The 288,358-nt window shown below is 43.5% G+C and overlaps 5 protein-coding genes and 1 long non-coding RNA gene across 11 annotated transcripts; 2 read left to right on the plus strand and 4 right to left on the minus strand.

The window, feature by feature from the left end:
- Positions 1–5,264: 5,264 nt before the first annotated feature.
- Spire1 (spire type actin nucleation factor 1) lies at positions 5,265–135,864 on the plus strand. Of its 4 annotated transcripts, XM_034518059.2 has the most exons (18): positions 5,308–5,757; positions 28,193–28,227; positions 65,044–65,277; positions 71,856–71,981; positions 94,008–94,085; positions 95,782–95,946; positions 102,328–102,414; positions 102,780–102,909; positions 109,839–109,880; positions 115,803–115,975; positions 119,714–119,804; positions 121,826–121,968; positions 124,095–124,268; positions 127,945–128,082; positions 128,847–128,917; positions 130,277–130,304; positions 130,397–130,533; positions 133,922–135,864. In XM_034518059.2, exons 1-18 carry the CDS (start codon positions 5,472–5,474, stop codon positions 134,178–134,180), a joined length of 2,397 nt encoding a protein of 798 aa, XP_034373950.1. In that variant the 5' UTR covers positions 5,308–5,471; the 3' UTR covers positions 134,181–135,864. The 4 variants fall into 4 exon arrangements, with proteins under 4 accessions (XP_034373953.1, XP_034373950.1, XP_034373951.1 ...); XM_034518060.2 differs by lacking the exon at positions 109,839–109,880 and having other exon boundaries at positions 5,310–5,757; XM_034518061.2 differs by lacking the exon at positions 124,095–124,268 and having other exon boundaries at positions 5,311–5,757.
- LOC143434280 (uncharacterized) lies at positions 89,182–109,279 on the minus strand. The gene is made up of 3 exons (XR_013103634.1): positions 108,897–109,279; positions 92,444–92,673; positions 89,182–89,527 (listed from the first exon to the last, which is right to left on the minus strand). It is a non-coding gene; the product is annotated as an uncharacterized LOC143434280 (long non-coding RNA).
- Positions 135,865–143,978: 8,114 nt separating the features above from the next.
- Prelid3a (PRELI domain containing 3A) lies at positions 143,979–160,090 on the minus strand. 3 transcript variants are annotated; one of them, XM_076912530.1, is made up of 7 exons: positions 159,969–160,084; positions 154,042–154,205; positions 151,772–151,940; positions 151,001–151,090; positions 147,961–148,031; positions 147,759–147,861; positions 143,979–145,431 (listed from the first exon to the last, which is right to left on the minus strand). In XM_076912530.1, the coding sequence occupies exons 3-7, from the start codon at positions 151,907–151,909 to the stop codon at positions 145,063–145,065; spliced, it is 771 nt and encodes a 256-aa protein (XP_076768645.1). In that variant the 5' UTR covers positions 151,910–151,940; positions 154,042–154,205; positions 159,969–160,084; the 3' UTR covers positions 143,979–145,062. The 3 variants fall into 3 exon arrangements, with proteins under 3 accessions (XP_076768645.1, XP_076768643.1, XP_076768646.1); XM_076912528.1 differs by lacking the exon at positions 154,042–154,205 and having other exon boundaries at positions 159,969–160,090; XM_076912531.1 differs by lacking the exon at positions 154,042–154,205 and having other exon boundaries at positions 145,230–145,435; positions 159,969–160,090.
- An 18,074-nt stretch (positions 160,091–178,164) lies between these two features.
- Positions 178,165–224,544, plus strand: Afg3l2 (AFG3 like matrix AAA peptidase subunit 2). Its single transcript, XM_034518266.2, has 17 exons — positions 178,165–178,449; positions 182,986–183,085; positions 183,377–183,454; positions 185,219–185,322; positions 185,430–185,582; positions 191,650–191,724; positions 193,032–193,156; positions 195,758–196,031; positions 198,507–198,644; positions 203,002–203,155; positions 206,115–206,222; positions 206,318–206,443; positions 213,332–213,442; positions 214,822–214,937; positions 219,698–219,898; positions 221,892–222,086; positions 223,780–224,544. Exons 1-17 carry the CDS (start codon positions 178,336–178,338, stop codon positions 224,011–224,013), a joined length of 2,406 nt encoding a protein of 801 aa, XP_034374157.1. The 5' UTR covers positions 178,165–178,335; the 3' UTR covers positions 224,014–224,544.
- A 2,030-nt stretch (positions 224,545–226,574) lies between these two features.
- On the minus strand, positions 226,575–238,489 carry Tubb6 (tubulin beta 6 class V). Its single transcript, XM_034518376.2, has 4 exons — positions 238,344–238,489; positions 237,710–237,818; positions 236,094–236,204; positions 226,575–228,052 (listed from the first exon to the last, which is right to left on the minus strand). The coding sequence occupies exons 1-4, from the start codon at positions 238,398–238,400 to the stop codon at positions 226,986–226,988; spliced, it is 1,344 nt and encodes a 447-aa protein (XP_034374267.1). The 5' UTR covers positions 238,401–238,489; the 3' UTR covers positions 226,575–226,985.
- A 20,082-nt stretch (positions 238,490–258,571) lies between these two features.
- Positions 258,572–279,211, minus strand: Cidea (cell death inducing DFFA like effector a). Its single transcript, XM_034518373.2, has 5 exons — positions 279,087–279,211; positions 265,564–265,708; positions 264,417–264,563; positions 260,010–260,191; positions 258,572–258,981 (listed from the first exon to the last, which is right to left on the minus strand). Exons 1-5 carry the CDS (start codon positions 279,122–279,124, stop codon positions 258,840–258,842), a joined length of 654 nt encoding a protein of 217 aa, XP_034374264.1. The 5' UTR covers positions 279,125–279,211; the 3' UTR covers positions 258,572–258,839.
- Positions 279,212–288,358: the final 9,147 nt, after the last annotated feature.

The raw sequence follows: 288,358 nt of genomic DNA on the forward strand, positions 1-288,358 counted from the left end.
ACTGGAGAAAATCAGTTCTAAAAGGTCCCTTGGAAAGTGTGGGTGACTTGGGGGATGCTGTTTTTCATGATGATAGCCTCTTCCATTCCTAAACTTTCAACTGATCTGTCTTTGAATCTCAATAATATCTTATACAGATGATATAATTGAAGCTTTTTAAAATCCAGTTGAAAGTTGTGTGTCTTAAGGGGATTGTTAAATAACAATTTCTAGTAACCTCTTCAAAAAATACATTCTTACTCTATTCTTATTTATATTATATATCTGTTATCACTGGTGTCACTGTATTTAGGTCTGCCATCTTTTTTTCTTTTTGCCTACTGCCTGTTTTATTTTCACTCCTCCCTTACTACTTTATCCGTTTATAAAACCTTGGTTTTGCCTTGAGGTTTTGGTGAACTTGTGTCATGAGAACCCCACTGTGATATCCCCTTTCTCAAGACAGAATCTTACTGTGCAGCCCAGATTGCTTTCAGACTTGAGGTCTATCTGATCAGCTTCCCCAGTGTGGGATTACATATGTGAGCCACCATGTTCTACTTTTTTCCCCCATCATCCTTTTTCTTCTTTTCCTACACTACATCTTTTATTTTATTAAGTAAATGGTCTGTAATTCAACAAGTACTATCTCCTGAGCCATATTCCTAGCCCCAGGTTCTTTATAAAAAAGTATTTCCATGTTGAGAACCGTACTGCCCGGCTTTGTGGGCCAAAATGTTGGGCTCCAAGCTTGGCTCAAGCTGCCGCTCCGGTCCGAGGGTCAGGGTCTAGCAAGAGAGAGTGTGGGGCAAGCGACTCGAAGAATGGAGACAAGACAGAGGTTTTGATCAAGTCTCAAGTCTCAACTCTCAAGTCTCTTTTATTGAAGGGAATTCTGGGGTATTTATACGCTTTTGCCACGTGCCTTGTAGGCGCATGGATACCACGTGCCTTGCAGGTGTTGATATGACGTAAGCCTTACAGGCATGGCTAGCGTGGACAGCACGTGCACTGTGCGCCTTGCAGGCGTGGCTACCACGTGTGCCTCGCAGCTGGGGTCAGTAAACAGCAACACAAAATATGTGGGATATCAGAGTGTATTTCAGCTGTTGTAGGCTATTGAAAACCAAATCTTTTATCAGGGTATATGGTTCCAGATGGCTGCAAAGATAATGTAGCCGCTTTCTGCTAAAAGTCAGCTCCCGACATTTCCAGTATTATTTTGAGAATGTCTTTGTTTTGTTTTTAAGACAAGGTTTCCCTATATAGCACTGGCTGTTCTGGAGCTAGCAATGTAGACCAGGCTGGCCTTGACCACAGAGATCTGCCTGCCTCTGCCTGGGATTAAAGGCATGTACCATCATGCCAGGCTTGAGAATGTTTTTAGCTGGATATGGTGGCTCACATGTGTAATTACAGCACTCCAAAGGTTGAGGAAGAAGAATTGCTACCTTGAATGACATAGCTTCAGGTGACCTGAGCTCTAGAGTGAGACTGTCTGAAAAAAATATGCAAATGGTACACCTGTCTTCTAAAGTATGTATAGAAGAGAGTCCAATCATTTAGTTGGTACTTGTATTTGTGAATATGTGTGTGTACTTGTCTGTATCTGCATACATTTTAGTGTGTGTGAACATGTCTACATATGCATGTGGAGGCCAGAAGTGGGGACTGAACTCAGGGCCTCTGCATTAGCAACAAGTGCTCTTAACTGCTGAGGTGTCTCTCCAACCCAAGATGTCAGTTTTAAATAGTAAGTTAGCCTGCATGATGACTTATAATTGTGTTATATAAGAGGGGACCATGTTAATCACACGGAAGGTAATTACTATGGGAGACAACTTGTGACGTAGCCCAAATGCCAACTTACAAAAGCCAACCAAGAAGGTGGCCCAATTTGGGCATTTTGGTGTTTTAAAATAGCAAGTTTAAACAGTTATATTGGTCTTTTCCTATATTCTTAGGCTTGATGGGAGGAGGGTTGAGTGTCAGCAACAGAGGAAAGTGAGCTTGTCAGGAGGCCTGGACTCCACTCCCACCCTCTCACTTTGCAGCCCTCCATTTTGTCCTGTGACTGTGAGATAGGACTGACTAATAGTTCACCCTTCAACTGTTATAACTGAAGAAAGAAAATGTTCTGAAAGCATTCAAAGTCACTATAATATATATATATATATGTAATGATTGACATTGGAAATTGAGGTTACGTGGAAAAAAAACCCCACTGTTCTATTTTTCCTCCCTTTGGTGTACTTTTCTAGGTGAATGCGTCTCAGGAGCATTTGTCAGGGACTGTCTGAGATAAGCGGGGGCTGCACAGACAGGCCGTGCTCCCCAGAGGCCTCGGAGCAGCTCAGCCTGCGTCGTGTCCAGAGTATCAAGCATGAAGTACATTTATTCTACAAAAATGATAAGTAAATAGAAGGGAAAGTCTCAAGGATCCTATTTTCAAAATAAACATACAAAAATCAAGGAAAACTAAAATCATATTCTGAGTTACACCATTTAGTTTCACTGATCTCCTGATACTTTGAAAATATCTTAAATGTTGATTTGGATTGTTTTGACATTTAAAGTACATAAAGTCACTTTTAGAAATTCGAAGTACAGAGTTTTTCTTTTTTTTAATGGTAGAATGAAATATACAAAACCAAAGGTATTTGAATTTTTAAAATTTTTTATTGGATATTTTATTTACATTTCAGATGTTATCCCCTTACCCCATTTCCCCCCTATTTGAATTTTTGAGACTGAATTGAAAAGGAGAAGCAAGAAGCTACCCATGATGACAATGGTACAGGATTCCAGGATTGAGGGGCCGATCCCTCAGCAGCTAGCTGTCAGTCTCAAGAGAACCGATGGTGAATATGAGGGGCTTGTCAGAACTACAGAAGATGCTGAAAATCTGTGGACAGAAGTGTCCAGTGTTCAGCTCTGAGCTGAGGAGACGCATACTAGAAAATGGATATGACTTTGTGTCCCTCCTCCTCGTTCTGTGTAGAGAGGAATATCAGTGTTCTGGCTGTCATCTTGCTTCAACGTAATTACACATATGCTGACAAAAGGCAGATTTACTTCACAGTACATATCATAGAATTTGTACTTCAAAACACACAGTACATATCATAGAATTTGTACTTCAAAACACAAAAATTTTCTTTGTGTATAACCGTTCAGTGATTCATAATATTTTTTCCTTTCAAAATGCTTACATTTAAAAAAAAATATTATTCAGAAAATGAAAATAATCCTAGGGTTGCAAATCAGCTTTCAAAAAAACTATATAAACGTTCAACATGGGGGTTGTGGCTGGAGCTAAGCTGTTAAGTGTCATTGCCTAGCATGCCTGAAGCCCTGGGTTCAAACCTGCAATAAATCAAGCATGGACACACACTCAAGACTTATCCTTGGCTACCTAGAGAATTAGAGGCCAGCTTGGGCTGCATAAAATTCTAATTCTAATTTGGATTTTAACAAGGTTTTTGCTCACTTCCTCCTCTTTCAGCCTTCCCTCAATTGTAACAGTTGAGCATTTATTTACTGCCCTACTTCAGTTTATGGCCCATGGTATCCTTTAATTAATCCAACTCGTTTTGAGTGGGTAAGGCAAGGACAAAGCTGGTTCATGTGCAAAGGACAATACTCCACAAGGCCAGAAGATGGCAGTGGTGTCCACACAAGCGGGCCATTGTTTCTCTGCATTGTTCAAAGCTCTTCTGTATTTTCAAAAGCCACACAGAATCCGGACTTTTAAAAAAACAAACTTTGGGAATGTTGGTATATTAATATATTATTATATATTATTAAAGTAATCCTAGTATGTATTAGTCTCCCACACAAGGACTAAGAAAAGTTCAGAGCTTTGGCACACAAATACTGCATTAATTTTCCTTTACATTTTTTGTGTGTATTGGGTATGTGCACATACATACGGAGTTCAAAGACCAACCACATGGAGTGGGTTCTCCCCTTCAACTGTATGGGCTACAGCTTGGCAGCAAATTCCTTTCACCTGCTGAGCCCTAAATACTGCATTTTCACATTTGAGATTATGAAGCCGTAATTAAGTAATTTTACTTGAAGAGCTTGTTTTATATCTCCTGTATTGAAAACAAAAGGAGTCCACGGAGCTTTCTCCTCAACAGCCTCTCTGTGTCTTACCCTTAATGACTTTCTACTATAAAATTAACTGTAGTGTGCAGGTCCCCACATTCTACATAAAATGGTACCTACTATGATTTTCTCACTTGGTTAATGCTACAATTCTAGGGATTTTGAAGACTAGCCTGGTGGAATGTTACCAATTAAAACCATCTACGACTAGATGGACATTTTAAAGAATTATCAGCTTTATCGCATACTTGAATAGGTTCAGGGAGGCCCCTAGAGTTCTTTTGTACTACAGATAATTGTCCTTAGTTTTGTGTCTGACACCAATTCCTTCTCGAATGGCAGACTAGGTTAAACTAGGCTAGGATGAGTGTGATTATTGGTGATTACCTCAGAGGAGGTTGAATGTGAAAGGCCCTGAGCCTTGTGCATCACACCTCAGGCCCTGATCTAGGCTTTCCGAATTCGGCAAAGAAAGCTCAAGACCGCTCTCCTCACTCAATGTCAGAGTGGAGAGAGTACCAACACTCAAGAAACACTCAAGAAGTAGCCAGACATGGTGGTAGCAAGTTCAAGGCCAGCTTGGGTTACCCAGGGAGCCTGTTTCAAAATAAATGAATGGAAAAAAAATATATGTAAGAAATTAATTTTGCAAATGTGCAGGGATTAGTGGTCAGGGGAAACTGAGATGAGTCTCAAAGGGCCCAGGAGACCTGCATTCGCAAGCCAAGACTGGAAGCGCTGGGCAGCCAGTGGCGAGGGCGATTCAGATGACCGTTTGTTTTTAAAATCGCCCCAGATTGAATTCAAGTTCTTAAATAGACTATGGGCGAGCCGAACCGGTGACAGCGACTCCGCGGCCAGACGGCGGGCGGCAGAGTCCACGCGCACAGGTCCTGCAGAACCCGCAGCTCCCGCACCAGCCTTGTGGTCGCGCCTCGCCGCCTGTCACTCACTCCAGGGGCGACGCCCCCAGGCCGTGCTCCGCCGCGCGTCACTCACATGGGGGGCTGTGTGTGACGCCCCCAAGCCACGCTCGTCCGCGCGTCATTCACATAGGGGGGTAACGCCCCCAGCCCCTGCTCGGCTGGCCGCGCGTCATTCACATCGGGGGTGACGCCCCCAGTCCCTGCTCGGCCCCGCGGCCCCCAAGACGGGGCGGGGCGAGGCGAGACGGGGCGGGGCGAGCGGACGCCATCGCCGCGCTACCGGCCGGCTGCGTGCTGGTCAGCGCTGAGCGCCGCGGCGTCCCCGCCTAGTCGGCGCGCGGTCGGCCTGGGCGGCGGCAGCCCGGGATGCGGAGGCGGCGGCTCGCAGAGACGATGCTCCGGCGCTGAAGAGACGCGGCACCCGAGCGCCGGCGGCGCAGCGACGTGGGCCGCATGGCGCAGCCCTCAAGCCCCGGCGGCGAGGGGCCGCAGCTCGGCGCAGAAGGGGGCCCGCGCGACGCGCTGAGCCTGGAGGAGATCCTGCGGCTCTACAACCAGCCCATCAACGAGGAGCAGGCGTGGGCCGTGTGCTTCCAGTGCTGCGGCTCCCTGCGCGCCGCCGCCCGCCGCCAGCCCCACCGCCGCGTGCGCTCGGCCGCGCAGATCCGCGTCTGGAGGGACGGCGCCGTCACCCTGGCGCCCGCCGCCGGCGAAGAGGGAGAGCCGCCCCCCGCCTCCGGTGAGGTCGCGGCCCGACGCACCCCCCGGCCCAGTGGGAAGCTGGCGGGCGGCCCCGGGAGGGCGGGCGGGGCTGCGGGACCTGCGCCCCGGGGAGGCTGTGTGCGCGTCCGCCGGCCTCGGCTGTTTACCGGGGGCTGAGTTGGGGGGTGAGGGCTCCGGAGGGGCTCGCGTGAGGTCCTGTCAGGAAGATGACATCTTTGGGGAAAATGAGCTGGCTGGCTCTTCATAGCATTTTGAATTTGTCAGTAGTCCTTGGAAATGCCAGGGAAACCACTGAGCCTCGAGAATTCTGCTCTTTGGGAGAGAAATAGAAGAAATGATGACTCTGGGTACCGAGTGTGAAAATTCGCTGTGGTGAAAAGTACAGGTTTATTATGAGACGTAAACAGGCTGTTTAGATGAAACTGCTTTTAGTTCGTCCACGTACATTCTACATGACTTGTCACCTAAACAGTGACACATAACCAGGAGCTTACTCACATGCTTTATTGATGGGAAGACTGGTAATAGGTTTCCCCTATCCGGTTTTATCTAATTCATTCTTTGAGAAGCAAGTCTATTAAAAACATAGCAAAACAATCCACCTTCGCCTTTAGAAAGTTGATGGATGTGTCAAAATGCTTAAGGTGGAAAATGTAATTAGAACAGTCTGTAAAACGACATTTCATGAAAATCCTTTTCTAAATTGAGGGAAATATTCAGTATTATCAGTCCTACTAGAATATTCTCTCATCTTTAGTTCAAGTAAACATAGTTTTATTAATTGATTTAAAGCCAGCCATTGTGATGTATTAATAACCTCAATGTTGCACTATTTTCAGAATACTGTGTGACGTTTTGATACACGTGTACCTTGAATGATATTTAAAGCTGACTTTTTGATGATTCTTTTAAATCTCTCTCTTTTTTCCTCCTTCAAACACTTTTATTTGATCTGTTGCTTGATTTTAGACTTGGCCTTTGCAGATTACAGTTTCAGTTGTAATTTATTTATAAGATGCCATGAAAAGATATTTTTTTTTTCCCCAAACAACGAGGCTTTGTCTTGGTCCCGAACTGCTTCCAGAGAAAAGAGTGTGTGCAACCTTGCTTCAGAAGAGGCTTTGGTTCTATTGAAAGAACAGGCCTGGTTGTATGGTGTATCAAGAACTGTTGAGGAACTTGATCCCAGAAGTGCTTTGACTGTTTGTCAAAAACTGATAAATAGATTCTTTGGGGGTGATTCTTGTAACTAGCTGTTGTTGGAACGTTGAAATGAATGCATCATTAGTATGAGTGTAATATATTTTGCAGAGAAATAATAAATAGATGATTCCCAGAAACTAATAAATTTTTTTAAACTTATTTTTAAATTTCTATATATTGTTAATTGTGTGCATGGTGTGTGTTGGGGGGGGGGGCACTTGCCACAGGACATGTGCAGCTCAGAGGACAATGTTGTGGTACCAGTTCTCCTACCTTTAAATGGGTTCTGGGGGTCAGGCTTGGGTGCCATGTCTGTGAGGCAAGCCTTTTACTCACTGAGCCATCTCACCAGGCCTTTCCTTTACTTTTATTTTTATATTTTTGGGGGACTAAGTCTCCTGTACTCCAGCTGAAGCTGTTCTTGAACTCCTGGTTCTTCTGCCTTCTCTCCCAAATGCTAGGATCATTGGCATGGACCTCCACGCCCTACATCTTTCTCCTATTCCTACTCACAATCTGTGGTGCCAGACACCAAGAGAACCTAGTCAGAGTAGTTGATACAGTCTGAAACATCTCGGGGCTTTTTGGTTAAAGTATTTAGGGATGAGGGCAGGAGAGAGAATAGAATAAAAACACATTGTATGGAAAAGTTTTTAATAAAAGTGTTTAGAGTTGTTCATTTTTAAATGTTGTTATATTAGCTTATTTCCTCCTGGGATTATAATAGGTCCTTGGCTATAGAAAACACATTATTTTTAAACACTTAATTTTGAATTTTGTTTAAGACAGGGTCTTCTATAGCCTGGGTGTGTCCCAAACATTTCATGAAGCAGAAGCTGGCCTTGAACTCTTTGATCTTGTCTACAACTTCCCAAGTCCAAGTGCTGGGACTGATTGAAGATGTGTGCAATCAAACTTAGCTTTAAATATTGTTTTTAAAGAGTGGTTAGTAATACCTATTATGATTGTCTACATAGACTCTCAAGAAAGAAAAAAGTGATTAGAAGGTAGTTTGATACTTGGTACTGGGTACATTCTGTAAGTTTTTGTTTTGTTTTGTGTGTGGGGGTTTAGAAATAAAACAGGTTTATTGAGTATACTCCCAAGGGGGAATCAGCCTGGGCAATAATAAAATATTGCTTGCTTCCTTTTTGTTTGTTCTTGATACATGGTCTCACTATGTAGCCCTGGATGGCCTTGAAATGACAAAGCTTTGTCTGCCTCTGCTGAAATCAAACTTGTGATTCCCTACTTCAGGACCTCACTTTGTAGTCCAGGCTGGTGGCCTGTAACTCACCGTGGATAGCACAGGCTGGTCTCTGACTTGTGACACTCCTACTCCCCAGGCCCAGCTCAGTTATTTTCCAAGTAGAGTTTTAGGAAAATCCAGTGACTGTAGTAAACTGACTCAAACTGAGGTCTAGGCTTTGCAACATTGTGAAGTGACAATGATTTTGTTTGATTCCTTCGGAGCGGAATGAATAACCTCAAGAAAGTTCCCCAGTCTCCAGTGTCCAACATGCGGTGGAGAATCAGTGTCTCTTCCTTTTTTCTCTTTAAATCTGTGTAGTGTGTGGGGTAATATGTAAAATGACGAGCAGACTCATTCTTCCTCAGTCTGTGGTCCTCTCATGCCACCAGAGTATCTTTTGCCAATTCTAACTATTCACTAAAATTGGGACAAACGTCTAGGGCAGGTGTTTCTTACTTTCAACACAGTTGACATTTTGGGCCAAATAATTCTGTTGTGGGCTGGGGCTGTCATGAGTACCACTTCCCTCTTTGCAGTGTCTCAGGACTCTGTCACTGCTGCCAAGAACCTCTTCTCTCCAGTCCGCTAAGAAAATATTTTATTTATTTATTTATTTATTTATTTATTTATTTATTTATAGATAGGATCTCTTTGTAGCCATGGCTGTCCTGAAACTTACTATGTAGACCAGGCTGGCCTTGAACTCACAAAGATCCTCCTGCCTCTGTCTCCCAAGTGCTGTGATTAAAGGCATGTGTCATCATGCGTGGCAGTAAAAGATCTTTAGATGCTAGGCAATCTTTGAACTGGAGCCTGGAGAGATCAATCAATGCTTTAGAGTACTTGTTCCTGCAGAGGACCTGGATTCCATTCCCAGCACCCACATAGGGACTTATAGCCACCCAAAACTCCAGTTCCAGGGGATCTGATACCCTCTTCTGACCTCCAGGGCCAACACATACACACACACCAGCAAAACATTCATACGCATAAAATATGTAAATTTAAGAAGAAATTAAAGAAAAATCTTAAGACATTGTCAGCTACACCATGCAGAGTAATGCTGGATGAGAACTGTTGTTAGCAGATGGTGGGTAATTGTGGGAGTCAGCCTTAATCCTTAACCTGCCAGCTGCTGTTGAGTTGAATGAAGTGAGCACCATTGGTCTTGCCTGCCAGTATTAACTCTATTGCTCTCACCAGGAGAAAGCACCACACATGCCTTTCTGTTTTAGTTTGGGACTGAGGATGGTAGAGTGGTCCCTGTCCTTCTGATTTGACTTGTGGTGTGACCACCCTCATTATATTATGTTATATTATCAAAACAGAAGAAAGGGCCATGTAAGCAACAACAGAAAACAATCCTATTTCAAGCATTCCAGTAAACTGTTTGTGTATTTGCCTCACTGGAATAGAAACAGTTGCTTTGTATGAGATGGTTAAAAAGACTAAAAATAAAAGGTTTCTTTTTTCCCCCCATTTGCCTATATAGTTGCTATTTATTTATGTCTCTTCCTATGTGTGGAAATAATGTCCAATAAACAGGGTTTTTTTTGTGCTGAGTTGTCCTAAAAATAAAAGAGAGTTGCAACTGGTGAGACTTAAGTATAGCCTAGCTCTTTATGAGGTTAAATGTCTGTTTATCTGAATTGTAACAAAGAAACATTCATAGTGTCATATTAGAGATGAGAAGCCTACATGGCTCCATCAGCCTTTCAGAATTTCAGGACCCATTGGACAGCAGTCATTTATTTCAACTTGGGTTCCAAAATTTTGGTACACCTTTAGTTTTAGTGTATAAGGAACATTTAAAAAATTATGGCCCCATCTTGATTTTAAATAACCTGAAGGGTGGTAGCAAACTAGATGTTCCTGGGAGGAACAATGAAGGCTTGTGTGCATACTAATGAGGGGTCCCTGGAGGGTGGTTTGGGGTATGGGGAACATTCAGGCTTTGTTTGGGCTGTGAAAAGAGGATGTGATCAGGCTTCTCGGCCAGGCTCATGCTAATGGAGGAGAGTGGTCTTGGAACACGGCCTGCTTGGTTCTAAAGAGAAACACTGTTTGTGGAAAAGGTGCACTCAGTGAAAACAGGCTTCAGGGTATTTTAGTCCACACTTGCTGTGTTCCTTGCGTGTTTGTAGCTTGATCACTACCGTGTGTGTGTGTGTGTGTGTGTGTGTGTGTGTGTGTGTGTGTGTGTGTGTGTGTGTGTGTGTGTATGTGTCCGAGTTCAGCGTGGGCGTCAGGGAGACAGAGGTGGGATTACAGGCTACCAAAAGACATCATTGCTTACAAGAGTAAGAATCATCTGCATTGCATGTGTCAGACTAGTTCAATTAACCAACATCTTGACTTTATCTTATATGCAAGCGGTAGTCTGGTTTCCAATGCAGTTTAAACAAATAGTTGTAAGAAGGAAAAAAATGGAAACATAGAGGTGATTTTACCAGGAAGTTAATACTAAAATGTCAAGCCTGTTACCTAGTCTTTTTCCTGGCACCTGGGAAGGCTTAATCACATGTTCAAATGCTCAGTTGCAAAGTGAAACCTAATTGGATAAAGTTGCTGTTACTTTGAACTTCAGTTTACTCCTCAAATACTTACTGTGCTAGATTAACTGGAAGTAGCCACAAAGTCTGGGAGACTTTGGGGAAGGAAGGATACCTTGTAGTTTTCTGTGTTTCTGCCCATGCAAAGGGAAGTAATAATTCATTTTATTCAGAAATTGATAAACTCTGTTAGGAAATGATTAGCTTGGGAGGCAGTGGCAGGCGAATCTGTGAATTGGAGGCCAGGCTGGTACAGGACAGCCAGGGCTATTACAAGGAGAAAACCAATCTTGAAAAAAAAAAAAAACAACAAAAAAATTGAATGAAAGAAAAAAAAATCCCACACATTTACCAATGATTGTATGTTAATAGGCTACTAATATTCTGCACACATGACTCAAGTATGTGAAATCCCAGCATTCAGGAGGCTGAGACAGGGTTGCCAAAGGTTCGAGAACAGCCTGGGCTACATGGTGAGTTTGAGAGAGATGTCGGAAGGACATGCATAGAAAGAATAGAACCCAGAGACAACCAGTCTCTCTGTCTCATCAAGTCAGATGCATTCTCCTCTTATCACAACCTCTGTAAAGTAGGAACAAATCCCATCTACCTTCTGTAGCTGCACTATTAATAAAGCTCTGTGTTTGGGATGGGCGTGGTGCTATACACCTTTAATCCCAGCACTCAGGAAGCAGTGGCAGAAGATTCCAGGCCAGCCAAGGCTACTTAGCGGGAGCCCCAGACAAAATGAACAAACAAGAAAAGAGAAGAGGACACAGGTAGCAAACAGGAAATGCATCTTGTATTTGTGTACCATGCTCCTCGGTCTCTTCTGACCTGTGGGAAGTTTTCACAAGCCTAGCTTTGCCTTGTGTTCTCATGGCTAGACTAGGACTGTAGGCTTGGGGTGGGGAGGGGAAGAGTACCACAGGAGTGAAGGTCTTGTCTCATTACACCGTGTCTGGGCACATGACATCCAGGGTGACATTAATGTTAGCCCTGGTTGGTTAAGACAGTGTTTACCAAGATGTTTTCACCAAAAGTTATCTTTACCTTTTTATATGATTATTTAGAAATTATACAAAATAAATATAATTTTTAAAACGTTGGTGTTATGAATCATACTGAAGACGTGTATGCTGGGCATTCTTCACTCTACTACTAAGCACTTTATTGACTCCAAACCTTCAGTCTTTAATTTTCCTTCAGATTTGCTTACATTTAGTCTGATTGCTGAAATTTGGGTTTGTTTTTGTTTGGTTGGTTTGGTTTTTCAAGACAGGGTTTCTCTGTGTAACAGCTCTGTAGACTAGGCTGACCTTGAACTCAGAGATCCACCTGCCTCAGCCTCTCAAGTGCTGGGATTAAAGGCTACCCCACTATGTCTGGCTGAAATTTGGGTTTTTATAAACTTGTTTGCTAGTTGCCTCACATCTTCTATATTAACTGTCTGATTGATTTTTGATTATTTTTAAAAACTCTTCTAACTTTATATCTTTATTATAATATTCTTTTGTCATTAAGTGGTTGCCTTATTAAAGTTTTAAACAAATTGCTAGTTGTATTGCTTTCTAGAAAATGCAAAGACTATAAAATGCTTCTATTCCATTTGTTTCCTGATTTTTATATATAGATTGCTGATAAATACTTTAATTCATGCGTTAAAATGCCGTAAATAGTATTTTTTCCACATGTCAAGACAGTACTTTTATGTAATCTTATTTTTATCTAGATTGATCCATGTAATGCCATCTTGATCTCTAAGGAGATCTGTAAGATTAAATAAAACCTTTCCCTTCTTTTAAATTATTATTATTATTTTGGTTTTTCGAGACATGGTTTCTCTGTGTAGCCCTGGCTGTCCTAGAACTCACTCTGTAGACCAGGCTGGCCTCAAACTCAGAAATCCGCCTGCCTCTGCCTCCCAAGTGCTGGGATTAAAGGTGTGCGCCACCACTGCCCATAAATTATTTTTAGCATACAAAATAATGGGTTTTATTATGACTTCTTCATAATATTATATATATATATATGATATATATATATCATATATATTCTATATATCATCATACTTTGCTTATACTTAGAATGTATTATTCTTCTGTGCCCCTTCTGTTAGTCCCCTTAAATACTTCCTAAATACTTCCTGTTTTCTACTCTTTTTTTTTTTTTTTTTTTTTTTTTTTTTTGGTTTTTTGAGACAGGGTTTCTCTGTGTAGCCCTGGCTGTCCTGGAACTCACTCTGTAGACCAGGCTGGCCTCGAACTCAGAAATCCGCCTGCCTCTGCTTCCCAAGTGCTGGGATTAAAGGCATCGTGCGCCACCACTGCCCGGCCTGCTCTTTTTATATATACATATATCTATTTGTGTGTGTGTGTGTGTGTGTGTGTGTATGTATGTATGTATGTGTGTGTGTATGTGTGTTAGGGTTTCTATTGCTGCACCAAAACACTATGACCAACAAACAAGTCAGGGAGGAAAGGATTCATTTAGGTTATGCTTCTATGTTGCTGTTCTTCATTGAAGGAAGTCAGGACAGGAACTCAAACAGGGCAGGAGCCTGGAGGCAGGAGCTGCTGCAGAGGCTTCTCCTGGCTCGTGGCTCATGCAGCTTGCTTTCTTTTCGAACCTAGGACTGCCAGCTCATGTGCATCTTTTAGAACCCAGCACCATCCACAGTGGGCTGGACCCTCCCCCATCAGTCACTAAGAAAATGCTTTACAGTCATATCTTATGGTGGCATTTTCTTAGTTGAGGAGCCCTCCTTTCAGACAGTTCTAGTTTGTGTCAAGTTGAAATAAAACCAATCACTACAGAGTGAGTGAGTGAGTTAATGAGGTGGAGGGGAATATGAATTGGCATCTGAATTCTGAATATGAGATTAAACTATCTTCAAAATGGATCTACAGTCTTTCCTAAATACCAGCAAGGGATTGGTTCCAAGGTTCCCCATCTCTTTCCTTCCCAAGCACCAAAACCCAAAAATGCTCAAGTCTCCTATGAAAGACAGTTAAGTATTGCATGTATATGCTCTCTGTATATTCTCCACCTCCCGTATGCTTTAAATCACCTCTAGGTTTAAAGAGATACCTAATATAATGTAAACGTCCTGTAAATAATTATACTCTATTATTTTGGGTATAAGAAGGGGGAAAAAACCTCTCTATATGTTTAACAAGGATACAGGAATTCTTGTAAACACTTCATGTCTGTGATTGCCTGAATTCGCTGGTGTGTACCTTACAGATGCAGAAGGCCAACTGTTTTTCTTTATACATTGCTTTTTTGTTGAGTTGTATACTTTCTGTGGGGATGTGTGTGTGTGTGTATATATATATATATATAAATATATAATATATATATATATATATATTGACCTGAAGCTTTGTTTTTTTTACTATTTTGTATTGCAAACGTCACTGTTGAGTTCACTCAGCTTTTACTTTGAAAACACCTTTATTTTGTATTGTGTTGTTTTTGAGACAGGGTCTCACACCAGGCTGGCCTTGAATTCACTGTGTAGTCAATGATGAACTTGACCTTGAACATCTCTGTTGTTTTTTTAATAATGTTTTAAAAGATTATAGTATAATTGCATCATTTCCTCTTTCCCTTTCCTCCCACCAATCCCTTCCATGCCATCCCCATGCTCTTTCTCAAATTCAGAGCCTCTTTTTCTTTGTTGTTACATGCATGCATGCATGCATACATATACACACACATTGACACATATTCCTAGATGCATAGATACATCCTGCTCCATCTGTTTAATGTTACCTGTATGCATACGATCTCAGGGATGACATCTGGGTTGTTGAATAACCAGTTGGGGACTCCTTTCCGCTGAAGACAGGCCATTTCTCTTGCTCTTAGTACTCCCCGGTTGCCTGTAGTTCTTTATCTAGGGTTGAGGCCCAGAGAGCTTGCCCCTGTTAGCAGTCCATTGGTATCCTTGTTGTGGTCCTTGAACTTGATTTTCTGCTTTCCCTTGAGTGCTTGGATTATGCAGTGCTCGGGATCAAATCCTGGGCTTTTGAGCACACTAGGCAAGTACTCTACCAATTGAGTTACACCATCAGCTTTTGTCCTCTAATTTTAAGGCAAATTTTATTTTATTTTATTTTATTTTATTTTGGTTTTTTTGAGATAGGGTTTCTCTGTGTAGCCCTGGCTGTCCTGGAACTCACTCTGTAGACCAGGCTGGCCTTGAACTCAGAAATCCGCCTGCCTCTGCCTCCCAAGTGCTGGGATTAAAGGCGTGCGACACCACTGCTCGGCTTAAGGCAAATTTTAATTAAAATGTAATCTACCAAAAAGTCTATCACAGGGTAAACTCATTTGTGCACCCAGGACTCGGATGACAGAACAGAACTATTCCAGCATCTGGAAAGGTCTTCCCTGTGCCTCTTGCAGTCAGCATTGTCATGACTTCTGATGTGTGGGTTGTGCCTCTCTCCTTTTCTTATGGAGAGATTCAGGCAAAATATATTTTCTTGTCTGATTTCTCTTTCTGGAATTTGTGAAATCAATTCAGATTGTTATATATAGTTGTAGTTGGTTCGTATTTTAGTATTACATGTGTATGACTCTGCTGTTGACTCATTCTATTCTGCGCTGACATTTGGGATTCAAATACCCAGTGTCGTGAATAATGCTGCTATTGAACATGTCTTTTGGTGAACAGATGTAGTATTTATGTTTAGTAATATACCTAAATGTATGGTTACTCCTTGTGTGTTCAGCATTATAGTAGATACTGTGTTTTAAAGTTTTCCAAAATGATTGTATCTCACAAACTTTTTTTAAGGGTTATATGTCTGTGCATCACATACGGATAGTATCCATGGAGGCCAGAAGAGAGTGTTGGATTCCCTGAAACTGGAGATACATGTCGTTGTGAGCAACCATATGGGCGCTGGGGACCGAACTCAGGTGCTATGAAAGAGCAGCTTAAGAGATAGCTCTTAGCCACTGAGCCATCATCTCTCTAACCTTCTTCACAGACTTAAAATTAAAGCCATTCTGGGACATTTAGGTGACTATAGTTACTAATAATGTATATTTCAAAATAGTAAATGAAATGAAAGCTGGTAAGACAGTGCACACAGTAGGTAAATACACTTACTTGCAGTTTGATCCCTAGAACCCACATAGAGGCAGAGTCAACGAAATTGCCTTCTGAACTCCTACAAGGCTGTGGCACATGGACACTCACCTAAAAAATACTCCCACTATACACATCCATACACTATAATAATTATTCCTTAAAAGGTCTCAGTGGTGGCACATGCCTTTAATCCCAGAATTTTGGAAGTAGAGATAGGTAGATCTCTGTGGGTTGGAGGCCAGCCTGGTCTACTTACTGAGGTTCAGGTTAGTAAGGACTGCATAGTAAGATGCTGTCTCAACTAAAAAGAAAGTGTCTAAGTTCTGAAGAGACCAGGGATGCATGATAAATAAGTGACATGTGATATCCTAGATTGAATCCTGGTACAGAAAAGGACAGTGTGGAAAAACTGAAGAATTCTGTATTTAAAAAAAAAAAAAAAAAAAAAAAAAAAAAAAAAAAAGCATTTCAGAGGCAGAAGCAGGTTGATCTCTTGAATTTGAGGTCATCCTTGTTCCACACAGGGAGTTCCAGCCAGCCAGAGCTACATGGTAAGACCCTGTTTACAAAAACAAACCAACCCAGAAATAATATGTTAAGGTGATAGATCTTCTAGAATGTATTGAAATATCATTTTACAGTTCATAAGTATATATAATCTTATTTATCCACCTAAATTAACACATGCATATTTTTATTAGTGGTATACAGAGGGATTACAATCTTAATAATAGCAACCATAGGGCCCATATTTGGCTTCTGGAAACTTTGAATCTTACATGTTTTCACACTGCTTGTGCTATTTAGGACTATTGTCTCTTCTTCTTGGATTTCTCACTTTCTCTGCTACACCCAGTATGCTTCCTCGATGTGTTGTGTTTCTGAGAGATAATGATGGGTACAGTTGGCAAGTGATGGCAGAGTGTACTCAGCCTAGCATGTGGGCTTAGGTTTTCAGTGGAAACCCAAGCACTCTATCAGAGAATTCCTATTAAGCATTTCATTTGCTCATTTCACCGGATTTATTTGTGTGTCTTGTAAGTGGACTGTGCTAGATGTTGAAGTGCACAGAGGAACAGGGTACAACTGTGCGTAGAAGCTCACAGATGCATACGGTACCACTTGTTACCACAGTGGTAACAGTACAGTTCAGTAATTTCAGAAGGCTGGAGATGTGTAGAAAACTGAACCCAGAGAGTGGTTACCTTTGCCTCATGACAAGCACATTTCACATAGAAGACTGAGTTCTGTAGTCCTGAAGGATGAGCAGCGGGATGAAATGGTATCCACAGAGACAGGGTTAGAAATGTGGGAGACATCTTACAGTGTCCAGAGGACAAGGCTCCATGTGTGTAGACACTGTATGACATTTGTCAGGCCACCTATTTCTCATGCAAGAAGCAAACGCTGCTTACTAATCAGTTATAATTATTTGCTGCTGAATTTATAAGCAACCTCTTTAGTTCTCAGCAGGATGCTTCAGGTGGCCACGACAATTATTTGGACTTGGCATATGAGGTTAAACCCGTCTGTCTGCTTTGCAGTGGGTGTTCACTGCCTGGGGCATAGGATGTGTGTGGGAGTGGTGGGGAGTGAGACTGGCTGGAAAGGCTTGTTTACCGAGAGCCACACTGATCATGTGTGTCTATAGGCTAGATGGGCAGTGGAGATCTTGTAAGGACTGTAAACTAGAAAATGGATAAGCAGATTACTCTTTTTAGAAAGATACACAGGCTTTGTAGAAAGTACCCATCTCTTGGTTTGCCTGTGATCCCAGCACTTGCAAGGCTGAGGCAGAAGGATTATTTGTGAGTTTGAGGCTGACCTCAGCCACCTAGTGAATACCAGCCCAACCTGGACTAATAGCAAGACCCTGTCTGAAAAACAAAAGAAATGAGTAGATTACATCTTTTACAAAATGTAGTTGGACAAAGATACCAGTTGGCATTTCATGCTGTCTTTAGGTGTTAGTAGCCTCTGAGCTGATAAACCAGTTAGGAGTATTTCAGCTCTTTAGACGACAGATGATGAAGATTTGAGGTAGAGCAGTTAAGAGTAGAAAGTCAGGTTGGTTCTTTAGAAAACAGAACGTGGCATGGCTCTCTAATTTTGACGTGTGGGTACAAGAAGGAAGCCTCTAAGGCTCCAAGTCCTGCCTGGGTGATGGATGGGGAAGGCAAAAGGAGCAGGTTAGGTGGGAAGATGATGATTTATGCTGCATGGAAATTAAGATGGCGTGCAGCATACCTTCCTGGTAGAGTCATGTTAATTTCCACCAAGTTCCTTTGCTTTTTCAGATGCAGCACGGTGACTGCAGGAGATGTGCTTTAGAGTCTTGGTTCTGAGGCTTAATGTGTAGTTAAAGCCTCTGGTAAGCCACTTAGCCTTTCTGGTTCCGTCTTTTTTAATTTGTCAAAATGGAAGTTGTATTTGTCCAGCTCTTGTAATTGTGAGAATCTAATGAAGACTGTGCATGAGGGAATTTTGTCAGCTCATACACATTGTACAAAGGCATTTTCCTGTCTTTTTGTGAAAAATGTTTCAAGATCTTTTGACCAAAGATTGATGAACAAAATTTGAAACAACATCAAATTGATATTTTGAAGTCTAGAAAATGGTTATTGAAGTTGAAAATGTGAAATGTAGGTATTCATAGTTGCCCTATGTCTGTGACCAGATTTTTTTTTTTTAATAGACTTAGGAGCTATGGAGAATTTCTTCAGTTTTCAGAGAAAGTTAGTGTTTGAGTACCATTCATAGTTCTGCAAGATTTCCATGCAGAGTTTTTACGTGGTTCTATTTCCATGAAATCTCTAGAGGAGGCAGCTCTATTCAGACAGCGTGTTGATGGAGTCATCACTGTGGCTAATGCTGCTCCCTGTCTAGCCATGGGCCATTGCAGAGATGCCCATTTAAATCCTCTTAACCAGATTTGAATTGAGTTGGTTTTCTTCTTATTGTGGCTGAGTTTTGGGGGATTTTCATATCAGGTCTTTGATTAATGTTCAGTTAAAGTTTTGGGGTGGAATGAGACAAGGGTTTATCTTGTTCTGTTGGTGGATATCCAGTTTTCCCAAGACGTTATGTTGTAAAAACTATTCCTTCTTCATTAGTTGGCCTTGGTAGAGACACAGATAACTTTAACTTTCCATGTATATATTATTGAACTCAGTTTCTTCTCTTTCCAACTGGTTAGTCATTTGTTGACTATTTAGCTTCTCTAAGTCCTCTGGGAAGTGAAGAAGGGCTTCTTTACATTGATAATAAAATGTACAAATGTATTTCTTAATTTCTGTAACATTTCACTTGGGGTATAGTTTAGAGGAGACATTTGGAGTATTGCTTGATGTATATAGAATTAAATCTTGGTGGGAAGTTGACCATTCACTAGCTTAGTGCTCTGATGTGCTTCTGTAGTTTGTACTTACTTCATTCTGGTTACCTTTCGAGAACTTAGGCTCTCTGGAGGCTGAATACTAGTGATTTCCAGACTAGTCTGGGTAGCACGGTGAGACCTCTTACTCAAAAACAGAACAAAAACAGTCTTTTATCCTAAGTACAATAAAATGTTAATTAGAAAGTTAGTTACAGAGGGTTATTTCTTGATAATATACATAGTAAAAATTAAACAGCTAAAGATGTATGTGTGTTGGTTTTATTTATTTACTCATTCATTCATTCCTTTTTCCCTTTTATGACTGGGGATTAAACTCATGTACGTGCATGTACTAGGCAAGTGTTACACCACTGAGGTATACTTCCTAAGCCAACCTAGATAGTTTGGATAGTTTAAAGAATTCATATTCTCCTCTCTTCTTTCTCCATTCCTTTCTTCTGCTTCCTTCTTCATTTCTCCTTGCTCTCTAGTTTTCTTCCTTTTTTCTTTCTTCTTTGAGTTGATTCACTGTGTAGTTCCAGCTGGCCTCAAACTGGAAATCCCCCTGGCCTCTTCCTTTTGGGTCCTGGGATTAGAGATGTTTGCTACTAACTTTAACAGAGAATTAGTAATAAAGAGTTAGGTGCAAAGCCAGGCATGTGCACAGCTTCATCCCAGATTCCAGCTCCCCAGAGGCAGAGACAGGCAAATCTCTTTGCGCTGAAGGCCAGACTGGTTGTCACTGAACTCTAGGCCAGCCAAGGCTATAAAGTGAGACCCTGTGTTGGGGGTGGGGGGGTGGGAGAGCGGGGGGGGGGGGCGCGAGGCACAGGGAACGAGTGGCCAAGTAGTGCTATGTCTTAAAGGAGGTAGAAAAGTACTAGTGATACATCAGCAAGATGGCTCCACAGATCCCAGTCTGATGATCTGAGTTAGAGCCTCAGAGCCTACTTTGTACAGGGAGAGAACCAACTCCCAAAGACCTCACACATGGCTCTGTGCTGTACACACACACACACACACACACACAAAACCAGTAAATAATAAATGAGTAAATAAATAATTTTGACTTTTTTGTTGTTCGGTTGATTAGTTTTTGGTTTTTCAAGGCAGGGTTGTTCTGTGCAGCCCTGGCTGTTCTGGAACTCTTTCTGTAGATCTGCCTGGCCTCAAACTCACAGATCTGCATGCCTCTGCCTCCTGAGTGCTGGGATTAAAAGCGTACCACACACAGGTCCAAATAATGTTTTTGTTTTTTGTTTGTTGTTTGTTGTTTGTTTTTAAGGGAAAAGTACATGACTGTCTGTGAGAGAATTATTTTTGGCTGAGTGTTCTCATATTAATCAAGTTCCTAAGTTCGAGAGGAGATGCTAAGTCAAATGCAGATAGAAACCAGAGCTCTTCCCACTTGGGTTTTGGGTTTGCCTCGGCTGTAGACCTGACTTCACTATTTGACTTGGGACATTTCCCCTCCATATTCTCCTTGCTCTTGAAATAACATAGCATTAGAGCACAGGGGTTTTGTTAGTTTTTAGGTTTCTTTTATGAAATTTAAGCAATGTTTGAATTACTTTTACAAGGGAAAATTTTAATTCAAATCTACATGGTTTGCCAAAAGTATCAGATTTTCCTCTCTTTGTCCTCTAACTCAAGCAAGATAGTGACAGAGACAGGAGACGCTCTGAAAGCTCATAGTGACAGCTAGCCTGGCTTATGCAGGAGTGGGTGAGTGCCATACAGTAGGTTGGAAGAGTCTGGACCAACCTTATTCTTGGAAGAGCCTGGGAATGATTGGCTGGCCAGGTCAGTAGCCCAGGCAACTGCTTGCAGTCCTTTGATGATTCATTTTATGTTTGAGCATTTGTACCTCCTCATCTGTGAAAGTGAGGACTCTAACTTGGAGTTCTCAGGTCTGGGTTTTAGAGCAGCAAACATGCATATAAAGCAGGTGTGAGCTAGTTTTAAAGAATTAATGAGATCATTTACCTAAACTTAGTATTTAAGCATGAAAACTGCTGAAGAAAACGCATGTGCCAGAGGGCAGTGGATGAGATATTGTTCTCTATTCTTTATGGGGACCTGAGAAGCAGCCTGATGCTGTATGTAGTCTTTGCTTATCAAGAAAACCAGTTTCCACCCATGTCATAATCTTACATTCCTATCCATCCTTAAGTATCTGTATTAGTGGTGTTGTCTAACAAAAAGGAAAAGGATTTGATAATTTGATGAAGTAAAAAGTATTCTTTATGGTTGTTTCTTATGTCAAAGGCATACCTTTGTTAGAGGAAATGAATTCTAGCCAATGAATGCCTAGTTTTACAGTCCTGACTTTTTCTTTTCTTTTTTTTTGTTTTGTTTTTGTTGTTTTTATTTTTGAGATAGAGTTTCCAATGTGAAGACCTGGCTGTCATGGAATTCACTCTGTAGATCTGGTTGGCCTCGAACTCAGATCTGTCAGCCTCTGCTTCTCAGGTGTTGGGATTAAAGGAGTGACATGACACCCAGCTAACGTTTAATTTACTAATAGGGAACTAACTATAACAATATTCATGGATGGACCCCAGGTCCTCAGTGGTCATAATCCTTTAGAAATTCAAGTCTCATTAAGTTGCAGAAAGTTTTTTTTAACTACTAAATGTTAGCTGTTCATTATTCAAAACTGTTTTTTTTCCCCTTTGTATTAATGTGATAGCTCTCTTAAATCTCAACCCCACACCACTGCTTTTGGAGATAGGGCCTGGAATTTGTAACTGTAGCCCAGGTTGTTGGAGAACTCAGGACAGCCCTATTACTTAAAAGTTAGCTACTATGTTTGTGCAGAGAAATTGTATGTAGTGCTTCATACTTGATAAACACTCATTTTGCCACTAAACTATATCTCCAACCTCTTCAGATTAACTTTTGACTCCTCTTACGTTTCATAACCCAGTTAATACCTGGGCTACCCATCCCCTTTACTCTGGATGACAGCCTCTTCCTGGCTGGCCTATGCTTGCACTGTGTTCCTCTGGACAAAGCTGACCTGAAAATATAGTCAGCTCACCCTTTGATTTTTTTTTTTTTTTTTTTTTTTTTTTTTTTTTTTTTTTTTTTTTTTGAGACAGGCTCTCACTGTGAAGCTACGTAGCCATGGATGGCCTAGAACTTGCTGTGTAAACCAGACTGGCCTCACTTACAGACTCCCTACTTCCTCTTCCAGTGCTGGGATAACAGACTTAGACCATTGACTCTTAACTAGCATCCTCTTGTGCTTAACAGCACACTTGAAGGTTGGGGCTCTGTGATCTGCCCGCCTTGCCTGCTTTTCCCAACACACATTGTGCTACCAGCCCACCAGGTGTATCCAGAACTCAGGCTCCCTCTTGGTTCTCCAGCAGGCTCTTCCTCCAGCCCTCACTCAGCTCTACATCAGCCCTACACAAATTCAAGGTCTTTGTTTAAATATCAGGAGGGCTTGCCTAGCTAACCTAAATTGGGTCATTTTTGTTACTTTCTTTTCTTTTTGTGCCCCCAATAGCATGTTACTAGTTGTCATTGTTGTTAATTTTTGTCTCTATTTACTAAAATGCAGGTGTTGTAAGTCAAGGGCTAAGTTTGACTTGCTCTCTGTGTGTTGATGTTTATCCATGGTGTTCTGTAGGTGTCCATGGATTTGTGAAACAAAGGAAGGGGATAGGCTTGCTGGCGTCCATCTGTTGAAAGCTTTCAGTTTTAATATAAAGACATGTTTGGGCTGGAGAGATGGCTCAGCGGTTAAGAGCATTGACTGCTCTTCCTAGATGTCTTGAGTTCAATTCCCAGCAACTACATGGTGACTCACAACCATCTGTAACAGATTCTGGTGTGTCTAAAGACAACTACAGTGTACTCATAGAAATTAAATAAATAAAATCTCTTAAAAAAAAAAAAAAAGGACATGTTTACACGTGGTCAGGTGGGTCCAACAGTTTGAGTTGAATCACATAGGAAAATATTAGTGATTCTGAGCCATTTAGTCTAAAATTTTTGGAAACTGTCATTTTTGTGGGTGTACCTTGCTTTTTTTTAGTCAGCTAATTTGCATCCTATTGATAATATGTGACTGGCAATTCAAGAAGTATGGTGAGGTTTGTTAATTATCTAATAATATTGATCTACATGAAAATCTGATTTCCCCCCCTTGAAACTACCTTAAATTCTCCCTACAGGTTGTATGGTTCATCAACATTTATACTTGTATGGACATGTGTGTGAAGTGTGTAATATCTAACCCTGAGCAGCCGAAGTTAAGGGGACCAATTAGGAGCATTCACAGAAATGTTCTTCCGGGGACTTTCCGAGCATACTGGATAACTGGAGTTTTTTCTGATCATTAACATTTAAGGTTTAAACTATCTAAAAGGGCTGGGGAGATGGCTCAGCTGGTATAGATGCTTGGTAACAAGCCTGATAACCTGAGTTCTAGCCTGAGAGTCACAGGATAGAAGGAGAGATGCAGCTCTTGCAAGTAGGACAAGTCTGACCACTACATATGGCCTGAGGTATGTGTGTGTACACACAAATAAATGAATAAAAATTTAAAAATTATAAATGTCTCCTAAAGATAAGTGGGATTTTGTTTGTTGTTTTTAATAACAGACATTGTCTACCAGGTTACTTTGTTACTTACACCCATTTGTGTCACTTTATAAGAAGATAGGATTTTCTAATTGCTAGGCCTTGGGGGGGGTGTCTTATCTTCAGAGTAGATCTTTTACATTGAGTTAAAAATATAGGTTTGAAACATAGTCATGGTCCTTACAGCCGTAAATAAAGAGCCAAGCTTTTGACTTTCTGAGCAAATCAATCCTCCTATTTTTTTTTGAAAATTTTGAAATATTTGAAAACAATGATTACATTACCATTTCAGATTTTATTTAATATCTGTTCTAAATGTAGCCAATGAGATTATTACTTGATTGAAAGAGCTAATTTACTATGATTATACTCTGAAGACTTGTTAAGGCCTACCATAGTTTAGATTATTGAAAATGTAAAAAGTGGAACCATGGTTTTTGGGTTTGAGAGCAATTTCTTGAGTATGGTTTCTCTGAAGCAGAGGTAGTTTTGAAAAAGCCCTTGAAAAAAGACTCAAAAGATGATGAACCAGAAATCCCTTACATTATACTGGCAGGCTCCAGCAGAAGGTGTTGGAAGAAAACAGTTTATGTGCTAGGACAGCGTGCCTGCAACCCCGCCCCCAACCTTCAGCAGTAGCAGTGAGAAACATGTAGCAGAGCCATGTCAGCACGTATGACAAAGGTAGGGGAGCCCTGGAGTATCCCTGTGGCCCTCCAACGTGCTGTGTTGACATGAGAGTGTGTGCCAGTCGGTAGTCAAATGAAAAGACGTCATCTCTGGCTTCTGATTGCTCACCTGCAGAGTGAATGGATTGTGCAGTCATGTCCGAGGCCCTCTTAGCTCTGATGACAGGTGGTTGGGATTTCCGATTCCTAGGTCAGTACCTGGGTGTGGAATTGGATGACAGAGTTTTGTAGGTGGTTGGGAATGCTGTACTCCCAACCTGCATGCTTTCTTGAGGTGCATAGCAGTTTGTGTGGGATAACCAAGTGCAGTTGCACACAAAGGTTTTGGTATTCTTAGAAAAAAGCTGTACCCTCAGGCTTTTCCACTCATGCACCAGTTCTCAAATAAGGACTTGGAGCTTAGTTATTCATGAATATGCCTAAGCCATAAGCTTTGGCTTGTTCCCTGACTAGCTTGTAAACTATTCTATGCCTGCCCACATGCCCGCACACACGTGCGCACACATACTTGCTAATAGGCCGTCAGCTTCCAGGTGATGCTTCCACATATTGCACAAGAGATTATCCTTACAAGGGATCTTTGTATCTTTAGTTTTGCATCAGAGGTGATTAGAAGGAATCTAATTTCAGCAGCTATGCCTTTTAACACCATTCAACAATTCCTTAAGCACTTTATTATTTTCAGGTGCAAAGACTTGTTCACAGATTCTTACAGCTGTCCTAATCAGAGTCAGCCAGTCTTCTGAGGGTTACTGAGTCTGCTGAATCAGGTGGGATAGGCTCAGGTGTGCCTTTGCAAGGTTGAGTTCTCCTATTTTTGGTGGGCAGAACTAATTTTTCAAGTTTGGTAATACCTCTCGTTCCACATCAGCACCTAGAGCTTCCTCTCCTTCTCATAGGTTAGGTTTGTATGTTGTCATATGGCACAAGCCGTGACAACCAAGTTCTGGACCAGTCAGGGCTGCATAGCCAGACCTTGTCTCAAAAATCAAACAAGAAAACCCAAGTTAGTATAGGTTTCTAATAGTTGTTTGTTTGCTTGCCTTTTTGGTGGGAAGAGTGAGGGCAGGATGTTATGTAACTCAGGCTGGCCTCAAACTCACTGTATTGCCAAGCGTGATCTTGACCTTTTGATTCTCTGACCTTCATCTCCCAAGTGCTGGAATTATGGGCATGAACTAGTAGGTCTGGTTTACACAGAGCTGGGGATTGAACCCAGTGCTTTGTGCGTGCACTCTACCAACCACACTACATTCTCATCCCTTAGCTCCAGAACTTCGGGGATTGTTTCTTCCTTAAGAACATTTCTTATTGTTGATGTGATCCACGTTCTCTTACAGATGTTGCTTTTATTTGTGCCACAGTTTGGTGTCCTGTCCTCTCCTGCAGAGTACTCAGTAAATGTTTCCCCACAGATATCCATGCCCTGCTACGAGCTGTTTCTTGCAGTATGTTTTTGAGTAAATTAATTACCAATTACCGGAGTCCTAACTTTTACAAGTAATGTATCAAAGTATTATGGTCTGAACAGTCTTATGATTATATAAATATGTATATCATCATATATAAATATAATTTTATGTTAGCAACAAACTTATGTTATATATTTAGCAAGTCTCATTGCTATATAAAAGCCTTATAATAAATCAAGGTCATTTTATACATGTGTTTATAGAGTTTTTATTGCTTGTATATGATTTATATTTTACAAGACCTAAGGTTTCCATTTTCTTATAGTCTTAATTTCAGCTACTGCTTTATAATATTTAGGATTAGGATTATTAGATGTTAAGGAAGGGTTTTTTTTTTTTATTTAAGAATTGGAGGGCAAGGCTGGAGAGGTGGTTTAGTGCTCAAGAGTATTGAATGCTCTTCCAGAGGACCAGAGTTTAATTCTGAGTACCCACATTATGGCTCACAACTCCAGTTCCAGGGATTTGATGTGCTTTTCTGACCTCCTTCGGCATTGCATGCATATGTTGCACAGACATACATGCAGGCAAAGTAAAAATTAACAACTAAATAAGTAAAAAAAAAAAAAAAAAAAGAATTGGATGGCATACAGATACAATTATTTATATTTTTTGATGAAGTCACCGTGAGCAGTAAGATGGGTAAATCGTGTTTAAACATTGAAGTTTCAGAAAGCATGATAGAACCACTACTGTGGAGCAGGTATAGTTGTAGCAGGCTGGGAGAATAATAGAGTAGTTAGGAGTTAATAATAGAATAATAGGAGTTAATAGAAGAGTATGGGGATAGGGGGCATTGTGCAGACCTGTGTGCATGACCCTAAGACAGTGACACTTGAGCAGGTGGGGCCCATGTCTGATGACCTGAGTTCAGTCCTCAGGACCTACATAGTAAAAGGTTTTCTCACCACACATGTGCTGTGTCACCTGTTTGAGTGTACATATATGCAAATAGATAAATATGAAAAGAGTAGAAATGGGAAAAATTAAAGTTTCCATTACCCAATGTAAAGTTATTATCAGTTCTTTTTGTTTAAATAAATGACTGTCTTCTGAAGTAGCTGCTTTTATTTTCCAAATATGACTTTGTCCTAAGCTGAAAAAAATATATGGTTGTACAAGTTCTTGGGTATTGTGTTTTATTGATGAGAACAAACACTATCGTTGGTAGAGCCAGTTGCTGTTCAGTTTGAGCAGTTTCTTCCTTTTTGTGGTTGTTTTGACATAAGGCCTCACTCTAGTTCATGCTGGCCAGAAAGAAGCTCTAGACACTCCTGACTCAGCCTGAGAGTCAGCAAGTCAGGGTGTGTCTCTTTCTCTGTGTTGTCTATATTTTTGAGACATTGTCTCACTGTGTATCCCTGGCTGGCCTGGAACTTACCATGTAGACCAGCCTGGACTTGAACACACAGAGATCTGCCTGCCTTCCTGCCTGCCTCTGGAATTATGATGTATACCACCATGCCCAGCTTTTTTTTTCTTAAGTTCTTTTGATCATGAATGTACGTTGAGTTGTTGTTGTTGTTGTTGTTATACAGTGTTTCTCTGTGTAGTAGCCCTGGCTGTCCTGGAACTTGCTCACTTTGTAGACTAGGCTGGCTTCAAACTTTACTTATAGAGCTCACCTGTCTCACCTAGAGAGTGCTGGAATTAAAGGCCTGTGCTACCATGCTCGGCTATGCAGTCTTATTTTTTGTTTGTTGTTTGTTTGAGACAGGGTTTTTCTGTGTAGCCCTGGCTGTCCTGGAACTCACTCTGTAGACCAGGCTGGCCTCAAACTCAGAAATCCCCCTGCCTCTGCCTCCCAAATGATGGGATTAAAGGTGTGTGTGCCACCACTGCCCTGATGCAGTCTTGTTTTTAAAAACTCTTTTTTGGGGGGTGGGGTGGGGGGGGTAGGGCAGTGAGGCAGTTTCATTAGTCCTAGTTGTCCTGGGCCCTGATATAATAGATCAGGCTGACCCAGAATGTATAGTGATCTTCCTTCTCCAGCCTCTTTGAGTTCTGGGATTCTGATTATGCAACCATCTTGGTGACTGAATGAGCCAACAACTTTGTATATGCAAAACAAAACAAAATTCACTTAGTATTTTCATAGATATTTTCATGTTTAATAAAGCCTTGGCTATAGTTGCTTGAATATATTATTCATGATTTAAAAGCCCACAATCATTTGAAAGTAACTTTTTGCATTTTTATTACAGGTAAACTGGGATATTCACATTGTACAGAAACAGAGGTAAGAAATATACAAATATTTATGTAAAACAGCGTATACTTTTTGGCATGACTTGAATAGTGAACTCTTGCCATGGGCTTCTCAGTTTTCGGGTTAGGTTATATTGAGAACAGACACATATCTTCTCTGTTCAGTAAGAACAGGTGTGAAAAGAATCAGTTAACCTGTCCTCTTGTCTACAGCATAGGAAGAAACAGCTTAAACATAGCTTATTTCCTGTATATAAATTTACTTAACATCCAGAGCCCTGAATAAGAAGTATTTCAAGGGATGTTTATTTTGTTTTTTGCATAATACAATCTGGTATATTACAATAATAATGTGCTTGAGTATGAGAACCTCGACAGTGCTTCCTTAGCAGAACAGGAATTAGGGCATGAGCATTGCTCCAGCGAGGAGTGTGGAAGCCTGCGGTCTGTCCGTCGTCCTCCCTCCCTCCCTCCCTCCCTTCCTTCCTTCCTTCCTTCCTTCCTTCCTTCCTTCCTTTTCTCCCTCCCTCCCTCCCTTCTTCTTTCCTTCCCTCCTTCCTTTTTTTTCTTTTTTGGTTTTTCAAGACAGGGTTTCTCTGTGTAGCCCTGACTGTCCTGAAACCTGCTTTGTAGACCAGACGTTAAAATCCACCTGCCTCTGATTCCCATGTGCTGGGATTAAAGGCACACACCACCACTGCCCAGCTTGCTTGGTTATTTATAAACAAAGGTTCACGATTTTAAGATAATTTTGATAATTTTATTCCATATTTTTATGTGAAATTTCATGTGATTGTTTGTGTTCCTTTCAAGAATAACATTAGATGTTAGGCTTCCTATGTGGGTGCCATCCTATCTGGTAGCAGAACACCAATCCTTAGACTAGAGTGTTATCAACCTTGTTAATGCCTAAATATTTAAGAAACTGTGTGTCAACTTTTATTTTTATTTTTTTATTTTATTTTTATGTTTTTGGTTTTTCAAGACAAGGTTTCTCTGTGTAGCCCTGGTTGTCCTGGAACTCACTCTAGACCAGACTGGCCTCTAACTCAGAAATCCACCTGCCTCTGCCTCCCAAGCGCTGGGATTAAGGGCGTGCACCACCACTGCCCTGCGTGTGTCTACTTTTATAATGTACATCTGGATATTGATAATAGCTTTCAGTAAATTTAACATAAAATGCTAATTTCTTTAAAATGCTATTACATAAAAATAATTCATTCTTTTTAAATTCAATTTACTTTTATATTTTCAACTCAACTTTGAAGGTACAAATACATTTTCTAAATTAGTTTTTTAAATGGATTCAAGTATAATTAGGATTTTTGATATATTTTCTACAGTATAAGAAGTAGGATCAATCTGAGTCAGAAGATAGTAGTTTTGTTGCAGTTTTGGGGTCTGTGAAATTTTGAGTGATGCACTTTTTCATCCCAGACCTTTGTCTATAAAACATTTAGGATAATTTCTGTTAAACTCATAGGGCCATGGAGCTGTAAAGAGAGAGTATTTGTGGAATATGTCATTAGCTCCCAAGGTACTATTGTCAGTTAAGAGTACACTGACACGGTCTGTGTCCGTGTGCATTTGGTACTGAATGTAGTCCTGGTGCAAGGCTCGTCCTAAGTCTCATCATTCTGTCCTGTTGCACTGCCATGAGGTAAGCATGGCTTAACGCTGTTTCCTACCGGCGAGGATGACTGTCAGACTACTTGCAGAAGCAAACATGAGAGCTGGCTGTCCATTCCTAAGGCCATTAGAGGTTTAGAAAGTTGGGGGTTAAAAAGGCTCTTTTAATATTTTTTTGTTAAATAATAGGTTTTTTCTTCCTTAAAAGTGTTATTTATATTAATCTATTGCAGGTTAAAGTGGTTAAGTTAGTATCTTTATTTTTTTTTGTTTTGATTTCTAGCATTGTGAACACTAGTAGTTTACATGGTGCATCAATAATTGCTCTTTAGCAACAAGTATTATTATTTTAAAGACATTGGAAAGCCAGGCGCCTTTGGGGTGAAGAGCACCTGCAAGTGCTACTTGGTCCTGAGCCGGTGGAGTTGCGGGGGGTGGGGGGGTGGGGGGGGGAAAGAGAGGCAGCTCTGAGGCAGCAGTGTGGAGTTGCTATGGGGACGGGGAAGGGCGTATAAAAGCTAGGTTGTACTGGACTAGGATACTTTCTTTGAGAGCCTGTCTTGGTTGCTGAGTTGACTTTCTCTTAAGAAAGGAGACTCCCATATCCTAGTGTGAGGCAGAAGCTTTTCTTGCTCTCGCTGGTGGAAAGTCCAGACTAAGTAAGAATGTAGGGAGCTAGCTGTGTCAGACTACTTGTCTGAGCTAATGAGTGGGTGGCGGTGGTGTTGGGGTGGAAGGGGTGGTCTGTGCCCTCTCCTTCCAGCTTTCTAGAGTCCTCAGCCACAGTGGGTTGCTGAGAAGAAGGGCTGGATGGAGATGGAGCATGCCTTGATGTAGCATGTTGTTGTTCTTCCTTGGAAGGGATCAGGAAGGTCCTGATTTCCTAAGCAGGGTTCGAAGGCTAATGGAGGAAAATAAAATTCCCTTTTCTGAGGTTGAAAGAGCCTGATCAAAGCAATGTAGTCAACATAGAGTTTTTATAGCACATAAAAACCATGTTATAAATTATCTTTTAGTTTTTAAATATGAATTTTAGTTTATTCTTTGAGATTTCACAAATATATACAATGTATCTTATCAAAGTCACTCTTACTTTCATTCTCCAACTCTTCTTGGATCCCCTTTCTCCCCCACCACTAAGTCCCTTTAAAAAAAGAAAAAAAAAAAAAAAAAGAGACAATTTGTGCTGCCCTATGTGTGCAGATACGAGGCCATCCACTGGAACATCAGTCTTCCAGGGGTCACACCCTTAAAAAAAAATGACTTTCCCTGTGCTGGTTAGGTTTTGCTTGTTGTTTGGTTTGGTTTGTCATTTTGATATAAGCTAGGTTCATCTAGGAAAAGGGGACCTAAATTGAGAAATGCTTCCATCAGATTTTCTTGATTAATGATTGGTGTGGGAGTGTCACTGGGCAGTGACAGCCCTGGGCAGATGGTCCTCAGTTGTATAAACAGGCTGAGCAAGCATGTGGGGCAAGCCAATAAACAATGTTCCCCTGGGGTCTCTGTTCCAGGTTCCTGGTTGAGCTCCTGCCCTGACTTCCCTTCATGATGGAGTGTAAGTGATATGATGAAATAGACCCTTTCCTCCCTTGCTTTCTGTTATGTTTATCACAACAATAGAAAGCCAAACAGAGCATTTGCCTAGCAGCCATCAATGGTCAATAAATCTTCAGCCAGAGGCAGAAGCTTATGAGCCCCTCCTCTTAGCCTATGCTGAAATGTCAATTGGGTTAATCTTGTGCAGGTTCTGTTCAGGCAGCCACAGCTGCTGAGTTCGTGAGTGCAGCTGCCCTGTCATGTCCAGAGGATACCTTTTTACCCTGTTTCTCAAGGACCTCCAGCTCTTACTTTTTCTGTGGTGCTCACTGAACCTTGTGGGAAGAGTGTGTGATAGAGATATCTCATTTATGGCTCAGCACACTGCAGACATGTGTTCCTCTGCTTTGACCACAGTGTACTGTACAAGGAAGCTTCTCACATGAGGACTGAAAACACTCATCTATGGTATAAGGATATGGATTTAAAGGATAATTTGGCACTATGTCTATTTGATGAAATATTAGTAAGTTCTCTCCTAGTGCTTGTGAGCTCACTAGCCATGAGTTTATGCTTAGATTATTGTACAGGGCACCAGGATTCCTCCTGTGGAAAGGCCTTAAAAGTAGTATGAAGTGCTGGCTACTCTACTAACATTCATGCTAACTATTGCACCCATGAGGATATCAATCTTGTATATGCTGGTCATACTTGTGGCCCACAGGGATCACAGCTGGGTAAGAGTGTTGCTGGCATCCCTACAGCAGCTTGCAGATCACTTTCTGGTACCATTAGATCTAGCCACTAGGGAGGAAGCTTCAAGATCAGCACTAGCTTGCTGTCCTGTGGTCACTGTGTGAGGTGTCTTCAGCAATAGGGTCTTACCTGCCAGGGGGGTTGGGAAGACAAGTAGGAGCAATGGCACTATCTGGGATTGTTTGGGGTTATGTCTTAGGGGATGCACACAGTACCCCACCCCATTCCCATTAGTTTTTCTTTTGTTGTTGTTTTGAGACAGGGTCTCTTTATGTAGCCATAGCTATCCTGGAACTCACTAGATAGACCAGGTTAGCCTTAAAGTCATAGAGATCTGTCTGCATTTGTCTCCTAAGTGCAGAGATTTAAGTGTGCCACTATGCCCAGGTGGTTAGTTTTTTAAAAGTTAACTTGATTCAAGCTAGGTTCTGGGAAGAAGGAATCTAAATTAAAATGTCTCCATCAGATTGCCTTTGGCAAGTCTGTGGGGAATTTCTTATTAATGATTGGTGTGGGTAGTGCTACCCCTTGGCATGTGGTTCTGGGAAGATTAAGAAGTGTAGCTGGTGGTGAACCTAGGAAGCAAGCCAGTAAACAGCGTTCCTCCATGGCCTCTGCTTCTGTTCCTCCCCTGACTTCCCTTCGTGATGGACTATAAACTGTAAGCGACAATAGACTCTTTCTTCCTGAAGCTGCTTTTGGTCATGGTGTTTTATCACAGCAACAGAAACTTAGCTAAGGCACCTCCTCCCAACAGCTAAGGGGAGGTGTTTCATACTGCACTGGACTTCTTATGAGGCAAACTATGGCTTCTGGGAGCTCATAATCTCCTGTGTAGTGTAATTCTCATTTAATCCCCCCACCCAGTCTGTGTGTGTGTGTGTGTGTGTGTGTGTGTGTGTGTGTGTGAGTGTGTGTGTGTGTGTGTGAGAGAGAGAGAGAGAGAGAGAGAGAGAGAGAAGCTTATAAAATGGAAGTCTCCTTTTGTGTTTTTAGACATCCATTGTGTTGTCTCTCTTCTGCCCTCTGCAGCTCCCAGCCTCTTGTTTTTACTATAATTCCTTCCTTTACATTTATTTTATTTGTGGATGTTTTACATTTATTTACTTATTTTGTGTGTGCTCTCACACATGTTTGTAGAGATCGTTTTTGAGAGTCATTTCTCCTTCTGCTATGTGGTTTCTGGAGGATCAAACTCAGGTAGTCAGGACTGGTAGTATATACCTTTAATAATGGAGCCATCTTTTTGGCCCCTGTAATTTTCTTTTTAATACTTTTCCTAATTCATAGAAACCAAAGTGAAATTGAGCATAAAGAAAGCCAGAAGAGTATATATAGCTATTCAGTCAGGCCCTTTTCCTTAAGAGAATCTGGTATATCTTTAGATCAAACGTTTTACCACATCTCTCCCTTTGGGAAGGTTTTGTTATTTTCGGTGCTGAGTTTTTACCTCAGGCCCTGGCATATGCTAAGCCAGTGTTGTTCTTCGAAGCTATGCCTCAGCCACCTGGAAAATGTCTTCACATACTTGACTGCTAGTGTTCTCAGCATTGGAGTTTGTGAAGGAAATATCCCTTGTCTGTCCTGTCCTGACTTTGAGACAGGGTCTTGCTGTATAGCCTAGGTTGGCCTTGAACTCACTGTGTAGCTCAAAGATGGCCTTACCCATGCAGCTGTGCTCCTGCCTCGGGCTTCTGTATGTCAGGGCAACAGGGATGTGCCACTGTGCCAGGGCAGCTTTCTAGGGAAGGGAAGTCTTTCATATGACTTAAATAAAGGCATGGTTTTCACTGTGTGGCACATGTTGGCCTATAGCTTACTCCCACATCTATCCCCTGAGTGCTGGAGTTCAGGTATCTGCCATCATGCCAGGCTTCAACATGCATATTTAAAAGCTTTAAATAGACAATTAAATTTCCCCTACTTTTTCAGCTTTTATTTTTTAAATTTTAATTAAATATTAATTACATCATTTCCCTCTTCTCCCCCCCCCCAAACCCTCATGTTTTCTCCCTCCAACCCTTCCCATACACCCCCACTGTCTCTTAAATTCGTGGTCTCTTTTCTTTTATTATTGTTTCTACATACATACATACATACATACATACATATGTATATATAAACACAAATATATGAATACAGGCTGCTGAGTCTATTCTTACGTTGTTTGTATGTATATGATTTCAGACTAAAAAAATGACTTAGTTTTTGAACATATAATTTATATACATTGAAACTCACCCTTACAAAACAAAAACAAAACAAAACAAAAAAAATCCAAAAAAAAAGAAACTCACCCTTGTAGATTGTTTTTTCCCATGTTTTATGTTTTATGTTTACATTCCTTTGTTAACCATCATTATAATGAATTTCTATCATCTTTGAAACTCTCACCATTTCTCTTTATATCCCCTTCCTAGTAGCCACCAGTTTCTGCCACTCTTTTTAATCCTTAAAGGAGACCTACACTCTCTTCCTATAAGTGGCTCACAGCTCCAGCTGGTAACTTAGAAACTTATAAATGGATGACTGCTCTGTGCTTGCACTTGCCTGTCCAGAAGGCAACTCTGATTCAGGCTTACGGAAAGCTTTTAATACTGCCATTTTACAAGTTTGTTCTACTACTGTTATTTAAATAGTATGTATGGACTGCAATCCATGATGAAAGTTGCTGAACACTTTTTTCTGGATTGTAACTTAATTTGTAATCTCCAGTTTCAGCTTGTTCCATTCTGTCTTGTATTATTTATTAACTGCTGCCTATTACATAGCATGAGAACCTTTTCCCTTTGAGAGGAAAGCGGCTAAATGAATAACTAGAACAGGCTGCTGTTCTTGTGCCAGATTGGCTATATTTTAAGTGGACTAGGTTAATCCATTATATAACATTAGGTTAGTTTTTATCATTACTTAATCTTGATAGACTTGATTTAATTGGGCACTCATGGATAAAGCTGATTGTAATTTATACAATAGAAGAAAAACTGGGGGGGGGGGGGGGCGGGCTGGAGTGATTGCTCAGTGGTTAAAAGCACTGATTACTCTTCCAGAGGTCCTGAGTTCAATTCCCAGCAACCACATGGTGGCTCACAATCATCTGTAATGGGATCTGATCCCTGTTCTGAAGACAGCTACAGTATACTCACATACATAAAATAAATAAATAAATAAATCTGAAGAAGGAGGAGGAAGAGGATGAAGAAGAAGAGGAAGATGAAGAGGAAGAAGAGGAGGAGGAGGAAAGACTAGAAAGACTGAAGTGTCATTTAAGGAAACTGTTAAAAACATTCATGCTTATATTTTTTAAAGATTTATTTTTAATTATGTATATATGTGTTTGAATACAGTGCCTGTGAAGGGCAGAGGCAGTAGATTCCCTAGAGTGGAGTTGTTACAGGCTGTTGTGAGCCACCCTGAACTCAGGTCCTCTCTAAGAGTAGTGTGTGCTCTTAACCTCTGAGTCCACTCTCCTGCCCCTCATGCTTGTATCTGAAACACAGAGTTCATAAATACCATTTGTAATATTTATATTATTTTTATTCCTATACACATTTTTTTTTTTTTTTTTTTTTTTTTTTTTTTTTGGTTTTTCGAGACAGGGTTTCTCTGTGTAGCCCTGGCTGTCCTGGAACTAACTCTGTAGACCAGGCTGCCTATACACATTTTTTAAAACTACTTGAGGGCCTACTGTGGGGGATATTGATAGAGACATTAATTTTAATAACAAATTTACAAGGTTGATACTATAATTATTGACACTTGAGAGATAAGAGCTAAAGAATAGGAAAGCATAGTAACTTATGATATTAATTTTCCTTGTTGAATTTATAACCACTTGGGAGATACACTTGTGGATATGCTTGTGAAGATGTTTCTAGAGAGGTTTGACTGAAGATGGAAGATTCATCTTAACTGTGGGCAGCGTTGTCTCATGGGCAAGGGTCCAGGGCTGTATAGAAAGATAAGGAGGAGAAGGCTGGCTGAGCGCCCGCGTCCATCTCCTTCTGCTTTCTGTGACCAGTGCGACCTGCCACCTCGTGCTTTTCTGCCCTGCTTATCTACCACTGTGGACTGTGCCTTCCAGCCGTGAGCCGGAATGAACCCTGCCTTTACTTACTTTTGTCTGGTACCTCATTACAACAACAGAATTAATTACTACACTTACCTATTAGGTGGTTAGTGGGTAACAACTCTCAGCACCTGCTTCCCTGTGTTGTCTCTATCCAGCTTGTTGTACCTTCTGTGTAATGCAGCTACACAGTGCTGGAGATCATCTTACTGTCTCTTTTGAGGCAATGAAATGAATAGATGTCTTCTTATTCTGCAAATGCCTCTAACCAGTCACAACTTCAGTTATGGCCTTTTGAAGCCAGGGATACACTTCAGCTAAAATGAAACTTTGGAAAAGGCATTAATGCAACCCATGAGTCCTTAACCCTCCTGTATTATTATTATTAGATGGGTGCAGGGTTTTTTCTGTAGGAGCTTGTGAGACAGGCCAATTCTAAATTACAGTGGTTTAGCACTTGTCCTGTATATTGAAATCCTCAGGGAAATTGGCCTTATAATTCTAGGTCTTTCTTGGAGAAACTTAAATGTCTTGGGAATGAGCCAAAAAATACATTGATGTTAGTTTCTTGAACTTACTCTATTATGGTTATGGATAGTTTTGGGCCCATACACAGTAGATGAAAATTTTTATTTCCTGATAGCCTGAAGTAAATCACTAAAGGTAATATGTAGGGTTTGTTGCTTTAATATAGAGTATAATGTTGAAAAGTGTGTGTTTAAGTCTTTAGCTAAATCTGCCCATTCCATGTTGACCCCACCTCTGGCTCATGAATGCTTGTGTGACAGTTGGGTACATACTGGGTTTTAAATTGACAGTGGATACATCTTGGTTAATTTCAGAAATGATAAAAAAATCTAATCTGAAAGAGTATGATGTTTTTGGTTAAGAAAAAAAAAATCCTAACAGGTTAGAGAAATGGCTCAGCTGTTAAAGTGCTTGCTACACAGGCCTGGTTCACAGCTCCAGCCCTCATGGAAAACTCAGGCATGGGTGCCTACCTGTGACCCTAGCACAGTAACGAGCTGCTGCCACTGCTGCTGCCAGTTGACCAGAAGATTACCTCAGTTCTTAGTCTGCAGTTCTTATGTGAGACTGCAGCGTGTCTACCCTCTTCCTCAGAGCCAGCCAAGGAGAAGCTCCTCTAACACTGGGTGACACAGCCATGGACTTGGACTCTCAGCATCACATCTGCCTTGCTGTCGTCTGTTGTCTAGAAGCATAGTAGAGGTCTCGTGGACAAGACTGTTAGATGTGGAGCCCACAGGGTCACCATAGAATCTGTCCATATGGTCAGAGTTCACAAACCACAGGACATGCTGTAAGAGCACACCCCTGCCTCTTGCCAGCTATGTATGTCCCAGGGACGTGACCCAGACGGATACCTTAGCAGCTCTACGCTTCCCTGTAGTCCTCAGCTGTCATGTTGTAAAGACAAAACTAAGGAACTGTTTTGGGTTAAAGGAGGCTAAGCAGAGACAAATCCAGCTGATGATACTGTTAGGCACCCAGTGCAGAGAAGCACAGATGACAGTTCAGTATGGTTTTTCATTACATTGTGTAGGCGATAATTTTCATGATACAGATAATTGTGCTGTGGTCATCTACAGTATGTCCCTAGTTTTAGAAAACAAAACTACAATAATTGGATAAGAGGTAGGCGTTCCGTGTGCTACTTTACTCTCAGATAGATCTGAGAGAGGTAGGGAGAGAGAAGAATGATACCGCAGGTGAGGCAGATGCTTAATTATTGATAAATCTGGTAAAAGAGAAATAGAAGTTCCTAAGGACTATTTTTAAGATGTTTCTGAAAGTTTAAAGTAATGTTAAAATAAAGTTCCCCCAACTGACTTGAGGGACAAGGGAATTGTCCTGGAAGTGGAGAGTCCCAGCTCTGAGCTCTCAGGAATCCATCCCGAAGCACTTCCTCTGCCACATGAGCGATCCTGAGAGCTGTCCCCTTTCTCCTTGAGTCATTTAAGTTGGTTGAAGAGTTTGAAAGTTTTCATTTTGATATAAACCAAGACTCACAGAAAAGTCTCAAAAATAGTACAAAGAAATCATTAAAATGAGTGTTATTGCTACATTGAAAGCTTTCCTGTGTTATTAGTGAATTTGGTTGGTAGAGTTTGCTATTAAAAACCTGTAAGCAGTGCTTCATGATACATAGACTGAGACAAATGCAGCCTGAGAGCAGGAGGAGGACACAGCCCTTTCCTTTCCTTCTGTGGCCATTAAATGTCATTAGCCTTTGTGTCTTCTCTATGGGAGATCTTACAGGTAAAACACTGTGCCAGGAGCTTGGGGGGAACTCAAAATGATCAGCTTCTGAAATACTCTGAAATCAATTCTAGACTTCAGATACCTTATCAACATGTCTGTATATGAATATTATGAATATGTCTAGTTTAGCTTAAAATATATAATCATAGGCCCTAGAGATGGCTCAGTATAGCTACCTGCAGCTAAATTAAAACAATTTTATATAGTTAGAAGAGCACAGTTGCTGGGCAGTGGTGGTGCACGCCTTTAATCCCAGCACTTGGGAGGCAGAGGCAGGCGGATTTCTGAGTTTGAGGCCAGCCTGGTCTACAGAGTGAGTTCCAGGACAGCCAGGGCTACACAGAGAAACCCTATCTCGAAAAAACCAAAAAAAAAAAAAAAAAAAAAAGAAGAGCACAGTTACCAAGCAAGTTCCAGAAAATATGTAAGTAAATGTCATGGTTATTACTTAGCTTCTACAACTATTTCAGAATTTTGAAATGTCTGTGATTTGATACCCTTTCCTTTGGTGACTCAGTCTAGTCTGTTGTATAAAAATGCAAAGTATTCAGTCTCAGTGCTGGCCTCGGCATGCAGGCACCAGCACAGGCCAGTTGTCCTCACCCACCACCTCATCCAGCTTCATAGAGTCCCTCGTGGATATGACTGGGCATGGCCTACACTCCCAGCTATGCAGTAGTGTGGGCATGAGAACCACTGCATTCCACTCTTCTTTCCTGCATATTTAATTAGACACTGGCCTAGGTTGCTTTCTGTTGTGATAACACCAGCCAAAAGCAACTTGGGGAGGAAAGGGTTTAGTTTGCTTACAGCTTAACGTCCAGGGCAGGGGCTCAAGGAAGAACGTGGAGGTAAGAACTGAAGCAGAGACCATGGAGGAGATTGCTTACTTACTAGCTTGATCTCAGGCTTGTATTCTGCTTTCTATACAGCCCAGACCCTACTGCCTAGGGATGGTACCGCCCACAATATACTGGGCCACAGACATGCCCACACCCAATCTGATAGAGGCAATTTCTCAATTGACTTTCCTCTTCCTAGGTGTGTCAAGTAGACAACCAATATTAGCTATCACAGACTTGTTGGAAAGTGCTATCAAGAAATTAACTCAGCTATTTCATGTCTTTGAGAGGCTCTGAAAAAGCAGTGGAAAGGCTTATCTACTTTGCTCTTTGAGCAGCACCGAATACAAGGGAAACCAGAGTCCAAGCTGTTGGTTTGTAATTCTCAGCAAATTGTTACTGGGCAGCATCTCTTGTCCTCCTTGCCAGACATGTCTTCGAGGCAGTCAGTTTTGCTTTGGGAACCATGAGATAAGACCGTGAGTTAACAAATCCAGGACAGCCAGGCACAGACATACAGAATTGGTCTTTCCTTAGTTGTTGGTACCAGTTTAGCATTGGGAAGCTGTTCTGGCTCCTACCTGTCTAGGTGAGTCTTCGTGGGTTAAAACAGCACCTGTCACCTGCTCATGACACCTTCTCTTCTGCGTCATTGCCTCTTCGGCCCAGAAAGGAAGACTGGCTGGTGAGAAATGAAGCAATAACTGTAAGTTTGAGTAAGGGTTGTTCAAGATATATGGAAGGGCAAAAGAATATGTCAGAAAATCTAGTTGTGAATGCAACAGGGCTGTGGAGATTGGAGAGGGGGAGCTAGAAGGAGGTCAGCAGCATCCTGAGTGACTCCGATCTGCAGTGAGCATGTAGTTTGAGACAGGGCCTTGTATATCCCAGGCCAACCTCTAACTTGCAGTAGGATAACAGTGAACTTCTGATCCTTCTGTCTCTACGTCCCAAGTGCTGCGTTACAAGTGTGCATCACCCTGCTCAGCTTATACTCTGGGTCAAACCTAGAACCTCGTGCACACTGGGCAGACGCTGACAACTGAGCTACATTCCTAGTTATAGTGGCTTCTGCTTTTTTTCTTCACTTTTTTTTTTTTTTTTATAGTGACTTCTTAAGGAACATGGAGTCAGTTATTAGGGAATTAATGACAAAAGTCCTGTCTCTCAATTCTTGTGTGTGTGTGAGTGATTTGTTTTGTCATTTTAAATATTAAGGTTATTCAAATATGAATAAAACAGTATTTGTCTGGGAATATATGGAATTTTATCTAAGCTACAGATTTCCCCTAATGAAATTTTTACTGTGAATATCTGTCAGAAGCAACAGCAAATCATAGTGGCTTCTGTTGATTACTCAAAATACTCCCCCTCAGACATTATAGGGAAGTATCTCTTCCTAGGTTTCTGTACAGTAAAATTTTAATACTTGGTGACTTGCCTTTTGTGTGTGATTAATGTATATATCACTGGGTATTTTTAAGAATTGGAAGTAGGATGATAAAAGAGAGATAGCTGTGACATGAGAAACCCAAACTGAAGCCACAGCAGTGCTTTCTTCCAGAAAGGAGTTATAGCTAAGACTAGCATGGAGACTGGAGGTTCCTGCTTTATTTTGCACACGTGGGACAAAGTGCTAGCTGCCTTCCTTGAAGTCACTCCTTTTTCACTAAGTTCCTTTCAAAGGGTGGACATCTCAGGCCGTTTCTTTTTCTGATCTCTTTGAATTTACTTGAAAACTGTCCACAGGTAGCCAGACACAAGTGCACACCTGTTCTTGGCAACCCAGATCTCTAGAGTGGGAGCCGAGAGAGATAAGGACACTCTTGGTCTGGCCATTGTGTCCTCCCAACAATGGCTCCTTGTAAGGCAGCTTTAGTGTATCAATACTACATTGTAGTTCTGGTTCATGTAATTGGTACAGTGTCTCTTCCAGCCCTTTCCCTAACTTACTTCAGGTGGCAAATAGGTCAAGGTGATGTAGGATAAATGTGACTCCCTGAAGTACATGAGGAAGATAGCAAGGGCAGGCTTCTCAAATGACAGTAGCCTCTGACTTCAGAACTCTACAGTTACCTCTCCAAGCCAGACAGTCTTTTCTCTCCCCTACCTGTGTGTGTGTATCTGTGTGTCTGTGTGTGTGTTTGTGTGTGTGTAGCTGCATGTGTGTACATTTCTGTGTGGAAGCCAGAGGTTGACATGAGGTCTTTTCCTCAGGAGCTTTCTACCTTGTTTTTAACACAGGGTGTTTCACTGGTACCTGAGGGATGATGATTTGGTTCTGCAGGCCAACCAGTGAGGCCTAAGGATCTGACTGTCTTGGCTTCCTCCATGCTAGGATTACAAGTGTGTACCACCATGCTATATTTTTTAAATGTGTGTGCCAAGAGTCAAATTCATGTCCTTGTGCTTTTGTGGCAAGTGCTTTTCTAGCTGAGCTATGTTCCTGGCCCTTCAGGTCACACTTTGTATTTACCTGTGTATCTGTCACTTGACAGAACAGTTTAAGGTCAAGGACTATTCTTCATCTGCCTTCATATCCATACTGCAGTGTGCAGTATGAAGCAGGGCCTTTATTGAAAATTAGTTGCAGAGTTGTTTAAAAACCACAGGCACAACTTTGACTGTGTAGGAAGAGGAAAGGTTGACAAAAAGCTCTCACAAAACCTAGCCTTTCCGGAGACAGCCGAAGCTGGTTGTAAACTCTTCTTCCTGCCTTCAGAGTGCTCGGCTACAGGCATGCAGCGCCTGCGCACTCCGATGTGCCTGTTGCCTGGCTCTGTGGTAGGTGAGCTGTATGCAGTTTTATTTAATATTACGTAACACAAGAAAAGGATTCTAGTTTATTTTTGGCTTACTTACATTTTTTTTCTTTCTTTTTGAGACAGTGTCTCACTATCTAGTCCTGGTAGACCTAAAATTTGATATGTAGACCAGGCTGGCCTTGACTTAAGAGAGATCTGCCTGTTTCTGCCTCCTGGGTGCTGAGATTAAAATCGTGTGTCAGGCTTTGTTTATAATAATTTTTACAGTAAAAAAATGGAATGTCTAGAAAATAAGCCACACACACCCATTCACCTTCAGTTCCACTCTTGAGTAATAAAACCTTTAGCATTTTATATTTTCTTACCTTTTTTCCTTGTGGGCATGGGTTATGATAAGAATTATATTACATGTGAGCAATATTGGTTTGTAACCAAATTTTTCACCTAATTCAGAGCCTCCTGATCTTTGCTTTAATGGTAGAGATTGAACATCCACGCTGTTGGATAGGTGGACAGGTGGATTAAATTCATTTTTCTTAGGATGAGTTTATTGGAATTCAGTACTCTGTGTTAATTAGTGTGTGTGTGTGTGTGTGTGTGTGTGTGTGTATGAGAGAGAGAGAGGAGCGAGAGAGGAGAGAGAGAGAGATGTCCATAGTGGTGGGGAAGGTGTGGTAGCAGGAACAGGAGGCAGAGAGCTCCAGAGTCTGTCCTCTGTGATGTTCTTCCTTCAGCAAGGCCCCCGAGTCCTCAAGGTTGGACAGCCTCCCTACACAGTGCTACCAACTGGGACCAAGTATTCAAATACATGACTAATGGGACAGTTTCCATTTAAACCTCTGCACTCTCACAACTAAAGAGCAGCTGTGTCGTCATGAAATGACAGTGACTCTGACAAGGATATGCTTAGGGTGCAGTGCACCTGTCAGACACCTTGAGGAACCATGTTAGATTTGCAGTTAGAAACCAACTGCAAGCCTCTGCTTTACAAGGTGGGCAGCACTGCCTGACGAGACAAGATACAGTGCAAGGGAGGCTGAGCCTGGAGTCTGCAAACTGGTGATGTAGTTTACCCTGGGCTGTGTGTGGGGGTTTGGAGCAAGTCATTTAACCTCTTTTTAACTTCTGTTGAACAAAAGGTGTGTTCTTTGAATATTTTTTCTGGTGTTCAAACATGCAAAACGATTCTTTTGTGTTTCAGCTATCAGTTTTGTTATCAAAAGAAGAAATATGTAAATGAAAACTGGGCTTATGCCTTCTAAAAGTTTGCTGTTGAGTTGCAGCTGGAAACTGCCGTTTCACCCCTCGTTTCTTCCCCTGCAGTCCAAAGCCGTTGCCATGCCTCCTGTCACTCTGCAGGCTCTTTCAGTGGCTCCCAGTCTCCTTCTGTAAGAGTGTTTACAGGACACCCAGGCTTCTCAGCTCTTGTTGGTTTCCTTCGCACACACTGGCTACCTTCAAACATGACAAAACATTTCAGGCACCTTCTGTCTGAGCCTTCCTTCTGGCTCCTGTCTCTGATTCTTTCTCAGATGGTTAAGTACCAACTATCCCTTACCCAGCTTCATTCTGCTCTTGTGTAATCACAGGCGAGGTATGCATTGACTATTTAAAAATTTCCAATGCTGTCTTTTTGAAATGCTGTTCTCTTTGCAAGGTATGTAGTCTTTTCCCTATGAGAACAAAAACTGTAGAGAGCAGGGTTTTTTTCCCCCTTGGGCTGACTGCTGTGTCACTCACTGGCTCTGCAGTACTAAGTTGATCATTTAATCTTCAGAGATTTCTCTCATCTGTATAAAAAACAGTAACATGCTTGTAATGCGTGTAGGCGTCATTGTGGCTAAGTACTTCTCCAGGGAGCTTATGTTATGCTCATGAAGAAGTAAAAACTCATAAAGAAATCCATTTCACAGAAACACAGGTATAGAACGCCCCTAACTTGGGAGAGCTGTCCTGCTAGTCCATGCTGGTCTGGGGACCTGTGCAACATCTGCTCCCCCATGAGGGTAGCATCCTCAGGGACCCTCTGGGGACCCTCACACTCATGTCTTTCCTGTGTTTCTCATGCTGCACTTTCCCTGGTGGCTTGGATGCCTGTGGTAGACATGGGGCTCTGGCCAACTTGGTGCTCCTTTCAGTTTAAATGTTTGGCTGTGGCCTGATACCAGAATGTTTTTTGTCTTTACGAGAAAAATCATTTTCTAGTTTACAGATAACATCAGAAGAAACTTTGAAGCTTAACCTATTCAGCAGTTAGAATGACTGTTCGGCTCACGCACCGGCTACTATAATGCCTGCAGTTCTTTATGCAGATAAAGTATATGTGAACAGCTAATGGGAAAATACTTTTGTTAACATATTGTTACATTAAACTTCCCTCTGTGTAGCAAAAGGTAATTTTGGTTCCTTGTTTCATGCATAAGATAACAGAGGTGGTTGCTGTCACTGGATTAGACTAGAAGGAGCCTGTTGCTATGTCTGACTTCTGTCAGACGTCTGTCCTTGTCCTGTTTTTCCTCAGGCTGGGCCTTCTTGTTTGTTTTCTCAACTTGGCACAAAAGCTTTTTTTTTTTAAAAAGTGATGATCTGTAAACTGCTTAGAACAGGTTGGTTTACCTAAGAGCAACTTTTACCCAAGTACTTGGGGCTGAGGGCTAATGTTCCTTGTATATTGGCAGTTTCTGTACCGGTTCTGTCCTGCTAATGTTTGTGTGTGTTTGAAGACAGATTGTGGTGACAGTACACTTGATCTCAGGCCCCAACAGGGCAGCCTACCTGCACACCTCCTCTCTCAGTCCCTGGGCAGGGTGGTCCAAGTTCAGGGTTCTCTTTTCCATCACTGACTTTGACCATATGTGAGTAGAGTCGCACAGCACGCTGGAGTTCATGGGCTCTGAGGGAAGTAGGTCTAGGTTCTAGCTCCATTGCTTGCTTAAATCCCTCATATCCTTAACCTCAATTGGTGTGTCTCTAAAATTGGGGAGGGGTGTGGGTTAATATGCATAGTGCCTATTAGTAATGCTAGTATGAGAATTAAAGTGTGTGAAAATACTTAGCATAAGACCTTGTACATCACAGGTCTGTAGATGTCAGCTGATAGGAAAATCTCCTTTAAGTTGTATTTCCTTCTTTCACAGTCTCCTTTTATGTATATTAACTTATCTGCACATATGAGTAACTTTCAGATCTGTGCTTGGTGCTGTGTACACAAGAGTGACCAAAACAGACTTGACCTTGATCAGAGGAAAGACATTTGTGCCTTGAAGTCTGACAGTTACCAGAACATTTAAGTTGAACCAGGAATAAGTTTTAAATACATGGTTTAATTTAAAAAAAAAAAAAAAAAAAAAAAACTCCAGAGAGGGAGGGGGCACAACACAGTGTAGTTTTCCAGAGTTTTGAGTAAGAGGTGCTTACATGAACTGAGAGACCTTGTGTAACTCTCCTCCAAGGACAGTTAGTAGGTCAGTAGAAACGGAAGAAAGGCATAGAAAGAAACAGGGTTTGTGAAGCAGACTGGAGCAAGTCCATTGAGGATTTTTTTTTTTTTTTTTTTTTTTAAAGTGAAACAAGGAGAGCAATTGTGAACTGGAAAGTGAAGTCCGGAATTTTCCAGCACTGAAGCTATAACTTCTGACAGCAGAGTCAGAATTAATAGCTGGGTTTACCAGAAACAAAATTTGACTTAAAAGTATGAACAGACCCCCAACAGTGCTAACATGGTATGGGGTCATGTTTGGTTTTAGTATAACCAAATATCATGTGAAAGTTTACTATTAACTGTAAATAGTATATCATTTAAAATATTTATTTTTATGTATATGAGTGATTTTCCCCTGTGTATATATATGCACATCATATATGTATATACCTGGAGCCTAAAGAGGTCAGAAGAGGACCTTGGATCCCCTGACACTATAGTTAGAGATGGTTGTGAGCCATACAGTGTAGGTGCTGGGAGCCAAGCCAGATCCCTTGAAAGAGCAGCAAGTGTTCTTCACCACTGAGCTATCTCTGCATCCCCTAACACGCCATTTCTGTAATGAATATGATTTAAGATAATGAGAGCTGGGCATGGTGGCTCATGCCTTTAATCCAGCACTTGGGAGGCAAAAGCAGTTGGATCCAATTCCTAGTGAGTTCCAGGACAGCCTGAGCTACACACAGAAACCCTGTCTTGAAATAACAACAACTAAATGTTTAGCATAATGAGCAGATTGAGTATATTTATGTATTTATTTTTTAAAGAATATGAATGTAGTTTTTTCTCATTTATTTTCTTTATATTAAAGTAAGTCAATTTTAGCAATAACATTCATCAGCTGACTGATGAATGTCTGAAATGTGGTATAACTATGCAATGGAATGTTATTTGATGATAAACAGATGTGAAATACGAATATAGCATAATATACGTGGAACATGCTAGGTGAGAGTGGCCCTTTACCGTGTTGTATGGTTGCATTTATATTATGTCCAGAATTGTTAATCTCTAGACAGAAAGTAGGTCTGTTGTGTGTGGGGTAGGGGAAAGAGGGGCTGGAAAACAGCTGACTGCTAATGGGCACAGTGTTTTGAGGAAGAGGAGGGCAGTGAACAGATAGAAGGTCTTATGCCTGTGATTGTGTAGGTACATTGAGTGTGTTGTATGGCACATGATTAATATGCATGAAAGCTGGTTGCTTAATTAACTTCTAAGTTATAGAAAATAGAACTTGAGATTTACATTGACTTGGACTCTTCCTGATATTGAAATGAATGGGCAGCAGCTCTCCTTCTTACAGCAGTCAAGTGTGGAGTCACTGGCTGCACTGAGGCTCCGACCTTTCCAGTGGATTCGAGGTGGCAGGAAGCTGGGGAGGGCCTGCAAATGTGGTAGAGTTCCTTCAGAGTTCTGCTGTATTGATTCAGCCTTTGCTTTCATCTTCTTTGGCTGTTTGGTTTTTTTTTTTTTTAATAAATATTTGTTTAATGACATGTATATGTATGTAGCATACATGTTACATATGTAGTGGTCAGAGGACAACTTGTAGGAGTCAGTTCTTTCCTTTCACCATGTGGATCCTGGGACTGTAACTTATAACTCGGGTTGTCAGATTTGGCTGCATGTATCTCAGCCTGCTGAGCCATAGCTCAGACCCTGCTTCAATTTAAAAATATATGTATATAACTATTGTTACTCTCTGTGTGTGTGTGTGTGTGTGTGTGTGTGTGTGTGTGTGTGTGTGTGTTATGAGTTAAGCTACTGTGTGGGTGAGAGCAGAGGCCAGAAAAGTGAGTTAGATATCACACCCAGTCCCAGCTGACTTGGATACTAGAAATTGAACTCGTCTCCTTCTCCTTTTCCCCTAATCCTCTTCTTCTCTGGTGTCTTCTTCTTCAGCAGGGCTTCTCTATGTAGCCCTAGCTGTTCTGAGACTTGCTCTATAGACCTCAGAAATCTACCTGCTTCTGCCTCTCCAGTTCTGGGATTAAAATATTGATCTTGATGCAGATGCTGGCACATGCTCAATAAAGTTGTACTTTTTTTTCCTAATAATAAATTTTTAGTAATTAGGTGGTAGTGGCACTTGCCTTTAATCCCAACACTTGGTTAGTCAGAGGAAGGCCCGAGGAGGTGAGTTCAAGGGCATCCTGGTATACAAAGTGAATTCCAGGACAGCCAGGGCTATACAGAGAAACCTTGTCTCCTAAAAATAAAATAGAATTTTCAGATATTGATGCTTTCTTTAACAGCCTTGCACCATTAAATACCTTTAAAGTTTAAAATATGTATTTTCTTTTTTAAAAAAGATTTATTTATTTTATGTATATGAGTACACTGTTGTTCTCTTCAGACACGCCAGAAGAGGGCATCAGATCCCATTACAGATGGTTGTGAGCCACCATGTGGTTACTGGGAATTGAACTCAGGACCTCTGGGAGAGCAATTAGTGCTCTTAACCATTGAGCCATCTTTCCAGCCCTAAAATAGATATTTTTCTCAACTTACATACAATATAACTTTCTAGCTGGGGCACAGGCTAAAAACTAAGAACAGATATTACCAAATTTGTCTCGAGGATGGAGCCCAATGCTGGTTTCAGAACACATAATAAACTGGCTTTTAGACTAGAAAGAGTCTTGGGAGTATAGAATGTGACATTGTTGGATCTGTGTTATAAATTCACTCAGTCTGTACATCCATAAAGCATCTTAGAGAGTAAGACTGATTCATGTTATTTTTAATTTTCTTATTCTCAACTTGTTTTGTCATCTCCTGGTAAGATTGTAGCAGACACTGTACTAAGATTTTGGTTTTTTTTGACAGAATTGTCTTTATTAATTCAGGTATTCCTGTGACTAAAAACATTCTTGTTCTGTGGGATCACAGTTCATTCCTACCAAGGAATGCTAAGATGACCTGACAGCCTGGCTTGAGAACTGTGGTTCTTGGGCAAACGAATAAGTATGGAGATAGTCAATAAACTTCTTTCTTTGAGGGATAAATAAGTTCTCTACTTAGCGTCTACAGTCACAGAGTTATGGTGACAAAGTGAGTGTCAGAGTGTAATTATATACTTTAATGAAACTAATACAGCAGTACACAGTATAGGAGCAGTTCATCTTCTGAAGTAATATAGGCCTTTATATATGTTGTATGTTTTCTTTTTATGTGAATTTTTTTATGCTGGCTGACTTACAATTTTCCTTTCTTGATCATATTATACAGGCTTACCTCATTGTGTCTAATACGCATTATAATATCTTTTTAACTTACTGATTTTTTTGTTTCACATTATGCAACTCAGTCCTCACTTATCTCTCTGTCCCCTATATCCACCCTTTGTTCTTACAACAAAATAAAAAACACAAATAAACAACAACAAAAAAGCATAGGAAACATCTGATCATAGAAACTGTAAGTGTGCCACAATGTATCCCACAGTATACCTCCCGCTGTCCACACATCTTTTCTTGCAAATGTTCATTGCAGTAAGTCACTGGTCTGGTTCAAGATCTCTGGCTTCTGTGACACCACCAATATTAGATTCTCACCGGGCCTCCTCAGGGTTATCTTTGTTGCCCTGCGTCATGGAGATCCTGCAACTTTGGATTAACAGAGGTGGGCCAACTCAGAGCCCTGGATCTGGGCCTTGGCACTAGCTGAGCTGCTCAGTGTTCCACCAGGGCTCACTCTCCAGGAGTGCTCTGACTAGGCCGCCCAGTGCTGCCACAGCTCCACTGTGCTGCTCAGTGCAGATACAGGGCCCACCCTCCCAAGTGTTGCAGCCTGTGAGGAGTTGAGCCAGCTCACCTGCTCTCATATCCTTGGGGCTGGCTCACCTGTGCCTTCACCTTCAGGGCCAGCTCCACTGTGTTAACCACACACAGTATTAATCAGCTCTCCTGCTCTCCTGCCCTTAGGACCAGTTCTCCCACTGCTGGGGGAAGGTGGGGACAGGGACTCGTCACACCCACACTGCCTCACCCATGCCATCTCTCTAGAGACTAATGGCAAAGGAGTGGCAGGGACAGCTCTTCTACACTCTCACCCTCAGGGCTGGCTCACTGTGTCCCCACCACCAGGCTGTACTGCTTTGTTGTCCAGGTGAGGGGCAGGGCCAGCTCACCTGCTCTCGCTCTCCTGATGTGAGGGTGATATGGGGAGGGCATCACACCCATGCAACATCCCCATAGGCTACTCCTGCGGCTGGTGAGGGGCAGGGATAGCTCTCCCGTGCTTATGACCATGTGGGTAACTTTCCCAACTGCTGGAGTTGGTGAGGCGTTGGGTGAGATGGGAGGGAGGCATCACCTCTGCACCTGTGCCATCCTGTGGTAAATGAGTGGCAGGGTCAGTTTTCCCACACTCACGTCCTTGTGGCCAGGTCATCTGTGCCTCTGCCACCAAGCCAGTTCCACTGTGCTGCCTGGCTAAGGCATAGGGCCCGCTTTCTCTAGAGCTGTGGCTGGTGAGAGGTGGGGTCAGCTCTCCAGAGTGCTGCAGCCAGTGAGGTGTGGGGCCAGTTCTGCACAGCCCTGAAAATCCAAGTGGTCCCCAGTGGCTGGCTGTCCCCAACCCAGACCTGGCCCGCAGCCACAGCTCAGGGTAGGACTTCATCATGACCCCAGTTAGCAGAGTTTCCACTCAAAACAGGATACTCCTCTCCACCCTTGAGGAGACACCCTCCTGTTATCTCTTCATAATGCACAAGCTGCTCCATTTCTCTCTTTTTCCTTCTGTTCCCACCCCTGTGTGTGTGTGTGTGTATGTGTGTGTGTATGTGTGTGTGTGTATATATGTGTATGTGTGTGTGTATGTGTGTGTGTGTGTATGTGTGTGTGTGTGTGTATGTGTGTATGCATGAAGCTCATCGAGGCTAGATGGCCAGTAAGCTTCAGTGATCTATCAATGGCTTGCATTTCTTCTGCTAAGACTGGATTGGTTTTGATACTGTTTGTTTGTTTGTTTGTTTGTTTGTTTTGGTCTTATTTTTTTGTTACTTCCTTTTGGCTAAGATCAAGTGAATATCTGTTCTCAAAAATGCAAATCTGCCAGAAAGAAAAGTTTAATAGCAAGTAAAGTTTTGACTTATTTATTTTTATCTGTAATATTCTTTACCATCAGGAGAATGCAAATTAAGACTACTTTGAGATTCCATCTTGCTATCATGAAGAAAACAAAAGACAATAAATGTTGACAAAGCTTTGGGGAAGGAGGACCTTTGCTTTATTCACTGCTGGTGGGACTGTAAACTGTTGTAACAACCGGAAATCAGTATGGAACTTCAAAACTAGAACTACCATGTGACCCAGCTGTACCATTCCTGGACATGTACCCAAAACTCTAAATTCAACTATAGACGTACTTACACACCTGCCTTTATTACTGCATCATTTGCGTAGGGAAATGGAACCAGCTTAGCTGTCCATATGTAGAATGAAGATACGAGACACACACACACACACACACACACACACACACACACACACACGTGCACACAAAGGAATTTTAACTGTTTAACTCTTTAGAAAAATTAACACAAAATTCACAAGAAAAATAAATGTTACTTTTAATATTTGTGTGTGTAAATAAGGAGACATGAAAGTGGGTGTGGCTTAGGAGGCTAGACAGACCACCAGGGGAAGGGAACCAGAGGTATTAAGAAAGGAACGGGGTGAGGGAAGGGAAAAGGAGGAAAGCAGGCTGTTGGGGCCAAAGAGCAGAAGGGGAGGGACAGGGAGGGGAGGAATATGGGAGAGATAACAAATTCTATCTAAAAAAAATTCAATAATGGACCCTAACCCCAGCCTGGCGATCCTTCTTTTTTCTTTTTGTTAATACAGTCTTTCTCCTGGTTTCTTTTTTTCCTAGCATGGCATCTCTGTCCTTTTACATCATGTTGTACAGTGTTTGTAGTGAGTGACTAGTGTATTTCAAACTTAACTTAAAAAAAAAAAATCCCCAGCCAGGCAGTGGTGACACACACCTTTAATCCCAGCACTTGGGAGGCAGAGGCAGGCGGATTTCTGAGGATTTCGAGGCCAGCCTGGTCTACAGAGTGAGTTCCAGGACAGCCAGGGCTACACAGAGAAACCCTGTCTCGAAAAACAAAGCAAACAAACAAACAAAAAAATCCCCACTTGAGAATCTGCCTCTAATGGGCATGTTTCACCTGACTTAACTATGATGTCTAATATACATGGACTAACTTCTGTCTTTATATTATTTGCCCTGTTTTGGTCTTAGTACTTTCTCCCACCCCACAATGCAGATTTTGCTGTTGTGCGTGTGTTTCTGCATGGAGAGGCACTGACATAGAAGAGCTTTGGACACTGCTCTCTCCAGATGATCTAAGTCCCTTTCTTCTCATCTTACCCACGATAGCAGGATCAAGACAAAACTTCCTTCAGAGAATCAGTATCAGATAGATTTGCAATTATTTATACTGATGTTATCTGAACATCTCTACTCAGTGTTGAAAATTATAAAGCAAAACATTGATTACCTACCGGGTAATCTAGTTAATGTAATTAATGTTGAGTCATGCTTTCCTATTAAACACATACAATTTTTGCTTTTTTTTTTTTTTTTGAAGTTGAGGGATAAGTAGCCTTCACCATTTTAGTAATGTTAGCATTCTTTCTAGCCTCTGCCCAACAGTTACCTAGCAACAGCCAGGTAGGCCTGGCTTGCTATTAAAGAAGTTGTTGGACCTCTCCTTGTTCTCCCTGACCCCTTTCTCCTTCTCTCCCCTTACCCCTACCCACCTCCATGTGTTCCTGGCTGGTCTCATGGCCAGAGGTCATTGAAGCACAGAAAGGAATGGTTGGACTAGAGATGTAATCTCCAGTTCCCAGTAAACTGCTCTTGAAGTTGACTTGATTTCTATGGTGCTCTGTTACATGGTGTCACGGTTGCATATTTGAGTTGAGTCACCTGTAGAACTGGGAATGGGGTTTTCTTGGAAAGCATGCAATCCCTGTAGAGTTGTAGACAGCTATTAGGGAAACCTATGATTGAAAAGGTAATTCAGTGAGTTCCTTTGTGCTCCCAGTCTCGACTGTTGGGAACATTGGCTAGTCTCATAGTGAATTTTTTCAATAGCTAAATTTAAAAGTGGAGGGTGTTTCATATGTAATCAGAGTAAAGTAAAAAATAATAAACAGGCTTCTTATTTTCAACATCTTTATCTTTTAGTCATGGTTAGTATTTAACCTTTTAGTGCCTTGGCTTTCAAAATGGAGGTTATAATTTTGTGCTATGTGGAATCTTAATTGATGCTTAATAATCGTGTGCTGTAAAGCAGGAGATGGAAGTCTCTTCAGTTCCGAGTTCATAGTAACATTGCAGATAAACTGTATCCGCAGAAAGTCCAACATTTTACTTAGAATAATCATCTAGAAGTGAGGAAAGGGAAGGATTTGTGCACAGCAAAGTCTCATTTTCCTTATTCTTTCTGTAAATGTTTTGTAACAAAGCACCATGCCATTCTGAATGTACTGAGTACCTGGACATCAAAACCCAGGCTCATAGTATTTGGTTGCAAACACTCAGTAAGTAAAGGTTCTTGCTGCCAAGCCTGACAATCTCTAGTTTGATCCTCAGAACCCGTATGGTAATAGAAAGGAACTGAAATCACCCTCTGACCCCGCCCACCCTGATACACATACGTATAAAAAAATTTAAACAATTTGGTTTCTTTGTCATATAACAGTACTAACAGTGGTTGAAGTTGTAGTGTTTTTCAGGTTTTGCCTGTCCTTACATGCTTCGGGTTTATAGACTATGAATGTGTTCTTTAACATACTTTTCTTATAATATCAACCCTTTTTGTTATGTCTCTAACTGTCCATAGGATTATATAGAAAGCACTGTTTTCCTTACTCTATAGACTTGTATTGTTTAATTTGATATCTACTTTCTATCTTTAAAAATTAAAATTAGATAAAAATTTCAGCCTTTCAGTGGTCCCTTGTGTCTAGTGAACAGCATGGGCAATCCAGACATAGAATATGTCAGCTAAAATGTTCTATTAGACGATGCTGCAGTTTCAAATAAAACTCCGTATATAAGTTTATGTAAAGTTATTTATTCAGGTGAGTTCTGCCCATTAAATCTGCATTTAAGATACTATTTAAGAAAAACTATGCTGGTTTTGTTTGCCATTTTCCATTTCTATTATTTCTTTAGCAATGTTTTAAATGCTTTTTTATTTGGGAATTTTACACATGGTTGCTTTGTATTTGCATCATTCCCACCACCTCCCCTGTTCAGCTCCTACTCCCCATCTTCTCCCCATCCCCTCTCAAATTCATGACCTCTTATAATTATTGTTATTCAGTCTCATATTCATTCATTCTCTCTCTCTCTCTCTCTCTCTCTCTCTCTCTCTCTCTCTCTCTCTCTCTCTCTCTCTCTCATTCCAATTACTGTTGCAGTTATTTGAATGTGTTTGGGCCTGACCACTCAGGATTAGGGTATATCCATGAAAAACATTGTTCACTCTCTTTGAGCAGGCATTGACTTTCTGTAGATTTTTATATTTCTATCAAAATACAATTTACCTACCATGCCATTTGTCCACTTAAGCTGTGCAGTGCATGATGTTCAGTGCAGTCTTTTGGGAAGGGGAAGGGGAGGAAAGGGTTTATTGGTTTACACTTCAAGCTACAATCCACCATTGAGTGAAGGTAGTCAGGGCAGGAACTCAGTTAAGAACCTGGAGGTGGGAACCGGCAAAGACATCTGACAACACAGCGGGTTCACCTCAGTGTATTTGTGAGCTATGTGAGCCGTCTAACCACCAAGCTGTCAATATTTTCTTCATCCCTAGAATGTTTTTTAGATTTATCTGTTTTTATTTCATGTGTGTGAGTGTTCTGCCTGCATCTTGTGAGTACAGCATGTGCATGCTTGTGCTGCAGAGGGTCTGGATCCCCTGAGCTGGAGTTATGGGAGGTTGTGAGTCACTGACTTGGTGCTGGGAGCCAAAGTACATTCCCTTAGAAGAACAGCAGGCATTTTTAAACACTGAGCCAGCTTGGCAGCCCCAAGGATCTGTATACCTATTGGTACTCACTTCTTGGTAGTTGGCTTTGGGCAATTAAAAATCTTTGTGTCTTTATAGATGCTCTAGTCATAGACATCTCACATAAACCCTGTGACTTCTTCCACCTAGCTCTATTCTTTTCAGGGTCTGTGATGGAGCACCTGTGTGTCAGTGGTATTTTGTTTTTTAATGGCCCTCTAATACTATTTTGTTATGGATATACCAAAGTGTGTTTATATACTACAGTTGATGGATTTGTTCTTTTACAGAGGTTTATAACAATTTTTACATTTTTGTAATGTTTAAAAATATGCTATATAAAGAACTTTGGATGCTGAGGGTGTAGCTCAGTGATATTTGCTTAGTGTTTGTGAGGTTCCAAAGTCTGATGTCTGCCAACTCAAAAGAGGCACTGGGGGGATAGGTTAGTCAGTAAAATGCTTGCTGTTAAATGTCAGGGCCTGAGTGTGGGTCCCTAGCATCCTCATACAAGCTTGGTGCCTTGTAAGGGAGGAGTCACCAGGTTTTCAGTGATGAGTATCTACTGCATCACTGCTCACATCGGGTTTGTGGCTTAGCATCATATATATATATATATATATATATATATATATATATATATTTTTTTTTTTAAATCAAAAATGAGCCTGTTGCAAATAGAAATTCCATTGCATCTCACTCCCTATGTGCACTTGTAGCAGATGCCACTGTGCCTTCCTTACAGCCTGAGGACATGCTGGGTTGGCTCCCGGGCACTCCCCTTCCTCTAAGAATGACTACCACTTTCTTCCCCATTGCAGAAGGCACTTCTCCACAAGACCTACACTTACTGGAAATTTCTTTAGTGTACTTCTTTTTTAAAATAGTGTTGCCTTTTTGAGAGAATTGTAGTAACATGGGTATCACTGAGACCCTGGGCCCGCACAGCTGGGACACATTCTCAAACCTTGTGTTCTCTTCAGCGCTCTGATCTCTCATCCTTCCTCACTCTTAGCTCTAACTGTAGTTTTCAAGACCTTGTACATTCTTCCACCCAGTGCACTGCCAGAGTCTATTGAAGTCCCTACTCAGGAACAGCAGTTTTCCTGTTGCACATGCAGGGTGATCTAGATGGAAAACAGCAGAGAGTGAAACCAGGAGAGGAAAGTGCTGTCAGAGGAGGTCAGGAGACCTGGGTCCTAGTGGGCCATGACGTCATCAGAGGCCTACTGACTGAAGGCAGCTGAGGCCTGCCCAGGGCTCTGCACAGAGAGGTGGCACATGATGCAGATGCCCCTCCTGGAGCACTGCTGCTGGGCCACGAATAGAGGTGGGATTCCTGGGACATTTTTCTTGTTTTGGAAACTTTAGGAACCATGGTAAACAAGAGGAGTCAGTCCTTCTGAATGCTGCTAAGTGCTAAAAGTTCCTAAAAATTACAGTCCTCAATATTTTTAAAAATTTTATAATTTATTTGTGTGTATGTACAAGGAAGTCAGGGCCTGGAGTCACAGGCAGTTGTGAGCTGCTAGGTGCTGGAAATTGAACTCGGGTTCTCTGTGAGAACAAGGCATGCTCTTCACTACTGAACCATCTCTCCTACTCAAACCCCAGTGTTTTTGTTGTAATAAAATGCACATACCATCTTAACTGTTTCAAGCATACACCCAGTGGCATTAAATCCATTTATAGTGATCCACATCTGTCATTACTGTCTGCTTCCAAAATCGTTATGTAACTCTGTACTCAGCAAACCTTAGCTAACCCTCTCCCTACTAGTCTTAAAAAAATGATTTTCGTCTGTATAAATTTTCTTACCCTAGATGTTTCGTGTAAGTGGAATCCTATCTTTTTGTGTGACTTCTTTTATTTAGCATAATATATGTTTGCTTTCTATTTCTATTAAAAACATGGTAACTAAAGCCAACTTGGGTTTATTTCCTCTTACAGCTTACAGGGAAGTCAGGGCAGGAACTCAGGCAGGAATCTGGAGGAAGGAGCTGAAGCAGAGACCATGGAGGAGTGTTGCTTGTTGGTTTGCTCCTCATGGGTCGCTCAGTCTCTTTCTTAAACGCCCCCAAAATACCTGCTTACAGTGGATGGGACCCTCCTACATCAATCATTAATTAAAAAAACAATAACAAAACAAAACAACAACAACAAAACGCCCCACAGCTCCCCTACAGTACAATCTGATAAAGGCAAATTTTTCAATTAAGGTCCCTCTTCCCAGATGACTCGAGCTTGTATCAAGGTGATAAAAAACTAACCAGCACACATGTTTTTGTTTTGGTTTGGTTTTCGAGACAGGGTTTCTCTGTGTAGCCCTGGCTGTCCTGGAGCTCACTCTGTAGACCAGGCTAGCCTCGAACTCAGAAATCTGCCTGCCTCTGCCTCCCAAGTGCTGGGATTAAAGGTGTGTGCCACCGCTGCCCGGCCTAGCACACATGTTTTTAAGGCTCATCCATGATATGGTATGATTCAGAATTTCATCGCTATAAGGGCTTGATGATGCTTTATTGTATATATAGTCTTAATCTCTTAGTTTGTGACCGTGGCTCATATGTAGCACAGTCTGGCCTTGAACTCACTGTATAACTAAGGATGGCCTTGAACTCTGATCCTCTGCTTCAGTGTCCCAAGTGGTGGGACGACAACAGGCATGTTGAAGAGATGAATCTAAGTGAGATTAATCATTACAGAGGCAGGCATGCTGTCATATTTTCTCTTTTAATTGTTTGGATTTTTTATTAGTGCTTAAACTTAACTGGGCCTTAGCTTGAGATTGTTTGGGATGGGGATGGTTTTACTGTTAGAAGTGAGACAAGCTGTGCCTAAGTGCTGCTGGGGCCATGGTGGTACTTCATAACAGATGTGCACTCTGTAACCATTCTTTCTCGCTACTTCACTTCCTCTCAAACAGTTTAGAACTGGAAGTGGCTTTAAAAGCTCCTGCCTGTTTACTCTTTTCTTCCCCTCTTCTCTCCCCTAGACTTCCCTTCTTGTCTTCCTTCTCTAGCTCAACCTCTTGTTCAGTGTGTGTAACTTGTTGGATTTGTACTACTGGATACAACAGATACAGAATCTTTATTGAAACACCATATAGAATTAACATTAAACCTAAATAAAGCATTCAGAGCATCACATGGTTCTTTTATAGTAAATAAATAAATAAATAAAAGCTATGCTGTAGGTTGGCTGCCTGAATTGCTGGTTTCCCAGTGAGAGTGATCCCTCCACATACATCTACATATATATATATATATATATATATATACACACACACATATATATATATATGAAGGGATCAACAGTGCCTTCCACTGCCTCTTTGCTAAGAAGATAGCAAACAAACACATGCACCATTTGGGCTGATTTGTTCTTTGCCATTGTGCCTTTTAAGCTACAGTATCTATATACTTATTCAAGTCAATAGACTATTCTCTTGTTGGGTTTACAGAATAGTTAGAAGAGTCCCTACAGAGTAGCCCCCCTCCTATAATTCCCCACATAATCTTGGTGCATTGTTATTGATGGAAGTCCATAGTATATTAGCGTTCACTCTTTGTGCTGTACATTTATGAGGTTTTGACACACATGTAATGACACGTGTCTCTCATTACTGTGTCCTATAGCTGTACTACTTGATAAGGGAACTTGCATTGCCCTGAAAACTCTTATGTATTACCTTTTTCCCTTTCCCTGCGCCCTGGCATCCATTGTTTATCTCCATTTTCAGAATGTCACATAGTTGGAGAGAGTCAGTGTATAGCCTAGCAAATTAGCTGCTTCATCTCATAAAAATTGTTAAGGGCTTACATTTATTTGTAGTTCGTTTGAACTTGACAGGCTTTTTCGATTGCTATGGCTCAGGCCTCACTGAGCTGTACCCAGGCTTTACTCGGCTCTTTTTAATCTATGGATGATGTCAGTGTCCTGTTGTGCTACATGCTACTCACCCACTTACTAACTGAAGGATGACTTGGTTACTTCTTTGGGCAATTATGAATAAAGTTGCTATCAATATTTCATGTTTTGATTTTTTTATGTGCACATACATGTTCAGCTTATTTGAATACAATTGCTGAGTAATATGATAAGAAAGTGTTTACTTTTCTAAGAAAACTACTGAATCATGTGAAAGGAAAAGAATCTGCCTTAAGACCAGATTCTCAACACAAAGAAGATTTATTTGCCCCAGAGGGGCAGAGAGCAGGAAATTAGAGACAAAGACAGGAGATAGAAGACAAGGAAAAGGCAAAGGGAACAAGGGAGAGGGGACAGGGATATTTGTCCAGGAGTTGGACAAAGGACTGCCTCTGGTTAGATAAGAGACAGATGGGGCCCATAGAAAAATGGTGGTTTATAAAGGTAAAGGGGGAAACCCCATGTTAGGATGAGGTGTTTAATTTTAATTGGGCATGTTAATTAGTTGAGCCAAAGGGGCTTTTGATTGATGGATTTCAATACGGGAAAAGAGCAAAGCCCTGCTACAGCCATGTTTGCTAGCCTGGGCCAGAGTCCCTTTACCATGGGCATGGCATGAGCATTCTGTATTGCATTCCCAGCATCAGTGAATAAGAGTTCCTTTTGGTCACAATTGGTGAGCTGGCATGCACTTGTAGTCTCAGCCATTCCGAGTCTGAGGAAGAAGGGTGGCTTAAGGCCAGCCAGAGCATCATAGAGAAACCCTGTTTCATAAGGAGGAAAAAGAAAAAAAGACAGTTCTCATTATTCCACATCTTGTTAGCACTTGCTGCTGTCAGCTTTTGGACTAGCCTTTTTAGCATAGTGGTACAGTAGTGTCTGGTTTCTACTTGAATTTGCTTTGAAAATCATACAGTGAACAACTTCTTTTTATGTGCCTGTTGCCATCTGTGTTATCTCTAATGAAGAGTACACACACTTACTCATTTTATTTGTTTAATAATTATTTTTAGTATTGTATGATGGGGGTGTGTATACATCAAGTCCCCGTGGAGTTGGAGTTACAAGTGGTTGTGAGTCATCTGTGTGGATGCTGGGAACCAAACTCAGGTCCTCGGAAGAGCAGTAGTATATGCATGCTCTTAACCACTGAGCCATCTCTACAGCTCCTTACGCTTTTTAAGTGTTTCCACATGATTTGGTCAGTGTTCTCCTAAACTTAGTTTTAAGTAGTTGTCTATGGGAGCTGCTATGTCCAGAATGTGTCCAAATATCCTTCAATTTTCAGTTTTTCTGGAGATCACTTGTTTTGAAGACTGAAGAGTTACATACAACTGAGGTCCCCTCATTCCCATCTGAGGCAAGATCCACCCGGTGTACATGCCAGTCTAATGAAGTCCAGCTGTGTTATGCCTGCATCTGTAAGAGGCTGGCTTACATTTAGAGCTACCTGTGACTCCGACTAAGTCATGACTCAGGCTTAAGACGAACAGTTCTGGAATGTTTAAATGGACTAGATGCTGTTTAATTTTTGGCTAGGAAATCCTCCTGGATGTTTCTGAGCCAATCAGGTTGGACTACAAGTGTGGTGGTGAGTTGGAAGAACAGAGGTTGTAGTGACAGGTAATCCTCCCTATGATCATAGTTCCATATCTAAATGGAAACTATGCACATATGAGTAGAAAGAAATTTCTATCTTACTGACTGGTTCATTAGTTCCCCGTGGCTTATAAAGCAGTTTGAACACATGAAGATGAATGGTAGAGGAATGTTTGCTTTCAAGGAGCTTTGTTTTGTTGGAGACTTAGGATGTGTACATTACTAGCCACAGTCTGTGAATGAGCCAGAGATCCACAAGGCCAGGTTTATTTGTCTCCACTCCTTTAAGTGGTTTCTTTTACACAACATACTGGTTTTTAGTTCACTTTTAGACAAATATTTGAAGCATATAAACTATTGATGCTCAATATCATTGCTGATAAAGTTGTATAAATGTCTACCACATTTGTTTTCTGTCTTTTTAACCTCTATTCTTTGCTTCTTTCTTTTGCACTCAGTGGTCTTTCTACCTTTTGTGATTTTTTTTTTTTAAGGAGCACTTTATATGATTTTTTTTTCAGTTTTCTTAACATACCAATTATCTGTGTATGCTAATTAACATACTAATTTTCTTGGTTTCTTTTGCGGCTGCCCTAAAGTCTGCAGTGTGCATTTACAACTAATTCAAGCACAGCTTCTCATACCTCTGTCCATCACTTTGTAGGTCATGCAGATGACCTCTCCTTCCAGAAGAATCCCAGTTCTTCCTCTTGTTATTTGTGTTACTGTATTATTTTTAGCTTATGTTCCATGCATACATACATGTATTACATACTCACACATACACATGTATACACATACAACACAGGAGATGCATGCATAAGCACACTTAGTGTTGCTGTTACTATTTTAAAATGTCATCTGTTAATGGTCAGATGTTTTTACCTGACCTTAATTTATTCTTTCTTCAGTGGTTTTCTTTTCATAGAGATTTGAGTTTCTGACTTATTTTCTCTCTTTCTAAAGAAGTATCCCCCACTCCCCAGGCTAGTGATGGCACCTAGGACATTTACTAAGCAAATGTTCTCCTTCACTTCTAAAGGATAACCTTGTAGAGTCCAAAGTCTAGGTTGGTGATTTTTGTTTTTTTCTCTAGACACTGAATATTCTGCTTTCATCTCTTCCTGGTCGAATGCTTTCTGTTGATACAAAAGCAAACAACCCTGTGTTCACCTTAAAGGGAATAAGAGATAGTTTATTCTGGAGCTATTTTTAATGACCATGGATGGCATAGGAGCCAGGCAAAATTTCATGAAGTTTTACGGTTTCATAGAATAGTGGTGGGTACATCAGCGAGGCAGGTACAGCAAAATGAGGAATCTTCTGTAGGCCTCAAAGGCTATCTGCTGACAATCTTAGTTTTCGGGTTGGTGGAAGCCAGTGGGTTGGCTAAATTAATAGATTTCCAAAGATTTTTATCTATTATTCATAGGATATTAGTACAGACACAGAGGTGTGGACAAGGTGGACTATCCAGGGGACAAATGTTAGCCCAAGATAAGGTAACTAGCCCCTGGACCTGTCTAACATGTCAGTCTTCCCACCCACAGTACTACAGTTCCGGCCAGTCAGCCAGTCAGTAGACACAGCAGCTTCCCTGGAGCTCTCCTTCATATTTCTGAGAGCCTGATGTCTCTCGCCTCCTTAGCTTACTTACTAGATGCCTGTTCCCCACTAGCTTCTTTCAAAACAATTTCTCTTTCTTTGATTTTTCTGTGATGTGAAAATACATCTCTAAATTTTTGTTTGTTTCTATGCTTGTTTGGTTCCGCATTTATCCCGCTTGGTGTTTGCCAAGCAGCCTGGGTCAGAATGTCCTTCTTGCTAGGAAGCACTTGTATCAGATCTAGTCAGTAGTTTCCTCATTCAGAGCCAGGGTGACTCCTTTAGACTCTTGCCCCATCTCCCAGCCACCCTTGCAGTGTGCCAAGTCCACACTTTTCCAGATACTCCGAGCTCTAGTGTCCAAGGCTCTGAGGAAATTGGGACGTGGATAGCTTGGACTTCTATGGCCTCTGAGTCTTTTCGGCTTCTGTTGTCTTTGCTGAAGCTGTGTTTTGTCCTTGTGGAGTCTTCACCTTGGCTTACTTCTGGTGCTTTTGCTCCCAGGTTGTCACTTGCCTTGGGTGTGGTTAGCACACGGTTTACTCTTTAGGAGAGTCACTCGGGGAGCATGGTAGAGCCAGCCTTAGGCTGGCGTGTTCCATGCCCCTGAAGCCAGCACCTGCCACTACTGATTGCTGGCCCCTGTAAGACCCTTCCATTGTCTTCTGGCTCCCGAGGCTCTGAGTTCCTGTGTTGGGTGCCATGCATTCTAGATAAGCAATTGGTGTGAGTAGACAGGCCCTGCACTAAGTGGCAGTCGCTCCCAGCTCCTGCAAGCACGAAGAACTCCCAAAGCTCCCTCTGTTCTCCCTCCCACACCATTATCTCATTTCTCCACATGTCCTGCTGTCTTGACCCTCCTGTTGTGTATGTCTGACACTTAGTTCCTCTCTCTTTGGAGTAATCTTTTCTGTCTTATCTTGATTCTTCTCCCTCATCAGGTCATATGGAGACAGTGTCTAATCTGCCATCTTACCCAGAAATACTTTTTTAAAAAAATAGTTTCATTGCTTCAAAATTAGAGGTTAAGAATTTTAAGTAATATTCATTTTAAATGCTTGTATTATTCCTTCTGATAACATAACTTTTAGATTTTGGAGAGTTTGTTAAGTGAATGTTTCAATGCTTTTACAGGATTTGTAAATGATGACATTGATGCTATTGTGTTTAACTTACCTTAAAACTCTTGGGTTAAAAATAGTACTACATAGATTATTTTTAAAAATCACATCATTGACTAAAAATGGAATAAAGGAAATGAAGTTTCCTCATGCAGTTTCAAGGTTGGTAACTGGATAAACATTAAAAACAAGTCAGTGTAGGGAAGGAGGGAAAGACAGACAACAGTTATTAGAACCTCTTGTAACTCAGGTACTATCCTATCCGGCTTTCATAATCGGTGCGTTTAGTGTCTTCAAGAACTCACAGAATGGAAATATTACTAGTACTTATTTTATAGAAAAATGACCCAAAATAATTTTTCTTGAACCAGATGACTAGTGATAAAAGTCAGTTTTACTGATAAATCTTTGGTGTCATTGACATTGACTTTTTTTTAAAAGGAAAAATATCTAAGATGAAGTGAATGATGATATTGGTGTTATACAGTAAATAACCAAGCAGGTGAGAGAGGCAGTACTAGAAATAATCTATGTTCTCTGGTACTGAGCACATCTGGAGCAGTTGTCAGGCTGCTATGTAACCTGATGGGCACATTACTCACATGTCAGGTTCATGTTGCCAGAAAGTATCCTTCATTGCAAGTTCTGGATTTAAAGGAAAAAAAAATCTACTGTTAGAGAGATGTTTTTCCAGTAAGGGGATTGCAATGAACAGCCTGTATACTGGTATGAAATGATTTGTTGTTATTGGGCTTAGAACTGAATTTTCAGTTTCAGATACTTTGGGGTATCTATGAAGTTTATAAACGGCATAAAGTTTTATGGGTTTTTTGTTTGCCTGTTTTGTTTTGGTTTGTTGGATTTTTTGTTTTGTTTTGCAATATAGCATGTCAGCTTGGTTACTTTTTTGTATGCTTGAGAAATACTGATCTTAGCATCTAGTATTAATCTAAGAAAATATGAAAAGGGCTTGTGAGATCACACTAAATTTGCTGTTTTGAGGTGGGTTTTTTTCCTGAGGTTTTCCTTTTTTTTTATTGGATATTATATTTACATTTCAGATTTTATCCCCTTACCCCATTCCACCCCACACCCAGGAATCCCCTATCCCATCCCCCCTCCTCCCACTTCTATGAGGATGTGACCCCACCTACCTCCCTCCACTTCCACCTCCCCACCCTCGAATTCTCCCGACTCAGTGTCCAGCCTTCATGGGACCAAGGATCTCCTCTCCCACCTATGCCGCACAAGGCCATCCTCCCCTACATATACAGATGGAGTCATGGGTCCCCCCCTATGTGCTCCCAGGCTGGTGGTTTATACCCTGGGGAGTCCTGATTTGTTGGTATTGTTACCCTCCTCATGGGGTCACAAACCCTTTCAGCTCCTTCAGTCTTCTAACTCCTCCATTGGGAACCCCTTGATTAGATCAATGGTTAGCTGTGAGCATCCGCCTCTGAATATGTCAGACTCATGCAGACCTCTAAGGAGGCAGCTATATCAGGCTCCTGTCAGCATGCACTTCCTGACATCCACATCAGTTTATACCTTTGGTGACTGCACATGGGATGGATACCCAGGTGGAATGGTCTCCAGACGGCCCCTCCTTCAGTTTCTGTCCCACACTTTGTCTCCATATTTGCTCCCTTGAGTATTTTGTTACTCCTTTTAAGAAGAACTGAAGCACCCACACTTGGTCTTCCTTCTTCATGAGCTTCATGTGGTTTGTGAGTTGAATCTTGGCTATTTCAAGCTTTTGAGCTAATATCCACTTATGAGTGAGTAAATACCATGTGTGGTTTTTTTTGTGATTGGGTTACTGCACTCGGGATGATATTTTCTAGTTCCATCCATTTACCTAAGAATTTCTCAAATTCATTATTTTTAATAGCTGAGTAATATTCCATTGTGTAAATGTACCACAATTTTTGTATCCATTCCTCTGTTGAAGGACATCTAGGTTCTTTCCAGCTTCTGGCTATTATAAATAAGGCTGCTATGAACATAGTGGAGCATATGTCCTTGTTATATGTTGGAGCATCTTTTGGGTATATGCCCAGGATACATGTGTTTGTAAACATTTTTAAATTTCTTTTCAAGTATTAGTTATTCTGAAATAGTGATCATTTTATACCTTACAGGGAGCCCTAGATTCTGCGGTCACTTCCATTTACCACCTTTTGTTTAATGCTCCTAGGTTATTGAGTCCCTGGGAATTATTATTTATAAAGCATTGGACTATGGCTTGAAGGAAAACGAAGAAAGGGAGCTGAGCCCTCCTCTAGAGCAACTCATCGACCAAATGGCCAACACTGTGGAGGCTGATGGCAGCCATGATGAAGGGTATGAGGCTGCAGACGAAGGCCCAGAAGATGAAGATGGAGAGAAGAGAAGCATCTCAGCCATTCGGTCCTATCAAGATGTCATGAAGGTAAAGCCATCGCTCAGTTAGTGTTTGTTTCTCTGTGAGTTGTCATCTCAGGTTGAGTGGCTGGTGACTCAGCATTTGACAGTAGTTCCTAGACTTTATACAGTGGCTGTGGCCTTTGCTAGGTCAGAGCTCTTGACCACTTGTAGGTTGTGTTAGGTGTTGGTTATCTTCTTTGTCACCTCAATGTGGCTGGGCATGCTGCCATCAACTGGCTTCTGCATTTCCTGTCAGTGGGTGGATGGAATCAGCAAGTGGCTCTGTACTGAAGACTGAGCTGTGTCTGTCACAGTTCTGTGCCTGTCATAGTTCATTGTTCCGTGATTTTTGATTTTGGCTTTTTTATAGGATCTATATACAATAATAAGATGAAAGTTTTGTTTTTAGTTCAGTTTTGCTGCCTACATGAAAGCTAAATGTATAGAGAGAAAAACTATGAAGGATTTGACAAATTAACCTTGTGATTCTCTGTTCTGAGTTATTTTGATAGAATCTTTACTAGCTTTTTCTTTGGTTGGTTGGCTTTTTTTCTTAGGATTTTATTTATTTGTTTGTTTGTTTGTTTTTAATGTATATCACTTAGTTTTCATTTTATTTTCCAGAGTCAGAAAGTAGAGAAACACCATGAAAACAGTGCTTTTCAGTTGTGCTTTGCCCTGTGTACCTGGGCACCTCTCTGCTTCTTAGGAGAAGCAACCTCAGGGCTCCAAAGGGATTACACAAGTCCTCCTCTTCTTCCTTCTTCTCTTCCCTCTCTTCCTTTTTGTTTTTTCTTTTTAAAGATTTTTTTTGAGGGAGAGAGAGAGAGTGAGAGAGGCCAGCAGAAGGTGACAAATGCCTTGGAACTGGAATTACAAGCTGTTGTGAGCCACCTACATTAACTTTTCACAAGTTTTATTCATTTTAGATATTCTAGATGTTAAGGACTATTTTTAAAATAGACATGAAACGCTAGTGTCCTAAGTGAAATAGCTGGATATAAAAAGAAATACCATATTTTCCCTCATGTAGAAGAAAAACAAAACTGATCTGAACATAAACTGGAGGTTAGTAGGATTAGGCACATTGGACTTGGTCACTGTGGTCATGTGTCTGTGTGAAAGTTATCATACCAAATCCCATTAATGCATACAATTACTACAGGGTAGTCAGAATAAAATAAAGATATAAACATATTTGGAGGCTGGCAGACCAAAACTGACCTAATTCTGTGAAAACTGCTAATGAACAGCGATGTAAAATGTGAAGAATAGAAGGTATTACATAAGGAGCAAAATTTAAATTCTGACAATGGCTCCAGGCTTGGGGAGGGGCTGCCCAAAGAATAGAGGAGGAGGAGGAGGAGGAGGAGGAGGAGGAGGAGGAGGAGGAGGAGGAGGAGGAGGAGGAGGAGGAAAGAACACATGGACCGTGGTCTGTACAGTTAGCTCAGCACCAGGACTCACAGTGAGTACCAGGTGACTTTCACCTTTAGAAGAGAAATGGAAATCTGAGAATTCTTACTCAGCAGCATTATAATGACTTACTTTTTATAAAAGGTTTTTAGGTACTTAACATCTAGAATTCATTTTGCCTATTTTTTAGATTTGAGCCACTATGCCTGTGAAAAAATATATTAGTAAAAGTATACTTAAGAGATATTTACAGGCTGGAGGAAGCCATACTTTTACCAGTCCTAGTCTTAGCACTTTTGTTTGAGAATATCATAACCTCACTATCTGCTTTTAGTTTTCAATGTTAATCAACCTTGCCTATACATTTCTCATTTCTGTAAATATTGTGACTGTTCTTTTCAACTGAATGACGGGGGAAATTGCTAAGATGTTTAACAAGTTTTGAAAATTTGAAACAGAAATATCATAAAACCCATTGTTTATGACAATAGAGAGACATGAGTCTGTGGTTCAGTGGGATTAGTAGTGACTAATTCAGTTAGCAATGACTGCTTGGCTTTGTTGAAAGAGAAAACAAAGAATTAACTGAGGAAATATGACTGTTCTTTCTCTTTTTAAAATTTCTAATTATTAGTGTGTAGTGCATGAGTGTACATCGGTGTGTGTGTGTTCGCACGTGTGTGCACGTGTCCATGACATGGTCAGAGGACTACTTGTAAAGTTAATTATCCCCCTTCACCTTTGCATGAGTTCCAGGATCACTTGTACCTGCTGAGCCATCTTACCAAACTATGATTGCTTTGTTACTGTTAAATGTAGAAACATGAAACTAAGTTGCAATAATACAACTGATAGGGATTCTAGGGTCATGTAAGTTTGTTTTTATTTTAGTGATAAAGATCTCTGAATGTAACAAATACAAACTCTTTATATTTTATTCATGCCTCTTGATTATGCTGGAAAGAAAGAGAATATACACAGGTTAAGTATAAATTATATTAGTATAGATTTTTGACTCAGTCTGGGATCTGTGCTGCTGATTCTAGAGCCACATAAATTGTACACACAGATTTAAACGTGTTCTCTTAAATAAAGAGGCTGGAGAGATGGCTGAGCAGTGAAGAAGCCTGCTCATCTTCCAGAGGATCCAGGTTATAATAGTCTGTGTAAATGTGGGTTTGTTGGTTTGCTTGTAACAAACATCTTATGCAACTTGATACTGAATCACTGTCTTACAAAATACATCTAGGGTTGGGGATTCAGTTCAGGAGTAGAGTGCTGAGTTTGATCCTCATCTCCAGAAAAAAAAAAAATGTTAAGGAAACCATTTTGAGTTTGAGTGGGGAACTGTTAGATTTGGATATGACATAACCACACAAAGGCTCTTGTTAAAGGCCTGGTCCCCACCTGGGGTACTGTTTAGATTGAATCCTAAGGTGCTATATGATGACTTCATCAGTGCTTTCATCCTCTGATGAAGATCATAGTTGGATTGGTCTTGTTGGAGAAGTAGGCCTTCGTGGGTGCTTTTGAAGGATATTTTCCCCTGCAGGTCCTCTCTCTTGCTGCCTCCTGTCCACCATGACAGCCACAGTACTCTACCACGTCTTTTCCTCATGCTCTCGAGCCTCTTACCACCCAAAGGCCCAGAACCAGCAGAGCTGAGTGAGCAAGGGCTGAAACCTATGCCGCTGGGCCTCAATTAATCCTTGCTCTTGTTTTTCTCAGTACTTTGTCACAGCGAAAAGAGTAACACGGGAACCTTCTGCTAAGAAACATGAGAGCTGCCACTGACCACCTTTTATTCTTTTGACTTTTCATAATCTTTTTTTTCCCCTTGATATTCTATTTTTGTTTGTTTTCAGACGGGGTCCCATTATGTAGCTTTGGCTGACTCACTATTTGGAGCTCACTATGTAGACCAGGTCGGCCTCAAATTTATAGAGTTCCTCCTGCCTCTCTGCCTCTGCCTCTGCCTCTGGAATGCTGGGACCTTTGGTGTGTGGCACTACACCTTCTTTTGACTCTTATAATTAAACAGTATTTTATTGAGCCCAGGTTGGCCTTAAACCTTCTACATAGTGAGTAACCATGGATTCCTGACTTTCCTGTCTCTGCCTACCAAGTGGTAGGATTGATTATAGGCATACATTCACCTTACCCAGTTCTCGTTTGTTCTTTCTTAGAAAGTCTTAAAATATAAAAGATTTTTTTCAACAATTATATTAATGTTTAATTTAGTAAGAAAGGTTAACAGCTTTTTACTGCAACTGAAGAACTTTAAAATGTGACTACTGAACATGGATACATTATAGTTATTTATAGAAATGTAACATTCTTTGGATTCTTAAGAGGATATCTTTGCAGTAAAATAAAGGAACAAATCAGTCTTTATCATGTTAAGTTGCACTTCTTACTCACAGTCATCTCAGGACAGGAGGACACAGGCAGTACCTGAGTATACCACCAGCTCTGCCCTCCCCACCACCCTCCATTCCCACTTCCCCAGGCCTCACAAGTGAATTAAATGTGGGCTTCAGAACCTAGTAGATTGTATGTTTAGAGTCTCCTTGTGGTAACAAAAACAAAACAAAAAGCCAGGGGAAGGATTTGGGATTACATTGAAGAATGCATGGTATCATGCTGTATATGTGACATGTCAAACATAGCATGTTGCATGATAAATGGTAGCTGGCTGTCCAATTTGCTTTTTGTTGCTGTGATAAATACCATGACCAAATGCAACTTGGAGAGGAAATGGTTTGTTTCATCTTACAGGCTCCAGTCTATTGTTGAGGGAAGTCAGGGCAATAACTTGAGGCAGAAACTATGGAGGAATGTTGCTTACAAGCTTGCTCCCTCTAGCTTGCTTAGCTAGTTTTCTTATACAACCCAGACCCACCTGCCTGGTGTGGAATAGACCCTAGGCAATCAGCAGTTAAGAAAATGGCCACAATTAAGACATGGCCAGGGGCCAGTCTGTTCAAGGCAAGTCTTCAGTTAAGGTTAACTTTTCCCAGGTTACAGTTCTATCAAGTTGACAGCTGAAACGAATCGTAGTACTGCTAAGCTACTTGAGTTCTTGGCACTATTTAGCAAATCCCACCCCACCCCCAACCTTTTCCATTTCAGGTAGAACTTTGACACATGTCCTCTCATTTTTTTTTTTCAAACTGGAACTCAATCTTTATTATGTGCATTATTTTCTTTCTTTCTCTTCCTCTTTCTTTATTCACTTTACATCCCAATTACAACCCCCCTTCCCACCAATTCCACCACATCCCCCCATTACTACTGCCCCTTCTCAGAGAAAGGGAAGTCCCCCATAGGTACCAACCCATCCCAGCATTAAGTAGGACTAAGCCTATCCTTTCCCACTGTGGCCTGACAAAGCATCCAGCTAGGTGAAAGGGATTCAGAAGCAGTCAACAGAGTCCAAGACAGCCCTCTCTCCAATTGTTAGGAGACCCACATGAAGACCAAGCTGCACATCTGCTACAAATGTGTAGGGGCCTAGGTCCAGCCCCTGCATGCTCTTTGGTTGGTGGTTCAGTCTCTGTGAACCTCCATGGACCCAGGTTAGTTGACTCTGTAGGTCTTCTTGTGATGTCCTTCTCCCCTCAGGCTTACTCAGTCCTGTCTCCCACTCTTCCACAGGACTACCCAAGCTCTGCCTAATATTTGGCTGTGGGTCTCTACATGTTTCCATCAGCTACTGATGAAACCTCTCAGGAGACAGTTATGCTAGGTTCCTGTCTGCAAGCATAGCAGAGTATTATTCATAGTGTCAGGCGTGGCTCTCCTATGAGGTGAGACTTCACTTGGGCTAGTCATTATTTGGTCAGTCCCTAAATCTCTGCTCCATCTTTATCCCTGTGCATCTTGTAGGCAGGACAGATTTTGGGTTCAAGATTCTGTGGGTGGGTTGGTATCCCACCCTCCTCCACTGAAAGTCCTGTCTGACTGCAGGAGATAGCCACTTCACTCTCCATATCTCCAGTTGCTAGAAGTCTCAGCTAGGGCTACCCCCATGGACTTATGGGAGCCTCTCTCATCCTAGGTCCCTGGCTCATCCTAGAGATACCCCCTAATTTCCATCCTCTTTCCCAGCCCCTCCCCACATCCGGTCCCCATCCCTGCTTCCCTCCTCATCCCCATTTCCCACCCAGTTTCCTCCCTCCATCTACCTCTGATGTTTATTTTATTTTCTCTTCTGCGTGAGATTCACACATCTTCCCTTGAGCCCTTCTTGTTACTTAGTTTCTTTGAATCTGTGGACTGTAGCATGGTTATCCTGTACTTCATAGCTAATGTCCACTTATCAGTGAGTACAAATCATGGGTGTCTTTCTGGGTCTGGGTTACCTCAGTCAAGATGATTTTTTTTTTCTAGTTCCATCCATTTGCCTGCAATTTTTTTTTGTTTTGTTTTTTGTTTTTTGTTTTTGTTTTTGTTTTTTCGAGACAGGGTTTCTTTGTATAGCCCTGGCTGTCCTGGAACTCACTCTGTAGACCAGGCTGGTCTCGAACTCAGAAATCCGCCTGCCTCTGCCTCCCAAGTGCTGAGATTAAAGGCGTGTGCCACCACTGCTCAGCAAATTTATGATGTCTTTGTTTTTAATAGCTGATTACATTGTGTAGATATACTACATTTTCTTTATCCATTCTTCATTTGAGGGGCTTCTAAGGTTATTTTCAGTTTCTGGCTGTTACAAATAAAGCTATGAACATAGCTGAGCAAGTATCTTTGTGGGATGGTGGAAAGGGGTATAGTTGGGTCTTGAGGTAGAACTATTCCCAATTTTCAGAGTAACCTCCAAATTGATTTCCAAAGTTGTTGTCCAAGCTTGCACTCCCACCAGCAATGGAGAAGTGTTCCCATTGTTCCACATTCTTTCTAGCATGTGCTCATTGAGCTTTTGGGTTTAGCCATTTGACATGTATAAGATGGAATTGCTCTCATTTTCAAATCGGAGCTAATTCTCGTCACTTATCTTTGCTGTTGGGTGTCTTTTACTAAACCATTTTTTCTACATTATTGCGTAGAGTGTACCTGTGATCCTTTGGTACACTGAATCTCAGATGACAGGACATCTAAAACAAAAACTATAGGTAGACTGGGTGTGTATATTTTAGTGGTACCTAAAATGCCAGTAATAGCCAAATTCCATTTTTCTTTCTTCTATAGATATGTGCTGCTCATCTTCCAACTGAGTCGGAGGCACCAAATCATTATCAGGCAGTATGTCGAGCACTGTTTGCAGAAACCATGGAACTGCATACATTTCTGACCAAAATTAAGAGTGCAAAGGAGGTAGGTACAAATACTAATATTTATAGACATTTAAATAGGTATCCTGAATTTTCTTTTTTTTGTTGTTGTTTTTTGTTTTTCGAGACAGGGTTTCTCTGTGTAGCCCTGGCTGTCCTGGAACTCACTCTGTAGACCAGGCTGGCCTCGAACTCAGAAATCTGCCTGCCTCTGCCTCCCAAGTGCTGGGATTAAAGGCGTGCGCCACCACCCTAAATTTTCAATATTGTCCATTCTGTGCTTTTTGGCTTGAGCTTTGTTGTTTTCTTCTTTTAAAGACAAGGTCTTGTTATATACCAAGGCTGGCCTTCTACTCATGACCCTCTTACCGCTGCCTTTCTAACTTTAGGGCTGCAGGCATGTTCTACCATGCATATACTTGAGTGTTAACACTGTGGATCTACTTTGTAAACAAACACTTTCATAAAGCTTACTTCTAAATGAAGTAGAGTCCAGAATCGGTTTAGTCTGTTTCCTATGGTACTGGCTTTTCACCCCATCTTCCATCCATTTGGGACGCATTAGCCCCTCCTTCAGGACATTGTGAGTAAAGTCTCTGTAAGGCTACACTCTCTTCTCATTGTGTAACTGTTCCAGTAGACTCCGTTAAAGACTTAGTGAAGGATACTTGCCAGGTAATTTGAAGGATTCAGCTATTTTGTTTAGTTACCATTTGTTAATGTCTAAAGTTTAAAGTGTTACAGGCAGTGGTGGCACACGCCTTTAATCCCAGCACTTGGGAGGCAGAGGCAGGTGGATTTCTGAGTTCGAGGCCAGCCTGGTCTACAGAGTGAGTTCCAGGACAGCCAGGGCTACACAGAGAAACCCTGTCTCGAAGGAAAAACCAAACCAAAGGAAACCAAAACAAAAAGTGTTACATTCAAAGAGAACTGTTCCAGTTTATTTTGGAGAGTCCTGTTGTTTATTGCACAGATGGTTATGAAGATTCTCTGAGACCTTACAGAAGACTTGGTGCAGGATCCCCCAGTGAGAGCTCATTTCCTGTATGACTGGAGTGCAGAGCATAAAGCATTAGGCTAAAATGTTTAGGAAGAGACACCAGTGGGATACGTGAGCAAAAAGAGAGAAACTGACCTGTTGCCAAATGCAGCATAGGTAGTCCTAGTAAAAAGTAGGTAATACATCCCACTAAGTCACACCTCTGTGAACTCAGTTGTGTGGGTACTGGTGACAGTTAAGCTTCCTTCTGCTGTATCTGGGTATTGTTCATAGCAGTGCTAATGACAGGCCAGGGAAACCTGTGCTTTTTAAATACATGTTGATAAACTGGAATCAAGAAGAAGGTCATCAGAAGACTTCGAAAGGGGTGGACTGAGCTATTGAAGACCATTAGAAACAGGCAGTACTCGATGCAAAAGAAAGTCCCCAGGTGAACATCTCAAGCCTGTCCTTACTAGAATATCAGAGAGTAGACAATTAAGGTTGTCCTGACCTAACCCTTCCCAGAACATTTTTTTCAGGCTTGTACAGTAAATTAAAGGAGTTTTAAAGTCTTTCCAGCACTAACATTCTCAGCAGACACTGGTGAATTAAAGAGCAGTGAGCACTGTTAGCACTGTACTCCACCAGTTTGAAAAACTTCTTTTCACTCTTGATTAAACTTTGCTTTCTCAAAAAGAGGACATCATTCCTGAAGGTGACAGCTGAGTGGTCCTCTGACCTCCACATGTGGGCTCATACATACATTTCAAAAAGAAGAAATAAATTATGTTATTGGCAGGGGAAAGATGTAATGAGGAGCTTATTATATATATATAAAACAATTCAGAATCATAGAGACAAGAATATATACTCTTTTTCATATATAGAATTTAGAAGGGAAAGCGGAAAAAAAAAAAAAAAAAAAAAAAAAACAAAAACCAAGGAAATAAATGGAAGCCAAGCATGGTGGCTATAATTCCAGCACTGGGACTGCTGAGACAAGGAAGTTGTTGCAGGTTCAAAGCCAGCCTGGCCTACATTGCTAATACTAGACCAGTCAAAGGTACAAAGCAAGACTGGTGGCTCGTTTTAAAATGTCATAATGAAATCCATTGCTTTGTAATAATTAATTGTTAAATTGTTTGTTGTTGTTAGTCTCAATGTGTAGCCCTAGCTGGCCTGGAACTTGCTCTTGTAGGCTAGGCTAACCTTGAGATCACTAAGACCCTCCTGCCTCTGCCTCCTTTCCATGCCTGTCTAAATATTAATTTTTAAAAGTTCCTTTCCTGTTGCTGAATGATAGTCTATTACTGTCTGTTTTTATTCTGGTGTCTGAGGATGGTTCCTTCCTGCTATGGCCTACTGTTTCAGGCCTCCAGCATTTCTTTCCTGGATAATAGCCGTAGTATCCCCACTTCAGTGGGCAACTGAGTGGAAACTGGAATGATCCTGCTGGATATAAACCAGACTACAACCCTCCAGCCTTCACAGGTCTCAGAGGGTGGCTCAACCCCTCACAGGTCTCAGAGGGCTTAGAGTAGAGGCAAGAGGCTTTAAGGCAGCCTGAGGTTCCTCTAGTTTCCAGGCCAGTGGGAGGAGAGAATAAAGGGTGTGCACCGGTGATTTCAGAAATGATCATGGCAAGAGAGAACCCTCCAAACACATCTGAGAAAACAGGCTCCTTTCTGACCAGATGACCCATTCCTATCTCTGGGTCTCAGATTCTCTTGAGTGTAGCAGAGAAGTCTTCATAAGCTAACAGATCTTCCTCTCTCAGGACAGGCTAGCTAACATTCCTTCTGCAAGCTTCTTCCTCTTATCTAGTTTCCAAGGCTTCTATGCAGGCTTCTTGGTTGCCTAGATGCAGCCATGTCCCTGGAGCTGCTCTCAGTAAGCTGAGTGGAGGGGACTTGGACTCCAGGGTCCCAGTCTTAGATAATAGGGACACTCCTACCTCACCCCTCCCTTACTACTATGAAAAGCTGATACAGAGGTTGGAAGACATGAAGTCACAGCACCTTAGCTCCCCAGCTAGTGGCTTCTCCATCTCGTTCTCACCTTGTTGTTCCCCACCCCCCATTCAAGCAGAAAGCTTCTGCTTCCTCTGTCTCAGTCAGAAAAGGGACAGTTAGACTTGCAAGGGTTCATAGAGTCATGAGGCCTATACAGAAGGATGGAGTAGTAGGACTTTATCATGCTGTACCCATTAAACAAGCATTCCTCAGTTCGTATCAGTTTTAACTTAGAGGCAAAATATGCAGAGACATTTTAAGTGCACATCCAAACTCTTACACATTTTCATATTGTGTAAGTCTGACTTTCAAATGAATGCCTTGTAAAGTTTTTGATTATTATATCCTGTCTCAACTTATGTTACATTTTAAATTTGAGACAGGTTTTTACAAACAAGCAATTCAGTGTTATAGTTATAAATGTGCTGATTAAATTTTAGAATGCTGCAGATCTTCATAGAAACCATAGATTTAACTTTTAAATTGATGAGTTAACTATACCACCCAATATGGACACTAGTTTGACACTAAAAATGCTTTCTGTTGCTGAAATTATTTAAATTGTCATTTTCTTGGGCCAACTATCTAAGCCTACTTAGCTCTGCCTAGCTCTGCCTAGCTCTGCCTAGCTCTGCCGCCATGTTCTGCAGCCAGAGGCCACGTGCGCACCACAGCTAGAAACGGCCAGCCCAAAACACCAGCCCTGCCACCCACAAGATGCCACCATGGGAGATGGCTCTGCCAATCTTCCACGCTATCTCTACAAGGCTGGGTTGTGCCCAGACCATCCCACCATTCACACAGGCCTGGTGGGAAATGAGACTCTAAAGCTAAAATATTAATCAAAGTCTTTATATGTTTGGTAATGCTCAATAACAATATGCCCATACAATTAGAGGTGTTTCCCAATTAGCTAACCTAAACATAAGTTGTTACCCAGGACTGCTCTCCATACCTGCCTGGCTGGCTCTTCATCCTCCTACCTCTCTGCTCTTTCTAGCTCTTCCTCTTCCTTCTCCTCTTCTCCTTATTCCTCCCACCTTAGCTCCTCCTACAGCTTTCTTTTACAGTAGTAAGATAGTCTGGACTGTTGTCTGTTAACTCCTCTCAGCTATTTCTAATTAAAATATAGAAAACACCCTAACAATAAACTCAGCCATGAATATGCTATAGGCCTTTAACTCATAGGCTAACCGTCTCAGATCAGTTAGAAAAGTTAAAGGACTGGGTCTAAGCCTTGTACTTACCAATTTTGACTTAATAGAAGAAAATATACCAATGAAACCCTTGAATTTGAAATCAAGTGAATTTTGTACCATTTAAGAAATATAACTTTAGCTTAATAACAATTATTTGGTAGTGTTCAATGACAATATGCCCATACAAATAGAGGTGTTTCCCAATTAGCTAACCTAAATATAAGTTGTTACCCAGGACTGCTCTCCATACCTGCATGGCTCTTCATCCTCTACCTCTCTGCTCTCTCTAGCTCTTCCTCCTCTTCCTCCTTCTCTTCTTCTTACTCCTCCGACCTTAGCTCCTCCTACAGCTTTCTTTTACAATAGTAAAATAGTCTAATAGTAAATGACTAGAAGATGTTTATTTCCTGAAAAACAAAAACAAAACAGCAACAAAACCCCACAGTAATAGTTAAATAATAGACAGGGCTGATAATTGAATATTATAAATTATTATTTACTTTATTGGTTGGGAAAGTAAAGCAGGAAAACTGCAAATTCAAGGCCCATTTGTGATATAGAGTGAGTTCAAGGTCAGCCTAGGCAATTTGGCAAGACCTTATCTCAAAATTAGAAAATAAAAATTAGAAAGGGGGTATAGTTTAATGGGTCCTTAGCACCAGAGAAACTACAGAAATCTTTGTAAGTTCTGTAAAATAATTTTTATTATCTTACTTTCTGTTTTCTAAGTGATTAAATATATTTAAAAGGACAAAATTTTCTTTCCCCTTGGGCATTTTTGAGACAGATGATATTTTTTTAAAGCAAAGATTGTCAGAGCAGTTGCAAAGTTGAAAGCCGAGGTGATATCCCAGGTATGATCTCTTTAGGTATGTTTCCCTGGCTGCTTCCTACAGGTATGGTGAGAATAGGACATCTGTCATTGATACAGTTTGTTTGTTTTGTAAACTAACATGACATTTTGGACAGCATCAGCCTTAGGTGTCAGGAGCTGAATAAGGAGGAATCAGAACGCAGCAGCAGGAACTGCACATGCTCACTGACACCGGTACTGCAGCTCCACAGCCTCCTTCCTGTTCCTCCGCTGTCCAAAGTTTGAGGCTGGCCCAGGCACTAATGTGGAGCCCTACTTGATTTATATTAGGTTTTTTTGTTGTTGTTTTGTTTTGGTTACTGTAGGACAGTTGTGTACTTACAGAAGAAAAGTTCAAAGCCTCTCCATGCAAAAACTCGCAGTTTAGACAATGTTTATCACTTGGTGACCTGTTCTTGTAGCCTGGGTAGTTCTTGATCTTCCTACTTTTATCCTAGTAAAATTCCCTTTGCCCTTTGCTTTCCATCTCTCTGCGTAGATAGGAAAAGTGCTTCTAACCCTCAATATGTAGTCCTGACTGTTCTGTAGACCAGGCTGGCCTTTCATCACCATGACTCAGCAGCCTTTATATCTGCAACAGCAAATTCTAGGAACCCTGTCTCGGGGGCTGGAGAGTTGGCTCAGCAGTTCAAAGCACTGACTGCTCTTCCAAAGGTCCTGAGTTCAATTCCCATCTGTAATGGGATCTGATGCCCTCTTCTGGTGTGTCTGAAGACATCCACAATGTACTCATTTACATTAACTAAATAATACTTTAAAAAAAATTTTTTTTTAAAAAGTGACCCTGTCTCAAACAATAAGGTAGAAAGTGATAGAAGACATCCAACATCAGACCCCGCGCGCGCACACACACACACACACACACTCAATCAATCAATCAATAAAATGAAAATGCTTGAGGTAAGAGACCAGAACATGAAGGAGGTTTCTATCAGCCCCAATATGAAAAGCAATGAGGACTTGGAATCATGGTGAAAGTTCGACAGTAACTGTTTCTAGGTAGGCATGCTGGGAAGGAAGGAGGCACTAGACTCTAGGAGAACCAGGAATGTGGGTACATGATTACATTCCCATTTACTATGTACAGGTGCTACATTTAATCATTTATTCCTTATGAATTCTGTGCTACATATCGTCCTAAGGAATTTGTGCATGTTAATTCATTTAGTCATCACAGAAGGCCATGCATTAACTGCGATTGTCATTTCCTCTGCATGAAGGTGAACAAGATGAATTTGGTCCATCCTCACAGCTCTCTCAGCAGGAGTGTTAGTCTAGGAGTTGCTGGTGTGAGGTGACAGAGGGGTTGGACTGCTTTCCAGAACTGAATTTGGCCCGAAACCAGATGCTGCTGAGCAGAGTGGTGAATGGCAGCAGCAGGAGTGAGGCTAGGAGAGAGGGGCAGGCTGGGAGATGGCAGGAAGATAAGTCCCTTCAGACTGAGGACCACTGTTAGGAGAGCATCTCATACATACGGGAGTTCCACAGGGAAGTCAGGCATCTGAAATGGGGTGGGCCTTAGATGCGCTCCTTTTGTGACTGTTTATAGTATGAATGCTTTCTTTGGCCTCTGTATGTTGGGATTCAGACCTTTCAATGAATTTGTTTCATTTATGTGGATCATACCTCTGTGCTTAGTCAGGTAGTAAGCCTCTGAACACATGCGGATCACTTCCTTCTGAGCAAAACACATGGCAAAGAGGGATGAGCTTGCATCCTAGGGATGGTCTTCTCTCTGGTGTTCCTTATGACTAGACTGAAAATAAAGTACTTGCAAAATACAGTTAGAGGACTGTGGAGATAGGCCAGCCAGTAAAGTGCTGATGCCTGGGATTAATCCTTGTAGCCCATGTTTAACCCTGGAGGCCTTGGCTCATGAGTTTGTAATTCCAGATGGATCCCTGGGACCTACTCAGTAAGCAAGACCTGTCTCAATAAAACCAAGTGGGTGACTCCCAAAGAACCTCTGCCTGGTTTGATCTCTGCCCTGCATCACATATGCACACATGTGAACCTACAAGAACACACACAGACAAAGAAACAGAATACTATTAGTCTTATTCAGTTTTCCAGAAATGAAACTGCCTTATTTTAAAAATAGAAATCTTGATGAGCCTGTGCTCGTTGGGGAACTTTGGCTAGATGGGTGAGGGAGGAGGCAAGCTCCAGCCTTTTGTGATTGGTGCTTCTAGGCCAGTGCTAACCAAGGCCTAGATAGATCAAGAGGGGCCAATCGAGAGAAAACAGGGAAGGCATGCTTTCTATAGGACCGAGGAAAGGAGAAAGTTAATGCTTCCTTTATTCCTCCATATTCTCTCCTGAAGGTCTATCCTAGGGCTGGAGAAACACCTGAGCAGCTAAGAGAACAGGTCCCTCTTTCAGAGGGCCTGAGTTTGGCTTCCACCACTCACATCTCATTGCTCACAATTACCTGTAACTCTAACACCAGGTGGATCTTAAACTGCTAGCCTCTGTGACAAACATACCCATGTACACATATCTACACATGTATATAGTTAAAAATAAAATGATTCTTTTTTAAAGGGATAATGATTACACAGTAAATTAGATAAAAAGCTAGAATTTAGATTTATGATTGTCAGACTTTGACCCATAATTCTTTTGTATTTAACAATTTATTTTTATTGTGCCTACATGTTTGTAAGCGACCATGTGTAGACAGTGCTTGCAGAACACAAAAAAAGGCATTAGATTCCCTGGAGCTAGTGGTACATACAGTTGTGTGCTACATTCTAGGCATTCGGAACCAAATGCAGGTCGTCTGCAAGAACTGCAAGTGCTGAGCCATCTCTTTGGCCCAATCCATAATTTTTAATCTCACAGATCTCATGAAAGGAGCCTGGAACTATAGCTTCTATGTCTTCCTCCTCCTCCCCTTTTATAACTTGTTCAGCTGTCTCTCTTCTTGCTTAGGAGATGTCAGGTATCCTCCTATCTTTCCATGAACCTGGAGCTAGGCTGCTGGTCTGTAAGCCCCAGCACCCACCTATGTCTGGCCTCCTAAGTACTGAGATTATGGGCATATACACACACTACTGTGCCCAACTTTTATTGTGAGTTCTAGAGAGTTGAACTCAGATCTTCATGCTTGTGCAACAAATGTTTTACTGGTCCATCTCCTTACCCCAAGGACATGTATTTTTCAAATATTGATTGATTTTAACTTTACAAATTCAGATATGTAAATAAGGATATAATAGTTTTGTTATTAAAAAGAACAGTGTTAAATTGTTCACCTTCGACTTCTGATCTGTTATAGGCTTTCTTGGTCTTTCATATCTCAAATTTTTTCTAAAGTTTTCCTAGAGAAGGAAATACTTTTCTTCTGGGTCAATACTAATAGCTTCTACTGTTTAAAAAAAAAAATGGGATTGTTTAGTGTTGAGAAGATGGTTTGGTCAGGAAGGGCTTGCTACACATGTACTGTAGCCACCCGTGGCCACAAGTCAACTGGGTTCACCTGAAAAGGGGCTGGGAATGAAAGGGGATGGAGGGCAAGAAGAGATGAAGCCAAGACAAAGTTCTCTGATCAAGGCTCAAAGCTTTAATGTTCATCTCTCAATTTAAAGGGGAAGGTCCAACCCACAACCCCTCCTGGTTTCAGATGGGTGGGATGATCCATAATCTGTTCTAGGTCACGGCCAGAGATGTCTCAAGGCAAGCCCAGGGGCAGTTCTGCTTCTGTGTTCTGTGCAGCCAAGGTGGGTAACTCCACCTAGATCCTGTCACTTGGTCTGTTGTGGTAAACAAGGTCTCTCAGGCTTGCTCAAGGCTGGGGGGGGGGGAAGGGCACAGTTCCCCTTTTTTAGTTTATAAAAATGAGCAGTGCCAGCAGCTGGATGGGGTACACGATTTCATCCCATCTGGGGTACAGAGTGGCCGGGCTTGCTGAGAGAGATCTTGTGTGAAGGCAACCTATCTGCTTGAGACACAAGGTTCAAAAGTTAACAGCAACATGATTATCCAAGCCATGTAGGAAATAATGTTGAAAGTGGAAATGTTCCAGTATCTAATCCAACTGCTGGTTGACAGGGATCAGATACAAGGTCTATGACTACTCAGGCTGGTAGATATCAACAAAAGCTGTCTGTTTACAATAGTTTATAGCCCTCTGTTTCAGTGTTTTTCCATAGAGACCCAAGACTTTGCATTAGCAGACAAATAAGTCAGGCCTATTGCTGATTTTAGGCCTTCAGTGTATAAGCAGGGCTGTCCCTGACATCTCCTCCCTTCTCCAAGTATAGAAGGACCATGGCGATTCTAATCTTGCCAAGGCGGGGATAAAGGCCTGACTTCTAGTAATTAAAGGGGACCTTGTAATGGCTCCAGTCCTCCTGTCGTTGTCCAGTGAGGCATGAGGGCCATACCCCTCCCGATGTCTTTTTCCTGGAGAGGGGATACTTTTGACATCAACCCCTATGCAGTCAGGCTTGTCCCTCAGGGAAACCAGAAACATATTTTTAACTTTTATTTATATTCCCTTGCAGTGCTTAGCCTTGCAGCCTTAGCAAGAATTCAGATCGCCAGACAGAGGGGGTTCTGGGTGGCCCCTCTCTGCTTGGTCTAGGGGCGGAAGTCCCCTCTTCTAGGTTGGGTGGAGATGAGGCTTGGGAACACCCTGGATAGAGTAACAACATCATCTAGAGTCTCGTGGTCCTCCATAGCTAACATATGATAATGTGTCTGACTAGATTTTGTTATCAGATTCTTCATCATCGGAATCATAATTATTAGGCTCAAGATCTGTGTCCACTTGACTGACCAATCTTTCAGGCAGCCATTGGGCTCCATTTTCTTTTTCTGAAAAAATACAGACCAAGCCACGACCCCAAATTAAAACAGGGTCAGGACCATTCCAAGAATTAGTTAGGGGGGTCTCTCCATTTGACCCTGGCAAATGAACTGGAAGTGACTGAATGCCAGTGGCGATCTGTTGCAGACTGACCTTTAACATCAGTTTGCAGAAAATTTAAGACAACACAAAAGCAAGATGTGCTTTTGGTGACCTTGGAGGGTATAATTCCCCCACTTTAGTTTTAATAAGCCAGTTTTTTAGAGTGCGATGTGCACATTCAACAATTGGGTTATAAGGAATTCTAGTTTTATGTTCAATACCAAATTCTTTGCAAAAGGATGTAAAGTTGTTATCAGTATAAGCTGGCTCATTGTCTGTTTTGAGAACTTTAGGTAATCCCATAGAATTAAAGGCTTGTAAACAATGATCAATTACATTTCTAGAGGCTTCTCCTGTATGTAGAGAAGCAAAAAGGAATCCTAAGCAAGTGTCAATATAGACATGTATATATTTCAATTTTCCAAATTCTGCATAATGGGTTACATCCATTTGCCAAGTATGATTGGGCTTAAGACCTCTTGGATTAACGCCTAAATGGGGAGCTGGAGATAAAGTAAGACAGTTAGGACACTGTTTTACAATCTTTCTAGCTTGCTCCTTAGTGATCTTATGTCGGAGCCTTAAAGTGTGACTAGAGAGATGAAACTTTTCATGATCTCACTTAGCCAGAGCAACAGGATCCAAAATTAAGGCTTTTCCTATTAAAGCCCTGTCAATATAATCATTGCTTGCAGCTAAAGGTCCAGGAAAACCAGAATGCGCTCTTATATGGCCAATATAAAAGGGATTTTTTTTCTGGTAAGAATGAGGTTTTGTAGTTGTGAAAACAAGGATCTGGCTGGAGTATTGAACCGCAATACACCACAAGTTTCTAACAAGGGGACAGACTGAGCCACATACAGGCTATCAGTAAAGAGGTTAAAAGCATCACTTACCGACTGAAAAACATTTAGAACTGCTGTCAGTTCTGCTAGTTGAGCAGAGAGTTCAGGCGTCTCTATGACTACCTGTTGATTATTTAAAAGATGCCGTGCTCGTCCTTTAGAGGATCCATCAGTAAATATTAAAAGAGCATTATGTAGAGGCTGCAAAGAAGTCATGTTACGAAATATCACATCATGTACATTTAAAAACTGTATCAATTTATCTGGAGGATAACAATTGTCTATAATGCCATTAAATCCTATTTGAGCAAGCAACCAATCTGTACTATGTTGCTTTAACCAAGTATTTTGATCTGCATTAAAAGGCGGAATAATGATGTCTGGCTCTTTGCCAAAATAAGTCAATGCCCGTTTTCTTCCAAATACAATCATATGGGCTACCGCCTCATAATATGGTAGGATGTTATGTTTAGGGGATATCTTTGAATGTATCCACATGAGGGGAGCCTTTTGCCACAACAATCCTGTGGGTGTATAAGTTGTATTAAAAATTAACAAATGTAAAAGTGAGGAATAATCTATATAAGTAACAAATTGTTCCTCAGTGGCTCTTTTTACTTGTTGTAAGGCCAACAATCCTTCTAGGTTTAAGGATGGGGGGGGGGGAGAGGTAGGATCAGCACTCCCCTTGAGAATATCAAATAAAGGTTTCAATTCCCCTGTTGTAAGCTTTAAAATAGGGACAAAGCCAATTGATATCACCTAACAGCTTTTGAAAATCATTTAGAGTTTTTAGACAGTCCCTGCGGATGATTATCTTCTGGGGACAAATGGCTTGATCTGTAAGCCTAAAGCCTAAATAATTATAAGGCTCCTGAGTCTGTACCTTTTCAGGAGCTATTTGTAATCCTTTATCAGCTAATGCTTGCTGTAAATCTCTATAGCATAAAAGCAAGTCCTGAGGATCTTTCCCTCCTAAAAGAATGTCATCTGTGTAATGGCTGATGTACATCATTGGTCATTGCCATCTTACAGGCTCAATGGCTTGTGCCACAAATTTTTGACATAATATAGGGCTACTAGCCATGCCCTGAGGAAGAACTACCCATTGATACCTTTTCATTGGCTCTTTAAAATTAACAGAAGGAACACTGAAAGCAAATCTCTTGCAATCCCGAGGATGCAAGGGAATAGTGAAAAAACAATCTTTCAAATCTACTATTATTTTATAATATCCTTTAGGAATGGCTACTGGAGATGGGAGCCCAAATTGTAGAGCTCCCATAGGTACCATGGTTTCATTAACCTTTCTTAGATCTTGCAACAATCACCATTTTCCAGATTTTTTCTTGATAACGAATATTGGAGTGTTCCAAGGTGACTGAGATTCTACTATATGCCCTGCCTCTAATTGCTCCTGCACAAACAATGAAGCGGCTTCTATTTTTTCTTTAGACAAAGACCACTGATCAGCCCAATATTAACTACCTCAGTCCCCAAGCCCAGGGAATAGGGGCACTGACTCTTCATTAACTTCTTCAAGCTAATTATGGGCGTTGAGATATTAGAAGAGGGGCAGGGGGGAGAGTAAATTGATAAGCCTCTGACACTGTGTCTTCACTGCATCCAGCTGGAATTCCAGAACATCAGAGGTTCGAGCAGGTCTGCTTAGCTTGCTTGATGAGTAGATACACCAAGGCTATGTATTCTGCAATATACAATTCTCAAAACAAATTTTAGTATCAAGATAATTTTTTGTTTGAATTCAGGAATCTAGTCTTCTGGCAGCCTGCCTCTGTCATGTCTAATCCATATAATTCTGGGAGTTTCTATGAGGGTGTGCTCCTACCATCCTCCCATTTTCACCTTCCTGCTCTCAAATTTCCCAACATTAGGGAATCCAAACTTTCAGGCACCAAGGCCCTCCGCTTCCACTGATACCTAACCCCTTATCCCATCCCCCCTCCTCCAATTGCTATGAGGGTGTGCTCCCACCAACCTCTCATTCCCGCTTCCCTGCTCTTGGCAATTCCCCAACACTAGGGAATCCAAACTTTCAGGTACCTAGGCTGTCCACTTCCACTGATGCCTGGCAATACCACCCTCAACTACCTATACAGGTGGAGCCATGAGTCCCTCCCTTTGTGTTCTCAGGCTGGAGATTTTAGAATGGCTACTCCAGCTTGTTTCTTAGGACCATTTGCTTGAAAAATTGTTTTCCAGCCTTTTACTCTAAGGTAGAGGCTGTTTTTGTCACTGAGGTGGGTTTCCTGTGTGCAGCAAAATGCTGGGTCCTATTTATGTATCCAGTCCATTAGCCTATGTCTTTTAGTTGGGGAATTGAGTCCATTGATGTTAAGAGATATTAAGGAACAGTGATTGTTGTCTCCTGTTATTTTCATTATTAGAGGTGAAATTATCTTTGTGTGGCTATTTTCTTTTGGATTTGTTGGAAGAGGATTACTTTCTTGCTCTTTCTAGGGTATAATTTCCCTCCTTGTATTGGAGCTTTCCTGCTATTATCCTTTGTAATGCTGGATTTGTAGAAAGATATTGTGTACATTTGGTTTTGTCGTGGAATATCTTGGTTTCTACATCTATGATAATTGAGAGTTTTGCTGGGTATAGGGCTGGCATTTGTGTTCTCTCAGGGTCTGTATGACATCCGTCCAGCATCTTCTAGCTTTTATAGTATCTGGTGAGAAGTCTGGTGTAATTCTCTTAGGTCTGCCTTTATATGTTACTTGGCCTTTTTTTCTTACTGCATTTAATATTCTTTGTTTTGTGCACTTGGTGTTTTGATTATTATGTGATGGGAGGTATTTCTTTTCTGGTCTAGTCTATTTGGCGTTCTATAGGCTTCTTGTATGTATATGGGCATCTCGTTCTTTAGATTAGGGAAGTTTTCTTCTATAATTTTGTTGAACATATTTATTGGCCCTTTAAGTTGGGAATCCTCACTCTCATCTATACCTATTATCCTTAGGTTTGGTCTCCTCATTGTGTCCTGGATTTCCTGGATATTTTGTGTTAAGAACTTTTTGCATTTTGCGTTTTCTTTGACACTTGTGTCAATATTTTCTATGGTATCTTCTGCACCTGAGATTTTCTCTTCTATTTCTTATATTCTGTTGGTGATGCTTGTGTCTGTGACTCCTGATTTCTTTCCTAGGTTTTCTATCTCCAGGGTAGTCTCCCTTTGTGATTCCTTGACTGTTTCTACTTCCATTTTTATGTCCTGGATGGCTTTGTTCAATTCCTTCACCTTTTTGGTTGTGTTCTCTTGTAATTCTTTAAGGGATTTTTGTGTTTCCACTTTAAGGGCTTCTACCTGTTTACCTGTTTTCTCCTCGGATTCTTTGAGAGTGTTATTTATGTCCTTCTTAAAGTCCTCTATCATCATTAGAAGGGATTTTAAATCTGAATCTTGCTTTCTTAGTAAAACAGGAAATTCAGGACTTTCTTGTGTGGGAGAACTAGGTTCTACTGATGCCAAATACCCTGGGTTGCTGATACTTATGTTCTTGTGCTTGCCTTTTGCCATCTGGATCTCCTTAGTGCTACCTGCCCTGTCTCTGAGTGGAGCCTGTCTTTCCTATTATCTTAGTTGTATCAGAACTGTGTGGGGTGGGTTTTACTACTGGGGTAAGAGCTGGGGCTCAAAATCTGCTCATTGTTCAGGGGCAGACAGGATACTGCCCGGGTTAGAGCTCCTGGGAGCCCTGCTTCCTCTGGGTTCTTAGAGATTGGGGGCAGAGCTGCCGCCCAACATCTGCTCAGTGCTTGGGCCCAGACCGGAAGCGACTATATCTTTCTTAAAATAGAACTTTTATATGCATATGTGAAATGCTTTAGAAAGCATATTTAAAATTGGCTCAACGGTTATGAAATGGCTTTTGTCTGGCTCATAAATACTGTAATTACATTTTAAAATTTGAAAGTTGACTTTTCAGAAAATCAAATGTAAATGTTTCTGGTCTTACTATCTTTTGTCAAGCAAATAGCCAAACTCAGCTGTGTCATAGTGCAGACTACATGTTAGCTCAAACTGAGATGCTTGTTAGTGATCTGATTTCAGCTTGAATAGATTCAGAGAAATAAAGCCACAGACATCTGTCTCATATACAGAAGTGCATTGTCATCAGCTTTCTCCCTCTCCTTGCCTATCCCTCCCTCAGGTCCGTTCCCAACACTTCTAGCTATACACTGTGGCGGTTAAGTTGGCTAGAAATTTATTCCCGGTCCTAACGTGGATTTATATCCCTCCAAATGGTGAACACACTTTCTGGCAGACAGAGTCACCACCAGATGTCTTATGTGAATGGTAGCCGCTTGTTCATTTTAATTAGATCATTCATCATTTGTAACCTTCAGGATCCTTGTTGCTTTGTATGGTTTTCTTTTTTTGTAAACGTTGGTGTGCATGAGAGTGCTGAGAGAACCAACAAGATTTAAATAATCTCTGCCCAGAGTGTCCTTCCTCTTGCCACTACTATCCTGCTGTAAAAGTGTGTCTCAAGAAAACATTGCATGACAGATGATGAAGGAGCTCTTCCAAGTACCCATGCATAGAGGAAATGACACATGGATGAAAATAGTCACCACAATGAGAAAACAGTGATCTTTAACCTTAAGAGAGACTTAATCAAAGGGGGCACTTACATAGGAGTTGACATTGAACCTACTGAAATGAATTGGACTCTTCAGCATTTGGTGTATGTGTGATTTACAAAGTACATTTTATTTGTTTTGAAGATGCCAATAACCAAATATGTTGGCATAGAGATCTTCTAATTGGTAGCTGAGAACGGTTTCAGCAGAAATGGGAAGAGTTAATTGGCATGTGTGTACTCCCAATTAAGAGTCTTCTCACTGCCTTCCAAGCATAGGCTGGCATCTGTCATTACATTTATGCAAGAAAGAAAACTCACTCAGAAGTTAAAATAGACTAGAGGACAGAAGCTCATCTCTGAAATAAGACCAGTTTGTAGTTTATTTCTAATAATTCAATTTCTTTTTTTTTTTTTTTTGTTAACTAGACAGCCAGAAGTTTCAAGTCACATATTTGATCAAATTTGTACAATTGTAATATTTACAGACTCTCAACAAATTTGTTGATTTGTTCTGAGTCAAGATTTTAATTTCATGAAAATATTAGAAAGAGGTATTAGCTGGTGAAACAAATCTGCGAAAATTTTTGGTGGTAAAATGTGGCTTCATAATCAGGTCCTTGCATGCCCTCAGCTGGCTCATGCATACCACCTCTGTGTCTACTAAATCTCTGCATAGAACCACTCTTGTATTAAAATCTGAGAGTTCTTTTTTTGTTTTTTGTTATTTTGGTTGGTTGGTTGGTTGGTTGGTTGATTGGTTGGTTAGTTGGTTTTTTGGAGAGAAGGTTTCTCTGTTTAACCCTGGCTGTCCTGGAACTCACTTTGTAGACCTAACTGGCCTCAAACTCAGAGATCCGCCTGCTTCTGCCTCCCAAGTACTGGGACCAAAGTTGTGCGCTGCCACCATCACCTGGCTAGAATCTAAAAGGTTTTATTGTGACCATTCTACAGATGATAAAATCATTTGAGGATTAGAGCAGTTACCTAAGTCACACAGCTAAGAAGCATCTGATAGCCACATGCGCTGCTGCTGTTAAGACACAAGAAGTTCTTGAGCCAATCATTTAGATTAATACTATATATTATTATAATAAATATTATAAATTATATTTAATATTATAAAAACAGGGTGTTTTTTTGTTTTTTTTTTTTTTTTAGCAGTAGGCAGGTAAGAACTTGATCCCAGTAAAGTGAACGCAAGAAGTGTAAAGACCTATATTCAGTCAGAAATATGTAAGAGAATAATAAGACTAAAAAGGGGCAAATGGAGAATGAGCCACGGCAGAATGTAAAGCAATAGAGTTTGGAGTGAATATACCTAACTACTGCTTCTCGTGCCATTCCACCCCAGGACTAAAGGTCATAGAAGCAGGAACTGATATTTCTGGAATTACATGAGCATATTGAGTCATGACTCTCAGTTGCTAGGCCTCTGCTACATCTGCATAATCTAGCGTTTTGCTCTGCTATGCCTCCTGAATTTTGTTACCTTTAGGTTTGTGGTTATTGAACAAACTATAGTGCTTGCTATGGAATGAACCTTTAAATGACAAGAACTTGCTAAAACAAATTTAATTCCCGTTTGCCCTGAGCAGCCCCACACTGAACTCTCAGTTATGTGTTGGCAAAGGAGTATTAGTTAGATTTTTCTCAGACATTGAGATTTCAAGTCAGTTCGTTTTGATGCTGGTTGAGTCTTGCTTGCCTGATTAGTGTTGCAATTATAACCAAACACAATGGGCTCTTTCTTGGTGACTACATAGCCAATAAGCACAGCTAGGTCAAAGAATAGAGGAAGGTTCATTACTTGCAACCAGCCAGAACACCACGGTAGTTTTTCTAAAAGCAGTGAGTGACTTTCAGACAAAGGAAGCATGCAGATTTTATTCAGGAAGTCTGAACATACTTATGTATAAAATAACTTCTGAGCATGCTGTATTAATAAGTACACTGTTGAGCATGTTCAATTTCAGAGGGAAAGATGGTGGATGTATTCCTGTACCTGTTTAGTCCAGAGTCATGAGGCACATACACACATGTTAAAGTAAGTAATAGACAAGAACAATTCTGGGTATGTTTAGCTTGCTTTATGAAGATGGCAGACGGGAGTTCTTATGGGCACACTTAACATTTTCCAAAAAGTCTTTAGCTGAAACAAAATGAAAGAATAGTTTAAAGGTGTGTTCACATACAAATTTGCCCTTAAGGAGCCAGCATCCTGTGCTGCTGACATAATTATTCCATTCTTCTTAGTTCATCTATTGGTTGAACGTAACAAACGTAGTATGAGCTCAATTTAAGTATTTTCCCCAACAGGCACATTTCTACCCCCTAGTTCTTTCATAGAATTTTGAGTTTAAAGACCAGAGATTTCCTTTGAATTATTTTCCCTCCGATTGAGTTTATTTCGGTTAAAGTTGACTTACTAAAGAGCTGTTGAAGAAATTTAAGCATTTTAACATTCTTGCTTTAAAGTGCCTTAATTTATTATTGAACAATTACTAAGGGTGAGACCTGTACAGAGACCTGTTATACATATTGGAGAATCCTATCACTAAACAAAGTAAATGGTTAAAAAAAAATGCTGTTCTCTTTACTGGAGGTAGACAGAAAACACACAGACTTGTAAATCATATAAGGTGTCCTTTGAAAAAGATATAGACTAGGTTAAGTGCTGGGAGAACCTGCCTGGACCCTCCCAGCTACCTTATCTAACTTAACCCTGCTATTTAGCCTATGACCTGCCATGTGGCTGGCTCTGGACCTCTCTGCTCTGCTCTGGTCCATGCCTGTTCCCCTCCAAGTCCACTCTGGATTTCTTACTTCTGCTGTCTTCTCTCTATGTCACTCCTTTGCCTATAAGTTTTGCTTCCTACTTCTTGTCCAACTGTTGGTATTCAGATCTTTATTACAACCAAACAGTAACCAGACAACCTCTGATCCATTTCTAGATTGATTTTAGACAGGTGAAGAAGGATGAATATTTACAAATAGAAAACCCAGTGATGGGCCATAGAAATGATAATACCATAATCCTGCCAGCACTTACCCCTCTGCTGGTACAGAATTAACAATTGAAAATACAGAGACACACCTTCACGATGTGAAGAAAGGTTACTCCAACATCTTTCAATCAATAGAATAGTATGTACTCTCAGTCATGAATCTTTTTTTTTTTTTTTTTTTTTTTCTTTGCTTTTCGAGGCAGGGTTTCTCTGGCTGTCCTGGAACTCACTCTGTAGACCAGGTTGGCCTCAAACTCAGAAATTCACCTGCCTCTGCCTCCCAAGTGCTGGGATTAAAGGCATGCGCCACCACCACCCAGCAACAGTCATCAATCTTTTTTGCATAGAACTTTAATAACACCAGGGGAACCAAATAAGGACTTGTGTGTGGGCTCCTACCCCCTCAACTGTGATTTTGATACTTCATGGAGATCATGTACTTCAGATTGTGGTTTTGAATCATCAGAGTTTTTTTTTTTTAATTTAATTTAATTTTTTTACTTATTCACTTTACATCCCCGTCTCTGCTGAGCTGGTTGTACCCCAACCCCCCATATTCCCTCACCCTGGCACTTCAAGTCTCTCCAAGGCTATAAGTGCTTCCTCTCTTGCTGAAGCCAGATAAGGTAGCCCAGCTAGAAGAATATATCCCACATACAGGAAACAGCTTTGGGGATAGCCCCCATTCCAGTGGTTCAGAAAACACATGAAGACCAAGCAGCACATCTGTTACATATGTGCAGGAAGGTCCAGCCTGTGTGTGTTCTTTGGTTGGTGGTTCAGATAGGGTACAGAACTAAACAGAGAATTCTCAACAGAGAAATCTCAGATGGCCGAGAAGTACTTAAAGAAATGTTCAAAGTCCTTAGTTATCAAGGAAATGCAAATCAAAATATCTCTGAGGTTCCATCTTACACCCATCAGAATGGCTAAGGTCAAATACTCAAGTGACAGCTCATGCTGGTGAGGATGTGGAGCAAGGGGAACTCTCCTCCATTGCTGATAGGAGTGCAAACTTGGACAACCATTTTGGAAATCAATTTGGAGTTTTCTCTGAAAACTAGGAATAGTTCTACCTCAATACCCAGCTATACCACATCTGGGCATATACCCAAAAGATGGTCCAACATCTTACAAAGACACTTGCTTAACTATGTTCAGAGCAGCTTTATTTATAATAGCCAGAAACTAGAAACAACCTAGGTGTCCCTCAAGTGAAGCATGGATAACAAAAATGTGGTGTGTTTGTACTATGGAATACTATTCAGCTATTAAAAAAGAGATTTAAAAAAATACCTAGTTCAGGAGGTTGGGGGGAAAGCAGGGTTTTTGAATATCAGAAATACTATTCTCTAAGCTGGCACTTGGCACATCTTAAATGAGAGAGAATGGAAAATCCTGATTTAATAATAATAATTCCTATTCAAAATTTGATGTAAGATCATGCTATTTTTTGGAAAATCTAGTTAGTAGTAATAAATTTTGTTATTTTTCCTTGTGTCACTAGAATTATAAGTATTCCTGAAGGTTCCTTTTAATGAATTAATTAGAACTGGGACTAGCTATCTCATGAGGACTGTTTCAGCCAGGGTGATGTCAGGCAGGTTTGTTGGTAACACTCTTCTCATTGGCTTCCAAACATCATCTAGCATATCTGCATTCCTTTGCTTCAGACCTGCTCCTCACTCATTGCAGAGAAGCCACAGACATGGGAATTAGCCCTTATGAGCCTCAGTTCCTCTGTAATGCGGATTAGGGTAGAGTTCACTTTTCTCATCACTTATTAGCTGCCATGATTATTACCCCAGGATCCTACTCTAGGGGAGACCGGTAGACAGACACATAAGGAAGCAGCTAGGCTTCTGGTAAATGTAAGGGATTAGAGCTGAGATGATAGCACAGAAGCCATCTGTAGGTTGGTGAAATTGCTCTTCTGAAGAGGCTGCAAATGAAAAGTTGAATGTGTAATTGATTGATTGAAGTTTTGATACAGCCTATGGTGTAATGAATTAGGATTGATTGTACTTAGGAAGCGCAAGGAAATAAGCGGCATCCCTTACCTGTGCCAAGCAGTGTGTCAGTGATTTGACGCCACAGTCCCTTTAGTCCTTAGAAAGTAGAGAGGTCAGTAGTAGACAGAGACCCAGATCAGGTAACTCAGACAGGGCCGCAGACCAAGAATGGTGCAGGTCTACCTGCATTTCAGAAGGAGTCTTGACTTTTAAAGAACATCATGTAAACACATTCTGAAATAACTAGAAATAGGTTGGGTTTTTTTCTTTGGATTTCCCTAAGGGAGAAAAGAAAGAACACCTTACTTATATCTTCAGTGTTCACAGTAATTTTTCTTTTTTTTTTCTTCATTAACACTTCTTTATTAGAGTATTTTAAAAAGCTGGTAATGTTATCTTCATTTTGCAGATGGATAATATGAGATGTTGAGAAGATAAAAATAAATGGTTTAGAAACGTTAGTTTATATTATATAAAACGAGCTAAGTTTTCATATAGTGCGCTTAAATTCAGTCTCTGGACAAGCAGGCAAATAATTCAGCCAAAGGTAAAATATATTAAGATTGAATTGCTATTAGTAGGAATGGAATACAGTGGGTTTATAATTTTTAAATATGCTTTTCAAATTTTTCATTATGTGTGTGTGTGTGTGTGTTCATGTGTGTGTTCATGTGTGTGTTCATGTGTGTAGAGATCAAAGGACAACTTGATAGCACTGAGGTTTCTCTTTCCACCATGTGGGTCCTAGAGATCTAACTCAGGTCATTGGGGTTGGTGGCAAGTGCCTTTAGGAAGCCATCTCACTGTCCCATACCTTTTATTAATCAATATTTTCTTACAAGTTGCAAATGTATGGTTGATGCTATTTAAAAGGCATTTTATCAATTGAAGTTTATAAATAAATTACTTGATAAATACTGTGCTAGTTGCTTTTCCTGTTGCTGGCCAAAATACCTGAAAACAAAAAAATAAGCCCTAGGAAGGAAAGTTTGATTCTATACAATGTGCACGGGTGTGGTCCACCATGACAGGGAGACATGGCAACCGAAGGTTGAGGCAGGGCTGTTTTCATTGCATCACAGTCAGGAGGGGGTACTACTTTTCTTTCTTTTACTCAGCCTAGAACACTAGACCATGGAATGGTATAATCCACATTAAAGTGGGTCTTTCCACCTCAGTTAACCTAATTTTTAAAAAGCACTCTAAGACATGTCCTGAGATTTGTTTCCATGGTGATTCTAAATCCCATCATGTTGACGATCAAGATTAACCATTACAAATGCATGCCAGACATCCACAAGGTCCAAAGCTCATTAGCTCTGTGAGTGGACTGCTGCCTCAGGAAGCCCAGAGAGGAGTCCTGGACAAGTGTGAGCCCAACAGGACAGATGCTAAGAGCCATGGATGTAGAGAGGTTTTGTAACAAATGGAAAGAAAGGAAGGCTGACTGAGGAACAGGGTTCAGTTGCACGTGATGCCTACAGACAAGGATTGGACAGTGGGAGAGAGAGGCCAAGCCAGAGATCGAAAGATAACCATTTGGAGTTATAATTTGAGAAAGTAGCTTAATATAATTTTCATACTGGTTTTTAAATTTTATTTTAACTGGTAGAACCTTAAGAAGATTCAAGAAATGGAAAAGAGTGATGAATCCAGCACAGATCTGGAGGACCTGAAAAATGCGGACTGGGTAAGGAAGTGGATGTGCCTTCTGCTTGGCTTAGCTTTAAAAAAAATTGCTGGTTATTAAGGACTGCAGCATGAATTAGTATATAAATCTGAATACTTGATTCTACAAGTAAATACATTTTTATTATAAAAACTTTTCTTTTGACAGAGCTGTTTCCATTGTGTATGGAAATATTTGTATTAACATTTATACTTATAAATACTTTAAATAATACTCACGTACTCACAATGAAAGCTCTGTGTAGCCTTGGCTGGCCTGAAACTTGCTCTGTAGTTTGACTTCAAGCCCGTGTTTAATCCACAGAACTCATACAGTGGAAGGAAAGAGCTGACTCCTGGGAGTTGTCTTCAGAGCTCCTGGCACACAGATGCTCACACGTACACATACAGGTGGAAAGAGAGAACTAACTTTGTATACAGAGTTGTCTTCTGACTTACATATGCTCCCCAGGGATGGAGATATACCCACATATACACACATCACCCCTAATAATAATAGTAATGAATCTCTTGTTTTTAAAAATAATAATCCAAACTACAGCAGCCACTAACCAGAACTTCACCTCTTCTTCATGACACCACTCAGGTGAATTGTCTAGAAAGGTGGAAGTGGATGGAGGGAAAGGTAGAGAGACTGGCCATTGTAAAGGCAGCCCGACGACAGCATCCATCCTTAGAAGAAAGTAGGAAGTGTACAGTTACACATCGTAAATGAAAACTGTCTGGAGGACTTCTTTAGAAGTGTTAATTTAATTTAAAAAACTTATTTTATACAGAAAAAAAATGTTCTGGTATTGCAGATAAGACCTAGAAACTCATACATACTAACCACCTCCTCTATCAGTGAGCAACACACCTGAATGTGGAAAATTCCTATGACTTGACTTTGTAATATCTAAATGTAATAAATACATTTAGATAGCTATTGAAATCACATTAATTTTGATAAGGTACATTTTAATTAAATACTGTCTTGATTGACTTTTCCCTGAACTAGATAATGATAGATGTAAGACAGAGAAACAGATTAAGTACACATTTTAGTATATATTGAAAAATTGTCATTTTGAGCATTTTATATATATCAAAGACAAGATGTCAATTCTTCATTATTAGTTATTTCTTCTTGATGAGATGAAATCAGAAAGGTAAAGGTAATGCTGGATGTCATAAGCTAATGGCAAGTACTTGGATCCGTCAGCTGTAGCTATAGGACAGCTGTAGCTGTGACACTGACCAGAACACAGTCTAGAGTGTACAGGAGTGAACTTAGCTAGCTCTCTCACCATTCTGCAGGGCAGCTGTGGTGTCTCTGCTCTGTCCTAGGAACAGAGCCACTAGGCTTTTACTTTGTATTTCTCACTGCATAAAGAAGCACGAGGACAGCTTGCTGGACTTGTACTGTTCCCCCATACACACATACACACACAAACACACACCCCACATGGCTAAATCCCATGTCGAGGTGTGGGGAATACATCCTTCAGTTAGCAGAGTCTCACAGTAGTACATATTAGGGACATGTCTTTTAATGTAGCCTACTGACTTTTTACACATCCCATAATATCCTAAAACGTTATGTTTCCTTTACTTCGTGTTTTATAATCCATGCCCTTTCTTGATTCTCTATGACTGTAACCATTCAGAGAAAACTAGTGAATTATTTCTTGATAACTCTCCATCCTTGGTTCTTTCAGGCACGGTTCTGGGTACAAGTGATGAGGGATTTGCGAAATGGGGTAAAACTTAAGAAAGTCCAACAGCGGCAGTACAACCCGTTGCCCATTGAGTACCAGCTCACCCCTTATGAGATGCTCATGGATGACATTCGGTGCAGAAGGTACACCTTAAGAAAAGTAATGGTAAGCACTCACGGTTGCCTATACCTTATTTGTTAGAAATGGGCTAATCAGGTATTAATTATTCTTACAAAATATTTGATCACTATAGAAACTTGGAAAATACCTTAAGTTCAAAGAAGGAAAGTTAGGAACATGTGATTTCATAACCAAGAAGAATTTTGTTATCATGTTGCTTTGCCATTTGCATTCATATTCATTTAGAACCCCACCCTCCCACCCCACCCCCATTTTCTGATGAGTTTTATTTCTCTTGTTTTGAGACAGGGTCTTGTTGTGTTATACTACTAGCCTGGAACCCACTATGTAGACCAGAGAGCATTAAGGGCAGTCCACATGCCTCTCCCCTCGCCTCTTAAGTGCCAGCAGTTCAAGCATGTGCCACTGCCCAGCTTAATCAATCCTCAGTCTTCTTTCTGTGCTTTATTAGACAAGATGGGCTGATTTCAGTGTATAACTTGTTAAGCTAGTTTCATGTTGTAAATATCTTCCGTGTCATTAGTTCAACATTACTACTTCTAAATGATTACATATTTTCTAGCTTATGGATATATCACAGGTCATTAAAGTAATCATATCAATCTCAGTAAAGCAGGCTGGTTTATGTATTCTGTTCTACACATCTTTATTGATAGCTATACAGTGAAGTCCTTGAGCAAAGTTCTAAGGAAGGGAACTTCTAGCTCATCAGCAAATCCTGGAAACTCTGGCTTGAAAATGTCTCCTGTGTAAAACCACTTGCTCTCAGTCCCATCTCCTGTCCTGTCCATCACCTCACATCTCATTGAGACTGTCACAGGGCCTCACTATCCTCCTGTTTGGTAGGGCTATGAGTGTGTAATAATACTACATCTTTAAATTTTAGTGTTCCCCCACCCCCACCCCATATATGGTTTGTCCTGGAGAAATCACATACCCTTAAGAAAAATATGTATTCTAAAGCTGCCAGGTATAATAACACACATTTGTGGTTCCCAGTACTCAGGACATAGAAGTGAAAGGATTCTGAGTTCAAGGCCACATAAAGTACATAACAAGAATATCACAGAAAAAGGTAAGAGGGAGGAATACAGAGGCAGAAAGAAAGGACTATCTCTTTATTAGGTGAAGAACCCTAGTTAATTTGTGAAATTTTTCAAATCCCTCTTTTGTTTTTTGATTGATCTTCTGTTTTGTTCAATACACTATTGTAAATGAAATATTAAAGCATCCAACTATTGTGGAATTGTTCATTTCACTTTCATTGTTTGCTCATTTATCTTGGACTGGAATTTGGTTCATATATACTGACAGTTGTTACATTTTCAATATCTAGTGTCTGTTTTGTCTTTTCGTGGTAGCTGTTTGTCAGACGTGTTTGATCGGCTATAATATTGCTGACCTAGATCTTTTCTTCCATTGCTTACTGTGTACATTGCCATTCTTCTTCTCCACCCTTCACTCTTAAGCTCATTCATGTTACAATTTCTTTTTCTCTTTTTAAAGATTTATTTATTTTATGCAGTTGAGTGCTTTACCTGCATGTATGTCCGTGCACTGTGTGTTTGCCTGGTGTCCAAGGGGCCAGAAGGTACCAGATCCCCTGGAACTGGAGTTCATGAATAGTTGTGAGCAACTACTCGGGTGTTGGGAATGGAACCTAGGTCTTCTGCAGCCAGTGCTTTCCCTGCAGCCCCTCTTTTTAATTTTTTGTTTTATTTTAAAGGTAATTTACTCACTGTAAACATAAAATATGTATAAAATAAAATTCAGTTCTGCCATTTTGAAATGTATTTACTTCTTGATATTTTATATACTCTTATATATAATTAAATTATATACTCTTGTAATGCCATATAAACTTTCTCTTCTGTCAAATATGTTATAAATGTTTCTATATCATAAAATATATTTATATCATTTTAAAAAGATTCTATGTACATCAGTATTTTTCCTGCATCTATGTATGTTGTGTGCATATCTGGAACCCATATATATCAGAAGGCAGCATTGGAGCCCCTGGAATTGGAGTTATAAATGGATGTGAGCTCCCATGTAGGTGCTGGGAACCAAACCCAGGTCCTCTGCAAGAGCAGCAAGTGCTCTTGAACAATGGGCCATCTCTCAAGCCTTTTTTAAAATTTTTAAATCATTTAAAAAATATTTTTTCATTGTTGTCTGGAGACAGAGTTTCTTTTTTTCCATATGTTGTTTTCATACATAATTTTCTTTTTTATCTGTGACTGAAGGTATGGTTTATTTTTGTGTGTGTGTGATTTTTTTTTTATTTACACTTCAGATGCCATCCCCTTTCCCCATTTTCCCTCCTTAGAAAACCCCTATCCCATGCCCCCTTTTCCTTTTTGCTTTTATACATTTTTTTAAAATGTTAATCAAAGGCTTTATAAGTTTGGTAATGCTCAATCAGAAGTGTAACCCAATACCCAACCTAGATATATAAACTATCTTTGACTGGTGGAGACACGTGAACATCTGCCTCTATGCACCCCCCCCCCTTCTCTTTCTTTCTCTCTCTCATCACCTAGCTTCACCCTTCCTGTTAAAATAAAACTTTTCTCTCAAAATGCAATTAGAGCATAATTATTCCTAATTGTACCAGTGAGGCACAAGATAGTCCTAATACCCAGTCCGTCATTTTGTTGACTAACCAGAACCTCTGGGAGACAGAGTTTCATAAAACCCTGCCTGGCTTTGAACTCTGAATGTAACTAAGGATGCCCTTGAATTCCTGATCCTCCTTGAGTCCTAGAATTATAAACAAGCCAGCATTCCTAGCTGATAGAAAGTTTGGGAATTTGGTTTAAGTACATAATGCATTTCATTATTCTAAAGAACAAATTATGGTTTGCCTTTGAAAAGTTGCCCTTTAATAAGTTTGTTTCTTAGAGACAACCAACGTTGTTTCTAACAACGTTGTATTGTTTTCTGGTGATGTTTTGTGTGTGCCTGCTTTCCTGTTAATTATGTGCACATCTCTGACACATTACAGGCCCTGCTGTGTCTGTATCTGCTGATTACACTGTGAAACAGCATGCACAGAGCTTTTTACAATGTAGTCTACTTCTCGTTCATTTTAAGTTAGCATGCCGTCTTACTGTGCACTGTCATGCTTACAGTGCTGTCTTTTGCTCCTTCCTTCCTCCATGCCAGAGCCCATCTTCTCCTGCAGTCCCACTTCTGCTCTTAATCTACATCAGTTCATGTAGCCAAGGCAGTCTAGAACTTCTTAAAGACTTATTTTTATTACATCTTAATTATGTATAAATATGTATGTCTGTATGTAGGTAATTGTACAAGAGTGCAGGTGTTCATGGAGGCCAGAGGGATCAAATCCACTGAAACTGGAGTTACAGACATGTTAAGGGGCACAGAGGTCATTATACTCACAGAAAGCATTAAGGAAAACCAGGAATGTTAAACACACAGGGGACTCTTCTCAGTGGAGGAGGAAAAAATACTTGCTTTCCCATCCAGAAGGCTGCAAGTGGATTTTGTTAACAATTTGGTGACCTTTTTGCCATCTGTAGAGGCAGACCTCCTCACCCATCTTTTTGCTATAGAGGCAGACCTCACCCAAATTCTCCAGAATGGTTATTCCAGACTCTTCCCTCCCTAAACTGTTACTCATCCTTAGAGGAGGTGTCACATGTACTTTATGGCTTTCTGACCTCTATGCTATTGGTCAGAGACCACACTAGATTCTAGGCCTTTTAACTATAGGACCCTCCCTCATGGTCCCATGTATTTTGTAAAGGAGTGTCTATGTAGTCACACCTTAAACTTTATTGTCTGCCTGGAATTGGACTGATGGCCTCCTAGAAACCATGTAGAATGTCTTGAATATGCTGACAGTGAACTGCCTGGCATTAGATTCCCCAGAGTCTGATCCAGTGGACATAGTTAGTCTGCACCAGGTTTTTATTCTTACCTCTTCTCAGATCACTGCCTGCATTGACACCTGCCAAGACCCCCACATAGACAGTTGTGAATCACCCAGTGTGGGTGTTGGAAACTAGACTCAGGTTCTTTGAAAGAGCAGCAAGTGCTATTAACTGCCACCCCACCCTAGCCCATGGTATACAATTATTATTAGCCCAGAGTAATCTATAACAGGGGCAAACCATAGTTGAGCTAATATATTGTTAGTTTATTGTTTTTAATCTTTCTTAATATAAGTTGTAGCCACACAGTTACTAGCTCAGTGTATATACATGTTTCTAAGGCAGCGGTTCTCAACCTACTATTCTTTAATACAGTTCCTCATGTCATGGTGACCCCCAACCATAAAATTATTTTTGTTGCCACTTCATAACCATAATTTTGCTACTGTTATGAATCATATATAAATATGTAATATACAGGATATCTGATGTTCTATTCCTAAAGGGGTCTCAATCCATAGGTGGAGAAGGTCTGCTCTAAAAACTAATAAATATTGCCAGATTTCTAATGTACTTGTAAGCCTCTTTGTGATTTGAAAGTCAGATACACATATTTGAAGTAATTCTGAATTCTAAGATCATAGCTTCACATAATTCTAAAGAAGTGGTTTTCTTTATATGAGCCAGGGCCTCAGGTCAGACCATAGGGGTCTTCAGCCCTCTCCATGTTTGGCATTAGCGGAAGTATACATCCCAGCTTTGAGCAGCTTACTGAGGTACAGCATCAGTGAATCATGACTTCACTTCCAAAGAGCTGCTAAAAGGGGAGGCTATGAGGGATGAGAACGGGGTGGATGGCAATAAAACAGCTTACTCTTTATTTGTTTTACTTCAAATTTAGCTGCCTTGAAATGTTTTCTTAAGAAACTAGACAGAGCCAGGCAGTGGTGGCGCACGCCTTTAATCCCAGCACTTGGGAGGCAGAGGCAGGCAGATTTCTGAGTTTGAGGCCAGCCTGGTCTACAGAGTGAGTTCCAGGACAGCCAAGGGCTACACAGAGAAACCCTGTCTCGAAAAACAAAAAAACAAAAAAACAAAAACAAAAAAAAAACTAGACAGAGTTCAGGATAGTTTTAAAAATACTTCAAAGAAATCACTTTTCATATACTATAAGATTTTTGTTTGTAAACCATTGTGCCCTTAAAATAGGATCACTTTCCTGTAATTGAGCTTATTTTCTTTGAATTGACAATTTGTCCATAAGAAATGGAACCATTTCTTATTTCAGTTGGTACTGCTTTTTTGTTTTGGCAAGGGTTCTATGACCTGAGAATGCATATCTGCTGGCCCATTAGCAGTGCTTTCTACACACTGGAGCTTACTTTGTATCCACTCACGGGGTCCTCAGCAGGAGTGTCAGTGCACAGTGGGGTTGAGACCCAGCTTGTAGCTCTTGGACACTGAAGATAAAGCCAGAAGTGTTAGTGCATGCACATGCATGGGAATTGAAAACAGAAGGATTAGGAGCTTGAGGCATAGCAGCTTGAGGCCAGCCTAGGCTACTTAAGACCCTGACTGAAAAGCCAGAAACACCAGGAACGTATGTCATGTGATGTGATGTGTGGATATTGGAACTTGCAAGCTGATCTCATTTTTTCCATTTTTTTCTCGGTCTTTTTTTGATGGAAAAGTATTAAAGGCATATGAAAATTATTTAGAAGGATGTATTACTCTTATTTAAAAGTAGACGTCTAATTCTGTATCAACAGGTTTTTAAAAAAATGTTACATACGGGAAATCCACAAGTAAGGGTCATACCATAGCAGAGATAAGTCCCACAGTGCCTGCCCCACCCCCAACCCCGCTTTTGGGTTGTTTTGTTTTGTTTTGAGACAGGGCTTTTCTCTATGTATTCCTATGTATTCCTAGTTGTCCTGGAACTTGCTTTGTAGGCCAGGCTGGGCTCAAACTCACAGAGATTCACTGTCTCTGTCTCCTGAGAGATGGGATTAAAGGAATGTGCCACTACTACCTGGCTTACAGCTCCCCTTCTTAAACTCACGTGCTGGGCTGGGCCCTATAGTGCTTGTTACTGATGCTTGCTGTGGAACCTGGATACAGGGCACAGGGAGGAAAGTGACGGTGTTAGATAGATGCCAGTGCAGTGGTCACAGGGCAAGGGTCAGGCCTGAGGTGGCAGCTCAGCCTGTTTTGTTTAAATAAGACTGGGGAACAAAGCCATGTATGTTTGATAGCGCACACTGTGACCCCAGCTCTTAGGATGTAAAAACAAAAAGATTGAAAATTCACTGCATATCAAGTTCAAAACCAGCCTGAAGTACACCAGACCTTATCTCAAAAACCTACCCCTTAAAAAAGACAGCAAAACATTTGGTAAAGTGGTCATAGCTGTGCCATCAGGAAAGCAGAATCTCTGGTATTAAATGTACAGTGATGACCCCTAGTCCATGATCTGATTGGTTTTGGTTTTGTCTCCTTTTAGGTAAATGGTGACATTCCCCCTCGGTTAAGAAAGAGCGCTCACGAGATCATCCTTGACTTCATCAGATCAAGGCCCCCTTTAAATCCAGTAAGTAACTTAACCCTCTCCAGGGGTGGCTCTGTAGCATGCCACCAAATTTCCCTTGAGAGTATGAAGCGTTCCTGTAAATTAGAAACTAAAGCACAGAGATATACCTTCAGTTTTTTAATATAATCATTTGGTATGTCTTCACTCAAAACTCTCTTGTTGTCTGACCTCCACTCATGCAAGCACACAAAGTAAATTGTGCGCACACACATGTATGTATGTATGTATGTATGTATGTATGTATGTCTTGATACTGAATGATTTGAATAATTTTTATTAGGCAACATTACAGTCAGTGACATATAGTTCATAATTCTGCATTATATGAATGATCAAGTCTCTAACCATTGTACTCCCTTTTCAAGGCTTCAGCCAGAAAACTGAAACCAACCCCACCACGACCACGGAGCCTCCATGAAAGAATATTAGAAGAAATTAAAGCAGAAAGAAAGCTTCGGCCTGTCTCACCAGAAGAAATTAGACGGAGCAGACTAGGTGAGTCTCCACTTTCTATATTCATGAATCACCACTAGGAAAATTGTTTGTACTTATACATATGAAAGTGAATTTGCAGACTTCTCAGTCCTTGTCTCCAGACCCCTCCTATGTTCTCCTGTCTCTTTCCTTCTCCTCTCCCCCTAGCTATTGCTTGCATACATATACCCTCACATATGTTTACACTTGAAATTTATGTGCCGTGACAGTTTTTTCCTTCTCTGATGTTGAACTACATAAGAGCATTGTGACATAATGGCAAGAGCTGAGGTTTAAGGAGGACAGTTGTGGTTTGAATAGGAATGTGGATGCTGAGCCACAGGGAGTGGCATTGTTGGAGGAAGTACCTCACTGTGGGGGCAGGCTTTGAGGTCTCCTATGCTCAAGCTATACCCAGTGTGGCTCACACTCTCCTGCTGCTAGCTGCAGATGGAGTTGTAGAGCTCTGAGCTCCTTCTCCAGCACCATGTTTGCCTGCCTAACTCAATGCTTTTCCCTGACAATGATGGTATGTATACCTCTGAAACTGGGAGCTAGTTTCAGCTAAATGTTTTCCTTTATAAGAGTTGCTAGGGTCATGTGTCTCTTTACAGCAATAAAACTCTAACTAAGATAATACTCTTTCCCCTTCTAAACACAACTGCTTTTATCATCAGAAAGGAGTATAAAAGATCTTACCTCTATTATATTTTTTCTATAAGAACTAAATAAGATCTTGGTAAAAAGAGGAAAGAAAAACCTTATAAACTAACATGTGTACAATACTAGATGATAGATACATAGCATTACTTCATTTCTTTCAGAATCCTTCTAATTGTGCCTGTGTGTTTGTGAGTGTCTGTCTGCGTGCGTGCATGCGTGTGTGCGTGCGTGCGTGCGTGTGTGTGTGCGTGTGTGTGTGTGTGTGTGTGTGTGTGTGTGTGTGTGTGTGTATGTGTTTGTACTTCTTTGTATACACAGACACAGGCCAGAGGTCAACATAAAGGGGTGTTCTGCTATTGTCTACCATATGTTTTGAGACAAAAATTTTCACTGTTTTCACTGCACTGTTGCAGGTAAGCTAGCTGGCCCAGTAAGCCCCTAGAATCCATTTGTCTCCACCCCTCCCAGCACAGCTTTTTCAGAAGTGCTGGGGATCCAGACTCAGGGCCTCAAGCCTGTGCAGCAAGCCCTCTGCCCACCGAACTCTATTTGGAAGGACTTTCCATAGTGGCCACACCAGCTTGTGTTCTCTCCAGCAGCAGCAGATGCCCTAGTTGTACATCCTTGCTCCACCACTGGGGGCTTTGAGGGGCTTGTTTATTTGACGATAACCATCCTAACATGTCTAAGGTGATTTCCAGTTGTAGTTTGGATTTTCATTTCCCTAGTGATTGATGGTTGATGTTTGGGCATTCTTTCATGTAGTTGTGAGCGGCTTCTGTGTCACCTTTGGATTGCCTATTTAGGTTCTTTGCTTGGTTTTAAGTCAAGGCCATCAGTTTATTATTTTATTATTGAGTTATTACTTGTTAACATATTTTGAATATCAACCTTGTGCGTTGTGTGAGGAGAAGTAAGCTGCCTCTCAACTGTTAAGGGTCCTGCAGCAGCGGGAATATCAGCAGCTGGAAGCAAGTGAGGACTAGAAGTCCTTGACCTCTAGTGCAGACCTCGCCGTATGACCTAATGTCTGTCAGTCTGTCCCTGCTCACTGCAGGCTTCACAGCCTCCCAGAACATGAGCCCAAAGGGGACACTCACATTCAAACCACAGTATCATAAGAATTTCAAGACTGGCTTTTCTGTTTCTGGGACAACTACTATTAAGATGCCCATGGAATAGGCAGGAGGAGGTGGAGGGATGACTCAGCAGGTAGGAGCACTGGCTATTCCCCCAGAAGACATGGGTCCAGTCCTAGTACACTTACATGGCAGCTTACAACTGTCTCTAACTCCATTTCCAGAGGATGTGCTACCAGCCTCCTACCCCATGCTTCTGGGCCTTGAGTGCCCATATATGTATGTAAGTATGTAACACTTTCATGTAAGCAAGCAAAACACTCATACAATATACAATTAAATAAATCTTTAAATTGTTTTCTTTAAAAAGAAGTTTAATCCTTAGGCATAGTGGCACACGCCTTGAATGCTAACACTCAAGAGGCAGATGAATCTTTGGGAGTTTGAGGTCGACCTGGTCTACATAGTGAGATCCTGTCTAAAAAAATAAAAAAGGAAAAGAGAAAGGGTTTTTATGGGAACACACATCTATAATCCCAGCACTTGTGTGGATGGCAAAAGGATCATTCATTTAAGCCAGCCTAGGCTGTATACGGTGTGTAGCCTTAGAAAGAGAGAGGAGGAAGAAGAGGAGTAGGCACAGGGAAAAAAAAGAAACACTGATTTTTTTTTTTCATTTTACTGGGATTGAGTTGAATCTGTAGGTGGCTTGAGTATATTGATTTTGTTTTGTTTTGTTTTGTTTTTGAGACAGGGTTGCCATGTAGCCCTAGCTGTCCTGGAACTCAGAGAGATGCCCCTGCCTCTGCCTCCCAAGTGCAGGGATTAAAGACATGTGCTACTCTGCCTGAAAGGTATATGGCTACCTTAACAGTATTAATTCTTCTAGTCTAAGAGCACAAGCCATCTTGCATTTGTTTATGTCTTATAGTTTTCCTCATCACTAATATTCCTGGGTAGCCTAATATTTTTAGTGATAGAACGAATGGGCTTGTTTTCTTGTGTTACTTTTATGTAGGTTAAATTAGCACACATTTGTCTTATGCTGATTTTTTTATCAAGAAACTTGACTGAATTTAGTAGCACTTTAAGAGATTTTTATTACTATTTTCCTTTATGTGTATTGATGTTTTGTCTTTATGTAAGTTCATGTACCATATGCATGGCTGGTACCTATGGAGTTAAAGATACTTGTGAGTTGTCATGTGGGTGCTGGGATCAAACCTACATTCTCTTGAGAACCCAGCTGAGCCATCTCTCCAGCCCTGCTTTAACAGTTTCATTTTAGTTTGGTTTTAATGGCACCTGTAGGATTCTCTTTATAAGACTGTATCTATAAACTGGGATAATTTTCTTTTTCCTTTCCAACTTGGATATCAGTTCAGCCATATTCTCATTTTTCTCGCCTAATTGCTTTAATTAGGACTCCTAGTATTATGAACACAAGAAAGGCCATATTTGCTTTATTTCTGATGTCAGAGGAAAACCTTTCGAGTTTTGTAAGGCCCCCACGAAGGGAGGACCTCACCCAAACCTCAGGAATTTGTAGCCACCCATTAACTCACAGGACACCGAACTTGATGCAATCAGCAAGAGGTATATTTTGATCAGTATACTGAGGTCAAGACCCATGACCCACGCAGGGGCAGTGGGGTCTGACCCCAGGGCTTTGGAGACAGAGAGAATTTAAAGCCAAAAACCACAACTCAGGGGGGAAACCACAACCTAGGGGGAGTAAAGGAGGGTTATTGGAGAGCACCTGTGGAAAGTCCCAGCCCATTATTCAGTTTGTGACAGGGTCCAAGGAACAGTCATGGGGAACATTTTGTATAGACTATTTTTTTAAGAGCCTGTACGTAATCAGCCATCTATTTTGTGGTCAGCCAAGTTCCTGAAACACAGAGCTCACGACCAAGCTGACCTGCACTCTTGGTTCTGTTCAGTCTGTTAGGAGGTTTTGAAATTTTTCAACCCTTTCAGTTTTCACTGTTAGAGGTAGTATAATGCAGTCTTTCTTATGTAGGCCTTATTCTGGCAAAGTAATTTCTTTGTATTTCCAGCTTGCTGAGTTTTCAGCCTGAGAGGGTTGTTTTGTGAAATGCTTTTTCTGCAGTTTTTGAGATGACTATATGTTTTTTGAATCCTCTAGTCTGTTAAATGTGTATCACATTAATTGCTTCTAGTTTGCTTTTTCTCTTGCTTTAGTAAATAAATACTTTGACCAAAAGCAGTTTAGAGGAGGAAAGGATTTATTGCATCTTACCCTTCCAGATCACAGTCCATCATTGAGGGTTTGTCAGGACTGGCACTCACGTGGGAACTGAAGCAGAAGCCATGGAAGAATGCTGCTTACTGTGGGTTGTCCACTAGCTCCTGCTCAGCTAGTATTCTCTTTTATTTTTATTTATTTTTATTTTTTAAGATTTATTTATTTTTATACATGTGAGTGCACAGTTGCTGTCTTCAGACACACCAGAAGAGGGCATCAGATCCCACTACAGATGGTTGTGAGCCACTATGTGGTTGCTGAGAATTGAACTCAGGACCTCTAGAAGAGCAGTCAGTGCTCTTAACTGCTGTGCCATCTCTCCAGCCCTCAGCTAATATTCTTATACAGCAGAGGCCCACCTGCACAGTGTTCCTTCTCCTTCTGCATTTTAGAACAGTTTGGAAAAGATTGGAATTAATTCATTTTTCACAGTTTGGTAGAGTCATAGGTGAAGCAATCTAGTTTGGAGCTTTTCTTCTTGGGAGGTTTTTTTGTTTGTTTTGTGTTTTGAGACAGTATCTGATAGGTCAGGTGCTTCTCAGACTTGCTCTGTAGCTAAAGTTTGATTGATTCAGGTGCTGACATCACAGGCCTGTGCCACCACTCCGACACTTGTTTTTCTGAGACAGGGTCACAGATCTGACAGGCCTCAAACTCACTCTATAGACAGACCATGCTGGGCCAGACTTGCTGTGTTCCTCCTGAGTGCTGAAATCTCAGGTTGGGAGCTTGTGGACTACTGGTTCATTCAGTCTCTCATGGCAGGCCTTCTCATATACATTTCTTTATTTCACCTTTCAAGATTTTATTTAAAGGCTAACCCTGCTTTAGAAAAGTTGAAGGACAAATTTATGTTGAGTTTACTGTATTTAACCCTGAGCACTGATGTTTCACAGTACCTAGAGTTGAGCAGTTGTAAAAAGTGATTATTCAGACTCAGCTGATTAAGGCACTTGCCACCAAACCTGATGACCCAAGCTTGATCTCCAGTAGGACCCACTTGGCAGAAGGGAGACTCTTCAGGTTGTCCTCAGACACACAGACACACACACACACACACACGTGCGTAAAATAAATTTTTAAGGAAAGTGATTACTCTGGTTTTCTTGCTTCTAGAATTCTGAGTTTAAACTAGTCTTAAGCCTCAAATGGAAAGTAAGAAATTTTGCTCCCCCACCACTATCCCATTGTGTTGTGTTTTACTATAGACTTGTATTTTAACGTATTTAATTAGGATAGGATTGGTAAGATTAACTTGAAAAAAAAATTTCTCTGAATATTTTTGTATTTCCTCCTTGTAATTGCAAGTAGAAACAATGAAGATATTTGGGGAATGTCTTAATACCCACAGAGATTATTACCCATAATTTCAAAATCTGTGGGCATCCACTGTGAACTTGTGCATTACAAAGTAACAGTGGGGGCTAAGGAATGGCTTGGTCAGAAGGGCTTGCGCTCAATCCTGGAAGCCATTCACAAATGCCCAGCGAGGTGGTTCCTGCTCAGAATCCCTGCACTGAGAGAGATGGAAGAGGAAGAGGATCCCTGAGGCTCCTTAGCCACCCCATCTAGCCTAATTGGTAAACTCCAGGCCATTGAAAGACATGACTTCCCAGTGTTAACACCCAAGCTTGTCCTTCAGCTTCTATACACATTTCCATGCATAAAAAAATAAAATTAAAAAATTTAAATAGGAGGTGGTGATGCACTCTTTAACCCCAGCAATCAGGAGGCGAATGCAAGCAGATTTTTGAGTTCTAGGCTAGCCTGGTTTACAGAGTAAGTTCCAGAAAAGCCAAGGCTACACAGAGAAAGAAAGTACAAAAACAAAATAAAACAAACAAACAAACAAAAAACAACAAACAAACAAAAAATATTGACCAGAAACCATTCTTTTGGTTTAACATTGGGTATGGCCTGAACATTTTTTTTATCATTAAACATAAATCACACATGACTTATTTGGACATGTTCTCCCAACAAAATTATTATTGTACCTCAATCTCTGTTCGTTCGTGTCACTGATATTTTTCTGTTCTAAACTTCTTAGTTATAGTGATTCTTCACTGTGGTCCTTTTGGTGTATATGAACCTGAAAAAAACGAGAGCCTCAGTTAGGGAATGTCACTCAGACCCCAAGCAAACAAACAACAAGAGGAGAGGCCAGGAATGCAGCTCGGTTCCTGGTGCACTATCCATCCTGCATAAAGCCCCCAGTTCAGTTAGCTTAACAGATACAAAAAAGGAGAGGAGGAAAATGAACTGCATCTCCTAAGAAGGGATATATTTCTATTGCGTGTGGTGGCCAGCGTATTCAAAAGTTATGTTCACATACCAGAGAAGAGCTCAGTAAAAGATATTAGCAAACTTGATTAAAGAGGGTTTGAGATGTGTATTATTTTATTTGCTATACTTAGTAAGGGAAATATGGACTATATTTGAATTTAGTACTAAGTTTTTTATTTTTTTGGATGGCAAGTGGACAATTATTCTCATTAACACAAAGTCTCTGTCTACTTTCCTGAAACCTTGAAACATCTAACTTGCACATTGGGGTAGAAATGTTTACACTTAGCTCCTGCCCATTAAGCATTATTTACAACATACTTATTATGTCACGAACATAACTTTTGAATGAAACAGCACTGCATACAGAAGGAATGCTATCACTTCTGGGGAGACTGGTTTTTTTTCTCTGTATCTTATTTTCATTTTCAGTGTATTTAAAGTGTTACCTTTTCTTTTTATTGTTATTCTGTCCTTGTTGTAAAGCTCAAATTAAGATTCTTGTAGTTGTTTTACATGTCAGACTTGTATCCACTAGCTTCTGTCTAGACTCCCAAGGAGAGCCAGCGAGAGCCCTGGCCCTCCCTGCTCTGTCTGCCTTTGGATCCCTAATGGCTGAATTACTTTCTCTCTATTGTTTTTCTTTTTTGCAGCAGTGCGGCCACTTAGCATGTCTCACAGTTTTGACTTGTCAGGTAAAAAAAAAAAAAAAGAAAGAAAAAGCACTTTCATACCTGACGTGGTTGTGTGGTTTCTGTGAATCACATTCATTTGTCTGCTTGTTTAAACATGTCAGAAAGGAAAATTGAAAAGCTTTCTTCTAAGCTGTGGTCAGCTTAAAATAAAATAGCCTACCTATTTCAAAGCAGAACATGTAGTTAAAACCACAGTGAGTGTGAAACCTCCCAGCCTCCCAGAAGGCTGTGAATGTGGCTGCCCAGTATATGTCAGCTCTCACTGGGTCAGACATTTCCTGTAAGAGAGCAGCAAAAAACTGTAATGAAACAGTTTTCAAGTGCTCCATTCTCTGAAACACTGACATGAGAGCGTTGGTGGGCAGAAACTGCTTCTGCACCGCTCTGCTTAATGGGTAGAGCCTGTTACTCCTGCTTTCTGCTAAATGCATGGATCACATCCGTACCTTCTGCCTGTGCCCTAAGTTTACAGTGCACTTAACAGTTTCTGTTTAGTGGGCCCAGGGTAATGGTTAAATGAATAACTGAAAATGGCTATGTTTGATTATAAAACTAGCTTCTTTTTTAAAGAAAAATTTAAATATATTTATGAGCAAATTTTCATATTTTTCTTAATTCTTATAAGATTTTGCAAATTCGGTTTTTTAATTTCACAAGTCACCCTTTCAGACTAAAATGAGGTTAAGATGTATTCTTTTAGAATGTTCTTTGGAATGTTATAGACTACCTCTTAAGTTACAAAGAATTGTTGACATACAAATTCATCCTTAATAAGCCAGCAAGTTGTAGTATCTTTTTCTACTACATTATTATTGACTATGTACTGTCTTGTAACCACAGGCTAGTCTCCACACATTTTTTAGTTTGCTGTTTATTTTTGTAGCTCTCAGGCATGTCTAATATTTTGGTCTTAAAACAGTTTTTTGACTGACCACCAAAAAGCCTTTTCTATTTTCTTTATCCATTTGGCTAATTTTATTTATTTTATGAATCATTTGTGTAGTGAATCTGTAAAAAAAAAAACTTAGACTGGAAAATAAAACCAGAATTTGGACTGTGTGTGTTATGACTAATCTCGAAAAGCTGGCTGCATCCATTTCATATCCTGTCACTCTGGATATTTACTGGCTATGCTTGCACTGATTGTATAAGGAGTAGGATGCTTGAACATGTGGTCACGGATGTGCTGGCATAGCTGGGCATGCTGGCATAGCCGGGCAGCATAGGTTGTGTTGTCAGCGTTCCTTGTTTGCTGTCATCTGTCTGTGCCTTGGTGGTGTGCTGTGTGACTGCCCGGTGCTCACTGCTGACCTCTTGTGCTGCTTGGTTTTTCATCGCTGCCTTCACTAGTCATTAAACCATCCCAAATCATAAGTGGGAAAGAGTAATCCCTTCTTCCCACTCTGCAGACTAAAGTACACCCTCTTAGTAGGGAACTGAACTAAGGAGTAAGCAGCCTAAGTGTGTAGCCTAGCTCATGACTGAACACATGCAGAGTGAGACAGAAGGAAGTGTATTCTGCTGTTCAGGTGGCTCTTAGAAATATTTCTTAGTGAAAATCCCAATAAGCCATTCAACATCAATTGAGGTAAGTCTGATTTATTTTTCTTATGCAAATATTAAATATATAATCCATGTTCCAATCCCATTTCCTCCAACTAAATAAAGGAGCAGACAGAATTATTCAAGTATTTAATATCTTGAACATGTTTTTTAAACTCTGAATCTAAGACATGATAATTTCTAGAAAAAAAATCTCTATTTTCCATCTTAACATGTGCTTTACATATAGTTAACATTTTTTTCCTAAAGAAATACTGTCTTTAAGAGTTTGACTCATGCTGGAGAGATGGCACAGTGGTTAAGAGCACTGACTGCTCTTCCATAGGTCCTAAGTTCAATTCCCAGCAACCACATGGTGGCTCACAACCATCTGCAATGAGGTCTGAAGCCCTCTTCTCATGTGTCTGAAGACAGTGACAGTGTACTTACATACATTTAAAAAAAAAAAAAAAATTAGCCTGGTGGTGGTGGTGCACACCTTTAATCCCAGCACTTGGGAGGCAGAGGCAATTGGATTTCTGAGTTCGAGGCCAGCCTGGTCTACAGAGTGAGTTCCAGGACAGCCAGGGCTACACTGAGAAACCCTGTCTCGACAACCCCCCCCCCCCCCCGCTCCCAAAAAGAAAAAAAAAAAGAATTTGACTCATCTCACTTAATATACTGAGTCATATATATTATTTCAGTAGTAGATACAAATAAACTCCTTAAAATATCTTATGCCAAGCCTTAACAGGAAATGAGACGATACAGTGTCTAGTGTTGGAGTCACCAGGCAGGACCTTTTACCAGTCAAGTTATCCTCAAAGCTTCAGTCATCTCAGTCAGCGAACCACATGACAGCTGTTGGTCTCTTAGCAACCGTGGAGCTGTTTTAGAAAGCTTCTGTCTCCGCATCACAATGAAATGAGCCAGGACAGCCTTTGTCATTTAGTGGATTTCCCTTAACTTCATTTTATATGTCATTTTGCCAACTTCCTCCCCAATTTTGTGTGTGTATGTGTGTGTGTGCGCGCGTGTGTGTGATTAATATGAACTAACCTCCCCAAGTGTGGCACAGTGTGGGAATGTGCTCCAGCACCTGAGTTACTTCTCTTGCTCCTTTCTATTTTTTAAGTGTATTTTGTTTGTTGAGACAGGGTCTCATGTAGCTCAAGTTAGCTCAGGCTGGCTCAGCCTGGCTCAGCCTGGCTATTTAGCCAGGGATGACTTCTAACCTCCTCCTTTCACTTCCTGAGCATTGAGAATACAGAGATACTACCATGCCTGGTTTAATGTAGTGCTGGGGATTGAACCCAAAACCCAGATATACAAAACAAGCACTTGACCAGTGGAGTCCATTTTATTTTGAAGCAGGGTTGCTCAGGCTTGTTTTGAGTTCACTTTTTATCTCAAGCAGAGTTTGATCACTGAACTTGTCGACCCTCCTGCCTTATCCCCTCAGGTGCTAGAATTACAGGCATGCACCACCACACCAGGCTTTGGATTTTGCCAGTTATATAAGTCAGGATTCTCTAGAGACACAGAACTCATAGAATACATATATATTTAATAAGTATCTTGACATACAAGTTGTGTTTCAACAGTGACTATCTCCTGACAAAAAGTCATCCAAGATGCTGGATGTCTCAGACAGTTGTCAGTATACCTGGGAGGGAATGAACTTGCCAGTGAGAGGCCAAACAGGCAAAGAACAAACACTTCCTTCTTCCGTGGTCCTTATGTAGACTGCCACCAGAAAGTGTGGTTCGGTTAAGGTGGATCTTCCCACCCCAAAAGATCCAGATTAGGGTGGTCTTCCGGATTCAAATGATTTAATTAAGAAAAGTCTCTCACAGTGGATCCAGCCTCTTGAGTTTAGTTAGATCTTGATGTACTCAAGTCAGTAACCAAGAAGAGCCACCACACCAACACGACTGAAGCATTTTCAGTCTAAACACTATTAAATACTATCAGCACAACTTTTCTTTTCTTTTTTTTTTTTTTTTTTTTTTTTTTTGGTTTTATTTTTCAAGATAGGGTTTCTCTGTGTAACAGCCCTGACGGTCTTAGACTCTATTTGTAGACCAGGCTGGCTGGAACTCACAGAGATCTGGGATTAAAGATGTTTGTTACCATGTCCGACTCTTACAATTTAACATTTTTAATCTACCCTGGCTCTGGAGAGATGACTCAGTGATTAAGGGGAACTAATGGCTAGTCTTCCAGAGGATGGTTGTGGCAGCTCACAGCCACCTGTCATTTCAGTTCCTGGGGATTAACACCACTTCTGGTCTCCACAGGTACACACCTGATGCACTTACATGTTTAGACAAAAACACTCATACACATAAAATAAAAATAATTAAATCTTTTTTTAAAAATTTAATCCTTAACTTCTGAATTTTCTTAAGCAATAACACCCACAAATGTGGGTCTGATATCATAGTTTTTTACAAGATAGTAAATGAATATATGGCCAGTAAAGTCTCTTTGCCTTGACAGTATAAGCCTAGTCTTGGACACTAGGATTGTTAAATCTCTCTCTGCGAGGTGACTATCTCACTACCTTTTGCTGCTGGAACATAGGTAACTGAAAATGGACACAAATGCAATTTGTTGTTTATATGTTTCTCTCTCTCTCTCTCTCTCTCTCTCTCTCTCTCTCTCTCTCTCTCTCTCTCTCTCTCTCTCTCTCTCTCTCTCTCTGTGAGACAGGGCCTTACTATGGTGTTCTGGAAGTGTGTTGACCAGGCTGTCCTTAAACTAACAGAGATCTTTCTGCCTCTTCCCATGAGTGTTGGGACTAAAAGCGTGTACCACCCTGTCTGGCTCAATAGTCATTTTAGACAATTAACTACAAAAGTAATTTTTGTAGGAGGTATATACTAATGATACTAATGTACCTTTTTTCTTTTTCCTTTTTTGTTCTTATTGTTTGTTTTGTTTTGAAATCAGTCTTACTCCCTGGCCCAGTCTAGACACCTAGCAACCCTCCTGCCTTAGCCTCTCAAGAGCTGGGATCTTAGGTGTGAGCTACTAAGCCTGGCTTCTTTTTTTCTTAAATAGAAATTAATCTTCCAATATCAGATAAACTGAGCATGGTGTTACACACTTGTAATCCCAGCATAAGGGAAGTGGAGGCTAGAGGATCAGAAGTTGATCCTTCTCAGCTATATAGTGAGTTCAGCCTGGTATACATGAGACCCTCCCCCCCCCCCCCCCACACACACACTTAAATACTGAATGTTTTCTAAAAATAACCTTTAATTACGAAGCTTTCCCATCCTGAAGTCTTTCTCTGTTTGGAGTCTAGAAGGCCCTTTACCCAACAGAAGCTTCATAGATGTTCCTATATGCAGAGAGTGATTGATCGCCCTGATCTGCAGAATTAAATTATGCACTGATTGCCACATTTTCACTTCTCTGATTTTATAGTTAGCTGTTAACAGTAACCCATGTTAAGTCTTTATCTGAAATGCTCAGGAAAATCAATTCTATTTGCATTAGATTATTCTAGGCTAGAGTACCAAGAGGAGACCTTGGGATCCACTCTGACCCACACCACTGTCAGTCAAGGAATTGGGTTACTTGGAGAACTGAAAACCAGTGTTTCTATTGGCTAATACTGACTATACTAGGCACAGTATGTCATTCAATTGTTAACCTGCTTAATTCTTAAAACTAGCTGTATCTGTTACTACTCTGCTTTACAGGGGAGGAACAGGTTAGATAGTTTATCCAGACAGCTAATGGTAGAGGTAGACTTTGAGCCCTCTCTGCATTATGCCAACTGTATACTGTATACATTATGCCAACTGTATACTGTACACTGCTCCCATATGTTAAAGAGCTTCCTTCCTCATTCAGATGTGAGCCCTAAATCATTTAAATCTGATGTATTGAGGGGAATCTGTCCTAGATTTTTGATGCTTACATAAATGATTTATATGAGTGAAGATTCTTAGCTGCTTTGATTTTTAGGACAAAACATTTTTAGATCTTATCCATAGGAAGACTGTGTGTACTGTATCTTTCTTCCACCCACCACCGGCCCCTTTAAATGAGCACAGCTAGCTTCTCTTCTCTGAGACTCCTTTTATTTATGTGGGAAACAAGAGGTTAAGGTTACTTGTCTAGGATTTCTCTAGAACTCTTAAGTTCTGAACTACAAATGTGAATATATAATTATTCATTTTAAGTTTTCCTTTAATCTGACCATAGCTTTAACAAATGTTCTGTATGAATCGGCATGGCATCATTGTACTGGACCTTTGTGTTTTTATTTATGTGACATGAAAATGTTGTCACCTGGTTGTGCTTCCAACACAGATTACCTTTCCTGGCTCAAGAAAAGATAAACTTTTGTCTTTTTCTTACTAGATGTCACTACGCCAGAATCTCCAAAGAATGTTGGGGAATCATCTATGGTGAATGGAGGCTTAACATCTCAAGCAAAAGAAAATGGGCTGAGCACTCCCCAGCAGGGGTCTGCGCAGCGCAAGAGACTCCTCAAAGCCCCAACCCTGGCTGAGCTGGACAGCTCTGACTCTGAGGTAAGGCTGCCAGACACTCAGATGCCCTCTGACCCTGTCCCCCTCCCAGTTCCTTGAGCTGTTTCCTCATCTCTTCTCATGTTCCAATCAGTAAAGGTAAGATTGAAGTTAATGTGGCTAGCAGGAAGATTAGTTACTGTTCTTACTACAGACCAGAGTGGTGGATATGCTTAGAAATTAGGAAATAGCTACTGAAATTGAGGTCTGTAGTCTTAGATTATAAGTAGGATTAAGATAAATCAACAACCTTAAAACTCCCATGACCTTCATCTTTGTGTGAAAAGGAGAAAATAAAGTTCAAACCTGTTTCTGTAGGTTCTTGTTCCTCTGCAGTACACATAGACACATGGAGGATTGTTGTTATCATAATAGCAACGCCAACAAACAAGCCTTCGAGAGGAAAGCCGCTTTTCCTTCTCTTTGCTTTATTACTCTGTGCCCTTCAGGGATGGGTGCTCATGTGCTCAGCTCACAGACTCCTTTCATGCTGAGCCTTCTCCATCCGCTGAGCTGTGAGTGCTGGAAAGCACATTTCTGTTTGCTAGGTCTCCACTGCCTTGCCCAAACTTAGACAAAGTGAAACGATCCCTCACCCTTCTCCATGGTGCATGGCTGCACACACATCATTGTCATTGCTGGCTCCATCTTACTCGTGTCTATCTAAGTTAGAAATTACTACTTAGTTGTTTTATTTTCCGTCTTCACCACCATCCCAAACAATACCAATAATACAGTCTCTCTACTAGAGGGTTTCCCAGTAGTGCTAGGAAGATGGTCCAGTGGGTAAGAGTGTTTGCTGCATAAGAATGAAGACCTGAGTTCAAACCCCCACCACCTAAGCAAAAAGCAAGTATGGATGCACCCATGTCTGTAATCCCAGTGCCTTGAGGGTATAGTGACAAGAGGATCACTGGGGCTTGCTGCCTGTCACCTAAGCTCCAGGTTCCGTGAGAGACCTTATCTCAAAGGAATACGGCAGAGAATAATATTCACAGATAACAGACATCCTCCGTGGCCTTCTTTGAAGGCATTCATGTACTTGTGCAATCAGTGCATATAAACATGCACATACACCACACACACAGCAAAATATCCTTATTGCTGACATGAGTGAATGTCTCACTACCTCTCCTGTTTCTCTTTTTAAGCTTCCCAAATTACACTCTGCCCAGATCCCTTCTCACTCCTCAAGAGCTTTGAAGGCTCCCAACCTATACAGCAGATACTTCATGTTTCCTGAGGATATAGATGTTAGAGAGCCCCTCCCCCAACCCCTGTAGTGAGATGCTTGTGATCCCTCCATCCCTGTTCCACATTCTCCTAGCCTTCCCATTTTATGGTGGCCATTGTCTTTCCTAAACAGTGTCTGGTTCCGGCTCTGTGCTTATTTGTACCCACAATTCTCTGAACTCCTAAGGTCTTTCATCCCTTTAGAGTCAGGTGTCTTTCCCATGCTCTTCTTTGTGGTTCTATGCTAACTCTCCAATGCCTCTGTTCCTCTAGAGTAGTGATTCTCAACCTGTAGGTTAAGGCCCCTTGGGTATCAAACGACCCTTTCATAGAAATTGCCTAAGACCATTGGAAAACATAGACATTTACATTACGATTCGTGACAGTAGCAAAATTACAGTTTTGAGGTAGCCATGAAATAATTTTATGGTTAGGGGTCACCACAACATGAGGAACTGTAGTAAAAGGTAACAGCATTAGGGAGGTTGAGAACCATTGCACTAGAACACCTGTCTTAGGTAGGGTTTTTATTGCTATGATTATTTAAAAAAAAAAAAAAAAAAAAAAAAAAGACCAGAAGCAGCTTGTGGGAGGAAAGGGTTTGTTTAGCCTGTAGTTCACAACAGAGTCTATCACTAATGGAAGTCAAGGAAGAAACTTGGAGGCAGGAGCTGCAGAGACCATGAAGACCTGGCTTGCTCACCATGGCTTGTTCAGCCTATAGACTTCCTACGCCCAATCCTACGAAGGCATTTTTCTCAATTAAGATTCCTTCTTCCCTAACAATCCTAGCTTGCATTAAGTTGACTGAAAACTAGATAGCACAGCTCATTTCTGCTTCTGTGTCTACTTTGATCCATAGCTTCTATGGCCCAGTTGGAGACACTTAAGGATTTAAATAAGTTTTTACAACCTTTATAAGGACAATTTAAATTGTAAAAGCATTTAGCTTAGTGTCTTCTAAGTGGAGCTCTGTGCTATCTGGTACAGTGTTCCTTGTAGCTATTTTTATTTAAATAGGTTATAATTAAATTAGGACCATCATTGTCAGTCACAGCAGGTGCCAAATAGGACAATGAGGATCTGACCATCTCCTCACTGAATTCCCTTGGGCCCTTGCTGATCTATACAGCTCCTGGGAATTTGCATTCCTTCAGTGTCCCCTGTATCAGCTCTGGCTAAATTCTTTTCTAGACAGACATTGCAGCATTACTACATACAGTGTCGTGACTGGATACCTCTGCACCTTTACAGCCTTTTAAAAGGATATCCTAAAACAACAATGATTTGCTTGGTCATATTTGCTTTCTAATAATGATCATAAAAGCAAAGCTGCTGGGTGTTCCCCATATCACGTGTGGACTCTATTCACTTTAGATGGGAAAGCTTGATTCCTACTTCATGGATTCTTTTCACTCTTCTTCTTCTTCTTCTTCTTTTTTTTTTTTTTTCAACTTACTTTTTCTCAGTTTTTTCCCCGTCAAAGTTTCCATTATTGCTTGACTTTAGTAAGTATCAAATGCAGAGGCAGAAGTGTGATGGCATTCACACCTATTGCTTCTAATTTAAATAGGGAATTAAAAACATGCCTGATGAGATGCATGTTTGCTTAGCAGTGCCTTAGGCTGTGCAGCTAAACACCCCAAAGTTCAGAGATTGACTAGAAGGGCTAGGGAAGCCTCAGTTCTGATTGGGTGCATACTTCAGACTGACCGGGCACTTCCCATGCTTCTGTGTGATGTTGGTTGGTCTCACTGTGCCATAGAATGCTCATCTGATTCTCCCCACTAGACTTATGCTCTCATCCTCCTCAGACTTCTGATCCTGACTGTGTGTCTATGTCTGTGGCTCTACTGAGTCTGTACAATGAACTATCCTACTATCCCTCCTCTCTTCTTCTTTCTCTTCTTTCTTCTCCTCCTCCTTCTTCCCTACCCACTTGCTTTTCAGTTTATCTGAACATTTCTCCTATCTTGAGGATCCCTGTTAAACACCAAGACATATTTTTACATCAGATTCACATAGAAGTGTATGTCCAGTAGCTAGGAATGGAATGGGAACTACAACTAAGTCCACCCAACACCAGCACCTCATCTTTCAGGACCGTAGGGAACACATTTTAAGAGCAAGTGTTGAGACTGGGGACCAGTGGGTAAAGCTCTTATTCTAGTTTGCTTTCCTGTTGCTATGGTAAACACCATGCTCACGTGTTTGTTTCAGCCCATAGGTTACAGTCCACCATCGAGAGAATTCAGGGCTAGCACTCAAGGCAGGAACCTGAAGGCAGGAAGCAAAGCAGAGATCATGAGGAATGCTGCTTACTGTCTGGATCTCTCCAACTCTGTCCCATCACTTTTTATTAGGCAAAGTGAGGACATAAGCCCATCCCTAATTTTAGACCCTTCTAGTTTGTCTTGAGTCTTTGACATTGTACTTTGTTGTCTCATGTTAAAGTATCTGTTTACTAGGATGCTATTAATCTGAAGCTCATGAATTTGCCTTTTTCAGGAGGAAACTCTGCACAAGTCAACCAGCAGCAGCAGTGCATCTCCCTCCCTCTATGAGGATCCAGTACTGGAGGCCATGTGCTCCAGGAAGAGTGAGTGCACACTGCATAAAATACGTGACCTAGAGCGAGGACCCCACAGTGCACTGATCATTTGGAATAGATAAAGCTAACCCTTCAGTGTCAGAAACAGACAGGGTCAGGTGTCTTCACTTAACTCCATCAGGCTCGTCCGTCTGTCTGTCTGTCTAATAGATAAGTCAACAGTGTATATGCATGCACACTTTTTAGATTAATGACCTCCTAGTCTGAATTTAAGCTCACACTGTATTGGCTCCCTACCTGCCCATACATACAGCCATGCCTAATGTAGGGAGCCAAAACACTTTATAGCTATTGGGTAGTGGATTGTGAACACAGTGTCTAAAGTTCAGAAATTTCTAAAGGCCTTTAGGAATGTGAAGTCACTATGAAGGGTTAGAAATTAATTCATTGAATATTAAGATATTCTTGGGGGATGGAGAGATGGCTCAGTAGTTAAGAACACTTGCTGCTCTTGCAGAGGACCTAGGTTAGGTTCCCAGCACCCATATAGCCACTTAGAATCATCTATAACCCTCTCTTCTGGCCCCCTTAGGCATCAGGCACACATACTGTGTAAATATGAACATGCAGGCAAAATACTTATACATATAAAATAGAAACAAGAAAATGTAAGATATTCTTAGAATGTTGGCTTGATTTTCCATATTGTTTTGAAACAGAGTCTTATGTACTTCAGGGTGGCCTTGAACTTGTACGTAACTAAGTCTGGCCTTGAACTCTTTATCTTCCATGACTCTCCTTCCCAAGTTCGGGAATTACATAGCATTTCAGTTACTTAAACAGATTATATAAAAACCAGTGTGGGAACAGGGTAGACAAGATGACTCAGGATAAAAGTACTTGCATGCAAGCATGACAACCTGAATTCTTTCCATAGATCCCATAGTAGAAGGAGAGAACTGACTGTCACAGGTGCACATCTGTGTTCATATCACAACACACACACACACACACACTGAAGATGATAAGTCAGTAAGAGTTGGCTTTATTACCTGTGGTTAGTCTTTGGCCAGGCTCATTGCACATTACAGGGATGGAGCTGGAGCTCAGAGTGATGATTGCCTCGTATGCACGAAGGCTTGGATTTGAGCTCTAACACCAAATAAAACCAGGTATGCTGGTGCAGGCTTATGATCCAAACAAGCACTCAGGAGGTAGAGTTAATAGAATCAGGTCAGTAGTTTTAGGTCATCCTCAGCCATGAAGCAGATTTGAGGCCAGCCTGGACTATATGAGATCCTGTTTCAAAATGAATGAATAAGTAAATAAATAAATATTATAGAGCACCCATCGAATTCTGTAATGAATTTCAGTATAATATTTTTACTGGAAATTACTTTTGGTCTTTTGTTTACCTTATCTTGCCTTCATGGGTTGATTCAAGGATCCTACTTAACTGTGTTGATTCTCTCCTTCCTCCCCCACTGCATGAAGCAGCCTTGCCTTGCAAGTAGAGTAAGAGGAAGTGCTAAATAAAGCTGTAACTGCATAGCTTATTTCTAACAGCTGTATGCGTTCACATAATGAATCCAGAATCACTCATGCTAAAGATTATTCTGAACACTGCTAGCCAGTATTCGGGTATAGCCTACTTAGCAGGCCCAAGAATGTAAAAGGATTTTGAGATACTTTGGATTTCTTTGGGGACATACAAAATGTAAGTATTTCTGTGTGTTTAAAGTAGGAGTAGAGAGCTCAGTTGAAGAGCGGATGGAAGTAGCATGAGGGCATCTGGACGCACAGCCGTAAGGCTAATCATAGTGTGTTCTAATGTGAACCTGACTAGAACTCTCCCAGCCCCCATTTTCCTTGCTGGCTTTGTAGCAAGTTTATCTTTCAATTCTGTCTGTTTCTCCTGAGTTGCCACCACTTTAAAATAGCTCTCTACTGAAATCAGTTCTTCATGTGAATACAATGTCACTGCACAGTGCAAAAGGTTATCTGTTGGGAAATGCAGAATCCAAGATTTTATTTTGTAAGAGAGTTCATTTATTTGGTTAAATCTTTAGAGCCTCCAAAATTCTTGCCCATCTCGTCAACACCCCAGCCAGAGAGAAGACAACCACCACAGAGGCGCCACTCCATTGAAAAGGAAACACCTACGAACGTGAGGCAGTTTCTGCCACCATCCAGGCAGAGCTCACGTTCTCTTGTAAGTACCAAAGGATGAACAGTGATGTGCCTAGGAAATAATGGGGAGAAAACCCCCGCAAGTTAGCATGGACTTTAACATCTCTCTGCTTAATGTCTAAAGGGAATGGGCTCTGGCTGCACTGGACCAGTCTTTGGTTTATTTTGAGTATTCATTTCCAAAAGCTTTATCGGTGAGTTATTATTAAAGAAATGTTTTCTTTCTCTTAGAAGATATTAATCCACTTAAAATTGTCAAAAAAGGTCTTAGCATAATCTGACAGAATAGATGATTTTATCTGAGCCAAACAGAAGAGTTTCGACCACGTAACCATTGTAACTTGTTTTCTAGTGTGTTTATAATGCAGGGCAGAGCTGTTCTGTGAGCTGCTTGACAGCTCTGATTGCTCCTTACAGAGGGTAAGCACACAAAGAAGAAAGAGTTGATTGATCTGGCAGCCAGAAGAAGTCTGCACAATTTCCTTTTGGTTTCCCTCATTAGCTTCCAAAGCACAGCCAGATGCAAGGTGTCCACTGACATTCTACCCATAGTCTCAGAGCTAACGTTTTCTTTCAGATACTCAGAATGAAAATCCGTCTTTACCTGTGATGAGTCATAAATGGTTCAAATGAGGCAGCAAGAGATGTCTCTCCTTCAAGTGGTTAGTGTAGACAGGAAGTATGAACAGAGCTTAGAGTGCTGGCACTTGCTGTACCTCTACTCCAAAATGATACTGTTAAGAATTCATAGGGTGATGGCCATTTTATGAGATTATTCTAGCTCCTACATAGTCACTGAGCCACTTTTCTTGGCTGACTTAGTGTTGTACATGGTACTTATAACATGTAGAGGGTCACCACAAGTTCCAGGCCAATGTGGGCTACAGAGTAGGAATTTGATTCAAAAGTAGAAACTGCTCTTTGGTGAAATGCAGCCTTGTTAATGGCCTACCAGCTATAAAATAACTCAGCACAATAAGCTCAAACTTTAAAATCCAAACTCTGTTAGCCAATATGGATAAATTATTGCCCAATTACACAGCTGGATGTGGTGGTGCACACCTGTAATTCCAACACTTGGGAAGTTGAGGCAACGAAGATCAGAAGTTCAAGGTCACCCTTGGCTACGTGTGAAGCTAGCCTCCTAGGTTTCATGAGACCCTGGTGGGGAGGCAGGGCCAGGGAGAGAGATCAGCATAAAGAAGCTATAGATTTCTACAAAGTCGTTTGATCTAATAATGAGCAATGCCAAGACGCGCAGCCACATACAGTACACACAAGGACTGTTTGCTGGGGAAGGTGAGCCATGGTGTGTGCTTGGTCAGATTGTGAGCTGTCTCTGTGGAGAAAGGGGAGAAAACAAAGAAACGGAGTATTTGGAGTCACTGAAAAGGGTCTTGGGAACAGGGCAGAGGGGATGGGGGAAGGAGCCCTGGGCCACACAGATAGTGCAGGTTAAAAGGCAGGGAAGGAGGTCATGCTGGGGGCAGCTCCTTCAAGTGCACAGGGGCACCAACTGAGAGAAAGAAAGCCTCCTCCACACAGTGGCTTTTCTCACTAGTAATTTCTCATTAGTAGCTTGGTGAATTTGTGAAAATCACTGACAGTGAAGTTCTTACAGGATGTCATGGGAAACTTTAACTGCGCTCTGCAGTGCAGTTAGGAATAGTTTCACATTCATCCCTCCAACCGAAAATGTCAGGATGTTATTGCAGTTATACATTTTATTATGTTTAAATGCTTTTTATTATTTGGTCAAATTACTAATGTTGACTGCCCATTCAAGTGAAAAGCAGTTGTCTTTAAGGGCCTTCCCAGGCATGGCAGGTGGGCTTGTTGGGCACAGGACCCAGGAACTCTGCCCTGCATCTCAGCTAGCCTCTTTTGGGAGAATCAGTGCTCACAGACCACCAAGTTAGAACAGCCATACGTGTCTCTGCTGTGTGACCTTGGGGCATGGCTTACTGCTTGACTCCTGACTGGTGAAATGAGTGGGATGTTGCCATGGACCATTGCCATCCTCGTGGTTTCTGTTTTGCTTTGTTTTGTTTTTCTCTCACAGTCTGTAATTGCTGTTTGCAGGTCACTGGTTCAGCATTTTCTCCTTTTCTTTCCCCTGCTGTTTTCTTTTCCCCTTTCATTGTTCAGGTTCCTAGGATAACCAATGTATGGCCAAGGACACCTTTCCGACCACTTTTCTCTACCATACAAACAGCTTCTCTGCTGAGCTCTCATCCTTTTGAAGCAGCCATGTTTGGGGTAGCAGGGGCTATGTATTATCTGTTTGAGAGAGCTTTTACCAGCAGGTGGAAACCCTCAAAGGTTGGCCTCTTTCTGCTGGTTCTGGGAATTCCTTTACTCTCTGTCTGACAGTGATACCTCAGCTACTACACTCTGCAAGAATTAACAGCTCAGATGGGCACTTTGCTTTTGATTGCTGATTCCAATCTTGTATAGGACGCATAGATCATGCTGTGATCTCATTGGAGAAGAAAATAGCTGAAAGGACAACAAACTCAAAATGCAGCATCAGCTAAAGAGCCTGTGGGTGTCGGTCTCTGGGAATGGCTCTCTGTCATGTCAGCAGGGCATTGCTTCCTCCTGACTCATGCTCTCCCACCCATGGAGTTTTGGGAAGGGTTTATTCATTTGCCCAACTGGCAGACCAGCCACTTGCTGGCAAGACAGCTATGATGGACAGCCTGCCACACCAATAGAGGGGCAGGTGAGTCCCTGATGTCTCCTCAACACTTCATCAGCAGCTCTGTGGCCTGGTACCCTACCTCCCTCAGAGTGCTGCTTCTTCAGAGAGAGAAGTGAGTTGTCTTTTTATTGATAGTTGCTCAAAACATTTTTTTACCATTTCCTATTACTTTGGGGGGGGTCTTTTTTTTTTGTTTGTTTGTTTTTTTTTTTTTTTACAGAATAATAAATGTTACTGACATTTGAATGTTTTCAAAAGACCACATTAAATCCGACACTCATTCCCCAGTGGTAGAGAGCAGCAAGGACCTGGCTCTTCAAGGATCTCTGTTATAGAACAAGTTCTGGACAGACAGATGACCCAGCGACTGTGGTCTCTTTTACTCATCTTTGTTACTCATCTGAATGTAAAAGGCACAGTGAGCCTGATCCTAACTTTGTCACCTGTCATGAAATCTCTATGTCTATCTTCTGTCTGACACTCCCCACCTAACTTTAGATTAGCTCCATAGACAAAATGGGTGGGTCTCTTAATTCCTCTTAATGCTACATGTTGACATTTGTTATAAACACACTCAAACAGAAATATCTACATGAAATCCATAGGCTGTTTTAAGCAAAACTAAGTTCACTTTGAGTTTTAAAATTGAATTTGAAGGAGTAATTAAATATAAGTCAAATTTTCTATTTAAACTGTCCTCCCTTTGGATGGTTTTTAAATATTTACAACTGGTGTGCTCTTTCTAACTGAAGCCATTATATGAAGGATACCTGTTTTTGAAGCCTGCAAGGTGGCTCAGCAGGTTATAGCATCTGTTGCCTACCAAGTCTGAGAGCCTGGGTTCAATCCCGAGGACCCCCATGGCAGAAGGGAAGAGCCACAAGCAACCCGTCCACACCATCACTGTGACCCACACCATACATGTAGATATGTAGATAGATAGATAGATAGATAGATAGATAGATAGATAGATAGATCAATCTCATTTCTCTGTGACCCAGTAACTAATAATCAGAGTTTCACATTCTGCTCTCTGGTTTCTGTGCTGCCTCATTCTGACTTTTTTTGTCTGGTTAAGATATAACCAGAATTTTCAGTAAAACTCAACTTGTAATCATGTAAATAAGCTATAGCATAACCGCCCCCATTGTCAGTGCCTTTGCTACTTCCCCCACATTTTGAGTTACTTTGGGACAAAGAGCCCCAAGGGTAATGGTGTCAGGCTGGCCAGCATACCCAACCCACTGAACTCATAGCAGGAGACAGTACAGGGTCACGGTGGACAAGTCACTCTCTTGAATATTCTTGTTAATTGGAAAAATAATTAAAACTATTCTAGTCACAATTTATCCTTTTATTTTATGTTGCATTAAAGTCTTGTTGTCCTTGGGCAAGCTCCAGAATTGAAACATTAGCATTTTACTTCATGGAAATCATTTTATTAAGGGATAGTGTGAATGAAAATTTTTAAAAGAGTAAGAAAATGAGCAAGCTTCATGATTTCTTACGATGTTCTGTGCAGTACTGGTTTAAAACGATTCAGAGCCAAAAGTTGAGGATGCACGTGACACAGGAAGCTGTCTTGTGACTTAGACTGCAGAGAAGGATGGAGCACAGCTGGCAGCTTGTTCCATGGCAGTCTGTCCCCAACACTCTAGCCAGGCATCTGCAGGGTACAGGGATCTGAACACTTCATTAGGTTAGTCGGTTGGTTGGTTGGTTGGTTGGTTCCTTCCTTGGTTAGTTAGTTAGTTAGATTAGTACAGTATTTGATGCGTTTTAGCAGTTTTGTCATAGTTGTCAGCCACCTTTTATTAAATACAGTAAGAAAACTTCTACAAAAGTTAAAGCAGAAAAATCATATGACCACGCTCACCCAACAATACTTATTTACCAGCCCACTTAAGTGGCCTAACTAAGGTGGTTCGTTGTCCTTTGACATGACTGTGTTCTTGGGATTAAACAAGCAAATATATATCAAACATACTGCTTAATTGTTATCTCTGAACGCTGTTCCCACTAAGTGAGAAACTGAGATGGGCAGCTCTTTTTGAATGCCTCTTGTTGGCATCTTAAACTAAATGACACAGTCTTCTTCAGCGAAGGCCGGCCCTCAGCTACCGAGAAGCTCCTCTTAACAACTCAACTGCATGGTTATTTCTGGAGTAGTTTTAAGCAAGCCCAGCCTTCCTTAAGTTAGCTTAAGTGGGTCTGTATTGAATTGAAACAGGCTACTTTTTTTTTTTTTTTTTTTTTTTTAGTAAATGCTAATGTTTGTCAAGTTTGCAACCTAGATTTCCTTTTGTTTCTCTCTGATTGAAAGACAGAACTGAATGTTAAAACTCCATAAACTGACTGCCCTTGTGGTCATGTGCTTTCTCATTTAGTTTGTTTGGTTCCAGAATGCCTGGGAGCAGTGCTGTGGTGTGTGGGAGTGAATTGTAATGTGTGTGCTGAGAACATTGAGTTTCAGTGTCAATACACCACAATGGCCCCTGGAAGCCTGGCAGGGCTGAGTGCACAGGGCTGTTCTGTCTTTCTCTTAGACCCTCCAATCAACAGCACCGGATGGAGGACGGATGGTTCAAGGCTCTTATTCAGTGGATCAGTTACATCAACATTTTTCACATCTGTTTGTAAGGAAGCCATTAACATAAGAAGCCAACATAAATATTTATATCTTGAAAGGCTCTGTCTCGTGTGTGCTGACTGTGCATTCAGCAGTTGTTGAAAAGACCTGGGGCAGCAGGAGAGCTGGGCTTCAAGAGTAGGCTGTCCCACCTCCTGCTTCCTGTTATTTTTGAAAGTGTGCTGATGTAACTGATCACTCAGTAGTGCTTCTCCCTGTAAAGTACTAACCACCTTCACTTGGCTACACTGGGTACCACAAACAAAAGCCTACAGTTCTGAAAACAGGACCAAACTTGTGGATTTGCTGGTTTCCAATAGAGTGAAGCTCACAGCACATTTGCATAATCATCTGTGACCCAAAACTGGTTTAGAATAACAATGCTTTCTCAAGATTTCAACTCTGCTGGAGGCAAAATACCTGACTTAATGTGAGGAACTCTGGTTCATTAGAAACTGCAATAGACTACAATGTTTCACTCGGCAAGGTCCTGTTTTCTATGGTGTACTTAGGAGTGATGTGGTCCCCAGAGGGAGCCAGCTCTGTCCCAGTGATCATGGGAAACCTGTCCTCTGAAGCTACTAACCAGGTGTCTGATTTGAAGGGAGCCTGGCAGCTCCAGAGCAGGGCTGGCACTCCTTACTCACAGGAACTTTGAATTGCAGGAGGAATTCTGCTACCCAGTGGAATGCCTCGCTCTCACTGTGGAAGAAGTGATGCATATTCGTCAGGTCCTGGTGAAGGCAGAGCTGGAAAAGTACCAACAGTATAAGGACATCTACACTGCCCTGAAAAAAGGAAAGGTAGAGCTGTTTAAAGTTAATTGACCTGTGGAGAGTGACCAGTCCCAGTCATGGTCTTGTGTCTAGCCTGTGCGCTAGCCAGATGGTACAGGACTTTTGGGGTCTTGATGGGGAGCTATTTATATTTAGGTTGATCTCTGTTTTTCCTTATTTACAAGAGGACAGTTTTGTTTCTCCCTTGGCAAAATTAGTGGAAAGTTTAAAAATCACCCTAAACGATAGTAGTAGTATGACTTCCTAAAGCCATGTGCACTTGAGTTGTACTTTTAGATCAGGAAAGAAAGCATGCCTGAGAAACAGGAGTTACTTTCCCTCAGAATTGATCCTGAGGCCATGAGATGCTTGAGCACTGTGACCTTTTGTTACTTTTGAAGAAGTATTTTGAAGAAAACTTTTGAAGTCCTATGTCACTAAACATAGGACTGGGTTCTTTTTTTTTTTTTTTTTGGTTTTTTGAGACAGGGTTTCTCTGTGTAGCCCTGGCTGTCTTGGCACTCACTCTGTAGACCAGGTTGCACTCAAACTCAGAAATCTGCCTGCCTCTGCCTCCCAAGTGCTGGGATTAAAGGCGTGCGCCACCACTGCCCTGCGTAGGACTGGGTTCTAAGTGTCAGAGCAAGCACACAGCCAGGGTTTCTGTTCCTCCTCCTCATCTTTCTGCAAACATACCTGAAATATCCCTAGATGACCAGGAAGTAGGTCCAGCCCAGGAACCTGCAAGCAGTAGCCCCACCTCTCTTCTCCTTTAACTTTGTATTTTTTAGCTCTGCTTCTGTTGCCGAACCCGGAGGTTTTCCTTCTTCACTTGGTCTTACACCTGTCAGTTCTGCAAGAGGTAAGGGTTTTGTCACTGGGGAGTCTGACAGCACAGAGAAATGCACTTGCCTTGTTGGTTCCATCTTTTCCCAGTTGGGAATGGTATTAGAGGTGGCTTGTTCTGTGCCTCTGCTCTGTGCCTCCTTACCGGCTTGGCACAGTGGTTTTTGACACTTGATGAACATGGAAAAAAGGTTACTGCATGTTACTTCTTTCTTCTTTGTTATTGTTCTTGAAAGGAGATTTCATGTGGCCACCGGCCTCAAACTCATTCCATGGCCTTGGGTGATCTTCGGTTCCTGATCCTCTTGCCTCTGCCTCCCAAATGCTGGGATTCAGGTGCACACCACCATGCCTGCTTTGTTTCTTTTATATAAGCAAAATGACTCTGTCATCCTTGAACAGAACAAAACCAAAAAGCAGGCATGGTTATCATATGATTCCTGGACACACTAATAAAATTCCACATGGAAGTTGAGTCTCTTTATTTGTTTGTTTGTCTGTCTGTCTGTTTGTTTGTTGTTACTGTTGTTATTTTGAGGTTAATTTTTAGGTGGTGTGGTGGCACAGGCCTTTAATCTCAATATTCAAAGGCAGAAAGTGCTCTGTGAGTTCAAGGCCAGCCTGGTGAGTTCAGGACAGGCAGGTCTATATAGTAAGACTGTCTCAAAACAACAACAAAAAGATTTCTTTATATTATTCTTACTTAAATGCACATATGTGTACCTCTAGTGTAGGTGCCACAGAGGCCAGAGGCATGATGGATCCTTTGGATCTAGCATTAGAGTCCATAGTGAGCTTCTTAATATGGGTGCAGGGAACTGAACTCAGGTCCTTCCTTTGGAAGAGTAGGAAGCACTCTTAACTACTGGTGGGGTTTCTCCAGACCACCCCACCCCCCGTTTTGGTTGTTTGTTTTTTAAGATAGATCATATTGTAGTATAAGTTGGCCTCGAACTCACTGTGAGGCTGCAGTTGGCCTCAAACCTTCAGCAGTCTCCCTCTCAGCTTCCCAAGAACTGGAATTACAGGCATGAGCCACTATGCTTGGCTGATGGGGGGGGGGGTGTTGATGGTGATGATGATGTTTGGTTTGGTTTGGTTTTTGAAGACAGGGTTTCTTTGTGTAGCCTTGGGTGGCCTTGAACTCTCAGAGATCCACTTGCCTCCAGAGTGCTGGGACTAAAGGTATACACCACCACTGTCCAGCTAGCTGATGCTGTGTTTAGGAGACGGTGTAGTCGATAGATTTTATAGATTGTCTCTTTGGCAGTCTATACTTGCATCATGTAAATAATGACAGACGTGCACAGCTCTAACCCTGGCTTCACCGCCATCACTGTTTCCCAGCAAGTAACTCTTGTCGTTTTGTCCACAGGCCCGTGTGCTCACAGTGTTGCAAAAAGGTAAACTTAACTCCATGAAATTACCCATGCATCTGTTTACTGCCTCTGCGCGCCTGGCGCTCACTCTCTTTCTCTCCCGTTTGGGATGACAGATGCGGCTGCCTTCCAAGCCATACTCCACTCTACCCATCTTCTCGCTGGGACCTTCTGCCCTGCAAAGGGGGGAAAGTTGCTCGAGGTCAGAAAAACCTTCCACTAGTCACCATCGGCCGCTTCGAAGCATCGCCAGGTAAGCAGGGGGCTGGATCTTCACGAGCATGCTCTGAAGAAAGAACACTTGGGGTTAGGGTGGTCATGACCAGGCTAGGCTTTGGGTCAGGGCATGTTGCCGGTTGATTGGTTTTGATAGTTTTAGTCTATCATAATTCTTCAGAGGTTCCCAAGGTACTTTTCAGGTGATAATGGCTAGTTACTTAAAAGTTATTTTAGAGTAGTTTCACTTTTAATTAGATTTTGAAATAACTTTTATACCTTTTCAAAGACATCTTTAAAACTGACTTTTAGGCTAAATGAGCCATGCCTGTGATCCCAACAGTTGGGAGGAGACAGACAGATCAGAAAGAGTCCATGGGATTGAAGAGATGGCTCAGTGGTTAAGAGCATTTGCTTCTCTTGTTGCCCTGCTAATTAAAGCTGAAGTCTACCATTGTCTGGATAGCCTTCTGGAGCGGCCCAAAATGGTGGACTCTCTTTAGCAGCAGGGCTTCTCCTTCTCTGACTTTGTCTAGAGAGTTTAAAAACCCCACTCAACCTCTACCTGTGGGACATTGTTTAGCCTTAGTTAGGTTACAAGTTCAGATCTTCCTGTCTCGGGATTAGAGCCCCTTCAGTGAGCACCTGTGATTCCTGAATGGTATCTTAAGCCTTCAACCAATGACCTTTTGGATTCTCCTGCCTTCCATCCCCAGAACTATATAAGCCTTAAATCACCCCAAGTAAACTTGATCTACTTTCATGCAGCTGGCCCAGTGTGCCTTCATTACCATACATACACACAGGGCTTCCAGACCCCCTGTCAGTAGTCTCATCCCTGGGGCCTTGCAGAGGACCTAAGTTCAGTGCCCAGCACTGACATGAGGCCTCACAACTATAATCCGGGTCTAGGGGTTTTGGTGCTGTTCTGGCCTGTATAGGCACTATACACATGAAGGTAAGACACCCATACACATAAGAAACCAAATCTTAAAAGTAAATACATAATATATAATGAGATACATACTGAGGGCAGTCTAGGTTTCCTGAGAGCCTATCCACAAAACAAAACAACAGCAAAAAAGGTCCTTTTCCCTCCCAGTCTAGTCTAATCTTCCTTATCTAGTTTAAGATAAAATCCATTGACACCTGTGTTTATAACATCTGCTATAGTTTTGAGTTACTCTACTTATTGTAAAAGCAGAGATAAAACTTAAAGCTTTATGCCAAGAACAGAGTTTCAGTTGCATTTTGTACAGGATCGGTCTTTTTTTTTTTTTTAAGATTTATTGATTTTATGTTTATGAGTACACTGTCATTGTCTTAAGACACACTAGAAGAGGGCATTAGATTACAGGAGGGCACCATTACAGATGGTTGTGAGCCACCATGTGTTTGCTGGGAACTGAACTCAGGACCTCTGGAAGAGCATTCAGTGCTCTTAACCCCCAGCCATCTCTCCAGCCCCAGCAGTGTTGTTCTTAACAGAAAGGGAAAGTCCACTCAAGCCACAGGCTGGCTGGGCCGAGATCCTAGCTCTGGACTGTGGGGTAAGAAAGCCTTATGCATTAATACATAACCGGGATCCCTGAGGCCTTGGCTCTTGACTTGCTCTCCAGGTACTTGGTGCCCAAGCTGAGCACTGGTGGGACAGAAAGGAGCCCAGGACAGCCATCAATGGCCCAGGGCAGGGTTTTTTTGTTTATGTTTTTTCTATTCAGTGATGACTTTGAATCTCCTGTGTCTTCCTTTTTGCTTTCCCTTGGGGAACTAGTTGATAGAGTAATGAGTTAAATGACCTCCAGTTCATTTCCTCAGGCAGACTTGAGAACATGATTATAGTTCAGCTCTCTTGACCCACCTAGCCAATCACTCCCACAGAGTTGTTGGGGAGAAGGAAACACATTGATAACAAGAGCACAACACATAAATTGGTAAAAGGTGTTTTTCAGAATAAGACACAAAAGCTCTTTAACTTCCTATAGTCAGACCTACTATCTAACACCTACTAAAGTTGGCTGATAGTGACACAGGGTACTGGACCTTGGGAAAAGACCTTGCCCACTTGGCTTTTACATGGCTGCTGGGCATCAACACTGCCTTCATGTTTATACAGCCATCACTCAGCTTTGTTGTCTTTTGTTTTGTATTACTTTATTATTTTATGCATAAGGGTATTCTGCTTGCATGGAAGTCTGTCACCATTGAATGCCTGGTACCTGTGGAGCCCAGAAGCTTCAGACCCCCATGGTCTAGAGCTTCAGGTGCTTGTGACCTACCATAGGTTCTGGGAATCACCTAGGTTTTTTGGAAGAACACCAGTGCTCTTAATCCCTGAACCATCTCTCAGACTCCATCCCACCCTAGAGTATTACGAGTTTTCTTCTTCTCCTTCCCTTTTTTCCTCTTCTTCCTCTTCCTCCTCCTCCTTCCTTCTTTCCTCTTTTATTTTCTGTTTTTGGAAACGGGGGTTTTCTGTGTTGCCTTGACACCCCCCCCCCGTGTGTGTGCGTGTGTGTGGGGGGGTGTGGGTGTTTGGTGTGTGTGTGTGTGTTTTGTGTGTGTGTGTGTTTGTGTGGGTTGTGTGTGTGTGTGTGTGTGTTGGGTTTGTGTGTGGTTGGGGTGTGTGTGTGTGTGTGTTTTGTGTGTGTGTGTGTGATGTGTGTTTCAAGACAGGGTTTCTCTGTAGCTCTGACTGACCTAGAACTCACTCTGCAGACTAGGCTGGCCTCAGACTCAGAGATCCATCTGCCTCTACCTCCCAAGTGCTGGGATTAAAGGCGTGAGCCACCATGCTCAGCTAATATTACTTCTTTTGTTTTTGTTTTTGTTTTTGTTTTGTTTTGTTTTGTTTTGTTTTGTTTTGTTTTTCGAGACAGGGTTTCTCTGTACAGCCCTGGCTGTCCTGGAACTCACTCTGTAGACCAGGCTGGCCTCGAACTCAGAAATCCGACTGTCTCTGCCTCCCAAGTGCTGGGATTAAAGGCGTGCGCCACCACTGCCCAGCGCTAATATTACTTCTTAATAAAATATGTACCTGATTTCTAAAGTTATATATTTATTTGTTTGTTTGTTTGTTATATGTAACACTGTAACTATCTTCAGACACCCATATGAGGGCATCAGATCTCATTACAGATGGTTGTGAGCTACCATGTAGTTGCTGGGATTGAACTCATTACCTCCAGAAGAGCAGTCAGTGCTCTTAACCGCTGAGCCATCTCACCAGCCCTATCTGATTTCTAAAAAGGTTTTTGAACCATATCTGCAATAAGAAATTCTTTCTTGGACACGACATACTCACACACCCTTTTCTATGATGTTTTGTCAACCCTTTTAGAATTTTTTTTCTCTTACCAATTTTTAATATTTCAGTTAAATTCTTAAAAATACTAAATATTTTTTGTCAACTCCCCCGATCCCAGGTTCTCCTCAAAATCAAAGTCTGTGGACAAATCCGATGAAGAACTCCAGTTTCCCAAAGAGTTCATGGAGGATTGGAGCACAATGGAGGTGTGTGTAGACTGCAAAAAGTTCATTTCAGAAATCATCAGCTCAAGCCGGCGCAGCCTGGTGTTGGCCAACAAAAGAGCCAGGTTGAAAAGGAAGACACAATCCTTCTACATGTCCTCGGCGGGCCCCTCGGAGTACTGCCCTTCAGAGCGGACTATCAATGAGATCTGAGCCCTGGGCCTTCCCGCTCCTGTGTGCAGAGGCGGGCAGTGCAGCAGTCCTGCAGATTCTTCCCAGGGGTTTTCCTTCACAGGCTCCGTCTGCAGCAGGTCAGGCTTGGGCTGTACCTGAGACCCAGACTCAAGGCTGTGTTCGTATCAGCTGATGGTATGAGGCAGGTCAGCTACTTGTTCATTTGCACTCAGAAAGCCTAAAACTTGATTTTGTGTATGTGAGTAGGGAAGCCAGAAACTTCCTTAGTTCGGTTCCTCAATGTTCTTCGGATAATTGACTGACTAAGGCAAAAAGCTTCTTGTGTGTGAAGTCAGTCTGACTGAGTGTTGATGTTAGCACAGTTGTAAGCAGTAAGTCATATTGGCATTCCACTTGACAGTGTTCCTATCTCATGTACATAATGTCCAAAGCCCCGCCACACAGCAGTTCCCTGGGGTGGGCCAGGTTGGCTGTCATCTCACAGCACAAATCTTGAAGGCCTTGCTGATAATGCTCTTTGGGGCTCTGGCTGCATCCAGTAAAGAACAATCAAGCAAGCTATACACTGCACGGGTGGCCACTTCTCAGAGCTCAGGGTCTGCCCAGGCCCAGGTCTCAGTGTTTCCTCAGCTGCTACCAGGCCTTCATTCCTTATTGTGAATATATTATGGTTTTGAATAGTTTTATAATACAGGTTGAAGAATTAAGATTTTGTGGAAGTCTGAAGAAAAAGGAAGACTAAAATTTTTGTGAAGCAGCTGAGCCGGTCTTGGTTAACTGATTGGAGGTTGTAGCAGCAGCGGTGTCAGCAGAAGGGAGCCAGCGGTGGCTCGTATGTTTTCATCTACATTTTCCATAACTTTATAGTGTGGCCATCGTGACTAAATTAACCACAGTTTGGTATCTGAGTCTCAAATTGAAGTTTATTTTTATAAATGAATTTTAAAAGAAAAACCTTGGCTGTTTTAAAATCTCAAGAAAATTAACCTGCTGCCATGCATAATTTTTTGATGCTTTTTGCACTAGTTGTCTTGTAAATGTCACTGCATTTCTTATGAAGGGTGACTGACAGGTAGTATGGTGTGCCTGAAATTCCTCAGCTTCTGTGACACACATACCATGGGCTGCCCCTCATTTCCATAAGCTTAGAAATAACCGGTCACAGGCAGTGGTGGCACACGCCTTTAATCCCAGCACTTGGGAGGCAGAGGCAGGTGGATTTCTGAGTTCAAGGCCAGCCTGGTCTACAGAGTGAGTTCCAGGACAGCCAGGGTTACACAGAGAAACCCTGTCTCAAAAAACCAAAAAAAAAAAAAAAAAAAACCAACAACAACAACAACAAACAAACAAACAAACAAAAAAACAAACAATCAAACAAAAAAGAGAAATAACCGGTCAATCAGATTGCCACTGATGTTTGGAGAATGAACTAAAGCACATGTACAGTGTAATTCCTGACAGCTATAAAACCACCCTCATAATCACCACTGATGAGACCATTGATGACAGCTCCACTTAATAAAAGGCATGACAGTTGCATTTCATACCAACATCAAGATACAGTAACATTTCCCATTAAATTGACAGCAACACCTCAGAAATGCTCCAGTAGTCATTTCTAATGCATTGAAATTTATAGTTTAGTAAATGGCTTTAAATTACTTATACTGACGAAATAAACTTCACCACTTGACTAACGTAATGCATGTTAGTAGTTCATCTGTTCTGCATGTAGAAGTGGGCCGTCAGGAAACCCTTATACCCCAGCTGTTTTAAGACTAAGAGCTGTAAACATTGCAGTGTGAATCCCATTTATACAGGATTCCCTGAAGCCACCAGAACTTTCCACTGCAGTTAGGTGGGACCACCACTGCTATGGCCCTAGGCATACATTCTAGAATGATCTCCTGGAAGGAAGCAAGGAAGAAGGTACATACCTGTGTGGGTTTATAAGCATGCTTCTGTAAAATGGTAACTAATTAGTGTTTGACTTCCCACATAAGACACTGAGCCCACCACCCCACAAGTGAAATTTTTATTCACATTCACAAATCAATGATCTAGTAAGTGTCACAGACTTGACCTCATTCCCTCAGGCTCACAGTACTGGGCATAGCAATTTGAGCATTATGACTCCTTTTACCAGAACATCAGGATATAAAATTTTCAGCACATTAATGTTGTGTCAAGAGTTTACGTGTATGCCATGCCCAATAAACATCATGCAGGAAGTAGTGAAAAAAAGGGCACGTGACAAGGTAGAAATTATAGAAATAAAATTAGCATTATTTGGGAGACACCAAAAAAGATAATGTGCATTTAACTGTATCTTGTCTATAAGACTGGCTCTTCCCGGCAGTGGTGGTGCACACCTTTAATCCCAGCACTTGGGAGGCAGAGGCAGGCAGATTTCTGAGTTCAAGGCCAGCCTGGTCTACAGAGTGAGTTCCAGGACAGCCAGAGGTACACAGAGAAACCCTGTCTCGAGAGAAAAAAAAAAAAAAAAAAAAAGACAACTGGCTCTTCCCCCCACCAGCACTCACACTAAGCTAGGATTCCATAGGCTCGGGCTTTGAGCCAGGGAGCTGGTGCTGCCTGTGGGACTTGCTTCTAAAGTCCTAGCTTACACAGTTAGAGCTTCCTGTTCCTCCAGGAACCTTGTGTAGGACCCTGCTTCCCTGCTGTGTGGCTCTCTTAGTTCAACAGTTGTTTATGGCTGACCCCAGAGTCTGATGCATCTCCTGGATACATCTGTATGTTCGTCCTCACCCCTCCAGGTGTGAGCACCAGCCATTGGTCCCATAGACCTTGAGGTCAGAGTATGTAAAAAATGCTTGTACATATTATAACATACTCATTAATATTTGAAAGGCATTCTGTCATTGGCAATGGAAATTAATTCTCCCAAGATAAGTAAAAATTAATTGATTTGCACATTGACTTAATGACCTTAATTACTTGATTTCAAGTCTCAGCCCTTTAAAATTAAACCTAAAAGTTATTATACAGTAATTCTAAAAATGATCTGTTTGGAAGAGATATGTGGTTAGTACCATGAACTCATGCCATGAAATCTGTTATTTTTCTAACTGTACTAATAGAGGACTGAACTTCAAGTGAATGTAGGAGACATGGACGTTTTAAATTATGTTGCTATTTGTTCAAATAAAACAGAAAATTTTGCACATTGAAGGACCATGAAGAAATGTGTCCTGCTGACCTGGCTTCCCACATGTGTAAGCGGATGATGGCTGACATTCCAGGCAAATTGACAGTGCTGAGTGTCCTCCATGGAATATTTCAGCCAGGCATGATGCTGCACACCTTAGTTCCAGCATTCCGGAAGCAGAGGCAAAAAAATCTCTGTGATTTCAGGGCCAGCCTGGTCTACACAGTGAGACCTTGTTTTTTTTTTTTTTTTTTAAGGTATTTTATTTTAGAACTTATGAAGAGGGGAAATAAACTGGCTTTTACCATACCTTCTGTGTTGAATTCCTATTGTAAAATGGTGATGTCTTCCAGAAATTAACAAGCTTTTAGAAATCACTCAGGTTTTAAAGACAAGGGAGGTACTTGCAGCAGCAGTTTAAAAATATTTTAAAGCCAGGCAGTGGTGACACACATCTTTACTCTTGGCAGGTGGATCTCCACGTTTGAGGCCAGTCTAGTGAGTTCCAGGACAGCCAGGGAGAAACTTTGTCTCCAAAAAACCAACCAAACAAAATACTTTATAAATATAGTTCCCAAGAACCAAATAAAACAAAAAATAAAGCAGTTTCACCTGCCGTCAGGGGCTGCTGTTATAAAGTCATGTGACTAGAGAAATGGGTCATCGCCAGGGACAGTGGGACACTGATCCCAGCATGTGGGATGTGGATGCAGAAGGATCGCGAGTTTAAAGTTAGCCTGGGCAGCATGGCCGTGGTGCAGCAGCCCTGGTCCTCTGGCTTTCCCTCACTGCATGCATCCACCATGCTTTTCACCCCTCTGCCATCTAATGGGAAGGAGGGAAAGTGCCCGTGCATGAGCACTTCTCAGGGACCATTGTCAAGAAGGCTGCCCACATCCTTTGTTTTGGGAAAGAGTCTATCATTGTTTACCAACCAGACTAGGCTGATTTTCCACGGTTTGTATGCTTTCTGCTGCTTCTATTGATACCCACCTTTATTCTTACCATGGAGGTTAGGATACAGGATGTTATGCCAATTTTCTTGTATTTATCGGGACTTGCTTTGTTGTCTTACCATGTGGTCAGTTTTAGAGAAAACTCGGTAGCTTCTGAGAAGGAAGTGTCTTTAGTGTTTGGGTGGAATGTTCTGTACATGTCTGTAAGGTTCATTTGATCTATGATGTTAATGCCATCGTTGCTGTTTAGTTTTTGGCTCCATGATCTGTCTAATGGTGAGGAGATGTTTGAAGTTACACACTCTCTCTGTGAAGGTCTGCAATTTGAGCTGTAGTAGTGTTTCTTTCATGAACTTGGGGGAACTTGGTTTGCAGTCTGTTTTGTCTGGTATTAAGATGGCTGCTTGGTTCCACTATTTAGGATAGCTTTTTCCAGTCTGCCCTTGATGGTGAGGTATGGTGTGTTTGTTTATTGGATGCAGCAGAAGGATGAATCCTGTTTTTGTTTTCTCTCTGCCTCTCTGTCTATCTCTTCTTGGATGCAGCAGGATGAATCATGTTTTTGTTTCTCTCTCTTTCTCTCTCTCTCTCTCTCTCTCTCTCTCTCTCTCTCTCTCTCTCTCTCTCTCGACAAGGTTTCTCTGTGTATAGCCTCTGCTGTCCTGGAATTTGCACTGTAGACCAGGTTGGCCTCTAACTCAATGTACATTTGCCTGCCTCTGCTTTCCAGCTGCTGGGACTAAAGGTGTACACCATCACACTTAACTGTATCCTGCCTTCTAATCCAGTCTGTTAGTATGTGTTTTTGTTGTGAAATTTAAACTATAACCGCTATGGGTAGTTTTTATTGGTTCATGTTATTTTGTTGTGGTGTGGAGATTTTCTCTTTTGATTTACTGTTCTGCAATTATATGTTCCTTTTGTCTTCTTGAGTGTAGTTCTTCAGAGTGAAGTTTTCCTTCTAATGCCTTCTATAAAACTGGATTGATAGAAATCACTTAAATTTGGTCTTAGCATGGAATGTTTTTCTTTCTCCATCAATTGTGTGTGATAGTTTTGCTAGGTATAGTAGTCTGGCCTGGCATCTGTAGTCTCTCAGACTTTGTAGAACATGCATCTAGGGCCTTCTGGTTTTCAGACTCTTCATTGAAAACTCAAGTGCTATTCTAATGGGCCTGTCTTTTATGTTACTTGCTCTTTCCCCACTGTACCTTTTAATATTATTTCTTGTTCTCATTCAGTGTTTTGATTATTGTATATCATGGAATATTTCTTTTCTGGTCCTATTTGGTGTTCTGTGTGCTTCTGGTACTTTTTAACAGGCACCTCTTATAGACTGGGGACATTTTTCCCTTTTGGATTTTTGAAACATATTCCTGGCTGTCCTGGAACTCACTATGTAGACCATGCTGTCCTGGAACTCACAAAGATTAGCCTGCCTCTGCCCTGGCTGTCCAGGAACTCACTCTGTAGACCAGGCTAGCCTCAAAATCAGAACTCTCCGACTCTGCCTGTCTCTGTCTTCCAAGTGCTGGGATTAAAGGCATGTGCCACCACTGCCCAGCTGACCATATTTTTTTTTTCTCCTTTCTTTATTCCTATTATTCATAGGTTTAATCTTCTCTCAATGTCCCAGATTTCCTGGTTGTTTTATGGCTGGATTTTTTTTTTTTTTTGAGTGTCTGTTTGAGTTTTATTGCTGTGAAGAAGACACAATGACCATAGTAACCCTTATAAAGGAAAACATTTAACTGGGGCTGGCTTAGAGTTTTAATCCACTCTTCGTGGCAGGAAGCATAGTGGCTTACAGGCAGACATGGTGCTAGAAAAAGAGCTAAGAGTTCTGCATCTTGATTTGTAGGCAGCCAAAATCACTGAGACACACCAGCCAGATCTGGGCTTCTGAGACATCAAAGCCTACACAGTGACCCACTTCCTCCAACAAAGCCACTCCAACAAGGCCTCACCTTATGAACCAAGCATCCAAATGCATGATTCTGTGGGGCCATACCCATTCAAATCGCCACACTGAATTATCCCCCCCCCCCCTTTTTTTTTTTTTTTTTTTTTGAGATAGAGTTTCTCTGTGTATCCCTGGCTGTCCTGGAACTTGCTTTGTAGACCAGGCTGGTCTCTACTCAGAGGTCCACCTGCCTCCACCTCCTGGGTGCTGGGATTAAATGTATGTGCCACCACCATCTGGCCATTTATCGTCATATCTTCAATACCTGAGATTTGTCTTCTGTTATCTGTTGGTGAAGCTTACCTAAGTTTTGTTATTGTTTGATATTCTAAGCTTTTTATTTCTAATTTTACTTCAGTTTGGGTTTCTTTAATGACTCTGCTATCATATCTGAGGTGTTTCCATTATTTGATTCAATTGTTTATTCTCATGTTCTTTCATTTAGATGGTTATTCATATTCTCTGTAAGGTCCCTGAACATAGTCATAATAGCTATTTCGAAGTTCTTGAGCTTCAGCTAAATCTTGTCTCAGCCTGCTATAGTAGTGTTACCAGCTTTTGGAAGAGACATATTTTCTTGGGTATTCATGATATTTGAGTTGTTTCTTGGTGTAGATATCTGGTCTGGTCTTTGTTGGGTAAGTGTTCTGTTCTTTGATTGCTGTTGCCCACCCTGGATCCTAAGCACATGTGGTGACTCTGGGATCCTTGGTAGAGAGTACTTTCTCGGGTCTGCAGGTACCACAAAGAAATGGAGATGGACTTGGAGAAAAGGCTGAGGGGACACTGGGAAAGATCTAGGGGAACTGAGGGCCACATCATGTCTGCAAGGCATGGAGGTGGACTAGGGTGGGGTGCTCTGCTCCTGCAGATAGGTGCAGTAGGGTGAAAAGTAAGCCTAGAGAGAGGAATGAGAGGCTGTTCATTGAGATGAACCTCATGTGGCCCAGGCTGCCTTGAATTCCTGACTCTCTTGCTTTTCCTGCCCAAGTGCTATGATCACCAGGTGGGCACCACCAGGCCAGCTCTCTGTATGCAAAGTAGCTCATCTGATCATGGCTCTGGAAAGCATCTTCATAGAGTCTGCTTACGTGCACAGTGAACTGCCGATGGTAACATAGAACAAAGCCACATGGAGGCAGGGCAGCTCAGAGAGAGAGAGCAAGGGCCACCTGCCAGCCACATCACCACCAGTGCCAGGACCTCAGCTTGGCTCTCAGGAATCTCTCTTCATCAGAAAAAGAGTACAATAAATAAACGAATGGAATTAAACCTCCCTAAAAGGCTTCCTAGTCAGGGCAGTATTATTTCAGGGAAATCTTACAGTGAATGGAGCATTGTAAAAGGGAGGCCAGTTGGAAGGTAACAGAAGTGATCTATGCTGTGTAGTAAATTACTTAAAAACCATGTTGAAATTATGAGCCTTCATTATGGCAAAAGTTTGTGGGTCAGTTCAGCAGCAGCCTGAGACTGTACTTCCATGTAGAGTGACATTAGAGATGTCAGTGGACCCACTGTTATCTGAAGGCTGCACTGGGCTGCAACTCTGCTTCCAGTGTGGCTGCTTGCACAGCCGAGTGCCCTAGGGACCTGCTGGGCTCGTCGGTGACCTTACCATATGGCCAACTGAGTCACAGGCACCATCACTACATGCTTTACATGGCTGAGTGCAACAGCCCATATACATGCAGACAGCACAGCTCAGGAGAGGTCATGAGGCACAGCCTCCTGGGACTTCATGGAAGTGACAGCTTGGTGCAGAATGGGACAGTGAGATAGATAGGAAACAGATGGATCTGAGGTCTTCCTAGGTGGTTACTTGTCCAAATGGCTGCACAGGAACATCTGGAGAAAGAGTCTTAGCAGGAGTTTTATGTTGATGGAAACATAACTATGTATCAGTGAGGAGAGGAAAGCTGTCTAATGGGAAGAAATTGGTTTTATTTACAATGGTCGAACACAGTGGGACCCTTAGAAAACCGGACAGCAAAGGGCCAGATGGGAAGTAGTCTAGACTCTGTAGGCCTCCATGTCTCTGTCAGACAGCCTGGAGTTGAAATTGCTTTTCATAACCCTTTGAAAACAGCAAAACTATTCTGGGCAACAAGCTTGGCTTGCCAGGCCCTGACCTGGTGAAGCATGCTCTAACCAGTAACCAGCATAGAACTTGAAAGAGCAGGACGAGACCTACGTGGGTTCTGGTAAGTGCTAATTACTACTTGCTGGTCTCACAGTTGACAACTCTTACTGAAGACTTAAAGGTTAACAAAAAGTAAAAATACCCTCAGACACTATGCAAGCTCAGCCTTCAGCACCTGTGGCCCCGTGGAGTCCAGAGCTCCACCCTCTGTTCTGATGCTCCCAGAGCCCTTTAGAGTATGTATCCACATCTGTGTTTCTCAAATGTTCAGCAGGCACAGGCCTACTGAGTTTTCTCAGATCCCTGAAAGGACCCGACACCTGGCAACCTCAAGTTCCCAGCACAATTCAGTTTCAAATCCTAGGGATACCAAGGTTCTAACAACTGTTTTGATCCTAGGATTGTGGCTCAGTGAGAGCACACCAAAGAAAAGGTGTTTAGTAGGCTCAGTCTTAAGAGGGCCATTAGGTTGGAGAGAAAATGGCAGAGAAACAAGATAACAAACCCCCACATCAACACTCAGGCCCACGTTTTTCTGAGTCTGCATAAAACGGTCAGGGGCCCAACTCCAAGGCCTCTCAACCCTGCCAACACTATGGCACTTCTTAGAGACTAATGGCGCTTCCTGAACATACTGTATTCTGGGGTTTGCCTGTTAGGCTTCTAGTTTGTATTTTTCCTGTGGGTTTTGTTACTTTGGGAACTTAAGGGACCCTTCGGTGGAACATCTTGGAATGCAAGGCTGTCCTCTGAGGTGTTTCTTCCAGGCACTCGAGTACTAACTGGCTGTGGAGTGGGATCTGGGAGGCTGACTCGGTACTGTAGTTTTTGAGCTGACTTGGACCAATTTTCTCAACTTAAAATTTAAGGTCTAACCACTTACAACACTAGATCATAAAACATTTGCTTTTATGCTTTTGAATTCCCAAAAGGAAGGGTTGTGGAATCCACTTCCAACCAAAACAGAAGTTATAAAACCAAACGGCTTTACACAGAACACAGAACGAATATTGAAGACAATGACTACATTCCCTTAATTCAACTGAACTTGAAATGAGTATTACCTACTTTTCTCACGGCTGTGACAGGAGGCAGCTTCAGGAAAGAAAGGTTTGACAGAGTTCAGAGGAGCACAGTCCATTGTGGCTGCAGAAGTGGTGTGGTCTGGGGAGCCAAGCAAAAAAAAAAAGGGAACCCCCAATCCAGCGGCTTTTGCCTGCCCCCCATCCCCTTGCCCATGGGGTGAATAGTGCTGGCCAAAGTGAGAGGTGTGCTCTCTAGGAATGGCCTCACAGACACGCCCAAGAGTGTTCCTCCTTAATTCCCTAGGCAGTTCCTACCCCGGCCAAGCTGTTAGTCAATAGTCTATAACCATCTCAAAGTGGAAGTAGGAGCTGTTCCCACATGAAGCCTGAGCTACAGAGTCCCTCTATAGCAACCACCTTACTATGATGGCTGACCCAGTGACTGTGGCAAGAAACCTTCAGTGGCCTCAGGAACTAAGGCCTAGGCTCTCTGCAGTGAGCCTCAAAGGGGACTTTTTAAGACACTGTTGTTTAAAAGTAGAAAAGAGACAGTCATAAAATAGTTACAGTATGAATTGGGTTTAATGAAAGCAAAAGACATTAACTTTCATAGGCATGGGAAAGTTCTAGAAGGGTCTAAAAACAGTGAGTGGACCATCAGAGGGAGAGCAGAGGTCTCTACTATTCAACAGATTTAATATATCTTTTTAAAACTACAAACATGGATTATGTGTGTGTGGTCTTGTCTGTCTGTCTTAAACAACCTTGATTTAAAGAGAGAGAAAGCCAGATATAACAGTCTCACTTGTAATTTGTAAGAGGTGGAAGATGAAGACCAGCCTCATTTACAGTGAGTTGAAGGTCAACCTAAGTTACACGAGACCTTGTCTCAAAACAAAAGATGGTAGTACCTCATGTTCACGTCCCTGACTGAGAAACACTGATAAAAAATGCTACAAAGAAATGAGGAACACAGAAACTCTGAGGCAGGAAGGCGAAGTAGGTATGGGGGGAGGGGCTTCAGTCTAGGACGAGCACAAAACCACCACTCACACCCTAGCAAGACCCCAGAACCCCAGGATATGGAGGGAGGGAACTAGCTGGACAGCTCTTTGTACATCGCAGGGGTTCCCACCCTCTTCAAGGGACAACCAGGCTCGTCAGGCGAACCTGTTGAGAAGACAGTTGGAACTTGATAAGAATCTCATAGTGGGCATGGTATACACACCTGTGATTCCAACGCTTGAGATGCTGAGGCAGGAGGAATACCATGAGTTTCAGAACAGCCAGAGCTACATAGCAAGATCTGTCTCAAAAACAACAACCAAAAAGAGTCAAGTATAGTGGCCCAAGTCTATAATCTCAGGACTTGGGAATGGGGAAGCAGGAGGAAGAGTTCAAGGTCATCTTCAGTCACACAGAGTTCAAGGCCAGTCTTGAGTGTGAAAATCCCAGTTGCTGCTGGAACCCATGGTGGCCTGTGTAGAAAGCTCCCGAACTGTTTATGGATGCAGTGCATGATGGGGCCCTGAGGGCCAGAGAGCCACTTCTCGTTCTCCTTCACAGAGGCAAGTGGGACACTAGAAGGACATAGGGCCACCAGGAACAGAGGACAGCAACCAGGCCCCTGGGGAAGGTTTGAGGGACTTACCCCGGCTTAGCTGACAGGGCATGAGGAAAGGGGAGCTCTCTTTTGATGGAGTGACTAGAGCCAGCAGAGGTGACACTCCTTCCAGAAGCAGATAAAAACTTAAACCCAACGCAGGGGCAGTGCCTATAGCAGAGCCCAGCAGACCAGGGCTCCACAGCACTCCCAAGAAACAGGCTCACACAAACAGCCTCGCAGAGCTGGTGCCTGGCCTGATGCTGCACTGGGAGGTGATTGTGGACAGGGGAGATTCCAGCAGATACCTCTTCCAGACTTGGCGGGAGCCACATCCACACTTGCCTCTCGTCTTCTTTATTCGTCTGTACTTCCTTCTTTCCTTTCTCCTTTGACTCTTTTTGGTGAGACATCTGACTGAAGATAGGGACAGTTTAGCTCTAGTTGATGAAGAAACAATCCAAGGAGCTTAGACTTCACATCAGGACTCTCTCTCCACACACAGACCTGCATACAGCTCCTACAAGCTCAGCTCAGACTGAGGCTGAGAGACCCCAGAGGAGGTCTTGGCCTTGGATTCAAGAGAAACTTCTCTGGCAAGCTTTGTTGACTTAGGAAAAGGGAGCAAGAATATCTTAAAGATACCTCAAACCCCACAGCTTGTCCCGCTGAGGGAATGAGGAAGCCTCTCGTGACTGGAGGCAACAGAGAAGCAAGCTACCACCATCAGCATATTAAGAGGGACATACAGGCAGGAAGTGAGGAGGCCCCACCTAAAGGGAAGTGGGATGCTTTCTGTGAGGACACAAGACAAATGCCAAGCAAGTGTCAAATATCTGGGGGCCAGTGAGACCAAGGAACATCTGTGAAAAGATGCTTTTGCCTCTACAGTGACAACTCTATAGTGACAGGATGGACACTGGCTTGTACTAAGTAAAGAGACATGAAGCACTTTTCATAGAAACGTGTACAGACTGGGAGTGGAGCTCAGAGGTAGAGCTTACTCAGGCCCAGCAGGTGTGTGCTCCTCAGTCTACTCCCCGGCATAATAAAAATGATAACAATGAATTTTTTTCAAGAAGTGCAAATTTTAGCCAAGACGAAAAACTCCAGATTAAATTTGCCTATTTAATAACTATTTAACTGTGGACATATTCGTGGATACTCTTCATCAGCTGTGACAATCCTGAGGAATGTTCAGGCAGCCAGGTACTGAGACCTCAGGGTAGCAATTGCTACACTGCTTTCCTCAGACTCCAGTTGACAAGAGCTCAGTGTACCCTGGCAAGAAGCTTCAGCACAAAGTAAGGACGTGAAAAGGAATGGAGCTGTCCACTGTGACAGACAGTATGCAGCCCGGGGCTGACAAACAAGCAATCTCACATGCACCTCATACACACAGGTAATAAAAAGCTAAAACTCTGTACCAGGTTACGAAGTTACTGTGACTGCCCCTTGTGTCACCAGGCATGGATGCAGGCCTGTTAGCTTATGGCACTCTCAGAATGTTCGATTATCCACTCAATGGCAGCCCACCCCTGCAACAACACAGAAGGACTTCAGTTCTTGCCACTTGCAGGAAGGAACTGCTGTGGCAACAATGTACCAATAATCTCCCTGAGCCATGGACAAAGAGTTGGTTTGAATAAAAATGGCCCCACATGCCGGGCGGTGGTGGCGCATGCCTTTAATCCCAGCACTTCGGAGGCAGAGGCAGGTGGATTTCTGAGTTTGAGGCCAGCCTGGTCTACAGAGTGAGTTCCAGGACAGCCAAGGCTATACAGAGAAACCGTGTCTCGAAAAACCAAAAAAAAAAAAAAAAAAAAAAAAAAAAAAAAAAAAAAAAAAAAAAAGGCCAGCTTGGTCTACAGAGTGAGTTCCAGGACAGCCAGGGCTACACAGAGAAACCCTGTCTCAAAAAAAAAAAAAAAAAAAAAAAAAAAAAAAAGGCCCCACAGGCCCATAGGAAGTGGTACTAACAGGAGGTCTAACCATGCTGGAGTAGGTACGGCTTGTTGGAGTAGCCCTTTGTTGGAGGAAGTGGGTTATTAGGAATGGGCTTAGACGTCTCAGAAGTTCAAGCCAGGCCAGGTAGGCTTACTGTCTCTTCCAGCTACCTGCAAGTATAGAACTCTCAGCTACTCTCCAGCACCATGTCTGCCTCCACAATGCCTTGCTTCCTGCCATGATGACAATGGACTAAACCTCTGAACTGTAAGCCAGCCCCCATTAAATGTTTTCCTTTATAAGTCCTGAGATGGTCATGGTATCTGTTTTCAGCAATAGAAACCCTAACTAAAACAGTCCACAGAAGCAAGCTATTCAAGCTCAGAAACATGAGCGGATGTTTTCAATGTCTAAAGTTCTCTAATGAGTTAAAGAATACATCAGCTTGAGTTATCCCAAGGTCAACACCCTCTCAGAATAACAGAATAACCTCTCTCCACATCTGAGAGAGACCTAAGACATCCCAAAGTCCCAGAGCCAAAGCTGCCATGTGGAGACCAGAGAGACTGAGATGAACTTCAAAGCAATAGTAACCGTTACTAGGACAGATGTCTTTCCTCTCAGAACCCGGCCAGCCCTTCTATATGTCTACTTGAAATAGAACTGTGGGGAGTTCTACGGCATTAGCTCAACTACAAAGATCCCATTCCTCAGGAGGACCCAAGGACCAGACACACCCCACTCCATAGGACACAACACAGAATGCACCAGGGCCCTGTCCTGAGGTGTGTACCTTCTTTGCATTGCAGGATATGGTGGTGGCCATTAGACTTTCCAGGTAGCTTCCCAGGCTAATCCCCTTCACAGTGATGATGGCTTCCTGAGTGAGCACAGTCCTGCAGAAGAGCAGAAGTAAGGGGCTGACCAATCCCCGGGAGGGAGGCTCCATCCACCCCTGCTGTTCAGTGTGTCCATGCCAGAATGAGGTGACTCACTTTTCAGGGTTCTCTGGATGAGGTGTGTACACCAACCTCTCATTCACTGACACCAAATTTGTGAGCGTGATCTTTAAAAACAAACACACACACATAAAAAAAAAAAAAAAAAAAAAATACCACTGGCTTTAAGTTCTAATTTTCTTGTATTTTTTTCCCAAACCATCTACCCTTCCAACCCAGAATGAACACTATGAAAGCCAGAGAAAGAAAACATTCAGTGCCCACACACACACACACCTGCACCCACCCCCCACACACACCTGTACCCCCTGCACCCCACACACACACACCTGCACCCACACACACACCTGTACCCCCTGCACCCCCCCACACACACCTGCACCCACACACCTGCACCCCCTGCAACCCCCACACACCTGCACCCCCTGCAGCCCCCACACACACACCTGCACCCACACACACACACCTGCACCCACACACACACACCTGCACCCCCCACACACACCTGCACCCCACACACACACCTGCACCCCCCACACACACCTGCACCCACACACACCTGTACCCCCTGCACCCCCCACACACACCTGCACCCACACACACCTGTACCCCCTGCACCCCCCCACACACACCTGCACCCACACACACACACACCTGCACCACACACACACACACCTGCACCACACACACACACACCTGCACCACACACACACACACCTGCACCCCCCACACACACACCTGCACCCCCACACACACACACCTGCACCCCCTGCACCCCCCCACACACCTGCACCCCCACACACACACACCTGCACCCACACACACCTGTACCCCCTGCACCCACACACACACACACCTGCAATAAGGACACCACTAGGCGACTCCTGATGATGATCATAGATATCTACCTTCACCTGAGGCAGGATCGGCCTTCAAGGCACCCACACATTGCCACACCTATCAGCAGCTGTAGGACAGACAGTCCACTGTTGCTGTCCATGGCAACAGTAGCCAACTTTCCAGCCCTCACAGAATCTCTGGATGGCTAGACGTGCTAGACTCTGGGATCTACACAGAAGCGTCAGCAGCCTTGACTCCAGTCCTACTTCCTGTCAGCAAACTAACTTACTGTTTGTATTTTCTATTAAAACCTACCTAGAGCCAGTGAGATAGCTCAGCAGATAAAGGAATTTACCACAGAGGCCTAGCAACGTGAGTTCGAGTCTTGGAACCCACATACAGGAAGGAGAGAACTGACTCCATAACGCTGTCTTCTGACCTCCAATGCATTCAATGGCATGGTCACACACGTAAAAAAAATTAAAAGTTAAAAAAAAAAAACTATCTAAAAAATGACTCTAGACTGTCACGGTGAGCAGAGCTCTCTGTGGCACTATGACGTGACATGTGGATGACAGCTACAAATACACATGGCTAGTGAATGCCCAGGATGCAGACTGAAGAATGGCACCAGGGAACCAGGAATGTTAACACACTGGTTGTCGCTTCAAAGAGAGAGATGCATAACCTAGAAGGCTGGGAGCCGACATAGTTAATAGCCTGGTGACTTCTGTGTGGAGACCACACAGGATCCTCCACCTCATCTCAAGCTTGTTTTTCTCAGCCAATCTAGAGCCTCTCTTATGGAAGATGTCACTTTTACTTTACAGAGATCCGGTGTAGTCATGTCTTCAGCTTTGCTGTGCACAAGGCACTGAGTTCATTATCACCAGGAAACTTTTCACCAAATTGTGCTGTGCTAAATATGCCTCAAATAAACTACCTGGGGTCAGACTCTCAAAGTTTGAACCAATACCAGCCACTGAGCCCTGTTGAACCGAACTGCCTTCCTACCCCCCGTGGTTTACCACTGCTGGCTGTGGTGTGACAGACACCCCACTCTCCACCTGTGACTCAGGACAGACTCCGGGTTTGATCATGTCTGTTGTTTTATCTAACTGTTCACACTTTGTGAAAACTGTGTACACTTCTGTCTCATTCCTATTTGTAATAATATATGACAATTGAACACATATATGCTTACCATAATGTTTCAATGTATATATACACTGCATGACATTCAAATCAGGGTAATTAGTGGCTAATCCCACTACTAGGAAGATCTCTGGGAGTTCCAGGCCAGCCTGGTCTACATACTTAGACCCTGTATCAAAATAAATAAACTTAAAAAATCAGGGTAAACATTTCTGTTTCCTCAAATATTTATATCTGTGTGATGGGTACATTCTAAATATTCTCTTCTAGTTCTTTTAATATATATATTAAAATTTATATACTATGTATATATTATATATAGTTATATACATATAACTATACACACACATACACATATATAGTTAGTTGGGCATGGTGACACACATCTGAGGGATATTTGTGAGTTCCAAGCCAGCCTGGTCTTAGGCCAGCTGGAGCTATATAGTGAGACCCTGTATTATTATTATTATTATTATTATTATTATTATTATTATTATTAATTTATAAAATACACACATTGTTATCTATAGCCACCACCTAGATTCAGTTTCTCATTTAACTAGTTATTGCCTTTCTCTCTTTCTTTTTTCCCTTCTTTCTTTTTATGTATGTATTTATTTATTTAGATACATGGTCTTACTGTGTAGCTCTGTCTGTCCTGGAACTCACTGTGTAGATCAAGCTGGCCTCAAACTCACAGAAGTCCACCTGACGCACACACTGTCACATCAAACCTATTGCCTTTTTCTTTATGTTGATTATATTAGAATAAAATGGTCAGGAAAAAGTAGGTGTGGTGTCCTGAGCCTGCAGCCTCAGCTCTCCACAGGCTGCGGTAGGAGGATTACAGAAAATTTAAGACCAGCTTGGGCTATGCAGCGAGTTCCAGGCTGAACAGGGGGTACGGTGAGACCTCCATCTCAAAACAAAACAAAGTATCACTAAATAAATGCAACCCTCCTCCTAAAAACAAATGCTCTCAGAGCGAGCAAAAGGCAATCTGGAAGTACAGTTTAAGGGAGGCATTACGCACCATCCGGGAGCAACACTAAGCACCTTCTCATCTTAGACCACTGCTTACATTGGTGGAACACAGCTCCATTTTCCTGGCAGCCGGATCCACGACAGAGCGCTCTTTGATGTACGTCAAGGTCCTGTTGGCTCCCAAAATCTAAGAGACAAAAGAGAGTAGAGTGACATGCTAAGGTCCAGTTGCGCATTTCCTTACAGCGAATGCTCTGTATCTGTACATTCAGTGATGGGCAGAGAGATCAAACCCGCAGCAGATATTAGAAAACAGAGCTAAGAGTTCTAACACATGACGGTAGAATGTTTCGACAAAAATGAAACCAAGGAAGCTAGAGATCGAGGCTCCTCTGCTGACAGAGTTTTGAAGGCAAGAACCAGCCTGCGGGGCTAGTTTTCACATCCTACATAGAATCTAGGAGTGACAATGGAGCCACAAGGAGACCCTGGGGCTAGGCAAGGACCAGCTCTTGGAATAGGGGGAAGGTTAGGGTGATGCCTTTTGTAAACATTCTCACAGTTCTCCACCCCCATGTTTGGCTCTAAAAGCTGAGTATAGGCTATGCTGTGTCTACCTGGAGCTCACATGTAAAAGGTATACCTGCAGCACCACAAAATGTGGGATCCCAGACCTCTACATGTGTCACAGAAGAAAGGTCACCCAGGTCACCTAATCCAGAGTGACTACAGTCCTCCCCAGACAACCGAATAAGATCCATGGACAGTCTAAGGAGAAGGAGGCGAGGGGCTGCAGGAACCCACTCTGCCCAGCCATTTGTGGCATCCCTCAGCAGTAAGTGCCCGTGACCATGCAGGGAATTCTCACCGCACGCACGAGGCCAGGCAGCCCCCATTCAGTGCTGAGCAGGCGCAGACTGTGCAGGCGCCCACAACCATCCACACTGCGCTCCAGCACATCCACGCCCACCACGCATGGGTTCATCGGGTTAGGGTACTTCCTCATGGCCGCCTTGATCACCGTGTCCCAAGGATGGCTGGCAAGAGAACACAATCAGCATTGGAAGTGGCCCTGAGGCTGAGGCTCTCGTGTTTACTCAGGCCAGGCTGCCCTGGGTGTCTCCTGCCGGGCCCCAGGTCTGTGCTGAGGCTACACAGGGCCATCAAGCTTAGTTGATCGCTGGCTTTTCCTGTCTTGGTCCTCCTCCAGCCCACAGGAGGCAGAAACCTTTTGCGAACACTTCTCAGCAGTGAGACTCTCCCTGCCTGCGCCTCACTGGAATAACGCTGGCTGCAGTCCTTAATGCAGGATGACCCTGATTTCCAGGGGCCTTCCAGGGCTTATGGTTCTACCAGACTGCCTGGCTATCCGGTAGAATCCCAAGTCATTTTAAGGATGTCCCAAGAACTCCCCAAGGTTTCCCTTGCAGAGTCACACTTGTCAAGTCAGAGCTCAAAGCTACGCTAATTTACCTCTTACTCTCAGAGATGCCAAAGCCTTAGCCAATAGCCCACTACTGTCCTTACCCTCGGTTAGGTTGGACCTAACCTCAGACCTCAGACCCTTGTGATGGAACCAGATTAAAGGAGCCTCCCTTCCAGATGTTCAGCATGGGCCTTCCTCCGTTGCTGAGAACTCTGTCAAGTCAGCTAGCCTTCCCTCCCTGATATGCTGGCCTGGAAGTCTCGCCGGCAAAGAGAAGTGTATCGCCACGACGCCATCGTTTCTTTTCATGATTCAGACTCAAATGATGAACAACTTGTTTAAATATACATACAGCAAAATAACCATACTAGTTATTGTAAATACATGTGGGTTTTGTTTTGTTGTTGGTTTTTTGGTTTTCAAGACCAGGGTTTCTCTGTGTAGTCCCGACTGTCCTGGACCTTCCTCTGTAGACCAGGCTGGCCTTGAACTCAGAGGTCTGCCTGCCTCTGCCTCCCGAGTGCTGAGATTAAAGGCGTGCGCCACCACTGCCTGGCTGTGTTGTTTTACCTGCGTGTTTATATGTGCACCCAAGTGTGTCTGGTACTCATAGAGGCTAAGAGAAATCAGATCCCCTGGAACTGGAGTTATCTGTTGAGAGCTGTCTCTAAAGCTATCTGTAAAGTGACAAAACCCAGCTGGCTGTGTTGACACATGCCTTTTACCCCAGCAGGGAGGCAGAGGCAGACAGAACAGATCTGAATTTGAGGCTAACCTGGTCTATAGAGCAAGTGCCAAACAGCCAGGACTATACAGAGAAACTGTCTCAAAAAAAAAAAAAGGTGGCAAAGTCTAGACACGAAGTCAATAATTGCACCCACTGGCTGAAGCAAACACTAATATACAGCCAGCATGCAAACCTGGTACCATTAGGTATCGAGAATGGCATGGCTGGCTGAGGGCACCTGAGCCGTTCACAGAACGCCTGCTGGCTCATTGGTGCAAGGGCACAAAGCTCTCTCTGGCAGATGAGGAGTTGAGTGGAGACAACTCTCAAGAGGCAAAGTCCCAGCTACACAGAGACATGGTGTGACTGTGTCCTATCTCAAAGGAAGGGAGGCCCCTGCTGACACCCATTCCAGAATGGTCCCAAGCACCCAGGGCAAGGTCTGCATGGAGAGACAAAGAGCAGATAGAAGGACTAATTCTGGCTTCTATGCTGTATTAGAGTTCTCTGAAGAGGGGAGGGGAGGGGAGGAGAGGGGAAAGGAGGGGAGGGGAGGGGAGGGGAGGGGAGAAGGGAGGGGAGAGGGGAGGGGAGGGGAGAAGGGAGGGGGAGAGGGGAGAGGAGAGGGGAGAAGAGAGGGGAGGGGAGAGGGGAGGGGAGAGGGGAGGGGAGAGGGGAGGGAGGGGGAGAGGAGGGAAAGAAGGGGGTAAAAGGGGGGAGAGGAGGGAGAGGGGGGAGAGGAGGAAGAGGGGAAGAGGGAAGGAAGGGAGGAGGGAAGGAAGAAGAGGGGAGAAAAGGGGGAGAGGTGAGGGAAGACAGGGGGAGGGGAGGGGAGGAGGGAAGAGGGAAAGGAGGAGAGGGAGAATGTATGTGAATTATTTGACTATATGTATTAAAGGGGACCTGTTAGAGTAGCTTACATGATACGGTCTAGGTAGCCCCCCACAGTGGCTGTCTCACACTGGAGAGGCTGAGAATCTGGTACCTGCTCAACCATGGGGCTAATCCCAGCAGTCCCAATCTGATGCTGAAGGCCGGGAGGACTCCTGGAGAGCTGCTGGTCTTCAGGCCGTGTTGGCATCCTGAAGAACTGGTCCTAATGTCTAATGTCCGTCGAGGGATGACATAGCAACAGGAAGGATGGACTTGCTACCAGGAGTGAGAGCAAGCATTAGAGAATGCAAAGCTCCCCCTTTTCACGTCCTTTGATCTGTGTGACCATCAGAAGGTAAGTCTCACACACTTGGGGTGTGTCTTCCTGCTTCAAGTAATCTGGCCAAGAAAGTCCCTTGCAGGAGTGTCCAGCAACTTACACTTCAGTTGATCCGAGGTCCAGTAAAGTCAGCAATGAAGACTCACCACACGCTAAGGAGTAAGAGTATCTAAGGGAGAACCCCAGTCAGAACAGTGATAGAAACCAGTGTCCAAGATCTGCCTAAATCACCCAGGCGGTGGTGGCGCAGGCCTTTGATCCAGCACCTGGAGGCAGAGGTAGGCGGATCTCTGTGAGTTCAAGGCCAGCCTGGTCTACAGTGCAAGTTCCATTACAGCCAAGACTACAGAGAAGGTTTGTCTTCAAAAACCAAACAAAAAAGGATTTGCCTAAAGCATTCAGTGAAAAAAAAAAAGGCCTGATGGGCATCCACGGGGACCCACTTACCCTGTAAGGGGAACAGTTAGCCCACCCAGGAGACCCACCATGGATCCAGGAGTCTGCTCTTTCAACTTTTGCTTATTTCTAAAAGTTGTAGGTTTGGATGTTAAGAAGCAGCTCTATCCTACCTCCAGAGGGCTCTACAGAGCGTGGGCCACACCCTGGGGGCTCTGGACCTGGCTGTCCCAGTGTGACTGGGACATTACTAGCTCTCACTACATCAACATTGACACTAATGACTCTTAAAGCAATAGGGGAAAGTGCCAGTGTCTCCCAGCAACGCAGGCCAGGCTCCAAACCACAGCCTGGTTCCACTGCTGCTCACACACGCACTTAGGGCAACAACTCAGGATCCTCTAAGGAGTATGTGATGAAATGGAACAGCGGTTAATCTGATCACCACTTGACCCCTGAGGACTCTTCCCTTTGACAATCTGCAAGAGAACAGGAAGCATGCCAGAAATCTCTCTGCAGGACAAGCCAATCTCAGGCAGCCCTGGTTCTATCAGGCAGCTGTTGTGTTGACAGCACACACAACAAGCTGCCTCTCAACGCCCCCTGCTTGCCCTTCAAAGAACAATGCACAAACTGTTCGCGATGTGGAGGGTATTTTCTGGGAAGTTAAGGGAGTAAGCCAATCACTTTAAGGCAAACATCTTTAGTGTTTGTTACCCAAAGATAAAACCTGAGCTTCTGAATAAAACCTCAAACTTCAGGAAACTTGTATCCATTGCCATGAGCGTAACTGGCCCATACCACACACATTCCACAGGAGGGATGCCCTGCTTTTTGGTCAGGCTGTTCTCATCACAGCAACAGAAACCGTAACTAAGGACAGAAAAATGTTTTTCGAATCTTTTTTGGTTTGTTTTTTCGAGAGTTTTATGACTTTTTATCTGTGTGGTGCTGGACTCTACCCATACACCTTAACCAAGGCTATAAATTACAAAACACCAGATGCATAAGTAGATAAGAAAATCAAACTACGGAAAAACCGAAATAATGGATTCTATTTTTAAAGTACCAGAGTCTCCCAACTGCAGCAAAATACAGTTAACGTTTCTGATTTTTTTTATTGTTGACAGAGGGTCTCATATATGCTCAGCTGACCTTGAACTCCTGATTTTCCTGCCTCTACCTCCCAACTGCTGGGACTATAGGCATGTACCACTATGCCAAGTTAACGGGGGACTGAACCCAGGGTTCATGCATTCAAGGCAAACATCTCTCATCCTCATCCCAATTTGTATAGTAGTATAGGCTTAAAACCAGGCATGGTGGTGCATGCCCTGTCATCTGAGCACTCAGGAAATGAACATAGAAGGATCAGGAATTCAAAGTCATCCTTAGCTCCATAGTGAGGCCCCCCTGGGCTACATGAAACCTTGTGTCCAAAAAATAAAAGGGGGAGGGGGCTATTATTGTTTATTGTAATGAATTAATATTTTACATTTTCATATACAGGTGGTTGGGTTTTTTTTTTTTTTTTTTTAATTGGTTTTTTGAGACAGGGTTTCTCTGTGTAGCCCTGGCTGTTCTGGAACTCACTCTGTAGACCAGGCTCGCCTCGAACTCAGAAATCCGCCTGCCTCTGCCTCCCAAGTGCTGGGATTAAAGGCGTGCGCCACCACTGCCTGGCAGTTGGCTGTTTTTTAAGATAGGGTCTCTGTATACCTCAAGACCCTCACTCCTAAATCCTGGGGCTACAGTCTGTGCCAGTATCCCTAGCTCTCTGATATAGTAACTAATACAAGATACAATCAACATAAACAAAACTGAGGGCCTCAATATCTCCAAGATTCAGTCTAGGGTTGCTTGTCTCTGTGCCAGTGATGAGGCAGAACACAGTGACAAAGGTCATGGGGTACAGAGGAACAGCTCACCTCAAGACAGAGCAGAAAGAAATAAGAAAGGGTAAGAGACATGCCCCTTCAATGGCACACCTCGGGTGACTTCCCTCCAACAAGGTCCCAACTTACGTGGGTCTGCCATTTCCCATTTTCAATGTATTAAATCAAAATTAGGTCAGAGACCTCATGACCTTATCTCCTATGGCAATGGTTCTCAACCTATGGGTCACGACCTCTTTGGGGGGGTCACACATCAGATATCCTGCATATCAGATATTTACATTATGATTCATAACAGTAGCCAAATTACAGTTATGAAGTGGCAAAGAAAACAATTTTATGGCTGGGGTCACAACATGAGGAACTGTATTAAAGGTTGCAGCATTAGGAAGGTTGGGAGCCATTGTATGGAAAAGTTCTTGCAAACACACCCAGAGGCGAGCCTTACTAATCTCCAGGTGTCTCTCAACCCAAGATAATGGCCAGCATTGGCCATCACAGGCCATAAAAGTATTGAACAAGCACAAGTGTCCTTTCGATAAGATAGGGCAAATTATAACATTCATAAAATAGGTGATTACACAGCTAGTATAATCAAGCTATACTATACGTATATCAACTTATATCCATACATATGTATCAGCTTAGTCAGAGCTCAAAAAAGAAACTGTCAAAGGATCCTTGTGAGATGATGTCAGTGATCCCTGTTTGGGAAAAACAAACCACATTATGTGGATTTATACATAAACAGACATATATGTGATGGCATGCATTCTGGCATGTTTATCACGTGTCAGCATGTTTACCATATTTACTATCTCAGCTGCGGTGGTTGAAAAGAAAAAGAAGAGGGGCTGGAGAGATGGCTCAGCGGTTAAGAGCACTGACTCGTCTTCCTGAGGTCCTGAGTTCAATTCCCAACAACCACATGGGATCCGGTGTGAAGACATGTACAGTGTACTCATATACATAAAATGAATAAAATCTTTAAAAAAATAAATAAAAGAACAAGAAGAGACAAAACTGAAGAGAAGGGAAAGTGGACATTTTCTGCCTCTCTGGAAGGTTAATATCTTTTTCCAGCTCCTTACTAGAAAGCAAGCTAGCTGTAGGTCCATCTTCTCAAAGCTCTAATGCCCTGAGTGGATGCTGACGGCCTGCTGGAGGTCTATGGCTGCCCTTACTCTAGAAGGGCATCTGGTCTCTCTGTGAGCTCCCTCCCTATGAATAGAGCCAGTGCTAGGCACTGGCAGGGTATCTGGAACACAAAACAAAGAACTAGCACATGCTACCACATGGGTGAGCCTCAAAGATGATGACGATGATGATGATGCTTTCCAAAAGAAACCAGACACAGAATACCACATGATACTATTTACATAAAATATCCAGGAGAAAATCTACAGAAACGGATCTGTGGTTTCCTGGGGCAGGAATGGGGAGGCAGTACATCTCCCACATAAAGTTCAGTATCTCTTTAGAAGATAACAGAAATGTCCTAAAGATAGATGGACCACCACGGTGATGGCTGCACAATTTGCAAAAAAATTAAAAAAAAAAAAAAAAACAGACAAAATTTCTGTAACTATACTAAAAATTACTGAATTGTATAATATATTTAAAGTTTTCCTCATGGTTCTCTTTTCACATGTGGCGTGCCTGAGGGTGAGTGCCTTGCACAGGTGCATGGAGGTGTGCATGCTGGTGTGCGTGGGTGGGTATGTGCTTGTGGAGGCCGGAGATGGATGCAGAGATCCTGTTACACACTTTTTCACTGAGGCAGGGTAGTCCTGCCAGCCAGTGTACCCCAGGCATCCCCATCTCCACCTTATCAAGCTAGAATCACAGGCCAGCCACTCCAATCACTGATTTACAGGAGTTCTGGGGACCTCCACCTCAGTCCCCACACTCATATGGCAAGGACTTTAACCAGTGAGCCATCTCCCCAGTCCAGAACTGTAGACTACATTTTTAAATGGATGACTCGGGGCCAACAAAAAGGCTGCTAAAGATGTTGCTGTCAAACCTCAGAATCTGAGTTGGTTCTCCTAATTCACAAGGTAGGAGTTGAGAACCGACTCCCCCATGTTATCTTGACTGCAGCTTGCACAATGTGGCGCGTGTTCATACATACACACATGCGCACACACACTCACACACACACACACGAACACATACACACAGTAATTAATTAAATGTAATTTAAAAAATATTAAAAAGAACCAACCTTGGTGGTTCATGGCTTTAATCCCAGCACTGGGGAAGCAGAGGCAAGTAGCTATGTGAGCTTGGGGCCATCCTGGTCTACATAGCAAGCTCCAGGCCAGCTAAGGCCACATAGTGAAACCCTATCTCAGAAAAATAATCTCCCCAAAACACACATACGTTAAAATGAGTGGTTACAGATTACAAAATGTAAATAATAAGGATTTTTTTAAAAAAGAACGGAAGCTGCATAAATGGTCAAAATTGTGAGCAGTGATTTTTCCAGTGGCAGTCAACACTTCAGGACCCTTAGGGCTACTCTCAGCGAGTCCAAAGTGTGGCATCTCTGTACTTTATGACTTTCTACCCGACTCTGCATCTAGACGGTACAAATTACATCTAAGTCTTGGTGAAACCTTCAGAAAGTCTACCAACTTTACCAAAAATTTACATACCACCCATCTAAAGTTCCACATTTTAAAGGGATTTTTTTTTTCTAGAGGCGGATGCTATACAGCTCAGCGATGGAACAGCAAGCTTGAAACACTGGGTCCGGGCCCAGCACTATCGAAATATAAAAATAAAGAGGCCAGAAGTTCTGAACCCAGGTGATCAATTTTTATTAAAACTTTACCCTTTAAAAGACAACGGACGACAATTCTGTTTCATGCAGTCTCTCCACATCCATCCTCGCTCGGAACGAAACGCACCTCTCTAATCGGGATCAGCAAGTCCCCCAAAATCCTTTTTTCGTTGAAAAAGATATCAAAACACCCGATGACAAGGTGGAAGGCGCCCTACGGGTCAGGGGAGCACTCGAGGCAGTTCGCGGTGTCCCTGATGACTTGGAGGCGTCCGGATGCACTTGTATTCCGAACCAAACGCCCCAAACGCCTTCTCGCGTCTAGATTTCTCCCGAGCCCAAGCCCCTCGGGCACCGTGGGTGACACCCGCTGCAAGGGGAGCTGGCCGCACGCCGCTGCCCTACTCGGGATGGATCGCGACGCCCTGCGGCACAGCTCGCAGCGGGCACAAACCGGCTGAGGATGAGGAGGCCTCGCCAAGCATCTGCCGCCACGCTCCCGGCCCCCGCATGATCCCGGCCCCGGAGCCCCTGCCCGTCCCGGAGCTCCGCCCTTCCCCGAAGCCGCACGGCTCTGGCCGCGTCCACGCATTTCCCAGCGCAGCCCTGAGCTGGCTCACCCGAACACGTGCTCCGAGCTCCAGATCTTCATCGCCGCAGCCTCAGGCCCAAGGCGCGGGCTCGACGCTCTGCGGGATGCTGCGCCGCGCCGTGGGGGCGGGGCGCCCGCTGTACCGCCTCCTGCGTCACGTGGCCCGGACTGCGGCGGCTAAAAATAGGGAGGTGGGAGGCGAGTGGTACCCAGCGCCGCGCTGCGCTGCCGCCGCGAATTGCGCGAGTGCGCAGCTTCAAACGGCAGCTCTGGGCTCTTTGAAGCTGTCCAAATCCTGCCAGTGCCCTTTCCAACCACACGCGAACGTCGTGGACAAACTAGAACTGCCAATTCAAAATAAACAGTCTGGGTATTGAATAAGCTTGAAACCCCAATGCTATCGATGCGCATCACAGGCAACCCAGTAGAGAGACTACAAAGACAGAGCCCTCACCCCACTAAGAAACAGAAGTAGCCTTCTGCGAATGCTTTTTTTTTTTTTTTTTTTTTTTTTCGTGAACAATATGTGGTGATGCCTCAAAAAGCTTGGGGACAAAGGCAGACTTTGTCCTAAAGTTATTAGTAACTGGAGCGTTGCTCCAACGGAGCAAATTGCCTTTATTTCTGTAGACATGGAAACAGTTCTCCCCTCGGGGGAAGTAAAACCCAGTTTATTTTTTGAGCTAAATATGACTGATCATGATCCAGGAACAAGGATTGAGGTTTCTCTGAAAGGCATGTCCCACTCCGGATGCGGTTACTTATGTGAACCTGTTACAGCACAAAGAAAATCACAAATCGTGGCATTTACCAAGTAAGTCAGCAGGGACTAGGGCAACTCGGAAACTCGGCTATAGGCCTTTTAGCATTTGGATTGGTAAAGAGTCAGTAGTCTGCTATGAGGTTTACTGTAACGGTTCTGATAGGCAAGAATATTTGTTCAGATACATGAGTGCACAATTAATTGTCTTCAGAGGGACTGAAAACCGGGCTGCTGGGTGGGTATGGCAGCCCACACTTAATCTAAGCTCACTGGAGGTAGACACACGGAATCTAGCAAGCAAGATGGCTAGCTAAACTAAGAAGCTACAGTTTAGCAAGAGATTCCATACATACATTAAGTACCTGCACACACACCATGTGTGCCCCCACACATGCAAATATGAGCATAAAGACCACACACAAACACAAACAAAAGAGAAAGATTTAAAAAGGACTAAGAATAGCTCAAGATAATTTGGCTCTTATCTGCAACATTTTAACTCCCCGTAAGCACTAAATTCAGTCTGCTGGCCTTGGAGTCTTTTTAACAAGGTCTGGCTTTTTCTTTTTCCTGGGAACTTCAGAGAAATATATTGATCATAACTTGGGCTGGTATGGTAGTTCCTGTTTATAATCCCAGCACTTGGTAAGGTAGAAAAAAGATGAGGGATTAGAAGCCAGGCTGGACAACATAGCAAGTGTTAAATACAAAGTAAGACATGCCAGACCCGTTAAGACACTGTATAAACTGAGCTTAGCAGTACACACCTGGGGCATCTTCAGTTTGAGGCCTAGGAGGCAGGAAATGCAAACAAAAAGAGTAAAAGGAGGTTGGGAATAGCTTATCGATAAAGCAGCTACACAGAATGAGCAGCAGTCATGGCTCAATCCCCAGCATGGGAAACAAATATCAGAAATTCATCGCCTCTTTCAGATAAGAGGTATATTTGCAAGCTGAAATCTCATTGCCTCTGAAGTTTTACTCTGATCCTAGGAAAAAAAACGATGCTGTCTTTCTTGATGTCACCATTTCAAAGGGATGGCTTCAAATTCTTTGAGAAAGACTGGTCCTGATGGGTTAAAACTGGATAAGGCCTCGTTTAACTCCCTGCAAACATGTGCATACATCTCAAGAAGAGAAGGCCTCTGCAGCCAGGTGTGGCTGCTCATGCTGGTTATCCCTCAGATTTGGAGGCAGGAACATCAGGAGTCTAAGCTGAGACCACCCTGAGGGTGGGCAGACAGCTCAGTGGTGAAAAACACTTTCTACACAAACCTGAGAACTTGAATTTGGTCCTTACAGGGGAAGGAGAGAATGAACTTGTGAAAGACATCCTCTGAGCTCACTAATACCACTCAACCTGCACTCATATACTCACAATTAAAATAAAAACAGCTGAGCATGGTGGCACGTAGCCACATCTCAGTATTTAGGAGGAGGATCAGGAATTCAAGTCAACCTAAGCTACATAGTGAGTTCAAGGCCAGCCTGGGATACAAGAGACACTGACTGTAATGGGGGCAGGGGTGCAATTACAAGTTTTCTAAAATAACCCCCCTAAGAAAGGTAAAATGAGGAGTGAGAAGGGGAGGGAGAAAAGAGAGCGTCTCCCCTTCGTTGACATGGGACATGCATTATTTGGTGAAATGGAGCTTATGGTGTGACTGTTTCTTCACATTCATCTCTTTAATTCTCAGATTATCCCATTTTATGGAGGGAGTCCAGGCCCGTTTGAATCTGACCCACAAGCTCTGTACCACACTACATCTCAGCGAGGACAGCTGTGGTCTAATCTTCCTGATTTACAACTACCCAGACCAGCGACTACATCTGACGGGAAAGGGAACCAGAGGGTCCATCTCTTTGTTTTTGTTTCGAGGCAGAATCTCAGTATTTGTGGCTTCAAACTAGCAGTTCTCGTTCCTCTGTCTCCCAAGTGTTGGGATGACAGGAGTGAACCACCACACTGGCTCTTGTTCAATTTTGATGAACACAGTTCATGTAATGGGTCCCTGAGGCTCCTCTCATCCAGCCCACCCACAGCTGCTCAGCCCTGTGTCTTGCGCCACAGCGACCCTCTGTATGGTGCTAATGGCAGATACTACTGGTATCTCACTGGGTAGCAAGAACGCCTCTTCTCTCTCAGCACTCTCCCTGAAAACATGTCCACTGACTCCCAAGCCTGCATCAGATGTGTGCTGGCTAGTTTTATGTCAACAGGACACAGGCTAGAGTCACTGGAGAGGAGGGAGCCTCAACTGAGAAAATGTTTCCATAAGGTGGGACATTCCATAAAAATGTAGGACATCTTCATTAGTGATTGATGGTGAAGGGCCCAGCCCCCAGCCCATTATGGGTGGGGCCTGGACTGGTGGTCCTGGTTCTTTAAGAAAGCAGGTTTAGCAGGTTAGAGAGAAGCAAACCAGTAAGCTGCAACCCTCCATGGTCTCTGCACCAGTTCCTGCCTCCGGGTTCCTGCCCTGTTTGAGTTCCTGTCTTGATTTCCTTCAATGATGAATAGTAAGTGTAAGCCAAATGAACCCTTTCCTCCCCAGGTTGCTTTCGGTCATGGTGCTTCATCACAGCAATAGAAACCTGCCTGGGACGATCTCCACGTCACGTTTTCATCAAACTTTAGTCTCATGGCAGCAGCCTGGGTGCCTACTGTCCCGCAGCAGGCTCCATGCACCACATCCAGGGTCCCCAAGCTAGAGATCTTTAGTCTGTCATCCCCTTAATCTGTCACTGTGGCCAGTGAGCCACAGTCGTCTGAAATCTACCCTTGCACAAGGTGCTAACCCACTCCTCTATGCCCATCCTGCAGGAGGTAGCAAGTCTTGGGCTAAGGTTGGACCCCCTTCATGAGTTACTTTTCTCTAAGCCTTAGGGCCTTTATCCAAGAAAGGAGCTGGCTGGCAGTAGCTTCCCCAAAGTCGGGGGAGACTGGAATGAAGCTGTAAGACTAGCTTCCGCAGGGTGACCTGACAGCTGTCATTGCCATCCTCTGATGGCACCCTAGCCCCACCTACTTCCTCCTGCTGACTGGTCTCTGACTCCCATCAGCCAGCCTGAATAAATGGTGCCACCCCATGCCCGACAGCTGTGACTTGTCCTTCAGGAACTGTCTCGTGCCTAGGCAGGCATGCCCTACAGACCTCAGGGCTGCCCTTGGGTGTCCCTCCCACACGCCCAATGCTCTGAAGTCCTCCTCACCTCTGGCTTTATTCAGCAAACTCCTTGGCTGCTGGACTTGAAGGTCTGTCTCTCCTACCAGACTCACACTGAGTTGGGCTGGTTTTCAGGCCTGCTCAAAGGCCTATTGAGTGAGCATTTCTGGAGCAAGATTCAGAAATTATCCTTTAAAAACAAACAATTGCCCTGAGCCATTAAAATGTTGGCTAAAGTTTAAAAACTGGGTCTCAACCTCTTGGAGCTCTCCAAGAACAAGACCTGAACCTCGTTTGCTGTGCACACACAGGACCTAACCCAGTCTCTGGCAAACAGGCAGTATTTGCCAATTGCTTGTTTAGTGAGTCAAGAATCATTCCTAGGAAGTGATAAGGCCAAGAGTGGCCTGGCCCTGGGTGACAAGCACACCACTCAGGATAACTCCCAGCAGTCAGCTAGTGTAGTGTTTCTAGCCCTTCAGCTCTACTGACCCCCTGGGGGAAACCTACAGGCATGTCCAGCAGAGGTCCTACTCACACAGAATAGGTGTTGTTTCAGACAGGTTCATACTTTGTGGCACAGGCTGGTCTCACACTCCTGATCCTCCTGCCTCAGCTTCCCAGTGCTGGAATTATAGGCCTGTATTCATTCTCTCTCTCTCTCTCTCTCTCTCTCTCTCTCTCTCTCTCTCTCTCTCTCTCTCTGTCTATCTGTGTGTCTGTCTGTGTTGGAGATGAAACCCAGGGGATTAAGTATACTCTCTACCACTGAGATATATTCTCCCATTCTTTAAACGTCTATTTTTGGCCAGGCATGGTAGTGCACACTTTCAATTTTCTCTCTTTCCTAGCAGGGTTTCACTGAGACCTGAGCTAACGTTAAGATAGATAGATAGATAGATAGATAGAGTATTATCAAGCTGGTCTTGATCTTCCTGCCTCTATCTCCCAAGTGTCAGAATTTTGTTTTGTCAGAATTTTGTTTTGTTTTGTTTTGTTTTTGAGACAGGGTTTCTCTGTGTAGTCCTGGCTGTCCTGGAACTCACTCTGTAGACCAGGCTGGCCTCGAACTCAGAAATCCACCTGCCTCTGCCTCCCAAGTGCTGGGATTAAAGGTGTGCACCACCACTGCCCAGCTCCAAGTGTCAGAATTAAAGGCTTGAGCCACCCGGTATAAATCAAATATTTCTTTCATCCTTTCTTCTTCCTCTTCCTCCTCCTCCTCTTCCTCTTCTTCTTCTCCTTTTTCTTCCTCCTCCTCCCCTCTTCCTTTTCTTCCTCCTCTTTTTCTCCTCCTCCTCCTTTTCCTCCTCCTCTTCCTCCTCCTCCTTCTTCTTCTTCCTTTTCTTCTTCCTCTTCTTAAATAGAAGACTCTGTTCCTAAAAATAGATGCATGCATTTGAGAGTTGGTATACTCAAGAAGTTGCTTTTTGTTTGTTTGTTTTGTTTTTTAACTTAGAAAGAAAAAACAATTCTCCAACAGGGGAGGAATTTCAAAGAACATTTGGAGTTGCTCCCTGCCTCTTTCCCATGGATACCTGTTTCATTCATTACACAGAACTACAAGGAGACGCAGGCTCGGGTGTATCACCAATTCACTAATTCAGCAGCAGTAAAGGCTCTGTTTATAGACACTTACTAGTCTGCCCTGTTGTCAGAGCAAACACAACACCAGCAGTGCAGAGTTCCTTGCCCTGTGGAGGTTTACTGAGCTCTTCCTGACAGAATACACTGGGAGGGGCTGAGGATGTAGTCCAGTGGTATAACTTGCCTAGGCCCTAGTGCTTTGGGTTTAAATGCCAGCACTGGAAAAGAAACTACTGGAGGAGCCAGAGAGAAGGCTAGTGGAGCACTAGCTATTCTTGCAGAGACCTGGGTTTCCTTCTAAGCACCCCGCCTAGTGGCTAACAACCATCTGTAACTCCAGTCCCAGGGGAATCTGATGCCCTATTCTGACCTCCACAGGCTCTGAGTGAATGTGGTGTACACACACACATTTGGGCAAAACACTCATAGTCCATAAGTCAAAAAATAAATCTAAGAGGAGTTACTGGAATCCAGACATAATCATATCTATCTTGTGCCTTATTTTGCAGAGGTATTCAAGCATATTGTTGTTGTTGCTGCTGCTGCTGTTGTCATTAGTATTGTTTTGTTTCAGACAGGGTTTCTCTGTGTAGCATTGGCTGTACTGAAACTCACTCTGTAGACCAGGCTGGCCTCGAACTCAGAAATCCGCCTGCCTCTGCCTCCCAAGTGCTGGGATTAAAGGCATGCACCACCACTGCCTGGCCTAGGATATTCTTAAAACAAGGTGTGATCCTTTTCTTTCTGTGATGTTTTCTTTTCCCAAGCCCCACTCAGAGTCTTGCCAACACACACCTTAAGTTTTCCTCCTTATTTCTGCTGTGCACACATTAATTCTATATAGTTTAGCTCGCATAGCTTTTCACTGGGAACCTGGGAGGGCCTTGCCTTGCAAACCTTTCTGTGGCACACCTCTGGCTTTGTGGTACGTACTTTGAGGTGGTTATCACCAAGGAGTCTGATGTGCCCAGGAGTTACCCATTCTCTTGCAAGAAGACACATTGGGCTGTTTTTGCTTTGCCACAGATTGAACTCAGGGACTTGTACATCTTTGGAAAGCGCTTTGTCTCTGAGCTGTGTTCCAGCTCCAAATCTAGGGATGTTAGTTATGACATTACTAGTTTATTTTACTGTACGATTGAGGAAACATTTCAAGGAAAATACTGACTCACTCTGAGGAAAGTGCTGGTTAAGGAATTCTGAACACTGTGCTGGCATCGTCCACACAGCTCGTGTTGCTAGACCTCAGGGCTACTGTTGTGATCCCTGATATTTTTCATTGTCATGTAGAAGATCGTAAGTGGACAGTTTTAGAGTATTTTATCTGAGACACGTTATCTGGGGCAGATCTTGAACACAGTTTTGTCTTGTGGAAAAACTTTAGGAATTCAGAAGATAAACTATGGGCAAAAGTAAAATCATTTAATGATAATTTCAAAAGAAGCCCAGACCAATCTTGTAAAGGCTTTTTGGTTTGGTTTCTTGAGACAGGATCTCTCTGTGTAGTTCTGGTTGTCCAGTAGCTTGCTCTGTAGACGAGGCTGGCCTCAAACCCAGAGATCTGCCTCTCTGTCACCAAATCCAGCTTTAAGGTTTTTTTGTTTTTGTTTTTGCTTTTTTAAAAATGCAACTAAGCTGTTGGGGTGTCTTAAAGAGCTTTGTAGATCTCTCCTGCCACCTAGTGGACAAATATATGCAGCACCGCTCGTTTGGGGACTAGTAAGGTCCTGTCCCTGCTACCTGTCAGACTGAGGCAAGAGGAACACAAGTTCAGAGCCTGCTTGAGCTAACACAGTGCATTCAAGGTTACACTGAGCTATTTAGTAAGACTGTCTCAGATTAAAAACAAAATAAAATGAGCCAGGTGTGTAAGTGGCGTCTCACGCCTCCAATCCCAAGAGGCAGGCAGATCTCTGTAAGTGCGAAGCTAGCTCGGTCTACACAGCTAGGTCCAGGACATCCAGAGCTACACAGAGAAACCCTGTCTTGAAAAACCAAATAAATAAACACAGAAGAAATGAAAAAATAAACTAGCTAAGCAGAAAGTGTGTGTGTGTGTGTGTGTGTGTGTGTGTATTTTAAGGCTAGTGAAATAGTTCAATGCCTGTCTAACTAGGGTGTAACTCTGTGCTCACTTCCAGCAAACATGTCTATACTGTGGAGTACTGTAGCACCGTCCTGGAAGCCCATCACTCAGGAGGCAGAGGCAAGCCTGGGTCGATACAGTGAGTTTTAAGGCAGTCTGGCCTGTATAGTGAACCCGTCTCAAAAGAAGCATGCTGTAGATGGTCACTAGCTTGCATATACAGAATGTAAATGTTCACTTTATCATCTGAACTGGAAATACATGGGAAGCTGTTTACATGCTCCTAGTGGGTAAGTTGCTTGTTCCACAGCATATGGACCTGAGTTCAGGTCCCCAGCCCTTAGGTAGAAAGCAGGGTGTGTTGGCAAATGCCTGTAACTCAGGGCTGGGACGTGCGGGAAGAGACTAAAGGTTCCTGATGGCTGCAGGCCAGTCAGAGTGGCTTAAATAGTGACCTCCAAGTTCAGCAGGTAACCCAGTCTCAGAGAGTGAGGTGGAGAGCGATAAAGAGAGACGCTCAATGTTGGTTGGGAAACTTATAAAAAATTGCAGAATATAATGAAATTGACTAAAATCTGAGAGAGGGTTGGGCTGTGGCTTACCTGTCTGGTTGTGTGAGCACTGGGTCAGTACTGGGAAGGTGGGGAAGCAAAGAAAGTACTCAATGTCATTAACATACAAAATGCATACAAAGCAAAAATCCATGTGTATAAAGCAGAACTTTCTGGGAAATAAAGTGTATTTACTTGAAAACACATAAGAAACATAGATTCAGGCATTGAAAAGCTGTCTGTTTAGGGAAGAAAACTGAGAAATTAAGAGGGGTTTTTTTTCCTTGCTTTTTTTTATGAGCTAGCTCGGGCTGGCCCTGACCTTATTCTCAGGCTGGCCCTGACCTTATTCTGTAGGCCAGGCTAGCTTCAGACTTACAGTGACCCTCTGCTTCCCAAACGCTGGGATTAAAATGCTGGGATTATAGAGGTGAGCTGCAATGCCCAGCTCTGCCTACTTAGAGTTTGAGATAAGGGCTCACGACATAGCCCAGGCTGTCCTTGAACTTGCCATCTTACTGTCTCAGTCTCTCCTCTTCTGGGACTATAAATGTGAACAGCCACACCCAGCTCTAGTTATGCCTTTGAACTGCCCAACCCTGATGGGTAGTGGCACTGAACAGCATTCATATGTCTGTTTAGGCTGTCTGTGTTTCTTTCAGGGGTGGAGTGCCCCCCCCCCCATGTGGAGTCTGTGTGTGTGTGTGTGTATGTGTGTGTATGTCCTGGGACAACTTTCAGAGTTAGTTGTCTTCTCCACCTGAGAAGCCAAATCTTTTTTTTTTTTAAGATTTATTTATTTATTTTATGTATATGAGTGTAGCCGCCCGCGGCCACAAGTCAACTGGATTCACCTGAAAGGGGGGCTGGGAATGAAAGGGGAAGGAGGGCGAGAAGAGATGAGGCCAAGACAAAGTTCTCTGATCAAGGCCCAAAGCTTTAATGTTCGGCTCTCAATTTAAAGGGGAAGACCCAACCCACAACCCCTCCTGGTTCCAGATGGGTGGGATAGTCCATAGTCCATTCCAGGTCACGGCCGGAGATGTCTCAGGGCAAGCCCAGGGGCAGTTCTGCTGTGTTCCGGGCAGCCAAGGTGGGTAACTCCACCTAGATCACTTGACCTTGCTGTGGCAACCAAGGTCTCTTCAGTCCTGCTCATGGTGGGGGGAAGGTACAGTTTCCCCCGTTTTAGTTAACTTAAAAAGAAAAGAGAGAGGTGAAACAGGAATGGGGTCGTCGTCGTGATATCTGGCTACTTCCTGCTGACATTGGGGGCGACGTGTCTCTAGGGGGAACCTAGAAGAAGGGGTATGGGGGATATAGGAGAGTCGGCTGTGTCCTGCTGTCCAGGGTTTATGGAGCCCATCTGAGGATAGGTCAGGAGGAACAGGTCCAGTAGAAGCAGCTGTGTGGGGTACACGACTTCATCCCATCTGAGGTACCGAGTAGCCGGGCTTGTTGGGAGAGATCTTTGTGTGAAGGCAACTTATCTGCTTGAGACACAAGGTTCAAACGTTAACAGCAATATGATTATCCAAGCTGAGTAGGAAATAAGGTTGAAGATGGAACTGTTTTAGTATCTAATCCAACTGCTGACTGACAGGGATCAGATACAAAGTCTATGACTACTCAGGCTGGTAGATTTCAACAAAAGCTGTCTGTTTACAATAATTTATAGCCCTCTGTTTCAGTGTTTTTCCATGGAGACCTAAGACTTAGAGCAGGCAAGTAAGCCAGGCCTATTGCTGAATTTTAGGCTTATAGCTGATTTTAGGCCTTCAAAGTTAAGCAGGGCTGTCCCTGAAGTCTCCTCTCTTTTCCAAGTATAGAAGGACCATGGCAATTCTCATCTTACCCAGGCGGGGATAGAGGCCTGACCTCCAGTAATTAAAGGGAACCTTGTAATGGCTCCAGTCCTCCTGTCGTTGTCCAGTAAGGCCTGAAGGTCATACCCGTCCTGATGTCTTTTTCCTGGAGAGGGGATACTTTTGACATCAACCCCTATGCAGTCAGGCTTGTCCCTCAGGGAACCCAGAAACATATTTTTAACTTTTATTTATATTCCCCTGCAGTGCTTAGCCTCGCAGCCTTAGCAAGAATTCAGATTGCCAGACAGAGGGGTTCTGGGTGGCCCCTCTCTGCTTGGTCTAGGGGCGGAAGTCCCCTCTTTTAGGTTGGATGGAGATGAGACTTGGGAACACCCTGGATAGAGTAACAACCTTATCTAGAGTCTTGGGTCCTCCATGGCTAACACATGATAATGTGTCTGACTAAATTTTGTCATCAGATTCTTCATTATCAGAATCATAATTATTAGGCTCAAGATCTGCGTCCACTTGACGGACCAATCTTTCAGGCAGCCATCGGGCTCCATTTTCTTTTTCTGAAAAAATACAGACTGATCCATGACCCCAAATTAAAACAGGATCAGGACCATTCCAAGAATTAGTTAGGGGGTCTCTCCATTTGACCCTGGAAGTGACTGGATGCCAGTGGCAATCTGCTGCAGACTGACCTTTAACATCAGTTTGCAGAAAATTTAAAAGAAATAACACAAAAGCAAGATGTGCTTTTGGTGATCTTGGAGGGTATAATTCTCCCCCCCTTTTTAGTTTAAAAAGCCAACCTTTTAGAGTATTTGTAAAATCAGGGAAGAAGCACCAATAGCTGTTTTTCCCACACTCAGAGAGTTATAAAGATATTAAAGTCTCATAACCTCTCTTTCACAATTTTGAGGATAATAAGGAATCTTGGTAATAAAGTTGTCAACAAAATCTCTCAAATGTTTGACTGTAGTCAAATAACTGCAATAGCCAGTTCCATTACCTATCTTAGTCTGGTATGGAACACCAAGCACAGGGAAATAATATAGGTAATAACTAATTATATTTTTAGTTGCTTCTCTTGTTAAATTAGTTGCAACTAGAAAGTCTAAAAAGTGTCAAGTCACATGTACATATTTTAATTTTTAAAAATCAAAATGAGTAACATCTATTTGCCAAAATTGATTATATAAATCTTCAAGGTTTAACACCATTATGAAAAAATTGAGAATACTGAAAACAAGTTTTTGCAATTTAACTTGCACACCTTTTAGAAATGCCAAATTATTGTATCAAGCTATTACTATTTTGATGCTGTAAAGAATAAGATAGTATGGCCAATTATTTGCAAGGCCTATGATCTGTCTAGTATACAAATCTGCTCTGGCATTGTCCTGGGGTTCAGGCAATCCAATGAGCTTTTAAATGTTTTATAAAGTTCAGAGACAGTACATGTTTTAAAAATTAAGCTGTATTTTTATAAATAACTATAAAATTTGAGAATTAGCAATATCTAAAAAAGGAACAATTTTAAGCAATTATAAATTATGAGCCATTTACTGGCTATAAGTATATAAATTGAAAGCTTGATTTTCTAGTATTTTAAACAGTGGCTACAACACATAATTTAATTATTTGTGCTCAAGTAGAGAAAACTCAAGAAAATAAACATGTGATCTAAATATGTGATCTAATTACATATACTGCCTTCTCAATAGATGAGGCATCTGCAAATACAGTAAATGTCTTTTCTATGAGCTGCATGCGTAGTAAATTTCAGGAAATATAAAAGCATGCAGAGAAAAACTGTAACAACTTATCTTTTGGATAGTGATCACCAAATTTGCTTAAAATGTTTGCCATATAATAGGCCAAATATCATTTTTCAATAACCAATTTAATTGCTATTTGGAATAAGGAATAAACATTTTATTGAAAATGTTTTTAGGATTCTATCTTACAATCTTTTATTAACACAAACTTTACTTGTAGATGAAGAAGGATGAATCTACATTAATGGTTTCTTTTGCCAAAGGGCTGCTGTGGGCATGAGTAATAATAACACAAACAGCCAACAACTTTCATAGTCTATATAATTTATCTGTTGATAACTAACAGCTTACTCTACTTTCCGAAAAGCTATTTTTCCTTTAGTTAATTGTCAAGGGGAATTAGGACTTGTATGTCCCTTGAGAATATCAAACATAGGTTCAGATCCTCTTACGGTAAGCTTAAGATGAGGTTTTAGCCAAATAATATCTCTTAACAACTTTTGAAAATCATTAAATGCAAATGAAATTAAAAGCAAACCTTTCCAATGATGAGGACCATGGATTCTCAATTAAGACCAAACTTACTGAATGCAAACCTAACACCTTACCAGAAATGTAAAGGAATGGTATAAAAACAATCTTCTAGATCTATAATAATTGGCGCGCCATCGTGGGACTTGAAAACGGGGACCAGCTGAGGAAACACTGTCTTAGGTGGGGCCCCACGTTGGGCGCCAATCTGTAGCCGCCCGCGGCCACAAGTCAACTGGATTCACCTGAAAGGGGGGCTGGGAATGAAAGGGGAAGGAGGGCGAGAAGAGATGAGGCCAAGACAAAGTTCTCTGATCAAGGCCCAAAGCTTTAATGTTCGGCTCTCAATTTAAAGGGGAAGACCCAACCCACAACCCCTCCTGGTTCCAGATGGGTGGGATAGTCCATAGTCCATTCCAGGTCACGGCCGGAGATGTCTCAGGGCAAGCCCAGGGGCAGTTCTGCTGTGTTCCGGGCAGCCAAGGTGGGTAACTCCACCTAGATCACTTGACCTTGCTGTGGCAACCAAGGTCTCTTCAGTCCTGCTCATGGTGGGGGGAAGGTACATATGAGTACACGGTAGCCATCTTCAGACACACCAGAAGAGGACATTAGATCCCGTTACAGATGGTTGTGAAGCCGGGCGGTGGTGGCGCACGCCTTTAATCCCAGCACTTGGGAGGCAGAGGCAGGCGGATTTCTGAGTTCGAGGCCAGCCTGGTCTACTGAGTGAGTTCCAGGACAGCCAAGGCTATACAGAGAAACCCTGTCTCGAAAAAGCAAAACAAAACAAAAAACAAAAAAACAAAACAAAACAAAAAAAAACAGATGGTTGTGAGCCACCATGTGGTTGCTGGGAATTGAACTCAGGACCACTAGAAGAGCAGTCGGTGCTCTTAACCACTGAGCCATCTCTCCAGCCAACTCTTTTTAAGTTCAGACTCCATTTTAGAGAAACTGACCTAAGTTTTACCTCAGGTAGACTAACAGGCTGGTACCTAGCATTAGTTTCCAAGTTGCCCCCCAACAAAACCCGAGCCTAGCTCCAGTCTCTAGGTTATTCCCCCATGAAGCCTGCACACTCCCACCCCCCGCAGGATTCAAGCCCAACCCCTACCTAACGACCACCAATGCAGAAGGGAGCAGAAGTTAAGTTTAGGATATGATTCCCAGCACCAGCCAATTATGTTAAAGGCCACAGTAGCTTTCCAATTAGATGCTTGCATACTTACTCCCTGGTTGCTACTTACTATAAAGCCTTGCCCTGATAGACATTCAGGGCTCCAGCACCACCAAAACCGTCCTACATGACGATGGTATGTTGGAGGGTACCAAGCTAGCTTGAATAGAAAAAAGACCCTGCTGTGGGTTGCATTGGATCCACTCCTGTCTGTTTTTGGGGGGATCACTAACATTTCCCTGGCTCTACAAACCTTTATGTGGGTTCTTGGAACTAAATTTAGGTCTCCAGGCTTGCATGGCAAGCACCTTCCCAGCCTGACTCAGCCCTTGCTTGTTTTTGAGATCAGATTTACTCTGTAGCCCAGACTGGCCTTGAATCCTCCGCCCCCCACCCCAACCCCCAGTCTCCTAGAGTGCCACAAGGCTTTCTTTCTTTTCACACTGTTATCATCATCTTTTAAAAATTATCATCATTATCTTGACATAGGGTCTCTCTATGTAGCCCTGGATACCCTGGAACTCACTAGGTAGACCAGGCTGGCCTGAAACAACAGAGATCCACCTGCCTTCTGAGTGCTGGGCTTAAAGGCGTGTATTACTGGGGCCCGGTTTATTTTGTGTATGTGCATAGCATGCATCCTGGAGCCGGAGGAGGTCAAAAGAGAGTCAGCTCCCCTGGAACTGGCCTCTCAAGTGGTTGTGAGCTATCCTGGTGCTGGGAACGAAACTCAGGTCCACTGCAAAAATAGTAAGTGCTCTTACCCACTGAGCCTAGAGCAACAATTTCAACCAACCAGAACTCCCAGGGTCTAAACCACCAGCCTGGGAGCACATAGGGAAAGACCCATGGCTCCAGCTGTATATATAAGGGAGGATGGCATGGTTGGGCATAGGTGGGAAAGGAGATCCTTGGTCTGGAGAAGGCTGGATGCCCCAGTGTGGGGGAATTCAAGGGCGGGGAGGTGGAAGTGGGTGGGTGGGTGGCGCACATCCTCATAGAAGCAGGAGGAAGGGGGATGGGATAGGAGGTTCCTGGGTGGTGGGGAGAATGGGGTAAGGGGATAACATCTGAAATGTAAATAAAATAGCCAATAAAAAATTAATTAAAAAAAAACAAACCACTGAGCCACCCCTTCAGCTCCCTCTTTTTATTCTTTTTAACGGATACCCCCACTTCATTGTGGTACACACTAGCAACATGAAATTTGCCATCTTAGCCACTTAAGGCAATGTGAGATTAACTATGTCATGATTCTGCTCACCATCTACTTTCAGACCTTTTTTTTTTTTTCTTATTCCAAACAGAAACTGTAGCCACCGAGCAGAGGCTCTTAGCCTCCCTTCTGATCTGTTTCTCTAATACATTGTATTTCTAAGAAGTGGCCAATTCTAGAGCGTCCATCTAGGTGGGGCCATTCAATATAGGACCTTTCTGTCTGCCTTTTCCCACTTTTTTTGACTTAATTTTCTTCTGTCAAGATTTATTTATTTTTGTTTTAATATATATGGGTGGAAATTTGGTTTTGGTTTTGGTTTTGAGAGAGAGTCGAAGTAGGCAGGCTTGGCTTCCATAGAACTCTCTATGTAGACCAGGTTGGCCTTGAACTCAGAGATCCACCTGCCTTTGTCTAAAAGTTCTAGGGTTGAAGGTGTGCGCCACCATGCCCAGCTGTTTTTGCCCCAACGATTATCTGTACACACCATGTACCTGCAGTGTTGAAGGAGGCCAGAAGATGGCGCTAATTCCCTGGAAGTGGAGTCACAATTCTAAACCAGTGGTTCTCAACCTTTCTAATACTGTGATTCTTTGATAGTTCCTCATGTCATGGTGACTTCTCCATCATAAATTTATTTCCGTTGTTCTGTTTTAACTGTAATTCTGCTACTGGTATAAATTTGTGTTTTCTAATGGTCTTAGGTGGCCCCTATGAAAGGGTCATATGTCCTCCCCCATTCACTCTCCCAAAGTGGTTGCAACCCACAGGTTAAGAACTGCTGTTCTAAGCCAGTGTATGGGTGTTGGGAACCCAGATTTTCTGTAGAAGCAAGAGGAGCTCTCAATCACTGGAGTGGTCTCTAGTCTCTAGGCCCACTGTCTTCTTTTTTACACAATGCAAGACCCTTAACCTATGGGATAGAGCCACCTACATTTAGGGAGGGTCCTCCCTTCTCAATTACATCACTCTAGGAGCTCCCCGACAGAAGCGCCCAGAGGTTTGTCTCCCAGGTGATTCTGGACCCTGTCCAGCTGACATTCAACATAAACTATAAGAGGTATGTTATGGTTTGAATAGGAATGACTCCCACAGATTTGTGTTTTTTAATGCTTGGCCGTAGGGAAATGGTACTATTAGGGGCGTGGCCTTGTTGGAGGAAGTATGTCACTGTGGAGGCGGGCTTTGAGGTCTTATATGCTTCAGGTACTTCCAGGGTGGCTCACAGTCTTCTTCTGGTGCGTGTGTATCAAGTTGAAGAACTCTCAGCTCCTTCTCCAGTAACTATGTCTGCCTACATGCCACCATGCTTCTTACCACGATGATAATGGATTAAACCTCTTAAACTGTAAGCCAGCCCCAATTAAACGTTTGCCTCTATAAGAGCTGCAGTTAAGCCGGTAGTGGTGGCTCACAGCTTTAATCCTGGTACTTGGGCTTCAGAGGCAGGCAGATCTTGAGTTTGAGACCAGCTTGGTTTACAGAGTGAGTTCCAGGACAGCCAGGACAAACAGAGGGACCCTGTCCCAACAACAACAAAGAATTACAGTAGTCATGGTGTTTCTTCATAGCCATAAAACCCAAACTAAGACAAGGCACATGCTTAGGGAGGGCATTGTAGACACCATATTGTCATGTGATAACTACGTTCATCTTTTGGAAGAACAGCTCCCATCTTTCTGCAGCAGTAACACTGTTCACACTCCTGCCTGGAAGCTTCAGTTTCTCCACATTTTACTGCCTTTGAAAGAATTGACCATATCTGTCATGCAAAATATGAAGTCATGTTTCATTGAACTTTCAGTTTTTCACCTCTGAATCTTCTGATGTTAATTGGGGTTTTCCATAAGTTTTTTTTTTGGTTTTTCGAGACAGGGTTTCTCTGTGTAGCCCTGGCTGTCCTGGAACTCACTCTGTAGACCAGGCTGGCCTCGAACTCAGAGATCTATCTGCCTCTGTCTCCCAAGTGCTGGGATTAAAGGCGTGCACCACCACTACCCGGTGCCTCTCACTTCATCTACAATTTTTTTTCTGTGAAATGAAATGCTTTATTATTTTTGTTTATATTAAAATAATTCCTAACTTTTGATTTCCTTTTGACAAATGGGTTGCTTAAAAGGATACTGTTGGTAACAAAAAAAAAAAAAAAAAAAAAAACAGGAAAAGAAAGGAAGGAAGGAAGGAAGGAAGAAACTTGCAGAAAAATGGATGAAACTGGAAAACATTAATCAAGGTAATCCAGACTCAGAAAACCAAATACTGTGTGTTTTCCCTCATAGATGGGCCCTGGACTCTGTTAAACATGTGTACACTTTGGAAGTAAACAAGGGTTAAGGCTAGGAAACCAGAAAGGCAGCCATGAAACTGGACAAAAAAAAAAGGCTTTGAGGGAAGGTGGTGTGCACAATAGAGCAATGCAGAAGGAGGAAATTGGGGCAAAAGGGTATAGTAGTGAAAGGACAGTTTCAGGGAAGGATAAACCAGAGGAAAGATGTATGAAAATCCTATAAGGAAACCTGCCACCTAGTCATCACCCCGGCCCGACTCTTGGTCTTTCTCTGACCCCAATTTTTAGTTTTGTTCTATTACGGCTAGCAAGTATACATTATAGGGTCTCAGTACTTATGATCTAGGGTTGTCTGTGTAAATAAGCCTGAAAATATTGTGCACAGGGAATTTTTTTTCTTTCCTTGATTGTGGTGCTGGGAATTGGATTTAGGCATTCACACATGCGAGTCATGTGGAAGTTTTTTATAAATATCAACTAGGTTTAGTTTAGTCATGGTGATGCTGCGTTAGACACGAGGATGAATAATGCTTAGGGTTATTAAAGGGACTAAACATTGCCCAAGACAATTTGGCTCTGGTTTTGCAACAACCCAACTCTTCATGATCAGGTAGTTCTGACCAGTCAATCAGCACTGCAGAATCTTTAGCATAAGCTCAGCTCACAGTAGCGTTTGGGGACAGCCAGAGCTAAAACCTATTCCCAAAACACCAGGAGAAAATAAGAAAGTAGAACCTGCCTCATGCCTGTCAGTGAACAGTTAACTAACCACCTGATAAGTAGTCAGAGTGAATTATAAAATGTCGAACAAAACCAGTGTTCTCTAGTCCTGAATGAAAAATGGTCCTTTTCTATAGAGACTTTGCTAAGCCTCCTGTTAACTCTTTAAGATCCTCTTTAGGCCCCGCCTCCTTCCCGCCCCCACACCACCTTAAAGCACGAGCTTTACCCCCTCCTTGACCTCGCCTCCAAAGCCCTCATTTGCTACCACCTCAAGCCCCGCCCCTCCGCAGTCATCCAACTCCGCCCCAGCCCCGCTATCAGTACGCTCCTCCTTTGACCCCGCCTCCTCTGGCCCATCCAACCCCGCCCCTCTGCAGTCTTCCTAACCCTCCCGCCCTCCAGCTCTTTAATAGGCCACGCCCTTCACCCCGCCTCACTCTTCTTTTGCTCCCGCCTCCAGCCAGGCTCCGTGTCCCTACCCCCTCCCGACCCGAGGGCGTGGTCGGCCGCCTAGAGGGCACGTCGACGTCCGCACGCTGGGGCGGGGCCTGACGGGCACGCGTGAAGCGTGGGTTCGCGTTCTGTCGCGGGTCTCCTGCGCCGGTGGCGCGCAGTTCCCGGAGAACCGATAAGCTGCGGAAGCTGCGGGCCGCCGACCGCCCGCCTTGGCTCCGTGCCTGCGCGCGCCCGGGAGCGGGCCGGGCCCACGATGGCTCACCGCTGCCTGCTGCTGTGGGGCCGGGGCGGCTGCCGTCGCGGCCTTCCTCCCCTGCTGGCGCCCAGCGGCTGCCTGGGTCCCGGCCGGCGGCCCTGCCTCCGTACGGTGAGTCCCGCGTCGCTGCTGTTCCCTCCGGCCGGCTTCCGGCTCCGGCGCAGGTGTCAAGGTCACCAGCCCGGGACTCGTGACGGTCTGAGTCTCCTGGTCCCCGTGGGCGGTGTTTCTCCTGACCCCGGGGCCCTGAGGGCCGCGCTGCAGAGTGGCGTCCGGAGCCCGGGAAGGTCACGCCTCGGCTTTGCTACTCGCTGCCGTGGTCTCCTTGGCTTTCGTGGCGCTGGAAAGTGACAGACTCGTGGACTGCACCAGCTAGCTGGAGGGAAGAGAGACTGTGGAACCTCCCTTTCCCATCTCTTGAATAAGGAGGGCCGTTGCTGGCATCCTGAATACAAATCGGCAAACACCAGTGGTGTCAAAATATATATTGTTCAGGGTAGGACCTATGTATTGCAGACAGCGCCCATCCGGAGGCTTCGCTGCTGATGTAGGGCCACACACTACCTGGTACATTTTATTGAAGTGATGTGTTGGCAGGACCATGACACAGCTTCTTGCTGTCTGCCAGCCCAGCGCAAGTTTTACCCAGAGGTACATAGCATGGCGGTTGAGGACTGTGATAGGTCACTTGAACCTGGCTTGACCACTTACTGTCCAGCGTCCTTGAGGTGATTAGTCCAGCCCCTTCACTTAGAAGCTAAGAGGTAGTAGTACAGCAGCCTTTCAGTATCTGGAGGGGATTGATTCATGGACCCTTACCAGACTCAAAGGATGCACGCCCTCCTACGGGCTTTGGTTTGTTTATGTTTTGTTTGGGGATTTTGGAGATGAGGTCTTACTGTGTAGCCCAGGCTAGCCTCCTGGATCTCCCATCTAATCGTGCTGGTTCTTCACTCACATGCTCATCTCTAGATTATTTCAATACCTAATATGATGTAAACGGTTAGTAAATAGGCTTTATATCCTACCATTCAATGAATGATGACCAAAACACAACCCAACCAACTCCTCCCCATACAGGAAACAACAAAAAACCCCAATAGACCTCAAACATTACTCATTGCTGAGGTTGGCCTTGAACTACTGATCCTCTCTGTCTTCCTCCTCTCAAGTGTAGAGGTTACAATTATGTATCACCACACCAGCTCGAGTAAGTTTTTGTTTGTCTTTTGTTGTCTTTGTTTTGTTTCGCGAGTGTTTTTCACCAGTGGTTGGTGGATATGAGAGTCAAAGCCATGGGTAAGGATGGCCGAGGGTGCCTGGGTTTGTGACATTTACTTTGAAGCTCACTTGTCATCCTCATCGTTTCCACTCTATACTGCCCTGCTGTAGACCGTCTGTTGAGTGTGTGAGCGTTTTCCCATCTTACCTTGCTCATTTGATACCCTTCCCTTTTATAATCAGTGGACATTGGACTCAGGGATCTACTTTGTGAGGTTGAGTCTCATAAAAGGCCTTAGTGGGACTGTTGGCCCTGTGAGTCACCAGTGAACACTGAGACATAAGTTCTTGTTTGGATAGCTACCACCAGTTGGTATGCCTGGTGGCATATACAGTTGGTATACCCTTGCGCAGGGACACCTGAACATTTCTTTGCTGTACAGAATGTATATAGTCCAGGTTGGCCTTAAGCATGTTATCCTCCTGCCTCTGTTTCCTGAGTGTTGGAATTACTGGTGTGGTGGCCCATGCCTGGTTTATTAGTGGTATGGGGGCATCAAACCCAGGGCTTGTGCATTCTAGACAACCACTCCAGCTGCTACATCCTCAGCCTCCAGAGGGCATTAACTCTCCACAGCTAACCCTCTACATCAGTACTTTGAACTGAGAGTATTGAACATGGAGAAACTTTCCTCTTGAAAAATACAGTATGTTCCTAGAAGATACAGTCCAACAACTTAGAGAACAGTTCCCTTGTATTATGCATTATAAGTAATATAAAGGTGCTGTCTTAGGGTTTTACTGCTGTGAGCAGACACCATGACCAAGGTACCTCTTATGAGGACAACATTTAATTGGGCTGGCTTACAGGTTCAGAGGTTCAGTCCATTATCATCAAGGTGGGAACATGGCAGCATCCAGGCAGGCATGATGAAAGTTCTTCATCTGAAGACTGCTAGCCTAATACTGGCTTATAGGCGGCTCGGACTAGGGTATTAAAGGCCATGCCCACAGTGGCACACCTACTTCAACAATAGTGCCCCAAGTAGTGCCACTCCCTTGGTCACACATCTTCAGATCATCACGTTCCACTCCCTGGCCCCCATAGGCTTGTTCAAACATACGAGTCTATGGGGGCCATACCTAGTCATAGCATAATAAAAAATACATTTAGTCCAACTTCCAAAGTCCCCATAGCCTATAGCAGTATCAACAATGTTAAATCCAAAGTTCAAAGTCGCTTCTGAGATTCATCCATTCACTTAACTGTAATTCCCAGGCAAGACAGGAAACCAGCTGGGCAAACTACAAACATCTCCATAATTGATGTCAAAGTGACTTTCAGATCTCCAACTCCTTTTTCATCTTTGTTGACTGAAACACACTTCTTTCTCCTGGGCTGGTTCCACCCCCTGTTAGCAGCTTTCCTCTGCAGGTATCTCACAGCTGTGGCATCTCTCACATCTTTGGGTCTCCAAGGCAACTTCAACATTACAGCTTCTTGTTCCAATGTCTGATATCCACATGTGATCTTCTGGGCTCCTCCAAAGGGCTGGCATCACTTCTCCAGTCTGCCCTCTGTAGCACTCTAAGCTCAGGTTGATCCACTCCACTGCTGCTGCTGTTCTTGGTGATGATCCCATGTACTGGCATTTCCAATACACTGGGGTCTTCTGCTACAACTAGGCTTTACCAATAGTCTCTCATAGGCTCTCTTCATGGTGCCAAGCCTCAACTCCTCTGCATGACCCCTTCAGTCCTGGGACAGCAACTGCAACTGAGGCTGCACCTTCACCAATGGCCTTCCGTGGCCTCTCATAGTGCCAAGCCTTAGCTGTTCTTCATGACCCCTTCATGCCTTCAGAACCAGCACCACCTGGGTGACTCTTACACATCACCAAGTCCAGCTGCAGCAGGAGGTACAACCTTGGCTGTCTCTAGAACACAGCTTCTTTGTGCCCTCAAAAACGCTTCCCAAGAAGATGTCACCTCAGTGATGCTGGTCTCTTCTTAATCACCGCTAATTTCTTAGCTCCAGCTAGCCAGCATCAGTTGTTCCAGTAGTTCCTTCTATTTTTCACTCTAAAGCCAGAGCCACGTGGCCAAAACTGCTGAGTTCTGCTACTTGCAGGAGCTGCAACATGGCCCCTTGTTCTATTACATCATCACCAGCTTTCTGTTTTTTAACCCCTTCACTGCCTAAGCTTGGCTGTCCTGGAACTTGCTCTGTAGACTGACTTTGAACTCAGAGATCTGGATGCCTGTCTCCTAAGCACTGAGATTAAAGGTGTTGCCCACTAAGCCTGGACTTAAGCTTCTCTTCACCTAGAACTTGCTGTGTTCTAGGCTGGCCTTAAACTTAGAGATCTGTTTGGCTTTATTTCTTGGAATTAAAGGTATGTACTACTATGCCTGGATCTAAACTTAGCTGGGTAGGATCTTGTCCCAAAGTCATTACTTCCTTAATTCAATTTAATATCCTTCAACACAGGATTGAGCTCCGTTTCACTTCCTGGTGCCCCTTTAATACTCCAACCATGTGTTTGTTTGTTTGTTTATTAATTATTTTACATGCGTGCACTGTAGTTATATTCAGACACACCAGAAATGGGCATTAGATCCTACTGTTGTGAGCCACCCTGTGGTTGCTGGGAATTGAACTCAGGACCTCTGGAAGAGCAGTCAGTGCTCTTAACTACTGAGCCATCTCTCTAGCCCCGTATTTTATATTTTTGCTAAGCTTGCTACGCTTGTTCAAAATGCTCTTCATGAGACTTAACCAGAGAACAAAGTCTCTGCTGGGCTTTTTTGAGTCGTCTTTTGTCAATGCAATTAATATAAATCTCTACCTTAGACTCAGATTCTTCAGACAAGGGCAAAAAGCAGCCACATTCTTCACCAAAACACCACAAAAACGGTCTCTAGGCTACATACTGAAATAATTCTCCATTGAACCCTGTTTGACCAGGTCTGCACAGTTCAAGTCAATCTCAGCAACAAAGTCTGCCATATTCCTACTAGGATGGCCCATTAAGCCCCATTTAAAGCATTCCACTGCTTTCCAAATTCAAAGTCCCCAAATCCACATTCTTCCAGACAAAAACATGGTCTTTATACTTAGACCGTGTCCTGGGTTGTGTCTGACTTAGAAGCACCCATGTCAGACACACCAGAAGAGGGCATTGGATCCCATTACAGATGGTTGTGAGCCATGTGGTTGCTGGGAATTGAACTCAGGACCTCTGGAAAAACAAAGACCTTTGGTAGTTACTGCCTATCTCCTGCTTCTGTTGCTAGGTTTTGTGACATCAAGCCTTAGCTCTTCCCAAAGGGAAGTTCACAGCTCACTTCAGGGTGTCAGGAATGGAGTCCTTTCTCTCTGTTTTGTAAAATAGCCTCATGCTCTTATTTACTGTCATGTTGCAGCTTTATCAGTACGCTTCGGTCCAAACAGCAAACAGCAGAAGTTCTCTTCTGAGGGATGTAATTGCTGCTTATCAAAGATTCTGTTCTCGACCTCCCAAAGGTACGTGCTTCGGTCTGACTCTAGTGCTGTGTGTTCTTGCTAAAGGTGGATTCCTTGGGAGGAGGGGCTTCCTGTGTGGGTACATAGGTTGACCTCTGGGTGACTAGCTGTTCTGCCCTGTCCACACCCTGACTTCAGCTTCTGTCTGATGATAGCAGGGAAAATTATGTCACCTACAAGTGAACATCTTACAGATAGTGGAATTGACACCTCCAGAGTGTGAACCATATAATAATATGCACAAAACCTGATGAATTTTAGTTTGAAGATATTTTTTATTTTTTCTAACAGGATTTGAAAAATACTTTCCTAATGGGAAAAATGGAAAAAAGGCCAGTGAACCTAAGGAAGCTGTTGGAGAAAAAAAAGGTAGTTTTAAAAGAAGGTTGAGTTTGTTGTTTTTCTTTGATATTTCTGTCAGAGTCACCAGGAGTTGGCTATGTAACTGAATACAGGCCCTGTTTTATTCCTTGATTCTTTTTTTTTTATTTTCCTGCCACTTTACACATTGAAGTAGTTCAGATTCTCTTTGGAGAGAGACTGACTGCTCAAACGCTGTTTAATAGGTATTCCTGACACATAATATAAATTACTGAGAAAGGTCTTAGAAACCCAATACATGCAATTTTTGTGGGATGGTACAAGATGGGTTTTGTTTGTTTTTAATAAAGATTTTAAAAATAATAATATTTATTAATAATTAATTATATTATTAATTTTAATTATGATATTTATATTTATTATTATTACTTTGTTTTCTGAGACAGAATTTCCCTGTATAGTTCTGGCTGTTCTGAAACTTACTCTGTAGGCTAGACTATCCTTGACCTCACAGAGATCTGTCTTCCTTTGCCTCCCGAATACTGGGATTAAAGTCGTGTACCATCACTGCCTGGCTAAAGATTTATTCTGAATTATGTGTGTTTGTGTGTGGGTATGTGCACGTGTGAGTGCAGGTGCCTGTGGCGTTCAGAAGAGGCGTCAATCCCCAAGTGTTGAGGTCACATTCCCTTTTAGGGAAATGTAAGTCAGACCTTTGGCCTTTTGTTATTGGTGGTCCTGGTCACTGAGCCCAGGTCCTCACCTGTGCTAAAGCAGATCTACCATTGAGTGATATCTCCAGGCCAGCCTTTGTTTTTAAATGGGCCCGGCCCCAAGGCTCTGGGTTGCAGCGTTGGTTACATGGGCAGCACTGTAGGATTTACCAAAGGCATAGTCCAATAGTTGCCAGGCTCACCACTGATAAGAGACTTACATTATATTACAGATCTTTGGGTGCCACCTTACCAGAGTAAGGAATATTGTTACCAAACTTGCACTGTGTCAACTCTGTTTCTCAGTGCTGTGCTGTCAGGTGGCCTAAGCTGTCATATGTCACATCTGCCTCTGTTCAGGCAGTGGTTTAATGAATGTGTCATGAAGCCACTGAGGGTGACAGGCACCCATAGTCTTACTGCCTGCTCTGTGAGGGAGCTTGTTTCATGGTGGTTGATGACATTAGAATGGTACTTTCAGGTCACTGGGAAGATAGAGAAGGGACAGAATCAATGATTGTGTCAATTTGTCTGGGTTTCTTTACAAAGGGTCAGATCACAAACTGGTCACCTCAAGTTCTGGAGACCATGACACCTGGTTTTTGTGGTGCTGGAGGCTGAACCCTCGGTTTTGTGTGTGTTAGGCCAATACTGCCAACCGAGTTACTCTCCCTCCCATGATCTTCCCCTCTCCCTCTTACATTCCCAGCCCAGCTCACACTTTGTCACTTGGAATGAGGACTCAAGAATTTGCTCACGTTTAAACTCACCTCTCTTTGTTCACACATGTCACATGGCAACAAATTACCCAGCAAGTTATTTAAGCTGAGGTCTTCCTCTGTAAAATGTGTGTAACAATAGCAGTCTTCCGGGGTTATTGAGTTACTGTGTGTATTTTCTGAGGTCCTAGGCAAGTGCATTGGAGCCTTTTGGCCTTTGCCACTTTGTATTAATGCCTTTCCTCATAGTGTTTTCTGCAGTAACTGATGGTTGGCCAGTCAGTGGTTTCCTTTAGGTCCTCAGTCTCAGCCTGGAGCTGTACAGGTCTTGCTGACAGCGAGAGGTGCTGCATGCAGGACAGGATGCTCTCTGTTTACAGAATCACAACTCTCCGGCCCCCAGCCTTCTGGAGGTGCAGGTGGTGGGGGAGGGAAGCGCCGAGGCAAAAAAGAAGATTCTCACTGGTGGTCCAGGTTCCAGAAGGTTTGATTTTAAACTGTTTACTTTTGAGGTTGGGTTGGTGGCCCCAAGAAAAGCCCACATAGCACAGATCATATTTGCACACAGAAATTGTGTCCCTCTCTGTCTAGGGTGACTTTCCATGGGATGACAAGGATTTCAGGCTGTACTTTCTCTGGACTACTCTTTTTTGGGGTGGAGTCATGATTTACTTCCTGATCAAGAGTTCTGGGAGAGAAATCACATGGAAAGACTTTGTCAATAACTATCTTTCTAAAGGAGTGGTAAGTAATGTGGGGCTGGGGATATTGCAGTTTAGAAGGTGAAATGCAGTTGTGTTAGACCACAAAGTGCCCATTATAAAATAGCTTCATGTTGGATATTTTCCTTGAAATTTGTTTTTATAAACTGACAGTTGTTATGGAGGGTCATGCATGTACCATGGCATGTGTGTGGAGATCACAGAACAGCTTTGTGAACCCTACTTTTATGTGGGTCCTAAGGATTGTCTAGGGCTTGCCTTCCAAGCTCCTTTATTTAGGGAGCCATCTTTCTAGACTTTTCTTTTTTAATTTATTTATTTTAAGTATGTAAGTACACTGTCGCTGTATTCAGATGCACCAGAAGGGGATATCGGATCCCATTACAGATGGTTGTGAGCCACCATGTGATTGCTGGGAACTGAACTCTCAGGACCTCTGGAAGACCAGACAGTGCTCTTAACTGCTGGGCCATCTCTCCAGCCCTACACAACCCAACCCCCAGCTCCACATTCTCAAATTTCATGTATCTTTTGTTTCCTGTTGCTAACGTTTTAAGAATCATTGATGAATCCCATGTCATGAAAGTTTTATGCTCTATTTTCTTCTGATAGTCACGTAGTCTTAAGTCTTTGATTTTAGTTAATTTTTTATATACTTAGGTAAAAGATTTATACCATTACATAAGGTTAAATTCCATCCTTTTGCTCATGGATATCTAGTTTTTTTTTTTTTATCGTTTATTATTGAAAATAATTCCTTCCATATAATATATTCTGATCATAGTTTCCCTTCCCCAGATCCATCTTAACTCCTCAGCCATCCACCTTCATGTCCTCATTCTCTCGCTCACTTTAGAAAACAGGCAAAACCAGAATAATTAAAAAACACAATTAAAAAAGCACAAGAAACACACATAGACATATACACAAATCTTATAGAAATCACTAAATCAAAAGCCACAAAACACCAAGAAGATAAAATATTCCCAATCAAAACAAAAGATGAGATTTTAAAAAAAATCTACAAAAACACCGTTGAGTTTGTTTTGTGTTGGCCATCTGCTGCTGGGCCCACATATAAGTGTAGTGTAGTTTATATACACCTATGTGCCCATATAAGGTCCCCTAAGTGTGGTTTGTTTTACACACACACACACACACACACACACACCTAAGCGTGCTTAATACCCAGTGAGATTTCATTGGAGAAACAAATTTTTCCTTCAAAAGCATAGTGATTTGAAGGTAGTTTCTTGGTTAGGGATTCAAGCTCATGTCTACTTCCTCTCTGCACTGGGATCCATCTGTCTTGAGCCTGTGCAGGTCCTGTGTTTAAGGACATCCCATTGAGGAATGGGCGTGCCAGTCTCTCTCTGTATATACATGGTCCAGTTGTGTACTCTGTGTTTGTTCCTTCTACAGCAGGAAGAAGCTTCTCTGATGATGGCTGAGCGAGGCACTGATCTATGGGCATGGCAGAATGTCACTAGGAGTCACTTTATTGTTATACTCCTTTTCCCTAGGCCCATGGCCTGCCTAGTCTCAGAATCTTGGGCACCTGGGCAGTGTCAGGCATGGATTCCAAATTTTGGAATGGGCCTTAAACTGGGTATCCATGTTTGTTATAAACATTCCCTTTCCCATTGAATGGTCTTGACATTCATGTCAAAAGTCATTTGATTCCATTTGTTTCTGTGTTGTCGGTTCTATTCCATTGTCTTTTTTTTAAAGATTTATTTTTTTTTAAATGTATATGAGTACACTGTACTGTCTCCAGACACTCCAGAAGAGGGCATCAGATCCCTTAACCGCTGAGCCATCTCTCCAGCCCCTATTCCATTGTCTTTTAATGCCAGCATCACAGTTTTGAGTGCTGTAGCTTTGTAGTGTTGTGGATCTTTCAACTCTGTTACCTTTTTTAGGATTGCTTTGGCTGTTCCTTTGAGATTCCATATAAATTGTAAAAATGGTTTTCTATTTCTGCAAAAAATCTTTTTTTAGACATTAAGTCTGTGGATCACTTTCATAACAGTATAAAGTCTTCCAATTTGTGATTGTAGATTTTTTTTATCTTCCTTAACTCATTTGTAAATGCTTTATAGCCTTCTTTGTGCATTTTCTTCACCTTTTGCTTAATTTAGTCCCTACACATTCTGTTTCCTATTGTAAGTGCAACTATTAATTTCCTTTACAGACTACCCCTTGTTAGTACATAGAAATATTACTGATTTATTCTTTTTGCTGTTGTTGTTATTAACTCTTTATTTTGTTTCATTTTTTGTTTTTTTTTCAAAACAGGGTTTCTCCATGTAAGCCCTGGCTATCTTGGAACTCACTCTGTAGACCAGGCTGGCCTTGAACTCAGAAATCCACCTGCCTCTGGCTCCCAAGTGCTGTTTTTACAGTATTTAATGTGTGTCTCTGTGTATATGTGTGTATATATTTGCAGGTCAGACGGCACCTTGTAGAAATTCATTCTTGCCTTCTACTCTATAGCTACAGTCTCAGGGACGGAACTCAGGTTGTCCGTTTGGCAGAAAGTGTCTGTACTGACTGAGCCATCTCACTGCTCCTAAGACACATAAGGTGGCAACGGGGTCTCCTTATGTGTAGCCTTGACTAACTAGAGCTTGCGATGTAGTCCAGGCTGGCCTCAAACTTATAGCAATTCTTCTGCCTCTTCTCTGCTTCCCAGGTGCTGTAATTATAGACATGTATAAGGTAATACTATGACCACTCCAAAAGATGGTTGAGGAGAAGGTTATATTGTAGCTATGAGAGAGAATACAGCTAGAGGCATCTAGAAGAGTCTGGAGCAGAGGAGAAAAGTAGTAGCATGTCCTGAACATGGTCTGCAGACTGGAATTGGCCACAAGAGAAGAGAGATGGGCAGAGGGAGAGAGGGAGACAAAGTGTGGGCAAAGGAGAAGAGGCCAAGAGATGAGAGAGTATGGCCTAAATAGAGAGTTAAATGGGAAGGAGAGTGGGGGGAGGGAAGCCCTTGAGCAGGAAAGGTTTATAGCTAGTAGGTTATCAAAGAGAGCCATTTGTCCCTCTGTTAGTGATTCAGATGGCTCCTTGGGTAGAGGGGAATGGGGGGTGGGTGGGGTTTCCTTTGATCCTGCCCAGTCCCTGCCCAGCAGTGCTGTTGTGAATTGGCTTTGTATCCTGCTATGTTTCTGAATTCATATATTTTTTTCCAGATTGTGGTATTGCCAGCGTTTTCTAGAATAGCTACTCCAGTTTTATTTTCAGTTTCTATTGTTGTGGATGATGTCTTCCATCTTTTTACTCTCAATTTGTTGGTGTCTTTACCAGTAAGATGTGTTTCTTAGAGACAATGAAGTTAGATATAGTTTTGTCAGGTCGGAAAGAAACCCAGAACAAATGGCTAACTGTGTGTCCATTAGCACATCAGAGCAAATGATGGCCTCCTCTAGGTCTCTCAGTACCTGCATCTCCTCTCAGTTCTTCTCACCCATCCTCTGCCCTAACTCTCTCCAGCTCCTGGCCTTCCTTTCCCCTAACTTCTCGTTCTCATATGGCCCTACCGTTTCGGCTATGGGCTCTCTCTTTCCTCTTGGTCCTCTGCCCTCTTGGTCTTCTGCTCTTGGTCCTCTTGGCCCTCTCTCCTCTCTCTCTTCTTCCTCTCTTTCTCCTCTCATAGTCCAGTTCACTGTGTTGGCTGTAACTAGTATTGTCCTTTCTCTCCCTGCTCTAGACTCTTCAGATGCCTCTGGTTATACTCTACTTCTTCTTCTTTTTTTTTTTAGATTTATTTATGTATGTGAGTACACTGTAGCTGTCTTCAGACACAACAGAAGAGGCCATTCATTGATCCCATTACAGATGGTTGTGAGCCACCATGTGGTTGCTGGGAATTGAATCAGGACCTCTGGAAGAGCAGTCAGTGCCCTTAACCCCTGGGCCACCTCTCCAGCTCCCTATACTCTACTTCTTATCTACAATAAAAACCTCCTCAACCACAAGCCACCATGCCATCATTTCATTTCAGTTTTTTAATCCAGTCAGCTAGTCTGTATGTACATTTTTTTATTTATGTATATTTCTGTGTGCCTATATGATTTATGTGTACCACGTGCTTGCCAATGCCTGCTGAGCTCAGGGATCATTGGATTCCCTGAAACTGGAGTTACAGGTTTATGAGCCATCTGGTGTAGTGCTGAGAATCCAACCTGGGTCCTGTGCAAGAGCAGTAAGTGCTCTTAACCGCCAAGCTCTCTTCATTCTCCAGCCTGTGTCTGTTTATGGATGAATTCAGGCCATTTATGTTATTCTAGTTTATAAGTTATTATAGAGAGATGATTAGTAGATTTCTATGGTTTTTGTTGGATTCTTCTTTTGGTTTGTTTTCTGGTCGGATTGTCTGCTTTTGGCCTTTTCTCTTTAGTATCGGACTTGCTGACACTGCGGAGGACATGGCAGATGCTTTCCTTATTTCACCCCTGTTGAGCCATTCCTGTCCCCAAATGTAATCACCCTGTTTTCTTTCTTCCTCTTCTGTGTGTAGTGGTTCCGTAAGTCTTTTGCAGTGCCATGATGTTGGTCATGAACTGCCTTCATTTGTGCTTGTCTTAAAATGTCCTTGTTTCTTTGTCATTTCACAGTGTAAGGTGGAATAGGTATGGCTCAGCATTAGCATGCCATAACATACATATGGAGGTCAGAGGTCAACTCCTCCCACCTTGTATGGGCTTCTTGGACTAAATTCACCAGGTTTCATAGCAAGTATTTTTAACCACTGAGCTGTCTTGCCAGCCCTGTATCTGATTCTTAATCATATTCTTTCCTCTGCACTTTTAATAATACTTTTGAAATACTACATCTGAAGAACAGTGGCAGCAGGTATCCTTTAAGACATGTTTATTTCTCGTGATCTGCTGTCATTAAGTCTGCCAATGTTAGTGGCAAACCGAAAGCCAGGGTGTTCCAGAGAATCTGGCACAAGGGAGTAACAAATGAGCACATGAAAATAATAAGAATAATAGTAGTTTAACTGTCAGATAGAATTAGGAGATTAAAGAAAACAAGTATGTACTATTCAGGGAATGGGGGAAAAGGAAAATCTTATAATAGCAAGTGTTAGAGAGGAAAGCTGTAAGAATCCTTGGCTAGGAACAGTGTAGATGGGAGAGCCACTGTAGAGAGCAATTTGACAGGACCTAGGAAACTGAAGGACTGTGTACTCCACAACTCACCTAGTGCAGCTGCATCTGTCTATAGACTGTGTATCCTGGAAGAAAGAGCTGTTGGAGAGATGTTCCAGAGGTATCTGCAGGGGTGTCCATTATTGCAGCCTTGGGTAGACTGTGTACCGTCTGAAACAGCTTAACTGTCAATGCACATGGAGGTGACTGGGAGTGTGCTCACAGAATAAAAATGCTAGTCTAGTAAACCTTGCAAATGTAATCATGGGAGGAAAAGAAAGGTGAATAAAAACAGCCATGGAGCGGATGTAGATATCATTCAGGGTTAGCCACAGAAGTCAGAAGAGCTGTCTTAGCCTCTGGGACTGAAGTTCTGGTGGTTGGGATTCACTGTGTGGATGCTAAGAGCTGAATCCAGGTCCTGTTTGAAAGCAGCGAGAGCTTTTCACCACCGAGCCATCTCGCATCTCCTCCCTAGCCCCTCTACCTCAGTTTGATATAGGATCTCAAACCTATAGTGTAGTATAGTTTAGTATAGTTTAGTTTAGTTTAGTATACCTGGCTGACTTGCTTTAGAGACTGGGCATGCTCTGTCTCCCAAGTGCTGGGATCACCATGCCCAGCCTGTCATATGTCTTTTTAAAAATGAGAATAAGCCGGGCAGTGGTGGCACATGCCTTTAACCCCAGCACTTGGGAGGCAGAGGCAGGCGAATTTCTGAGTTCGAGGCCAGCCTGGTCTACAGAGTGAGTTCCAGGATAGCCAGGGCTACACAGAGAAACCCTGTCTCAAAAAACCAAAAAAAAAAAAAAAAAAAAAAAGAGAGAGAGAGAGAGAGAGAGAGAGAGAGAGAGAATAAAATAACATCTCAAGTATTTTCTGTAAACTTATGTTTAAATATTTGCCTTTTGAACATTCTAGGTGGACAGACTAGAAGTTGTCAACAAGCGTTTTGTTCGTGTGGCCTTTACACCAGGAAAAACACCGGTTGATGGGGTAAATAATTTTATTAATTGATGTGAGTTAGTAGTAAATTCGACTTTCTCATGTTTAGACAAAGAAACATCCCTTGTATTACATTAGATATGTATGTTGGGGGCAGTGCGATCTGGCGTGCCAAGGCAGATGCTCGCTGACGCCAGCTGGAGTACCTATGTGCTAATACATGGAGAGGCTTCTGGAAGTTCTGGGTTGGTTTTGGTAGTTATTTTAGTTTCACACCTAGAACTCAGTGAAGAGGAGCTCAGTTTTCAGCATTTTAGTATAATTTATGATTCTTTGAACACTAAAAAACATTTGTTTAGTTAGGCAAAGCACTAAAATTTAAATTTCATGTGTTTTGAGGTGGATTCTTTCAAATCAGTTTAAGAGTCTTCTGTTTATTTTCCTGTAACCTTTTTGTGGCACCTGTTTGTTTTCCCAATTGTGTTTGTGTATTTTTGAGACAGGATCATAGTCTGTAACCAGGCTGCCCTTTGACTCAGGGCGGTCTTCATGCTTCAGCCCCTACAGAGCACAGGCATAAACCGGCACACATGGTGTGCTGTATTAAATAATCTCTATTTCTGGTTCACCTGGTTTGGGCTCCATGTAGAGACAGCAGAAGTGTCAGATGCACAGAGGAGGTTTTAAAGAGGGGAGGAGGCTCAGGTAATGTCAGCCTTTCCTGGTCCAACCCTACTCCCAGTTCCTGGGTGTCCTGCCATCCTGCTGTCCTCTGCCAGGACCAGACTTCCACCAGGTTGCTCTCTAACAATTTCCTAGCTGTACTGGACACCTGCTTTTGGAGATTGCCCTCACCTAACTGTCTGTTTCCACCCTGTTAGTGCTGTCCTGTGGTACCATCCCCAAAGGACAACTTTGATGATGGAAAGGCCTCATTTCTAGGACTGATATAGACAAACATTTACATCTAAAATTAATAGCATTGTATTACTTTTATTTCTCCATTTTGCCACAGTAAAGATTTCTATCTCAAGGTTGGTTGTTTGTTTGGTGGGGTTGGGGTTGGGGTTGAACCTAGAGCCTGATAGGTGCTTTACCTCACAGCAAGTACTTTACCACTGAGCTGTGTCCCAGCCCTGAGTCTCAAGATCATAGTCTGTTTGCTGTGCACACTAATCCTAATGCTTGAATTAGGAGTTCACACTCATTCTTGGTTGCATTGAGTGTGTACAGGCTTTTCCCCATCACAACCCTTAACTAGGAGAGCAGGAAGTGTTTCTGAAAAATTCTTAGCAGGTAAAATGCTTTAGAAAAATCAAAATGTTGTTTGTTCCTTCTTTGTTTTTCTGTTTTTATAGCAATACGTCTGGTTTAATATTGGCAGTGTCGACACATTTGAGCGGAATCTGGAGACTTTGCAGCAAGAATTGGGCATAGAAGGAGAGAATCGCGTGCCTGTGGTTTACATTGCTGAAAGTGATGGGTAAGAAATCATTTTAAGTATATGATTTGTGCCAAATAGGGTGCTATACCTATAATCCTAGCATTTGGAAGACGGAAGCAAGAGTATTGCCATGAGTGTGAGGCCAGCCTTAGGTGCATAGACAGACCTTGTCTCAAAAAGCTGAAAAAATAAACAATAAAAAGACAGATTTGAGTACCATTTACTGTTCTATGGATGGTTTACTGTCCCTTGTCATTAAGTGACAGGGTTATACATTTAAAGTCTTTTTAATTTTTAAGGTTTATTTGTTCATGTATTTTATGTAAATGAGTACTTTGTGTAAATGAGTTCTGCACACCAGAAGAAGGCATCAGGTCCCATTGTAAATGGTTGTAAACCACCACCATATGGTTGCTGGAAGTTGAACTCAGGATATTGGAAGACTGGCCAGTGTTCTTAATTGCTGAGCCATCTCTTCATTAAAGTTTTTTTTTTTTTTTTTTTGTTTTGTTTTGTTTTGTTTTTTTGTTTTTTGTTTTTGTTTTTTCGAGACAGGGTTTCTCTGTGTAGCCCTGGCTGTCCTGGAACTCACTCTGTAGACCAGGCTGGCCTCGAACTCAGAAATCCGCCTGCCTCTGCCTCCCAAGTGCTGGGATTAAAGGCGTGGGCCACCACCGCCCGGCTTCATTAAAGTTTTAAGCAGACCTTGCTCTTTTTGGCTATATTGAAAGTAAAGCATTAGTGATTTAGCCTTTGCACATGACTACCTTCTTTTCTACCTGATTATGTTTCTCTTGGTTAAGCAGGATTTAAAATATTGTGGTCCAGTGTGCTGTCCTTGTGTAAGTGTTACATGAACAGCCCCATGTGAAGGAGTAGCTGTTTTTTAACTTTCTAGCTGATAGTTTTCCAGGATTTAAGAAAAATTTCAGTGCTGGGCAGCGGTGGCACACACCTTTAATCCCAACTCTCAGGAGGTAGAGGCAAGTGAATCTCTGAGTTCAAGGCCAGCCTGGTCTACAGAGCATGCTAGGCTACACAAACTCTGTCTTGAAAAACCAAAAAAAAAAAAAAAAAAAAAAAAAAAAAGAAAAAGAAAAAGAAAAAAGAAAAGACATTTTTCCAGGTTAGAGAGGGGGGGTTCAGCGAGTAACAGCACTAGCTGCTCTTCCAGAGGGCCTTGATTCAGTTCCCAGCAACCACATGATGGCTCACAACCATCTGTAATTCTAGTCCTGGGAGATCCAATGCCTGCTTGAGCCTCTATGAGCACAAGGCATGCACACAGTACACAGACATCTATGTAGATAAAAACATTCCTACATCTAAAATAAGAAATCATTTTTCTTTCTTCAGAACTACTTCTCTTAGGGTTTATCTGAATAACTCCACATATAATTTGGGCAGATGCTCCTGTATGGACTAGGGAATGTAGGTTTTTAGTAGGTTATTCATCTGTTGTGGTGCGCATACCTGTGATCCTCGTGCTTGAGTCATTCTCATTAATTGCAGAAGGCATGTCCTTCTGTGAGACGGGCAGTTGTAATGGAGTTAGCACTATATTATTTTTCTCTATATGTGAGAATGAAACCAACCCAGGAGCTAGTGTGTTGACTGCACGGTTGGTATTACTCATAGCTAGAGACTTCTGGAACTGGGCTCTGGTGACCTTCCTCCAGTGTGATGCCTCATAGCTCATAGGATACTTTTGAGGACATCTTAGGGTGGTTGCCCAAGTTGATAAGCTGGTGTGGGTGGAACAGACTGGAGTTACACAAGCCAGATAACCCTCGGTGGTCGCCTGGGGCCTGCACTGTTTCAGGTGTTGGAATGTCTACATAGACTCTGCTGAGTGAGCATTTCTAGTCCAAAACTTGAAATATAAATTTCTCCAAAATTCTAAATTTTTTAAACATTTGTTGGCACTGAAAATGTTTTGGGATTTCCAATCTGAGTTTTTAGGTTAGGGGTACTCATAGCTGTAGACAGTTTCATTTCATTCTTTTATAAACTTGTTTTTCAGTGCAGGTTATTATCCCCTGATTCTTTTTTTAACAGTGCTTAAAAATGTTTAAACATTGAGCAAATTTGTACTCAAAAGTTACATTGAATAAGTTATGAAGACAAAAGATAGACTACTTCCCCAGGCTTTGAGGCATCTTTGCAGGCACCATGTTTGAGAGGTTCTGCTGAAAAAGAGTCTGTTAAAAAGAGTGGCCCGTGCATTTCGGAGCAGAGAGACGTTAAACATTGTATGCATTACTTTGCAAACTGGCATGCTGTTAAATGAAGGCTTTTCTGGAGGTTGAGGCCTCCTCATAAGAGAACTGGCGTCTGAGGCTAAGATCAGGTTTATGCTCTGCATTCAAGTGAGTAACTGGGAAGAAACTTGGATATAGTAGTAGTAGCTAGCAGCACTGTGCATGCTGAGATAGGAGCAAAACATTGAGAGCCTACGTGTTGAGACAGACTCACTCTTTGTTGCTATTGCTTCAGCGATATAAACATGCCAAGATTCTCCCGTGCCTCAGATAAATTATAAGAATATTTTAAACTACTAGGTTTTTGAAGCTTGTCAATGTTTGCCCTGCTATCTGACGCAGAGGACACTCAGCTGCTGAACCGTTGTTGTCTCTCCAGCTCCTTCCTGCTGAGCATGCTACCCACAGTGCTCATTATTGCTTTTCTGCTCTACACCATAAGAAGAGGGCCCGCTGGCATTGGTCGGACCGGCCGGGGAATGGGTGGACTCTTCAGTGTTGGGGAGACCACAGCCAAGGTCTTAAAGGACGAGATAGATGTGAAGTTTAAAGATGTCGCTGGCTGTGAGGAGGCCAAGCTAGAAATAATGGAATTTGTGAACTTCTTGAAAAACCCAAAGCAGTATCAAGACCTAGGAGCAAAAATCCCAAAGGTAAAAAGATGCTTGGAGACAATTAACTCCAAGGTGTGTGTCTCTGAAGATGTCAACCTATTCAATTAGTTGTTCGTTCTTCTTTCTGAACTTTGTTCTGTCTGATTCAGTTCTGTAGCCTGTTTTCTATATCTCATTTATAAATTTTGTGTATTCCTGCAAGAGTTTTTTCTCCTCATGGAAGCCTTCTTTGATTGGCCGTTGTTCTCCCTCTGTCTGACTTAGATACCTCCCTTCCCTTGGCAGCTGTACCACCTGATAGCATATTCATGCTGCAGGGGTCCATCTCCTCTTCCACAGAGCGAGAGGCCATCTGCTCGTACCTGATACTGATGGTCTGGGCACAGTGTTTGTTGAAGAAGAGACAATACTGAATATATGAATATGTGTTCACTTCTAACACATACCTCACAGCTGCTGTGGTAAGGCTGTGCCTCTACTGTGTCATCTGCAGCATAAAGTAGTGCCTTCCTGTTTGTTAAGTGGATTGCTTTAGGTAGAGGTCTGCTCGCCAAGGACTTTATCACTGAGCGGTAGGTACTCCATCCCTCTTTTACATAGATTTTTGAGGCAGTCTCATTAAGTTACCTGAACTGGTCTTGAGCTCTTCCTTTGGCCCAGGTAGACCTTGAGTTTACTGTCCTTTTGCATCAGTCTTCCAGGGAGTTGGGGTTACAGATCTGTGCCACAAGGCCCATCTTGAATTGGCTACTAAGTAACTGGATAAAATACTTCATCAACAAAGTTTACTTTAAAGACATGTTCAGGAGACATTCTGTAGAGATGGCTCGGCAGTTAAGATCGGGCCCTTGCTGTTCTTTGAGAGGACTGGAGTTTGGTTCCTAGTACCCAAGTCAGGTGGCTCATAACCACCACTCCAGGTCCAGGGAATCTAATGGCCTCTTCTGGCCTCTGTAGGCCCTTGCATACATGTACTCACACATGCACACACACACACACACACACACACACACACACACACACACACAACATACATAAATACAGATAAATATTTTGTAAAAGAAATATTTTTTTGTTTTTTTTGGTAGAGTCTCACTGTGTAGCTCTTGTTGGCCTGGAACTGGGTGTATAGACCAGGCTGGTATCAAACTCACAGAAATCCACATCTGGGCTGATGAAAGCTTTGTGAAATGAATCATTTCTGTGATTTTTATGTCTTAACTATATGAATAAAAAAAAAAATGTTTCTGGGCGGTGGTGGCGCACGCCTTTAATCCCAGCACTTGGGAGGCAGAGGCAGGTGGATTTCTGAGTTCGAGGCCAGCCTGGTCTACAGAGTGAGTTCCCAGGACAGCCAGGGCTACACAGAGAAACCCTGTCTCCAAAAAACAAAAAACAAAAAACAAAAAAACCCAAAAAACCCCAACATGTTCCTGATAAAATAATTTGCTATTACTTAGTGCCCATTCACATCATGCCTAGGCAGATGAAAATAAACAAATTTAAAAAGTATTTGAGTGTTGTTAATACAGCCTTGAAAAATGTATTTTTGACCATATTATTCATCTCTCCACACACAGTATTTGGAAATAAGAGTCATAAGTATACTTATAAGACAGAACAGTTTATAGTTGGTCACATAATAGAAAGTAAACAATGAGAGTGAATTCACACATGTGTTGGGTACTTTTCTGTTGCTATGATAGACAAGACATAGTGACCAAGACGGTCCATAAAAGAGTTTATTTGGGCTTAATGGTGGAAGGAGTGGGAAGCCGAGGGCTCACATTGTGAATCACAGCCACAAAGCACAGCATGAACTAGGATTGACGCAGGTCTTTTTTCAAGACAGGATTTCTCTGTAGCCCTGGCTGTCCTGGAACTCACTCTGTAGACCAGGCTGGCCTCGAACTCAGAAATCCACCTGCCTCTGCCTCCCAAGTGCTGGGACTAAAGGCGTGCGCCACCACTGCCCGGCAATCATATGGTTTCAAAACCAGTTTTACTTGTAAAGAGCAAAGGAATTTTGTAAATTGGTAGTGTTGGATTTTTATATTTCTTTATTATTTAAACAGCAGTTTATTAGAGCCTAGCTGAAGTTTCTTTTCATACTATTAGATTGAAAGCTTTAAAAACACTAAAACAACCACTACCATAAAACCCAACCATTAAAAAAAACAAACAAACCCCAGACCTTAGAGTGTTGAGGATGCTTTGTACATGCTAGCCATGTCTACACTGAGCTACCTCACAGCTCAGCAGTAAAGGTCTGTATAACGGAAATATTTGAGATTTCACAACACATTGTTACCATATTATTTAGAAATAGAATTGTCTCTAACAATCCCTTTCTTAACCTTACTGATGTAAAGACATTCTGCTATAATGTAAGTATTTCATTTATCAGTAGGATTTAGAGTCAGAGGTATCCTTTGGGATTGTTACAAAATGTTATATGCAGTGTATGTTTTCAAAATTCTGACTAGATGTAATCTTTTCTTTCTGTGTCTGAAGGGTGCCATTCTCACCGGTCCCCCAGGTACTGGGAAGACACTGTTAGCTAAGGCCACAGCTGGAGAAGCCAATGTTCCCTTTATCACTGTCAGTGGATCTGAGTTTCTGGAGATGTTTGTCGGTGTTGGTCCAGCCAGAGTAAGTCTTGTTCTGCTGTGATGAGGGAACTTCTTTACTCCATCTCATTGCCCCTGGGTGACTGGTGAGGATGACCCGTCCCTGAGTCCCCAAAGGGACCCCTCAATAGTAAGGTCCTCATTCAATCTTCCGAGGCCACACTAGCAGGGCCATGTGACTCTATCTACCTCTCCCACCCCAGCCAGTATTGTTGTCCATTCTTAAGATAATCCTAATGTATACATTTCAATAATCTACAGATTACTTTATGTGTTTCACTTTGTGTGTAATTGCTCTTGAGGCATAATTGAATAATTGACATGCTGTCTTAGAGTGTACAGTTAACTAGGTTTTAGATCTATGCAACTATTAGAACACATAACACATTTTAGTCATGTTAAGAAGATACTCAGGTCCTTCAGTAATCTCCCAATCTCCCAGCCCTAAACAGAGACTAGCATCTATAGATTTCCTATTTTCAGACATTTGAAATAAATGGAATTATATAATGTGTGATCTATTCTGTTTTGAGCTTTTTGTTTGTTTTTATGTGCTTTGCTGTTTTGCCTTAATATATGTCTGTGTCAGATCTCTTTGAACTGGAGTTACAGAGGAAGGGGAGGGGAAAGAGGAGTAGGAGCAAGAGGAGGAATTGTCTCAAGTCTAAGAAAAACTCTATGTGAGCTGCCATGTGGGTGCTGGGAACTGAACCTGGGTCCTCTAGAAGAGGAGCCAGTGCTCTTAACTTTGGAGCCATCTCTCCAGCTTCTTGTTTTTAAATTTTTTTCTTTTATTTTATGTGTATGGGTATGTTTCCTGCATGTGTGTGCAGTGTGGCCACAGGGACACAAGAGGGTGTTGGCTACCCAATAATAGACAGCTGTTAGCTAACATATAGGTGCTGAGAGTTAAACCCAGGTCTTTTAGAAGAGCAGCAAGCACTCTTAACCAGAGCCATCTCTCCAGCCCCTAGTTTTGTCTGTTTTTGTTTTTTGAGATGGGATCTTGCAGTGTTGCTTAGGTTGGTCTTGAATTTCTGAGTTCAAGTGACATATCTACACCCATGTCTTGAGTAGCTTAGGCTCCAGCATGTACTGCTGTACTTCGTGTGTGGTCTTTTATGTCTGGCCTTTCATTCGGCATATTTCAGTTACCACAGAATATCCCAGAGTGTGCCAGTTTACATTTCCACCAACCCATAACACTCCTCACTGACAGATGCTGATGTTTTAAAAGGTTTATTTATTTTATGTAGATCAATGTTTTATTTGCATCTGTAGACCAGAAGAGGGCATCAGATTCCATAGAAGGTTGTGAGTTACCATATGGGTGCTGGGAGCAGCCAGTGCTCTTAACAGCTGTCTCTCCAGCCCCACATTCTGATGTTTTAATTATAGCCATCTTAGTGTAATAAGGCATTGTACTTTTGGGTTTCCTTGACTACTGATACTGAGTATATTTCACCTATATATTGGTTACTCATCTTTATGTATATGTGTAGTATATCTACTCTTTCTTTCTATCTATCTATCTATCTATCTATCTATCTATCTATCTATGATTTATTTGTTATATACAGTGTTCTGCCTGCGTGCCAAAAGAGGGTACCAAGATCCCATTACAGATGGTTGTGAGCCACCATGTGGTTGCTGGGAATTGAACTCAGGACCTCTGGAAGTGCAGTCAGTGCTCTTAACCTCTGAGCCATCTCTCTAATACCTATATTTTCTTGTTAGTATGTGCATGTAGATATGCATGTGCACAAAAGTGTAGAGCTTTATAGACTAGGCCATTTTCTTTTTCTTTCTTTTTTTTTTTGTTTGTTTGTTTGTTTTGTTTTGTTTTGTTTTGTTTTTCGAGATAGGGTTTCTCTGTGTAGCCCTGGCTGTCCTGGAACTCACTCTGTAGACCAGGCTGGCCTCGACCTCAGAAATGACTAGGCCATTTTCTTAACCCGACATGGAGGTCTTTCCTGCAGAGATGACTTTTTGATTCTTTGCCTCTCTCTGTGTGTGTGTGTGTGTGTGTGTGTGTGTGTGTGTGTGTATGTCTGTCTCTCTGTGTATGTGCCTTTGTGCACCACCTGTGTGTGGAGACGTCATCTTTCACTCTGCATGATACTTTAAGGTAGGGTATCCCTGAATCTGCAGCTTAGTTTTCTCACCTAGGATAAAAGGTGGTAAGTCCCAGCAATCCTCCTGTCTCTACTTCCTTTACAGGCATGTGCTGGGATGCCCAGTTCATCACACGGGTGCTGAGAGCTGAACTCTGCTCCCATGATTATACAGCAAGTCCTTTAGGGTCCTATGCAGCCTAGACTGGCCTTGAACTTCTGATCCTCCTGTCTCAGGCTTTTGAAATACTTGAATTACAGGCATGAGCCACCATGCCAACCTTGTATGTATAATTTTGTGTGTGTTGTGGGGAGGGTGGTGTTTGTTTACATTTATTTATCTTATGTGTCTGTGTATGCATGAATGTATGCACATCGTGTGTGGGTGTCTACACCAGGAGCTTTTGGAGATCAGAGGACAGCTTGCAGTAGTTGGCTTTCTTCTTCTATAGGTCTATATGGGATCAAAACAAGGATGTTAGGCTTGGTGACAGGCATTCTTTCCAGTTGAGCCATCCTGTGGGCCTTGCTTTTGTTCTTTGAGACAGGGTCTTGCTATGTAGCCCTGGCTAGCCTGGTGTTAGCTTTGTAGCTCTGCTTGGCTTGAACTCACAGCAGTATTTTCACCTCAGCCTCCCAAAGATTAGGCTCATAGACGTGCACCATCATTCCTGGCTTGCCTTTGTTTCTTGTGTGCCTGTGTGGAAGTCAGAGGGCAGTTTGAGGTCAGTTTTCTTTCTTTCTTTTTTTTTTTTTTTTTTTTTTTTGGTTTTTCGAGGCAGGGTTTCTCTGTGTAGCCCTGGCTGTCCTGGAACTCACTTGGTAGACCAGGCTGGCCTCGAACTCAGAAATCCGCCTGCCTCTGCCTCCCAAGTACTGGGATTAAAGGTGTGCGCCACCACCGCCCGGCCAGGAGGTCAGTTTTCATTCTGCTTATTGAGGCAGTCCTTCTTGTTTCTACTGTTTGTGTACTGTTTCTACTGGTCCGTGCACTTCTGCCTCTGCCTTCCATGTCATTGTGGAAGTGCTGGATTTGCAGATATATACCACCGTATCCACCTTTTTACATGGGTTCTGGGATCAGCCTCAAGGTGTCAGGCTGGTGTGGCAAGTGCTTTTATTGAGCTTTTTGTTGGGCTGTCTCCCTGGCCCGGCCTACTGGTTTTTATTAATTTATTTATTGATGCTTTTGTTAATTGAGTGGTCAAAAGTTTTTCATTTGCCTAGTAATTCCTAGTTAGATAATTGGTTTACAAACACTTTTTTTCTTTGAGACAGAATCTCCCTATGTACCCCTTGATTGATCTAGAACTTTTTAAGATTTATTTATTATGTATACAGCATTCTGCCTTCATGTATGTCTGCAGGCCAGAAGAGGGCACCAGATCTCATTATAGATGGTTTTGAGCCACCATGTAGTTTCTGGGAATTGAACTCAGTACCTCTGGAAAAGCAAACAATGCTCTTAACCTCTGAGCCATCTCTCCAATCCATTAAATCCTTAGCTTAATGGATTATAATTTTAGTTAACGGAGGGCTCTTTTGTATTAAGTCACAGAGATCTACCCCTGAGTGCTGGGATAAAAGGTGTGAGCTACTATGCTCAGCACACCCTGAAACAAGATTATTTTAAAAAAAAGATTTCTTAAGGTAGGGGTGTGTGTGTGTGTGTATGTGTGTGTGTGTGTGTGTGTGACTTGTTATGTTATAAACACAGCAGATGCAGTCAGCAGTCATTTATGGATTATAGAAGTGACACTGACCCACCTGACTGACGACAGCCACTTAGTGCTATCATTTCTCCCTCCTTTGCTCCTGATACTGTCTTAAATTATGTTTTCATTTAGTTTTGTGTGTAGGCAGGTGTGTTCCACAGCCTGTATAAATAGAAGAGGACACCTCTAGGAAGTCAGTTCTCTCTTTTCAATGGGTGGGGTCTGGGAAGCTGTCAGACTCAGGGCTCTGCAGGCTCAGTGGCAGACACCTTTACCCACAGAGTCTTCTCACTAGCTTCACTGCTTCTAACTGAAAAAAATACCTGGATGTGTAACATGAATCACAGAAAGATTAGGGTTCAGTGGTCTTTAGGGAGGGAGCAGGGTTTTACAGTGTAGCCCAGGCTGTCCTCCCTTTTGCAGTCTTCCTTCCCCAGCCTCCCAAGTGCTACAAGGACAGGTGTGTGCCACCATGCCCTGTTTTGAGGTTAGCTTTGCTAAACTAGTAACATTGACTTCAGTAAAGTAACTCAGATTTCTTTCTGTCAAGGTCCGAGACTTATTTGCCCTTGCTCGGAAGAATGCGCCTTGTATTCTCTTCATTGATGAGATTGATGCTGTGGGAAGAAAACGTGGCAGAGGCAACTTCGGCGGGCAGAGTGAGCAGGAGAACACACTCAATCAGCTGCTTGTGGAGATGGATGGTGAGCAGTCGCCCATCTGTGTCAAACTGAACTTCTAGTTATCTCAAATCTCTGAATGGGAATTTTTACTGTGACACAGACTTTAGAGAGTAAAAGAACATTTCCTCATTAGAATTAGAGTCTAGCGGCTCAGCAGAGCACCAGCTGCTCCTCCTGGGGACCTGGCTTTGGTTCCCAGCTCTCTATGCCAGCTGCTCTGAAGAGCAGTGTACAGATGCTTTACTCACAGCCATCTGTAACTCCAGTTCCAAAAGATCCACCTCCTCTTCTGGTCTCCACAGGCACACACCTGATGCCCATGCATGCATGCATGCATCTAATGTTATGTTATACCAGATGCCCATGCATGCATGCATCTAATGTTATACTGGTAGCTTATTTGGCATCCCACCTGACATTGGTGATAAGATGATGCTGACTAAGAAAAACTGGTGAAATAATCATCAACCAAGAGCTAATGTCTGTCTCATTCTCAGAGTTGAATATGGTTCTGAAACCCTGGGAACATTCAAGCACAGTCAAGTGTGAATTTGGCACATGTTGACCAGAGGTGCCTTTTGACCTTTGTAGGTTTGCATTTAAGTTGAAAATACCCTAAGTCCAAAATGCACTGAGTATCTGTGGTACATAGAATTTGCTGTTGAGCAGCACAGCACTCTAGAGTGTGTCTCTTAAGGGTGGTGTACTGACTGGACGTGCATAGCTGGAGAGGATCAAGCCTAACTGGTCCTGGGAGAGCAGACTCAAGATTTGAAGTACAGCTTATACCAATTGTACAGCACTTTCACCCCATCTTCTAGGTTAAAAAATCAGAAGTTAAGCACTACCTGTACTCCTTAACCCACAAAAGTAGCGGTCTTTCCATGCTGGGCAGCTGGTCTATCAATTAAGGACACAGTTTCTAGGGTTGCTGCATCCTCCTGCTGGGAGGATGTGGACACTTGCCTGTTTACAGAAGGGAGGGTGCAGTTCCGGGCATCACACTGACTTAGATGAGGAAGCCAGACACAGTGTCAGTGTGTGAAGGTGGAGACCTTGCCTATCCTCTGGCAGTCCGTTTACCCTCCAAGCCCTTGAGTTCAAGTCTGAGTGCCATGCTGGGGTACCAGCCCAGGCGTGCTTTTAGTGCCTGTGTCCTGAGGTGCAAGGTGGAGGAAGGCGTCAGCATTGGAGGATGGCTAAGGAAATGGAGCCTTTGATGGTGAGAGAGATGCTTAATGGTTCAGAGCATGTGCAGCTTTTACCCAGGGCTCCGGCTTCATTTCCAGCAACCTAAGTTGTTTGGCTTAGAACTGTCTGTAACTTGGGCAGCTCACAAGCGCCTGTAACTCCAGCCTCTGCACTCTGAAGGTACTCCAACTTACATGTGGATACACACATGTAGTAAAAATAACAAAGATCTGAAAAGGAGGGAAGTGTGCTGGGCATAGGGGTATAGCACTTGGAAGACAGAGCTAAGAGACTCACCACAAGTTTGATCCACATAGTAAGTTCTAGGCCAGTCTGGAATACAGAGTGTCCCTCAATGCATCTTTTTTTTCTTTTACTTGTTTATTTATTGACTGATGGAATGATTGGTTAGCTGATTCATGACAGTATGAATTCATTTATCACCACTATCTTTAGCGAGTTCTTGGCCAAACTGGGTTTCTTGTCCTGAATATTCTTTTTTCCTTTTATTTATTTATTTATCTATCTATCTACATATCTATCTATATATATCTATATATATAGATATTTGACATCCTGATTGTATCCCCCCCTCCAGCCCTACCCCCCACCCACTCTATACATCTTTAAAAGGAAAAAATGATTTAAAAATAAGAAGATTGATTCTTAAAACTGTGCCATGTAGAGGAAAGTGCTAGAGAATGACTAGTGGGCATAAAGGAGTCATTTCTAGTCTCTAACAGGGCAGGAACCACAGTTGTATTCACCAGGACTCTCTAGAGGAATAGAACTAGGGGAGAGAGACAGGGGGAGACAGAGGAAGAGAGAGAGAACACACACATATATGGAGTTTATTAGAGTGAGTAATCTACAAGCCGTGGTCCAGCTAGTCCAGCAGTGGAAAGTCCAGGAGTCCATTAGTTGTTCAGTCTATGAGGCTGGATGCCTTGGCTGGTCTTCAGTAGATGCCACAATCCTGAAGATAGGCTAATGGCAGTGAAGGAGTGGACTTGCCATATAGACTACCAGTAGAAAGTGTGGTCCAGATTGAAGGTGCATCTTCCCATCTCAGAAAATCAGGATTAAAGTGAGTCTTCACACTTCAGATGATTTAATTAAGAATTGAGTTTTTGTTAGCTCCAGATGTAGGTAAGCTGACAACCAAGAATAGCCAGCACAGCAGTTGACAATTGTTCACATTTCCGAATAGCTAGCAGAGGGTGTTTACAGTGTTCTCAGCACAAGCCCTGAGTGAGTGATGGATGTCCTACATCCCTGACCTGATAATCATGCATTGTCTCTCATGCTGAAGTGTCATATTGTACCTCATTTATAGCTCAATGTTGTGTTTTAGCTAAAATAAGTATTTCTGAAAATAGGAATAAATATTGGCAAAAACTTAATATGTGATTATTATGTCTAAAAATAAGGTGACTAGTGAGAAAAATAATTCAAGTTTTTTGCTTTAAAAGTGCTAAATAAGAGTTTAGAGAGACAGCTCAGCAGTTCGGAGCACTGATGGCTCTTCCAGAGGATCTGAGTTTGATTCTCAGCACTCACGTGACAGCTTAGTCTAATGTAACTTCAGTCCTAGGGCGTCTGCTGTGCCCTTCAGGCCTCCACATGCAGACAGAGCACCTGTATACATGAAACTCTAAACAGTTGTAGGTGATCATGGAGAACAGCGTCTGCTACAGCTCTGATTGTCAAACCCTTCCACTGCCAATCAGTCTTGTTCTCGGCCCTATGTTATTTAGTTCTGACTGCATTTTCACTGCCCCTTTTGTAGGCTTCAACACAACCACCAATGTGGTCATCCTGGCAGGCACAAATCGACCAGACATCCTGGATCCAGCTCTGTTGAGACCGGGCCGATTTGACAGGCAGATCTTTATTGGTGAGATGGTAGTCACTAGGTTCAGTCAATAACTTTTGTGGTAGAGATGTGTCTCACTGTGACCTTCTTTTTCCCCTTAAAAATAATTTCTAAAGGACCCCCAGACATAAAAGGACGAGCCTCAATCTTCAAAGTTCACCTTCGACCATTGAAACTAGACAGTGCCTTGGAAAAAGATAAATTGGCCAGAAAACTGGCGTCCTTAACTCCAGGGTTTTCAGGTGAGTGGAAATTGCTGCTGTTCTCAAAGTGTATTTCAGTCACTGGCAAGGGCTGGGTCATGTGGTTCCTTTCACTTGGAGCCCCCATCTCTTGCTTTTACCTTTTAATTATGGGAAAGTTCAGAAATGCACATAATTAGAGGATGCAGTAAATCGGCCCCTGAGCACTTTACCAGCTTCAGGAATGAGCAGGCAGCAATCAACATGTAGGCACTCTGTATTTGGGCCCCGGCCTCTGCCTCCATCATGGGTTATGATTAGCTCCTGATAGACAGGGACATCACTTTATCCATGCATCTTTTAGGATCTGCTCCCAAGGGTCTTTTAACAGTTATTGATATAGACAGCATGCTGCAGTGCTCACCACTACCAAGTGTAAATGTGGGGTTTAGTGTGTTGACATTGTAGTGCAGCCATCACTGTAATTTAACTCTGAAATATGGTGTCACCCCAGAGGCGTCTATCAGCAGCCCATCCTTCCACCTTCAGCCCTAGACAACAGAAATCTACTTTCAGTCTTTGTAAGTTTTCTTATCTGGACATTTAATGTAATTGGATTATGCACTATGTTGCCTGGCTTGGTTTTTTTGTTTTTTTGTTTTTTTTGTTTTTTTTTTTTCCGAGACAGGGTTTCTCTGTGTAGCCCTGGCTGTCGTGGAACTCACTCTGTAGACCAGGCTGGCCTCGAACTCAGAAATCCACCTGCCTCTGCCCTCTGCCCTCTGCCCTCTGCCCTCTGCCCTCTGCCCTCTGCCCTCTGCCCTCTGCCCTCTGCCCTCTGCCCTCTGCCCTCTGCCTCTGCAGGGAATATCGGGCTAATTTTCTTAAGTGCTCTATCATTTTAACTTCCCACCAGTAGGATATGAATATTTGTCAGTTTCTCACACTTTTTAGCCAGCAACTGCTATTCTCTCTGGCTGTCTCTCTTCTGTCTTCTTTCCCCTCTCATTTTGACACAAAATCTTACTACAAAACCTGGCTGCTTTGCAAGTGCTAAGTAGTCCAGACTGGCCTTGAATTTGTAGTAGTCCTCTTGGCCTCAGTGTTGAGATCACAGGCAAGAGCCACTACACTTAGTTTAGTTGTCTTTTTGTTGTAGTGATGCCAGGGGTGTAGATTGTATCTCATTGAGGTTTGGACTTGTTGTTCAAGAGTTTATTGTATTGTTTTGTTTTTGTTTTTTTTTTTTTTTAATTTTGTTTTGCTGTTGATTTCTAGCTTTACTTCCCAGTGATCTGATAGGATATGAGAAATCATTTTGATTCTTCTTGATTTGTGTGCTCTATACTTGTTGGATGAAATATTTTAAAGATAGTTTGTTCAGTCTATTTGATCTGTGGTATAGTTTAACTCTGAAGTTTGTTTTTGTTTGGATGATCTATCTAAAGGGGGAATGGGGTATTTAACTCACCCACTATTACTGAACCAGGGGTCTATCTGACCCTATGCCCACTAGTGCTTCTATATGGTAGAATACATATATTCAGGCAAAACACTCATATACATTAAAATACATCTTGCCATTGAAGAGGAAGCTCAGGTTCTCTTTCTTGCACTTATCTGGCAGCTCAGAATTGTCTGTAACTTCAGTGGCTCAGTAATCCAATGCCCTCTTCTAGCCTTTGTAGCCTCCAGACACACACGGGGTGCATAGACATGCATGCAAATAAAATGTCTATACACATTAAAAACAAATAAATAAAAATTTTAAATTATATTACGCCGGGCGGTGGTGGCGCATGCCTTTAATCCCTACACTCGTGAGGCAGAGGCAGGCGGATTTCTGAGGCCAGCCTGGTCTACAGAGTGAGTTCCAGGACAGCCAGGACTACATAGAGAAACCCTGTCTCAAAAAAAAAAACAAAAAAACAAAAAAACAAAAAAAAAAAGGAAAAAAATTACAATAAATAAATCTTTAAAAAAAGAAATCTACTATCAGATATGCTATACTGACTTTGATCCTTTGGTTTATTCTGTTGGAGTTTGTTGTTACCAGTGAAGTGTTTCATGCTGACACAACATAGTTGGATCTTGGTTTTTACTTTAATCAGTATTTGTGTGTTACTTTATTGGTGAATTTAAGCCATTTATATTTATTGTAAGATACTTACTAATCTAATTTTTTTTCTGATTGGTTGGAGTTTTGTTTACTATCACTGTGTTTGGATGGAATCAATGTCTTCCCAGCTCTTTTGTTCATCTGTCCTCTCCTGATATTTAATTTTTCTGTGCTCATGTGATTGAGACTTTTCTTCTTCTCTGTGAAACGTATTTCTCTAAGTATCTTCTGTGGTGCTGGCTTGGTCATCAGAAACTGCATTACTTTATGCTCATCTTGAAATGTCATTTTTTTTTTTAAGTTGATTTAAAATTATACCATTGTTTGATGTGACAATCTTGGCTTACAGTTACTTATTCATTTTTTCTGTGTTTTCTTTATCTCTGATGTTACTCCAATATGTTTGCCTTGAAAGACCTTCCACTTTAATTTTTTTGATTCATTAAGTTTTTCCTTTCTAGAATGTATTTAATTATTTCAAAACCTAGTTTCCTTGCTGAATTTTTCTACTATGTTGCTGATTTTCTCATCTATTTGCTTGACTTTGTTTACCTCCACATTGTTGACTTCCCTCTCCAGGACTAGATTGAATTCAGTTGGTCATTTCTATTATTAAGCTTTCCAACTTACTCTATGGCCTTTTCTCTCTTTCAGTGTCTTTGAATCAAATGTCTGAGGAGGTGGGCCCTGAGGGAGAGAGTTGAGTTGCTTGCTTCTTCATGTTTTCTGTGTTTCTGTTTGTAGCTAGTACCTGTATTCTATGTGGTAGTCAACACCTCTGCTTTTATTTGTGTGTCTTTTGTTGTTTTTCAAGAAAGAGTTTCTCCATGTAGCTGTCTATCCTGGAGTTCAGTCTATAGACCAGGTTGTCCTGGAATTCAGAGATTCTCAGGCTTCTGTCTCCTGAATGCTGGGATTAAAGGTGTGTGCCACCACCACTGTGTCTTGAGTGTTTTACTGAGCAGCCTCCTCTTGGGCTGCTACTCAGAGGAAACAACAAACGGCTGTAAGAATAGGAATTTCAGACCACACAGGAAAGGAAGAGACACATCCACTCCTTTAACACCCAGCAGCCCTAAAACAGGGAATGGCAAAAGTGGTGTGGGCTCTACCATGAAGGTAAACATTATCTAAGGTAATGGCTGGGCGTGGTGGCGCACGCCTTTAGTCCCTGTGCTCGGGAGGCAGAGGATGGTGGAGCTCTGTGAGCTTGAGGACAGCCTGGTCTACAGAGAGAGTTCTAGGGGCTACACAGAGAAACCCTGTGTTGAAAAAACAAAACAAAAACTCCAACCAAACAAAAATATTATTTAAAAAACTGAATAAGAGAAAAGAAACAGGAGACAGGAAAAAATAGTGTAGAAGTATGGTTAAATAAAAGAAGAAGCAAGAGGAATGAAGACAAAAGGAAGGGGAGAGAGAAAATAGGAAAAGTTGAAAATAATCATGTTTTGGCCTTTTGACTAAGATCAAGTATAGAGAAAGTTCAAAGGCAAAATTAGATAAATTTAAGAAGGGAAAGAAAAACAAAAGCTTTACCAACACACACACACACATGCACACGCACATGCACACGCACACTGATTAAATCAAAACAGTCCTAAAGAGGGGCTGGAGAGACAGTTCTGCCATTTAGAGGTTTGGCTCCTGCCATCCACATGGAGGCTTGCAAGCAACCCAAGTCTATCCCAGAGTGTCTGGCCTCCTTGGGCACCAGGCACACATGTGGTGCATAAACATATATGCAGCATGCATTTATACACATTTTTAAAAAATTAAAATCTAAAATATACTACTAAAAATATAGTAGAAAGGGGGGCACTATGGTGTCAAAACATAAGAATAAAAGGTAAGCATTGCTCAGTGAAGAAAAATGCCCACAAAATTCCACGAAAGTATGAAAGTGAATGAAATATAATAAAAGTTTTTCTTAAAAACAATAAAGTGAAAATACTTCTAGACTGGAGATATAGTTTAGTCACCCTGGGTTTGATCCCTACTACCACATGAAACAGGCGTGATGGTGGCACACTCCCATAATCCCAGCTCTGGTGTGTGTGTGTGTGTGTGTGTGTGTGTGTGTGGTGGGGGCAGGAAGATTGGAGTTCAGGGTTATCCTGGGCTACATAAAGATAAATAGTAACTGTTCTTTTTTTGTTTTTGTGTGTATGTTTAGGGGTAAGGGAAGCTCATGTGCACACTGTGACCCATGTGTGGCAGTCATAGGACAGACAACATTTTCAAATCATCTTCTACCTTTATCTGTGTTCTGGGCCTTGAACTGAGGTCATCAGGATTGCACTGGAAGCACTTTAGTAACTGAGTCATCTTGATTGGCCCCTGATAGTGAACAGTCACATTTCAAGAAAAATAAAATTTATAGTAGTTTCTGAGTCTGCAGAAATTGGTGTTAGTTATGTACACCAGGGATGGGTTCAGTTGCTTGAACTTGTGGACTCTTTCAAGTGACTTATTGTAGGTGCTGGGCATGTTTTAAGGAAGTGTCGATTCATGTGGCTTCCCTTTTTGTGTCCCTAGGGCCTCTGCTAGCTCAGCTGCCGCCTTTGTTAGTTTCTGCCCCACTTCACAGACCTCTGAACTACATCCACTGGGGTTCTTAAGGGTCTAGCTGGAGGCTGGGGCTTCTCAAGGGTATTGAGGGTTGGGAAAGGAATCTGTACAGGCACAAGACCTATGTTCACATTTTCAAAGTCCCCTACTGCTCATCCTCCTGCAGGAGTGGTGGAGCTGTGGATGTCAGGTGGTCATTGGAGGGCCGGTGTGCTTGACTGCTACAGCAGAAAGTAGCTGGGAAATGATTCCAGTGTTTGATCTGCCTACTGACTGCAGGCTCAGTGTCCTCAGACTCCAGTTATCCTCAGCAAGTGATGTCTCCTTCCAGCCACCGAGGGTGGGCTGCCTGCCCTGTGGCTCCTGCTGCCTAGCTCTCAGCCTGCACTGCTGCCCGTGTTTGTTTTTTTTTTTTTTTTGTTTGTTTGTTTGTTTTTTTGAGGGGGGGGGTATCTTTTTTAAAATTTGGCACATTATTTGCATTTATATGAAAACAAAGTGCATCTTTTCTTTATTCTCCTTTATACACATTGCACAATACATAAATAATGATACTTATAAAACGTCTCTTATTTACAAGTAATAATATATTTATATATAACATAAAATACATTTAAAAAAAATCTTAGCTTTTTTTAAGGAGTCCTTTCCTCTCTCAAAGCACCACAATGCTGAATTTCCAGTGAGAATGCTTCTCTTGGCCATTTAAACCTTTGTAGTTAGAAAAATAGCCTATGTTAAAGTCTAAACATGCTCATTGAGCTAAGAGCAGGTCAGCTCCTGGTCCTCTTAGTCACCACAGGTCCCTTCTAGAGCTGTGGCTCACCCTGGGACTGCAGCAGGTTAATCCAAGTTCTGACTAGCTCTCGTTTTGTGTTCTCAGACCACTGGGAACGCACAGATTTAAAAACTAGGTTCCTTCTAAGATGGCACCTGACTATTCCAAGTCATATGGAATAGGATTCCTCTCCTCTGCTGAAAGAGCCATTGTCTCATCAAAACGTGCCACCACAATAGATGCTGTGATGCTGTGCTTGTTTTGTGGGTAGTACTGCCCATCTCTTCACACAGTGCTGCCTTCTGGGTAAGGCTTCTGCTGCTGCCGTCTGGGAGCTGCACAGCTGGTGCAGTGTGCTTCATGGCCTGCTTTCTCCCACATCACCCTTGTGTGCTCTGCATCTCAGCAGGGATGTCAAGACCTTTGTGACTTTGTGGAGCTGTCTTTCTATCTTTTCAGTAAATCCCATTTTTCTTACCCAGAGATTTTTCTCCTTCAGGGGCAGTCTCTGTAGGTCACTTACCCAGAAGTACTATACTGTTTAAAACTTATTTATTTAGTACATGTAGCTTACTTGTGTTAATACACACTTAATCTAAAGAATCCACATAAAGCCATTATTGGCAAAACAAGCATTTGACAAGCTTCATGTTATGTAAATTTAGTTTGTTAGCCAAGCAGATTATTTTAATGTATGTTTATTATATGTTGTATAGCATGTTGTTTAACATTCCCATAAGTTGTTTTCTCAGCAAAGATGGGTAAAACTAAGAAAATAGTGAACATTTAAAAATATTGTCATTGGGCTGGAGAGAAAGCTTAGTAGTTAAGAGTACTGGCTGCGGGCTGGAGAGATAGCTTACTGATTTATAGCACTGGTTGCTCTTCCAGTGAGCCTGAGTTCAATTCCCAACAACCACATGGTGGCTCACAACCATCTGTCCTGAGATCTGATGCCCTCTTCTGTCATGCAGGCACACATGCAATAGAGCACTCATATTCATAAATTACATAAATAAATGTTTAAAAAAAAAAAAAAAAAAAAGCACTGGCTGCCCTTCCAGAGGGCTCAGGTTCTATTCCCAGCACGCACACAGCAAGCAACAATCTGTAACTCCAGCTCCAGGTGATCCAGTGCCTTTTTCTGGTCTCTGTTGACACTGGATGCAGTTGATGCACAGACATACATGTAGGCAAAATACTCAGACACATAAAAATTATAAAATGCTATCATAGTTTGCTATTACATGAACCATATTATCTATTAAGGAAAACAGTTTCTAAAGTTACCTGTTTACTACTGATCCTCTCACTTTGGCTCACAAGGCAAAGGTTGTATAGGTTGTACTTAATACTAGACTAGCTTAGGGTTCTTACGGACACCTTGATTTTTATTTCAGGTACAGCTCTTCTCAGTCTCCGGATGGGTAGATCTGTGTGACTGGTCAGTTGAGCATGATTTCCTGTGTTCATTTTGTAGGCGCTGATGTTGCCAACGTCTGCAATGAAGCTGCTTTGATTGCTGCAAGACACCTTTCAGATGCCATTAATGAGAAGCACTTCGAACAAGCCATTGAGCGAGTGATTGGAGGTAAGGCAGCTGAGTATAACTCTGGTCAAAAGGATGATGTTAGTCAAGGTGATAGGTGGTAATCCCCGCACTCAGAAGATGAGAGGAGAATCTCAGATTTGAACCTAGTCTAGATTAAATGGTGAGAACATGTCTCTTTTTAAAAAGCTCATAAAAGGAATTTTCAGCCCATAATTTCTCTGTTTTGGCAAGAGCTACAAAACAAAAAGTATATCCGTGTAAGAGTATCCATGTAGCCTTGGGGCTTGCCATGCCATCTCCAGACTTGCCTTGTGCTTTCTTGTGTCTGAACCCTTCCCCCTCTGAGAAGGGAGTTTGCCGTTTGACAGTGCTGCCTCTGTGAACCAAAGTCTCATGCTTTGTAATAATGTGACATACTGAGATAGGGAGGAAGCCTGTGATGCACTGTGAGGTGGTTGTTTGTAAATTAGATAAGCAAGAAGGTTAGGGGTTGTAGCATACCGGTGGAGTACATGCTTAGCATACACACAGCTCTGGGTTCCACCTCCAGCACCCCAAAAAGAAATGCTTGAGGAAACAGAAGGTGTATTAACTCATCCTTAGTAACTTTTGACCCTGGTAGCTTTGTGGAATACACTTGTCTTGGGTTATATCATTGAGAGCTTAGCTTTTTCCCCCTTTCAGATGAATTACTTTAAACAGAGCAGAACCCCTGGAGTGGTGATTGCCCACCACAGAATGTGCACTATTAGGGTTTACAGTTACAGACCATGATACATAGTGAGGCTTGGAGTCTGCCTTGCCTCTCCACAGGCTGGGAGAAGCTGAAATTGCAGATCTTTGAGCTCTTTAGTCGGTATTGACCTCAGTAGTTGCTGTTACACAGGGTCATTTGGACTGTGGATCTGGGAACTGACCTTCCTAGTGTATTTCTTGGCAAACTTCTTCATCCCATAAACTGTCTGGCCTGTCTGATGGCCTGGCCAGCTTTGAGTAGGAATTTCAGGTCTTTTACTAGCATTGTCTTTCCTGTCCTCTGCCTTCCACTGGCAACAGACAGCAAGTGTCATTGTTGTCCCAGTACTTGAGGGTTCTACATAACAAAACCAAGCAGAAGACTCTTCCATACTTCTGTCTTTCCTATGAGTTTCATGTTTTACATGACCTAAATACAGAATTATATTTACATTTCTGTTGATTTTCCCCCCCAAAAAGGTGTGTGGTTTAAGAGCAAGCCTGGGGCAGACATGAGAAATACAGTTGGATATATTTTAGACTTTGCCCTGTAGTCTCATTTCGGTCAGGAGGTTTAGGCAGCCTAGTTGTTATGTCTTAGGTAAGGAAGTGTATAGTATTGTGTCGCTATTTTTTAATGTCATTGTCACTAAAACAGTGGTTTGGGGTTTTGTTATTGTTAGGCTTGGAGAAAAAAACCCAAGTTCTGCAGCCGGAGGAGAAGAAGACTGTGGCTTACCATGAAGCAGGCCACGCAGTCGCCGGCTGGTATCTGGAGCATGCAGACCCACTCTTAAAGGTGCCACAGCATGTATTTCAGTAGGCAAGCCAGCTTAGTATATAAGCAGTGACTGAAAAGGAGTATACTCACTCAAGAAATAACAGACAGTGTAGCTTTGGAGGGATGTAGCAGAAAGTAATGAAGGCTGAAGGAGGTACTTACCCCTCCTGCAGATACGGCACACATTTAGACAGCACACTTTCTGTTTGCCATACTGGAGATTGAACCGAGGGCCTCATTCATCCTGGATAAGTGCTCTACCACTGACCTATACCTCTAGCCCTTTTAAAATTGTTTCTTATTTTTGAAGTTTATGTGGTGTACATGTGTGTTTGTGTTCAGGAGTATGCTCACATTTGTACACTTGAAGGTAAAAGCCAAAGGTCAGTGTTGAGTATCGTTCTTTATTCTCTCTACATTACTCTTATTACCATTATCAACATTACCAACATAGCATCTCTCCTGGAGCTCGCTGATGTGGCCAAGACTAGCTGGCAGCCAGTTCCAGGGGTCCTCCTGTCTTCTCTGCCTTCTGAGTGCTAGGTTTATAGGCACATAACATAGATAAGTGCTGGGATCTGAATACAGCTCCTAATGCTTGCAGAGCAAGCACTTTACTGACTGCCCCCAACCCCCTTGACTTTTATAGGTAGAATCTCACCAAGCTTCCCAGGTTGTGCTTGAGCTCACTCTGTAGCCAAGGCAGGCCTCAGAGTGATCTCAGAGTGATCTCAGAGTGATCTCGAGGATCTCAGAGTGAGGCCTGTGCTACAATGTCTGATTCAGAAAGTAGCCCACAGCAGAGCAGAGCTGGGAGAGAGATGACCCATAATAAGCAGCTTTGGCGGTGGCCTGAGGGGCTTCTGTAATTACACTACAGTGGTTGATGGTATTTGCCATCTTGAGGTGGCTAAGAAGAGAGTTCAGAATTCCAAAAATACTGGAAATTTAACAGGAAAATTCTAGAAACAAGAAATAGTAACCCAGATCTGAGTAGGAGCTAACCGTATCTGGCTGTCTGATAGAACTGTGTATGGAATGGGGAATCTCCAGAGATCCTGGCCAGAACACAAGCAGAGGCTAGTGAGGTCTCCCTCTCGGAAGCTGTCAGCTGCCCTGTGATGTCAAAAGATGGTTGTTGGCGTCAGCTGGAGGAGGAGTCGCAGAGGGGGTAACATTCACATACACACAAAATACGTGGAGTCTACAGAGAAGCCACTAAAATTAATGGGTTAGGAGATGTGCAGAATCGAGGGCTAATATACAAAGATCTGTGGTATCTCTGTATTTGTTAATGGATAAATGCAAGGTTTAGCCTGGTGTAGTAGCCCATACCTTTAATCCCATCATGTTCATGTAGAGGCAGCTATATCTCTATTAATTTGAGGCCAGCCTGATTTACATAGCAAGTTCTAAGTCAACTACAACTGCATAGTGAAACCCTAACTCAAAAAAAAATTTTTTTTTCAATTGCATTTTCAATAGATTCTCAACACATAAAAATAAATTTTAAGAAAATATCATAGGGCTTATACACTGAATTAAAGTATAAATAAAAGTGCATTCTGTTTATAGAATCATATGCTGTTTCTTCCCCAACTGACCTGTAGCCTCATTGCAATCTCTGTTAGGATTATAGCATTCTTTTGCAGAACCTTGGGACTCACACATGCTAGGCAAACACTCCAGATCTCAGCCACACTCTCAGCCCAAATAAGCTTCTTTATTGTGAAGCTGAGTTAGGGTTTTCTGGTGATGCTTCTAGAACAGTGGGAGCAGCTAGGTGGGAGAATAACACTGCCCAGCTTTCAGGCTGTACTCTTCTGCAGTAAGCCTGTGGCACTGCTGAGGGGACAGGTGAAGTCGCTGGTCAGCAGAGGCCATATTCCTGACAATTCTCAAGGTGGGAATTGGGAGTGATGGTGCATACCTATAATAATAGCTCTTGGAGGCTGGAGCAGGAAGGTCTCCAGGGTGTTTAAGGTCATCTTTGACTTTTGAGGTTTGTCTGGCCTTTTGAGACTCTTATCTTCATAAAGTCAAAAGAAGAGGGAGGGAGAGACAGAAGGAAAGATTGTCTTCTTAACGTGATTCTGGGCAGTGGTGGCACATACCTTTAATCCCAGCACTTGGGAGGCAGAGGCAGGCAGATTTCTGAGTTCGAGGCCAGCCTGGTCTACAGAGTAAGTTCCAGGACAGCCAGGGCTACACAGAGAAACCCTATCTTAAAAAAACAAAACAAGAAAAAAAGTGATTCTGATAACTCTGGGTTCATATGAAAAATAAACATTAAACCTTGCATTATATGCCAGAAAATAAATACATTAGAAAAGCTAAAATGTAAAATGATAAAACTTCTCACAGAATAAGTAGACATTTTCTTGGAACACAAAAAGCATAAACTGAAAAAAAGAAAATGTTGGTGAATGGGTGGACAGGATGTCTCAGTGGGTGCTAGCCACCAAGCCTGACGATTGGGGTTCAGTCCTAGGAGCTACATGAGGGGAGTAAGAGAACATACTCTCATATGCACACAGCCACACATACATGGGATCAATCAATAAACAAAAAGGGAGAGTTTATAAATGGGACCTCATTGAAATTTAAAACAGTTATTGAGGTCCAGGCATGGTATCACATGCCTATAATCTCAGCATTTGAGAGGTAAAGACAAGAGGATTTTAAATTTATGACTAGCCTGGGCTACATAAAGAAACCAGCACTACTGGAGGATGTAACTCTGGCAGAACATGTGGCCAACATCCATAATGAGCCCAGCCTGGGCACAGAATAAGACCCTGACTCAAGTAGAAACCAACAATACCTGTGGCTTAGAGAATGCCATGAAGAAGTGTAAAAAGGTGAGGTAGGCTCATGGTGGCACACTCAGGAGGTGCAGGCAGGAAGATGGGAGTTTCAGGTCAGCCTGGATTGTATACTGATTCCCTGTCTCAAAAATGTAATCATTTGAAGGGGAGCGGGAGAAAAGGCCACATTCCGAAAATATTTACAGTAAATATGTGTGACAGAAGAGTTATATTGGGAAAGTCTTAAAGTTGACACAGTAAAGCAGTGGGCAAGATTTGCATATAGACTTTATAGAGAAATGGGACATAAGAACTGTCATTAAGCAAAGAAACTGCAAAGGAATCATAACTAGTCAGAGCCACTTAACAGGCTGTGTGTGCTGATGACTGTGTGTGCTGCTGACGACTGTGTGTGCTGCTGACTGTGTGTGCTGCTGACGACTGTGTGTACTGCTGTGTGTGCTGCTGACTGTGTGTACTGCTGACTGTGTGTGCTGCTGACTGTGTGTACTGCTGACGACTGTGTGCTGCTGACGACTGTGTGCTGCTGACGACTGTGTGTGCTGCTGACGACTGTGTGCTGCTGACTGTGTGTGCTGCTGACTGTGTGTGCTGCTGACTGTGTGTACTGCTGACGACTGTGTGTACTGCTGTGTGTGCTGCTGACTGTGTGTGCTGCTGACGACTGTGTGTACTGCTGACTGTGTGTACTGCTGACTGTGTGCTGCTGCTGACTGTGTGTACTGCTGACGACTGTGTGTACTGCTGTGTGTGCTGCTGACTGTGTGTACTGCTGACTGTGTGTGCTGCTGACTGTGTGTACTGCTGACGACTGTGTGTACTGCTGTGTGTGCTGCTGACTGTGTGTACTGCTGACTGTGTGTACTGCTGACTGTGCTGCTGACTGTGTACTGCTATGTGTACTGTTGATGACTGTGTGTACTGTTGATGACTGTGTGTACTACTGACATGGCAAATGGCTTTGTTTGCTGGCTTCTAAGTGATCAAATGGTCCTCGCCCAAGACGGTGAGGATGGATTCCACACAAGACTTTTCCTGCTCTATTTATAGTGTCAGTAAGCTGGAAACAATCTGGCTGGCTGTCCATCAGAAGTGAACTGAAATCTCTGTGTGTGTGTGTGTGTGTGTGTGTGTGGTGGTGGGGACACTGATGCTTATAATCCAGCACTTTGAAGGCTGGAGCAGTACGATTAATGTGCCATGAGTTCAAGGCCAGCTTGGGGAACTGTGAGATCTTGTCTCAAAAAAACAAAAAATGGATACCTGATGTGTTTATCCAGTGGCATGCTGTAAAGCCGTGAAAGTGAATAAGCAGGCAGTATGGGTGAATCTCAAAAACAGGGAATGGAGCCAGACACAAAGTACACTTTGTGCAGTGGCACTCACATTCCATTCTAAAAAGGGCAGACTTGTCTGTAAGTGTACATGCGGTTGCTTGGGGCTCTGTGTGGCAGCTAGGGGGTATGGTGGCCCCCATTTTATATATTAGTTGTGGTTGGAAGTTGTTTATAAAACTGTTTTATATTTAGAGTGGTTAACACTATATAGAAAACTCCTCCTTTAATACATTTCATTCCTAAAGAAAACAGAACTCACCTAGTTTCATTAAAGTGATCTGGAAGGACGATGACAGCTCTTGGGCGCCTTGGCCCCTTTGTCCTATGAGACCCACGTGGTTGTGCAAGAGCTGAGTAGGCTCTGCGGTCTGCCAGAGGAGACCCCAGCCAGCTGTCCTCAGGACTCTTTACTAAAGACTGATTTTAGTTTGCCTTTACATAAGGGCAGAAAATGCTTTCTGGAACTCTGTGGTCAGGCAGTTTCTCTCCTGGCTGTTGCTAGGTCTCGTGGCAAGGGTGTGCAGCCCAGCACTGTGCTGTTTTTCATCAGCAAGTGTCCTTGCAGACACTCTGCTCAGAACTGCATTGGCAGTGTGTACTTTCTGCTTCCCAGGTGTCCATCATTCCTCGTGGGAAGGGGCTGGGCTATGCTCAGTACTTACCCAAGGAGCAGTATCTGTACACAAAGGAGCAGCTTCTGGACAGGATGTGCATGACTCTGGGAGGCCGTGTCTCTGAGGAGATCTTCTTTGGAAGAATTACAACCGGTGCCCAGGATGACTTGAGGAAGGTTACCCAGAGTGCCTATGCCCAGGTGAGTCTGTGGAGCTGGCCTTTTGCCTCCCTTTCTTACTGCCTGGAAAATTAGCCTTTGTGGATTACTGAAGTGACAAGGGTGTTTCACTGGGTTGGGTTTCTGCAGCAGAGATTCTTTCTTAAATCCACTGTGGAGCTGGAGACGTGACTCGTTGTTAATAAATAGTTTGTACTATTTTTGCAGAGGGCCCAGGCTTTTGTCCCAGAACTTAGGTTGGGCAGCTTACAACTGCCCATAACTCCAGATCAGATCTGACCTGAACTCATGGGTAAAGACACATACAGATACACACATAGAACTATATAAAAAAATCCACTTTAAAATAATAAAAACTTACAGAAGAAAAAAGTGTGCCATAGTCTTCAAAGTTTTCCCTTAGGGTCCTGCATGTAATGCTTATAGGTAGTTTAAAACTTACTTTTCGGATGTTTATTTTTGGAGATAGGGTCTCATGTAGCTCAGGCTAGTTCTCACCTGCTAAGGAGCTGAAGGTGATCTGAATTGTCAGTCTTCCCAGGTGTTGGGTTCAGCATGTGCCAAAATGCCAGCTGTAACGTTTCAATTTTTAAAAAAGAATTCTTTTGTCATTTGAGGTATATGAGTGTCTTGGCTGTGTGCGTGTATATGTACCACACGTGTGCCTAGTGCCCTTGGAGGTCAGGAGAGGGCGCTGGACCTCCTAGAACTGGGGTGTCACATGATTGTGGGCTGCCATGTGGATGCTGGGAACTAAACTCTGCTCCTCTAGAGGCTCTGAAGTTTAATTTTTAAGCTCCATGTTCTCACAGCAGTTTGACAGCTGAACTGGGGATCTTCCCGCACCTGTTCCATGTCACTGCCCAGCTGTAGCCTCTCTCCTGACTGTAACTGGTCCTGTTTTCTTCAGCCTCTACCACAGGTTTCCACTGCCTGGCTAACAGGAGGCTGTTTTCTTTGGGCTGACATGAGTGGCTCCTTTGGGAACTGCTCTCCACTGACACAGCTCTTCGCCTGTCCTCCATGTTTTGCTTTGAAAGTAATATTTTCTAACTAGTTTTTTTTTATGTTATATTTCCTCCTAAGACATTATTGCTTATTATTTGCTTATTTCTTTTCTAATCTTTTTAAAAAGTACTTTTTTGTCCTGTGTGTATTTTTTTCCTGCCTTCCAGCACCCCGTGAGTCTTGTGTTTGATTCATGGATTCCTTTCTGCTCCCCTGCTGGCTCATTTCTGGAGCAGTGGGTCAGTGGATCACAGTTCCTCTGCAGCAGACCTGCCTTTCCATCCTGCGTGTCTGCTCTGGAAATATTATTCTGTGTCTTATTTATTTTTCTCGCAGTAACTTCCCACGGCATCCACCTGTTGTCTAGTCTGATCTCAGAAGTGGGAAGGGCTGTGGGATTCGGGGAAGTAGGGAGACCTGTGCGTTCCCTCGCTCTGGCAACTGGGGTTACAGATAATAGAGAGCTTGCATGTAGGTGCTGGGAACCGAACCTAGGTCTTCTGGAAGAGCACTCAGTGTTCTTAACTATTGAGCCATCTCCAGCCCTGGTCCACTTTTGAAGTTAGTTTGGGTTTTACTCTCGGAAGCTTCTCCGTCATGCAGTACTGTAAGGTTTGGGAGCCTCACATGAATCATGGAACATCAACCTCTTCATGTTGTCCCTTGGCTCCTTGGACACAGTTTGTGAAAAAAATGCAGACATCATCCTGTGTCCCATGTTCTCAGGTTGTGACTTTGTGTTCACAGGGAGAACTTGTTGGCAGTTTGCTCACATCAAGAGCTTCTACCTCTTAACTTCCCTCCATGAGTAGAGGAGCCTGCGGGCTGCAGAGCGGTTGCAGTTGCCCACTGTTTCCTGAGTGCACCACCAGATGACCTTAATCATACTGCTATTCTTCCACCATCTACTCAGTGTCTTTATTCACTCCGCCAGCCCCTGCTGTAAGGCTTTAAGGGGGAGGGTCCTGGTCCTCTGTCTAACCTAGTAGTCCTGCATCTTTTTCAGATTGTTCAGTTTGGCATGAACGAAAAAGTGGGGCAGATCTCCTTTGACCTCCCACGGCAGGGAGACATGGTGTTAGAGAAGCCTTACAGTGAAGCCACGGCGAGGATGATAGACGATGAAGTGAGGATTCTCATCAGCGATGCCTATAAAAGAACTGTGGCTCTTCTCACGGAGAAAAAGGCTGACGTGGAGAAGGTCAGTGACAGCACATGGATAAGTCTCTGCACGTTGCCGTGTGTGTGCGCGCACGTGTGTGCACACGCACACACTAATGTCAGTCAAATGATAATTCTGTGGAGTTGGTTCTCTCCTTCCACCTTTTGTGGGTCTAGGAGTTCAGTTGAGGTCATCAAGGTCGCTCAGCTAGTGTCTTTACCTGCTGAGCCTTCTTGCCAGCCTTGTTATTTTTTGAGACAGAATTTTGCTGTGTAACCCTGGCTGGCCTGGAACTCATTGTGTAGACCAGACTGGCACCAATCTTGTGATTCTCCTGTCTCTGCCTCCGAGTACTGGAATTACAAGGGTGAGTCACCCCATCTGGCGTTAGTCCCTTCATTCCATCTGCTTGTTGTGCTTCTTCACTCTGTGCTGAGTGTCTTCCCCGTGCCTGGGGAACGGAAGCAGGAACTGTTCTGGTTCTCATGTTAGGTGAGGAGAGGCTGTTAACAGCTGCTTTAGGCCAGCCTCATTCCCAGGGAGCTTTGCCAGAACACCCGTGAACCAAGTAGTTAAAAATGAGAAGCTGCCAGACTCTACCACTATCTCTGTGCTGGCACAGATGATGCCAACATGATGGAGGTGAGTGGGGGAGGGGATGCACCTACCGCACCCCTATACATGTGCTTACAGTGTGTAGCAAAAAATGTTTGTTGGGAGGAAGACATGTTGAATGGGGTAAGGATCCTGAAACACTGGATTTTAGAAAGTACTTGCTGACCTAACAGAGAAGAAGAACCACATGAAGAGAGTTGAGCCAGCCAGGAGTAGTCTACTTCGAGGAGAGGGGCTGAGGGCTTTGCTCAGGGCCTCACCTGTGGAGGAAGGACTTGGCAGGTTTTCTGAGGTCCTTCTTCAAAATAAGGGGAACTGGCTAACACAGTACCAGCTAAGCCTGCAGCTTCCTGAGGTACCTAGAGTCATTATCCCCACTTTACAGAGACAAACAACAGAGAGGTCATGTGATGGCTTAAGGTCACAAAGTCAGTGAATAGCAGGCAGAGCCTGTGCTGTGTCCACCACAGCTGTGGGTAGTTACCACTTGGAACATGACCGGTCTGAGAGGTGTGGAGAGTGTGACACGCTGGTGTGAAAGTGCTCAGTTTATGTGATCAGATGTCCCATGGTAAGCGTGATTAAGGTTTCAATGGTTGCCCGTGACTCAGTGGCTTACAGTCTACTCTTCCTCCTAAGAGCAAGCATAGCGTGTGCTAATGTCCTGTGCCTTACTTATTTTCATGAAGTACATGCATTCCTTTATTACAGCTACATAATCCCTAATTGTCTACATGTACCAAAATGCACATCTTACTCTAAAATCGTGTCACCCTGTTTATGAGACATGTTCTGTTATCTTAGGTTCTTTTTTATCTTATTTCATTTTTTAATATTAAGTTTTCTGACGTGTATGTGTGTTTGTCTGAATGTGTGTGCATGTCTGATGCTCTCACTGTTCAGAAGTGGGGATTAGACCCCTTGGAACTAGAGTTACGAGATGGTGATTTGCTGGGAACTGAACTCAGGTCCTCTGTAAGAGCCAAAGATGCTCTAATCATTGAGCTGTCTCCCCAGCCCCTTAGGTTTTTATTGGAAAGAGAGTGGCTATGAGTAGAAATCTTAACTTTTGAGTAGATCTTGCTGAGTAACTTAGTGAACATTGCGTGTGTTTCAGGTTGCTCTCCTGCTGTTAGAAAAAGAAGTGCTAGACAAGAACGACATGGTTAAACTTCTGGGCCCCAGACCATTTACAGAGAAATCCACATATGAAGAATTTGTGGAAGGCACCGGCAGCTTAGACGAGGACACTTCTCTTCCTGAAGGCCTTCAGGATTGGAACAAGGAGCGGGAGAAGGAGGAGAAGAAGAAGGAGAAGGAGGAGCCCCTGAATGAGAAGGTTGTCAGCTAGGCCCGGGGCTGGAGGCCCCTGTATTTTGTCCTCCCAGGGCTTCAGTCTGCAGTTTGAGCAGCAGCCGTCAGAACAGCAGCCCTGATGCAGAGCCAGCTGCTGACTCAGCCAGGCTGTGAGGAGGCTCCACTGCAGCTGCAGAGTATGCGCGGCTGCCGGCTCGGAAGGAAGGAGACTCTTCCTCAGCCTTGGCCTCATGAACAGCCGCTGGAACAGGAGAGACAGCACCACCTGCCAAGGCCTGTCCCTCGGAATTCCATCATGTGGGAGAAGACTTTCCCTGTCACCCTCTCTCTGTTCCTTCTGTGACATCTGCAGACCTGCTGTAAAGTTCAAGCTGGAGTCCTGATAAGAATATTTTGATTCAACCAGATATTATTTTCAAATTTGAATTCAGATCACTTGTTGCTGTTTTAGTGGAATGATTTTCTATAGAGAACTGTAACATATTTAAAAACATGAATGTATTATGTAAATATGAATTCTTTACATCAGAAATAAAAGGTGGACATTGTACTTTTTTCCTGAGCATATGAAGGGTTGCCATGCTGTGCTTATGTTTTATAATGTCAAGAAATTAAGTGTTCTTTGTCTTGGAGATGGATTCCTCAAAATCTCACCTTGCTGGTCTCGTCAGCTCCCACCGAAACCTGCAGTCTTCCAGATTCATGTCCTGGACAAGCACTGTTGGGTCCAGGAGCCAGGCGTTGGGAGCGGCTGTGGTAACTGCATCAGCTAGGGTCTCCCCGAGCGGCTCATGACTAGTTGGATATTGTGTCATTTAGGCTAAGCTGCCCTGAACCATCTGAGAGGCTGCTGGATCAGGGTCCCTGGTGATGCTGGAGGTATGTGTGGTAACTGTTGCTCTTGTCAGTCACCAGGAGAGGGTTATAAAGATTGCACAATGAAGATTGACTCTCATCTTCATTTTTTTTTTTTTTTGGTTTTTCAAGACAGGGTTTCTCTGTGTAGCCCTGGCTGTTCTGGAACTCACTCTGTAGACCAGGCTTGCTTTGAACTCAGAAATCCACCTGTCTCTGCCTCCCAAGTGCTGGGATTAAAGGTGTGCGCCACCAACCGCCCGGTGACTCTCATCTTCAAATGCCATTGTTTGAACTTTGAGGTACTAGCTAATTTTGGTTTTCTAAAAATCAGATTTACTGTGCAGCCCAGGCTGGCCTAAAAGTCACGATGCACTGAGCTTATGGCAATCCCCCTACTTTGGTTTTTGTTGGTTTTTTGGGGGATTGATTAATTTTTATCTTTTTATGTGTGTGGGTATTTATGTCTGTGTACTACATCCATGTCTGTCACCTGAGGATAGAAGAGAGTATTAGTTCTTTTAAGACCACAATTACAAACAGTTGTGAGCTTCCCTGGATGTGGGTGCTGATAATGGACCCTGGGTCCTATGAGATCAGCCAGTGTTCTTTAATCTTTCTCCAGCTTTTAGCATTTTTAAGTGGCGTGTGCATATGAGTGAAAGTACCCATGTTAGCCAGAAAGTACATCATATCCCCTGGAGGATGTTGGGATTTGCAAGAGCCATTCATGTGTCCAACTTTCAGCTTTGTTTTTCTGAATACTGGGATTATAGTATTATAATATATTATAGTATTATGAGCCAACATGCCTGGCCATTTTATTTTTAATCTGCATCCTTTAAAAACATTGCAGCTTGACTAGTGCATTTTTGATGTGGGGACAATGTCCTTTAGTCATACAGAATAAAGTGGCATCCCTGGGGTCATCCTCCAGTGGAGGTAGGAGCTATCCTTGGTGGTGTATGCTCCAGCCCAAGCCATTTTGCAGTGGACTATAGATGCACGCATCTAGGTACCTCAGCTCTTACCAGCATATCTGCTTTGCCTGGTCATTTGCAAAAGGACTACACTATACCTCATTTTCTTCCTACTTGATGCTTTTGGGAGGTTCAATGGGGAATTGTCTCAAGGCTGTAAGGCCTACTTAGACATACAGCTATTTAGTGGTAGATGAACTGTTATCAGACTTGGGGTCTTTGACAGAGTAGTTGTAACTTGAGCCTCTCCTGTGGAAGGGAAGTAACTGGCCAGAGACGAGGTTGCTTCTACAACAATGGAGGAAGAAATGTCCCTCAGTGGCTTGTAGAGTGGCCAGTCCTTAGCTTGCCTGAAGAAACTCAAGTTCTCAAGCAGGCAGAGCTGAGACTTCGGGCCCTTACAAGTGTCCAAGAGGTTTCCTCCCCTCATGTGGTTTCCACCTGCCTTACAGTAATAAAGGTGCCAGCGGATGCCAGGTAAAGCCTAAGGATGGGAGAGGTGTTTCTCTTGTACCGGGAAAATGTGCCCATGTGGGGGATGTCAGTGGTACCCACCTCACCCTTTCCCCCTTCTGCACAGGGATGTGCCAGTATGGCAAGGTTTAGCTGTATGGTAGTGGCTGAAGCCTGACCCACAGCAGGCCCTACTCCAAACAGCTATTTCCAGGATAGTTGTGATGTTCTGGTATCTCACAAAACAGACATTTGAAAAATGAGACCTACATATCACAGCGCTTTGATGAAGTTGAAGAGACCAGTGTACAGGTTTAGCATTTTATTATGAATGGATTGTCATAAAATTCCATATTGAGTATTCAATTAAGGCAATACTGTGTGGCTCTAGTTTTTAATCTCCAAGAATGAAAAACAAATCCCTGTTCTCTCCCCTGCCAACTCTGATTGGGATTGGAGGGGGACTGAAAAGGTGGTCACTTTCTTTAGCCCTGTACAGCCCCCTACTGTGCTTTCAGTGTTCCTATATAAAATCTCCCTGGTCTGCTGGGACTGCCAATTCTCTGGTAAAGGAAAGTTCTCTGTTCTAGGTCACCTGGGGAACAGTGTGGTATATTTAGTTTGAGAGGGGCCTGCGACATGCTTAGACCAGGGCACCATTCCCACACCATCAGGGCTAAGAGAAGAGCAGATGTGCACTGTAGCATCTTATGGCTTCCTATTCATTGATCTCTTCCTCATCCTCATCTTCAAAAGCCTCTTCCCCATCATTGACTGTGGCGTCCTGGTACTGCTGGTACTCAGACACCAGATCATTCATGTTACTCTCGGCCTCGGTGAACTCCATCTCGTCCATGCCCTCGCCGGTGAACCAGTGCAGGAAGGCTTTGCGGCGGAACATGGCTGAGAACTGCTCCGAGATGCGCTTGAATAGCTCCTGGATAGCAGTGCTATTGCCAATGAAGGTGGAGGCCATCTTCAGGCCCCGTGGTGGGATGTCACACACGGCTACCTTGACGTTGTTGGGGATCCACTCCACAAAGTAGCTGCTGTTCTTGTTCTGGATGGCCAGCATCTGCTCATCCACCTCCTTCATGGACATGGGGCCCCGGAAGACAGTGGCGACGGTCAGGTAGCGGCCATGGCGTGGGTCGCAGGCAGCCATCATGTTCTTGGCATCGAACATCTGCTGTGTGAGCTCAGGCACCGTCAGGGCACGGTACTGCTGACTGCCCCGGGCTGTGAGGGGGGCGAAGCCGGGCATGAAGAAGTGCAGACGTGGGAAGGGCACCATGTTCACAGCCAGCTTGCGCAGGTCGGCATTGAGTTGGCCAGGGAAACGCAGTGATGTGGTGACACCGCTCATGGTGGCAGATACCAAGTGGTTGAGGTCCCCGTAAGTGGGTGTGGTCAGCTTGAGGGTGCGGAAGCAGATGTCGTAGAGGGCCTCGTTGTCGATGCAGTAGGTCTCATCGGTGTTCTCCACCAGCTGGTGCACAGACAGTGTGGCATTGTAGGGCTCCACCACGGTGTCTGAGACCTTAGGTGACGGCATGACGCTGAAGGTGTTCATGATGCGGTCCGGGTACTCCTCTCGGATCTTGCTGATGAGCAGTGTGCCCATGCCTGAGCCTGTGCCACCGCCCAGCGAGTGCGTGAGCTGGAAGCCCTGCAGGCAGTCGCAGTGCTCGCACTCCTTGCGTACCACGTCCAGCACCGAGTCCACCAGTTCTGCGCCCTCCGTGTAGTGACCCTTGGCCCAGTTGTTCCCGGCACCCGTCTGTCCTGTAAGGCAGCAAGATTCCAAAGGGGATATCAGTGACCTGCTTTCTCCAATCAATATTTTTTTTTCAGTGAAAGAGACTGGAACAAAGGAACAGGAACCAGGCTTTAACAGGTACCCATCACTGTGCCTAGAAGGCAGATGAGCAGGTACCTCTTTAGACAGGGCAACTATGTATCTAGGGGCGGCGGTCCTGCTCACTAATAGAACACACTCGCTGAGGCCCTGAACCTGGAATCAACCTTAGGGCATTGTATTAAACAATATAAAATTTTAAGATACATTTGTCTTGACCTGGTAATGTCATTTCTTTTTGTTTGAATCAGTCTGCCTATATAGCCCAGGCTGGCCTCAAACTCATGAACCCCCACCTGAACTTTTGCACTAATCCAAAAATGCAAAACACTTCAAAACCCCAAACTTTCTGAGCGTTGATCTGATGCCATGAATGGAAAATTTCATACCTGACCTCATGTGACAGGTCCATGAAAACGCAGAGGCTCTGAAAACACTATGAGCTGCCTTCAGGTTCTATGAAGTCTATGAAAACCGATTCATGCTCACTGTCCCATCTGCAATGAAGCTCCCTATATTTCAACAACCCAAAAATCGGGCTTCAAGGAGTTTTAGATAAAGGGTGCTCACATGTGCTATGTACAAACACTTAGTTTCTTCTTAAGACAGTAATTTGTTTAGAGACAGGGTTTCTCTATCATAGCCCTAACTGTCCTGGAAACTCCTTAGTTAGACCTAGGCTAGCTTCAAAGTCAGAGACCCACCTTTGCAACCAGAGACAAAAGGTGCATGCCACTGTGCCCAGCTCCAGACCAGTAATGATGTTTGATGTGAACAGGGCATCTCACTTACCACCCAAGATTACTTCTGCACAGTTTTCTAGGAACTACTGTTTTTGCACCTGTAATTGAAGACTAGCACAGATGTGATTCCTACCTTCTAATTATATCCAGTCCAGTTGTGGAAAGGAGCCTAACATGCCTCCAAGAGTTCTCCGTTTTATCAACAGAGTCCAAGTGGCTGGCAAAGACCATCTAGTCAGCCAGTGTGCTGTACAGTGGCTCATTCTACCTGACAGGCTTTCTTAGCCTTCCTTTATAGAAGAAACTTGTTTTTTAAAGATTTATTTATTTTATGTATATGAGTACACTGTAGCTATCTTCAGACATACCAGAAGAGGGCATCAGATCCCATTACAGATGGTTGTGAGCCACCATGTGGTTGCTGGGAATTGAACTCAAGACCTCTGGAAGAGCAGTCAGTGCTCTTAACCACTGAGCCATCTCTCCAGCCCCCAGAAGAAACTTTGATTTTGAAAGGACTGATGGTTAAATTTTAAGCATTCCTTTTTAGTTTCTTTAATCACAACAAAATTACATTTATTACTAGAGAAAGCATTTTCCCTAACTTGTAGAAATACAGACCTATGTGTAGCACAAGTACATGTATGTAAGCTCATGTAGGGACAGACTTAAAAAGGATTTGAGGGAGAACTGAGGGAAATGTATTTAGTCTCTGCTTTTCTGAGTGCTGCACACCTCCTGTACTGACACTGCTACAAAAAAAATTTTTAAATCGCAAATGACAACATGATTATACGGCCTTAGAAATATCTGTGTACTTTTTCCAATTAGTTCATATACATGAGAACGACATTAAATATTACCCAAATTAGATTAAGGTTTGATGATCAATGTACCAAAACAATCATGTCTATATATACACAGGATAATGTTTTATGTCATTCAGTTTTATCTGCAGATGGGGCAGAAGCACCTGCCTTTATTTCCAACACTCAGGGAGCAGATCCTTGAGTTTGAGGCCAGCCTGGTCTACATAGTGAGTTTCAGGACAGCCAGGGCCACACAGAGAAACCATATCTTATCTTGAAAGCAAAAAACAAAACAAAACAAAACCAACCAACCAACCACCAACAACAACAAAAACAAACCACCTTATCTGCATCATTGCATGCCAAAACCTCAAAAGGTAATCAGTCTTCCATTCAGATACATTTGCAGGCTAGAGAGGTGGCGCTCAGTGGTTAAGAGTATTTAACTGCTCTTGCAGTTACTTTTGATTGTTTCCTGGTACCCAGATGACTGCTCACAACTATGTCCAACTCCAGTTCTAGGTTAACCTAACACCCTCTTCTGGTCTCTTCAGGTGCTGCATGCATGTGCACATATATTATGGTCAAGCACATGAGTACATGTAAAAACTAAAATCTTTGAAACTTCAAACTCTAGACACCTTTTATGAGATAATCAATAGAATATGAAAATATGTCTTTAAGTGAATTACTTTAAATATCACCAATAGAGCTGGAGAGATGGCTCAGCAGTTAAGAGCACTGACTGCTCTCTCAGAGGTTCTGAGTTCAGTTCCCAGCAACCACCTGGTGGCTCACAACCATCTGTAATGGGATCTTCTGGTATGTCTGAAGACATCTACATTGTACTCAGATACATAAAATAAATCTTTAAAATAAATAAATAGCATCAATAATGAGAGTCACTGAATGGAAAGGTCCATGGAAGATGTCTTCCAGATGTCAGTGAACTTCCCAAGAGGCTTCAAGAGTGTGTAAAGCGTAATTTTATTTTCAGAACACCAAATCACTTGTGTGTACAAACATGTAAGACTGAGTATATGTGGAAAAGCCCATACAAGCTACCTGCCCCAACTGTCTACACTAGTTATCTGCTTAAGGATACAACCTCATGGCCACCATGGGGCAGAGGTGGTCCCGTTGTCACTACACACTCTTGTGATGTTTGAACAGGACACGTGAAGACACTTTGATTTTACTCAGTGATGAAAACGTTAATCACGTTTCAATATTAAAAGGTGGATTTTGAGCGGGCAACCCAGAATGACCACAGTGGTGTCTTTCTTGTCCCCAGGAGGGTGTTCAGACTCTTGATCTTGGTATACAGTGAGGTACCAACAGAGGTCTGATCAACAGAACAGTTGTGTGGCTCCATGGTGGTCTGGGCAGATGCCTGCTCCATGACTACAGCACATCTGATAAGCACTGGCCCTTTAGACTCTGAGGTAGCCATTTTCTTGCTTTGCTTGTCTTCCCTGGCCTAATCTTATCTAAGATGGGACTCTCTCCCATCCTGTCTAGCTGTGTTATTCAGTGAAGCCTGGCTGTTTTCTCTAAGAAGATTCTAAGATGATGTCTTGGGTTTCTATGGCTACGATAAAACACCATGACCAAAAGCAACTTGGAGAGGAGGGTTTATTTCACCTCACGGTTTATAGTCCATCATGGAAAGAAGCCTCGGCTAGAATGCAAGGGAAGACCTGATGCAGAGACCATGGAGGGTGCTGCTTACTGGCTTGCTCAGCCTGCTTTCTGATAGAACCCAGGACCACCTGCCCAGGGATTGTGGCCAGACTCTCCCACATCAATCATTAATCAAGAAAATGCCCCACTGGCTAGGTGGTGGTGCATGCCTCTAATCTCAGCACTCGGAAGACAACAGTAGGCAGGCTTCTGTGAGCACAAGGCCAACTTGGTCTACAGAGTGAGTTCCAGGAAAGCCAGAGCTACACAGAGACACCCTGTCTCAAACAACAGCAACAACCACCAGAAAAGAAGAGGAAGAGGAGGATGAGGACAAGGATGAGGAGGAGGAATAGAAAAGCAAAGCAAGCAAGCAAGAAAGGCAGGCAGGGTGGCAGGAAAGGAGGAAGGAAGGAAGGAAGGAAGGAAGGAAGGAAGGAAGGAAGGAAGGAAATGCCCTCAGACTGGCTTGCCCACAGGCCAATCTGATGGGGTATTTTTCTCAACTGCAATTCCCGCATCCCCAAAGCCTCTAGCTTTTGTCAAGTTGACAAAGCACTAGCCAGCACAGACTGTCATTGTCCTTCTTAAGCACCCACAAACTCATGTCTATCCCTTCCCACATAACTCAGCGGGCAGCAGCCAGGCTAGACCCCGAGCCAGGCAAGGAGAGGAACAAACCCTGAGGTCAACTCGAAACTTAGGGTTGACCTTGTATTGGGAACTCAATGTTGAATCATCACTTCTTCATGGAAGGACCACACGCACCGTCAGAGCCTAGGAACCATTCATTAAAAGCGCAGAAAGTGTAGAAGGCAGCTGAAGGCAAGACAGAACCTTAAATCAAGCTTGCTCAAAGCTGTAAGTGTTCCAGTGACACTTCTCCAGTTGATGCCAGCGACTCAGATCCATCTCTATGCATCACACAGATTAGCCCCAAAGTGTTCTCTACTCTTGACAAAAGAAGGAAGCTGGTGACTTTTAAAAAATATTTTGCCATTGTCTCCTAGCAACTGATCATCCCTGCTTAAATATCTGGAGGTCATAAGTTGAACATCTACATGGTGCATTCAACCATTAATCAGTGACTACAGCTTGTTAAACACAGGCTGCAAACCTGAAGCCTGGCAGGCACGCTGCAGACGCCTAGGCTTTCCTTCCAATCCTCCCCTGGTTTTCCTCCAACTCTCACTGGGTGAAGAATTAAGTCTGCCAGCTCTCCATGCTCCTGGGCTCCTCAGCTAGTTGTGCATCTGAAGGAGAACTACAAACCCACAAAGGGGCTTTAAGAAAAAAGCCTGTCTGGCGCTCAGCTTCCTTCCCACAGTCTCCTTAGCAGGGGTGCCGTGCAACCAGCAATTAAGAATGAGAGTGTGATCATGTCATTGGGAACACTCACTTTTTAAAATTATATATTAGTAATGCAATTGCTCTTGAGTTGTTTTTTTGTTTTTTTTTTTTTTTTGGTTTTGTTTTGTTTTGTTTTGTTTTGTTTTGTTTTTTGTCCGAAACAGGGTCTCTCTATGTAGCCCTGGCTGTCCTGGAACTTACTAGGTAGACTAGGCTGGCCTTGAACTCAGAGATTCACCTGCCTCTGCTTCCCAAGTGCTGGGACAAAAGGCGTGTGCCATTTCAAACTATATCCAGAGCTAAAATGACACTGGCTTACTGATTCAGTCTTTTGGTGCTGAGGAAGGGCCCTCCCTCATGCTCTTCCACCCGCTAAGCCCTGCTTGACAATGCTGTTTTAATCTACCAACGCTACCTAAAGGCTGTAAACTAGCTAAGATGAAACATCCATGAGTCAGCTGTAATTTAGACAGTTCTGAATGAGGACATGAGTTCAGATCCCCAGAACCCATAAAATCTGCTTACTGGCCAGTCAGGGTAGCCATAGCAAAGAGAAATGTAAATAATAAGCATTTCAGACAAGTGAGGATTTTTTTTTTTTTTTTTTTTTTTTTTTTTTTGACAAGGTGTCACACAGCCTTTAAACTTTCGAGGCAGAGGCAGGTAGGCAGAACTCTGAATTTGAAGCCATCTTGATCTACACAGAAAGTTCCAGGCAAGCCTGGGCTACGTAGTGAGATGCTTCAAATAAATCAATTCTTTTTTTTTTTTTTTTTTTTTTTTTTTCTTTTTTGGTTTTTCAAGATAGGGTTTTTCTGTCTAGCCTTGGCTACCTGGATTTCATTCTGTAGACTAGGCTGACCTCAAACTCACAAAGATCCTCCTGCCTCTGCCTACCAAGTGCTAGGATTAAAGGTGTGCACTACCTTTAATTACACTGCCCCATGTAATTAATTCTTAACAAGGAGTGGTGGGTGCTGCAGAGATGGTTCAGTGGTTAAGAACACCTGCTCTTGCTCTGCCACAGGCCCTAGCTTCAGTCCCATGCCTATTTCAGGTGCTGATGCTCCAGCTCCAGAGGATTTAACACCTTCTAGCCTTTGTGGGTACACACACACAAATAGGAATTTTTAAAAAGTCTGGGTATGGTAGTATATTCAAATTCTAGGTCAGCCAGAGATTCTATGTATATGTGTGTGTGTGTGTGTGTGTGTGTATACACACACACACACACACACACACACACACATATTAAAAGGGGGGCTGGAGATATGGCTCGTTATGAGCACACTAGCTGTTCTTCAGAGGACCCAAGTTCAATTCCCAGCAACCACATGGTGGCTCACAGCCATCTATAATGGCATCCGATTCCTTCTTCTGGTGTGCATGAGATCAGAGAACTCATACATGAAATAAACATTTTCCTAAATGTATATTTCTGTGTATTGCCTTTGAAAAAAAATATTTAAAAGGGAAAGAGAACACATACAGGTGCAAGAAATTTTGGGGACAGCTTTAAATGCCAAACACCATTTTCTTCTCTGCATGTGTGTACGTACATACACATATATGTACCTGTGTACAGGCTAGAGGTTGATAATCACTCTTCTTAGTTTTTTGGACAAACTCTCACTGAACCTGGAGCTGGCTGGTTCAGCTACACTGGCTGGCCAGCAGGTACCAGGGACCCTATCTCCACAGACACACACAGTGTACCCAACTTTCTTTTGAACAGATGCTGGGGATAGAACATAGTCCTCATGTCTGTACAGCAAGCTCTTTACTAAGGCGACTTTGCCATTTCCCTAGCCCCCAAATGCCATTTTCTAACATTTTGACTTTACACAGGGTCAACTGGTCTTTTCAGGTTTCTCTGGGCTGAGTCTTTTGTGCCATGGCCAAGTTTCTCTTTGGCATAGAGACTTTATACACAGAACAGACACTTTCAGGGTTGTTTTCTGCGATTCCTACAGAGTGAACTTTTTTCCCTTGGCTTGTTTTTGTGGTCCTGGGGATCAAAGCCAGGACTTTCTATATCCTAAGCAGACGCTGCTCTACCACTGAGCCACACCCCAGTCCTAATAAAGCAGTTCTCAGAACACTAAGTCACTACCAGGATAAGTACTTGGATACCAGTTTCTTTAAGTTCAGGTAGAGGCAGAGGTAAACTGTGCTGTGGTTGAGCTTATCCCGTGGGAAGACTGATCAAGACTTCTTGAATGTTTATTTGACTTTTGAGAGGAGTCGACTCTGAAATCAAAGTCAGAAAAAAACAAAAAACAAACAAACAAAATAAAAAAACAAACTTTCATGGGACAATATATTCATACTCTTTAAAAAAGATTTATGTATGGACCTATGTCTAGGTTGGCCTCAAACTTCTGATGTAGCCAGAAAGGGCCTTGAACTCTTAATCCTCCTGCCTCCACCTCTGAGTGCTGGGATTACAGGCAAGAAACACCACACGACCTTATTCTTTCTTCAGAACAAAACCAGGCATTGGAAGCTTTGTAGAAGGCAAGATTGGAGTTTCCACATGGAGCATTCTGTGGCCCTCTGTGTACCTAACCATTTGATTCTGTCTCAAGGACTAGAGAGTCCCAGAGCAGGCTAAACAGCAAGGCTGAAGCTGTACAGTGAGGGGAGGGGTCAGAGCACTGACAGCTGGGACGCCTATCTGCTTATATCTCCTCAGGCTCACTATCATAATATAATAATAATATCATAATTCTTATTCTTATTTTCTTCTTCCTCTTCCTCCTCCTCCTCTTCTTTTAAGAAAGGGTCTCACTATGTAGATCTGGCTGACCTGAATCTCACTGTATAGACCAGGCTGACCTCAAACTCACAGAGATCCACCTGCCTCTGCTTCCTCCAGGGCTGGAGGTACAGTAGTGGTATGTGCTATGATGGGCCGCAGAGTACTGTTGTGTTTTGAAAAACACAGTGACATTTGGAATTTGCCTTGATAGTTTTAAGTCATTTTGATCTATATGACTTTCTCGCATTATGTTTAGTAAAACAACTTGGCCTCATAGGAAACACTGGTGTTTCCATTATTTCCTCTCAGGATTGCTATTTGCCTAGGGCCTTCTTCTGAAGAAAGGGCTGGATAAAGAGATTTCAAAACATTCACTCTCTGTAGTGCCCACAGGCCAGGAATCACCCTTAGAATCTTCCCGTTTCCCTGGTATACACTCTGCCTCTCACAAGCGTGGCTCAGCATCCCTAACCTGAAGAAAATTCAGGATGCTTCAAAATCTGAAATCTTTCAAATATCTACAAAGTACCACAAGTGGACAATCCCAATTCAACCCCTGGCACCACAACAAACCCATAAAAATGAAACAAGAAACACAAGCAAACAAGCAGGTGGAACCTACCGAAGATGAAGTTGTCAGGCCGGAAGAGTTGCCCAAAAGGCCCAGATCTCACACTGTCCATGGTGCCAGGCTCCAGGTCCACCAGGGCAGCCCTGGGTACGTACTTCTTAGCTGGAGGGGGAAAAGCCCACCAGAGTTATTTCCAGGTTTCTGGAGAAAATCGACTCAGTAAGTCCCATCAGGTCGAGCTGCCTGGCAGGGATAACCAGTGTCTTTTCAGAGAGGGTACTGTGAGTTTGTCTATCACAGATTCTAGGCGGGACTAGTGGGAAATCAATGCTCCTGCCTACTTCACGTCCACTGTAATTTCCAGTTCCTCCAACACTCCTATTGGACAGCTGCACTTCTCTAACTGCAGAGAACTAAACAAGATCTGTGGCAGCAGTCTGGCCTTCCAACTGCCTTTTAGCACCTGCCCTGCGGACATTAGCATACATACATACATACATACATACATACATACACCTAAGCTGTCAGAGCAGCTCCTCCCAGGTGCCAGCCCAGGGGTTCTGTGTCCCTTTTCTTCAGATTCAAATGAGCTCTTCACTCATTTGAGTAGACTGTGTCTTTGTAGCATGCCATGGTACCAGGGCAAGCTGTAGTTCCCAGCCCATGAGGATGGGCTTTGCAGGATCTGGGGAGTTTCCCCACATCCTGCTTGGCTCTGCACAGGACCAAGTTGAGGAAAGGGTCAACAAATGCCACCCAATGAATAAGAGGAAGTGCAGTGAACACTGGAGCTTCTCTTAAGAGCTGACTAGAACTTCATGTGTTTCAGCTGTACTTATATGAACAATATCCCATGATTCATAGCTACCGCCCTTCCCAGTTCTGGGTGAATAGGTGGGAAGTAACTCTAAAAATCTGAAGACTCAAGTGTGTGTCTTGGATGTGCTTTCAACGTCAGGTCATGGGGAGCGTCTGCACATGCTGTTTCTGGGTGTCCTTTCTGTGCCCTGGGATTTCGATGGTTTCAGGTGTGTGTCACACTTTTAAAATAAAACTTGCTTGTAAAGTATTTGTCAGAGAACAGAGGTGCTACTATTCCCAAACAGGGATCACCCAGTGTCTAGAATCTCCTCATTAATTACTCAGAGCTGTCTACAGCTTTGGCGTCCAATGAATAGAATTTTAGGCGAAGGACCAGAAAAGTGTTTCTCAAACTTTAAGCTAAGCATCCTTAATCAAAGATGCCTTTAAAATTCCATTCCATTCGGTTGCTCTGCTCCATTCTTTAAAAGCTTAAGAAAAGGATAGCCTGGGAGCGATGAGGTTATTTCATAACCTCAACGGATGGTTTGGTTCAAGCCTTCGGGATAGGCCGGATCCCACAGTTTGAACAGACCTAGGGCGGGTTTCCCGCTCCAGGGGGAGTGAGGGAGTGGCCGGGCATCCAGCTCCATCCCGCCCTAACTTTTTCCTGAGCAAACTTTCCTAGTGCCAAGACCGCACCCCGCGAGCCCCCCACCCCCACCCCCGGGTCCAGCCCGGGGTCCCCGGCAGGGTACAGTCGGGTCCTGTCAGGGCAAGCCCGAAAGGCAGCCGGGAAAGGCCAGGTGCCGGCGCCGGCGGCCGGGGCTGGGGGGTGGGGGACAGCCTGAAGCCGCGCGACTCACAGGATGACTCATTGTAGTAGACGCTGATCCTCTCCAGCTGCAGCGCCGAGTCGCCCACGTAGCCTCCGGCCGCGTCGATACCATGCTCATCGCTGATCACTTCCCAAAACTTGCAAGGGGACAGCAAAGGGACAGAGAGTCAGACCCAGAGCCAGAGAAGTCCCCGCCACCCACACCGGGACCTGTGACCCGCTCTTCAGAGCCAGCTCCCGGAACCCTCAGACCCGAGCGCAAGCTCTGGGTCAAAACTCTGAGTCAGCCCCCGGAGACCTGTGGCTCACTCTCCCCGCCAGGTCGCCGCAGGAACCTGGGGTTCAGTACCCGGGGCCAGTTCTCGAGGGCGCGCCCTTCGGGACCGGCGCCCCACTCTCCCAAGTCGAGCCCCGGGGCGCACCCTCTGGAACCCACAGCTGGGATTGGTGGTCTACTTCGAGCCGGATCCCAACGGCCAGCTGGCCCACACTCTGGGCCAGATCTCCGGGTCTTCCCACGGGGACACGCGGCTGGCTCACCGGGGCTTGCTCTCCCACGAGTGCGCAGGGTCAGCCTGGCTCGGAGGAGCAAGTGGGGATCCTCCCGAGGCCGGCGACGCTAACTGCCCACCCGCGGGAGCGAAACGCGCGCCCGGACCCACCTTGGTACCGATCTGGTTCCCGCACTGGCCCGCCTGGATGTGCACAATCTCCCTCATGGCGGGCGCGTCTGCGCTCGGGCGCTGCCTCTCCCGACTGCGGAGTGACTGAGGCTGGCCGCGCGCTCCCGGGACATGACCCCGCTCGGCCCTCCGCCCTCGCCTTCCCCTCCAATGGCAGCTGGCTGTCCCGCTCGCAGTCCCCGCCCCTTCCCAAAAGCTGGCGGGCGGATCCCAAGCCCAGCTCGTGGTCCTGACAGCTGGAACCCTGGGTGTCCGGCTAGGAGGAGCAGGGTGGACTGGAGGGGACTCCCACTGCATCACGGTGCTGTTAGTACCCAGGGTATTGGTCACCTGTCACCGGGTGAGTTACAACGCTCCCAGGAGAGCTGGGAGAGCCATCCATAACCCTGCGGGTGGAAGGCGACCTTTGGGACCCGACGTGGATTTTTTTTTTTCAGTTGTCTCACTACTCTAGGCACGCGTGTTTAGCTTGCACCTCTCTGCCTGCCTCTCCAGCCCCATCCACAAAGTGATTTCACCGCTGGGTTTGACTAGCAACACCCTCATCCACACAGCCTCCCAATGATGTTGGAAAGCGTTTGCTCTCTTGGGCAGGACTCGCTCCCACCCTCACCCCCTCAACTTTTGAAAAAAGCAAAACAAAACTGGACACTGTCATGAGGGAGGGCCAGTACTCAGGCGCAGTGCTGCTGGAGAGAGAACCAGGAAAATGACTACAAACAGCCTGTTCTTTGTAGTCTCAGTAGAGGCAAGGGGCCACTCGGAGACGCAGGAGTGCCTGACAACTATGATGCCCAAGGCCCCAAGTTTCTTGTATGATGGCTTCCAGACTGTTCTTGACCTCAGCGACTTTGCCACTGCTGGGCATTCCATTCTGGGAGAGTGCCCCCGCCCCTCCATCAGGTAGCGTCTTCTCGTTCGCAGACGCCTTCACTTAACCCATATGGACTGGTCACCAGCTAGGATGGTAGGCATGTCCTGACACCAGGGAACCTAGAATGCTCTGGAATCCCATGGGAAGCTCATCTGGCAAGGATCTCACCCCATGCCAGCGGGAAACACCAGCAAGTGAAAATCAGGGTATCTTTAGGGACCCCATGAGGACCGAGCCTTGAGTGATCCTGAAACGACTTGCTTTTCTATTCTGGTGGTAATACTCCTCATTTGTTAAATGAAAGGCTTGAAGACACCTCTCAGGCTCTCAGGTGCTGGGATTCTTTGCCACCTGTAGCCTGTGCATCCACCAAAGGACACTCCCTGTCAGGAGACTCTGGAAACCACCTGTGTCTGCCTGACCCCAAGCCAGGTAGAAATACCACACAAAAGGCGAGGAAGCAGCAAGATCTGTAATTTGTAGCAGTGGTTTCTTTTTAGATTGTGAAAACTGAGAACACCCTAGTATGGAGCTGGGGAAGTGCTTGGTTGGTAGACACACATGCAGGAAGCCCTGAATCAAATCTCCAGTACTTCAAATAACTGGGTGTGGTGGTACACACTTGTATTCCTCGTGCTCAGAGGGTCAAGATCAATGTAGGCTAGAAATACATTTGAGGAAAACTTGGGCTGTGTGAGAACCTGTCTACAAAAATGTGTGTGTGTGTGTGTGTGTGTGTGTGTGAGAGAGAGAGAGAGAGAGAGAGAGAGAGAGAGAGAGAGAGAGAGAGAGAGCGCAAATGTGGGTGAACCTGTTGAGAAGATACTCCCATAAGATCCAGCTGTATGGTATTTTCTTAATTAGCGAATGATGGGGAGGGCCCAGCCCACTGTGTGTGTGTGTGTGTGTGTGTGTGTGTGTGTGTGTGTGTTTTGAGGGTGCCATCCCTGGGCTGGCAGTCCTAGGTTCTATGAGAAAGCAGGCTGAACAATCTATAAGGAACAAGCCTGTAAGCAGCACCAGTCTGTGGCCTCTACAGTAGCTTCTGCCCAGTTTGAATTCCTGCCTTGGCTTCTCTCAATGGGTTGTGATTCAGGATACCCAAGCCAAACAAACCCTTTCCTCCCCAAGTTGCTTTTGGTCTAGGTGTTTCATCACAGCAACAGTAAGCCTGAGGCCATGTATTTATTTGTCCTTGAAAGGGGGCAAAAGACATCCAAAAACATTTTTCTTCTAGAGCTTTTCAAATGTTTCCAAATTTGGGTATTGTTTTGCCCATGGGATCCCCTTCCCCCCTCCATCACCCCAGCACTGTTCTCCTGCCTTCTTATGGTCTCGGGACCTCCCAGAGCGGAGCTCTCCAGTAATATTCCTGGAGAAGCTGGAAAGAGGTCCCAGCCTTACCCAGGTGACCCGGAACCACGAGCCTGAACCCAACCAGCTCTGCATATGGGGCATTCAGCTGTCTCAGCAGCCTCCTGCTACCCTTTCTCAATGTAATTAGTGACTCCCAGTAAATGCTACCCTTTCCTTCTGCTCAGAGCGGAGTCTAGGCTAGGAGGAGGTCATAGAGGAGCTGTGCAGTTCTGGGGGGTGGGAGGTCTGCCCTTCAGCTTTAGTTCTTGAGCAGTTAAAAGGACACTACCCACTTTACTACAAGGTGGTCCTGGGCTGTGATCTGAGCCTGTGGTTTCCTGTTGGGCTAGAAAGTGGGTTCCGGGGTGGTTCCAGGAACTCTACCACAAACACCAGGATTCAATAAGGAATAACATGACTTAATGAAGTTTCTGGAGGTCACCCCTGCCCCGTGCCCCTAACCTACCCCTTACACTGTAGTAGGAGAGGGTAATAATAATGAGACTATTGCCGGATGTTTCTGTTCAGAATTCATGGGATTATTATTACACTATTATATTATTATTATTGTCATTATTATTATATTATATAGTATATTTATTATATAGTATTATTAATTAATTATGTTATATTATTATATATTATATGTATTATATTATATATTATATTATTATACTAGTAGGTGTTACAGTAGATAAGAAAAATGGGGCCAGCTTAGACCCCATCATCTTGCTAACAACTGGATGAAAGGTCTCTCTCTACCCTAGGTCTGAGGCTTGCCCAGGATAGTGTGGGCATGTGTTTTGCATTAAATAGGCCTGGGGCTTACTCCCCTGCACACTCATGTGCACATGCCCTCCAGTGTACAGGGGCATGCATACATCACACCAACCTGGTTTGGTGTCTGGAAAGCCAGTTGCAAATTGAGAACTCCGAGTCTTTTTTTTTTTTTTTTTTTGGTTTTTTGAGACAGGGTTTTTCTGTGTAGCCCTGGCTGTCCTGGAACTCACTTTGTAGAGCAGGCTGGCCTCAAACTCAGAAATCCGCCTGCCTCTGCCTCCCAAGTGCTGGGATTAGCCTCCTTGGATCTTATCAGGGAGAGACAGTGGGATGTCGATGGTATCTTACCTGTAGTCCCAGCAATCCAGCCAATTCCCTTTGTCCCACACTGGAAAGGGTCTCTCCCATTATACTGACTGTCCAACATCCATTCCAGGTTCATGCCATCACCCACAGATACCATCCTCAGGATACCAGGATTCAAGAGGCCTGGAACAAAGAAGGTTCAGGAATCCTGGGGTCTGGGGCTGCAACACAGTCTAGAGCAATGAACACATTGGGTAGGAAGCCCAAGGGCTCTTACCTGTTTTAAGGGCAGCAGTGATTCTGACTCAGACCCTGGCTTGCTGGGGAAGGGTGGGGGGGGCAGAGCCGGCTCACCCCTACCAGCTCCATATTTAGGTTGTGCTAAGCACTTGTGGTACATGGTGCCTTCCATAAATCATTGTCAAAACTTGATTCTCTGGAAGTCCTCAAATCCCACCACAAGGCACTCGTGCCGACGTCAGTGAGCGCGTGGACATAGATACGGCCCATTGTAAAAGCATTTCCTTGGTTCTAATTCCTTCATGTATGGGAACTAAAAACATTAAAACAAAAACAAAAACAAAAACAAAAAAAAAAAAAAAAAAAAAAAAAAAAAAAAAAAAAAAAAAAAAAAAAAACAGAGCTCGATGCTCCCGAACTGAGGGGATAGAAGAGGATTGGAACAGTGTAAGACGCTCTGGGAGACAAGGAAACAGAACAGGTTCTCTGCTCCACAGAATCCCCAGGAGTCTCAGGCCTCTTGTCTATACACGGCAAATTAGACAAGACAGTGCCTAGTAGGTGTCCTGTGAATAACCATTTCTATAGCTAGGTAGCAGCAAAAACAGAATACAAGTAGGTCCCCTTCCCCCCAAATCTGCAGGGTCCAGGGGAACTGCACAGTTGGAGACGTGCACGTCATATGAGTGTATTTGAAAACCGTTTCAGTTTCATGTAGCATGGCCTATCTTCACGCTTTGCTAAGTATGCCCCTCGGGACACTCAGGAAGGCCAGGCTGGAATTTGGAATTTTCTGATGCAGTACTCTGCATCAGCTGCTGGATGGGGTTATACCCCAAAGAGTACTGAAGCCCTGTGTCTAACCGGCTTGCCTTGGCTGTGGCAACTCTGCTCAGTACCTTGGGACCCGTTTGAATATTAGGTAGACATTTGGCCCTGTACAACAAATAGCACCCCTCCCTGAGTCATTAGTCCCTTCAGAAGAAGTGGTTAGAGACCCCTCACCAGGACAAGCATTTGTTCTGTAGGGAATGTGTTGGAGAAGCATGGTGGTTCTACTGCCCCAGCCCTGGTGCCTCCTGGCTCCACCCTGGCTCCTGGACCACTACCCCAGGGTCCTGGTTCCTCTGGGTTAGGTCAGTAAGTCAAAGCTGTTCACTGGGTTTTCAATTCCTGGGGCTAAGCATCTCAGACATCTTTCCTTTCAGACAGCGATGGAGTCTGAGATTATAATTTGCTTAAACTGTGGCAAGCCATGGAACCCTCTTCCTTGTGCTATTCATTTTCTCCATCTTGATTATTTATTTTAAAAACCGGTGTGTGTTGGCTTTATGTCAACTTGACACAAGCTATAGTCATTTGAGAGAAGGGAACCTTAATTGAGAAAATGCCTCCATAAGACTAGGCTGTAGGCAAACCTGTAGGGTATTTTCCTAATTAGTGATTGATGGGTGATGGCCCAGCCCATTGTGGGTGGTAGCACCTCTGGGCTGGTGGTCCTGGGTTCCCTAAGAAAGTAGGCTGAGCAAGCCATAAGAAGTAAGCCAGTAAGGAGTGCTCCTCCATGGCCTCTGCATCAATTCCTGCCTCCAGGTTCCTGTCCTGTTTGAGTTCCTGTCTTGGATTCCTTCAATGGACTGTGATTCAGGATTGTTAAGCCAAATAAAACAGTTCCTCCCCAAGCTGCTTTTGTCCATGGTGTTTCATCACAGCAATAGTAACCCTAAGACAGACCTTAGTAGTCTATCACCTGGAAACTAAACCGTCCAGCCATGATGGATAGAGCCTCTGTGTTCCTAGCACAGTGAGCTAAGTATTAGGAAATGTTCGTCCTTGTCTAGAAACTGCTGATTTATTTCTCCCTTAAAATATTCTCTCTTGAAGCTGCACATATTACTGTGTCCACTGCACACATGAACTGCCCTTGGCTCTGGGACTCCAGAGCTGCCTGAGGCAGACCCTAGACTGAGTAGGTGTGTCCAAGAGCTCCACAAACTGGAAAGATGGCAGCACTGGCAGTCTGGTAGGCATGGAATTTGCACTGAGTTCCAAGTGTGGGGGTGGTGGTGGTCAGGCCGCCCCCAGAGAGAGGAGCACAGGACGCTTCACTTAGGACAAGGTAGGGAGAGACCAATCAAACAAACAAAACCAACCAAACAAACAAAATGATTACAAATGGTAGCTAAAACTCTAACAGGTTCTTTGAACAATTTCATGGGACCTGTTCAGGGTTTCTGGAAGGCCCAGAACATGGAAACACTCATGGCAGTCCCAATTTTAGAGGCTTCCTTCCAGATAAAGTGGGTAGGACATGGACCAGAGCATCCCTTCCTGGTGTGGGTATACAGGTCCCCAGGAAGGACCACACTATATTGGGGTGGGAGCAGGCCCATAGGGGCCAGGAGGAAGAAAGAACTGGAAGTCTGGGAAAGCAAAGTCTCAGGTTCAGGCCCAGGCTCGGCCAACCTAACCAGGGATGGGACAGCATGAATAGATGGAGATGTGGCTGGAGCCTTTATCTGAGGCCATCGAGTGCGATGGGTACAGTCATGCAAGGGTGTGAAAGCTGAGGCTGGAGTAGGAACCACACATGACACCCTCTCTCATATGGCAGAGCACTGCTTAGAAACAAGAATGGAGGAATGGCGTGTGCATCGAGGTGGATGGACCCAGGAAGAGCATGCTGCAGAGATTGTGTGATTCCATTCCAGTGAAATGGCTGAGAGTGGAGTAATGTTTGTCAGGTCTGGGGAGGGAGTGAATGGATTTCCAAGGGTTTCTTTCTAAGGGGTGAAAATGTCCAAAGATAGATTGTGGGGTGGGGGTACTGATGAGTGACTGTACTAATAACCACCCAGCTGATCGCTTCAAATGAGCAGATGCAGGTGACTTGGAGCTTGTTAAAGTTCTATTTTGAAACTGGGTCTCACCATGTAACTCCAGCTGGCCTGAAACTCTCAGAGATCTGTCTGCCTCTGCCTCTTGGCTTCAATAAAAGCTTCAATATTCAATAAATATTAAAAAAAATAACGATTGGTAATTCTGGGTGAGTGGTCCATACCTTTAAACCCAACACTTAGGAGGCAGAGGTAACCATGGGGCTAAAACACACACTGGGTCAGGTTAACGCCAACTCCCACACTAAGACAAGATGCATGTTCCTTCCAGGACAGTGATATCACTGGCCTCAATCTCCATAAGGCAAGAATGAAAGGAGGAAGAAGAGGAGGAGGGAGGAGAAGGAAGAGGAGGAAGAATAAGAAAGAAGAAGAAGGGGGAGGAGGAGGAGGAGGAGGAGGAGGATAAGGAAGAGATCCTTCATGTTGAGAGAGTGTGGAGGAGAGGAGAGATGCTATGCCTGAGAAGAGTGGAGGACAGAAAGACATGGCTGCGGTGTCTCCCCAGTGGCTGAGCTACTAGGCACAGATCCATCTGGGTTTTGGGGGATTGTCACACCCTCCTGAGCTGACTTCTTACAGTTTTATTCAGGCACCATTTACACCTGGAACCTCACCAAGTTCAAGTATCTTCTAAACAAATTCTAAGATTCCTGGCTAACAGAGGGTGCATTCAGACTGGGACCCACCCTGTGCTTGAGTCCTTATTCTCCTCCTTATAGGGGTCCCCCGAAACCATACCTTCCAAGAAGGAGCTTTCAATGAAAACTGTGTACAGATGTGTGTGCTTATGTAAGTATATGTCATATGCATATGACACAATAATCGTACACATTTATCGTACAGTGTGGCGGTTCAGTACCTGTATACAAGGTGTGAAGATCATATGGAGTAACTGGCGCCTGAGACGTGGTAGTTTTGACTCTCTCTCTCTCTCTCACTCTCTCTTTCTCTCTCTCTCTTTCTCTCCTCTCCCCCTTCCTGTCCTCTCTCTCCCTCCCTCTCTCCTTCCCTCCCTCCCTTTCTCTCTTTCCCTCTCTCCCTCTCTGCCTTATGGTTGTTGCTTACGTTGGGAGCTCTCAGCTCCTGCTCCGACACCATGCTTGCCTGCTGCCACACTTCCTGCAGTAGATTCTAACTCTCTGAAACTGTAAGCCCGATTTAAATGCTTTGTGTATAAATTGGCTTGGTCCTGGAGTCTTATCATAGCAATAGAAGAGTAATGAGGACAAACATATATTATTTCTTTGGGTCGGGACGTTCAATCCTGTTAGCTATTGTGAAATATTTGATCTTGATCGTTGTCAACTACTGTTATCCCACTGTGCTGTCAACCAGGGAGGATGCAGGGGCTTCACTGCACAACCAAGGGTAAGCACTCCACACCCATCAGTCTTGAGTTTGGGTTCATTTTGGACAGTGATTTTTATTTTGGTTTGGTTTGGTTTGGTTGTTTTTTGTTGTTGTTTTTGTTTCTTTTGCTTTGTTTTGTTCTGTTTTGGTTATTTTGAGACAGAGTTTATGTAGCCACGGTTGGCTGTCTTGGAAGTTGCTCTGAACACCAGGCCGGCCTCAAGCTCAGCGATCTACCCACCTCTGCCTCCTGAATGCTGGGATTCAAGGTGTGCACCACCATCTCCCAGGTCATTTGGACGATGTTATGCTCAGGGAACATGCCACAGCTCCTGACTCCCCATCAGAATACTTTTGCACAGGACAGGAGACAAACAAGACCCCATGTACACATCTTTGCTACACAAGAGAACAAGAGGCCACCCAGGTTCAGGAGGTCCGATGAGGACGTATTTCTGGTTTGTACCAGAGGATGTGTCACATGAAGTCTTCCAGACCTGGAGAAGGAGCTCCAAAGTTTATGGCTTCTTTTATCCTGGATTCTGGAAGTTCTGGGTGTAGAGAAAACCAGTTTCCACATCAGCCTGTGAATAAGGCCAGATGACCTCTGAATGGCTCCTGGTCACATCCTGTGACTAATGGGCACCTGCCAAGGCTTATACAGATGGTGCTCCCTCCAACCCCCACAGCTGCCTGTTGCGTGGTTAACCTGAGTATGTTACAAACTTACTTCCAACCACCTCCCTAGTCTCAGCCTGGCCTCAAACTCAAGGGCCTCCTGGCTCAGCTTCCTGAGTGCTGGGATTACAAGCAGGCACCTCCATACCCAGCTCTTTCTTTCATCCTTACTTTTTTGCAGTACTAAGGATAAAACTGGGGCCTCAGGTATGCTGGGTACATGCTACCACAGAGCTGTACCCTCAGTGTACCAATTTGATTTTAAAGGATTTTCCTATCAAGGAACTTTAGTTTCTTAAAGCAACAACAACAGCAAAACAAAACAGAACCACCACTTATTTTTAATTGACAAAAGACTTTATCTATATCACATATTTCATTTGCCTTGATATATGAATACATCATAAAATGATCAAATCAAGTCAATTAATGTGTGTTACTGCACATATTATTTTTCTAAGGAGAAGTACACTTTAAAATCTATTCTCAGTACACTGTTGTTAGCTCCTGACATTTGTACATTCATTGAACTGAACCTTTGTTTCCTCTAACCACCTCCCCCCCACCTCCCCACTTCCTGCTTCCAAGAAAGCAGAGTCTCACATCCGTGAAGTAAATTATGGGGACGGATGCTGGAGGGATGGCGTAGCTGTTGCCATTCTCAAATTAGAGCAGCAGGAGGACCCACACTCTCCTTTAGGAGGTAACGGCCTTTACCATTCTTGTGTAGAAGGAGTGAGGGTCAGGAGACCCTTGCCTGAGAGGCCAGCTACTTACTTCCCGCAGCTGAGTCTTGTAGTAACATTAGGACACGGTGGTTACCTGGGGGCAGGCCTGGGGTGTGTTGTCCCCATACTGAACTGGGTTTTTTTGATGATGTAGCTGCCTGAAGTTACCCAAGCTCCTCTGAATAACCCCAATAAACTCACCAGTTCAGCAAGCTGGACTTAGTTGAAGTAATTTCTCTGGTCTCTCAGTGTCCTACCTAGAGGGAGCAGATACTTCTGTGCATCTCCCCAGGGGAAGTCACACAATGTACAGAGGTGGGCAGCAGCAAATCCAGCCTATGACAGGCGAGACATGCAACCTCACCTCGGGAAGGTACCAGAGTGTTTCTGAGCTAGGTGGTGAATGTGGAGGAGTGGTGTTCACACACGACTGAGGCCAGTGGCTTGCCCAAACCCAACATCAGTCTGTAGCGTGGCTTGGTAAAAGAGTCCTGACCAAGGTGAGAGAATACTGAGAGTATTCATCATGAGACCCCTAACTAGCAATATTACCTCCGAGCCTCAGTTTTCCCTCTGTGATACATGGATGTGTGAACATCCTAAGCCCAGATGTTCTGGGCTTCATTGGCAGCTCTCAGACAATGCTGGGCCTTTCTCCTGCTCCTTCATGAGGCCCCCTTCTTCTGTATACACACACACACACACACCCCCCACATGCACAGACACAATAATTAAAAAAAAAAACATTTTTGAAGATCACATTGGCTGTGAAGGATACTATCACTCACGGCAGGATGGGAGTGGTGTTATATGCCCTTGTGTGTATGATATAGAAATATGAAATATGCTCTCAAACCCTTCAATTTGCAATTAAACATGTACCTACCCAAGATAACAGAAGAAACGGTAAGTGTTCTGTTTAGTATTCTAGCTAGCAGTGAGAAGAGAGAGGGTGGGAGAAGAGAAGAAAGGGGAGAGGCACCCTATGACTGGTGTTCCCAGCAGCTTTCCCCAGGGCTCCTGACTGGTCTTTTCCACAGTCCTTCACAAACAGGACCCAGAGCTCAAAGGCCTTCTCCGTAGAAGGTTGATGGTCAGGACCATGTAAGTGAGGCACACCTCTTTCATTATAAAATATTATTTTTAGTGCTTAATAATGATTCGTGATTTGCTCACTCTTTTTTTTTCCAGGAATAGTGAGTGCTTGCAACATTGTAGCCCAGTGCTAGGTGCTAATGGTGGTCCTTAGGCGGGCGTTGTTGGGAATATCTGAAACAGATAAAAAATAATTCTCAGATGTTGGGCCAGGAATGCAGCTCTGCCTTACAGCATGTGTCTAGCACACCCAAGACCATTATTTTAGTTCCCATCACTGAAAAAAATTATATATGTACATATATATAATTATAAGACATAGACTGCAGAACAGTGGTTACCAGAGGCTGGGGAGAGGGCTCAGGAGGAAAGGATGGCTGAAGACAGTTTTAGGTAGATCTCAGTGGGCAAGTCTGTGGGGCATTTTCTTGATTAATGATTGATGTGAGGGGGAGTCCACTGTGGGTAGTGCCATCCCTAGGCAGGTGGTTCTGGGTTCTATAAGAAAGCAGAGTGAGAAAACCATGGGGGACAAGCCAGTAAGCAGCACCCCTCCATGGCCTCTGCTTCAGCTGCCCTGACTTCCCTTCATGATAAACTGTAAGTGGAAATAAACCCTTTCTTTCCTGGGTTGCTTTTGGTTATAGTGTTTATCACAGCGATAGAAAGCTAACCAGAACAGAGTGGAATCAAAGCATCACGCGGTGCCTCTTCAACATGCACAATGTTTAAGTATCAGCAAAATAGAAAAATAGAACGATGGGATGATCCAATGATTTTCATCATTGTTTTCTTGGTTGTTTGTTTTTCTGTTTGTTTCTTTTCTTGAATGAGGCATGGTCTCATGTTTTTGCTATCCAGCCTTAAGCTCTGAGTGGATGGCGCTACCAGCCACTACCCACAAAGTACTGGATCTGCAGATGAAGAACATACACACACACACACACACACACACACACACACACACACACACACTGCTCAATTCAACCTGCCTTATTGGCTCAATTGCTGGATTCTTCTAGGCCTTCCTCAGCTAGCGTGCCCTCCAGATACTCTTAGCTCAGCACCTCTCTAAAGGCTGCTCAGTTACCTTTAGTCTCGGCTTAACATCCTAACCTTCCACCTGGAGAAGAGGCCTATGGTCGCTCCGCCGGAAATCTCACATGGCTGGTCACCTTTGGCCTTCCTAAGCTTTGAAAACTCATTTCCTCTCTTCATGTCTCCTTGCCTCCCTTCTGGGGACCCAGAAGTCCCGCCTCTTTCCTCCCCCCATCCCCAGTGATTGGCCCCTGGCATCTTTACTGATAGATCAAGAACCAATTGGGGAACAGAACCTTAGCATCAGAACCACTCCCTACAGTCTCAGCCTGGTCTCAAATTCATAATCCTCCTGCTTCAGCCTCACAAGTGCTAAGATCACAGGAGTACATCACTATATCCAGTCAATATGGAAGGTATTAATTAATTAATTAATTAATTAGTTTTACATTAGTGCTAAAGAAGAAGGAGTGGACACAGAGGGATGTGAGGGGACAGGTAGAAAGCACCTTGGAGGTCTTCAGTGGGATTTATTTCTATGGATCCAGCAGACCCTCAGGAAAGCTACAAATGGACTGACTGGACTATGGACCTAGAGATCCAATGGATCCTAGGGTCTGCAGACCCCTGGGATCCCTAGGACCTGAGTGTCTCAGTGGTGAGGGCCGCTGTTGGGCTCTTCATCTGTAAACCGGAGATGCTGCTGACACAGCATGGCTGGGTGTGGAGACAGTCCACAGGCCATATGGCTGAATGGCATTCAAAGTCCATTTCATCTGAGGTAGCCCGATGACCTCTGCCCTGCCTCCCCAAGCTCTCCATGGTTTCCCAAACTGTGCTCACAATGGACCAGTTGTCCTGTCACCAGCAAAGTCCCTTTCCTGATGAAAGTTTTGTACACCAGAAGCTGTGCCTGAATTGGCTGCTCTCATCTTTGTGTAGTGATGTTGTCTGTGGAAAGGCTATATTTTAGTCTTATCCTGGTCCACTCACATACCTCTATTTTCCTGGGACGTAAACCTGTCTGGCTCCCCTATCTTGAATTCCCAGAGTCCTTTTAGAATACCAGGGCCACTCCTTGGGGAAGCCCCATTTCCTGTCACCTGCTTTCTCCACAGCCACAGTATCTGTCTCTGAGTTCAGGTCTCCACCTCCAAGACTCTGCCCGGATGCCTGACTGTGTGTTCATCAGCTTCTAAAGCGTCTGCAAGAGGCCCCCCAGGTCCTGTACGTTGCTCCCTCTCAGCTCATTCTGCCTCTGAACTGTTCTGGAACGTTTGGATCTATCTGTCTCTCCCCTCCCCCATCACCAATTGTGCGCTCACATACTGCTGTGTGGTGTGTTCTCTATCAAAGGCACAAGTGGCAGTGTTTGTTTCTACCCTCCTTACGGCTCTGCCTTTCCCCTGGACAGGCTCTGGGGATGGTTCAGGCATTCTCTCTGCCTAGAGGGACAAGCTGGCAATAAGATATGTGAAATTCTCTCTCTCTCTCTCTCTCTCTCTCTCTCTCTCTCTCTCTCTCTCTTTCTCTCACTCTCTCTCTCTCTTTCTAAAACTGTGTCTGTGTGGAGAGTTAACTCGGTTCCCCGCAGGAGTCCACCCCTCCCCAGCTGGCTCAGCTGTTCTTTGGAATTCTGCAGTGCCACTCCCTAGCTCTCAGCTGGCTTAGGGATCCAGAAAACATCCTCCCCCCTACCCACCCTAGGGCACTCACCCTTCAATTCTTTAACCCTTCCCTTTCAAGTCACATTTGTGATTAACTCCCATATATGTGGTCCAGAATCTATGGGAAGACAGAGTGATATGTGTGTCAAGTGTCCACCTCTTTTGATGGTTACCCTGTCCAAGTCAGGTATGTTGGCGTTTTTTCAGATGTTGCTGGGCAGTGGTGGCGCACGCCTTTAATCCCAGCACTTGGGAAGCAGAGGCAGGCAGATTTCTGAGTTCGAAGCCAGCCTGGTCTACAAAGTTCCAGGACAGCCAGGGCTACACAGAGAAACCCTGTCTCAAAACAACAAACAAACAAACAAACAAACAAAAACCAGATGAAACATAGGCTGGAGGGCCAGGAACATAGCCTCAGTCAGACATTTTATCATCTCTTCCTCTGACTCCCCCTCTTTAACTCTCTCTCTCTCTCTCTCTCTCTCTCTCTCTCTCTCTCTCTCTCTCTCTGTGTGTGTGTGTGTGTGTGTGTGTGTGTGCTCCACAGCACATATGTGGAGGTCAGAGGGGAGTCTGTTCTTTACTTCTGTCAGGCTTGGTGACAAGTGGCTTTTATCTAGTGTTCCCTCCCCCTCACTCCTCAATTTCTTTTGTCTTATCCATTTATTTAGAGAGCTGAGGGTGGTATGGAAGGGGGAAGGCTCCAATCCTGCTCTGTACCCTAGATCTTTACACAAGTTCAGCACACATAGATCAGGCTGTATCTGCACTGGGAGAGCCACCAGACCGCCTTCCGCTTCAATGGATTGTCTAAGTCCCATTATGGGAAGGAATTCTACCTGGGAGAGCTGGGGTCACCACACCTTGTTGGCTGTGTTGAAAATCCTGGCCTGCGCTTCTGAGATGTCCTGCCAGAGCTTTCACCAACCCATGGTGACAATGTTGAGTGGCTGGGAACCACCCTTGGGCCTAGCTGGGGACAGTCCTCCTCCACCCTCTCAGCTGCCTTCCACTCAGAAGAACAGCTGGAGAAGTGGCCCATTAAAGACTTTGGAGCTATTTTTACGTGACCATCTGCCACCTAGACCAGGTCTGGCAGGCAAACACAGGCCTTAAGAATCCAGAGCAGGTGGTGACAGCAGACAGCTGAGGATCCTCCTCCTGCCCCACACCCCAGGACAACCCCTCATGGACTGTGGAACCAAGGATGCTGGAAATGTGGCTGAGAATAGAAAGCAGAAGGGTCCTCTGCCCATCATAACACAGGGTGGTGTGGAAGCCTCCTTCCTGAAACCATCTTAGAAAAATGTAAGCCTGGGCAGAGCATGGGCCCAGTGCTGGCCAGCGGATCCAGCTGACCCTCCTGCTACCAACTTTACTGGAAACGACTCCAATCAGCAAATGTAGTTACAGAAAGCCTGGGACTTCACTAGTAACAAGACCCTATAGTGCCTGCAGCCTGACTCCACAAAGCCTGGTGTGGTTAGGGGGCTGGTTCTGTCCCCCAACCCCAGTGACTGCAATAAGACTGGGTGCCTGGGAGGCAGCAGTCATCAGAGTTGAGGATAAATGGCTTTATTTCACTCAGCTTTTTGGGAGGGATGTAGTATTTCTTTTATAAGTCATTCTAGAATGTTCTAAACATACCCAAGTTAGAGACTAGAATAATGAACCTCCATTTACCATCATTCAAGGTCATGTTTTGTTTTGTTTTCTTAGAACTTATATCTACTTCCTAGAAAGAAAAAGTTAAGAAAGACAAAATGCCTGCATCTAATTATAGTAAATTTTTTTTTTTTTCATTTTTAGGGAAGAAAGATGGGTAAGATACGTTAAAAGACATCAACTTTTTCTGCTGTTTTTGTTTTTTTTTTCTCCTCAGTGAGAAAGAAAAAGTGTTAATTTCTACAGAGTCTATTGACCAAGCTTCCTTCAGCTCTGTCTTACAGCTTGGAGGCCAGGGAAGAACAGTAGCTGTCTGGAGCTTGGTATGGTTCCAACTGTGTTCATGTGTGTTATGATGAACTCAGGTTCCAGGCCTGAAGGTCTCCTTACAGGTAGGACAATCATAATATTGACCTTAGCTGTCTTATTTTAAATATTAAATACAGTTATCAACAGTTCATAAATATTTTTATAATTTTAAAAATTATATATGAGGCAAGGCCTCACTGTGTAACTCTGCTTGGACTGGAATTTGCTGCGTAGACCACAGACTCGCTACATCGACTCTCAGAGATCCACCTGCCTCTGCGTCGTGGTGCAGAACTTGAGTTATTTTGAATACCGGAACCAGGAGGGGAAAGCTATCGATCTGAGGGCGATGGATCCAAGGTTCTTGGTTTACCCTGGAAACAGAACCCTCCTCTTCCTAGTTCAAGGGAGAGCCACATCATGCCCAGGGTGGTTGCAGCAGCAACAACAACGTCACTACCCCTCACGCAGCCGCAGGTGATGACCAAAGCGAGCTAAGTCCATTTGTGGTCCAGTTCAAGATCCTCCAAGAGTGACATGGTGAGCCCTGGCTTAAACCTGCAAAATCCCCTTCTCCTTGAACTAATTACAAAGGTCAGTTCTCCTGTGTCACCCCCACCCCCACCCCGCCTGCCCGGACGCAGGTGACTCAGAGACAGAGAAACAGCAATGATAGTTTGTTAGGGTGTCGGGAACAAGCAAAAGAAACGTATCCTAAGTGCTACCATTTCGTTTTCAGACTCCATTTAATCATAGGGAGAAACTAAACTCAAGGTCCCAGGCTCGAGGGGAGCTGGGGACTTCCCAATAGCTGGACACCTTCTGTTGTACGGAGACAGTTGTCTGAGTCCAGACATCTCAGGGACAACTTCTCCATCTTGCTGGCAGGGTCAAACTAAGTTCACGTTCCCAGGTCCAGGAACCAACTCCTATCCTGATTGGTGGAAACTCCCTCGCTTAACTCCGTACATCAAACATCAAAATCTGGTTGGACAACGCTGTAGGCCACCCAGTTTCTCCTCGCTTTAAGGTAGGCTGTGCGGTAGCTTCTCCAGGGTCATAGTTCAGCTCCCGAGTCTGTTCTGTAGCCCTGACCAATCGGTAGCGGCTTGATTACAATAAATTTTTGTCATCTGCATTGAACTGGTTTTTGAGTTATGTTGGATTTAAGCAGACCCCACAACATGGGGACAAGTGAAGGAACTTGCCCATCAAAACCTTCTGTGGCCCCAGCATGGCCTCACACTGCTTTAACCCCAGTGTTTGGGAGGCAGAGGCAGGCAAAATATCTGAGTTCAAGGCTATAGTGTAGACTAGAGTTTATTTAGGACATGAGGAGCTGAGAAAGGAGTAGCGATTGGGGGGGGGGGAGAGCAGAGAGATGAGAGACAGGGGGGAGGGGGAGGGAGAGAGCAAGAGAGATGAGAAGGGAAGGGGAGGGGTGGGGGTAGGGGAAGGAGAGAGAGAGAGAGAGAGAGAGAGAGAGAGAGAGAGAGAGAGAGCGCAGGAGGTGTGTGGCTGTGTGAGTTGGAAGAACTCGGAGGTCATGGAGCCCCAGTTGTAGGCTCTAGTGTCACTGAGGGGCCACCTGTGTGTCTGGAGCGAAGCAATTGTTTTAGAAAGAGTGGGTAAGAGTGACAGAGGAATTGTGGCCCGTGGAGAGATGCCTGCCAACCAAAGGCATGGTGTTTACATTTAAAATTTCTGCAAAATGCCGCGCTGATGCAGCAGCACACCTTTAATTCCAGCACTGGAGAGGCAGAGGTGGGTGGTTTTTTGTGAGTTTGAGGCCAGCCTGGTCTACATATCGAGTTCCAGACCAAGTAAGGGCTATGGAGTGAGACTGTCTGGATGATGATGGTGATGATGGTGATGATGGTGATGATGATGATGATGGTGATGGTGATGGTGATGGTGATAACGATGTTTTGCACAGAGTTTTCCAGGAATGGAATTTCTGGTCTACCTAGATGGAATCCTAATTTTACAGATAGAAGCCTAGCCAGCACATCCTGCCCCTGCTGGGAGATTTACACTGGAGCCTGGCTTTGGCCAGAATACTTAATTCTATATTCTCAGAGTTTGGATGGCACAAGGACGTAGCTGTGGCAGAGAGCTCTGGATCAAGCCCACTAGCCACAAGGTAGAGGCATTAGCATGCCTTTGGGTATACAGAGAGAGCCATAGTGGGCACAGACATCTGTTTTAGTTTGTCTGAAGAAAGAGGTCCACCAAGAAACATCTAGGTGGGACTCGAGGAACTCAGTGCTCACTGAAGAAACTTGTTCTTGTAGAGGACCTGGGTTCAGTTCCTGGCACCCACGTGGTGGCTCAAAACTATTTGTAACTCCAGTTCCAGGTGATTTTATATCCTCTTCTGGACCACTATGGATACCAAGCACACACATGGTGCACGTGCATGCATGCACGTAGATGAAATATTCATATTTGTAAAATAAAATGTAAAAATATGGAGGAAAAAAGGAATATCAAGATGAACATAGTGCAGGGTCATGAACTCTGAGCTCATGAGAACCTTTCCCCCCTCCCCCGCGTTGTTATTCTAGACATAAATTAGAATTCTTGTGCTTAACTCAGGATCCACAGCTCTTGAGAAAGACACTCACAGGAGTGGGCTAGCACCCAACACCCTGCACAGTCTTCTCCTGCTGAGCCAGTCTTGCCTGCTCCTGCTTCTCTCTGAGATGCTCGATGCTCCGCTAGGTTGTAGAAAAACCAAGATGCCGGGAAGTGGTGGCACACACCTTTAATCACAGCACTTGGGAGTCAGGAGCAGGCGGATTTCGAGGCCAGCCTGGTCTACAGAGTGAGTTCCAGGACAGCCAGGGCTACTCAGAAAAACACTGTCTCAAAAAAAAAAAAAAAAAAAAAAAGTGTTCTGTTTGGAAAACAAACTGCCTAAGTCGACTCTGAGACAGGGCTGTGTCTTACTAAGGCCCTCCCATATGTAGGGTGATTGTTAACTGGCCTCTCTCAGCTTCAAAGGCTCTCTAAAGAGCCCTCCACAGTCTTTGATGACACAATACCAACCTTTGTAGCTTCCTCTCAGCAGGTCTTCCTGCCTCTGCTGAGGAGGATTCTGGGAGAAGCTGCCCCTTACAGGGTTATTGACTAACTCGACAGCGAGCTGCAGCCCGAAGGCAGGCAGACCACCACCCGTTCAGGACTTTCCTGGCCCCACGTGGTCCTCCTAACTGCAAGTCCCTTCTCACAGAGAGGGGGTGAGTGTTGCTCTCTAGGTCTCCCTTGGTGGCATCCTCCCTCTCCCCCTCTCCCCCACCCTCCCTGGTCTGCATCCTGCAAGGAAAAGGACAACCCCCCCCACCCCCCACCCCCACCCCCGCTGGTGACTGAATAGCGGGAGCCAGAGAAGTGGCTGACTCAACAGGATCAATCTGGAGTGAAAATTCCTTTTTTGGAAGCCAGGCAGTGGCTTCCCGGGAGGGTGGGATCCTGGGGAAGTGATGCAAACCGGAGAGGGGCGGGGAACTGGGTTCTGAGGCCGCCCATTCAGACCACACCCCTCCCCTCCCGGCAGAGCTCAGGCACCCTGCTCCTTTTATAGGACTCTGTGAGTGTGTGTGTGTGTGTGTGTGTGTGTGTGTGTGTGTGTGTGTACACGTGTGTGAGATGGTGGACTGGGGGACCCTTAATCGTAGTGTCTATTCATAGTGCAGGAATAGGCACGTAGGAATGGAATAGGCCTCTGGGCCACACAGTTATCAGCAAAGTCACAGCTTGGGAAGCGGCTGACTCAACAGGATGGATCTAATAGGAACAGATATGTCTCCCGGGGACGCTTGCTCTTCAGTCAGGGAATGGCACCTCTTTTCCTCTGGGGAGTCTAATCCCTGCTCTGATGACAGGGTAGGGGAGACACAGCCAGAGCCTCCCACACAGGGGCCGAGGGTGACACTCACTGGCTTTCCTTTGAGCACTGCGACCCAGTGATAAAGCTACCTTCAAAGAAAGAACCCGGTGATAAACAGGCCCCTCACAAGGTGCTTCCGGGGCCTACACCCAGATGAGCACCAGTCAGCACCCACGGCCAGCAGGACTTTTGCCTTGGCCGGTGCTAGGCAGAGCTTGGCTCCTGGCCAGAAAGGTTCTCTTGGCACCGTGGCAGCACTTGGCTTCCAACCCGAGTTCTAACAGTTTTGTTGCTTTCTAAAAGCAAGGCTGAAACTAGCCCCGACCTCAGAAGGCTCCTTATGCAGGTCTTTAAGCTTTAGGGACTTGGGGAGGCGTTAAAAGCCTTTAAAGGGGCGGGGCGTGGGCGGGGCCAGAAGATGCCGCAGTAGGGGAAGTGCTTGCTGTACAGGATTGCAAACCTGAGTCTGGATCCCCAGAGCCCACGGAAGGCTGATACAATCAGTGGTTCTCAACTCGTAGGTCGTGACTCCCACAGGGGTTGCCTATCAGATATCCTGCATATCAGATATTTACATTATGATTCACAACAGTCGCAAAATTACAGCTATGAAGTAACAACGGAATAATTTTGTGGTGGTGGTGGGGTTTTACCACAGCATGAGGAACTGTATTAAAGGGTCGAAGCATTAGGAAGTTTGAGAACCGTTGGTTTACATGTACCCTGGATCTACAATCCCAGAACTACTTACTACAGCCCTGGAGGTGGAGACTGGAGCATACCCAGAAGCTTGTGCTAGCCTGTGTGGCTTTCTCAACAGGGTGAGGACTGACCCCCAGGTTGTCTTCTGTCGTCCACACACATGCCATGGTACACATATGCCTGCACTCACATTATATGAACATGTATACACACACGGGGGAGAGGCAGGAAAAAGAAAATCCAGGCTTGTGTGATAGAGCGTTACTTTTGCACTGAGTACTGATAAAGATTAAACAGCAATGGGACTGGAGCAAGAACTCAGTGGTTAAGAGCCCTGCTTTTCCAGAGGACCCAGGTCCCATCCCAAGCCCCCACAAGGCGCCTCACAACAGTCTGTAACTCCTCTGAGGAGATCTGGCGCCCTCTTCTGGCCGTCTTGGGCAGTGCATGCATATGTTGCATAGATACATATGTAGCAACCCTCCCCCCAAATATGATAAAATTAAAAAGAATGATTAAACAGCAATGGTATCTATCTTTCTGTCTTTGGCTCTGTTTTTTTTTGTGTGTGTGAAAGTGTGGTCCTCTCCAGAGAGACAAACTAGTTGTGAAGAAGCACAGCATGTATTAAAGGTGATTCTCGTGATTGGTTTATTTACAATATGTAAGGATCCAAAGGGACTGATTCATATCTATGCTGTTCCCAGACACTCTGCTGTTAGTCCCTTCTTAAAGCTCTTAGATGACCCCTCTGCCTCCTTTCCCTTGCAGGAATCCTGCTACTCAGTCCGGCATCAGATACCACTTCCAAGCCCCCATTCCTCCTCTGACACTCCACAGCCTATGACAGATGGTATTTGCATAAAAGCTGGGTCACTGAGCCTCTGTGACCTGATTACATGAACCAGCCTTTGGTGCTAGGCTTGGGGGACGGCTGCTCTTCTGTATCACCCAATACTCGGAGCATGTACGCGCCCGCATAGACCAGGAACTGTCCTGTCACCTGGGCAGCATAGGATACAAACCGCAGCAGACTCCTGCAACAGAGCAAGATGGGGACACATCAGGAATTCTGGCCTGGCCAGAGTTGGAATAGTGGGAATGCCTCACCCCATCCCACCTCACAAAGCTCCGAGGAGGCATCAATCATGTTTGAGCTGTGGCATCCGTGAAATGTCACTTTCAGGGCACACAGTGTGTGAACGCTCCCTGGTAGGCTGCCAGTACTCTCCAGGGCCACCTACTGGGGACATGGCCCTCAAGCCACTTTGACAGGAGCCTGCCTAAGTAGGAACTCAGGAGCCCCACAGAACCCCTGCCACTCCTGAGAGCATGTGCTTGCTATATGAGGAATCTAGCAGCCAGGTGGGTGTGAGGGACTTGCTCCTGCAATCCCTTGGTCAAGGTGACAAGACCAGTAAAGCTAAGGAAAACTGCCAAAAGAACTGGGATTATGATCTTCTGATCGGGCGTGTGGGGGGTAGGTAGCTGGGGTGTTCCAACTTGCTACTTGCAACAAGAGGACTCTGTTCTGTTCTAGCCTCTGAAGTCCCGAGACTAAACTAGTCTAATTTTAGACTGGGTCCTCAAGTTCTCAACACCCCCATCCCCTTCCCTTCCCCCCTCTCGCCCCAGCCTCAATTTCTTAACCTTTTCCTGGTCTCAGAAGTTTTCACTCCAGCTTTGACGTCAGCAAAACATCTGGGCCAGATTCATTGGTGTGTGAGCATGGTGCGAGCGTGGTGTAAGCACGGTGTAGGTCTGGTGCCAGCGTAGGTGTGTGTGTTGCTGGGTATTGGACCTAGGGCCTCTAACACGCCAAGCAAATGAACTACCACTGAGCTATTTCACAGACTTATATCAAAAAGCACGAAGTCCAGTTGGGGATATAGCTTTGTGCTTTTTGCTGTAAGTCTGTGATCTGAAAGTTAAACAGAAGTTTAACCACATGGATCAGAGCACACCTGACGACAACAGAAGATCCAGGCCCTATTGTTGGGCTCTCAGACAGAAGACAAGGTAGGGGTGTTTCCAGGCCCCGAGGATAGCCCCTGGAGGATGTTACCTTAACACGGTCTTGAAACTTGTGCATCGGATATCATAGGACACTGAATACATCTCGTACATGGTGGCTTTGACATTGAGACAGCCGAGGAAGTCCTTGGGATTCAGCCTGTAGAGGTCGAAGGTGACTCTGGCTATTCCCGATTTCTTTGGTTGCCTGCAGACTGGGACATACTTACTGCCCTGGAACAAAGAAGCAAGGAACAGGCTTAGAACCCATGCTGGCAGAGACACTTGAAAACCACACAATTCTGGGGTGATGGGAAAGTTAGAGTCTCCTCACTGTCAGCTATAATTATTCCAGTTAGGCATACAGCAGGCCGACATGTTACACTACAATGCACGTGCCCATATCTCTTCCCTCAATTTCCAGTTTAGAGACTTGGGTTAGGTTGCTTCGGTTTTGAGGACTCGGTGTCCGATGTATAGAGGTGTTCCTGCCTTAGAGAACCCTCTTGCTTGTTTGCATAGAGCCCTGAGGCCAGACCTTGAGGATGAAAGGACTTGGTCAGCTTCCTTTTGCCACTGTCACAAAGCAGTAGAGGAACCGGAAGTACTATTTCTGTTCCACTTCACAAACACCTCTGATGAAGAAAATGCTGGAACTCTGAGACTTAGGGGAGGGGTGGAACAAGGCTCTCTCTGGGTATCTTCTATTTTCCAGTAACTGTCAAGGAGGACAGATGACTGTGTAGAAACATTAGCCAGTTAAGGAATCACTCTGTCCCAGGGATACCAGAAGACCCTTCAGGTTGGGAGAGACATATGCTCCCAGGTTTGTAGATAGCTCTATAACACCCAGAGAGAACAAAGAAGTCCCAAGATGCAAATGCTAGGTCTAGGGATATGGCTCAGTGGTAGCAAATTTGCCTAGCATGTGCAAGGTTCTGGGTTCAAGTACAACCTTGACCCAGTCCTGGTTGAGGGGTTGGAGGGACAGGCAGGGAGCCAATCCTGGCTCAAGAGCTGCTTTCCTAAGTGTTTTTCCCCACCACACACCGTTCCCACTGTATCCAGGGTCAAGCTCAGATGATGCGAGAGACTGTATACCTCACGAGCTTTGGGAGTTGGGAGTGCCTGAACACTTTGAGTATTACACGACAAAATGATCAACTACATTTGAAATGAAAACATAAATTCTCCATTCTCCTAAAAGTGTGCCAACCCTTCTTGCTGAAGCCACTGTCGGTGTCCCCCCTCTTCCTACCAACCAAATCCTAAATGACAAGTGATTTCGGTTGTCTCCCAGTGTACCATGCATGAGAACCTGTGCCACTTCTAGACCCAAGAAAGAAACATCATTTAAAAATCCAAAACTGAGTGTGATGTGGTGTGACACACATCTTTATTCCCAACACTTGTCAGGCAGAGACAGGCAGATCTCTTGTGAGTTTGAGGCCAGCCTGTGGTACATAGCAAGCGTCAGAACAGTTGGGGTCCTGTGAGTCTCCCCTGGGTATCCCACCATCACACAGGAGGAAACCATCTTAGCTTTCTCATGAACACTATATTGCCAATTTTGTATTGTTTTGAATTATCTAGAAATGGTTTAATGCAGAGGTTCTCATAATGTGGTCTGGAGAGACAGGATCAAGCTTAAGGCCCTTTCTGGGTTAAAACTATTTATACAATAAATAAAAAAAGACAATTGTCCTTCTCTGTTCTCCATAGTCCTGATTTTCTACAGCACGCTTAGGGAAAATGTGTGGCTTAATGAATCAATATTTTGTTTTGTTCGTTTTCTTTTTCTGCTGTTTTTTTTTTTTGGGGGGGGGGGGGTTGGAGATCCAACCCAGGGCCTTGTACTTGTGAAGGACATTCACCACCAAGCTACACCTCAGCTCAAAGTCAATGTTTTCCAAATGACCAAAGTATGATGTTTCAAGATCACTTTGATGAAAGACCCTTTTAAAACGCAAGACAGACTGAAGAGCTCAGCATAGCAGAGCGGCTGACTCCACTGGGGTCTTCTCAGATTCTCCAATGCAGCTGAGCTCTGAGGAACCGGCAACTGTTGACTCTTGTGCAGTAGCAGAGCGGAGTATCCTCAACAGTCTGTGTGTGTGTGTGTGTGTGTGTGTGTGTGGTGTGTGGTATGTGTGTCTGTGTATGCATGTGGTGTCTGTGTGTGGTGTGTGTCTGTGTGTGTCTGTGTGTGTGTATGTGTGTGTGCATGTGGTGTCTCTGTGTGTGCATGTGGTGTCTGTGTGTGTCTGTGTGTGTGTATGTGTGTGTGCATGTGGTGTCTGTGTGTGTATGTGTGTGTGCATGTGGTGTCTATGTGTGTGTGCATGTGGTGTCTCTGTGTGTGCATGTGGTGTCTGTGTGTGTGTGCATGTGGTGTCTCTGTGTGTCTCTGTGTGTGTATGTGTGGTATGTGTGTGTACATGTGTGTGTGTCTGTGTGTGGTGTCTGTGTGTGCATGTGGTGTCTGTGTGTGGTGTCTGTGTGTGTGGTGTCTGTGTGTGTCTCTGTGTGTATGTGTGGTGTGTGTGGTGCGTGTGTGCGCGCATGTGTGTGGTGTCTGTGTGTGTGTGGTGTCTGTGTGTGTCTCTGTGTGTATGTGTGGTGTGTGTGGTGCGTGTGTGTGTGTGCGCATGTGTGTGGTGTCTGTGTGTGTGTGTGCCCGCGCGCTCGTGGTGTCTGTGTGTGCATACTTGAGTATATGTAGTGCCCTTACTCAGAGATCAGAAGAGGCATCAGATCCCCGGTACTGGAGATACAGATGGTTGGCAGATACCAAACTGCCATATGGGTGCTGGAAACTGAACCTGGGTCCTCTGTAGGAACAGCAAATACTCTTAATTGCTGAGCTATCTCTCCAGCTCTGAGAATTCAAATGTCTTCTAGACATTAAAGGGATTTGCAAAAACACAAAAAGGAGAGTGGTTATTTATTTTTATTTATTTTAAGAAAATATTTTCTGCGGCTGGACAGATAGCGTGGCCATTAAGAGTGCTATCTGCTCTTTCAGAGGTCCTTGGTTTAATTCCCAACAACCAGGTGGTGGCTCATAACCATCTACACTGGGATCTGATGCCCTCTTCTGGCATATAGGTGTTCATGCAGATAGAGCACTCACATTAAATAAATAAATAAATACATAAAATCTTTTAAAATTTTTTTAAAAATTACTGTTTTTACTAGCCAACACATATTTTTAATTTTTTAATTTTAATATCGAATATTGGGAATGTCTGTACATATGGCTTCTAGTTTCTCAACCTTGGCACAAATGACATTTGGAAGTGAGTGATTCTTTTTTGCAAAGGCTGTGCATTGCAATTTCTCTACTAGACGGTAACAACTGTGTCCTCTACACCAATCTGTCACTCTAGACTGTCTTTAGTTATTACTCCATGGCTCCTACTGGCAAAATATCCCCCAGGTAAGAACCTTTGATTGACAGACATCTATTGACTGTTTTGGTACAACCCATGTTAAGGGAGTCTTCATGACCTTGCATGAATTCTGGGATGAAGAAGTTTGATGTATTATTCCACGTTGCTCTCAGCACAGTTATGGGATTTATGCAGACAATGCCTGTAGCTGCACTCCATGTGTCTTCAAGGTTGAAGAGCAATCTACTCAGTAAATAGGCAGTGGCATGTCAACCTATGTGCAGTTAAATGGACATCCAGTGATGAATACATGTATATCTGCATCCCACTGGACAAACAGTGATGGCTGCATTTCATCTCCATCCTGCTGCAACAGATCTGTGGTTTGTTGACAATATTCACCACCATTCACAAAGGTGACACGGGTGGTCCTGACGCACATCTGTTATATAGGTGTTAGTGTGTTCTGGGGGCATGTGCCCAGGGATGGATCCATGTTTCTAGGTCACAAACTATGTTTCAACTCTGTTATTTTAAACATCAATGTGTTGGGATGTAGGGAAGCTTGTCCTATATCTTGAAGATGGAAAAAGAGATCTTGGGGCTTCCGTTTTCTCTTCGCTCTCTTCAATCTCTGGTTTGCCCCACTGCTCGATCCTGCAGGGATCTGCTGCCTCAGCAAGGAGGCAGAATCTCAACTGCAGACTGGATCCCCTCAAACTGTGAGACAAGATAAACCTTTCTTCTTTCTAAGTTAATTGTCTCAAGTGTTTTATTATAGTAATGGAAGATTGATGACCAAACACACACACACACACACACACACACACACAAGATTAAGGTAGATCACTGGCTAAAATAATTTATTTGAAATTATTCAGTCTAAATTCAGAGAATTTTCTAGAAACGCCTGAGAATCCTTTTGAGGGTGCTGGCTGTAGCTGGGAGGTGAGTACATAATGTATATAATTATATAATTTGGACTTGGCTTGCTCAGTTCTAAACTAGACAGAGTGCTTGTAGGTAGACCATCTACCCAGTTGTTTGCGTAGCAAGGTCGTACTTACCGGTGTCCATTTCTGTCCCTTTTCCAAGATCATGAAATGTGTGTTGTCCCTTAAGGTCTGAAAGAACTCCTCTGTGTCCACTACGGTACCGTCTTCCTCCAGCACCAGTGTGACCAGGCCAGTTGTGATGACCAGGACATCCAGAGTCTAGGTTTGGAAGGGAACACAGGAACAGGATGAAGGGAACAGGAGCAGAAGGATGTTTATGTTAAGGTTTCAGGGGCCTGGCTGGCTGGGCTAAAGCTGTACTGATGAAGAAACCTGTTGACTGGTATCTATGACTTTATCTTCATTCAGAAGAACAGACTAAGGTTTTGAATGGAGCCCTCCCCTCCTAGGGAATGAGATGAGTGATCTAGTGTGTGTTTACAGTTTCTATCACTGCCTGTTATGTAGAGGAATAAGCAGATGGCCTTGCACACCTTGTGCTTTAAGCACAGGGACGCATGCAACCACCTCAGCCTCTTGCTTTAGAGGCTGCAGGCTGCAAGTCCATGTCTCATTTCTGTAGGAATCTGAGTTATGTCTCTCTGAGACTCTAAGTTTTTCCTTCCTTGGTGGCTGTTTTAGCTTGATGACAAGCTATCCTGGTCAGATCTCCCAGGTCATAGTCTCCCTTGTCAAAGAAGGACAGTTACATTTTCAGTTGATGGATGCTTTTAAGGCATTCACTCCTGGACCCCAGTCTTCCACGATGCAGAGACATAGTGCCACTTTGAGGACTTAGACCTGTTCTTCACTTGCCTTGTCTCCTCCCAAGACCCTGAAGCCTACAAATGGACTGATGAGTTTGATATGCTGTCTTTCTTTTCTTCTTCCTTCCTCCCACCTTCCCTCTCTTCCTCCCTTCCTTCCTCTCTCTCTTTCTCCCTCTCTTCCTCTCTTCTTCCCTTCCTCCCTCCCCACTCCCCCCTTTTGAGACAAGCTCTTTATGTAGCCCTGGCTGCCCTGCAACTTGCTCTGTAGACCAGGCTGGCCTTGAACTCAGAGATTCACCTACATCTGCCACCTGAGTGCTGGGATTAAAAGCAAGTGCCACTACCCGGCTGGTAAGCTCTCTTTTAAGGTTTGAATCTTCTCACTGGCTTAGTGTCCCAGGCCTGGACTCTGAATCAACAAAGGGTATCCGAGGCTGTGACCACAGTACCTTGCTGATAAGTTCCTGCAGGCTGCTGGCCATCACCCCACGCCGGCTGCTGCGGTCATGGTTTGAAACTCGAAAAGGGCGAGCTGGATGTATGAGGGGTGTCAGCAAGACCTTCTTAGTCTGCAATCCCATGAATGTCAGGGGCCTATGAAGGAGGCACAGAGGAGAACCATTTTTTCAGACGAGGGGTTGGTTTCTGCTACATCAACCCCTAGTCAGTTTCTCTTCATAACAGCTCTGGCTGTCCTGGAACTTGCTCTGAAGACCAGGCTGGCTTGGAATTCATAGAGATCTGTGTGCCTCTGTCTCCAGAGTGCTGGGATTAAAAGCGTGTGTTACCACCCCCCAGGATTTTACGAAGAGGTTTGAGACACACACAAATAATGCAATTTTAATATTTGCATCTAAAAGGAAGAAGCATGACACTTAGGAATTACTAAATGTTACATCTATCCATACCTCCAAAGAGCAAGCTAGTAACTGAGTAGCTCAGCACATCCAGGGGCTGCCCTCTGTTTGGTCCGCATCCCTTTTCCAAACTATATTCATCAAATGTTGATTCAAAACATTTTAGATTTATTTATCTTATGCATATGAGTATTTTGCCTGCATGAATATCCATGTGCTGTGTGTGTTCCTGGTACCTGTGGAGTTTAGAGGAGAGCATCGAATCCCCTGGAACTGGAGTTACAAATGGCTGTGAGCCACTACGTGGGTGCTGAGACTAGAACCTGGGTCCTCTGCAAGAACAACACGTGCTCTCAACCTCCGAGCCAGCTCTCCAGCCCCCAAATATAAACTTATTTTACTATTATTATTTTTATGTATGTCTGCATGTACATGATGTGTACATGTAGGTACAGATGCCACAGTGCGTGAGCGGCAGTCAGAGGACCAGTTTGTGGGGGATGGTCCTCATCTTTTGCTTTTATGTGGGTTTGGGGGAATCAAATACAGGTTGCCAGTCTTGTGACTCAAGAGTCTTTACTCACTGAGCCACGTTAGTGGCCCACTGGGTGGGTCTTAAAGCTAAAAATGTAAACTTATGATTTCTAGTAACTACAAAGTAGCTAAGCCGGTTTAGAGAGTTGATGCATATAGACAGACAAATAGGTTCGTATTTGTACAATACTGGTGCAGAGCTAATTTAAAAGCCAAATACTGGTCAGCGTATTAGTCCGTTCTGGGTTTTCGTTTGTTTTAGTTTTAGTGTGGGGTTAGAACTCAGGATTCTGAGCCTGCTAGGTCAGTACCTTGCCGCTGGGCTCAGTCCCAGGCAAGGTTTTGAGATCAGCCTAGAAGGGTATTTGGGTGTGGTTAAAAATCTGTAACACATGTAACAAAAAGTTAGCTTATAACAAATAATTCAGAAGTTAAAGCCATTTTAGACAACGCATGGCATGAACTGACCAAAGAAATGGGTCTCTAAAGACACTTTTAAATTGGGATATACAATTTCTGTCCTGTCTTAAAACCACACTTAAAAAGATAGGATTTAAAACAATGTTTCTTTACTGCAGTATTAAAATTATACCTCTATGTATTTATATACAAAAACTTTTCTTGTTGACAACCAAACTTTGTAACATGAGAATAACCCATTTGATATGGATTTTACACTGTTATGACTTGGTTTTGCCTTCAAAAAAGTTTTGCCTTTTGGAAGTGTACAACATTAAAGAGCTTAAAAATCACTGGCTCTTGGAATCCACCACCCCCTCCACCCTCTTTCAATTTGCCAAGGCACCAAGATAAGAGTTCTTTCAGCCAACGTCAGGAAAGTTCCTAGTATCTTTATAAAATATGTTTATAGGTTAAAAAGTTTTATTTTGTTACTAAAAGAGCTTCAATGCAAAACTGTAATTTTTAAGGCTCAAATTTAACAGGAATTGATAGTCAGTAACCTTGTAAATGATCAAATCCTTTTAAACATGTTAAAAAATATATTCAAAGTCAGGCTAAAAACTGATGATGCAGTTAATTATAAGATTAAAGCTTTATCTAGTCTCCTATTTTATGTTTGCAAGGTACAGTTTAAAATAGATAACTAAAAACAGACAAAGACTGTTGAACTCAGATATACTAGGTAAATACTGGCCCTCAGACCTGTCAGAGATCAGGTGAATACAGCATTTAATATGTTTAAACTTACCACAACAGACAGAGACTCCCAAATCCTGACAGTGACCTCACCCCCCCTGCCCCTGAGGTCTCCAAGAAGATATGAGCACAAAAGGCACTACCTGGAGTGTGGTACAATAACCACTGGGCATAACTACTCCAATGTCTTGCCTGCTTCTAGGGCCTGGCCTGAACTGTGAACAGAGGGCACTGAGAATTGATTGTCACACGTAGCCAAGACAGGGTGAGGTCAGTCTGTCTTATGTTCCTCCTCCATGGGAAAAAGTCTCTTCATCTCTGGGCCTGATGGCCAAAGTCTGCCTCTGCCCTCGGTGCCATAAAGATGTCGGAGCCTGGAACAATTATCTGGGTGATAAAATATGGACTCGTCTCTGGAATTTTAATTTATCCTTTTCCAGGTCTCTGATTAAATTGGCAGCTATGCTACTGTAGCCTGACAGCTAGAGAACACCAGACAACTAGCTCCTTACCTCAACGTAATCCATCACTGAGTTAATTAGTCAGTTTATTAATTAATTAAAACTACTAATCTCAGGCTGGAGAGATGGCTCAGTGGTTAAGAGCACTGACTGCTTTTCCGGAGGTGCTGAGTTCAATTCCCAGCAACCACATGGTGGCTCACAACCGTCTGTAATGGGATCTGATGCCCTCTCATGGGGTGTCTGAAGACAGCAACAATATATATATATAATAAACTGTGGGGCCAGAGCGAAGGGAGAAGGGAAGGGGAAAAACAAAACAAAAAACCTCCCACTAATCTCTTATTAAGGACAAACAGGTTTGCTTTGCTCACAGGTTTCATGTTACCACCTATGACTCATGATAAATAATTAAATAAAAATTTCAAAATTTAAAATAATATATATTATTTATAATTTTATACATATTATATATATGTATGATACAATATTATGTATAACTTTATGTATGTTATATAAATCTAAGGATATAAAAGCTTCTAAAAAATATATATGTATATATATATATATATATATCTTTATCTTTTGCTGGGTCTCAAAGGTATGAGTCTACTCCTGCTGTCCCACAGACGCCTGTTACACATTAGCTTCAGAGAGTCATAAGGCTCGGATCCCTTGCCACAGATCAAACAGACCCCAGATAAGTACACCTGCCTGTTCTTAAAAATGGAATTTTCCCCTTGGTCGTGGGAATGTAAACTTTCCTGGGCCACTACTCAAAATGGAAGTCTTATTTCAAATGGTTTCTTATATTGGTGCAGGCGTCTCTCTTATGTTAGAGTCTGTCCCAGGGGCAGCTTATACCACGAAAGCTTCTACACAGATACAGAAGGGCTGTTGTGTGGTTGGTTTGGGTCTAAACTTATTGAGGGTAATTATACAAAACAGTTCTATTGACTTTTATCGTAATTGGTTTCCAAGGGCACAAAACATAATAAAAGATGTAATCAATCTTGGCATTAGAAAGTTTCCTAGTAACAGAAAAGACATATAAAAAAAAGTTTCCATATAATGGCAGGGTAGCCAAGTGACTGTTACCTGGGCTTAACATTTTACCGAGGCCTTAACATTCCATCTGGGCCTCACTAGTTTACCTAGGCCTTATCAAGAACCAACATCATAAATACCATCCGAAGAACGGGAGAAACTCTAGGTCCTGAGTCTCATGACCTTGTGTATTTAGTTTTAGTTTTTTGGAAAACGTGGAATTTTATGCCTTCTGCTAAGACAGGTTACAACATGGGGAGCAGCAGGCACCTTGGTGTATTCATGTGCACTCAGAGATAATAAATATCAATGAATGTTCTTTTCTAAGCAAAGACTAAGTCATAGACTTTAGCTGAGGCAAATTTCTACTAATGACTTTTAAAATGGTGTACCCCCCCAAGTCACACCAACATGGATCAGGGTATAATTACAGCAACATCAAAACAGCATTTTCTGAGAAGAACCTGACTCTCCATTGTTCAATTTTTATTAATGGGTAACTACAAAGAAGTAGTGTGGTGGATTAGTGAAAAAGAACAAAATTACTCTTTTAGTAGTTAAGCAGGAAAACAAAATTTGTTTTACCTGGGCTTAATATTTAATTAACTTAACTTTTTTTTTCAAATAGATTTATTTATTTTATGTATATGAACACTTTATCTGCATGTACACCTACACACCAGAAGAGGGCACCAGATCCCAAGAGAGATGGTTGTGAGCCACCATGTGGTTGTTGGGAATTGAATTCAGGTCTGTCTGGAAGAGCAGTCAGTGCTCTTAACTGCTGAGCCATCTCTCTACCTCTCCTACCTTAACTTTCAAAGTTTGATGGGAGTGTTTCTGTTGCTGTTTTAAGTCAGGGTTTTCACATTGCCCAGGTTAGCCTTTAACTCCCTAAGCTGCAGAAGATGGCCTTGAACTTCAGATTCAGCCCCAGGTACTCATTATCACCTTCCACAGGTCAGCTAGGCTACTCAGGTCAGCTAAGTAGCAAGGACACAAACAAAGGGCATGTTATTAAATGCAAGACTCTTTGGTCGCCATGAAAGAATGCCTGACTGCCTCTGACATACCACTGCATGTTCTCAAACAACACCAAGGCTGTATTTAGCAAAGGAGAGAAGTAATCCTGGGAAGTGAAGCATTAAGACACTCCCAAAACACAACTCTGTCAGGTGACAGGTGTGCTGTTGAGCCTCCTCGGTGGTTAAGCCTCTGTGGAAACCAGGTGAGTGACACAGAAGGAGCTTTAACCCAGGCCTGTGGGCTTGTTTTCATTTAGGAACAGACCCATAAAGGTGTTACTCCAAGGGCTGGAGAGATGGCTCAACAGTCAAGAGCACTAGCTGCTCTTTCAGAAGGCCTGGTTTTGATTCTCAATGCCCGCGGTGTGTTCACACTGGTAACTCCAGTTCTAGGGTATCTGATGCCCTCTTCTGGCATTTGGGGGTACTACATGTATGGAGTGCACATATATACGTGCAGATTAAAACACTCGTACACATAAAATTTTTTAAAAAAAGAGTCGGGCGGTGGTGGCACACGCCTTTAATCCCAGCACTCGGGAGGCAGAGGCAGGCGGATTTCTGAGTTCGAGGCTAGCCTGGTCTACAGAGTGAGTTTCAGGACAGCCAGGACTAAACAGAGAAACCCTGTCTTGAAAAACAAACAAACAAACAAACAAACAAACAAGAAAAAAAACCCTGTCAGGCTAAGTCATGTTGCTATCTGCACTGACACATCTCAGGAGGCTCAGAAGAGGGGAGGGCCAGCCAACACTTGCCACTTGCAGCTTCTTCTTCTCTTCTCTTTCCTCTCCCATTCCTCTCTCCTTATAGCTCCACCAACAAGCTGACACTTTGAAATTAGACTTACTTAAGTTGTTAGCAACAATTTGGTTTGAAGTACACATAACCATCATCACCAGGACCTCATACTGTTTGCCTCTGAGCACCTGCCATGGTAATCCTTCAAACATACCACATATGTTGATGTGTTGCCACAGCATCACACCCCCATTTCTTAGATGGGAAGACTGAGACCCAACACGCTTTCTCAAGGTGATAAAGGTAAGTGGTGGGATGGGAAACAGTATCTGTCCTAGGCTAAAAGTTTCTGCTGGGTAGAAGAATTAGATCACAAACAATTTACACCATCCTGGAGCAACCAGGTTGATAGCACAGCAGCTCAAATCACGATTTTTAAAATTATTATTACAATAATAACTCTTTTGTGTTATTCTGGGGGCAGGACGGAATCTTTCTATGTAGTCCTGACTGGCTTGGAACTTGTGTTGCAGACCAGGCTGGCCTTGAACGCGTGAAGGTAGGTCTGCTTGCCTCTGCCTCCCGAGTGCTATGATTATAGCCTTGCACCACCATGTCTAGCCTATTTTTATCATTTTTAATTAGGTATGGCTCTGTATGTTTGCTTGTGGGTATATGCAAGTAAGTGAAGGCAGTGCCCCTGGAGGTCAGAGGCTCAGATGTCCTGACGCTGAAATTACAAATGGCTGTGAGCCTCCTGAAGTCAGTACTAGGATGTATAAAGTGGCTGCACAATTTGCTTCCTGTAAGGCTGTATGAGGGGGACTGGGATAGATCCAGGGGTCCCTGACCCAGCTGTCCCCTCCGAGTGACCTTGGAACCTTGACCAGAGACCCAGATGGGTCTAGCCTAGCAAGGGCCCTGGCATATGGCTCCTGAACTTCTGCCTTGATTTGAGGAGTTGTACAAGGTCTCTGTTGCACAATCCAAAGCACAGGATGTCTACATAGAGCTGAGCGAACACTAGGGCAGAATTTGTGCAATGCCACCACACCTGGCGACTTGGAAGGCAGCAGTTGGGGACTAGCTGTGTTTATGCTTCCCACTCAGAACCCCAACTTTGTTCTCAACTTATTCATACTGTGAAGCTTTAACCAGCTGGTCAAGTCCTTGAGAGGAAGAGAGGAAGACAGGAGTTCTATGTCTGGCAAACACCTGTGCGCATTAACAGACTACGGAGAAACTTATAAGTCACAGTCATGGGTAAAACAGTGGCCCAGGGACAGCAGGCAGTGGAGAAGGTCATTAAACAGTGCCAGGTTAGGAGTTCTGAATATACGAGACAGGGTTTCTCTGTGTAGCCCTGGCTGTCCTGTAGACCAGGCTGGCCTCGAACTCAGAAATCCGCCTGCCTCTGCCTCCCAAGTTATACCCAACTTTTTTTGGGGGGTGGGGTGGGGGGATGGGGTATTTTGAAACAGGGTCTTACACCTGTATTTCAGGCTGACCAAGAACACCTGATTCCCCCTGCCTCTGTCTCCTGTGTGCTATAATCGCATCCTGTGTCACCACACATGGCTCCCTAACCAGAACTTCCTTGCCTTGGTGTCTGCCCCACTAGACTATGTCCTTCCCACAGGAGACTCTGAACCCCCCCTGTAGAGAGTCTATCCCCTACTCCTGAGTAAGAGGCCTTTGCTAGTCCCATAAGGCCTCTGGAAGCTGCTCAGAGAGCCCAGGGTCTGCCTGAGCATTCCCTCCCAGCCCCGCCCCTACCTCATGCCATTTATTTTCTAAGTCAAAAGAGTGACAGGATAAAGTAGGAGACACAAGAGAACAGACAGGGACCTGTATTAAAAAATCAAAAATGCGAGGTCTAGCCACTAGCAGCCGAAGGCACATCTTTGACCTAGTAACCTGGGCCCCAAGTCTCCTCTTTGGAAAAAGACACATGTCTTCCCAAGAACCTCCTGTAACCTGGCCCAGCTGAAGAGTTCAAAAGTCCCCATTGTCTTTTCCCATTTGACAAGATAAGGGCTGGCAATCACTGTGGCCCTCCCTTCCTCTACCTGACCTCAGGGCAGCCTTCTTGGCTAGGAAGGACAGTGGATCTTTTGTTCTTAGCCTTCTATTTCCTAAGCAAGAACTGGCTCACTGCTGGAGATAAGACTCTTGGAACACACACACACACACACACACACAGAGAAATCAAATCCAACAATTTTTTTTAAATCAAGGATCAGTGCCTTAATGTGTCAAATTATTAAAAAAAAAAATAATCAGGCTCAGATGGAAAAGCAAAAGACAAAAACTTTTGTATCCTTAGGGCTCACTGTGACCTAGCCAAGTCTAATCTGTGAGCCCAGGTCTCAAATAGAAATCCTATTTCAACAGTCTCTCTCTCAAATTAAGACTATCTTATGTTGTATGGTGGGGGCTCATGCCTTTAATCCTAGCACTGAGGAGGCAGAGGCAGATGGATCCCTGTGAGTTCAAGGCCAGACAGGTCTGCAGAGCAAGTTCCAAGACAGCCAGGGCTGTGTAGGGAAATCCTGTATTGAAAAACCAAACCACACCAAGACAGCAACAAGAAGAAAAGACTGTTTTTTTAACACATGGATGGGTTAATCGAACTTTTATGCACACTAAAGCTGAGTAACAAGCATGTGTGAGTACTGACTGCTCCAACTAACCGATCAGTTGGTCCGAGCTGCTAAGTGCACAGGGCAAGGTGTCACTGAGTAGAATGTGAGAATGTGAGTAGCCCCTTCTCACTCTGTCCCATGACAAAGTCAGAATGCTTCATATCTGGCACACTGCTGAAAGTGGGGTTTCTATTTCCGTGCCCCACCCCCAATATCCTGACTTGTCAAAGTTAAGACAGGGCACCTGAAGAGGTGAGGGTAGTGTGGCTTAGTAGTTAGCAGAACATAGTGAGGCGTGGGTTCAGTCCTCCTTTTTTGATAACTCCCCAAAAATCAAAACAGCAAGACCACGGAGAAGCCTCCGAATTCTGCTTTTCACCTTGTCAACAGTGAGAGCAGCTGCTCCCTAATTCCTTGGAAAATGGGTGCAGACAGTTCTATGAAATTGGAAGGGAAGTAACTCATTGAGGAAAACTAATAAGGAAACGGGGCGTTTAAGGAAGTAGATTGTTCAGAGGAAATCAAAGCAATAATATAAATCAGACTTCATAGAATATTCTCAAAAAACTCATACATCAGATCTCCCAGAATCGGGGGTAACCGGGAAGCTTTTCATTCTTCTCTGCGGGAACTTACGGAAATATGTGACATGAAGCAAGAAGACACAGAGTGACAGTCCACATGGACTTTTCTCCAATAAGATGACTACCCTTCCCCACAGACAGACACTTACACATCAGGGGAAAAAGGCCAAAACCAAGATCAAAATCCCTGCACATTAACAGCAAGACCTCTTCTGATGGACTTACTTGTCTTACACAGAAGCCTAATTCTCACCATCCAATGTACCTGAGCAAGACCAGTCTCAAGGAGGAATAAAATGTATTGTTTTACAAGATAAGGGAATGCTCACCAGATTGGGGCCACCTCACACCAAGGGCCCACAAGACAAGACTAAGTAACTCCCCCTGAACTACTATGAAAGGTGTCTATTCCCTCACAGGCTCTAGGAGCTCCCTGGGGATTCTTTGTAGCTATTGTGACCAAGTCCCTTTGGTAAATTCTTTTACCACCTGTCCCACTGGCCTTGCCCACAATTCTACACGAAGCACTCTCGAAGTCCATGAAAACTTTCTTTGTATGCTACCCATAGGCTTATGTCTCTCCTGAAAGTGCTAGAGGAAAGGCCCGGAAGTAGGTCTTGGAGAGCAATACAGCTGTCTCCCAGTATCCCAGGGAGGTGGGTCCCAGGAGCCTCAGTACCCCCAAATTCACAGATGCTCCAAGTCCCTTTATAAGATGTAATGTTTGTAGAACCCACACACATCCTCTTGAATATTTTAACCACCTCTACATTACTGAGTTCGGCAAACACAATGTAAGTAGCTGCTTTACCGGAGAGCATAGTGGGACAGACCATGTCTGCACGGGTGCAACTGAGGAATACAGAGCCAGAAATGGTGGTACACACCTGCACCCTCAGGTGGTACACACCTGCATCATCATGTGGTTACACCTGCACTCTCAGGTGGTACACACCCCAGGTGGTACAAAATGACTGTACTCTCTGTACCTGAAGAGGCAGAAGCAGGCTGATCACAAATTTGAGGCCAACCTGGGCTACATGGGAGAATCTAATCTTAGTATTAAGAAAGGCAACCAATGAACCTCGTCTCCAAACAAGATCAATCAGTCAATCACCCTTTTTTTCCTCCTGCAGTTGGTTGGATCCTTGGAGGCAGACGCCGAGGGTATAGAGGCCAGCTGTACTTTCGGTGTTACTACTGACAGAAGTTATTCAGAATCAGCCATAGCTGCCGTGCATTTCACTGTTATTCAGAAAATGAGGAATGCATATAAGGGAAGTAAAGAACAGAACTTTATCAGCCAAACACCACAGGGCGAGAATATGTGAGAACGTTAGGGTAGGCAATGGTGAGGTCAAACACCAGCAAATGGAGAGAAGTTTAGAGAGGGATCTATTTACTGTAGGGTGGAGTCCAAGAGTCGTAGGGCCCAATGGCAAGTGTCAGCAAATCAGGCTTCCCATCACCAAGCTCCTTGTAGGTAGCACACACAGTTGGAGGAGCGTGCCTGCCCATAAGTCTGAACACAGCCTCAGGACTCTCGTCTATCTTTGAGACCTGACAGAATGCTTATTATAAAAACATAGACCATAGACTGAAGCCCTTGGATTCTTTGCAACATTATTGTAAAAGGAGGTTTGGTCCCAGAAGCCGAAAGATGGGAGATTTGTTTGTAGCGAACTTATTGTTTTTCTAATGTCATCAGGATAAATTCTGAGCTGGAAGAATAGCTGTCCAAACCAAGTTCTTACAAAAGGGAAGCCGTTCTGCTTCTTTGTTGAGTGGTACTGGAGCGGAGCCCGTGGTATCAGACTTGCTAAGTGCTCACTGTACCACTGAGCAGCGCCCAGCCACAGAGGATCTCCTAAACAGTTACAAGTGCTCATGCTGGCCTCTCAGGGTAAGTATCAGCCTTGTAACAGCTTTGGAGTTTGGCCAAAGTAGTCCTTGTCTGTGATAATAAACACTTACAAATATCCAGGGTTTCACCACAAGATTCCAGCCTCTTTCCTTATTACCAAGGTCTCCAGTGGTTACAGGTTTGTCACCAAGCTGTTTCGGGACCTGCAGTTAAGGCTGGAGAGATGGCTCCTCAGCCCTAAGAGTTAGTTCCCCAGCGCCCACATCAGGTGGCTCACGAGTCTCTGTAACTCCAGCTCCAGGGGAATCCTGAACATCTTTTTGTTCTCTCCAGGCATTCCACACACTTACAGCGTGCACATGTGCATGCAAATAAAAACATTTAAAAAACTATTAAAGAAGAATTTGTAGTTTTCGTGAATGTGCTGTGCGCACAAGCACCCGGAAACACACACAGAAGTCAAAGGAGGACACACAGTGTCCTGCTTTATCATCCTCTCTGCTTCATTCCTCTGAGACAAGGTCTTTTGTGGAACCTGGAGCTAGGCTGGTGGCCAATGAGCCCCTAAGCCCCTTCTTGTCTCTATCTCTCATAGGTCTGGGATTCTGAGTGCCTGTGACCAGACCTGGCTTTACATGTGGAGCCGGGATATGAACTCAGGTCTACAGGCTTAGGCAGCAAGCATTCTTACCCCTAAACTATTCCTCCTGCCCCAAAGACGTCAAAATTGTTTACAAGTATCTTCTCTCTCCCATCTCAGCCCAGGGCTTCCTCCATGAAGGTTTACTCTACTACTGAGTCACGCCCTCCGAACAAGTATCTTTTTCATAGTGTGTTTATTGATTAAGGTACCTCCCTGGCAGAGTCCAGTAATAGGCTAATGAATGGTAACTACAGTGTACTGTGCTGGGCTGTTTAAATTCACGGACAGGAAACAGAAGTGCAAGACCACAATGAACAGTGGGCTTGCCTGTGGCTCTTTAGCCTGGACAGGATTTTAAAGAGGGGTGGGGAAGGGGGAACTTTTTTCTTTTCTTTCATCCAGCAAGTATTATAGGTTGTTTTCTTCCAGTTTTGTTTGGAATCAAGTCATGCCAAAGGATTAGAGCAGGCTGGTTTGGAAGTAGGTAGACTTTTTTTTTTTTTTTTTTTTGAGAACTGAAGCAAGTTTGTCACTAATAAAAAGCCATGAGCTCCTGGGACTTGCCAGGTTGCATGGGAGGGAGTCATATATCATATATTCTCCAGTGTTTTGATTTACTGAGTCACTTCCACCTCACACATGACACCGTGGAGACCTCACCCAGGTAGCTTCTGGATTTCAGTGAATGACGTCCCGACACAGACCCAAGGATAAGCCCAGCCGCCATGCCTCCTACTCCAAGACAAAATGATACTGCCTAGTGAATGCTAACATCTGTAAACCTCAGCCCCCCGAAGAAGGGTAAAAGAACCCCAGGGCCACCGCTCTTGTCCTTGAGCTTGAAAGTGTTGGTAAGGGCAGATGGCATGTTTAGCTGTAAAGATGGCAAAAAAACCAGCCCCTGTTCCCTGACCATCAGGACAAGATGATGGGAAAAAACAAGGTTTCCCAGGACAAGCACAGACAGGAGCAGAGGAAACTGGAGGAGCTGAAGGGAAGGCTACAGGAGGAATGAAGAACTCTGGCAGTTTCTTTTCTCATGCAGTGAGACTGCCCCACGGACCTCCCCACTTAAACATTGATGTTCTACCCACACATCTGCTGCGGATAGGTAGAATACCGTGTTATTTGGGAGCCTTTACAAATCCCCCAACTCCCAGAGTATTTGTTGCAAGAGGAAGCAGGAACCATCCAGGAAGACCAACCCTTCTTTCCTTTTTGGTGGCTACTTTTCTAACTTTGTGAACTGACACACAGTTTCCCTTATGTCCCTGTCTCATAAGCTGCCAGAGCATCCAAGTTTGGTGACCTGATTCTTCCCACATTTCTCTGCAAAGAGATAAGCAGTGAGGTCTGTCATGGCGGGCCCTGTATTTTTATGCACTTGGGTTTCTACACACTTTTGCAGTACTTTCATCATCTGTATTAACCTGTTCTGTAAAGTCGCTGCCCTGCAGCTAGCTGGCCTGGACTCTGAAAGCCAGTCATTTGGACTACAGAATCAGAGGCAAGGGGACTATGAGCTTGAGACCAGCCTGGACTACATAGCCAGTTCTAAGCTACACTGGGCCTTATAGGGAGACCCTGTCTGTCAGTCTTTCTCTCTCTGTTTCCAATTCCCCCTCTCTGTATCTTAGTCTTTGTCTCCCTGTCTCTCATTCTCATTGTCTGCCTCTCATTCCCCGTCTCTGTGTCTCTTAGCATCTCTCTGTGTCTCTGTCTCTTACACAGATGTAGACACAGACACACACTCTCATACTGTCTAGGATATTACCAAGTTCTAGAATGTTTTATCAGCATATAGAGATAAACCGAAGGGGAGTGGCACCAATGGGTTGGAGTAAGGCCTAGACATGGGGTTGGCTGGGAGTCAAAACTGCCCCTCCAAAACCCAAGTTAATCCAGCACCCCGGCCCCATAGGCAGAGTCTGCACTCACCAGGAGGACTTAAGTCTGTACTTCCTCCTAGCCCTCCAAGAAGCCCTGTCCAGCACAGACACTCCAGGGTTCCCAGTACCTCATCTCCTGTAGGAGCTGCAACAGGATGAGGCCACCCCGGCGTTCACCACTGTCACTTGTTTTTCGGACTCCCACGCACCTCGGGAGCGCCCCACATGTAGCCCTTTTCGGGAGGAATCTCGGGCTGCTGGGCCCGTGGGCGCTGGTTGGCGAGGGTGGGAACAGGCCTGGAGGCGCGGACTGGCACGGGGACTACAGCCCTACAGCCGAGGGGGCAGAGCCCCGGGGTGGCCGATGGGGTCTAAGAGGGAGGAGGAGCTCGGGGTTCATGGGAACGTGCGGGGAGATGGTGACTTGGGGCTCAGGAGGAACTGGGGAGCAGAGGAAATGGAGACGAGCAGAGTACTCGGACAGAAGGGTGACCCGGGCGCAGGGGTACATGGGCAGCACTCGCCTGATGAGGGCTCCCGCGTAGTCCCTGGCGGTCTCCATTGGTGCGGGTCCTCCGTCCCAAGGCCGCGCCTCTTAAATCACTGCCCTGTCCGCCCCGCCCCGCCCCGCGACGACTAGACCCGAATGAGCCAGGTCCTTGGCGACAGGCTGCGCTCCTGCGAGCAGCGAATGGTTTTGGCTCCCACGTCTGGGTCCCGGGGCCACGCCCTTTCGTGTGTAAACGGTACCGAGGTCCCCCGAACCCCAGATTTGGTGGTGTTGGTGGCTATTGTCGGTTTGTTTTCCTCTTTTCGGGGCTGGGGTGACTGGTGACATCACCAATGTCATCGCTTGGCAGAGAAAAGCAGGTGTGCGTGGGGCGAGCTGAGTGTACGAACAGGCTGTCTGCATGCTGGAGTCTCCAAAGCCCGACCCAGGGCTGGGCGGCTGGCCAGCGAGTTCCTAGGGGACAGGAGGAAGTTGCTGGGGACACTCGTAAGCACTTCGGGTTCTCGGAGGTGCCAGGGCTTCCCTGTGGGTAGGTAAGAAGAGAGTCAAGTAGAGGGAGTGGAGGAAGCATATGACTACCACCATTAATAACTGGAGTTGTAGGTTAGGCAGCTTCTGAGACACAGAAGGTAAGCTCAAGATTTATCCAGCAGAGGTTTTCATGCACTCAGTGAACAGCCGCTGCCCCACGCCCGCCAAGAGCAGAGCTGAGGGTCAGTCACCAGAGCTCCTCAACAAAGTTGAAGATTACTTTCTTCGAAAGCTACAAGGTCTGGAATTAGGAGCTGGGGAAGCGCCTCTCTGCTCACCATCACTGACCTTGTTACTGTGTCCCAGGCTCAGTCACCAGCCCTCTTCTCCAGTACATCTCCCAGGAGCAAAGATTGTTCCTTCTTCAGGGTCACTGGGGTCAACACACCCCACCTCACCTGCAAGGAAGTAGAAGACAAAAGCAGTTTCCTGTGAACACCCTGCAAGAGGCTCACAAAGCTGCCTTTCCTGCCCAGAGATATGGGGCTGGACAAAGTCACCTGAGGTCATTACTGGACCCTCCCACTGACACCTCACCGAGGAGGTGAGAAAATAGGACCAATCCATTCAAAATGTCCATTTTCCAATCCATTTTCGAAAATGGCTCTTCACTGTAGAGAAATTCTAATGTCCAGATGCACAGGGTATCAGAGTGAACGTCTTGTCTGCTCAGCCAGGTTCAGAGCCCCCAGTGCTCTGATGGATTTGCTTGTTCTTTTAAACACCTTTGATTTAAATCCTTAGTCTTTCCCACCCCTCTGGACCAGGCTGGCCTCAAGCTCACAGATAACGATCCACCTGATCTCTTCCTCTTGAGTGAGTGCTGTCCTTAAAGGTTTGTGTCCCTACTCCCAGCAAATTTGCATTTCTAAAAAAAAGAGGTTTCAGGGCTGGAATAATGTTAACTTTGAATCCCATATAAAGCTGCGGGGGTGAGGGGGTGGGGAGCAGGGCCAGGCACAGTGGTACATACCTTTAATCCCAGCACTTGGGAGACAGAAGCACTTGGGAGGATCTCTATGAGTTTGAGGCTAGCCTGGTCTACATAGTAAGTTCTAGGACAGTCAGGGCTACTTAGAGAGATCTATCTTAAACACAAAACAAAAACTGGGGAAGCCTGGGAGCCTGTAACCCCAGTGTCCTGGGGGCACGGTTGTAAAGACAGGAGGGGTTGCTATGGCTTGCTGGCCACCAACCTAGCTCTAAGGAGAGTGATAGTGCAGGATAACCCCCTTCTGCTCCCTCATCACACACACACACACACACACACACACACACACAATATATATATATATATATATATATATATATATATATATATATATGACACATTTTCATATCAGGGCCTTATCATCACTGATGAACAATTTTCGACTGACGACAGCACTGTCAGCACCCCCCACCGACAACCACATCAGGCTCCGAAAGGGCAGTTCCAATCTGATTGTCATACAGATGGCCCCACTTACACTAAGTGGGTCACAGAACAAAATCAAGACATGAACCTGGCCGGGCGGTGGTGGCGCACGCCTTTAATCCCAGCACTTGGGAGGCAGAGGCAGGTGGATTTCTGAGTTCGAGGCCAGCCTGGTCTACAGAGTGAGTTCCAGGACAGCCAGGACTACACAGAGAAACCCTGTCTTGAAAAACCAAAAAAAAAAAAAAAAAGACATGAACCTGGAAAAAGAACTGATGAGGGGTTGGGTTGTGGTTGACAGGTGTAAGAGGGAGACAGGAGGGGGTGGGGAATAGACAGTAACCAGAGTATAACAGAGAGTATTATAGAAAGTTTGGAGGTCTCAAATAATAAAGAGATGAGGAAACATTCCCATTGATCCGTGGGCTCACTTCTAACAAGTAAATGATGGTCTATAGTCTATGCCCTAAAAATTCAAGCTAGTTGATTTGAATGCATGTGGCACTAGGCACATACTGAGTGAGAGTCTGGAGAGTAGGTCAAGGTCATGAGAATTCTCATCTCTAAGACCTAGAATGCTGCTTGACTCAGAAGTCATGCAGACTTGAAAGCAAACGGATGGATGAGATTCTTTGTAACATCTGAATGCAAATTGTAAAAGAACAAAGAGAGAAATTCAATCATGAGGGCAGAGAAACAGGGAAGTGATGCTGAGGCTGGAGGGGCTGAAGGAGGAGGAGGAGTTGAAGATGGGGAGGAGGAGAATTTGGAGATAAGGGGGGGAGGAAGAGTTGGAAATAGGGGAGGAGGAGGAAGAAGAGAAGAGGAAGAGTTGGAGATAGGGGAGGAGGAAGAGAAACAGGGAAAGTTGGGGGTGGGGAGGCTGCAAGGCTGTTCTATGTTGTTTTTAGGAAGAGCAAATGCCCCATGAGACCTCAGTTGCCTGGAAAACTGTTCAGGGCAGGTAGGTGTGGGTCCTAGGAGAGCTGTGGAGAGCCTGAAGACATGGGGTTTAACCTGCTCTGATCTGGGTTTGAGAAAGCCGATGGAGTGGAAGCAAGGAGACTGGGGGAGGTAGGAGAAGGAACCTCAGTGAACCAAAGAAAGATGCCAAGTGTCATCCAGTGAGCATGGACACAAGGGAGGCTGGGGCATCTCCAGGACATGGTGATAACAGCTGGGACCGGCTGGAGAGCCCGCTGGTATTTTTAGTTGGGTTGCTGGAAGGACAGCACCACACCTTGACATATGAGAGACAGTAGGATGGTCAGTTTGGGGTTGGAGTAGAGATTAAGCTGAGTCTACTCTGGTAGGAGGTGTCCCTCACCTCCTCCAACCTCCCCACTGTGTGGCCTGTGGTGCAGGGGAGGTCTCTGCTGGAAATAAATAAAGGCGGGATCAGGGGAGGTAAATAAAGGGAAAAATAAAGGCCGGGTGCCTTCGCAGTTAGGGGAATCTCTGTGGAGAACATAGGTGCTTAAGAATCAGAGAAAGCTTAGTAGGCATCCACTCAGATCTTTGTGTGTATTTTGAGTCTGACTCCTGCCTTGCTACCTTGAATCCCATGGCTAAATGCACTGGTTAATTAGGTTTTGTTGTGGTGGTGGTTGTTTTGGGGGAGAGTTCAATTTGACACTGGGGTCATCAGGAAAGAAAGAATCTAGACTGAGGAAAGCCTCCATTAGATTGGCCTGTGGGCACGGCACGTCTATGGGGCATTTTCTTGATTAATGATTAGTGTGGGCAGCACATCCCTAGACAGGTGGTCCTGGGTTGTATAAGAACGCAAACCATATTTGTAATTAAAGCCAAACCCAAACTTAGTATTAAACTGTTACAGGCACTGGATATTTTTATGGCCTGCAACTTTTGGGGCTTCAAGGTCATATGCATCTAACAGAGGCCTACCTGTTGTAGGCTTTAGAAACTTCATAGTTCAACCCCAGTGACACGCCTTTCTCATCAAAGCCATAACACTTAATTCTTCCTAAAACAGTTCCACCGACTAGGGACCTAGCATTCAAATATATGGGCTTATGAGGCCATTCTCCTTCAGACCACTACAGGAAGAAAGACGTATTTATGGACTGGGACAAAAGTGACTGTTCCGGTTTCAGTGTATCTAACTCACCTTATGATACCAGATGACTCTAGGCAGTCATGGGAGTCACACCTCAAGATGGCTACAGTTGTGTCCAGGAGACTATCCCCTCATATCTGAGTGCACACAAGACTGAGAATCTCAGGAATGCAGCTTGGGTGGAGAAGCTTAGTCCCTCAGGAGCAGATATGGGAGGAAGAGTTGGGAGCTGCCTTAGTGGTCCAGCCCTGCCACCTGCAGCTTGAGGAGGATCGGTTTGGGTTCAGATGCCTCTGAAGCCAAGTCACTGCATACACACGATGCCATGGTTCTGAGCCAGTGACAGCCAAACTTTTTGAGATTGAGGAGAGAAATGCATGTAATAGGATACTCTCCTATCCTATTGAGTGCGTGAATGTGTGTGTGTGTGTGTGTGTGTGTGTGTGTGTGTGTGTGTGTTACGCACTGCAGGTGTTTACAGCCAGAAAGGCCAGGGCTGTGGCTGGAACACTGACCAATTACACTTTAGGTCCCAAGGTAGGTGAGTCCTTCACACCTTTCTCTGGCATTATAGCCCGTCACAGGCTTTCTCTGGATCATGAATAGCAACCCTCAGTTCCTCTACAGAATGGACAATCCTGGAAGTGGGGGCACTGTCAGGTTTACAGGTGCTAGAGCTGAATGGCTTCCTATTTGCTGGTTCAAGTCCTCTACTCTCCCTGAGGCCAGCTTCACTCTGAAGAATATGAAGACAGTCGTCCTCACCGTCCTACCTGAATAAGAGCACTGTGGGAGGAGGAGTGGTAAATTCGGCTGGGTGGGAAGGTGGGGGGTGGTCAGGACACTTGTGCAAGGGCCCTTGCTCTATGCAGCCTTTCTTCAGCTAGACTAGAAGCAAATGGCCATGGATTCTAAAATGGGAATTAGTATCTTCACAATTTTGTGTATAGCCTGCTTTAAAACTAGTATCTGGGAAGTCAGACGTGGTAGTGCACTCTTTTAATTCCAGCATTCAGGAGGCAGAGGCAGGTGGAGCTCTGTGAGTTCAAGGCCAGCCTGGTCTACATAATAAGTTCCAGGACAGCCAGGGCTACACAGTGAGACCTTGTGTCAGAAACAAACAAACAAACAAACAAACAAACACAAATGCAACAGCAACAAAACCTTCATATTAGGATTGGGGATATAGCTCAGTGGTAGAGGACTTCCCTAGTGGGTATGAGGCAAGCAACATAAATTATAAACCAAACCAAAACCATAAATAAAGCCAAACCCAAACTCGATATTAAACTGTTACAGGCACTGGATGTTTTTATGGCCTGCAACTTTTGGGGCTTCAAGGTCATATGCATCTAACAGAGGCCATGGCCTCTCTTGCTTAAAGGGCTCACATGACCCCCCACCCCCAGCAGTGTGCCAACACCCAGAAGTCCCTGGAGCTCCTGCTGGAAGCCTGCTGTGCTGGAAGAAGGGTTATCCAGGCAGCTGGCAGACCCTCAACCAACGCTATTAATAACCCCGAGTGCTGGCGTCTAGTTGCCTGGCGCCTCCTGCTTGTCTCTGTTGCTGGGTTTTTGTTTTCCTTCCAAGTATAGGAACAACCATGATGTTCTTTGCTGCTGAGTTCAGTGGAAGGTGTTTTCGTTTTGTTCTGCCTCTGACAAGTCCAGAGAAGCCTCTGTGTCAGGGTTAGGGTTAGAGATTCCAGGTCTTCCTTAACTGAGTAGACGGTCAAAGCGTGCTAACCTAGCTCTGGTTTTCTCAGGATTGTTTCGGTCTTTTGAAGAGATTTCATTTTCTTCCTCTTCCTCCTCTTCCTCCTCCTCCTCTTCTTCTCCTCCTCCTTCTTCTTCTTCATCATCGATACTCCTACTACTTCTACTACTGCTATTTATTTATGTGTATGCATGATCTATCTATATGTATGCTGCATCCCATAAGAGGGCATCAGATCCCATTACAGATGGTTGTGAGCCGCCATGTGGTGGCTGGGAATTGAACTCAGGACCTCTGAAACATCAGACAGTGGCTCTGAACGGTAAGCCATTTCTCCAGCCATTTCTTTTTAGAGACAGGATCTATTATGCTCTGGGCTGCCCTGAACTTCCCACCTCCACCTCCCAAGTGCTGGGATTACAAGCAGGAGTTGCCACGCCTGGCTGGAAGAGATTTTTATCAGTCTGTGCTCTTGCATGCGACCTTCATGGAGACATCATGGATAAAGCAAGAATCTCCTGGATCATGTTCAGCAATGGCTCCTGGCCCTTCCCTGCTTACTCACTCAGTTCAGATGGATTCCTGCTGTTCTCCTCTTGATGAATGATGTGTACACACATGCTGTGTGGTGTTCTTGTGTGTGTTTATATAACTGGCTTTGAGTATCACATTCTGCAATTGTTAACAATGTGTAGCTCTTCCTCTGCCTCTTAAACTACCACACACTATTTTCACAGCATATGCACAGTACAGGTTTTTCAACATCTCCTCTTGCTGAACACTGGAGATTTCCCATTGGTCCATAGTATAAGTAGTACTGTGCTGAACACTGTCCACGGCTGGTGATGTTCGTTGGTTTGGAAGGTTGTGGAACCTTTAGGAGGTGGAGCCTCACTGGAGGAAGTGTGTCACTGGGGTCAGACCTGAGCCTTGGTAGTCTGGCCCGGCTTCCTTTCTACTCTCTGCTCTGTGACTCGAGGCAGTATAGCCTGCCACCCCCCACCCCCCCACCCCCACCCCACCCCCACTTCTGGCATGATATCTTCCTACCACAGCACACTGTATTCCTCAGTTGCCAAAGGCAACGCTCCCTTAAGCTGTGTCTTGTCAGACATTTGGTCGCAGCAGAGAGCAAAGAGATTATTACAACGTTCAACTACAACCCATGTGACTAGAGAAATAAAAGTCAAAACCGGAACAGGGTACAATTCCATTCACTGGGACTGCACATCTTCTTTTATTTGTTTTTGGTTTTTTTTTTTTTTTTTTTTGGTTTTTTAGGCCAGGAAAATACAAATGTTGGTGGATATGTGAAGAAACTGGAACCCAAATCACAAATCACTCTGCTGATGGGAAGGGGGTGGGTGACAGTCGCCTGGAGCAGGGTGTGTCTGCTCTTCAAAACATGTATGGTTGGGATGGGGTGGAGCTCAGTGGTAACCTGTCACGTGTGGGCCTCTGGGTTTAAGCCCCACATCTCCAAAACATTGAAGCAGACACTCAGACAAATATTTGTGTCCTCACGTTCATTGCTTAATGTTTATATAGTCACAGCAGTCAAGAGGCAGAAGCAATGCCCATGCTCATCAAGAGAATACGTGGGCAAACTGCACTGTGTACGTACAGTAGTTAACCACTAAAAGGCAACAACAGGGGCTGGAAAGATGGCTCAGTGGTTAGGAGTATTTACTGCTCTTAGAAAGGATTAGGGTTCAGACCTCACACTGGGTGACTCACAACCACCTGTAACTCCAGTTCCAGGGGAGCTGATGGTCTCTGGGCTCTGAAGGCACCCACACTTATGAGTGTGTGTGTGTGTGTGTGTGTGTGTGTGTGTGTGTGAGAGAGAGAGAGAGAGAGAGAGAGAGAGAGAGAGAGTTATGTGTATGTTAGAAATGTATGTGCGTACATGTGTGAGAGATGTGTGAATGCATGTGAACATGTGCATGTACACATATGTGCATAAGTGTGAGTGTATATGTATGTGTACATGTTCATGTGTGTGCAAGAGGTACATGTGCCTATGTGTGTGTGTGTGTATGTATGCATGTGTGTCTGAGAGATAGATATGTGCTTGTGTGTTCCTGTATGTGTGTGTGCATGTTTGAGAGAGATGTGTATGTGTATGTATGTATGTATGCATGTGTGTCTGAGAGATATATGTGCACTTGTGTGTTCCTGTATGTGTGTATGCATGTTTGAGAGGGATGTGTACATGCATGTGTGTATGTGTATGTGAGGGAGAGATATGTGTGTGTGTGTGAGAGAGAGATGTGTGTATATGTGCATGAGTGTGTATGTGTGTGTACATGTGTGTATATATATGTGTGTAGGTGTGTGCATAGTTTTGAAGAAGCAAACCAGCAAACTGATCTAAACTTTCTATAGAGAAGAAGCAAGCCAGGCAATTTTGAAAAAGGACAGAGTGGGAGGGCTGGCTCCACCTAATTTCAAGCTACAGCAATAGAGTCTGTGTGGTATTGCTGAGATAAACAGATTGGGTCAAAAGGAAGCTGTGAGTTCAGAGATGGGGCTACGCATTAACTTTCAGTAAAGGGGGGTGGGTGGCTGGGGCTGGGATCAGGCTTTGCAGCAGGGGCTCTGGAACAAGACCTCCTGACCCATCCATACCTTGTATAAAATGAATTTTTAATTTTTTTTACATTTTTATTTTTAAATTTTATTTTTTCGGCGGTGGTCAGGAGGTGGGACTCAAGCACGAGCCACAGTGCATTTGTGGAGGTCAGAGGACAACTTGTGGGTCCCAGAGGTGGAACTCAGGTCATCAGGCTTGGCGGCAAGTGACGACCTTACCTGCTGAGCCATCTTGCGCGGTGACCATACACAACTTGCCTCTCACTGAATCATGAATTTAAATGCACAACATACCACTGTGTACGGTTTAGAAGCTTGAGAGATCTCTTGGGCTTGTTTATGTATTTAAGACCGAGTCTTTGTGCACGTGGCTGGCCTGAAGCTTGATATCGACCTTGAACACACTGCAGAGTTGTTTGTTTATGACAAAGCCTTACTATGTAGCCAGGCTGGCCTCACCCAGTCCTCTTGCCTCAGCCTCCTGAAGGGCGTGGGTTTACAGGCTCACACCCACACTGCTGCCTGCTCTGCCAGCACCGGAAGTCAGAACCTCGCACGTTAGCCAAGCGACGAACTGCAGCTACCTTCTAGAGCTAAAGGAAAAAATAACGAAAAATCTCAGTTTAGAAGGAGATTTCTTAGCTCTATCTAAAAGTAAAGTCATAACTCATAGAAGAAAAAAAAAACAAAAAACAAAAAAGGGGATGAGACTCCCAAGATTCGGACTGTTCATGCTCCAAGAGGAAAACGAGGTCATTTTCTCTAATTCTGTGATGAGAAATGAACAATGAAGCAGAACTAGGAGGATTTGAACAGACACGTCACTTAAAGAAGATCGTTCACGTGCAGATCAGAGCGTGGAGTGGTGACCAACAATAATCCTCAGAGAAATAAGATTAAAACACTAGGGAGACACCGCCGTTAGCTGTGTAAAATGAAAGGCTAA

Source organism: Arvicanthis niloticus, chromosome 14 (genome assembly GCF_011762505.2).
Source record: "Arvicanthis niloticus isolate mArvNil1 chromosome 14, mArvNil1.pat.X, whole genome shotgun sequence".
In the NCBI taxonomy this organism is placed as follows: domain Eukaryota; kingdom Metazoa; phylum Chordata; class Mammalia; order Rodentia; family Muridae; genus Arvicanthis; species Arvicanthis niloticus.

Coding starts and splice junctions, on each gene's coding strand:
- Tubb6 (XM_034518376.2), bottom strand. CDS start 238,400: ATGAGGGAGATTGTGCACATCCAGGCGGGCCAGTGCGGGAACCAGATC. Junction 237,819..238,343: donor GGAACCAGATCGGTACCAAG/GTGGGTCCGGGC, acceptor TCCCCTTGCAAG/TTTTGGGAAGTGATCAGCGA. Junction 236,205..237,709: donor CTACTACAATGAGTCATCCT/GTGAGTCGCGCG, acceptor TTCCCCCTCCAG/CTAAGAAGTACGTACCCAGG.
- Afg3l2 (XM_034518266.2), top strand. CDS start 178,336: ATGGCTCACCGCTGCCTGCTGCTGTGGGGCCGGGGCGGCTGCCGTCGC. Junction 185,323..185,429: donor GGTGGTCCAGGTTCCAGAAG/GTTTGATTTTAA, acceptor CTCTCTGTCTAG/GGTGACTTTCCATGGGATGA. Junction 196,032..198,506: donor TAGGAGCAAAAATCCCAAAG/GTAAAAAGATGC, acceptor CTGTGTCTGAAG/GGTGCCATTCTCACCGGTCC.
- Cidea (XM_034518373.2), bottom strand. CDS start 279,124: ATGGAGACCGCCAGGGACTACGCGGGAGCCCTCATCAG. Junction 265,709..279,086: donor TACGCGGGAGCCCTCATCAG/GCGAGTGCTGCC, acceptor CCTCCTTCATAG/GCCCCTGACATTCATGGGAT. Junction 264,564..265,563: donor TGCAGGAACTTATCAGCAAG/GTACTGTGGTCA, acceptor TTCCAAACCTAG/ACTCTGGATGTCCTGGTCAT.
- Spire1 (XM_034518059.2), top strand. CDS start 5,472: ATGGCGCAGCCCTCAAGCCCCGGCGGCGAGGGGCCGCAGCTCGGCGCA. Junction 5,758..28,192: donor AGAGCCGCCCCCCGCCTCCG/GTGAGGTCGCGG, acceptor TTTTTATTACAG/GTAAACTGGGATATTCACAT. Junction 130,534..133,921: donor CCGCTTCGAAGCATCGCCAG/GTAAGCAGGGGG, acceptor CCCCGATCCCAG/GTTCTCCTCAAAATCAAAGT.
- Prelid3a (XM_076912528.1), bottom strand. CDS start 160,000: ATGAAGATCTGGAGCTCGGAGCACGTGTTCGG. Junction 151,091..151,771: donor TGCCTGGCCTCGTGCGTGCG/GTGAGAATTCCC, acceptor TTTGTCTCTTAG/ATTTTGGGAGCCAACAGGAC. Junction 147,862..147,960: donor CATCCAGAGAACCCTGAAAA/GTGAGTCACCTC, acceptor GCTCTTCTGCAG/GACTGTGCTCACTCAGGAAG.